The following is a 275859-nucleotide window of genomic DNA, read 5'->3' on the forward strand; positions in this document are numbered from 1 at the left end:
CCACTTTCGGAGAATCTTTAGGGAAAAAAAAAAGGTGATTTGCAGACAGACTTGTCTCTTCAGGAAATGACCCGAAGTATCTCCTTGGAGCCAAAAGAAGCCCCTCAAACTAAATGGAAGCCTTTCCCTAGTTCTCTCCCCTGATCACCCCAGGATCAGGCAGGCACCCAAGGACTGAAAGGGGGCCTGGCCGGGGGCTCCAGACATGCTTGCGCCCTGGTGAAGCAGCTGGCAGGCCTGCCCATCTTCTGCCCTCCTAGGTCCGCCAGCCTCTCCCTCACCCCGCAGGGGCCCCCAACCACCCGCCCGCTGAGGGGCTCAGGCCTCTTGCGGGGGAGCTGGCCTCCCCGCCCCCACGCCAGGGGCCGCCCTTTCCTGGCAGGACAGCGGGATCCTGCAGCTGTCAAGGGAGGGGCGGCGGGGGCTGATGTCAGGAGGGATACAAATAGTGCGGACGGCCGGGGGCCCTGTCTCCCCTCGCCACATCCACTCTCCGGCCGGCCGCCCGCCGCCTCCTTCTCCGCGCCGCCCAGCCTCGCCCGCGCCGCCACCATGAGCCAGGCCTACTCGTCCAGCCAGCGGGTGTCGTCCTACCGCCGCACTTTCGGCGGGGCCCCCAGCTTCCCGCTCGGCTCCCCGCTGAGCTCGCCGGTGTTCCCGCGCGCGGGCTTCGGCACCAAGGGCTCCTCGAGCTCGGTGACGTCCCGCGTGTACCAGGTGTCGCGCACGTCGGGCGGGGCCGGGGGCCTGGGGGCGCTGCGGGCCAGCCGGCTGGGCTCGACCCGCGTGCCCTCCTCCTACGGCGCGGGCGAGCTGCTGGACTTCTCGCTGGCCGATGCCGTGAACCAGGAGTTCCTGACCACGCGCACCAACGAGAAGGTGGAGCTGCAGGAGCTCAATGATCGCTTCGCCAACTACATCGAGAAGGTGCGCTTCCTGGAGCAGCAGAACGCGGCTCTTGCTGCGGAGGTGAACCGGCTCAAGGGCCGCGAGCCGACGCGCGTGGCCGAGATCTACGAGGAGGAGCTGCGAGAGCTGCGGCGCCAGGTGGAGGTGCTCACCAACCAGCGCGCCCGCGTCGACGTCGAGCGGGACAACCTGCTGGACGACCTGCAGCGGCTCAAGGCCAAGTGAGCACCCGCGAGCGCCCCCAGAACCCCCTCCCTCTCCAGGGGCCGGGCACGGGAGGCTAGGCCTGGGGCTGGGTCCAGTGGTCAGTACCCCATCGTACCCAGGGTGAGGGTGGTCTAGCTGTGTCTCCGGGGGAGGGGGAAGAGACGCCATGCCTTTCCCTGGGCTCTCAGGCTGCAGACGAGGCTACGGTCCCAATTTTCTTGGGGACATCATGGAGTGGAAATGGGCGACCTTGGGAGACCAGGTGCTTCTTACAAAGCATCTTAAGATGCTGGGGTGATGTTTCTAGGTTCAGGTGGGCACATGGAAGGAGAAAGGAGGCCCATAGGCAGTGGGAGGAAGAGGACAGGTTGGTAGGAGACAAGGAAATCTGGAGCCAGCAGTAGCTCTCAGTTCTTCTGTGATGAAGCCCTGTGGTTGGGGGTAGAGAGGGGATCTTGACCCCTGGGTCAGACTTAAGCTTTACAGGGAGGATGGATAAACTGGAGGAAAGGAGAGAGTGAGTTGGGGAGGAGGGGGGATGTGCAGCCCTCAGACAGATTGGAACACTGATTGTGGCTCCACCAGGCTCCCTGTGCTTCAGGCAGCAAGAATAGAGCAAATATTGGTGGGTCCTGCTTTTCTGCCCAAGTGATCACTGTCCTACCACCCAGGTCACAAACGTTAAATGAGCACCTACATGGGCCAGGCTGGGGCTGCGGCCTGGGAACCCAGAGGTGGATAAAATAAGAACCTGGAGGTGGACAAAATAAGACGCAGTTCTTAATCCCAGGGAGGTCACAAACTAGTGAGGACATGGACTTCCAGGGTGTGGTTCCAGGGCAGAGATTGGGCCACTTCCTGTCCCCTCCCTGTGTGGGCGGGCCCTGCTCACTCTATTCTGAGCCCACTCCCTGGGCAGCCCCCAGTCAGTCTTCTCCCCAGCCTGTTTCATCCTCACCATCTGTCTGTCCTTCTGCCTGTGTCTGCCAGGCTGCAAGAGGAAATTCAGCTGAAAGAAGAAGCGGAGAACAATTTGGCTGCCTTCCGAGCCGTGAGTCCTCTTGGGTCTCCCAGCTGCCTTACCCCTTCTGGCCCCTCTGTGTCACGCCTGGTCTCCCTCTGCCCTGCCCGGGTGATCAGTGTCCCTCTCCCTCTCACTTGATCTTTCCCAGGACGTGGATGCAGCTACTCTAGCTCGAATTGACCTGGAGCGCAGGATCGAATCTCTCAACGAGGAAATCGCGTTCCTTAAGAAAGTGCACGAAGAGGTACTACACCCTGGTGAAAGCGGCTGGAGGGGTGGCAGTGGTGCTGGACTCTGGGAGTGAGGGTGTGAGGGTACGTGTCGGGGTGGTTGGGGACTGAAGCCTAGCCATACCCTGCAGGAGATCCGCGAGCTACAGGCCCAGCTTCAGGAACAGCAGGTCCAGGTGGAGATGGACATGTCGAAACCAGACCTCACAGCTGCCCTCAGGGACATCCGTGCTCAGTATGAGACCATCGCAGCCAAGAATATCTCAGAAGCTGAAGAATGGTACAAGTCAAAGGTGAGACTCTGGTGGCCCCTCTGCCCCTTCAATCCCAGTCTGGAGGTATTTCCTATGGCTCCATCTCTGGGGAGGAGGGTGAGCCCGGGGTCTCCATGCTTCTTTGCCCACTCCTTCCTGCATCCTGCATCCTCCTGTCATCTCAGGGACCCCCTCTCTCTGCCCATAGGTGTCCGACCTGACCCAGGCAGCCAACAAGAACAATGACGCTCTGCGCCAGGCCAAGCAGGAGATGATGGAGTACCGCCACCAGATCCAGTCCTACACCTGCGAGATTGACGCCCTCAAGGGCACCGTGAGTCCCTGGCCACCTCACCTGGCCCAGCCCTTCCCATCTGCAGCTCACGCTCTGTGACCTCGGGTGCATCACACACCCTCTCTGGGCCTCTGTCTCCTCATATCTACCACAGGAGTAGAAACAGACAGGTGGACTCCCAGGGGGGCTCTCAGGAATCGTGGGACTCCTGCATGGAGGCAGGAAGGGTTCCCTTGTTTCAGCTGTATTCTCTGATATTCCACATAAGGCTTCATTTGAGTTCTGAGTTCCCTGGCTCAGAGGACTTTGACAAGTCCTAGGCTTGGCCATCTGGGGTGCCTCCCGGCCCAGAGACTGTGCCTCTCTCCGTCCTGGGCCCCGCATGTCCCCCTGACCACCAGCACAGCCCATCCTTGACCTGGGCACCCCCTCCTGCAGAACGACTCACTGATGAGGCAGATGAGGGAGCTGGAGGACCGCTTTGCTAGTGAGGCCAGTGGCTACCAGGACAACATTGCCCGCCTGGAGGAGGAGATACGACACCTCAAGGATGAAATGGCCCGCCACCTGCGCGAGTACCAGGACCTGCTCAATGTCAAGATGGCCTTGGACGTGGAGATTGCCACCTACCGGAAGCTGCTGGAGGGCGAGGAGAGCCGGTGAGGGGCGAGGCAGAGGCTGGCCATGGGCTCCTGGAGGGGGTTGCGCTGAGGGCCCCCTCCTGCCCTGAAGCGGGGCTCAGGATCACCATCACAAGATCTAGAAACAATATTATACAAGAGGCTACCACTCTGCTGATTACAGAGAATTAACCAAAGCCACCTGGGTAAAAAGTGATTTAATTAATAGCTTTTATAAAAAGAGAAATATAAGTATTCCCACATCCACCTTCAGAATTAAGAACCAGCAGCATAAAACCATATTCAGCAACTAGTAATAAAACATTACTGCCAGTCAAGGGAGAGATGGAAGCAGAGCCGGGAGTAATGAGGAAGGAAGGGGAGGGGGCAGATAGAGATGAATAGAGACAGATGGAGCTGGGACATGATAGGCTAAGAGAGAAGGTGCAGAGATTTATGCTCAGAGGGTGCACACACATGTGTGGGTGCACACACGTGTGTACACACACACACATGTGCTCACAGGAAAAGATGCAATGACACGCTCAGAACAAATCACCTTTAGACGCAAAAACACCATGCAACAAGAAAGGGACACAAGGGAACCTTCTTCATTGATGGAAATGTTCTATATCTTGATTTGGACTGGTGGTTACATGGATGTAGACACTGATCAAAACTCACTGGATTGCACTCTAAAGATCTGTGCATTTCACTATGTAAACTTAACATCAATTCAAAACAGGTCATTTACTCAACAAAATGATGCCCACTGATGCTCACAAAAATGATAAAATCTGAAGTTTAAAAAAATCAGCTGACATATTTAGATACAGATTTATAGAGAGGAAGATTTCAGATACTGTAGAATAATATCCTCATATAATGACCCCTTAAGGTAGCTAAGGTCACACTGCATTTTCCCAGCTCTAGGCATAAAGGGGTGGGGGGTGGCAGTTCCTGGAATTTGCCTTCCTGTGAGTGGGCCAGAGATTCCCAGACTGACTGGAGGGTGGGCACACGCAGTGGATGTCATCCACAGCTCCTGTTGATACACCCTGCAATGCCAAGGGCAAGAAAGAAATCTGGGTATAGTGGAGGGTGCAGTGGGGGTCCTGGTGTCACACCAGCAGGTCAGAGATGGACTGGGGTGATCCTTCCAGAAGGGACAGTTCCTGGGACAGCTCGAGTTGGCCTTTGGCCCCATGCCCCAAGCAGTGTTGAAGTCAGTGGGACTGGGACAGCTGAGGATGGTGTTTACAGAGGATCAGGGCAAGATTTGAGGGGTGGTGACGAGAGAGATGGAGGGTCCTAACCCTTTGGGGGCCTGGTCTCTCTCCTTTTAGGATCAACCTCCCTATCCAGACCTTCTCTGCCCTCAACTTCCGAGGTGAGTGCGTGTTGGCAAGTAGAGGCTGGAGTGGCAGAGGGTAGGAGGCCAGCGGGCACTGCCCGAGGCCAGCCAGGAGGGGAGGATACACCATAGGGACTGGGTTGGGGTCTGGGGAACAGAAAGGGGGCTGCTGCGGGAGAATGGGGACGTTTAGGTAGAGACATCTTCTGACAAAGGGAGCTTTTTATCGTTTTTTTTTTTAATTTCATGGTGTTGTATGATATGACCATGTCCCCTGCATCTTCTGGGAATATTAAGTGGCCAACAGTTTCTTTTTTCTAATATACCCAAACTCTGAGGAAGTACCAGGGTATCCTTGGGGACCTGGCCGCAGAAGCATCTAGAACCCTATGCCTGAGCTACAAGGCACCCACCACTTATTGTCTGTTTGACAAGTTGCCAAGCACCCTCCACTGGCCTCCAGCTGCTTGCTGAACATTTCCAGCTTTCTGGAGCAAGATGTTGGGTGCTTGCTTTAAAAAAAGGAGCCAAACCTTAGCAAAGCCAAACAATTAAAAGAACGAACTCCTAGGGCATTCTGCCATTCTGACATTAGTAATATGCAGATCGAGTGGCTTTCCAACCCCGGAGAGCAGAAAAACACGCTCTAATGATACATTAGGAAAGCAAGTTGGAGTCCTTGGCAGCTTCGCCTTTCCTAGATCAAATCTTTTATATATTCGATGTTCATTTCCATCAGAAAAAAATACATGCTGTGCTCCACCGAGTTGCAATGTTCATCACAGGCTGGCTGACTGCTAAGGAGATTTATGAACACCAAACTCATAACACCAAGGACCTAAATTTGACCCTTCCAATAAAACTCAGAATGGCTCTCTTCGGTTAGCAGTTTATGCAGATACCAAGTGTGAGCCTTGCATTTAAAATCACTTAATGGTTTTTCAAGTCAGTAGTTCTGGGCCATGACAGGGCAAGTACTGCTGTTACCGTTCATTTCACAGTGGGGAAACTGAGGCATGGAGGGACAAGTGACTGGCCATCTGCACAATAAATCAGTGACTGATTCCTGTCCATCTCTCTTTCATTAAGACATCAAGTTGTTCATCCGGAGTCAAAAGGGGCTGGGTACCATGAGATCCTTCAAAAGAGTGCCTTGGTTCTGGGCTCTAGGGTCCTCACTGTCAGGGTTCAAATTCCTGCAGGGATCTTCTGGGGACCAGGGGTGGAGGGGGAGTGAGGAGGGGTGTCGGTGAGGGGGCGGGAATGCTGGGTGGCCTGGGGCCTAGGTGATCCCTCACCCTCTTGAACCTGCCAACACCTGGAGCACACCTGTTGGCTCGTCTTAGCTCAGCCCTGGGCAGCCCCTTGGGTCTGCAGAGCCACCTACTGGGTGCTGGGCACAAGGAAGATGTTTTGCTGAAAAAGTAACAGGCCCATATTGAGGGGGTGGGTGTCTTCTGGGCTTTGCCCAGTGAGACCAGGGAAGGACTCCCAGCCACAGGAACAGCCAGGCCTGGCCTTGGTCAGGCTGAGCGTGTGGATGAATCTGTTACAGAAACAAGCCCTGAGCAGAGGGGTTCTGAGGTCCATACCAAGAAGACGGTGATGATCAAGACCATCGAGACTCGGGACGGGGAGGTGAGTGGTCTGCCTGGAACCCTTACCCCTGAGGTTGGGGGGGGCTGTCAGCCAGGTGTCTTCTACCAGCCGTGCTGGTTCTGCCTGGGGGCAGAAGGGTCTGCCATGCTGGGGAGGAGGTGTCCCGGGGTCATGACTCCATTCTCCGGCCAGCCCTGGGTTAGACTGGGTTTCTCTTCCTCTCTAGGTCGTCAGTGAGGCCACACAGCAGCAGCATGAGGTGCTCTAAAGCCAGAGACCTCTCTGCCGCCAGAGACCGTGCTCACCTCTGTCCTCACTGCCTCCTAAAGCCAGCCTCCCTCCATCCCAGGGCACCACCCCCAGCCACAGTGCTCCGCTCACAGCCTCTGACCCCTGCTCACTGCGACCACCTGTCCTGGTCCCCACAGGGGACCTGGCCCAACCCTCCCGGGCACAGGGAGCCCCTGTCGTGTGAGGTCTGGATGTTGAAGTGAGGGGGCCTGGCCCTGGGCCGCCCTTGGAATGTGCTGGGCAGGGCCAGGCTGGAGCCAAGACATGGCAGTGACCTTACCCTTCCCACCTCCGTGACTTCAGGCTCTAGCATATGGCTTTGGAGGGGACTCCAGAGCAGGACGTAGGAACCCCTCAGGGTCAGGTCAAGCCCTGTGGACCTCCCCATTACCCCCTCCCCGGCCTGAGTCAGAAAGGCAGCATCCTCGGCAAGCCATGCAGATAACTGGGGACATAGCCCCCACCCCCGTGGAGACTGGGGGGCTCGAGACTGACCCCATGGTCCCTTACTTTCCCGAGGTGGGCTTACAAGGCAGGGGCTGCAAGAGAGAACCCCCGAAGGTGCCAGATGTGGGAGCAGGAGATGCAGAAAGAGAGAGGGTGGGCGAGATGCTGGAGAGAAGAGGAGAGAGGAGAGAGCGGTCTCAGGCAGGTGGCAGGGGGGCTCACCTCCCCGTGCCTGCCCCTTCCCCGCTGCAGGGGCTCTGAACAGAAAGAAACAATAAAAAAGATAAGCACAAGCCTAGCACGGCCCCTGCTGTTTTGACTGCCAGGTCTTCTCTGAGAGAGCCCTGTCACACTACCTCTTTTTTTTTTTTTTTTCTTTTTTTAATATTTTTGGGCCACATAACACAACATGCGAGATCTTAGTTACCTGACCAGGGATTGAACCTGTGCCCTTGCAAGGGAAGCATGGAGTCCTAACCACTAGACCACCAGGAAATTCCTTGTATCGCTTCTTGAGGTGAACTGTGTGCTGCCTTCCTACCCAGCCAGACTGTCCCCCAGGGCCTGCCACCCCTTCTGTTCCCAGAGCCTCGCAGCCTGGCTGTATGTGTGTAGCATATGGGGGAGGGGGCTTTTGCTGGGGACTCACACATACCTCTTGTTATGCCCCATTACCAGGACTGCCCCCACGCACTGCTCTGAAGTAGGGCTCCTGTGGTCCTTGCCTAAGGTAGCTTACACCCTCTTTGCACTAAACCTGGATCTTCGAAGCTCCAAGGCCAATTCAGGAAAAATGACCTTGTTAAGAAAAACAGAAAGCTCTATCTCATCCTTGGAAAAGAAGACTCACTGCTCTAAAAAAGATGTCAAGTCATCCTATGTTAGCTTATAATTTCAGTGTAATACAATCTTAAAATACCAAAGGGAAATTTCGGGAGAATTTGGGAAGATAGGGAATGTAGGACATATGGAAAAAAAAATCATAAAACACTAACACAGATATCTTAAAGGTTTTTGTGGGGAAACCTTAATTATTCAGTTCTGGGCATGGTAGACATGGACAGGGGCAGCAGTGAAATCTGTCTTTTCACTCCTTCCAAAAAATAAATTCCAGGTGGATTAGAGATTTAGGAAGCTTGATGGATCCATGTAGGTCTCTGTCTTCCAACCACTCCTCAGATTTAAGAGGTTACTCTTTAGAAGCAGGAAGAGGGTAGAGATCACAGACATGATAAATTTGGACAGTTTGTAAGGGAAATAAATCCAATAGAGCTTTAGTCCTAAAGTCCTTAATATGTTGTTCCTAACTGGCTTTTTCCAGAAGCTTCCAAAAACCTTTCTGGTGTCTCTTTCTCCCCCTTCTTGGATGCAGCCCTGGCTCATGAGTTGCCAGGCCCTCCCCCCAAACCTGTAACTTGTGTGGTCCCTCCCTCCAGGGCTCCAGGAAGGATCCCCTTCTTCAAGGTATGCTATCCTTCATCTTGCCCTGGGAGCATCTGGGGCTAAAACCCCACGTCTCCCCCCTCCCTTCCTTTCCCCACAATCCTCCAACAGAGTGAACCCTGCAGGCCCCAGAACACCCCCCCAATCAACCCGTGGTGGACCCCCAACAGAAATGAGCAGGGGCATTTCCTGTGCACACTGCGATAGAGGCGGGCAGCGCCTTCTTATCCTGGGCCAATGAGGGGCTCTGGAATCTGAGCTCCTCTGTGTGAGAGAGACTCCTGGGTGAGGTGGGCCCATGTGGGCGTGGTGGTGTTTGTGTATCTGTGAGTAACCTCCGGAGTCTCTCAGCTTGCTCTTCCCTCTGAATGAGTTCCGAGCATTCATCTACCGCACAAAGGATAAAGGGACATGAGGTCAGAGAAAGGCTTAGGGGCTTCCCTACCTTCCCAAAAAAGGTTTAGGTGTAGACTGGTCACTAGAAGGAGGAAGTGGAGGACTCTTTAAGACTGGCAGACCCGGATCTCAAAGGCCCCCAGGCCATGACTTGACCCCCAGGAAGTCCCACATCTTGACTAGCTGTCCTAAGGCTACGCTTGAATGCCTCTTGGGTCTAAGAACACACTGCCTCTTCGGGGGCCACTTCTTGCTGGGACAGCTCTGAAGGTCAGAAAGCCCTTCCTTCTCACACACATTTGTCTCTGTGATGGCTACCCACCTGTCTTCAGAGAAGGGAGGAGGCCCAGGGGAAAGCATGGTCTGAGTCAAGCCTTCCTGGACTGGAGCTTCTGGTTCTAAGCCCTCTGGTTTGTCTGTCTCCCTGGGGGTTGGACCGTGACCTAGGAATCTGGGGCAGAGGAGATGCATGTGGCCTGATCCCAGAGAATGGACAAAAATAAACTGAAAAAGATCTGGGTCTCTGGGTGGTCCATACACCCAGATCTTCAGTGTGCACCCACGCACACGTACACCCCGTCCCCTCCATGGCTAAACCTCTCCTACTCCTTGGGAACTGGCATCTGAACACTGAGAAATAAGAGGGTTCAGAGGGCTGACCAGCTTCCCACCATGGGAGCAGTTCCAGACCAACTCAGACCCCACCTGAGCAGGTGGAGTGGGAAGGATTGTGGAAGCAAATATGTCCATAAGCCAAGAACTGACGTCTCAGCAGGCCCTTTCCTATCCTGTCTGTCTCTGGCTATCCCGCCACCCCTGCGCCTGGAGACAAAGCATTCCACTCACTCACCACTTCTCGAACTCCTCCTCTGACCACCAGCCTGCCCAGGACTCATATGCAAATCACTGGCCTTTGCTTCAATACCTTAAATGTCAGCTAACCAAGGGCAAGGTTTTCATTCATTTTATTCACTACTCTTGGTGCCTGGAAGAGGGCTTTGTCCATAGAAGGTGCCCATCAAATATTTAAATGCTTGTTGAATGAATACCCACTGGGCACTTTTATTTACTTTTCTCTAAATTAAATATTTACCAGAAAGGTTGACGGTCCCCACTTCATTCACTGATTCATCAAACAGTGAGCTTTTGCCATGTGCCAGGCACATGGTGCCTCATTATGACTTGGAGGAATCTCCCGCGGCCCAGAAAGACAGGTGAACTGCCAAGGTCACACAGCGTATCATTGGCAGAGGAGGACAGGGGCCCCTGCTCCTTGGCCTCCAGAGAGCAGATTTCTTTCCATGACACCACAGGCTTGTGATTGCAAAGCAGGGCAGACTGGCAGCACACACCAGCTGGGCGCCAGGCCACAGGGCACTGTGGGGCCGTTCTGAGGGACAGATGAGCGCCTTGCAGCCAGCTGCTCTAGGTGAGGGCCCTGGTGAGGGCTGGAGGGCTTCCGGCGTCACAGCCAGTGCGGGCTCCGCCAGGAGAGGGCGCCCGCGACTTGCCAGGGCCTGTGCCCTCCCGACCCAGGCCCGCACACTCCTCCCCACACCTCAGCGAAAGCCCCCATTACGGTCATTCAACCAGGAGAGAACAAGCCACGTTCCAGGCTCTGTGCCAGGCCCTTTTAAATAGTTAATATTTGTTTTAATATTTAATATAATAATTTAAAGCCATCACAACAACCTAAGTCAGATCATGTAATTCCTCGGCTCAGAATCCTCTGAGATGGCTTCTCATTTCACTAGGAATTAAAGGGTCATGGCCTACAAGATGCTAGGCCATCTGGCCCCCGCTGCCTATCTGACCTCATGTCCCTCTAGCTCCCCCACACTCTCCCAGCCCTGCTCTTCTGGAGCCTACAGGGCATATGCTTCCTGGAGCAGTCCTGCCCAGACTTCTGCTCCGTTTGCCTCCTCACCCCTTCAAGATTGGCTCAACAATTCCTGGTGAGGCCAATTCCTACCACTTTGTTCCAAAGTGCAAGCCCCCATCACACTCCCATCTCCCATGTGTGTGTGAAGTCACTTCAGTTGTGTCCAACCCTTTGTGATGCTGTGGACTCTAGCCCACCAGGTTCCTCTGTCCATAGGATTCTCCAGGCAACAATACTGGAATAGGTTGCCATTTCCTCCTCCAGGGGATCTTTCTGACCCAGGGATCGAACCCGAGTTTCCTGCGCCTCCTGCATTGGCAGGTGGATCCTTTACCAGTAGTGCCACCTGGGAAGTACCCCCTCCCATCTCCCTTACCCTGCTTCATTGCCCCAGAACACTTATCTTCTACTGATCTTTATAATTTGTTTCTCTATAGTTGTCTCCTTCCTTGAGTATAAGCAACACGGGGGTAGGAACCCTCTGTTTCTTTTTTAAAATTTGTTTATTTATTTTTGGCTGCGCTGGGTCTTTGTTGCTGTGTGCAGGCAGTCTTTCTCTGATTGAGGCCAGTAGGGGCTACTCTCTTGTTGTGGTGCCTGGGCTTTTCCTTGTGGCGGCTTCCCTTGTTGAGGAACTCGGGCTCGAGAGCACAGGCTCTGGAAGTTGTGGCATGGGATTCGCTGCCCTTCGGCAAATGGAAATCTTCCTGGACTAGGGATCAAACCCATGTCCCCTGCGTTGGCAGGCGGATTCCCAATGACTGGATCACCAGGGAGGTCTCCTTTGTCTGTTTTGTTCGCTGTTATTTCTCTAGAGGCCAGCACAGTGCTGGGCACACAGGAGGAACTAAAAAAATATTTGTTGAATGAATGAATAAACCCTGAGTTGGGCTACTCCAATTTATAGTTGAGGAAACTGAGGCTGAGAGATGTTAAATAACTTGATCAAGATCACAGAGTTAATTTATTCAACCAACCAGCCGATGTTTATTTGCAGACCACCTACTACATTCCATGCAAATTGTTGAGGCATAGTGCTAGAAAGTTTTGGGTTATTGGTTTTCAAAAAATAGTCTCAAATCTTTCTTTTAGTCTTGGTGTTCCATGTGCTTACAATGTCTTCCCCACCTCCCCATTTTTACTTTATAGAATTCAATTTACGTTTGAGAATTCAACATCTGTGGGTGCCTGAGTTGGTGGAGGGGGCATGGTTGACTATGAAGGAGACGCTCAGGCCCATCTTTAGGGTGATGAGACTGTTCTGTACGGTCCTGGGGAACCAGGTGCACAGTCGTCCACATTTGTCAAAACCAGCAGAACTGCACATCAAGAAAAGTAAGCGTTAATGTACGTAAACTAAAGCCAGAGATTTCATTCCTCAAGGCTCTCATCCCTGTAGACATAATCCAGTGTTTACATGGTTTCTTCTCTGCCCTCTCCGTGTACACATAGACACAAGCACACTTTCTTGAGACTCCCAGAATGACAGTGGGGGTGGGGAGGGTTGGCAGGGAGGGAAAAGGGTAACTTTCTCCATCTAATGACTCCCAGCTCCTCCCTGCTTTTCCCAGGCTTCATCCCTCAGGGCTCAAGGTCAGATCTGGTTCTCTCACCTAAACTTTTTTAAAGCTTTTTATTTTGAGATCATTGTAGATTCACATGCAGTTATAAGAAACAGTACAGAGAGACCCTGTGTATCATTTACCTGGTTTCCTAGAATGGTAACATCTTAGATAACTCTAGTACAGTATCACAGCCAGGAAACTGCCATTGATGCAGTCCACCATCTTCTTCAGATTTTATCAGTTTGTGCACTCATGTGTGTGTGTGTGTGTGTGTGTGCGCGCGCGTGCAGGTATTTGGTTTTATGAAATTTTATTACATGTGTAGACTCACACGACTACCACCAGAGTTAAGACACAGATCGTCTCATTATATAAGTCTCACTTAGACTTTTAAAAGCAATAATGTCTTCGCTTGACGTTTCTCAAAGTACAGCTCTCAGGTGCATCAGAGTCACTGGGCCAATTCCGGGGCCCTCCCAGGAATGGAGCCCTCTGGGAGTGGAGCTCAGAAAGCTGTGCTTTTAACAGAGGCCCATGGACAGGGGAGCCTGGCAGGCCATGGGGTCACAAAGAGTCAGACACGATGGAAGCGACCCAGCACAGTACACAATACTTTAAGAACTACAGGTTCTAATGGGCTCCCAAGTCTTCCATCTCAAATCCACCCTCCCCACTGTGGCTGCCAGAGGGATCCTTCTAAAAAACAGTTCTGACCATATTATCCTACTGCTTAATGCCCTGCAGTGCCCTACTCGCGTCCCCCCACCCCCCACCCCAGGGCCATCAGGATAGAGACCTTAGGAAGCAAAGGTCCTCCTGTCAGGACTCACCCACTGTGGTTCAATCCTTGCAGACTCCTCTGATTCTCCTTTTGGCTTCGCTGTGTGGCCTGTGAGATCTTCCTTCCCCTACCATAGCTCAAACCCTGTGCACTTGGCAATCAAAGTGCGAGTTCTAACCACTGGACCGCCAAAGAATTCCCCAGACTCCTCTCATTCTTAGCACACATCATCTACTTTCATCATGCTCTGATTTTGATCATGCTGTTCCCTCTGCCTGGAACGACCTTCCCACTCTTGTCTGCCTGTTGCAACTCTGTACAACGACTCAGTTCTTACAAATGAAGATATGGAGGTTGAGAGGGGTTTGATGTCACCCAGCAAGTAAGGGCAGGGACTAGCTGGGGGCTGGTCCACCTGACTCCCTGCTCCAGGTCTTACTGTTCACCAGGGCCGTCAAGGAGGCTGGGGGAAGCCACTGGTCCCTCTTCCCCAGCCTCTGCTCACCTCCACTTGGGCCTGCTTGCCCATCTGCCTCTCAGAGGTCTCACCCGGGACCTTCTCTCTCTCTCTCTCCCCCAGCCGCGTGGGGCTGGGAATCAGAGACCAAGGAGGAGGGAGGAAGGGAAATGGGATTTAGCCCAAGGGTAACCCGACTCCATGAGTGGGTGGCTAGGGGGCGGGGCACACCACAGGGTAGGGGGCTTGGAAAAGCCCTCAGGGACCCGTATAAGCCAAGGGGGTGGGGGCGACGGGGACTCCTAAAGGAGGGAGAAGAAGCAGAGCAGAGTCCAAGTCCCCTCCTCTGCTGCCCCCTCCCTCCACTGCTCCCTCGCAACCCGAGCCGGGGGGCCTAAAAATAGCCCCCGAGGCGCAACCGCGGCCGCCCCGGTGACCTTCTGGGTAGCACAGGCCGAAGGCGGGCGGGCGGCAGGAAGGCAGGGCGCCGGCCCCCCAGGACTCATCTCCCAGGGCAACATCCCCCGGGTGCCCCCGTGGCCGTCCAGTTCCGGCGTCTCCCCAGCTCAACTCGCAGAGGCCATGCAGAAAGCCCGGGGCACGCGAGGCGAGGACGCGGGCACGAGGGCACCCCCCAGCCCCGGGGTGCCCCCGAAGAGGGCCAAAGTGGGGGCCGGCGGAGGGGCGGCGGCCGCGGTGGCCGGGGCGCCGGTCTTCCTGCGGCCCCTGAAGGACGCGGCGGTGTCTGCGGGCAGCGACGTGCGGCTGCGGGTGGTAGTGAGCGGGACGCCTCAGCCCAGCCTCAGCTGGTTCCGGGATGGGCAGCGCTTGCCCCCGCCGGCCCCCGAGCCCAGCTGCCTGTGGCTGCGGAGCTGCGGGCCGCGGGATGCCGGCGTGTACAGCTGCAGGGCCCAGAACGAGCGGGGCCAGGCCTCCTGCGAGGCGGTTCTCACCGTGCTGGAGGTCGGAGGTAATGCGGAGGTGGGGGCCAAGCCGGGGGGGGGAGGGGGTGCTCATAGGTAGAGAAGGTTACCCTGGCCGCCGCTCGGTGGAGGCATCTGCTCATCCAGCCTTTTCCTGGGTGCTCTGGCTTCTCAGACGTGCTGACCCAGGAGTGCCCGTCAAGAGGAAAGTGCAGGGAAAGCGGGTGTCAAGGTAGAGAGGCTCCCCACAGGAAGCTCAGAGGTTAAGGGTCAGCGTTTGGTAAGCCAAGCCTGAGCCCCATTCAGGCCTCTCTGAGCACTGCATAGTGGGAACCCTCCTAATTTCCCTGTAGAGAGGGGCCTCCTGGGGAAACTGTTCTCACCAGCTCTGATAATTTAGACTTGGAATCTGCCTCTTCAGACATGCCTGCATGTCTGAAGGAGGAGGTGGGCTCCCCTGGTCTGGCTGTGGTGTTGAGGGGATGGGTCAGAACTCCTCATAGTCCATTGCCAGGGCAGGTTGGTGTGGTCAGCACTAGGCTGGAAGGGGCCAGTGGGTGGACATGTACGGATAGGGTGCAGAGCAGCAGGATAGAGTGCAGAGCAGCAGGAGGTAGAGCCTGGGTTGGGGGTTCCCAGCACATATGGAGGGGAGTGCCTGAGAATCCACACGCAAGCCCGCCGAGTGCATGTGCACGGGCGGGCAGTGCAGGGGTCTGGTGGTGCCAGCAGATGAGGGGCTTGTGGAATTGGTATGGGAAGTGCATGGGCCATGTCTTCCCCAGGTTCAGAGGGCATGGAAGGGGGCATGGCCCTGCCTGTATCTGTGAAGGAGCTGGTGATGGTCCTAGGTGGAAGGGAAGGGGCATAAGACTGGGCCCTGTGCTCAGGGTCCTGCTGGGGCTGGTGTGGGTGCAGGCCAGGGCCAAATCTCCTTGGGTCAGTGTTTTAGGCTTCCTTTTTGACTTCCTCAGCCCCTAAACCAGTTCTTCTCTAGGCTGAAGACAGAATCTCAGCAGACTGAGTCTTACGAAATAGAATTCTGAGGAAGAAAGCTGCAACTGGGGGAGATGGCAAAGAGCTTGGAGATCAAGAGTTTGTCCTGGACATTTTCAAGAGGGAATTCTCACTCTGGCTGGGTAGTGTCATGTAGGGGGACTGCTGAGGGGCTGAGGAGGAGGCATACCATGCTCCCCGGGTATAGCAAGCTGCACAGCTCCAGCATCCTGAAGGAACTCAGCAGCTGGAGGGTAAAGAAGGCTGCAGGGTGCAGCTGCGGGAGCTGGAGAGGAGGCTCAGCCTCCCTCTGCCAGCATCTCCACTCTCTCCCTAGCTCTGCCCTGCCCACCTTCCTCTTCAATGATTGAGAGGGCCGAGGCTGGCTTGTCTTGGTTGGCTTCACACCTGGCCAGGTACAGGCTTTCCTCGCACTCACTCTGGGGTTGGGGCTGGGGCTCGTCCTGGCAGAACTCTGAGCTGGGGGAAGATGGGACTCCTTGAGGGCCTTTGTTCAGGGGCAAAGGGGGCTGAAAACAGAACATAAATAAAGGCACAATCGATAAGTTGATGTGAACACAACTTGGAGGAGAGAGATACGGGACAGAGAGAAGTGCTGAGAAGGATCCTAGTATCATTATGTTTGTTTAGAGTCAGAAAGGACCACAGAGAACTGCAGGTCCACAGGCTGCAGCTTTAAGGGTGAGGATGCTGTGGTCCAGAGCAGAGGGGGAGGTCACGACTAGCTGTCTGCTTAAAGACAAACAGCTAGTTATGCCCATCCCAGATCTCAGAACCCAGTCCTCTGAGTTTGGGTTCTGGGGGCTTTTTTTTACCTCTTAAGTTCTGGAGGGAGGAGAAAGAAAAGGGAGAAGGAGCTGTCTGTCGTATGGAGAGCCTTTCTGAAGATGAGAACCTCCTTGCCTGCCCTGGTCCCCCAGAGTGGGAAGAGTGACAGGATGCTAGAGCCCCCACCCCAGCCCCTCTGGAATCCAGGTGGCAGGGTCAGCAGATCTGAGCCCTGGCTGGACATACCTAGCCAGAGGCCAGGAGGCTGGTCTGCAGGCTGCTCTAATGGAACAGCATGTTTGAAAGGCTGGGGTAAGGAAAGGATCCTGGGTGCTGGGGGACTGGATTGGAGACCTTTTGTCACTCATGTCAAAACAGGAAGAGGGTTGGGCTGCAGCAAGTCACATCTGAGAACTTTTCATACTGGTAGGAGCTTTGCCCCAATAGCAGCTTTGCAATTATGATTCATTGGTAATAATTCTTAGTAGCAATTTTTAATAGTATGAATAGCCACTATGCTGCTGTGTGGCAGGCAATATGCTATCGTACCCTTTGATATATCATTTAAGTCCCACAGCAACCCTAGGGAACCCGAGGCCCAGAGGGATTAAATGAAGCATCTTGGTTGTATTGATAGGCGATGGCAAGGCAAGGATGGAAGCCTGGGTCTGTCCCACTGCCAAGAACCCCATGCTTGACTACTATGCCCCTCCCGCCTGATTGGCAAGGGAGGGGCTTTGCTTTGGTAATGTTGGCTGAGTCTGGCTTCCTTCTCTTCCTACTGCCCACCCTCCACCAGTCCCTGCCCAGCGAGAGGTCTCTATCAAGATCAGTTGGGCAAGCAGCTCAGCATCGCTCAGACTTCCTCATGGAAAACTTTCTTGGTTGGTATCAATGCAGGAGGACTTCAGGGTTCTCGAGGAAGTCCAGCCAGGACCTGGCTGCAGAGGGAAGCAGGCAGTTTCCTGGCTGGGATTGCCATCTGGCTCGGCAAGACGGGGTGATGCTAAGGTTCCTGGCACTTCTGAAGCCCAAGATGTTAGCTCAGGGATAGAGGGATATTGGCATGGTTGGGGAAGCTGGGGCCTTGAGAAGACAAGAGGGCTGCAGGCTGGAGAATTTGGAGGATGTAAAATAGGAGGGTGGGATTTGGGGGTATAGAAATGAGGAAAGACTAGGAATAGTGAAGATGGCAGAGATGCAGGATACTTGTATTTAACATGTGTAAAGCACCCTATCTCATTTCAGTATTTAGTTTTCTAAGTTCCAGATTACTGTTATGACCATTATACATAAAAGAAAACTGGTGTTCAAAGAGGGAATTTACCCAACGTCACCTGGTGAGTGAGGTGGCAGACCCAGATCTGAGTCTAGGTCCGCAGTGCCTGTCCTCAGAAAGAGAAGAGTGGGAAGACTGAGGCCAGGATCTAGCATCGTGACTATCCCTCTCTCGGTATCCCCAAGTATCCCCCTGCCAGCATCTCCACTCTCTCCCTAGCCTCTGCTGTCTCCAAAATAGGCAGGCATTCTTCTCTGTCAAAACATCAGGCTCCCATTTGGATGGGCTGAGAAGCTATGTGCCAGTCAAGTAATCAGGGCAAGCACCACCCTCAAAGCTTGGGGCATGTGTGACTGGAGAGGGAGGCCTAAACTGAAGGGTGGGGGTTAAGGAGGAGAGAGCACAGCCAAGGGAAGGTGCAAGCTAACAATGCTCACCGTGTTTGGCAGTCAGAAGTCGCATAGCCAGGGCCTGGGGGACCCTGGTGCGAATCAGAACAGCCAGAGGTCAACAGATGGTAGTAAAACATGCAGGGGACTTGAAGGCATGGAGAGGAGAGATTAGAGAGAAGTAAGGAAGGCCAATTTAGCAAGAGAAAGGTTGGGGACTCCAGCAGGAGCTGCCTGGAGCTAGATGGTGCAGTATCATCTTTTTACACCTAGAATGTGGACAGTGTGGAAGAAAAGCCGGGAGGAAACCAGCATGGAGTTGGGAATGGGTATGGAGAGTGGCCCCCTCCATTCATGCCAAGTCCTAATTAGGGAGAGGAGGGGGGGGCCAGATCAGGAGCAGTGAGGAGCCATGGAAGGGAAGAAAGAGACTAGAGAGGCTGTTAAGTCAGCCAAAGCCCACACAAGACAACTTTCCTAAAGCGAGGGTAGCCCTCCCAGGAAGATCCTGGGTGGAAACAAGATGGTCACGTCTCCAGTTTCTAGAAAAGAGTCTGGGTCAGAACAGAGATGGGAGGAAGGCTGGAGAATGACCTGCTCTAGCAAGATTCTTAGTCCCCATCCCCCCACCCCCATCCTCACTACCAACAGCTGTGCCCCCGCCCCTGTGCCACATGTATGGAGTGCCCACCGAGTGCCCATCACTATGTTAGGTGCTTGAGATTTATAAGTCAGGGGAGGGGGGGAAGACCAAAATCCCTGTCCTCTTAGAGATGACATTCCAGGGAGGGAACACATTATGCATGCAATAATCATAACTATATGAAAATTATATAGTATGTCAGAAAATCAGAGCAGGGTGAACAGGAGGAAGGAAGGGAGAAGATGAGAACAAGGCAGCAAAGAGTAGGGTGTGGGTGTCTGGCTCAATGGAGGCTCTTTGTGAGATGAGGCATGGCTTTTCTCTGGTTAAGGGGACACGCTTGCGGGGCAGAAGTTGGAAGTCTGGTTTGGAGAAATGGCAGGGCGGCCCAGCTGCCCAACCTTGGAAGAAAATGGGTGTTCAGGGGCCAGCTTGGGGAGGCCCACCCTGAGAGTATGCTCCAGGCTGGCCTGTGTGGGTGAGCAGCGTGAGCCCAGAGCAGGAACCGAGTCTCATGGGCCCCTCTTCGGCCCAGCTGTCCCGTCACTCACGCCTGCTGCCCATTGGTTATTTTTGCTACGGAATGTGCCAGCCCCTCGGATTCTCCTGGGGAACAGGGGCTCAAGTTACCCCCTCTCCTCACTCAGCTCCCCCATCTGTGAGTGGGTGTGTTTGGGGGTGGGCAGGGAAATCGCCTATGTGTGTCCAGAATCCTCCGACTAGAATTGATAAAGACATACACGTGCCCCCTTCTCATTGCATGTCCTGTGTGTGTGTCTGTAGGTGCAACAAACAGGGGGTCTGGGTAACAGGACCACCTGCAGGCACTCAGAACGTACAAGACATGACCTAAAACTTTAAAGAGCCACAAAACTCAAACAACTTCAGGAGCCAAGTAGAAACTGAAAAGGAGAGAGGTGGTCTTGTCAGCAGTTGAATTTGAGCAGGCTTGCCCAACTTAAAATATTGTACAGGCTGAACAAAACTCATCAGTTGGCTCAGTATTTATTTTGAACCCATGCTTTAAAGAAAAAAAGTTAGGGGTCCTCCTAACCAATCAGTATATGAGGTTTTATGGCATGGTGGTCAGTAACTCAGTCATGGTGCCTGGGTGAGAATCCCTGGCTGCCAACTACAGGCTCTGTGGCCTTGGGCAAGTAACCTCTCTGTGCCTGTGTACATATTGAGTTTATTCATATAAAGTGCCTAGGCCATTGCTCGGTACATACTAAGCATGCTGTCAGTATTAATGATAATGACTTTGTAGTCACATCTCAGCAACCAGGATTGGCACTACTTGTGTGTATTGGGGTGGGAATTCGGATCTGGGCAATCGTGGAGGCACAGAACCTGTGTGGCTTTGGCTAAATGATAGGACTTGTCTGAGCCTTAGTCACTTGTTGATTAAATGGAGTCAGTTACATGTTCTTCAGAGTTTAAACTCACAGAGTTGTTGTCAGTGAGGTAACCTTTATAAAGTGCCTGAAGTTGCTCAGTCTGTCTGACTCTTTGCAACCCCATGGACTGTAGCCCTCCAGTCTCCTCTGTCCACCGGGTTTCCCAGGCAAGAATACTGAAGTGGGTTGCTATTCCCTTCTCCAGGGGATCTTCTGACCCAGGGATGGAACTCAGTTCTCCTGCATTGCAGGCAGATTCTTTACCATCTGAGCAACCAGGGAAGCCCTGATAAAGTGCCTGACACTTAAATGTTTAGGAAACTTAGGTATAATGATTGTGTGTCGGGGGGGAGGGGTAGTGTTTTGTGCAAGCAAAGTATGCATGATGCCAAATGCCAGGAGGAAAAAGAAAATTTGATGTGTGCTCACCCATGAATGAGAGTTGGGTTATATTTGTGAATAACAGGAAATTTTCTGGGCACCTTAGCTCGTGTGTGTGTGTGTGTGTGTGTGTGTGTGTGTGTGTGCGCGCGTGTGTGTGTGTGTGTGTGTGTGTGTGTGTGTATGCCAGGGTGCAAGGACAGAGGACCTACAATCAGGGAACTTGAGGGCCTTCTTTGACCTTCCTGAGCAGCCTGAGGGGGTTCGCGTTCTGGGTCCAGGTCTCTAGGAGGACCCGTGGCCTGTGTATGATCCGGGCGCCCCCGCCCGGCGCCGCGGCCCTGCGATGTGTCGGGTACTGCCTGGCAAGGCGGACGCGCGCGCATGTTTGTGGAGTGAGCCAGTGGAGATGCGTCTGACCTTCTGGAGCGGCCCAGCGGGAGGCGGGCGAAGGTGGTGTGGACGCCGCGCTGGGCGGCCAATGAGCGAGTGGCCCGAACTCTCCTAGGGGCCAGTGCACCCTTTTCTGTGCCTCAGTTTCCCCATGTGCCCAGGACCCAGGAGGCCGATGCGGGGTGGGGGAGCCGCAAGGCAGGTGATCGCCGCCCCCGGGGACGCAGGGCAGCCGGCGAGGGAAGGGGCTCCTGGGGGGTTGCGGGCTGGCGGGGGAAGAGCGGGCTCCGGCCGCCGCCGCCGCCGCCGCCGCCGCCTTCCCCCCGCCCGGGCTCCGGCGGCCCCGAGGCTCCTTCCGCCACCGGCGCCGTCCCCCGCCCGCTCCCCGCCTCGCCCCCGGCCCCGCCTCCGACTCCGCCCCGCCCCCGCCCGTCCCCTCCTCGCCCGGCCGCCGGCCCGGCCCCCTCCCCCGCCATGAAGAAGCTGTGGGTGAAGAAGCGTTTCCAGGTGAGGGCTCCGGGGGCGGGCGGCGCCGGGAGGGGGCAGGAAGGGCTGGGCGCCCCGGAGGGAGGGCGGGTCGCCGCGGCAGGGCCCGGGGGAGGGGGCGCCGGAGCCGAGCCTGCCCCACCCCGGCGGACAAGGCGGCGAGCAGGGCGCGCTCCAGGGGGCTCCCCGGCCTACGTCAGGCCCCTCCCCGCGCCCAAGGGCAGAGCCCCCGCCCCCCCAACCTCCAGCACCCGCGATCGCCGCGACCCCCGGGGAGGCCCCCGCAGCCGCCCTGGCGTGGAGCGCCCACGGGTTTCTGTACCACCTCTCGCCTCTGTCCAACCCCTCCGTGTCCCTGGCTGGCTCTCCCCAGCCCCCCACTCGGGAGCCTTCCATCTTCCGGGGCTCCTGGAAGCCACGGCGCAGGGATCCGCGCTGAGCTCAGTGCATTCCACTAGCCTTGCCCTGTCCTCCGTGGACCCGGGCCTCCTTCTTGCTTTCCTGAGGCTCCCGTCCTTTGGGGGACCTTGCCCTCTGCCCCCGCAACACCCTCCTGCCCTCTTGACACCTATCTGAGGCGTCTGTTCCCCCCAACCCTGCCCCCAGCAGGAATCTGTGTCCTTGTCCTTCCATCTCCCAGTCATCCAAGCATGCCCCCCCCAATTTCTTCCTTCACATCAGTCAGCCTCTCTATCTCTGGGAGTGTCGCTCAGGTCCCCAGTCCTCTGACCAGCGTTTGACCCTTAGTCCACCCTTCTTCCTCCCCAGCTCCTCCCCAGAGCCTCGCGGGAGCTCCAGGGGGAGGGCTGACAAGCAAGGAAAACTGGAGATATTTATTCCCTTTAGAGGAAGCTAGCTGCCGGGGTCTCTTCCACTTCCCCTGCCCCCAGTGGCCCCTTGGCCAAGTTTCTGATTGATACAGAGGTTTGGACGAGAGGTATAGGGAGGTCGGAGCATCAGGAGCGAGCCTTCCCCTCAACTCCTCATTCTGGCTTTTCTCTTTCAGAAAACCGGCCACTCCCGCCGGGCCTTTGGCCGACTCACCCATGGTGCGTGGACCGTGAGCTGCCTGCTCTAGCCCATGCACGCTCCTCCTCTTGGTCCATGTCCCTTCATGAGGCACCCAGGCCTGAAGACGGCCCATGAGATACAGGACCCCCACATTCCCCCACCCACCTACCTACCCACCCACCCACCCACCCAAGAAAGCCCCTTACAGCTGAGAAAGGACCTAGCAATAGGGGTGGGGGTTAGCTGGCACACCCCTCATGGGTCCCAGACTTATTATTCTTCATCTGTGGGCCTGGTAGGGATGAGTTGAGTGCCATGCTTCTACAACCAGCACGTGGCTCCTGCTTGTCATGGCACTCAGGGAGAAACTGAGGCACAGAACCTGATAGAATCTGGGAAAGTTAAAAGAAACATGCCCAAGAAACTTTGCTCCTAGCCTGACCACATTTTTGAGGACCATTCAGCAGTAGCAGAGAGGGTTTGGGAAGAAGGTGCAGGTCACGTCATGATGCCAAACAGATGGAGAGGTTCTTTTGAGAGGTCAAAGCACAATGCAGATACTGTACCAGAAGATGGGCCTGACTCCTAATGGGGGGCCTGGGTCTGTGGCTGGGCTGAGTACAAGTGTGTGTGGGTGTGTGTGTGTACGTGTGTGTGTGTGTGTGTGTGTGTGTGTGTGTGGCCAGTGGGAGCACCAGTGAAAATGCGAAGGGTGCAGAATCACTGGAGTCATTGGAAGAATCCCCCAAAGCACACTGGCTCCCCAGTACTGGGCCCACTGGGGCCGGCAGGCAGTTAGCAAATAAGAGAGGCTTTGCTCATGCTAGGTGTCTCCCTCCCCCGACTCCCATCCCTATAGGGCATCTTTGGGCACCGGGTACCCTGATGGCCCCTCTGTCCTGCCTGCCCACCATGCCCTACCCCACAAACGCTCTGATAACAGTCTGTCCATGTCTCTCTCCTGCTGCTCCTATGGAAGCGAAGTTTTCCGCTCCTGCAGAAAGCAAAGTTACGGTAGGAAACTGGCTCCTGCCCTTGCCCTCCACTCCCCTGCTTCCCTGCCCAAACCCGGCCTCTCCTCACCCTGCCTCAGCTGCACCCTGATGTGTTCCGGCTGGTTTGGGGTGGAGGACAGGCTGGCCCTGCGGTTGGTCGAGTGCCCTGACAGTACGACTCTGAGGTGACTCCCCTTTGTTCCTGGGTACCAGAACCCAGACTTTAGAACCTTGAAACCTAGGATCTTGTTATTTGGGGGGCTGTGCGGGAACTTATCACTGACAGAGAGGAGGGGGAGGGGCTACAGCCCTGCAGTCCATCAAGTGGCCGGGTGGGGGGACTGCAGGTAGCTTTGAGGGCACTACCACGGAGGCAGGGGTGAGGAGCCAGAGGACCGGCATGAGAGGGGTGACCCCGAGGCTCCCAGGATGGGCAGCGGGATGTGGGGAGCTAAAAGGGAGAAAAGATAGATGATGGAAGTCCTTCTGATGGCGATGTGGAGCCTGCTGTGGGGGAGGCAGGAGGGAAGAGTTGGAGTCAGGGGGTGGAGAGCCCTGCCCACACAGACCCCTTCTCCTCCAGACTCCGAGACGGGCGAGGATGACATCAGCGACGGGCAGGGGACCCAGCGCCTGGAGCTTCGGGATGATGGGGCCTTCAGCACCCCCACGGGTGAGCTCTCTGGGGTGCACACAGAGCCAGCAGGTGGCCTTCCCTCCAAAGATGCCTGGCTTCACTGTGTTCCTCTCTCTAGGGGGCTCTGATACCCTGGTGGGCACCTCCCTGGACACACCCCCGACCTCCGTGACAGGCACCTCAGAGGAGCAAGTGAGCTGGTGGGGCAGCGGGCAGACGGTCCTGGAGCAGGAAGCGGGCAGCAGGGCTGGCACCCGCTGCCTCCCGGGCAGCCCAAGGCAAGCACAGGCAACCGGGGCCGGGCCACGGCACCTGGGGGTGGAGCCGCTGGTACGGGCGTCTCGAGCTAATCTGGTGGGCGCAAGCTGGGGGTCAGAGGATAGCCTTTCGGTGGCCAGTGACCTGTACGGCAGCGCATTCAGCCTGTACAGAGGACGGGCGCTCTCGATCCACGTGTAAGTAACGGCCTTACCTGGGCCCTTCACTGTCCCACCTCACCATGCCGTCCTGCACTGCCCCTCACCGTCCATTAGCCTCCACACCCCACGTCCCCTGCACCATCCATCCCTCTGTGCACTTCTCCAACCCCCCATTGCTTCCTCTCCTGGCCCCAGCTGCCCACTCTGTCTTCCCACACGGCTCCGTCCTCCTCCTATTCCATCACCACCCACATGCTCCCGCTCCCACCTGTCCTGGCTCACTGTGCCATCTCCATGGTCTCGTGGACCCCTCTCTCCCTTCCTTGTCTCCTGCAAGATCTCCACTCTCCCGGGGGCCCTCTCCCGCCTCACCCATTCAGGCTCCAGTTGTCCCCAGGATCCCCACTCCCCCCCCCTCAGGGGCCCCCTCCGTGCCTGCTGTCTCAGCAGCTGCTGCCTTTTCATCTCTGCACATTCCTGTTCCCATGTGGGCCTTTTTCTGGGAGGAACGGAACCTTTCTGCACGGCAGCTCCCGGGAGAGCAGGAGGGAGCGAGCGAGAGCACAGCCAGGAGACAGAAGAGAGCGAGGTGGTCAGGGGGTTGTTGGGGCCAGGGGCCTGGGAGAGCAGGGGGCTGTGAAGTGTGTGGGCGGCAGGGGGCTGGGGCAGGGTGGGATGGAGATTGGGGGTTGGGGGGGCTAGGCTGGAGGCAGAGGGCTCGGAGTGATGGAGGTGGGGGCATGTGAGGACCCCACGTGGGAGACACCTCAGGGTGGGGTTGAAGGTGGTCCTGGGAGGCTCTGGTGAGGAGCGGAGGTGTTGGAGTGAGGCGTTGGAGCTGGTTTTGGGTTTTGGACATGTGGGACTGGCAGATGCACAAGGGAGTGCTATGGTAGAAGAGGGGAGTGGCTGATGAGAGAGGTTATCAGGGGGCATTTGGGGAGCTGAGGGGGACCTGATTTGTGATGGGTATGGTGTGTGTCAGGGAGGTACCACCCTGGAAGAGAAAGAAAGGGCCTGATGGGGGGAGGCCTTTATGCAGGTGGCTGAGGTGGCTGGTGGTACACAGGGAAGAGGTCTGGGGGCAGGTGCAGAGGAGGCGCCCTTGCTTTATCTGACTGGCATTAACCAGGCGCTCCCTTGCCCTGGACTTGCCTTTTCCTTCCCTGCCTTTCTTTGCCAGGCCCCAGCCGGAGCCTGGAGTTGCTATGGCAACTTCCGAGGAACCCATTTCCTTAGTGATGTCTGTGGTACACAAGCTGGCCTGGAGCTTGAAACTGCCAGCAAGAGATCTCCTCTGCTGTCCCCAATTTCTCTCCCTGCCTCACCCAGTTCCCACAGGCCATTCCTCAGGGACTCTGCTGTCCCTCCCCGAGAGTAGACTCTGCCTCCCTGCAGGTGGCTGGTTGAGGTTTTTCTCCCTAGGGCACTCTAGATTGCATGCCCCCCACCCCCACCCCACACCCTGTTGGAGGTGAGGTTTGCTGTGTAGGCAGCTGACCCAGGTAGTCTGACACTCAGGCACTGGAGAATTTATGCTCATGGCCAATACCATACTATTTCTCCCCTCTCTGTGCCCCCAGAATCCCAGACATTTTGGAGGGAACAAGGGCTTAGAAGCCAGACTACTGGGGTTTCAATCTAGCACCTAGCTGTGTTACCTTGGTAAGGCACCTCACCTCTCTAAACCTCAGTTTCTCCATCTGTAAACGGAGATAATAACAGTCCTTGTCGAAAAGGATTGTTGTGAGGATTAAATGACTCAATGCATTTTAAGCATTCAGTACATGCCTGATACACAATAAGTACTCAACGAGCCATTTCATAAGTTTTTATTAAGCTCTCTCTAATGTGTTAGGTAGGATGTTAATATCTCCGATTCCTTTTCTTGCTAATCTCTTATGTTTGGTGTGCCCCCAAGAGTCCAGATGGGGGAAACTGAGGCCCAGCTCTTGGGCATCAAAGCTCTAGAGGTGAGAGGGGCAGTCTGGGGCTGCCCAGCTCCTTCCTTCCTCCTCTTCTCGCACACCCACTGTTCAGGCCCACGCAGTAGTTATTTTGGAGCTGAGTTATTCCTGAGCATACCCCTTTGGGGAGCTTCTGTGTTTCTCAGGGGGTGGTTTCCAAGGACTCAAGGTAACTTTCCCAGGGGCAGGACAAAGTCAAAGGCCTTGTACCGGGGGCAGATTAATCAAAGGCACGGGAACCTGGGTACCCTTGTCTCCTGCTCCAGGGACCTCAGCTGTCACCTGCTGTCAGCACTGGTGGGGGCTCAGGTCTGAGGAGGTGCTAGGCAATCCCGGGGATGCTGGCATTGCTCCTGGAAGGCGTGTGCCTGTTCTTCCCGGGGCACAGTGAAGGGGTATGCCCTGCTGAGGAAGGGCAGGGCTGTGGGGGCCAGCTGGGGGCAGGAATGAGTGGGAGGCTGAATTCCTGAGAGGGCCCCGCCCCATCCCGCCCTCCTGCCTTCCCTGCCCACTTCATCTTTTGGGTCTTCAGCCTCATCCTTTTTTTTTCCCCCACCACTTAGTTTCTGTTTCTGCTGTTCCCCAGCTTCTGGGGCTGGGGAGAGGGGGCTGGCCAGAGCCCCTGGGACTGAGTCTGTTCCTGGACCCAGCCACCAGCCCAATCTTCCGGGGCCAGAGCCGCCAGCCTCTCCCCAGCACCTGCTCTGGCTGTGCGTTCCTCTTGGGGGGTGGGGGGGCGGAGGAGGGGCTGGCCGATGTCACCCCCAAGCCTTCCCAGCATGCCCACCGCCCGATTCCTGCCTGTCACGACCCGAAGGCCTGGAAGGGGAGGCCCCCTGAATCTCCTGCCCCTCTTCGTCTTGGTCCCGCAGCAGTGTCCCTCAGAGCGGACTGCACAAGGAGGAGCCTGACCTTCAGCCTCAGCCCGCCAGCGAAGCCCCTCGTCGCCCAGCCCTGCCGCCCCCCTCCAAATCCGCGCTGCTGCCCCCACCGTCCCCTCGGGTGGGTAAGCGGCCCCCCCCGGGAACCGGCGGCCAGCCCCTGGCCACCCCTACGCCGCCCCACCGGCGCTCTCGGGAGCCGGTGCTGCCCGAGGACGCCACCGCCGAAGAGAAGCGAGGGAAAAAGTCCAAGTCGTCCGGGCCCTCGCTAGCGGGCACGGCGGAGTCCCGGCCTCAGACGCCCCTGAGCGAGGCCTCGGGCCGCCAGTCGGCGCTGGGCCGCTCCCCGAGGCTGGTGCGCGCTGGCTCCCGCATCCTGGACAAGCTGCAGTTCTTCGAGGAGCGCCGGCGCAGCCTGGAGCGCAGCGACTCGCCGCCGGCGCCCCTGCGGCCCTGGGTTCCCCTGCGCAAGGCCCGTTCACTGGAGCAGCCCAAGTCCGAGGGCGGCGGGCCGTGGGGCACGCCCAGGGCCTCGCAGGAGGAGCTGCGGGCGCCGGCGGGCAGCGTGGCCGAGCGGCGCCGCCTATTCCAGCAGAAGGCGGCCTCGCTGGACGAGCGCACGCGTCAGCGCAGCCCGGCGTCCGACCTCGAGCTGCGCTTCGCCCAGGAGCTGGGCCGCATCCGCCGCTCCACGTCGCGGGAGGAGCTGGTGCGCTCTCACGAGTCCCTGCGCGCCACGCTGCAGCGCGCCCCGTCCCCCCGAGAGCCCGGCGAGCCGCCCCTCTTCTCCCAGCCCTCCACCCCCAAGACCCCGCGGGCCTTGAGCCCCGCCGCCGCCCAGCCGCCCCCTGCGAGCGTCGCGGAAAAGCCCGGGGATGAGCCAGGGAGGCCCCGGGGCCGTGGGCCAGCGGGCAGGACGGAGCCGGGGGAAGGCCCGCAGCAGGAGGTTAGGCGCCGGGACCAGTTCCCGCTGACCCGGAGCAGAGCCATCCAGGAGTGCCGGAGCCCGGTGCCGCCCCCCACCTCCGAGCCCCCCGAGACCAGGACGAAAGCTCCCCCGGGTCGGAAGCGGGAGCCCCCGCCGCAGGCCGTGCGCTTCCTGCCCTGGGCCACGCCAGGCCAGGAGGGCGCTGCTGTGCCCCAGACCTTGGAGAAGAACAGGGCGGGGCCCGAGGCCGAGAAGAGGCTGCGCAGAGGGCCGGAGGAGGACGGTCCTTGGGGGGCCTGGGACCGCCGAGGGGCCCGCAGCCAGGGCAGAGGTCGCCGGGCGCGGCCCACCTCGCCTGAGCTCGGTAAGAACTCGGGGAGGGTAGATGGTGCTGAGTGAGACCTGGGCGGGAGCATGTCTGGAAAGAGGGAGACTGCTAAGCAGTTGCGAGGGTGCGGTTTCAGAAGAAATGCATGGTCCCAGGTTCCAGTTTGAGTGAAGGATTGTTGAAAGCCCCTTGTATATGACCTGTCCGATGGTGAGAGTGTGAGAATGTTTTGATGGAGGCTGGGTGGAGCGGAGCTGTGAGCAGAGATCCCATGCCCAATGCCTTCTATAACGTCCCTTGGATTTAGTGGCCTGCTGGGCTGTTGGGTCAAGGATTTAATGGTGGGGGGAAACCCTCCACACCCCTACTAGTCTGTGGGGGAAGAGACCAAATTCCATCTCAATAAATAATTGGTCATGTCCCTCTTACTGTTGAGCTTATGGCCAGCCAGTTCTCAGCATTGATCTTCTCATCCCCATACATCACCTGACCAATCACGGCTACTAAGATCTCACCCAGACTCTCTTCTAGCCTCATCTCTCCTATCTTTTGGGTCCCTGCGTGGCTGAGCTGACTGTGATCACATGCCAACCAGTGTGTTGTCTCACACTCCTGTGGATGGTGGCCAGTACCCCAAATGCCTCTACCCCTAACTCTGCTCAACTAAACATCAACTTCGGGCCACTTCTGGTGCGAGACTGAGGAAGCCATCCTCAACTCTCTCCTGCCTCTGCTGTTTTTCCAGGCCAGATATGTCAACCCCCTGCTCTTAGGACACATTGTTGGTGTCTCTTGCAGTGCACTTACCATTCCTCCCCCTTTTTTGCATCACATTATTCTTCATTTTAGTATTATTGTCTCAAGATCTTTAGAGATGATTAGGCACCTGTTCATCGTCCTACTAGCCACATTATCGAGCATCCACAGCCATGTTCCAGGCGTTGTGTTAACTGGGTGTATTACTGTATTTTAATCTATATGCCAGTTCTATAGGATGTTGGGTGCTATTTATCAGCTCCATTTAACAGATAAAACTGAGGCACAGAGATTATCTAATTTGTCCAAGGTTTTGTAGCTAGAAAACAGCATAACTGAGATCTCCATGGCTCTTTTGGCTACAGACACTGCGTTATCTGGCTCATGTGCTGTGTTCAGTCACTTTAGTCGTGTCCAACTCTTTGCAATCCCATGGATTGTAGCCTGCCCAGGCTTCTCTGTCCATGGAATTTTACAGGCAAGAATACTGAAGTGGTTGCCGTGTTCTTCTCCAGGAAATCTTCCCAACCCAGGGACTGAGCCGACATCTTTTAGTTCTCCTGCCAATGCGGGTTCTTTACCACCATCGCCACCTGGGAAGCCCGTTATCTAGCTTATAGAATGTCAGAATTAGAAAACACCCAGAGAGAGTCACGGCCATGGGGTTTTATGGTCTCTTCATGTGTACGAGCTCTCTTCCTGTGTGTGTATGGTGTCTTCCTGTAAGCAGGGACTGCCTCTTGTTTCCTATTGTGTCGCTGGTACCCATACAGAGTAACTAAGTACAGTGCTACTGTTTGGTGAATGGACACAAAGCTGATCTTCATGAGGTCTCTCATGGGTACCAGAAGCCCCTGCTGCTCCCTTTTTTTAATCCAGTGGCATCACTAGTTTGACAGTTTACCACATATTGCCCTGTCACACTAGCATTGCTTAGGTCTTGGGTTGCTATTGGCTTATTCTCTGGAAGCTTTTGAAGTCGTGTCCTCCTCAGAGCGCCTTGCACAGGGCCTGATCTATGATCGCTGATGACTGATTTGTGTAAAGACACACACAGCACAGGCCCTGTCTTCCTCCAGAAGCCAGCCTCCTAACTGTGGCTAAAATTAAGCAGCCAAACCACCTTAGAGTCCCGCCACCCTGTTCTGTTTGAGAACTCCCTTCTGTTTTCCTTTCTTCCCTGTCTCAGGAGGTTCAGGAGAGAGACCCTTTGCTCTCCAACCCTTGCCTTCCAGAAGGCCCGCTCCCTGGGTTTGCCCCCTCTCCCCCCGCGTCATTCCCACAGGGACATGTCCCCTTGCCCTCTCGCCCATGTGTCCTGCAGAGTCTTCGGATGACTCCTACGTGTCTGCTGGAGAAGAGCCCCTGGAGGCCCCTGTGTTTGAGATCCCCCTGCAAAATGCAGTGGTGGCCCCAGGGGTGGACGTGCTGCTCAAGTGTATTGTCACCGCCAACCCCCCGCCCCAAGGTGAGCTCTAGGCCTGGGGTCAGGCTAAGATTGAGAGAAGGAGGGGAGATTCTCCCTTCCCTGCCTCCCACCCCAGTCCTTGGGGGGAAGGGGAGGGAGGGGGTATGGGGAGCGGGCGGGGAGATCATCCATTCCCTGGGGCTGGCCGGACTGCTGTGTCGTGTATGTGTGTGTCTGTGTGTGCTAGGGGGTCACAGTCCCTTGAGAGAGGGGAAGGTGGGCCTGGACTTTTGTGACTGAGGGGCCAGTCCTCGGGATTCCCTGGGGTAGGGAGAGGAGTGCTGTGGGCCCTGTATGGGGTGGGGTGGGGGGAAATTGGCCCCAGTGGGTCCCTGTGGGCAAGGACAACCTGGTCACCCCGCTGCTTCCCCACAGTGTCCTGGCAGAAGGATGGGTCCCCGCTGCGCAGTGATGGCCGCCTTCTCATCCGGGCAGAAGGCGAGCGGCACACCCTGCTGCTCCGGGAGGCCCGGGCTGCTGATGCCGGGAGCTATGCAGCCACTGCCACCAACGAGCTGGGCCAGGCCCGCTGCGCTGCCACGCTGGCCGTGAGACCTGGTAGGGAGCCCGCGGGCCCCGGGGCTGGGCGGGGTGAGCAGTGACCCTTCCCACTCCTAGCCTGGTGCTTGGGCTCTCAAGCAGTGTGCATTCTAGTCCATTCTCCTGTGTTGGCTGCTCTAGTGCAAGCATTTTAAATGGCTCTGGCCCCAAGGCAGTGGCCAAATTCCCAAGGCACATGCCAGAGAGGCCAATTCATGAAGTCATTGAAGTGTGTCTTTCGACATCCTCTAAATGCCCTCCTCCCATGGCATTTCCCTGAACCAGGTTGTGTGGGGAAAGCAAATTATCCTTGAGTCTCAGAGATAAAGAATCTCCCACCTTAAAGGGTTTAAAAGCCATCAGGAGTCTTCTGAGGTCATTTCCTCTCTAGAATGGTCACTCCTATTCCCACCTCCTATAAAAACAGATGCTTTTAAGTGGCACAACATTCCCCTGCTCCCTTGCTCCTTCAGTTGAACCCAGAGCCCGAAAGAAGATGCATCTGAGAGTACCTCCTGGGACGTAGCTGAGGCTGCCTCGTTTTCTATTTTTATGAAAGTCCTTTCTTGGTGTCAGACTACTTCCTTTGGATTTGAGCCCGGTTTCTTTCAGGTTGAGGACTGGTGTTGGTGTGCATGGCTGGTTCAAGTCATTCAGGTTGCTGGGCTGACAAAGTGCTGGCCCTGGGCAGTGGTGGGGTGGGGAGGTGAGAGAGGGTAGGGGGTGTTTCAAAAGGAAAAGTCGCACGTGGGCTGTAGCCTACCAGGCTCCTCCGTCCGTGGGATTTTCCAGGCAAGGATACTGGAGTGGGTTGCCATTTCCTTCTCCAGGAGATCTTCCTGACCCAGGGATTGAACCTGGGTCTCCTGCATTGTAGGCAGACGCTTTACCATCTGAGCCACCAGGGAAGTTCATTAAGGAAATTACCACTGGGTAATCAACCTAGGTCAGCAGACCTGGGATAGAGGACAGTGCAGGGTAGATGAACCTGGTCCCGAGACTGGCAAAGCGGACTGTGGTGTTGCGAGATCCTGGACTGAGAGACATCAGAGCCCTGAAGGAGCTTGGGAATTAGGCGGGCAGGGGGAGGGGCTAGGCGTGCCTGGACAGGGAATAGTACGCCTTGTTCTGTCCTTTACTTTCACTCAGTGCTGCCGGAGACATGATTACAGAGCCCGCTGTGCTGTGGTCCTGGGTCCTCAGCACCTTCACGATCAAAGAGATTAGGGAGTTCTTGGCAGTGTCTGACCTGAGTCCCAGTCCTGCATTAGGTCCTTTGGTCCTTTGCACCTGTCTGGCTTTGCAGGCCTGCAGGTCTGCCTGTTCCTTAGCCTACATCCCCCTCCCAGGAGCCCACGTGTTAGGTATTCTTCTGCTCGCCCCTCCCACCACGCTGAATCATACCCATCCCTCCACTGCATGCTTCCGTCCTTCCATCACCTCCGGGATCTGGCTTCTGACTCAGCTCCCCGCTCCTCTTCGGGGGCCCAGGCCTGGCTCCAGGATTCCGGTCAATACCTGGCTTGGGCTGAGATTTGGCCGAGGGTTGTATGTGTGTGGTGGTGGTTGGGGGGGGTGCAGGTTTACCCCAGTACTGGCTCAGGGCCATTTGAAAGCCTTTTAAGGTTGGGAAGGAGGCTTGGGGCAAGGCAACTGTCAGCACTTGACTGGGAGTTCTATGTTCGCCACACGGAACCTCCCTGCACTTTAGTTTCCTCATTTGTAAGCCAGAGATAATTATACCATCCTCACGAATGAAAGCAAATGTGTGAACAAGCTTTATGAACTGTAAAGCTGTAGACAAATGTTAGTTGTTAGCATTATTAAGGGGTGATGTTGAGCACAGGAGCATGGGTTGCCAGGAGGCTCCCAGAAAACTGCCTCTTCCTTTTCTGCCCTTCCTTCAGCCTGTCTGGGCCTTGGGGTCTCCTTCCCTGCCCTCCCAGGCCTGCGACCCACAGCCCCTCTGTATTTCCCAGTCCCTGGGTCTTCAGCCCGCCACAGCGTCTCTGTGCCTCCTCCAGCCTGGGGAGCCAGAAAGCTTCATCACATTAGTCAGCCGCACCAGGCACTGTGGCCACAGAGCAGTTCCCATAAGCCAGGCTGGCTGGAGGGCCCCAGGGCTTGAGGGATAAGCATGTGAGTCTAGACGCGGCTGTCGTGGAGAAAGCAGATTTTCTTACCCTACAAGGCGCTGTTTGGTCCAGAGCAGCTGGACAGGGGCCAGTGGACCTAGAGAGCAGCAGGAATGGGCGGAACCTGTGGGTGGCACAGACGTTTGGCAAGGGAGGGGGTCCCAGGCCTGGAGTCTGTGGGGATTGAGGGGGTGGGGCAAGGGAAGGGTGTCAGGCAGTGTGGCTGTGGGTGGGGTGGGAGTGGGGTTGAGGGAGGGAGGGTATGGTGTCTTCTAGGAAGAGGCCTCTTGGAACCATCTTCCTTTCTTGCTCCTTCTGGCCCCCCTTGGTAACCAGGGGTGGCTGCCCAGTGCCCTCTTGGGGTTCCTCCCCCCAACAGGACAAACTTTTGAGATCCAACAGATCTCAGTTCCTGGCTGGGAACTTCGGGAACAGGGGTAACTGAAGAATAGAGTTCCATGGGTGCTGGATTTGTAGGGCTGCCTTTGCAACCCCACCCCAACCCTGGTTCCCTCCCCACCCGCCCCACCCTGCTGGATAACTCTGTAGAGACCCAGTCATGCTCCCAAGGGGTGTGTGTGTGTGTTGGGGTGAGCAGTGGGCGTGTGTGGGAGGTGTGCCTAACCGAAGCTAAGCATTCTCAGTGCTGCCCGCATCCATTGCACACACATTTACTGAGCACCAACTGGGTGCCAAGTGCTTCATGTCTCTGAGCAGCTTCTTGTGTTTGGAGAGTGTCAGATACTTTTTTCCAAACCCTTTCACATTTCTCCCTTCACTTGAGCTGCATCCCACCACATGCACCCCTTGGAGAGGAACATTTCAGGGAGTAACATTGCCGCTTTAGACTGGATGATGGAAGGGTAAAGTGACAGAGTTAGCACAAGGGCAGCAGCCTTTATTGAGCATCTGTAATCTGCTTCAGAATGCTAGAAGCAACAGGTGATTTAAAGCGATGGAAATACTCACCCATGAAACAAAAAAACTTAGCATGGATGGCAGAATACGGTAACATGTTATTGTTGTTCAGTCAGTGAGCTGTAGCCGACTGTTTGCAACCCCATAGACTGCAGCATGCCAGGCTTCCCTGTCCTTCAGTGTCTCCCGGAGTTTGCTGAAACTCATGTCCATTGAGTTGGTGATGCCATGCAACCATCTCATTCTCTGTCACCCTCTTCTCCTCCTGCCCTCAATCTTTCCCAGCATCAGAGTCTTTTTCCAGTGAGTTGGCTCTTTGAATCAGGTGGCCAAAGGATTGGAGCTTCAGCTTCAGTCCTTCCAATGAATATTCAGGGTTGATTTCCTTTAGGATTGACTGGTTGAATCTCCTTGCTGTGCAAGGGACTCTTCAGGAGTCTTTTCCAGCACCACAGTTTGAAAGCATCAATTCTTCGGTGCTCAGCCTTGTTTATGGTCCAGCTCTCACATCCACACATGACTACTGGAAAAACCATAGCTTTGACTATACAGACCTTTGTCGGCAAAGTGATGTCTCTGCTTTTTATGTGATCAGGTCTTGTGTTGATTGGGTTCTCATATGAAATCCCACCCTGGGAGGTAGGCTTTATTATTATGCTCCTGCTGTTGTTGTTGTTCAGTCGCCCAATCATGTCCCACTCTTTGCAACCCCATGGACTGCAGCACGCCAAGCCTCTCTGTCTTTCACCATCTCCCAAAGTTTGCCCAAGTTCATGTCCATTGCATCAGTGATACCATCCAGCCATCTCATCCTCTGATGCCCTCTTCTCCTTCTGCATGCAATCTTTCCCAGCATCAGGGACTTTTCCAGTGAGTTAGCTGTTCACATTAAATGACCAAAATACTGGAGTTTCAACTTCAGCATCAATCCTTTCAATGAGTGCAGGCTTGATTACCCTTAAGATTGACTGGTTAGATCTCCTTGCTGTCCAAGGGACTCTCAGGAGTCTTCTCCAGGACCATAGTTTGAAGGTATCTGTTCTTCAGCTCTCTGCCTTCTCTACAGTCCAACTCTTAATGTGAGTTAGGAAGACCATAGTCTTGACTATATATGGACCTTTGTCAGCAGAGTAATGTCTCTGCTTTTCAGCACACTGTCTAAGTTTGTCATGACCATGTTACAGATAAGGAAGTGGAGACTTGGGAAGCTTTAGCAAATTGCTCCAGAGCATCACTTATCATAGAACTTCCTGTGATGATAGAAACGTTCTTACTTGCCCTAATAGGGTAGCCACTAACTATAGGTGGCTGCTGAGGACATGAAAGGTGGCCAGTGTGACCGAAGAGCTGACTCTTTTGTTGTATTTCATTTTAGTTAAAGTGCACTGAAATTGTCTCAAGCAGCTGGTGGCTACCCTGTTGGGTGCTCAGCTCTAGGAGCAGAGGCCGCTGGAGGCCAGATCATGGTTTGAAGCCCTGTTCCTGGGTCTCCCAAGCTTGTCCTCCTAATCGCTGCACTGTACCATCCCCTCTTCCACTACCCGAAAGGGGTCAGGGTTCGAGGCACAAGGGTAAAGTTGTGCCCCGGAGCTCCTAGGGCGGGGGCAGAGACCGTCCCTGCCCGCTGTGGGTGGGTCAGCCTAGGGGCACGTTTCTGTGCTTCCTCTCTGGCCCCCACCTTCCCCGCGGCTGTAATGCTGCTTTGCATGCCTGGTGGCTGCGGTCAGCTCACCTCCGCTGTAGGCTCTGGTCAGGAGGAGGGCAGACATAGGGGACTCACGCACCCAAGCTTCCATCCAGCTGCCTTCAGCCCTCCCCTCACACGCAGGTCTTCTGTATTTGAGTCTACGGTTCTAGCATTTTCCAGCTGAGACCTTGGCCCCAGCTGGTGGCGTGTTCTCGTCTACAAAGCAAGGGTCACTTTGTAACTCCTGGGCTACTTTCCTTGGTAAGATTTGTGAGGCTCTGTGGGGCTAATGATTAGGCTAAGGACATTTGGGCCAGAAGATAAGGCTTAACAAAGCTCATTCTGGTCCCACCAATAGGACCAACACTATCATAATAGGGACGAAGTGGTTTATTGGAGGTCATCAGTGTAAAAAGAGAGGAAGAAGAAATCATGGTGCCAACATCCACCCCCCCAACCCCCTGCTTCTTCTGGCCCCTGGTCTTGGCCTGTTGCTGCAGAATCACAGGTTTTTCTTTGGGAAGGCAGCAGCTGCCCATGGAGGGGACCTTGAAATGTCACATGGCCCTTTTGTCCATCTTTGCTGGCAGTTTGGACAGCATCTAAGAAAGCAATGTGGTCCCTTGACCTGACTCAGCTCACCCCCACCCTGCTCTCTACTGGAAGCAAGTTGGCCTACAAAAGCTGCTGTCCCAGAGTGGGAGTCATCACGCACAGCTGGCAGAAGAATGAGGGGGTGTCCAGTGGTTAGGACTTCATGCTTTCACCACTGAAGGCCCTGGGTTCAATCCCTGGTCGGAGGACTGAGGTCCCACAAGCCATGTGGTATGGCCAAAAAAGAAATAAAAAAAAAAGAATGGGGGCTTCATCCACCATTAGTGGCAATTTATCTAAATGTGTGGCAGCCCCAAGTAGGGAATTAACCGCTTCCATGGCTAGGTCAGGCCCACCACGTGAAATTCTCTCCACTTCCAGGTCCATTTTAAGCCAAAACAGAAACACTCTCAGCACAGCCCTTCTCCTTCTCCAAGTGGGGACACTTCCTGGCAGCGCCTGTGGATGCTCGCAGCTGCAGGCCAGCCTGTGCCCTCCCTTCCCTCACTTCCCCGGCGGGGTTACCCAGCAGACATTTAGAGGAATTGCCTCTAGAGGACCTCCCGAGACAGTGCGTGTGAAGAGCGGGCTGTGAACAACCCAACCACATATGTCAGTGCTGTGAGCCTCCAGCACGTTACCCCTTCCTCAGGTACCTCCCAGAGCTCCCCTTTGCCCTCAGAGTGAAGGCTGCACCCCTGAAGCAGACCTTGACTGCCTGGGCCTGAGCATGACCCTGCAATGGCCAGAGACACTGACGCTCATGTCCCACTTCTTTCTTCTTTACCTAGTTTTGAGCCAGAAGGATGAGCTACAGTTCACTGCACACGCTTTCTGCCTTTGAGCATTTGCTCAGCTGGTTTCCTCTGCCAGGAATGCTTTTTCCTACTTAAACCAAACTCTGAATTCTAATACCACCCTTCCATCAGTTCTCCCTTCTTCCCTGAGCCGAAAGTAACATCCTGTTCTCTGTATTCATCTGGCCCTTATCAGTAAGCCCCAGTCTTGCCACCTTATTCATGCTGGATATTATAGTCGTGTGAGTATCTGGTTTGTCATCTCAACCAGCTGGAAGTTTCCTGAGGACACTGCTCTTCTCTTCACCCCTGCCAGCTCTCCCAGTCATACCTGGAGGCCCTCCTGGACAGCCAGGGCTGGAGTGGACCACAGAAATGGCAGTGAGGGTAGAAGCTTTCACAAAACCTCTGGGAAAGCCTAGGTCACATGCAGAGGCTGAGCGGGATGCGAATCTGCCAAGGGAGGTGAGGATCTGCCTGAGAGTGGAGGTTGGGATGGCAGCAGAGACCACAGAGTAGAGGTCCCCCAGGTGTGGACCCCAGACCAGGAGCATCAGCATCGCCTTGGGGACGTGTTAGAGATGGAGGGTAAGAGCCCCGGCCAGACATACAGCATTAGAAACTCTGGGGCTGGGGCCCAGTGAGCTTGGATTTAAGAAGCTCTCCACATGATTCTGGTGCCAGGTGAACTCTGAGAAGCACCACTGTGAGTCAGGGGCCTTGTGCCAGGTGAGAGGCCAGTGAAGCCAGTCCTCCAAGGTTTGGAGCTTGACCTTGAAGTTTGTTGGCCGGCTGAGGTGGGACTTAGTGATACCACTTCTTTGGGTTGTCCTCATCCACTGAGGGTCCTGGGGTCCCTAAATGTTTCTATGCATAAGAATCTCCCTGGGGACATGCCATTAAAAAAATTCTTTTGTTTCAGGAAATATAATTCTTCAGGTCAGAAATCTATAGTTTAATAGGCTGCCAGGTGGTCCTGATATGGGTGGTTCAGGACCACTTTGAGAAGCCCTGATGTAGAGGCTTTTCATGTAGGTGGTTGTGACTGTATCTATACCAGCGACACCTCTGGGATGTTGAGATGCACTGGTCTTAAGAGGGAGGGCTCCCCGACTTGTGGGCTTCCTAATTCCCAACCCAGGAATCGAACTGGGGTCTCCCGAATTGCTGGCAAATTCTTTACTAGCTAAGCTACCCAGGAAGCCACTAAGGGACTTGAAAGTGAAAGTGAAAGTTGCTCAGTCATGTCCTACTCTTTGCGACCCCTTGGACTATAGAGTTCATGGAATTCTCCAGGCCAGAATACTAGAGTGGGTAGCCTTTCCCTTCTCCAGGGGATCTTCCCAACCCAGGGATCGAACCCAGGTCTCCTGCATTGCAGGCAGATTCTTTACCAGCTGAGCCACAAGGGAAGCCCAAGAATAATGGAGTGGGTAGCCTACCCCTTCTCCAGCGGATCTTCCCGACCTAGGAATCGAACTGGGGTCTCCTGCTTTGCAGGTGGATTCCTGAATCACTTGATCGCCCCATGCCCCAGGTGCTATTCCCACAGGCACCACCAGGGGTCTCAGGCTCCCTGCAAACCCTGCCAGTCAAGCTCTAATCTCTGCAGTCTCTCTTTGGGCACTTGAGCTGCCTCAGTGCTGTTCAACCTGCAGGTGACCCCAGGGGTCACTAGACTCCACAGAGAGGAGGGGGATGCCTGCCTCCAGGGGCTATGCCTGTGATCTCAGCATCAACTAGTGCTCAAACCCTGAGCAGATGCTCATCAAGTGCCATCCTGACTTCCCTCTCCATCTCCATGTCAGGACAGCCAACCTGAATGGTGGGCCCTCCCCCCTTCTTCACTGGCAGTGCTGGGAAACACAGGTCATAGCTTGGGAATGTGGCCGCGGGGAGGGGGTGATTGCAGGCGGGAGAAGGCCATGTGACCTCTCCTCAACAGCCTCCCTGCTCTGCTGCTCTGTCTCCGAGCCCCATGCCCATCCAAGTGCAGATGGGTGCTAGAGGTGAGGGGCCACCGTGGGCAGCGGCCTCTGTCCTCCTGACCTGTCAGCTCTGGTGGGCAGAGAGGGTGAGGGATGTCACCAGCTGGTCCCCCCGGTAGAGGAGGCGGCTGGGTGCAAGGCTCAGGAACCCACGGTCACTGCGGGGCCATACCTGCCGTGGCAGGACTGGGGAGGCAGAGGGGGGACTCCAGGCCCCTCGAGTAGAAGTCAAAGGTTTTGAGAGCTCTCTGATCCTCAGCACTAGGGAGGACTGGGTATGGCCCAGCTCTAGCAGTTGAGGTTTGGTGGTGTGGATTCCAGCATCAGGGAGCTTGGCCATTTGGCCAGGGAACAGGGCATCATAGGGGCCATTTGCCGTCAGTACCTCCTGTGGTGGACACTGCAAGACAAATGGGTCAGTGCGGGCATCTTGACTGCTGCAGCCAAGTGTCACTCTCGTCTTCCCCTGGGATTGAGCGCGCCCCACCCCCTCCTTTGAGCCAAGGCACCATTAAGGGGGTTTCTCATTTGTCAGGGTCCAGAAGCCGTAAGGAGAGAAAAGGCAGATCCCGCTGCTTGGGAATGAGCAGGGTGGCTAAATAGGGAGGCCTCTCTGTCCCTCCCCTCTCCTCCCCCTCTGCTCCAGGGCCCAGGCACCACCTCCTCCTGCCAGCTGCCTGCCTGCCACCCAGCCTGTCCCGGCCAGGCTAGCCCCTACTCCTCCTTCCCCCTCCCCAAGCTCCTTCCCCTCCCCCCAGACCTCGTGCAGAGCCTCAGCAGAGTGAGTGGGGCTGGGCAGGCTGGGCTCTGGCTCCCTGGGGAGCCGGAGGGGTGGGCAGTGGGCAGGCCACAGGAGGCCTGGTGCCAGGACAGAGCCTTCAGGACAAGCGCCGGCTGGGGTCCGTGTGCAGAGTCTTGCGGGGTAAGTTGGGGTGCAAGCCCTGCCCCTGGGCGAAGCCAAAGGGGCTTGGGGTGGGGGACCAGGAGGAGGGGCCAGGGGGCTGTGGCAGATTCATGTCTGTATTTGGCAGTCGGATTGGAGCCAGCTCAGTGAGGCTGGGCCCTTGGCCAGTTGCAGGGGAGGGCGTCAGGGCCCTGGGGACACCCCTCTCCCAAAGCAGTGTTGGTGCCCCCTCCTTTTCCCCTGAGCCGCCCTTCTCTGTGGATGACTCAAAACTCTACCTTCCTGGCCCCTGAGAGTTTGGGGGTTTGTGCTCAAGGGCTGGGGCCAACAGGTGCCCCTGGGGTATCTGGGGCAGGAAGCTGAGAAGGGAGTGGGGGAAGGGCTGGCTGGACAGTGCCGCCTCATGGGCCCTGGCACTGAGGTCAGGATGGGGCTTGTCCGAGGCGTGTGTTCCTCTGCACCAGGCCCAGCTCACTGGAGAAACGGGTGTCCTGGTTGTGCCACTCTGGGGCCCAGAGCCATGACCCACCTGCACTGGGGGCCTGCAGTTCAATGGGAATGTGGGTTCCCGGCTCCAGTGGAATCCCAAATCTCTCACAAGGTCCAGGAATGGCCCCTTTGGGCCTGAATTCTTTGCCCCAGGCCATTCTCTATGGTTGCCCCACTCAAGAGGATCAGCAGGGTCAGGATTGGGAGCGTCTGGCAGATCACGAGTCCAGGGCTCTGGGACAGGAAACACCTGGGCAAGGTCACGCAGCGAGTGAGTAGGAGCCCCAGGATATGAAGTCAGGGCAGAGCTGGCCTACGGAGCTTCCTTGGCTCCTGGGCCTTTACAGAGCTACATCAACTCCTGGGCTCTGCAACTTTGCAGACCTTATCAGGTCCTTGACCCCAGACTATTCCACCAGCTGTCTCAGTCTCCCTGCCCACCCCCCCTTTCTTCCAGACATCTCTATGTCACTGTTTCTCCTCTGTCTCTTCTCCAGGTGGGTCAACATCTCCTTTCAGCAGTCCTATCACCTCTGACGAGGAGTATCTGAGCCCCCCAGAGGAGTTCCCAGAACCAGGGGAGACCTGGCCCCGAGCCCCCACCATGAAGCTCAGTCCTGGCCAGAATCGCCGTTCCTCAGACACTGGCTCCAAGGCGCCCCCTACTTTCAAGGTCAGACCCCCTAAGGCCAGCCCCCAGCTTCCTATTCCATTGCGTGGCCCTTTGTTCTTGGGACCACACCAGGCTCCAGCAAGGCCTGGGGCTTTGTCCCATCAACCCTTCTTACCCAGAGTCGGCCTCCGTCAGACTGGTGTGGAAGAGACCTCTGACCCAGTGTCCCCCTGATCCTAAGAGTCAAAGCTGGGCCCTGTCTCACCTGTCACCTCGGGGTCCCCTGCAGGTCTCACTTATGGACCAGTCAGTAAGGGAAGGCCAAGATGTCACCATGAGCATCCGTGTGCAGGGCGAGCCCAAGCCGGTTGTCTCCTGGTGAGTAGCAGCCCCTGACTACCATCTTCTAGCTTTGCCGGTTCCAGGCTAGGCCCTGTGAAGCCTGGCTTTGGGTGGGGTGTCAGTGAACACTTTGTGGACTTCAGTCTGTCCGAAGGGGCATCATCCCAGGCACAGTGGGATCCCAGGCTACCTGCACTGTGGCCCCACCCCTGCCCTGGTGTTCACACTCATTCAGGGCTTCCCCTCTGCGAGGGGTTTGGGTAACAGATGGTCTCCTGTCTGTCCGCTTGGTGTGAATGACCAGGTGTCCTCTCGCTCCTGAAGAAGCCTCCCAACCCCTATCCCAACCTCAGCCCTGTCGTTTGACAATAGGGTGATTTTTTGAGGCCTGTGCTGTGCCCAGCCCTGCACTGGGCCCATACTTAATAATTTGTTACTGAGTTGCCAGTGTCCAGAGTTAAACTTGGGCCTTAGCTTCCTGGCTTCATCTCAGGTACCATTTGATGACTCATTTGGCTTAGCTTTCTATTGGTTTGGGTTCTCTTTTTCACTTTTAAATGATTATCTAGTCCCTAGTGTAGTTTTTTTAACACTAAGTTATTTCCTATTCCTTTTGGGAAGCGAGAAAGCTATCTGTCCATTAACATAAGTAAAAACAAGACAAAAATCTAAGAATTATCAAGAGCTGAATAGCTTGGTGTTACTCTTAACGGCAATTACCAGGAGCCTGGCGGGCTACAGTCCATAAGGCCACAAAGAGTTGGATGCCACTAAGCGCACGCACACAAAAGTGCAGTTAGGTTCCAAGAAGGGAGTGACCCAGGTGGGCAGAGGGTGTCTGGAAGTTCCTGGGGGGCGGGGAGCAGTGGTGGGATTGCGAGTCAGGGTGAAAAGCAAGCCTTGTAACCCAGGGGTGCTCATGCCCAGTGAGACATATCTGGGGAGCGGACAAACGATGTTGGGGTGGGAGGCCTGCTTGGCTTTGTAGCCCCGTGCTCGCAGGGCCTGGGGACTGAGTTCTCACCCTTCCCACAGGCTGAGAAACCGTCAGCCTGTGCGCCCAGACCAGCGGCGCTTTGCCGAGGAGGCAGAGGATGGGCTATGCCGGCTTCGGATCCTGGCTGCTGAGCGGGGCGACGCTGGCTTCTACACCTGCAAGGCGGTTAACGAGTATGGCGCTCGACAGTGCGAGGCGCGCCTGGAGGTCAGAGGTGAGTACCTCAAGCTCTCTATGAACCCCTCACCCTGGCCCCGGCCTCATCCCTGCCCGGTTGCCAATTTTCACACAAGCTTAGTTAATGGCGTGCCACAACTGAAAGGGCCTTTGAGGTCCCTAGGTTCAGCTGCTTATGCTGTAGTGAGTAAAATGAGACCCAGAGAGGGGAGGCGATTTGCCCTAGGTCACACAGCAAATTGTTGAGCGCTCAGCTTACTACACAGTACTGCCTTCCCTACCCTCCATCACGCCTGCTCCGGTGCCAGCTCGAGAGACCCTGCTTCCTGTCGCCGGCGGTCCTCATCTCACACTCTTCTAAGCCTTGGTCACCTCGCCAGGCCCCTTCCTCACACCCACTCCCCGCTCCTCTCTTGCCTCTTCCACCCATCCCATCGCTGTGTGGACGATACCGTGGTTGGGCGTGGCAGTGGGGAGTGTTTGATAGTTGGACCCGTCCGGAGGGGCCCTTGGAGTGATTTGGGCATGAAGCTTTGCAGGGACCCCAGGGTTGCCAGGGTGAGCAGAGCTGGGAAGAGATGAAGAGGACTGGGCCCCCAGAGTCGGGGCGTAGGGGCAGGTGGCCTCTAGGCCTCAGGGACAGCAGGCAGCTCCTTGGGGCTGGTGCTTGTCCTCCCCAGGGCAGGCTGTCTGCCTCACCTTCTACTCCCTCTCTTCCCTGTGGGCAGTTCAGGGTCAGGAACCCCCTCCTCAGCTCCACACTCAGCCACCTCCCCCTCTTCCTGGCAGAGGCCAGCTCTGAGGAGCCCCCCAGCCCCCTACTGGAGCCTGGACCCAGAGAGTCATGGTCCCTGCCCCCTGCCCCGCCCCCAGTCCCCATGCTTAGTGACCAGGCCCGTGCCTCCAGAGCCTGAGGCTGCCACCTCTTCCATCTCTGAATTCTTCAGCTCTCCTCCTGCCCACCCCCCAGCCCAGCCCCCTTCCTTGTCCTGCTCCTTCCCCCACCGCCCCCCTGCACCCCCACATCAGGGCCTGGCTCTGCCTTGCTTCTCTGTGTTAACCCACGTCTTGGTGCTCCTCTCTTTGGGATTCCCCCCAGTGTCCCCCAGGCGGTGGGGGTGCTCCTGACTCCTAGGAATGCCTTTTTCTTGATTGCCCAGGGCCTCTGCCTGCCCAGGAACCCTGGAGACCTGGCCTCTGGCTGACTGCTGCCCCCTCCCCCCAGGGCCGACCTGGGGGGTAGCTGAAAGTAGCAGTGCCGCCCTGGAAGTCTTAAGAGGGGCCCTAGCCAGGTCTGCGTGTGTGTGCGTGCCTGTGCGTGCGTGTGCGTGTGCTGCACTAACCTGCCGCTTGCTGACTGAGGTTTTTGTCTGTACACAGGCGAGTGAGCTCAGGGGGCCGCCTGCGCTCCCCCCCGCTACCCTCCGAGCCGCGCCCCTGTCTCAGGCACCTCTCGGACCTCGCTGTGTTTCACTGCCTCCTGCCCACAGACCCTGCCGGCCCGGACCCTGTCCCAGCCTCCCCTCCCCTCCCCACCCACGCAGCGTCCTGGGACAGCCCATGAGCCCTTATGGACCCCCCTCCCCAAGCGGACACATGGTCGGGCAGGCTGGGAGCTCCCCCACGGACTGGGTGCCAGGAGGGGAGGGCAGCTGTGAGGAGTATCAAGACCACCCCCCAGTCTCTCCCTGAAGGGGAGCACCCAGCGAGTGCATGTGCTGCCTCTGCTATAGGCCCTGTCTGTCTTTCTGTTTGTCTGTCTGTGTGTCTGTGACAGTCAGGGAAGGATGCCCTCCAGCTGGCATGGGGTCAGGCAAAGGGGGAGAGGACATGGCCTGGCATCCGTAGGATAGAGGGAACCAGAGGGGCAGGGGGCTGTGGGCAAGGGGCTCAGGGGGCACTGACCATTCCAGAAATGGGTTTCAAATGGCACAATCCTTTCTATTTCACAAGAGACCAAAAGCCAGAGGCCCTTGGGCCCTGTGCTGATGAGGAGGCCTGGCTGAGGCCCGGCCCTGGGCGGCAGGCTTAGGGCCCTTAGGGGCTCCCTTGTTCACCATCAGGGCCAGGGATGCTCTATCTGAGAATGAGAGTTAGCCAGGCTTGGCGCAGGAGTAGGGGCCTGCTGTAGTTGGTGTGGGCATATTCAGAAATACCTGTTTCTTAGTTCAAATAAAGTCCAGTTTGTACCCAGCTGGTGTGCTGTGTCTTCTTTTTCCGCCGCCGTCTCTGTCCCCATGTGGCCCTCTCAGTTTTCATGCCCTTGATCCCCTCCCACTTCCCCCGAGTTCCCCCTCTCTGGCCCAGGTGGGATGGCCATGCGGAAGCCAGGCCTGGGAGCTCCTTGCTGTCTTGGCCTGCTGGGCGGGCGGGCTTTCCCTGTCTCCAAAGGAACCAAATGCATCTCTCTCTCTGTGTCTGTCTGTCTCTCTGTGTGTGTGCGTGTGTGTCTCCCTCTCCCCATGTTTCTCTGCTCCGTGTGTGCCCCCTGTGGCTGCTTCCCCCACCCAGCACACCCTGAAAGCCGGTCCCTGGCCGTGCTGGCCCCTCTGCAGGACGTGGACGTGGGGGCCGGGGAGATGGCGCTGTTTGAGTGCCTGGTGGCGGGTCCCACCGACGTGGAGGTAGACTGGCTGTGCCGAGGCCGCCTGCTGCAGCCCGCACTACTCAAATGCAAGATGCATTTCGATGGCCGCAAATGCAAGCTGCTGCTCACCTCTGTGCATGAGGACGACAGTGGCGTCTACACCTGCAAGCTCAGCACGGCCAAAGGTAACTGCCCACTTGGGACCGAGGGCTGCTGCCTGCTCCCCAGAGCTGGAGGGAGGGGAGTGGACGTGTAGGAGCCCCGATGGAGCTGGTGTGCAATAAGATGGCCAGAAAACGGGCCTCCATCTCTGGGGAGAAGAGCAGTGGGGTGAGAGAGTGCAGTGCACCTGCCTCCATCAAGTCGGCACCGGCAGTCACAGCTGGCACAAAGCAGGTGTTTGACACGGTGTCGCTGTTCACTGTCGTTCCTGTTGGGGAGTCCAGTGCCAACCGTAGCAACCACACCTGGACTGGGGTTCCAGTTCTTGCCCTGCCATACAGCAGCCACGTAACTGGACAAGACATTTCATTTCTCGGAGCTTTAGGCTGTTCGCCTGTAAACAGGGATCGTAGCGGGAGCGATAGGGCTAATGAGATAATGTATGGATGGACAAAGCTAAGCACCTGGTGAAGGATGGTGCCTAATGAATGTCTGCTGTTATTAATGACACCTCTGGCCTGGTCCCTGTCCTCGTTTGAGGAGCTGAGATAATGCCTCATCTGGTTGTGGTGACGTGCACCTAAAGAGAAGGCCTTTGTAAGCAGGAAGAGATCAGGTCAGCATCAGGGGCTGCTGTTTCCCCAGAAGATTCTGCGTGCAGTGGTAGTGTGGGGCACAGGGGCATGTGCTCTGGGTCTGGGATGGGGGCGAGGGAGTGTGGGCACGACCTGGCCATAGAAGAGAGTTCCAAGGGTAGGGGGAAGGGGTGTGGAGGATGGAATGGGCTTGGCTTTAGCCCCTTCTCTTAGAGCTGTGCTGAGGTTCACCCTGGGTAGGCAGGACGAGGTGAGGAGGGGAGAGCCAGGCCATGCCCTGGTCTCCCACATATCCCCACTGCCCCAGCAGCCTGCTGCCTGCTCTCACTGCCCACCAGCCTCTGGAGATGGTCCGGCCTCTCGATCTTGCCTGTGGCCTCAGTCTGGTGCGCCGGGACCTAGCTGGGCTCTTCGCAGGCTCTAGTTTTTGCCCGAGCTCCTTTTACCTGCCCAGCACGAGGGCAGGACTGGTGGGTTGGGGGGCCCAGGGTTCCACAGCCTTCCCTGCCCCAATGCTGACCCCTCCCTGCCAGATGAACTGACCTGCAGTGCCCGACTGACCGTGCGTCCCTCGCTGGCGCCCCTGTTCACGCGGCTGCTGGAAGATGTGGAAGTGCTGGAGGGCCGCGCTGCCCGCTTCGACTGCAAGATCAGCGGGAGCCCGCCCCCCTCTGTTACCTGGACTCACTTTGGTATGGCCCTCCACCCCGCAGATGTTGGGAGGGGGACCCCCCAGGGGTCAGAGGACAGGGCCCATGTCTGAGGCTGCCGCCTGACTCCTGTCCCTCGCAGGCCGCCCCGTGGAGGAGAGTGAGAACGTGCGGCTGCGGCAGGACGGGGGCCTGCACTCGCTGCACATCGTGCACGTGAGCAGTGAGGATGAGGGGCTCTACGCGGTCAGTGCCGCCAACACCCACGGCCAGGCCCACTGCTCAGCCCAGCTCTACGTGGAGGAGCCTCGGACGGCCGCCACTGGCCCTAGGTACCGCCCTGAGCCCCCCACCCACCCCGCGCAGCCAGGGCTGCCTCCGGGGGCCCCAGCCCTGTGGTAGGAGGTGTGACTCCGAGCCGCTGGGCTGCTGTGTGGTTCTTACAGCTCCAAGCTGGAGAAGATGCCCTCCATCCCCGAGGAGCCTGAGCAGGGTGAGCTGGAGCGGCTGTCCATGCCCGACTTCCTGCGGCCGCTGCAGGATCTGGACGTGGGACTGGCCAAGGAGGCCATGCTGGAGTGCCAGGTGACTGGCCTGCCCTACCCCACCATCAGCTGGTTCCACAACGGCCACCGCATCCAGAGCAGTGACGACCGGCGCATGACACAGTGTACGTGTCCGGGAAGGGACTCTGGGGCTGTCCCCTCCAGCACCCTCTTTGCTTGCAAGAGCCCATCCCCTCTCCCCACCCTTGGGCCTTCCTTCTCTCACCTGGTCAAGGATGAGGTGCCTGGGAGCCCAGAGAGGCTATGGGGTCGCAGCCTCCTGCCTTGAGCCCACCCGGCCCCCATCAGCTGGGTCACCACTCTCGGCCTCAGAGGCCTGTTAGCACTTACTGGCCCAGCAGTCCAGCCTGCTACTGACTGTGGGCAAGTTACAGAACTCTCCAAGCCTCAGTTTCCTCATTTGTGGTAGGCTTGCTGTGGGAATTGAATCAGTTAATACACAGAGAGCATATAGGGCAAATAGCAAGGCGCCAGTGAGTGTTAAATGTCACTGTTAGGCTGCTGTTGTTACCATTACCATCATCCTAGTTTATAAAGTGGTGCTTCTCACACCCTCCTGGAGAAATTCCAGTGAAAATCCCGATGTGGGTAGTGTCTGCATCAAAAGGATGCTTGGTTCAGGGTTGTTCAATAACAGATAAAGAAGAAAGAGCAGCAGGAAAATTACAGAGGAACGTATTTGGGATGATGTCCTCCTCCTCCTCCTACTACTAAGTCACATCAGTTGTGTCTGATTCTGTGCAACCACACAGACGGCAGCCCACCAGGCTCCCCCCATCCCTGGGGTTCTCCAGGCAAGAACACTGGAGTGGGTTGCCATTTCCTTCTCCAATGCATGAAAGTGAAAAGTGAAAGTGAAGTCGCTCAGTCGTGTCTGACTCCTAGTGACCCCATGGGCTGCACCCCACCAGGCTCCTCCGTCCATGGATTTTCCAGGCGAGGATACTGGAGCAGGGTGCCATCGGCTTCTCTGGGTATCCTCCTAGCCTTGGGTATTTTCTCAAGGGGTATCTCAGTTCCATCCTTGAAGGAATCTGAGCCTTGTGTGAGAAGGTCTAGCTACGCCCTCTCAGACAGTACCACATGCAGCCCGTGATGGGTTCCTCTAACTGCTGCTGCAGTGTGACAAAACTCGCCTTTGGTAAACACTTCTTGAGTGGCAGGCCCTGATGCTAAAGGCCTGACATGAGAATCCCGCCTTCCTCACCATAGGACTGTAAGGCAAGTATTATGGTCCCTGTTTACAGATGGGAAAACTGAGGCTTGCAGAGGGACAGAGATTTGCCTAAAGGCAGACAAATACCATCCGACTGCCTAACCAGGACATCTCCTGTCACCCATGCTCCACGCACCCCTCCCATCCCCAGTGTCACCGCCTTGGCTCTGACTCTCCCCTCGATCCCCATCCACCACTGTCTTTGCTCAGCCCACAGGCTTCCCATCTCCCAATCTGCTCTCAGGCCCAGGCTGAGCGTCTGTCTCAGGATCTGAGCCGGCGCCTCTGTTTCTGTCTGTATCTGGGGTCAGCAGTGGCCTTGGGCTTCTCTTCCTTTATAAATAGTGTCAGCAGAGATAAATGAATGGGTGGCTGTTCCGGGCAGAGATAACCTCTAAGAGCGGGGAGGGGTGTTTGGGGACGGCCCTGACGTCGAGGAGGAAGGACAGTGCACATCTCTTCCACTTCATGTCCCTCCGGTGAATGGCCTCCTCACCGTCATTCAGGAAGCACAGTGTAGGGAGAGAGCTTGGGAATCAAAGGTAACCAAGTTCGAGCCTTGGCTTCATTGTCTATTAGTGGTGTGACCTTGGGACAAGTCTGTTAATGTCTCTGACCTCATTGGTAACATGAGGACACTCTTGCAGGGTTGTTGAAAGGATATGGAGAAAGAAATGCACGTCAAATATCTGGCATGGACTGGGCACAGCGCAAACAAATTTTATTATAATTTATAATCTAATGTATTTGGCACTTAGTGCATGCAAGGCATCCAGTTCTGAGCCTGGTAGGACAAATCAGCTCTGTCTTCAAGGAGCTTACAGGAGGCAGGACGCATGCAAGAAAAGAGGAAGGACCACCTGAAGCAGTGTGGGCCGGGTGCTGGGCATCCTGGGGAGGGATTCAGAGGTGGAGGGGCAGAGGGGACCAGGGGCATTGAGAGGAGTGCCCAGGGCTGGCACTCACTAAACTGTATCTCGAAGGAGAAGGAGGCCTCAGGTAAGAGAACAGTCCAGAAGAGAGGAATTTTGTGAGCAGAGACCTGGAGATGGGACTCGTGGCTTGTTCAGGGACCTGATGGTGGGTCAGGGTCAGGACATGGAAGAATAGCAGGAGACGGAGTGGATGAGAGTTTGGACTGAGGGCTTTGGAGGCCACCTGTTTGGCAGTAGGTGCCGTGAAGGTCCTCAGATGGAGCGATCGCATGTGATGAGGCTGGTGGGTGTGGACCACGCCAGTGGAGGCTTTCATGGGCTCTGAGCTGGAGATGGGTTGGGCAGTGGCTCTGAGGATGGAAAAGAGGGAACTGTCCGGGGTAGGAACCTGCAGAGGGTGAAGTGCCGTGGAGGACAATGAGAAGGTGTGGGCCTGGGGCCGCAGGTGTGGATGGGCAGCCTGGACCTAGAATGTAGCTCCCTTCTTGTGTCTGCCCTGCCCTGCCCTCCCGCCTATAGTGGATAGTGGGGGGGTGGCGGGGGGTGAAGGGCCAGGCCTGGATGGCGTGGGCCCATCCTCCGGAGTATCCTCCCAGCTCAGGCCCAGTGTCATGTGCCTCCCCAACCCCAGACAGGGATGTCCATCGCTTGGTGTTCCCCGCCGTGGGACCTCAGCATGCTGGCGTCTACAAGAGCGTCATTGCTAACAAGCTGGGCAAAGCCGCCTGCTATGCTCATCTCTACGTCACAGGTGAGGCAGGTACCCTCCAGTCAGCTGGGTACATAGCCTAGCCTCTGGCCCGCCTGGGGACCTGGGTGAGGGCAGGGCCTCTTCACCAGCTCTCTTTCCCCTCCGTTCTCTGGGGAGCCACCTGGCCTTGCCTGTGCCCCTGGGGCTTTACCTCCAGCCCATGCCCCAAGGCTTGGTGATCCCGTGGGGTGGTTGGGCCCTAAAGGACCCCCATGGACGGTGGACCTGTGGCTTTCAGATGTGGTTCCAGGCCCCCCAGATGGTGCCCCTCAGGTAGTGGCTGTGACCGGGAGGATGATCACGCTTGCATGGAACCCCCCCAGGAGTCTGGACATGGCTATCGGTGGGTTCCGGCCACATGGGGCCATGGGTGGGGGGCGGGGCATGGACAAGACAGGCTCAGGCAGGGTACCAGGGGGGGCAGGAGAGGAAGGCAAGGCCCAGGGGGACATAGAGGTCAGAGTTGGAGTGGATGGAGCATTGAAAATAGGACAGAAGTGGCTTTACGGGCCCCCTCCCCGTGGTCGACGGAGCCCTGGCTCTGGGTCGGGGAGGTGGCAAAGCAGGGGCTGCCATGTTGCCTTCTCTTCTCAGAGGGACTGGGTGCCTGGGTGGTGGTTCTTCCCCATGCACAGCATCCTCCTGCTCTGTGCCTCAGTCTGTCTACCTCGGGTGGCAGCAAGGAATTAGAACTAAGTTAAGCTCCCTGCCCGCCTGTAACTGGACTGCATGCTCTGAGCTTTCCCCCGCCTGTGGCTGGGCAGGAGCAGGTGGGGGCACGGGCAGAAGCGACAGGAGAAACTGAGGCAGGTCCTCAGACCAGACTGATGATGAGTCCCTGGGTCCTGAGCCAGCAGAACGGGGGCAGGGGGCACCCCAACCAGGCCCGCCTCTAGCAGCTGCCTCCCCATCAGACCCAGACGCCCTGACCTACACCGTGCAGCACCAGGTGCTGGGCTCAGACCAGTGGACGGCGCTGGTCACGGGCCTGCGGCAGCCCGGGTGGGCAGCCACTGGATTGCGAAAGGGGGTCCAGCACGTCTTCCGGGTTCTCAGCACCACCATCAAGAGCAGCAGCAAGCCCTCGCCCCCGTCCGAGCCTGCGCAGCTGCTGGAGCGTGGTGAGCCTGGTGTTCCTGGAGGGGGGTGGGCGAGAGCCATCGGGCCAGGGGACTGGGTGTCCATGGAGGAGGCTCCAGGGCTGGTGTGGATGCAATAACTGGCAGGATTGGCATGGCTGCGCACAACTCCTACCTGTCAAGAGTGCTTCCTTCTCACTCCTGAAAGCTGCATGCACCAAAGTTGAGGCTGAGGCTCTGGGTCAGAGGAGCTGAGGGTCCAATCCCAGATCTGCCGCTCCTGGCTGAGTTTCCTAGATGAGTTGCTAAACCTCTCTAAACCTCAGCTTCCTCGTCTATAAAAAAATGGAGCTCACGGGGTGATGGGGAGGGTTCCGAGAGCAGTGGGTGCTGAGGGTCTGATGTCAGGCCCAGCACTGAGCCAGCCCTCCTGTCTACAGGCCCGCCCCTGGAGGAGGCGCCCGCCGTGCTGGACAAGCCAGACGTCGTGTATGTGGTGGAGGGCCAGCCCGCCAGTGTCACCGTTACCTTCAACCATGTGGAGGCCCAGGTCGTCTGGAGGAGGTGAGCCCGCCTTGCCTGCCCTGCTGCTCATGTGAGGTGCCCGCTCCAGCTGGCCAGGCTGACCTCCCTGGGTCTGGATCCTGGGTGACCGCCCCGTCCTGTGTCCCTCAGCTGCCGAGGAGCCCTCCTAGAGGCCCGGCCGGGTGTGTACGAGCTGAGCCAGCCGGATGACGACCAGTACTCTCTTCGGATCTGCCGGGTGAGCCGCCGGGACCTGGGAGCCCTCACTTGCACTGCCCGTAACCGCCACGGCACACAGGCCTGCTCAGTCACCCTGGAGCTGGCAGGTGGGTGACCGCGGCCTCTTTAGCTCTCCCTGCTCTGAGGCCCTGCTCTGAGCCCTCTCCTCACCCCCCAGGTGTACACACCCACCTGACAATCCTAAGTGCCTCTGCTCAGGCTTGTCCATCTAATGGCTATAATAACTGCAGCAGTAGTAACAATAACGATACTAGTACTAATAAGATATTTATTGAGAAACTATATGTGCTGGGCTCGGTGCTGAGTACCTTACATTTATTACTTGTTTAATATTTAGATCAACCCTGTGAGATGGAATCAGCTATTTTCTGCATGTTACAGATGGGGAAACTGAGGCCTAGAGAATGTGCTAAGTAACAGGCCCGGAGTCACACAATGTAATAAGTCAGGAGCTGAGATTCAAGCCTGGATGCCCTACTCCAAAGCCAGACAGTGTTCCTAGCTCCTGTGTTAAACATAGCAGGAAATAGTACTTCCAGAATAACAAACTGGGGTGGGGCTGGGGGCAGGGGTGGAGCAGTGCAGGGGGATGAAGGTAGAGAAAAAGGCCCAAGCGAAAGCATCTTATCACCAGACTCCCAGCTCTGGGATCCTGGCTGCTGCTCTTTTGCACAAGCCTGTGTGACAGAGCCTCCCAACCTTTGCAGTGAGGTTTCTCCTTTCAAGATGTAGTCTCTCAGACCGTAGCCTGCATTAAGTAGTAATTGTCTTGTTTTCCGGTTTGTTAATTAACTCGAGACATATGTAACTGCCACTCAGAACTTCGGATCTACGTGAGCTAAACAGTTACCTGCTGAGTAGATAAGATTCCAAGCAAATGCAAAGAAAGTGACATTTTAGTTAGCACAGGCCATCTTATCACGGGGTAAATGTACATCTTCTGGTGCTTTAAAAAAATTGTTGAAGTCCACTTGAAACTTTCTGATTCTTTTGACCTTCGTAGATTGACCCCTGCCACCACCTCCACCCCATACCCAGCAGACTAGGGACCAGCTTCTTAGAGGGCAGGACGGGCAGCTTTAAAGTGGGAGAGAGGTGGCCGTAGGGTGTGTGAGGAGGAGATATGGGGGCCCTGCTGGCCCTGCTGTGGATGGTGGATGGGGTGGAGCCACTGATGGTCTGGGTCTCTGGTTTCCCTTTTCTGTGTCTTCCCCTCTGCCTCGCATCCTCCCACGTACCCCACCCCTGCACTTCCCACTCAGCCACCCCTTTGCTTCTTGGTTGTGATTTTTTCGTGGTTTTTTTTTTGTTTTTTTTTGTCATATGACATGGCTTGTGGGATCTCAGTTCCCCAACGAGGGATCAAGCCTGGGCCCCTGGCAGTGGAAGCAGAGTCCTAACCCCTAGACCACCAGGGAAGTCCCAACCACTGGCTCCTTATTAGTAGCATCTGTAGGATTCATCTTTCTTCCCAGGTGTAGGAAGAGCCCTGGGGTTTGGGGAGGCCCTGGATACTGAGAGAGCAGCAGCTAGCCTGGACAAGACAGTGACTGAGGGAGACTGAGTCCCATCTGGCCAGAGCTAGAGCAGGCCTGGGCTTGCCTCCACACCCCTTCCTGTTGTGCCCACCCCCACCCCCCAGGCAGGTGGAATGGTCCCTTCCCTCCATACCAGGGCCATGGATGCATTTTCCCCAGGATGCCGTCCCTTTTGTTCTGTGCCTGAGGCTGGGTGGTGCTCCCTGCCCAGTACTCCTGCTTTCCCCCCTACTCCCCTTAAAGCCCAGATCCTCAAACACTCAGAAAGGAGGGGGAGGGCACCAGAAGTTTCTCCAAAAACCACAAGCACATTGGAATATGTATTAAATTCCATCATGAGAATTAGGAGCTGCTTTACCAGGAAATAACATGATATGTGTGGAGAATAAAATCAGTCACATGGGGGAGAACTAAACTGAGAATTGTTGACTATTCATCTTGCCATCTTCCAGATGGTAAAAGGCCCCTTAAATATTTAAATAAGATTCAGAGAGAAAACCTCAAGATGGAGGCAGTGCCATCCGTGAACTCCACGCGGGGTCACAAACTGAGCCGCCCACTGGGCCCTGGATGGGTACAGTCAGAGAAGCCCGCAGTAGGACTGTGCTGAGGGCCACCACCCACAGGGGGCAGTGTCGGGCCACTCCAGGACAGCCCATTAATGCAGTGAGGGAAGCAGCTCAGGACAGTAGAGGCAGGAAATCCAGATTTCTTTTGTGTGTGAAAATCTCCTAATTTCAAAGCTGGCCAATGAATCCTGAGAGCCCAACAAAGCAAGCCTGCACCCCCTGGCTGAGGTTTTCCGAGATTGCAGAACATCGCGTTTAGATTTACAGGGAGAGTGCTTGGTTCAGGCCAGGAATTCATGTTCTTCGGCCAAGTTTGAGAGCCCCAGGGTGGGGTGTCGGGACTCTGAGGGGTGCGGGAGGGGGGCGGGGTCTGATGTTCTGCCTGAGCTGGTTGCTGAGGGAGGGCTCAGAGAGGGGCTGAGGAGGGAGGCCCTTGTGACCTCAACATTCTGTTTCCCCACCACCACCCGTGTTTCAGAGGCCCCTCGGTTTGAGTCCATCATGGAGGATGTGGAGGTGGGGGCTGGAGAGACCGCTCGCTTTGCCGTGGTGGTGGACGGGAAGCCCCTGCCGGATATCATGTGGTACAAGGTCAGAGGCTGGCTGCAGCCTCCTCCTGAGCATGGGTGGAGGGGGTCGAATGGAGGGGTGACTTCCTGGGGGCTTGGAAGGGGTCAGGGAAGCCTGGACAGAGAGGAGGAGGAAGTGGGACCCAGAGGTGTTGGTGACACTGGGAAACAAGGGTGGCGCCAGGCCCCTAGGGGAGCTAGCGCTAGACCCTGAGGGCAGGGTGAGACTGGGTCTCTGGTGTGGAGGTAGAACTGGGTCCCAGGCAGACAGGAAGCTGGGCCTGGGCTGGGGTGACGGCCATCTCTGCAGGATGAGGCGCTGCTGACCGAGAGCAACCATGTGAGCTTTGTGTATGAAGAGAACGAGTGCTCCCTGGTGGTGCTCAGCGCCGGGGCCCAGGATGGAGGGGTCTACACCTGCACGGCCCGTAACCTGGCTGGCGAAGTCTCCTGCAAAGCAGAGCTGGCTGTGCACTCAGGTGGGTTGGAACTCAAGGGGAGCAAGGCAGAGAGCTCACCCAAGGATCCAATGATATGGGCCCAGCCCTTCACTGCAGACCATGCCCCCCTCCAGCCCCAGCTCCAACATTCATGCTTCTCTTCTGTGTCTTCCGGCTGCCCCGCCTGGCTGAGTCTCTGCCCCATCCCTCGTCTTGTCCTCCCCACCTAACACCAGGCATCTCTTCCTCAGCTCAGACAGCTATGGAGGTGGAAGGGATCGGGGAAGACGAGGAGCAGCGAGGAAGGAGGCTCAGCGACTTCTATGACATCCACCAGGAGATTGGCAGGTGTGGGGCTCAGAGTGGGTGCGGTGTCTGGGGGCCGATAGAGGCTGGGCCTGAGGCTCAGCAACAGCTGAGCCCTGTCCTCTCCTCGCATCCTCACCCAGGGGTGCCTTCTCCTACCTGCGCCGTGTAGTGGAGCGAAGCTCCGGACTGGAGTTTGCAGCCAAGTTCATCCCCAGCCAGGCCAAGCCAAAGGCATCAGCATGGCGGGAGGCACGGCTGCTGGCCCGGCTCCAGCATGACTGCATCCTCTACTTCCACGAGGCCTTCGAGAGGCGCCGGGGACTGGTCATCGTCACCGAGCTGTATCCTGGGACAGGCTGGGCGGGTGGGGGATACGTGGCCTGAACGACTGGTCCTTGGAACAGCCAATTAGCAACATGTTTTACATTTTATGAAGTGGTCCCATTGACAACTGGGATTTCTCGAGGCATCTTTTTTTTTTTTTTTTTAATTTTTTTTTATTTTTGGCTGCACTAGGTTATTTTGTTGCTGCGTGCAGGCTTTCTCTAGTTGCAGCGAGCAGGGGCTACTCTTCCATACAGCGCACAGCCTTCTCATTGCAGTGGCTTCTCCGGTTGCGGAGCACAGGCTCTAGAGAGCATGGGCTCCAGGAGCTGTGGCACACAGACTTAGTTGCTCTGAGGCATGTGAGATCTTCTTGGACTAGGGATCAAACCCGTGTCCCCTGCACTGGCAGGTGGATTCTTAACCACTGGACCACCAGGGAAGTCCAAGACATCTTATAAACACTTACAGAATGGAGTCTGGAGACGTGTGTGAAGACCAGCATTTTTTAGCTTAAATTTACAAAGTACTTGATGTGTGCCTGGCAGTGTTCTAGGAGCTTTACCAATATCTGTTTCGTTATCATGTATACTTATCTCTCGGAATTTTATTATCCCCATTTTATAGATGATGAAACTAAGGTGTAATGAGATAAAGTAACTCACCCAAGATCACACAGTCGGCGAGAGGCACATGATTTTTATCATGGAATGCAGTACAGTATATCCAAACATTTGCAGCGACCCGCATTTCAGATGCACGTTAATACTTGGCTTTATTTGAGAGGCTCTCCTCATACAGAAATGATTTTATTCTTTCATAAGAGCAGTAGTTAAACAAAGTCACACTGAGGTAAGGATGCTGGGCAGCTGGCTTGTCACTGCCACTAGCAGGGTGACCGTGTCTTACACGCTAGCCTCCCAGTCTGCACTGTTAGAACCCTGACCTGAGCAAAATGACAAATTACTATGTGTCATGGGCCTTCTGGGTCATTCTCAAATAGAGTCAAGAGGTTCCATCCACAGTCAACAAAACGCTGCTCTAACTTGAGCCTTACAGACACTTCACAGGGTAGGTGAGAAGAACATTATCCCTATTTGACACCAGCAGGAACCTAGGCTCAGAGAGGTTAGGTGACTTGCCTGAGATCCCACAGCGAGAGTTCAAGCAGGGTTGTCCCATCTACGCACCCAGATGACAGGGGGAGGGGAAGATGCAGTTGATAACTGGTAGCAGGTGTGCTTTTTGGGGAAAGAGAACCCTGTGCTGAGCTAGGGCCCAACCAGAGCTCTGGAAGTGGAGGGCACCGCCTAAGGTGGGCCCAGCTGTTGGCACTGGTCACTGTTTCCTTGATCCAGGACATAGCTGCACAGAGGAGCTTCTGGAGCGAATGGCCAGGAAACCCACCGTGTGTGAGTCTGAGGTGAGGGCAGTGGGTGGGAGGGGCCAGGCTGGGCACCAGCGTTCACCGACCTGAGCTCTGAGACCTGAGGGGTACATCCCGGGCGTGCCATCTGTGCCCACAAACAGGGCAAGGTGGTGTGGATGGCACTGTCAGGCAGGCAGCAGACCCCCACACTGGGACGTGCACTGTCTTCTGTAAATCTCAGCGCCCACCCTGGCCCCCAGCTCTGCTCTTTCTCAGTCTTCCTCCCATAAAGATCACTCAGACGTTACCCCAGAAGGAGCCCCATCCAGACTCTGTTCAGCCTCAGTGCTATCCTGCCGTGTAGGGCTGTACAAATTGTGCACTGCACAATTCTATTTATTATCATATAAATGGTGTCCTCCTCTAATTGTGCTGTGCTGAGCCTGTGCAGCTGCACATGGAAACCGTGAACCTTAGTAACCCCAAACCTACGTTTTGGCCCCCTCCTGAAGGCCACTTCCCAGGCATAGCCTGGCTTCTTGCCACAACCCTGGTGGTGATCAAACATAATATTCCCCGGACTCTGGGCCTCCTGTCTCCACAGATCCGGGCCTACATGCGGCAGGTGCTAGAAGGAATATGCTACTTGCACGAGAACCACGTGCTGCACCTGGATGTCAAGGTGCGATGCAGGTGGGGGGGGGGAGCAGGCAGCACCTGTGGGAGCCAGGCCCTGGGGTGTCCTCCCCTTGGCCCTCAGCTCTCACGTCTTGCCTTGTGTCCCACAGCCCGAGAACCTGCTGGTGTGGGATGGTGTTGAGGGCGAGGAGCAGGTGAGGATCTGTGACTTTGGGAATGCTCAGGAGCTGACACCAGGAGAGCCCCAGTATTGCCAGTACGGCACACCGGAGTTCGTAGCACCCGAGATTGTCAACCAGACCCCTGTGTCTGGAGTCACTGACATCTGGTAATGTTGGCATGCTGAGCTGCTGGGGTGGGCCGGGGCAGCTTCCCCCCATGCCATGCTGAGGACTCACTCAGGGGCAGAGAGGAGCTTTACTAAGCCCGAATGCCTGCCTTCTCTGATAGTCAGCTGCTGACCTTGCTCACGGATCTCCTGCCCTTGTTACTACCTCCCTCTCCTCCCTCAGGGCCAACCCAGCCACTCAAGGCCTCAGCCCTAGTCCTGGGTGCCACACCTCCCCGCCTACAGCCACCTTGCCTCCCCCCGCCAAGTGAAGCAGGCACAGTCTCTTGGTCCCCAGATTCCTCCAGACTTCCTAGGCCAGCCTTGCCATGATCCTTGAGTCCTCCAGGCACATCATGACCTCTGGATTCAGGGTCTTCCCCAAAGGAGGCGACCCTGTGCCTGTTTGTCCATGGCAGTGTTCATAGGGAGGACCCTGCCTCAGTAGATCAGCAGTAGCGAGAGGATTGCTCACTTCTGGTGGAGTAGGGCTGCCCTCTTACCTGCTCACTCTCCTTTCCCCACAGGCCTGTGGGTGTCGTCGCCTTCCTCTGGTAAGAACCCCTTTGCTCTCAGGAACCCCGTCTCCTAACGGTTTCTCATAGCAGGCCCAACCGTTGGCAGAGCCTGGGGCAACAGAACATTTGAGGGCTGCAGCCTGCCCCTTCTCTACCATGCCCTGGCTGCTTCCTACACTAGAAGGGGCCTCACGAGCATAAACGTGGACACCCTGCCTGCGTGTCCAAGCTTTGTCCACCGCCATGTGCCTCCACAGCGGTCGGACACACTGGCAGTATGCTTGGGAAGGCCAGTGCTGACTCAGTGCCATTTAGACAGGGGACTAGTCCAGAAGATGGGCTAGAAAGGGAAGGGCTGGACTGCGGGGACATATCCCATGAGCACAGACACCTCACTGCAGGGACAGGCCGCAGCTGGGGGAGGGCTGGCACAGGTCTGCTAGAGCACAGGCCGAGGGCAGGGGTCTGGCTGCCCAGGGCTCAAGGCAGTGCTGCCATCAGGGGCCCGAGTAGGGGCAGGATGGGCAAGAATCTGCAAGGTTCTGCCCAGATTCACCCAGCGCCCACTCACATCCCCAGCCCTGTGCTCTTGCTGGCTTCCTACTCTCTCCTCTCAGCCCCTAGTGCCCCACCCTCACTGCGGCCCTCTCCACCCATGCAGCCTGACCGGAATCTCCCCGTTCGTTGGGGAAAACGATCGGACGACATTGATGAACATCCGAAACTACAACGTGGCCTTTGAGGAGACCACGTTCCTGAGCCTGAGCAGGGAGGCCCGGGGCTTCCTCATCAAAGTGCTGGTGCGGGACCGGCTGTGAGTATGAGGCCCAAGGTGCCTCCCCGCTGCAGAGTTCCCCCACGCCACCCCTATTCCAGCCCAAACCTTTGCCTGCAGTCAGTCAGTCCCCCAACTCCTTAGTGGCCCCATTTTCCCAAACATTTAATGAATGAATGCCAAATACCTTTTTAATACTCCTTCCTTTACAGGAGGCCTACTGCAGAGGAGACCCTCGAACATCCTTGGTTTAAAGTGAGTCTTGTCTTCCAAAACGGTGGTAGAAGAGGTTGAAGGAGAGAGAACATTAGCAGCTCCATTTATTGAGTCCCTCCTGTGTGCAGTAACCATGATGTGCATTTTATTTACGTATAATCTGTTAGCCTCACAATAGCTCTACAAAGGAAGGTATTATCACTCCCCTTTGGCTGATAAGGAAACAGGCTCAAATTGGAGTATCACAGACTGCAAGGCACAGGTCTGACCTGCCCCCTCCCCTGACATCCTAGGGATACTCATGAGAGTTCTCCTTGGCTCTTGAGATCAGCCCTGGGCCTCCTCACTCCTGGGGCTCACCTCTCTCCTGCCCTAGTCCTGCATACTGTGGTTGGGGGGTGGCCTGTCTGGTTTGTCCTCTTGGTTTTGAGCTCCCTGTGGGCAGAGTTCTCACTCACCATCAAACCCCAGCACCGCAGGGCGTAGCACCAGGCAGAGGGAGGGCTTCAGCAAATGACCCAGTACAAGCAGACTGTTCATGGAGAACTGTGCTGGGTCCACAGAAGGCTGAGGTCATTCTGGTGTGTGTGCTTGGAATACAAGCCTGGTCTCTCAGATTAGAAATGAGCTCTCAAAAGGACAGCCTGAGTGGGTGGCTGAGGAGGGCATCTGAGGTCTGGCCCACCAAGGCTGCAGATGTCTGGGGCTCTGGCTCTTTAGGAAGGCAGCTGGTAAACTGGGGAGCAGGTTTCAAGTGAGAGGCCTGAGCACAGGCCTCCCAGGGCAGCCAGTGTGCCGTGGTAGGGCCTCGAGCCCTGGTGTAAGGTCTGGAGTCTGGGAGCCACTGATGTCCTCTCTCTGTACTTGGACGTGTGCTCAGTCGCTTCAGTCGTGCCCGCCTCTCTGCAATGCTATGGCCTGTAGCCCACCAGGCTCCTCTGTCCATGGGGTTCTCCAAACAAGAATACTGGAGTGGGTTGCTGTGTCTTCCTCCAGGGGATCTTCCTGAGCCAGGGATCGAACCCACATCTCTAATGTCTTCTGCGTTGGCAGGCGTGTTCTTTACCACTAGCACCATGTGGGAAACCTCTCCATTTAGCTTCAGGGAATTTGTCCACACGTGGGCACCTTGACGGTGGGAGTTCTTGTGACAGACCCCCCTGGGAAGGGAGCCTGAGGAGCCCAGACTCAATGCTGCTGTATCTGCTGTCCCCTCCTCTGGACATTATCTCTGCACTGCTGAAGCCGGAGCGTTAGGGTTGACGGAGGACTTTGCCTCAGGCCCTCTTTCTTGGTTTACAGGCACAGGCAAAGGGTGCAGAGGTGAGCACGGATCACCTAAAGCTATTCCTCTCCCGGAGGAGGTGGCAGGTAAACTTGTCTGGGCCCCACCTCTCTGCCTTCATCTTCAACATTCTACAGCTTGCTCTCTCTAACACTGCCTTTTCTGTCAGATGCTCTCACTTCTGCACATCTATCTTCATACACTTTTTAATTCTCTCGGCTGCCACGTCTGCCTGCGTTAGGCCTTCTCCCCTGAGGATAAGGTGGGCCTGAGTGGGTCAGTTTGGCCCTGAAGGGCCCTCAGGTCTGACTCTGGTACCCTGTCTCCAGCGCTCCCAGATCAGCTACAAGTGCCACCTGGTGCTGCGCCCTATCCCGGAGCTGCTGCGGGCACCCCCGGAGCGGGTGTGGGTGGCTGTGCCCCGAAGACCACCCCCCAGTGGAGGGCTGTCATCATCGTCCGACTCTGAAGAGGAAGAGCTGGAGGAGCTGCCTTCTGTGCCCCGACCTCTGCAGCCTGAGTTTTCGGGCTCCCGGGTGTCCCTCACCGACATTCCCACCGAGGATGAGGCCCTCGGGGCCCCGGAGGCTGGGGCGCCCACCCCCATGGACTGGCAGGAACAAGGAAAGGCCCCCTCTCAGGACCAGGAGGCCCCCAGCCCTCAGGAACTCCCCTCCCCAGGCCAGGAGTCCCCGTCCGGGCCCAGCCCCCGGCGGGGAGAGCTCCGCAGGGGCAGCTCGGCTGAGAGCGCCCTGCCCCGGGCCGGGCCGAGGGAACCGGGCCGGGGCCTGCACAAGGCAGCGTCCGTTGAGCTGCCGCAGCGCCGAAGCCCCAGCCCGGGGGCCACCCGCCTGACCCGAGGAGGCCTGGGCGAGGGCGAGTATGCCCAGAGGTTGCAGGCCCTGCGCCAGCGGCTGCTGAGGGGTGGCCCCGATGATGGCAAGGTCAGCGGCCTCAGGGGCCCCCTGCTGGAGAGCCTGGGGGGCCGGGCTCGGGACCCCCGGCTTGCGCGGGCGGCCTCCAGCGAGGCAGCACCCCACTACCAGCACCCACCTGAGGCTCGGGGCCTGCAGAAGAGCAGCAGCTTCTCGCAGGGTGAGGCAGAGCCCCGTGGCCGGCACCGCCGAGCTGGGGCACCCCTCGAGATCCCTGTGGCCCGGCTGGGGGCCCGCAAGCTGCAGGAGTCTCCCTCCTTGTCCGCCCTCAGCGAGGCCCAACCACCTAGCCCCGTGCGGCCCAGTGCAGCCAAGCCCAGCGCCCCTAAGGCGTCAGAACCTCCTGTGGGCGCCCCCAGTGAGGCTGCACAGCCTCCAGCACCACAACCTGCCCGAGAGAAGGCCCCAGAATCCACGCCAGAACCAGCCCGGGCCCCCAAGCCCACACAGCCCCCGACAGCTCTGCAAACCCTAGCGGCTCCGCTCACTCCGTACGCGCAGATCATGCAGTCGCTCCAGCTGCCAGGCCAGGCGCAAGGCCCCCCGCAGGGCGCAGTCGTATCTCCTGCATCTCGGTCTCCAGCATCTCGGTTGGAGCCCAAGGCCCACCCGGCTGTGTTCTCTAGGGTGGCCTCCCCACCTCCGGGAGCCTCCGAGAAGCGCCTGCTCCCGGGAGCTGGAGCAACCCCAGGGCCAGCCGAAAAAGCCCGGGTCCCCGCGGTGCCCCGCAGGCCAGGGAGCAGTCTCAGCAGCAGCATCGAGAACCTGGAGTCGGAGGCGGTGTTCGAGGCCAAGTTCAAGCGCAGCCGGGAGTCGCCCCTGTCGCGGGGGCTGCGGCTGCTGAGCCGCTCGCGGTCGGAGGAGCGCGGCCCCTTCCGGGGGGCTGAGGAGGAGGACGGCATCTACAGGCCCAGCCCGGCGGGCACGCCGCTGGAGCTGGTGCGACGGTCCGAGCGCTCGCGCTCCGTGCAGGACCTCAGGGCGGTCGGGGAGCCGGGCCTCGTGCGCCGCCTCTCGCTGTCGCTGTCCCAGCGTCTGCGGCGGACCCCGCCCGCGCAGCGCCACCCCGCCTGGGAGCCCCGCGGAGGGGACGGCGAGAGCTCGGAGGGCGGCAGCTCGGCTCGGGGCTCCCCGGTGCTGACGGTGCGCCGGAGGCTCAGCTCTACGCTGGAGCGGTTGTCGAGCCGGTTGCAGCGCAGCGGCAGCAGCGAGGACTCGGGGGGCGCGTCGGGCCGCAGCACGCCGCTGTTCGGCCGGCTGCGCAGGGCCACATCCGAGGGCGAGAGTCTGCGGCGCCTGGGTCTCGCGCAAAACCAGCTAGCGGCCCAAGCCGGCGCCGCCACGCCTTCCGCAGAGTCCCTGGGCTCCGAGGCCAGCGCTACGTCGGGCTCCTCGGGTGAGAAGGGGCCCCAGGGGGCGAGTGGAGGGTGAAAGTGTAAACAGGTGTGGTGGGATCTCGCGGGGGCGGGGCTGATATGTCAGGTGCGGGGAGAATGAGAGGGTCATGGACTCCCAGCGCAAAGAAGCGGAGACATTTCTGGAGGCTCCCAGGACAGAACTGGCAGGACTAGGGCAGCGGAAGGCTGAAGGATAGACTGTTGCAGGAGCCGGCCAGTGTCAAGGATGTGTGTTAGTCGCTTCGAGTCTTTGTGACTCTTTGTGGCCCTATGGACTGTGGCCTGCCAGGCTCATTTGTTCATGGAATTCTCCAAGCAAGAATACTGGAGTGGGTTGCCATGCCCTTCTCCAGAGGCTCTTTCCAACACCCAGGGATTGAACCCTGGGTTTCCTGCATTTCAGGCAGATTCTTTACCGACTGAACCACCAGTGAAGGGTCGGGGCTAGAAGTCTCTCTTCCCTGGTAGTGGCCAGGCAAGTGCTCACAGGCTTGATTCTTCACAGCTCCTGCAGAAAGTCGAAGCCGCCTGCGCTGGGGCCTCTCTCGGCTGCGGAAGGACAAGGGGCTGTCACAGCCAAACCTCTCTGGTAGTGTCCAGGAGGATTTGGGTCACCAGTATGTGCGCAGTGAGTCAGGTAATCCAGGCCTGCTGGGTGAGTAGCCTGCTGCAAGCCCCAGAGAAGTTATAGCTGGGTACAACTTGGCTACAAGTTGTAGCGTGGAGCAGCCCTGGCAGTGGTGGAGAGGGCCTGGAGTCAGGAAAGAACAACAATCATCATAATTGCTTCAGCTGCCGTTAATTAGCAACACCAAGTGTGCTTTAGCACTTGACAAGCATTGCCTCACTCACCCCTCACATGTTGCTTTGGAGCTAGGCTTGTCATCTGCCCATTTTACAGGTGAGGGAACAGAGGCTTAGCTATGCTAATAGCTTGTCCAAGTCACAGAGCTGGTAGTAAGTTGGACTGTATGACCCTCTGCACCCAGAGTCCCCCCTCTCCCCGCCCCCCAGAAGGTCTCTGTCCCTGGCTCTGGTTCTGATGGAGCTCAGGATCAGACTCCCTGCCCTTCAACGCCCCCTGGTGCTGTGTGTATACAGGATTGTTGTGTGAGTTCTCATTAGCATGCGACTCTGCAACCCCATGGTTATAGCCCGCCAGGTTCCTCTGTCCACGGAATTTTCCAGGCATGAATACTGGGGTGGGTTGCCATTTCCCGCTCCAGGGGATCTTCCTGACCCAGGGATCAAACCCTCGTCTCTTGAGTCTCCTGCATTAGCAGGCAGATTCTTTACCCCATGAGCCATCTGGGAAGCCTGTGAACGTGCTCCCAAAGACTCTCTTTCTCTCCCAGCCTAGAGGCCCACAGTCTGGATTGTGCCTTCAACCTTCCATTTCTCTATAGCCCCAAACACCCGATCACCCCTCCCTATCCACTCTGCCCCCACCAAAAGCTCTGCACACAGACAAGCCACCTCCGAGGCTCTTTGCTGGGAGGAGCAACACCTGGGATATGCCCTGGTCTATCTCTCTGACCACGTGTCCTGGGGCTACAGAGGGGGAGGTATTTCCCCCCCTGGGTTACCTCAGTCCTCCCCTTGAAAGTGGGGAGCATTACCCATGGATGGCAGAAGTTCAGGAGGCCAGGGTTTCCAGACCAACCTGCAGAGAGGAGCAGGCCCACCACACCAGGCTACATGCAGGGCCTTTATCAGTCACAGATCTCTTCTCAAGTTTCCGATAAAACTACTCAGAACTGTTCCAGATGCACCTCAGCAGGTCTCGTGACTGAACATGTGACCTCGTCCGTCCTTGGCTGGGGCGGGGAGGGGGGGTCTGGGCATCTCACCCTAGGCAGTGGGTGAAGGGGGCTGTAGTGAGGGAAGAGGGAGGGAGGGAGGCCAGCCAGTGGGGGCAGGGGCAGTGAAGGAGGGGTAGGGGGTTGCATAGAGAGAGAAGCCAGCCTGAGGCCTGGGGACAGTTGATCCTTTCCCACCTGGGCCCCCCCTCCCGATTCCATGTTGCTTGTGCAGCTGGTTTCTTGCCGAGGCCATGTCTCCTTACTTCATCCTCTGCCCCCTCCCCTCGGGAAGAAGGCTGCCCCACACCCACCTTCCCAAGTCGGGCTGGCCCCTGGGAGGATCGGGAGTGGGACTGGCAGAGCTGGACCAGGGTCACCTTTCATCTCTCCTTCTCCTTGGCTCCCTCTCTCCCTGCTACCCAGTATCCTCCCTTGATCTGAAGGTGGTCATTGACAAAACCATATTCCCTTCATCTTGATGGCACCTGGGTGTGGGAGCCCTCCTAGGGGAATGCTGGGGTACAGTGGGAAAAGGGGCAGGCTGACGTCCTGTCAGCCTCTTCTGCAGATCCTCTTCTCACAGCTCATCCACACCCAGCCCCCTGCTGGTTCTGCAGACAGACAGGAGCCAGGGCTCCCAGGTGTATCTCCCTCTCAGTCCACATGAAAGAAATCCACCCCCCTCCCCCCCACCACACACACCACTACCATCACCAGACCAGGATGGGACTTTTCTAAAAAGACATTCCCAGGAAGCAGAAGTGCAAATCCTCAGGGAACTAATGAGCCACAGGCTAGCAAAGACCTGGAGCAAAGACAGTGGCCATCTGCAGCTCTGCCGTGGGCCCATTCACCAGCCTGCTGGAAGCCAGCTTTGCTGAAACAGCCTCTTTGGGGGTCTGTGCCTGGCTTCTCCACTGGGCATGTTAACGAGATAATAATCACAACAATAGAAGCTAGCATCTATGAACGTTTATTATATGTTAGACATCTGCTAAGCGCTTTACTTGCCTCTTTGAATGCTCATGACAACTCTGTGAGCTTGGTGTTATTATTTTCCTCAATTTACAGATATGGTCCAAGGTCATGCAGATATTGTCTTTCCATTTCAAAAGCTCTCACTTAGCTAATATGCGCGAGGGTGTAGAAGGTCTGGGACAGGTGCCCCAGACCCTAGGGGGGACAAGGGATGGGGGAGACTGACACACTTGCAGGGTCTACCCCAGGTTTGCCTTGACTTTCGGTCTTTTGAAATTGCACATTGTGACTGAACACATGTTTGGTCTTGGGAGTCTCAGGCCAGGTCACCAGCTCCTGTCGCTTGCCCTGTGGTACCCCAGAATGAATGGGTATTGCAGGAGCTTAACCATTGTCGCTTTTCAATATTTGTTTTCATCTTACTTAGCAAGTGCTTATAGGGATTTCTCTGGTGTTCCAGTGGTTAAGACTCTGTGCTACCACTGCAAGGGGGCGCAAGTTCAATCCCTGGTCAGGGAACTAAGATCTTGCATGCTGTGCAGCATAGCCAAATAAACAAAAATAGAACAAAACCAGGTGTTTGTAGAGCACTTATTTAGTGCCAGGCTGTGCTTAAAGTGACTTACAAACATACGAGGTAGCAACTACAACATGTCTTCAATAATCAGTGAAAGGAAAAATAGTTCTACACACAGCAAGTGCCTGGGAAAGTGATGCTCACCCCAAAGGAAATTCTCAAAGGCAAGACCTTCTCCTTCCCCCATCTGCCTGGGAAGAAATGGCCTTTCACTCTGCCCTCTGCAGGCAGTGCTAGCTCTCACATGCCACCTCCCCTCCATCAGCGGTGAGGGAGCCGGAGTCCCTGCAGACCCATGACCATCTTTGCTCTCGCTTCAGACTTTCCCCCAGTCTTCCACATCAAACTCAAGGACCAGGTGCTGCTGGAGGGAGAGGCAGCCACCCTGCTCTGCCTACCGGCAGCCTGCCCTGCACCTCACATCTCCTGGATGAAAGGTGAGGCGATCATATCTCCCCCAGAGAGAGAGGGGTAGGCAAGTGGCCCCACGGCCAGGGGATGTTCAGTGGGAAGTGGCAGCTGAGGGGCCCAGAGGACATGTGTGCTGCTTCACTCTGCAGCCCCTCCTTCTCCTCTTTTGCCCGCAGACAAGCAGTCCCTGCGGTCAGAGCCCTCGGTGATCATCGTGTCCTGCAAAGATGGTCGTCAGCTACTGAGCATCCCCCGGGTGGGCAAGCGGCATGCGGGGCTCTACGAGTGCTCTGCCACCAATGTCCTGGGCAGCATCACCAGCTCCTGTACCGTGGCTGTGGCTCGTGAGTCCAGGGCAGGGACCCAGGAGGTAGTGATGCAGGTGGTGGGACAGGGCTCGATGGGGTGCAGGGGCTCACTGGGGCTCCACTTCTCTTCCCAGGTACCCCAGGAAAGCTAGCTCCTCCCGAGGTGCCCCAGACCTACCAGGACACAGCACTGGTGCTCTGGAAGCCGGGAGACAGCAAGGCACCTTGCACATACACGCTGGAGCGGCGGGTGGATGGTGAGGGACTGGCAGGCTGGTCAGGGGTGGGGGGCAGGTGGAGGATGGAGAAGCTGGGGAGACAAGTACCTTCCCTGAGCTCCTCACAGATGGCACTGGGAGCTTGGGCCACCTTTTTTGTGGCCTCAGCCCCTGCCCCATGCTGCCTGTAGGGGAGTCTTCCTGGCACCTCGTGAGCTCGGGCATCCCCGACTGCTACTACAACGTGACCCACCTACCAGTCGGCATGACTGTGAGGTTCCGTGTGGCCTGTGCCAACCGTGCTGGGCAAGGGCCTTTCAGCAACCCTTCTGAGAAAGTCCTCGTCAGGGGCGTGCAAGGTCAGTGGGACAGGGCGGGGGTGGCCAGGGAGGGCAGGGTCACTGAGCCCTGGGTCCAGCCCCTCCTTGGAGCACCTGGTTTTGCCCCCGAGACACCATGGTGATGGTTTTCTCTGTCTCTACTTAGATTCCTCAGCTCTGCCATCTGCTGCTCACAGAGATGCCCCTGTTACCTCAGGGCCAGCCAGGGCCCCGCCTCCTGACGCTCCTACCTCACTGGCCCCTCCACTGAGCCCCTCCCCAGCTCCTGCTCCCCCAGGCTCCCAGGCAGCCCCTCTTGGCCCCTCATCTTCCCAAGCACCCCCGAGCCAGGCCTTGTCCTCCCTCAAGGCTGTGGGTCCACCACCCCAAACCCCCCCACGAAAGCACCGGGGCCTGCAGGCTGTCCAGCAAGTAGAACCTACCCCACCCAGTGCCCAGGACTCCCCAAGTGAGCCCACGTCTTCTGTCTCTGACACTGGGACCCCCACCCCAGCCTCTGCCCCTCAAGCAGTAAAAACAGCCTCTTCCTCAATGCCCCTGTATATGGTGACCTCCTTTGTGTCTGCACCACCAGCCCCTGAGCCCCCAGCCCCCGAGCCCCCTCCTGAGCCCACCAAAGTGACTGTGCGGAGCCTCAGCCCAGCCAAGGAGGTGGTAGGCTCCCCTGGGGGTGGTCCCCCCAGGGCTCCTGGGCCAGAGGGCACCACTCTTCGAAAGGGCCCCCCTCAGAAACCCTACACCTTCCTGGAGGAGAAGGCCAGGCAAGTGGGACCAGGGCTGGGGGAGGGAAGGAAGACAGAGGTGGGAGTGTATGGAGCTTCGGCAACAATGGGGATTCAGAGAGAAGACCAGCCTGCCTGGGGAGTTGGGGGTGCCTGGGAAGATGAGATCTGGGTCCTTAGCATGAGTCAGTTCAGATTTTCTCTGTGCCAGGCGTCATGCCCAGCACTTTGGCCTCGTGATCTTAATTTTCACAGCTGAGAGGGACACTGCATTATTCCATTCCATGGATGGGTTGGGGAGGTTACAGGATATGCCTGAAGTGCCGAGTCAATGAAGAGCAGAGCTGGGACTCAAACCCAGGATCTCAGGAGTGAACTCCAGGGCCCACCCTGGGAACCACAGCATCCTTGCTCCCAGGGGTCCCTGCTTACCCTCCACTTAGCCGGCACAGTACAAGTGCCCCTTCGCTCCTTTGAGCCTATGATATGCCCCCCAATGCGTAGGGGTCGCTTTGGTGTGGTGCGTGCCTGCCGGGAGAATGCCACCGGGCGAACATTCGTGGCCAAGATTGTGCCATACGCGGCCGAGGGCAAGCGGCAGGTCCTGCAGGAGTACGAGGTGCTGAGGACTCTGCACCACGAGCGGCTCATGGCCCTGCACGAGGCCTACATCACCCCGCGTTACCTCGTGCTCATCGCCGAGAGCTGCGGCAACCGGGAACTCCTCTGTGGGCTCAGCGACCGGTAGCTGGGCATCTGGGGGGCAAGGAGCTGGGGTGGGGGGAGCTGGGCTCGGCTATCCTCTGACACCCCCATCCCTCCAGATTCCGGTATTCAGAGGACGACGTGGCCACCTATGTGGTGCAGCTGCTGCAAGGCCTGGACTACCTCCATGGCCGCCACGTGCTGCACCTGGACATCAAGCCAGACAACCTGCTGCTGGCCCCTGACAACGCCCTCAAGATCGTGGACTTTGGCAGTGCCCAGCCCTACAACCCCCAGGCTCTGCGGCCCCTGGGTCACCGCACAGGCACACTGGAGTTCATGGGTGAGGGCACCATGCCATCCAAGGGGGAATGTGGTACTGGCAAAGGGGCGGCAGCCAGGGCTCACCCCACTTCACCCACATACGTGGCATATATTGAGTACTTACTATATGTGAGCCGCGAATTAAGTCCTTTCCATGGATTTTTTTCAATTTTTCTTTACAGTAGCCCTGGAGATTGGCATAGTAGTACCCCTATTTTACAGAAGAAGAAACAGAGGTGTAGGGAGGTGTTTTTCAGTATCAGTGTACATGGTAGACCCAGGATGTGATAAAGACAGGAGAATTGATTATTAATTTATATAAATAAGGGAAACTAGCTACCATTTAGCTACCTGCCAAATACTCTGTTCATCATCTCCATTCCCTAGAATAACTGTGCAAGCCACGCTCACAGAGGAGATGGAAAGCCAGATGGGTTTAGTACATTGCTCAGGGTCCTGTCACTAGAAGGGGCAGGCTGGGATTAGAGCCAGCCCGGCTGACTTCAGAGGCTCTTAATCTTAGTGTTGGCCACACTCTTTGTGAATGGGCGCCCACCTTTGGAGCTGATCTGAGAGAGCTTGTGATCATCTGCTTCTTAGCTCCTCTGTAGTTCTGGGGACCCCCCCCCACACACACATTCAGTGCCTGGGATGATTCCTCAGGTGCCCCAAGTCTCCCCCAGGGGCCACGCAGCCCACCAGTATCCGGGGCCTGCTGCTGTGTTTGTACCCGTGGTCTGGTGACCTGGGCACCGTCCTGCTTCCCAAGCCCCCAGTGGCACACGCTGCCTCTCTCTGCTCCCTTGCCACCCGGAAGCTGGCTCACCAAGGCCTCTTGTCTCCTGTCAGCTCCTGAGATGGTGAAGGGAGACCCCATCGGCTCTGCCACGGACATCTGGGGAGCGGGTGTGCTCACTTACATCATGTGAGTGCCCCCGGGCCCCGCCCTCTGCCTGCACCCCCACCTCCCCAGCCACACATGCATGTACACACACAAGTACCCAGGTATCCTTGTCCCCGAGTGCTGTGACCCTAGAAACCCCCACACTGCTGTCCCCCTGGACCTGTGAGTTGACGCTCAGTCTGCATCTGTTAACTGAACTGTCCCCTCTGCAGGCTCAGTGGACGCTCCCCATTCTATGAGCCAGACCCCCAGGAAACAGAAGCTCGCATTGTGGGGGGCCGCTTTGATGCCTTCCAGCTGTACCCCAACACATCCCAGAGTGCCACCCTCTTCTTGCGAAAGGTCCTCTCAGTACATCCCTGGTGAGTGGGTCTCACACCTGCCAGCCTCCCAGCATGACCTTTTCCCTGGCCCAGCCCACACCTAAGCCCCCCAACTCCTACCCCACACCAATAATACGCTGCTGCTGCTATTATTACAGTTACTACTCCTACTTTTCCTAAGTGGCTGTTCTGCCACCTTTTAAAGCCCATAACAGCCCTATGACACAGGCAGAATCATTGTCCCCATTTCAGAGACTGGGAAACTGAGTCCCAGAGTTGTCCAAACTCACTCCCTAGGGATGAATCCGGGATTGGGAGTCCTGTCTCTGGGAGGGTGGAGTCTGTCCTGCTCTGGGAGCCATGCCTCCAGCCTCACTGTCCCTGGCTTGGCCTGGCAGGAGCCGGCCCTCCGTGCAGGACTGCCTGGCCCACCCGTGGCTGCAGGATGCCTACCTGATGAAACTGCGCCGCCAGACGCTCACCTTCACCACCAACCGGCTCAAAGAGTTCCTGGGCGAGCAGCGGCGCCGCAGGGCCGAGGCCGCCACCCGCCACAAGGTGCTGCTCCGCTCTTACCCAGGCAGCCCCTAGCGCCTCGGACCACAGCCCGGCCTCGGGCTTCGACTCGGGGTTCCCGCTGACGCCCCGGGACATTCCAGGGCCCCCGCGGAGCCGGGTGGGCCGGGGGGGCTTCGGACACCACCAGCAGCAACATCCGGCCGGGCTATTACCTCATGGACCTGTGGGGACAGAGACCCTGGGCTTCGGCCAATGCCACCCAGCTGGAGCCAAAGCGGGAGACCCATGGGCCAGGCTGGGTGGGGTCAGGATCAGGTCAAGAGGGACAAGGAGGGAATGGGCAAGTGAGGAAAAGAAGCCGAGGCATAGGGAGGGGGAGACTCTACGGAGGTTCTGGGGGAGGGAGACAGAGCATCTGGGGGAGAGCCAACCCAGGAGAGTGTGAATGAATGGAGAGGAGGAAAGTGGGGGGAAGCCCAGGGTGTCTACAGGCCAGGGGCTGGGAGTGTCACTGAAGCAGGAACAGGACGTGGAGACAGTGTATGGGAGCCAGAGGCAGTAGGTGAGAGAGGGCAGCGATGGGGGAGAGGGAGAGGAGAGAGGACTCAGGTTGGGGCGTGTGGCCAGCAGCCAGCCTCCCCAGAAAGAGAAGTGCGGAGGGCTGAAGGCTGGAGGCGGGGTCTCAAGCCAGCAGCGCTTTCCTCCTATCCTGGTGAACGCAGCGCTGGGCCCTCTGCGCTGGCCCAAGGATGTCCCCACCGCCTCTCTGTGGCCTTCACCCTCCTTCTCATTCATATTTATTTATTTATTGACTTTTATGAAGTCTCCCTGCCATCCAATCCCTCTTGCCTATGTTGTCCTGACCATCCCCACCCCACCCTTCCAGCCATCCAGCTGTCTGTGCAGCTGTCTGTCTGTCTGTCACAAGGAAAATAAAAACAACAAGCAGCAGGACCTATGTGTGTGGTCTATGGGGAGGGATGGCTGGGGGTACAGCGCATACATGATGCTAGGGTACTGGGACGGGGCATTCCAGCCTTTTCTGGGCCAGTGAGAACCAAGGTATACCACCTAGCACCTTAGGACCTTCCTCCCCTGCACCTGACCCTCCTGGCCCCTCACCTGTCCCTTATTCCTTGAGAGAGGAAAGATGTGGGTGTGTTTCTCCCTCTAAAGTTTCTGAAATCCTGGCAGGACCACTGAATCCCCACCCTCAGCCTCTAACCATATGGGTGGCCCCCACCTCTTCTCACATGTTCCACCATCACAATGGGAGCCCTTCCTGGGCTCTGGAAGGGACCAGCCCACACCCCCATCCTGGCTCAGCCTTCTTCACTCTGTTCAGGGGACAGGGCAGCTTTGTCCTGACCCCTGGAGCAGAGAGGGTTTCATCATGATGATTGGTGAGAGGAGATGGTGAAAAGAGCTGTAGAGGAAAGCAGGACAGGCTCATGAGCCCACGCTCTGTGTCAGAGCACCAATCAGCACACACGGGGCAGCTGTGAGTGCTGTCACTACGCCTGCTGCGATGCGGCCATTGAGGATTTCCCTGGGGTCCAGGGACACTCAGTCTGGCCCTTATTCCCACGGCAAGCCAGGGATCCACTGGGTGCTAAGGTGCCTTGACTCTAGCTGCCCTCCTGAAGTGCCACAGAAGGGTCACTGGGTACTGTAACTGGGCTGCCCTGCCCTGAAGTGGATGGAGGGGGAGCCAGGTCCTGTGTCCAGAGGGACTGTGCCCCCCTGTCCCTCCCCAGACTGAAAACTCTGTTCTTGGCCATGTAAAATGAATAAAGCCTTTCACCATGAGCACATTGAGCCGGTGCTGGTGTGTTGCTGATCAAGTTTGAGGCTCCCGTGGCTGTAGTCCAAACCACCTTTTGCCCAGCCCAGCCTCTCTGACTTCTCAGGACACAAGGGAAGAGCCAAACCCCATCATCATAAAATAACAGGATATTAGGGCCAGCTGGAAGGGGCCAGAGAGCCACCTTTCCCACCTGCCATTTTAGCGATGAAGATATACAGTTTGTCTGTGAGAGTCTCTAATCCCCTACACACTGCAAGTGTTTTCATATAAAAATGAGGTGCCTGAACTCATATCTTGATAAATGGTAAAATTCTTCTCCCGTCCCCCCTCTGATCTTGAGCTTCCCTCTCATCTCCATTGGAAATGGCATGTGAACTGCTTGTTCCAAACCCGGAGGAGCAAAGGTAATTTATGTCAGCAGAGCCTTGTCAAAACTGCTCTGATCAAAAGCTGACAGCGCTCCACACCTGGGCAGGCAGTTACAGTGAAGGGAAGCAAGGTTTATCTAGTGCTCTGGCCTGGGTGGGCTGGACTCCAGGCAAATCTCAGAGGAGTTAGCCCCCTCATCCCTGGTGGTCTGATGCCCCTATACACCAGCTTATGCCCAGGAAGGGAGCTTGGGCAGACCTAGAGTGTCAGAGTCAGTGCCAATCTCCAGGGACAGTGTAGCCCAGCCAGACCCTACGATGTCACATGGAGGGGAGTGTGGGAATGGGGCGGCAGGAGGGGCTGCTGTTCTCAAAAATCCTTAAGGTCCCTTCTAGGTTTATCTGTTTACCACCAGGAGGCACAGCGTAGAAATGACAACCCTAGACTCCTGGGGTTGGGGGGAGTATGGTGTTTCCAGATTGGTCCTGACTGCCACGTGGGCCTCTCATAATTGGCTAGCTGGACAGTGAAGTCCATCACCACTCTGGCTTTATTCAAGGGCACCTCCACAAACACTCACACCCCTTAACTGACTGTGTCCAGGAAGATGTGTTGTCTCTCTCTCCAGGGACTGACCTGAGTGTAAACTGCCCCAGCAGGGAGCTGAGTCTCCTGTCGACCTGAAGCGTGCCTAGTTCTCCTGGGAGTGAGATTGATGGCGCCTGCTCTGGGAAGGGGATGGGGCCATGCCCAGCTGCCCAGCTCTCCAGGTGCTGACGTGTGGTGCATCCCAGAGCTGCTCAGGTTTCCCCTGGGGGCTGCCCCAGTGGCTGAGCTAGCATCCCAGGCATCCTCAGGCTAAATAAGGAGACTGTGTGGGTCAGGGAATGGGGGCTGGGGTCCCCGGGGGCTTGGGTCAACCACACCAAAGAAGGCAAGGAGGGGAGCCATGTATAAAACCTGGGCCTGGGGCTGAACACCTACCGGCACCCTGGCCCTGCCGTTTGGAAGGGCATGCCGCCTGTCACCCAGCAGGGTGAAGTTGAGCCCTCACAGCGAGTCTAGATCTTCAGGTCAGCCTAGACACTCTCACACAGGGAAAAGGCTGAAGTTCAGAATATCTGTGTCAGCCTAGAACTCTTTGTTTGTTTCCTGCTCCCCAGATGTCCAAAGCGGCTCCTGCCAGAAAACCAGCAGCTGTGTTCTGCTCCGCTGCAGCCCCTCCCTATGGACGTTCGCAGGATATCAACGACCTCCAGGTTCAGAAAGCAGCCATTCGCATCCAGGCCTCTTACCAGGCCCACAGGTAAGGGGGAGCTCTGGCGAACCACTGGAGGAAGGGAGCTGGAGCTGCAGAACACTCACAACTGCATTTGGGGGATGGCGTAGACTGAATACTGTATTTGGGGGGTGAGGGGAAACTGATGCTGAAGCTGAAACTCCAATACTTTGGCCACCTGATGCGAAGACCTGATTCATTGGAAAAGACCCTGATCCTGGGAAACATTGAAGGTGGGAGGAGAATGGAAGGGTGGTTGGATGGTATCACCAACTAGATGGACACGAGTTTGAGTAAGCTCCAGGAGTTGGTGATGGACAGGGAAGTCTGGCGCTGCTGCAGTCCATGGGGCTGCAAAGAGTCGGACACGTCTGAGTGACTGAACTGATACTGAGAACACTGTCATGTACCTGTATGGTCACTGGACTTAGAGTAGAGCGGTTTCTGAGGGGTGGAGGGGTGGCTGCCAGAATAGACAATTTTACTAACAATTTAGGAGCAGCTGCCTTCCCTACCCACCCCCACACGTTTAAGGGTCTAGTGGGCTGGGTGGTGGTGGGGAGAAAGGGATGCTGTACGGATGGACAGGGCTGCAGGTGGGCCCGGGCAGTGTCATGAGAGCTTGGGGCCCTGACCTGGACGGTGTGGGTAGGTCCTGGAAGGAGCTGCGCGAGAAGGGGCCACCGAGAGTGTTGGAGCCGCTGAAGGACCTGGTGCTGCTGATGGAGGGCAGCGCGGCAAAGCTGATTTGCTGCGTTTCGGCTTTCTCGGACCTATTCACCCACTGGGGCAAGGACCGCAAGGAGCTGCGCGACGGGCCCAAGTGTCGTTATGTCTTCAAGGACCCTGACATAGTGGCACTGGTGGTGCACGATGGCGAGCTGGCAGATCTGAACCAGTACAGCATCAACGTAACCAACCCCTTCGGCCAGTGCTCCGGCTCGGCGCGCATCCTTGTGGAAGGTACTACGCGCCCTTGGGGGCAGTGTCACCGCACGGAGTACCAGCTGGCGGGCGCCCACAGCCTGGTCTTGCTGCGCTTACCGCTGGGCCTCCCCGAGTCCGCCTGGGGATGTGGCCCAGCCCCCGCACAGCCTGAGCCGCAGACCAGGGCGCAGCGCCGGCCGTGCGCGTACTCCTTTCCTACCCTCAGAATTCCATCCCATCCGGCCTAAGAAGTCCGCTAAGGGCTTCAGTCACGCTATTCCAGGGCCCCAAGGTCACTGAGAGCCAGAAGCAGAGGCAGGGTTAGAGCCCTAGTCTTCTGGCTCTGAGCCCAAGGCAATTTCTGAGGCACCGCTAGATGTGCGAACATTTCCAGATTTTCAGCCCTAGAATCTTTATTGATCCTTCTTCATTAACCTCTGCGAAGGGCGGGATTAGTCCCGCTTGACAGTTGAGGAGATGATGCCCCAGCGAGGTTAAAGACCTGACCAACATCACACAGCGAGCTTAAAACCATCTAGTATTTAGAGACGGGTATTAGCTGGGGAGGTGATGACCTGCCTGCCACATCTCTAGGTCCTTTACTGAGTGGCAGTCCCTCTCCCTTCCTCTAGTTCCAGCGAAGATTCAGAAGGGACCGGATAACACTAAGGCGCGCAAAGGCGCCAAGGTAACACTGATTGCCGAGATCCTGGGTGAGCCTGCGCCCAACGTGGGCTGGGCCAAGAACGGGGAAGACAAGAAGACGACAGGTGAGGGCGGGGACGTGCACAAGGACAGCACTTGGGGCGGGAGCTTGGGCGGGGCGGGGGTCCAGAAACCGGCGGGAGTGGGAAGGGGGCGGGGACCTGGGCGGCGAAGAACGGAGTTCTGTACCCCGGGCGGAACCCGCGTAAACTGACCCCAGGCCCTGCCCTCCCCTTCTTCCCACCTAGAGTGTTCTTTGAGATCGGCAGTACCACCACGACGCTGACTATCCGCCAGGCCACGCCAGAGTACAGCGGCAAGTACGAGGTGTAAGTAGAGAACAGCCTGGGCACGGACCATCCATCGCTCGAGTGGATGCGACCTGAAAGGAATCCTCAGACCCGTCGCCCTGGCCGGAGCCCCGGGTGGGTGGGTCAGACAACCCTCCTTCATCTTGCTTAATAAAGCTGCTCTCTGACCCGCGGCGTCTATTCTGTTCTTTTGAGACGCCATTTCCCCTGCACTTGCACCCACACTTATTCCAGATCAACACACCAAGGTCACAGAAAGTTGGGATCAGAATGTTTGGAGGGTGCCTAGTCCAGTGGTTCATTTTGCAGACAGTGACTCTGAGATATGACTTCTTCTCACTGTCAAAAAGTTCCTGCACTACGAAATCTATCACTCGTCTTGTGTTCTTTTGCATAGCTCAAGCCCCACCTTCTCCTGGGGGATTTGCACTCTGGCCCCGTCCATCTCAAGGCTGGCCGCACTCCCTCAGGTCTCTAGCCTCGCTCTTCCCTGGGACCTGGCTCTCTGCTGTGGCTGATACCCCTGGGCCTTTTCCCAGACAGCTCAGGTCCTAATCTTAAATTCCAATCTCAGTTTCTCAGGCTCCATTCTTCTAATTTGGATCCGGCCCACTCGATTCCTTGGCCCCGTCCCCGTGCTCTCCCATAAATCTCACCTCCTCGCTCTTGGTTAGAAAGCAAGAGGCTAGTTGAGAACTACAATTCCCGGCAGACTCTGCGAAGGAGTTATCGCGAGTTGCGAGAAGACACGTGCGCGGAAGGAGCAAGCAGTAGCGGGCGACAGATCTGGCGAAAGGGGACTAGTGGTAAAGGGAGCTGATGGAGGGGTGGCGAAAGGGTTAGAGGGCAGAGGACGGTAGACCGAGAGCGGCTCGGAGCTCTTGACTGGCTCTCCGCCCTAACGCTCTTGTGTTGGTCCCAAAATCTCTGGCTGCGTGAGGCTAGGATTTATTAGTCAGGTGTGGGGTTCAGAGGGTCAACAATCAGTTCTGCGAATCCAGAGATTCAGTACTTGTCTTCGGTATCCGTGCTCAGGGCTTGGTAGGTTCGGTGTTTGGGACGCTAAGGAAATCTGTCTTTTGATTCAGGGTTCATCACCTAGAGGTTAGTTTTAGGATTCAGTTTCAGCCTGTATATCAGTTCAGTTCAGTCGCTCAGGTTTATTTTAAATTGAATTTGGGATACATTATATACGCATCAGTGTTAGTTCAGTACTTGGGAGCCATTCTTAGGATTGTAGTTAGATATTTGGGACTCAGGGTCTGAGGTTCAATATTCAGGGTTCACTGTTGGGGTACAGGACTTAAGATCTAGAGACAGGATGCAACAATTGGGAATTGATGGGTTTGGAGTTTAGGTTTCTTGAGGTTTGAGATCTGAGAAGGGTGTCTCTTGCTGAGTTTCTGAGTTTGCTGAATCTGTGGCCAGAGGGAAGACTGTTAGGGGTCAAATTGTGGGGTGTGAATTCCAGAATTTGGGTGGATTCATTGTGGGGTTTGAAGGCCAGCTGGAGTCTGGGCTGGGATTTGAGTTGTGTGAAATATATGAGGTGTTGTGTCCTGGGCAGATGCATATTGAACTTTGGATTTACATCCTTAGAGAGGGCTAAGTGTTACTATTTGGGGTTTGGGGCCTAATTAGGGTATGAATCAGGTTCCTGGGTTGAGTTGTGAGATCTGAGCCTGACTTCTCTGTTGGGATTTGAGGTTTAGGTAGCAATCGCCATCATGCTCAAAGCTGTGATCCTGATTGGAGGCCCTCAAAAGGGTGAGGAGCCAGGGGAATGAGGGGAGGAGGTTGGGCTGAAGTGGTTGACTGGGTGGGTGCAGAGGAAAGCAGGAAGCTGAAATGTGCTTCTTTCTCTTCTCCCAGGGACTCGCTTCAGGCCTTTGTCATTTGAGGTGCCCAAACCCCTGTTTCCTGTGGCGGGGGTGCCTATGATCCAGCACCATATTGAGGCTTGTGCCCAGGTAACCCCATAGGCTCCCCTCTCCCACTTCACTTCCTGCTCATCTCCTTCATGCCATATTTCCCCCTTTTCCAACCATGACTTTCCCACAAGGCATAACTTCAGGGACCACCATTTACAAATGAAAACGTGGATGTTGCCCCCTGGAGTTGTTCTGTACAGCTGCCCTCCTGCCCTAACCTAGTCTCTCATCTGGCCTCGTGCTCAGATTCCACTCCTATTTTTAAAGCATGGAATGTGAGATCAGGCAAAAATCTTAGAGACAATTTAACGCTGTAGCTGGGGGAACCTTAATGATAGCAAAGCACAGAACTCATACCTTTGCTCACTGAGGAGCTAATTTCTTTATTGCTTTTGGTATTGAAGCAGGCAGGGTTTTATTTGAATCTAGTTTCTACCTGCTATAAGGACATGAGCAAATTTCCCAGTCTTTCTGAGCCTTAGTTTCCTTATTTGTAAAAACAGAGATGATTAAACCTGCATTGTGAGGTGGCAAAGCTTGCAGTTGTGTTTGTAAAGTGCCTAGTATGCTGCTGCTGCTGCTGCTAAGTTGCTTCAGTTGCGTCCGAGTCCGACTCTGTGTGACCCCATAGACTGCAGCCCACCAGGCTTCGCCATCCCTGGGATTCTCCAGGCAAGAACACTGGAGTGGGTTGCCATTTCCTTCTCCAACGCATGAAAGTGAAAAGTGAAAATGAAGTTGCTTAGTTGTGTCAACTCCTAGCGACCCCATAGACTGCAGCCTACCAGGCTCCTCTGTCCATGGGATTTGCCAGGCAAGAGTACTGGAGTGGGGTGCCATCGCCTTCTCTGCTAGTATAGTATAGGCGCTTGATAAATTATATCCTCATCTCAGGCTCAGATTGACAGATGATAAATATTGGGGTGGGGGAATGAATGGGTTATTTAATACAGCTTGGTAGGCAAAATCTTCCCTAGGGTGAGCCCCAATTCAGATGTGAGAGGGCAGGAGATAATAGAATAATAAAAGATTAAAACATCAGGGACTGAGAGTTTCTCCAAACTTCCTCATCGTCCAGAGGAGGAAACAGGCCAGAGTGGTAAAGTGAGTGCCCAGGGGCCTCACAGCTGAGAAGGAAACTGTGGTCTCCAGACTTCGTGGCCAGCACCAGGGATTACTCCCCGTTTTAATTCTTTCCTATCAGATATTTTTTTCTTCCAACCTCTTCCTTTGTGCCCAGGTCCCTGGGATGCAGGAGATTCTGCTCATTGGCTTCTACCAGCCTGATGAGCCCCTTACCCGGTTCCTGGAAGCTGCCCAGCAGGAGTTTAACCTTCCCATCAGGTGTTTGTGCCCATGGGTGGTGTGGGGGTTGGGGGGCAGTGCCCTAAACTTCTGGTTCTCGGGAGTGGGGTCCATCCACTGGACTTCACCCTCGCACACTAGGAGGATTCTTACTGGGGCATCTGTGAATCCCTGAGTTTATTTTCTCTGTGAACCGCGGAAAGGTGTACCTCAGAGCAGGAGGAGTCAGGTACCCAGGCTCCTCATATCTGTCTCTTCTGATCTCACTGAGTTGGCCCTGGGGTCCTTGGGGACAGGTACCTGCAGGAATTTGCCCCCCTGGGTACAGGGGGTGGTCTCTACCATTTCCGGGACCAGATCCTGGCTGGAGGCCCTGAAGCCTTCTTCGTGCTCAACGCTGACGTCTGCTCCGACTTCCCCTTGAGCGCTATGTTGGATGTCCACAGACACCAGCCACACCCTTTCTTGCTCCTTGGCACCACGGTGAGGGGACCCCAGGGGGTGCTGGAAGGTGCCAAGGGGGTGTGATCCAGAAATGTTTCTGGAATGCAGGGTGTCGGGGAGGCAGCCCAGGGGCTTGGACTGGGAACGGGCATCAGGAGGGAGTTGTGCCAGAAACCCCAGGAGCAGTGGAGGTGGCGGTGGAGATCCCAAGCCCTTTGGCTGCTCAGCCGCAGGGAGCGGGTGAGGGGGTGGCAGCAGCTGTCAGTTCTCACTGTTGCTGAAGCCCTGTCTGCCGTGGAGGTGTGTGCCAGGTGCTATAGGAGAGGGAAGGAAAGACAGAGGAAAGAGACCCTGCTGCTCTGGAGCTAGCAGGTCACTGTCTCGGTGTGTCTGTCTTTCAGGCTAACAGGACACAGTCCCTCAACTATGGCTGCATTGTGGAGAATCCACAGACGCATGAGGTGAGAGCAGAGAGGGGGCTGGCCGGTGCTTGCTCTGGGAATGAGAACATGGTGATGAGTGAATGAGGCATGAGATAGGAGATGGGCGTGGGAGGAGGGAGTGAAGGGCCTGTGTGTGTCATCATTCTCCAACCACTCCACCTCTGGAAATGCTGCACCACTTTGGGGTGGCCCCACTCTTGTCAAACAAGTAGGGCATGTCCTCGGTCGTTCATCTTGTACCCCTTCTAGAGGGATTGCGAGAGTGAAGGCGTCACAGTAGATAAATGATTGGGGTGTTGTGAGAGCACAAAAAGAGGCCCAACCCAGCCTTGCCTGGCTGGGAGAGGGGAGGGCTACCTGGAGAAGATCTGTTTAGATGAAGGAGACGGGAAGGCATTGCATATGGAGGGACCGGCATGTGCAAAGGCCCGGAGGCAGGAAGCCACATAGCGTCTCCAGAATTACGGAAGTCAGAGCACAATCAGCAAGGCAGAGAGTCTCTGTCCTTGTTTGTGAAGCTCCCTGAGCCTTTCACATACCCCTTTTATTTGTTCCAGCTTTAGTATTAAAAATACATGTACACACACACACGCGCATGCATAAATTTTATTTTGAAGTTTTGAGCTAGGCACCAGCTAGGTGTAAGAGAAGTAGAGCTGAAGGACAGTTCCTGTTTCTAAGGATCTCAGACTAGTGGGAAATCCAGCCATCACAAATGATACAAATGCTATGTGAGGTGTGGCCAGAGGTCAGGGGTGCCCGGATCTGAGAAGCCAGCTCTGGGGCAGAGTGGACTCACACTAGGTTTTGAAGGCCTAGTTTTTCAGATAAAGAGATGGGAAGGGGGATTCCCGGAGGAGGTATGCGATAGCATGGAGTTGTATTCCGGAAACACTGGGAAGTGGAGAGGAGAAAGGCATGTAGTTCAGACTTACCTTGAAGGTGAAGGCCAGCAGCCAGGGGCAGTCTGCGTTGCAGGAAGACCACTCTGGCAGCAGGGAGGACCTGGAGCTAAGGGGGTCTTAGAGGTGGTGACAGTGGCCTCTCCTCCCCTAACCCCAGCCTACTCTGTCCTCAGGTCCTGCACTATGTGGAGAAGCCCAGCACGTTTGTCAGTGACATCATCAACTGCGGCATCTACCTCTTTTCCCCGGAAGCCCTGAAACCTCTCCGGGATGTCTTCCAGCGAAATCAGCAGGATGGGCAACTGTGAGGCAGGCCCCATGACCCTGTGACCCCAAGTGCCCCTGGTCACTGACCCCCTGCGCCACCTCCCCCCCAGTCTCTGCAGGCTCCACATCCACCTGCTCACCTTCCTTGTCCTTTTTGTCTCCATTTGTCATCTCCAGCCGAACCTCCCCATCCCTCCCTTCCTAACCTCATTCTGTCCCTCTTCCTTATCCATCTCAGTTCCTCTTCTGTCACTGCCTGCCCACTCCCCTTCTGGTCCATTTCTCTCAAGCCCTGAGTGTCCCAGAGATGCCTTTCTGAACAGACGGCAACACACACACACGGGTGCACACAGGCTTGTGTGTGCGCGCGCACATGTGCACGTGTGTACACCCGTACTCGCAGGCCCAGGCTCCCCCTGGAGCACAGTGCCCTAGAGCCCTGCTCACCATCAACCACAGCCTAGGGTCGTCATCCTAGGCTGGGACCTGCTCCTTCTGTGGATCCCCGTCTTCACTCCCTCCTCCCCTGCCCATCTCCCATCTCATGCCTCATTCACGCATCACCATCTTCTCACTCCCACCCATCTCTCTGCTTTTCTTTCCATCTCTCCTGGCCTCTCTGTTTCTGCTGAGCTGGCATCTCCACCATCTCTCTCTCTCCCTCTCTTTCTGTGACTGTCTCTGCCCTCACCAGCTGCCTTCCTCTGGGGTGAGTCTGTCTGTGTTTCATTCCATCCAGTTGAGAGGGAGGGCGGATGGCGGGGAGAATGGGAAAAGGGGGGAGAACCTAGGTCTGGTCGAACTCCCTCTGGATGTAGGGCAGGATGGGCAGCAGGTCTGTGCCTGGGGACGCAGCAACTCGGGGGGTGGCAGTGGGGAGAGGCCAGTGATGTGTGCAAGGGTGATGGAGAGCTTCCTGAGATGTGAGCATCCCTCTGGAGCAGATCTGACCAGACCTGGAGAGGTGGTGGGATTCACTCTGATTCCTGTCCCCAGGAGATTGTGTTGGCCCCCAGTCGGGCTCAGCTGGGGAACAGATGTCAGCATCTCTCCCTCTGTGCCAGGGAGGACTCTTCAGGCCTATGGCCCGGGGCAGGTACCATCCGCCTGGAGCAGGACGTGTTCTCTGCCCTGGCCGGGCAGGGCCAGATCTACGTGCACCTCACTGATGGGATCTGGAGCCAGATCAAGTCTGCAGGGTATGGGAGCAGCCTCTGATGGAGTGGTTGGGTCATCTGAGACTTTGGAGCAATGGGCGCAGGCCCCGCTGGCCCCTGAGCCCCTGTTCCACTTTCTGGCCCCCAGCTCAGCCCTCTATGCCTCCCGCCTCTATCTGAGCCAGTACCAGCTCACTCACCCAGAACGCCTGGCCAAGCACACGCCAGGGGGTCCACGGATTCGAGGTACCCATCCTGCCCCAATCCCTAACCTTTGCCCCTCAGCCCAGCCCCCCTCCCCTCTGAGCTGTGACTCCCGGTCACTGATCCAGAGGTGAAGTCTTAGCCCCACACTCCCTGAACCAGGTGTGGTTTAGGGGCAGGTGCCCCCAGTCCTTTCTTCTGCTTCTAGGAAATGTTTACATCCACCCAACGGCTAAGGTGGCCCCGTCGGCGGTGGTAAGCAGTGGCCCAACCCAGAGGAAGGGAGGGAGGGAGGTGGCCATCAGGATGGGTGGGGCGGTACAGATTCTCCCGAGCTCAGGGTGGGGTGTCTCCTTCGTGCACGGCTTGTAGGGTGGCCTCAAGCAGGTCCCTTCCCCTTTATCTGTTCTGTGAGGGGACTGGATTTGGGGCCCTCCAAGGCCTATGGTTGTGCTATTCTCCACAGCTGGGCCCCAACGTCTCCATTGGGGAGGGCGTGACCATAGGCGAGGGCGTGCGGCTCCGAGAGAGCATCATCCTCCACGGAGCCACACTGCAGGTAGGCACCCAGGCCCATGCCACCCACGTGGCGCCCCCAGAGGCCAAGCGGAGGGGTGCGCCCCATGGGCTCTGCATCTGGCCCCTCACTCCCTGCTTGCTGTTTGTCAGGAGCACACGTGTGTTCTGCACAGCATCGTGGGCTGGGGGAGCACCGTGGGGCGCTGGGCCCGCGTGGAGGGTACCCCCAATGACCCCAATCCCAACGATCCCCGAGCCCACATGGACAGTGAGAGCCTGTTCAAGGACGGGAAGCTGCTGCCTGCCATCACTATCCTAGGTATGCTTTCCGGGGTGCTTGGCTTCGAGAAACTTCTGCAGGTGATGGCCGTGCCCTGTGGGAGCATTTGTGTGCCTGTGTGTATGTGTGCCTGTGTGTGTATTCCTTGAGCAAACATTTACCCAGTGTCTGCTGTGTGTCAGGTCCTGTGTGAGTCACAGGGGGCACAGATGGGCAGGGAGGGGTCCCCCCCACCCCCAGAGGGTGGTGGCCCCCAGCTCATTGCCCCTCACCTCCCCTCCCCACGGCTTCCCCCTGGTGCCCTGGTCCACACTGCAGGCTGCCGCGTCCGGATCCCTGCCGAGGTGCTCATCCTGAACTCGATTGTTCTGCCACACAAGGAGCTGAGCCGCAGCTTCACCAACCAGATCATCCTCTGAGGGGGCCTGCCAGAAGGCCCCCCTGAACTCCCATCTGCTCCCGTGAGGCTCCTGCCTGCCTGCATGGCCAGCCTCTGTCCAGGCAGGCTCTCCACAGATGCACTTACGGGGAGCAACGTGGGTGGTCGGAGGACTCCCGGCCTCCCTCTCCACTCCCTAATAAACCCGGGTGAACCCTGGAGCCAGCACTGACTCCGCTTGTGCCTGGGCTGGGGGTGATGGTGGAAGGGGGGCAGCTGAGTCAGGCCCCCCCACATTAGCATTTAAATTGGAGTCGTTGCTGCGGGCTCATGAATAATGAATCTGGAGCCCTGGTAAATTTCCCCCTCCTACAGCCTCAGCCTCTCTGCCGCTCTGGAGGAAGGCCCTCCAGGCTCCTAGCCCACAGAACCTGCCTTCACCCCGATGCTGCCTCCCTGTTCCCCTTCACTGGGCCTGGCTCAAGCTCTGGAGTGTAAGAGTTCCAGGGGAAAGGGGGAGGGATTTCGTTTGGCCAGTAGGGTGCAGGCGGCAGGCATGGGAATTGGGCCTGGGAACCCAGGGCCCAAGGTTGGATCACCTGGTGTCCGGTCTCTTTGGTTCCTGCCCAGTCCCGGCCCGCTTTCCACTTTGCCAGCTCCATCTGCTCCCAGCTTGGCTTTTGGCGGGATGGGGGGATTCTCCCCCGCCCGAGGTCGGATCTCTTGTCTTCTAGTCCCTGGCAGGCAGGATGGGCCTGAGCTGCTGCCTTTCTCTCCAGAAGCACAGTGGGAGCTACTCCATTCTGGGAGGGGAGGAGCCCTGGCCACCTCCCACACCCTGGCTCTGCCCTCTTCAGGCCGGTGGATGGGTAGGTGGAGGGTCCTCAGTCTTCCTTCCACATTCCTGAAGCCCCAGAGAAACCCAGCTCTCTCTGGTGTTCACCCGTGACCCCCGTGTGCCCCTCCTGGTGCCCCCCCTTCCCCAGCTGTGGGTGCAGAGCTTAGTTGCCAGATGAGCTGGTAATGATCGTAATCTGCTAATTGAGAGGAATCTAATTACCCGAAGAGACTTGGGTGGGGGGCAGGGCGTGGGTGGGAGGGAGGAGGGGGTCCTGGCAGCCGGCAGGGGTGACAGACAGCAGGGTGCCAGGGCCTTTATCAAAGCCCAGGGTTTCAGAGCTTCGGAGCTGGGCACTTAGAAAGATGTGCTTTCTCAGGGGCTGGGCTGAGGCTGACCTGGGGATTAGGCTAGGTGTGACCTCCCAGCCCCTGGAGGCCCCTGCAGGCTGAGTCAGAGCACCTGTGAAACAACCTGGGGGTTTCAGCACTCCTGATCTACAATACAGTCTGCCTTGACTCAGCCTCTTGCCTCGTTCCCACTCCTGGTCCTTCCAGTCCCTTGCCTCCAGCCCGGACCTTCTGTCGCCTCTGCGTGGGGTCCGCAGGGGGCTGCAGATGGCTCCTCTAGGCTGGGGTCAGCCCCTGAGGGAAGGCCTGGGGGCGGGGGGCCATGGGGCCAGGGGCCCGGTCCCTTCCTCTCCTCCCCCCAGTCCTGACCCTTCTGTTCCGAGTGGTTGGCGGAGGCCATGGCAGCTTCATCATAAATATGATAATTTAATTATTTTCTCAGCAAAACACCGTGAAATCCAATAAGTCTGTGTCAGGCCCTGGCCCCCAGGAACCCCCTCCTGGGCCCAGTGAGGGTGGGGGCAGGGGCAGGGTCAGTGTTAAAAGTGGAGGGGGCTAGTGAAGCTGAGGTCTCTGTGGTGTGCCCCCCACCCCAGGCAGAGCAGGTCACTGTTGTCTGTGTGCTTAGGTGGAGAGGGGGCTTCTAAGGAGAGAAGTTCCATTGCTCTTCACTCTTCAAGCCTAGTCTGTCTGGCAGGGGCCTAGTCCCCCTCCACCCCAAAAAGAACATCCCATGACCCAGAACGTGGGAGTGTCCGGCCTCCTGAGGGGAGAGCGCTGGGTCCCCCTTCACTACCTCCTGGACCTCATTGGCCCTGTAGGGGTAGGAGGGTGCTGGCCCGTGGGGAGAACGGAGGGAACTGGGGTGGGAAGTATGGGATGGGGGGAGAGGGATGCGGGGGAGGGGTGCGCTCCTGCCATTAGCGCTTTTTAAAAAAAAAAAATTCAGTTTCCATAAAAAGATTATTCTGTAAAATCAGCGAGGGGGAGCTAGCTGGGGGCCGAGGGGGGGGGGGGGCGGGGAGGCGGGTCCCTGGCACCAAGCTGGATGGGGTGACAGAGGAGAGCTGGGGACGGGGACTGAGGGGACTGAGCGTGGAGAGAAATTTGGACGGGCTTCAGGAGCCAGCCAGGGGGAGGAGGCCGAGCCAAGAACACAGATTTGGGGGAGGCCGGCCAGGGTGGGGTGCGGCGGGGACCGGGCCTCCTTCCCACCCCCGTCTCCATCCCCTCCCCCTGGCACTTAGCAGCCATTATCGGGGGAGCAGATTGCAGCCCCTCCCCCTCTCCGGGAAGCCAGCACAGCTGGGGCCCCGCCACATCTGCCGCTTCAGCACGGAGCACAGCTGGGTGTGCCCAGAGCCGCGCTCCCCAAAGCACGACGTGGGGGCGGGGGGGGCGGGGGGCCAGGGAGAGCCCAGACCCCCTGAGACAGACACACTGACACCTCTGCCAACAGACACAGACTCCTGGAGGCGAAGCTACACCCACCGCCACACAGGCTCCATCGTGCGCGGAGACGGGAGAACTGACAAACACGCAATTACTCTGCCCCGCCCGCCGCCCTCGCCCCTTCCGCCGCCTCCTCCCCTTCCTTCCCTCCAGGCTCCCCTCCGCCGCCCGGGCCACCTCTGAACCAGCCTCGGCCCTCGTCCGTAGGGATGAGGGATTTCTCCCTCCCCAGACACCCTTCAGGAAGGTTTGCAGAACAGGTGGGTGGCGGGTAGTAAGGGGCGTCGGGTCTGAGGCTTGAGCTGGGGGAAGCCACTGCCCCTCTCCGTGCCCACGCCCTTACCCACAGAGGAATCCCCCCTCCGAAACACTGGTCCTTGCCACCCTGGACGTAAGTGGGGGTCTCCATCCCCCAGTGGGCCGGCGGGGCACCCTTGATTGTGGTCAAGGTCCCTGTGACACGGTTTCCACTGGCCGCCTCAAGGAGGCGCTGCCTGTCCTGTCCAAGTTCTAATCAGAGCTCGGAGGCTCCCAGGGCCGGCCCCTGCCACCCGCCTCCCCAGCAGTCTCCAGTAGCCTCCCACTCCCAAGGAATGCCCCTCTCCGCTCAGCTCTGCTACCCCGAGAGCAGCTTATGGGGGCTCCATCAGTGGCGGAAAAGTCCCCCACTTCAGCACAGATGAGCAGGAAGACTCCGTCCTCTCCCCACTCCTCAACCAGGCGACGACCACGTCTGGTCTCTGGTTAAATCCTGCCCCCTCGCAGCCCTCGTTTCCCGCACTCATATTCTGGGCCCCGGGATCTGGCCCTCAGCCCTCTCCTCCTCGCCTGCCCCCCCCCCCCCCCCCCCCCCGCCCCGGCCCCTCGGAGCTTTAATCCCTCCCGCTGCCGTACCGCCTTATCTGCTCCCAGCAGCTTTCACTGCTGCAAAGCCCTCTCCCCCCTCCTTCCCTGGATCTTCTTCCTCCTTTTTCCGCGTCCTCTCTTCTCTCTGACCACCACCACCATCCCCCCCACCCCCGGCCTGCCTCTGCTTCTCAGGCCCCTACGATGACTCCTGGCTGCCACCAGACAGAACGCCAGTGCCCTTGGCCCTCTCTCCAGCCTCAGCTCCGAGGCCGCCAGCTGCCTACCCGGGCCCACACTGGCCTCTCCCCACCCCAGCCCTCCCCCGACAGACTCCGCAGACTTGGTCAGCTTCTGACCAGCCGAGATTTTGCATCTTTCTTCCCTCCCTTCTCTGTCCCCCACCCCTTGTTCCTCCAGCCGCCCCCTCGATCTCAGACGTGGTCCCCTTCAACCTCCCGTCACCCACTGCCTCTGCCTGGGCTGGCCCCCAAACCGGATGCGGGGCTGTCGGTGCCAGCCACAGGAGAGGGGTCAAGGCCGGGCTGACCCGGCCCTCGGACAGAGGAGGGGATGCCTAGTGCGGTGGCCAGTGGGGGCAGGGCCCAGTGGCGGGACGCTAACCCTCTTCAGTTGCCTCAGATCACGTCCGGGCCTCCCCACCCCCTTCGCTGGGACTCTCATTAACCGCTTCTCCTGCCTCGTCCACGGCATAAATAACCCAGATAAATCAGCCGCCGTCCGTCCCCCGCCCCTCGGCCCCCGCACAGCCCGTTTGTCACCGCTGCTCGCTCACCAGCCAGGACTGGCCCAGTCCTGGCCTCCGCCCCCTGATCCGTGTCCCTCTCCCACCCACGTCTGTCCCACACTGGCTGGTGCCCTGGGTCCCCAGCAGAGCCAGGCCTGGGACAGGCATCAGCTAGGGGGGCAGGGGGGTGTACTCTGGGAGCTGAGGGTAGCTGGGGCCTTGCTCTAGGACCATTCTGTGGAGTTTGGGGGTCATGTCACCCAGGCTGGGAGCGTGAGACCCACGAAGAGGGGGGTAAGGAGCAAGTGCAGCTTAGCCTGGGGGTCCCGGCTGGGAGAAGAGGCAACCCAAGGCCTGGGGGCAGGGGGCAAGATAGCTAGATCCCCAAGCTGGATCCTGAGAGGCCTCCAGGTCTACCTTCTGGAGCACTTTGCCCAAATAAAACCTCCATGCCCCCTACCAGGGGCTCTGAGTCAGAACCCTCTGGCCCTCCCTCACCTATCAGCCCCCCATTCCCACGCCCTGCCTGGTCATGCCGAACAGATGCCAATCTAATAATCACTGCCTCAGTCCATCCACTGAGCTCTCTCTGTCCGGAAGCCTGCTTCAGCTGGGTGGGGGTGGGTGGAGAACTGGACTGGGGAACAAGTGTGGGCAGTGGGGCCAACGGGAGGGCGGAGGACAACTGGCTAAGGCTTCACATCCTGACCCTGCCCTCCCCCATCCCCCCAACTCCTCCCCCCCAAACCTGCACCCACATTCCCACCCCCAGAGTCCTGGGCAGCCCCTCCCCCCTTGCTCACACCCGGCCGAATCCCAGCTAGCCACACTTGGCCCTGATGCTCACTGCAGGGGGCAGCTGGTCCCCTGGGAGTGGATGGGAGAAGCAGAGGGGAAAGGGAAGGGGGAGCTTGGGCGCAGGGCTGGGGGTGGGGGTGGGGAAGAAGCTGGGCCGGGCCCCAGGGACCAGCTGGGCAATGAGCCGGGGAAGCAGCCGGGAGGCTAAATGAGGGAGATTATCACCCAACTGCAGCCGGGCAGAGAGGGAGGCAAGCAGGGAAGCGGGGAGAGGGAGGGGAGAAGGGACGGGGGCCAGAGGGGAAGCGGGTGTACAGGGGATGGGGGTGGGGGTGACGGGAGGCTAGAGGGATGGGGGGTAAGGCCAAGGGATGGGCTGGAAGGACATGGAGGGGCTCCCACTGAGCACAGCCATATTCCCAGGATCTGGGAGACTGGATGGTGGGGACTTGGGAACAATTGGAGACAGCTGGCTGTGGGGCAGTGGGGGGGCGGTGCGCTTGTGGCTCACTGCTGCTCCACTTCGCAGTGGCCTGGAGCTCCCCTCACCACCCTCCGCCCCTGCCCCCCTTATCCCCACACCAAGTTACCACCCGACTTCACTCCTGCTAGAGGCTGAAGGCTTCCTGCCGCACCCTCAGGAGGAAAAGGGTGTGCTTTGGGCTCACGATGGAAGCCAGTTATGTTGGGGAACACAACCTGTGTTCACAGGATGATTTAGTAACACGCACGGAGTCTTGGGCAGCAACCAGTGCTGGGGGAGAGCTTGGGGGTAGCTCCCCGTTTCTTGGCAGAGCCCCAGACTGAAGTAACCTTAAAAAAGCAATTAAATCACCTTTTTAAAAAGAAAAAAAAAAAAACAGTAAAGAAAAATCAATACCAGGAGAAAGGGGGAAGAGAGGCTGGGGAGGACAAGGAGGTGGGGGAGGAAGCCTGGAAGGGTCTGGCGGTCTACAGGGAGGGGTGAGCATGGCAGAGGCAGCGCCGATGGGGCTGTCGGTGGTCACTTGGCGACTCTGAGTGCTAACTCAGCAGCTGCTTTCAGTACCAATCCCTGTCCCCTCTGGGACTTGGCCAGACAAAGCCCCTGGCCCCAGGAGTCTGGGCTCCTCAGAGTAAAGGAGCTGGCCCAGCCAAGGGGTCCCTGAGGAAGCTACTTTGATGAGAGGCTGGGGCCAACCCCTGCAGGGTGCCACAGAGGGCTGGGGTCGGGTTGGGGGGGAGGGCTCCACGCTTGGGTGACCTGCAATGGACACGGCCTGACCTGGGCTTGCAGCCAAGGGTGTGCAGAGCCGTCCCCTGCCCCACCCCCGGGGAGCCACCCCGGGCCCCTTTCCAGGGCAGGGCAGGCCTGCCGCAGGGGAGGGGTGGCCGCTGGGCAGCGGGTGGACCTCAGGCTCTAATCCCCGGCAGCAGCCGTTTCCCTCAGATCGATTCCCTTCTCACTTTTTTTTTTCAGCTGCTGGTTCCACGGCTCGGATCGATGGAGCCGCCTTCCCCGCCCCTCTGTGCTTCCTCTCCCTGCTGCTCATTAGCGCCCCGATTAATCAGCCCCCCTTTTCCTCTAGGGGACAAGTGCTTCTTCTCCCATGAGGGCTCTTACTTTCACGCAAGCCTCCCCACCAGGGCACAGGCAGCTCACTGTGACCACCCCACCCTGGGGGTACCCTGGCATCATCCCTTCTGGGCCAGCCACCATGGGCCCCATCCTGACTCTCCTCAGCAAGGCACGGCCACCCCAGTGCTCCCCTGCCCTTCTGCCTGGCACCCCCTGTGCTTGCTTCTTTAGGATTGCATTCCCTCCTATTCAAACCGAGTACATCTGGGCTCCCTCCAAACCCCTTATTTGGGCTCTTCCTGACCTCCATGCCATACCCTCTCCCCCACATCATAGTTCTCTGCTCCCTGGCCTGGCCACCCAACACGTTCCCTGCCCCCACCACAGGCCTGGCTGTGGCAAGGGATTTGGGAAATATTTGGGGAGGCAAAGTGGCCACAGATGCTTATGCCAGCCAGGGTGCCCTCTATCCCAGACACAGGAGAGACTGAGTTTGGGGATGGAGATGAAGTAGGGGAGAGGGCGGCCAGAATCAGAGAGCGGGCAGGGGCATGGTGGATGTTAAGTCCAGAGCAAAGCTCTAGGGAAGTCAAGTATCTTGATGGAGCCATCACTGACCCCTTGTCTGTCTTGCCTGACATTCTCTGCCCTCCCCTCCCCTCCCTCATTCAAACAAGTGGCTTTCCCAAGGAGTTCTCTGGAAGGTGCTGTGAGTGGGGTAGCGAGGTCAGGTGGTGGTTGGGTGCTGGTGTTAGGAGTCAGGGAGGCCAGGAGGTGGGGGATGGAGTTGGCTGACCCTTCTCGGGGTGTGGTCCAGAAAAGTGGCAGAATAAGCTAAGGACTCTGAGTGCAAGCCTCTTCCCCGGTGGCCTGGGAATGGGGCCAGGTGGGGACCCCACGCGTGACGAGGGTGTAGCAAGAGTTTGGGGGCCTCCCGATGAGGTTCCAGGCAGGGGCCGGAGATCCCTGTCCTGGGCTGGGGGCTGCCCCCCTCCCCTGGCCTGGCTCCTGCTGCCCGTGCCGCCGGTGAAACGCTGTTGACATGTCCTGAATTATTAAGCATGGGGTGGGCTCCGGAGCACATGCTGAGCGGAGCGGCTGGGGCTGCACGGGCGGCGTGGCGGAGCAGCGCTCGCTCCCTCGCTCACTCGCTCGCTCGCAGGGACACACGCAGGGGCTGACAGCTGTGCTGGTGCTGATAAGGGAAGCCACAAGGAGACGATCGAGGAGAGAGACAAGCGGCAGCAGAGGCAGCAGAGGCAGAGGCATCATCAGGGCTGCGGAGCTGCTGGGAGTGGGAGTGACTCCCCCACCTCGGGCCCCCACCCTGTCCCCATCCTCTTCCCCGTTTGCCCTGAGTTTAGAAGAGCCGCTGCTGCCACCGCCGCCACTCCGGAGGGCACCAGGGGCTGCTGGCCAGGGAGGGACAGGGGCAGGAAGGCTCCGGCTGGTCCCAGCAGCTGGGGACAGATGCCGATCGAGATTGTGTGCAAAATCAAATTTGCAGAGGAGGATGCGAAACCCAAGGAGAAGGAGGCAGGGGATGAGCAGAGCCTCCTGGGGGCTGCTCAGGGGGCAGCAGCCCCCCGGGACCTGGCCACCTTCGCCAGCACCAGCACTCTGCATGGGCTGGGCCGGGCCTGTGGCCCAGGCCCCCATGGACTGCGGAGAACCCTCTGGGCACTGGCCCTCCTCACCTCTCTGGCTGCCTTCCTGTACCAGGCAGCCGGCCTGGCCCGGGGCTACCTGACCCGGCCTCACCTGGTGGTGATGGACCCCGCAGCCCCAGCCCCGGTGGCCGGCTTCCCCGCCGTCACCCTCTGCAACATCAACCGCTTCCGGCATTCGGCCCTCAGCGACGCCGACATCTTCCACCTGGCCAACCTGACCGGGCTGCCCCCCAAAGACCGGGATGGGCACCGTGCCGCCGGCCTGCGCTACCCGGAGCCCGACATGGTAGACATCCTCAACCGCACTGGCCACCAGCTCGCCGACATGCTCAAGAGCTGCAACTTCAGCGGGCACCACTGCTCTGCCAGCAACTTCTCCGTGGTGAGTCCTCCCAGGCGGCCCAGCCAGCCTGGGGTGGCCAGAGGCTGGCAGTGGGGATGGGGGTGGCGCTCAGGGCATCCTCCTCGACAGGGCTTCCCCTCCTTCCACCGCCAGAGGCTGGCCTCATGTCACCCCCCAGCCTGGTGTTTCCCTCGGGGCTCCCCGGCGGGGAGCGGTGGACACTCCTGGTGGCTTACCCAGTGGCTGCTGCTGCTCCTCCACGGGCTCTCCTGCTGCCGCAGCGCCTGGATCTGGGGGGCCGGGGTTCCTGGGATGGGCCCGGGGGTCCGGGAAGCCAGTCAGCTTGCTGGGAAGGGATGCACCAGGCCATAGACAGACCAGCTGACCCCTGCTTTTCTCTTACTCCCCTTTTCTTCTGTGGCCGCTGGATTTTTCTACTCCCCCCACCCCGCCACCAAACAAGGGCGATGGGGAGAGCATGTCTGGGGGCTCCAGCAAGGGAGGGACTCGGGGCTGCGTCTGGGGGAGCCGATCTTTGCGGACACTGGGTGCCAGTGTCTCCCGCTGTCTCTGTGTCTCACACACACCCCCTTTCACGAACTCCCTCACACATCCCTCTTTCATGCTCCCCTCCAGCGTCTCCCTCGGCCCAGGCCCTCCCTCCTTTTCCTGGTTCTTGCTGCTCCCTTGCCTGGCTCTAGCTCTTACACTGAGAATCACTCATTCACTCTCATGAGCGTGGCTCACCCTCACTGCTGCCCCCGGCACACACGTGCGTGCAACACACACACACACACACCTACTGCATGGGGACATAGTTCCTGCACACTCACACACACTCAGCGTCCCTGTCGCTATGCTCCCGTGCACACCTGCACACCCATGCACGCATCCAGAGAGCTACTCATCCACGTGCCCACAGCTCAGCCCTTACCCAGCTTCTCAGGACAGGGTCACCCCCTGGATGCCGACCCCTTTCATGACCCCAGCTACCTCAGCCCCTGCTTCCTGTCTCACATATGTGTGAATGCACGCAGACACACACACACTCTCACGTGGAGGCGTGGAACTGCCCTCCCATGCACATCTCCCATAATCCAGGTGTGTGAGGTATGTGTGTGGGGTGGGGGTGTGTGTCTTGTACGCTGACTGTCTGTTGGTGCTCCATTCACCCATAGTCACAGGCTGTCTGGTATTCCCGGGGCTTGAGATGCTGTCCCTGGTCCAGTTTACTCCCGGCATTATGTGTGTGTGGAGTGCGGGGTGTGTGTTTTCATTCTTGTGACCGTGCCCAGCACATATGCAAATACATGGCATCAACATGGTGCCCATCCAGCCCAGGCTTTAAACCCAGCCCCAAATGGGGGACTCTTCCTTGTCATGACTCGGGGCCCCCCACCCAGGGTCTCCTTCACTCACTGCCTCAGTAGCAACAGGAAATATGCTCCAGCCATGTTCCTGCCCCCACCAAGCCTGCAGCCTGGGGGTCCTCCTGCTGTGGGGTGGGGGCAGTTGAGTAGAAATGGAGGAAGGGACGAGAAGGAGGATTGTGCTGAGAGAGGAATGGGGGGGTGGGTGCTAGCCCTGTGGTCCAACCACACACCCCTTCTTCCAGGAAAAATCACTGCTCTCAAAGCAATTGTCCCTAAGGAGTGTGTGAATGTGGCCTCTTGGGTCCGAGGGGCTCCTCCTGTGACATCCCCACCCCTCCGGGTTGGTGGGGGGACAGAGCCCAGTGTCAGCAGGTGTTGTTGGGGCAGAAATCAATGGGGGCTTTGTGTCCCTAAGTGGGAGTTTGTGTCCCAGGCCCCAGTGCGGGGGTGGAAGGAAAAGGGGAAGAGTGATGAAACCTCAGTGGGGAGGGAGAGATAGGGGTTGAGGGAGCAAGGTGAGGGAGGCCAGAGATTCCTCCCTGGCCTCCAGGGAAGGAGGGCATGCCTGGAGGATATGGGAGCAGGGAGTCCCGGGATCAAAGCTGGTGAGTCCCTTTGAATGTGGGGATGGCCAGGCACGGGTGAGCGTGGATCTCCCACAGGCCCTTTGTGATGGAGAGAAAAGGACAGAAGATTGTGGTTCTCTGCTCTGGATGCAGCAGGACAGTGAGGGGCAGAGGAGCAGAGCCAGCATTGGGGGAGAGGAATGTCCCTTGGACCCACCTGTCCCCTCATCCAGCCTAGGTCCCGTACCCTTCTCCCAAACCCCAACCCCCGTGTGCCAGGTGGAACTCTTCCCTGGACCTGGCATTCTAGGCTGAGTCCTTATTGCCAGTTAACCATGGTCTGGCATTATGGTTGGGACAGGAGGATCCATGGCAATGGGGAAACTGGGGGTGTGCTGTGTGGGCAAGACTGGAGAAGGGGTATGGAAAGACAAAGACATCAGGCTCTCTGATGGGGACGTGAGGTCACAGTAGACTCTATGGTGAGAATATGGAGCCCACGATGGGGATTTGGGACCCATGGAGGGGAGATGGGTACAGGGATCAGTGGTGGGAACCTCCAGCCCATGGGTGCTGAGACAGTCAGTGACAGCGATAGATGGGGTGTGGGTAAGGGGCTGCTGTGTGTTTTCTGCTGCTTTCCCCGTTTTCTCCTTCCCACTCCCCACTCCGCTGTGACCTTTCCTCCGAATCCAAGTTAATAAATGTCACATTTTCCAGCCTATTTTTACTCTGGGTAATGCGCCCTCCCCCAGCCCCCTCAGCCGCAGCTCTTGCTTCTGTTACCACTGCCGTCGCTCTCACCCCCTGCTCCCTAATGTCCCCTCACCGACTCCCAATCAGTCACTCAATCAACACGGAGTTCTGAGCGCCTACTATGTGCCAGGCTCCCTGCCAGGTGCTATGGAGGCAAAGAAGAAATAACGGGGGAGCACTGGTCCCCAGTTCCTGTCCTCAGGCAGCCTCCAGTCTCGTGGTGGGGCGGGGACAGGGAGACTTCAGAGCTTAACCAACCGTGCAAGAGTTAACCAGCCATGCAAGCAGTGTCAGGAGGCGCCAGGATTAATTGCCAAACGAGGTACATGGATAGTGAGAGCCAAGGTTCGGAGAGCCACTCTGCTGAAGAGGGCTTGGAAGGCTTAAAAGGGATGAGGCAGGCTGGGCGAGGTCTGGGGAGGAGGGGAGAGGGGTGAGAGAGAGGAGAGGGCTCCTGGGTGATGGGGGATGCTCCCACCTCTCCACCCATATGCCCCTCCACCTAGCTCACCCCATCTCTTCTCTTTCCCACCCCCCGCCCCCCGCCTCACCCAGTCTCATACCAACCCACTCTCACCTCCACTTCTTCCTTCCATCACCACCTATATACTCTCTCTTCCTCCTCGATTCCTACCACCATCGGCTCCCCCACCCCAGTGTGCCAAGCCCCATCCATACTTTCCCTGGCTGTGGCTTGCTCTGAGCCTGCCCACTTACTAGAAGGCAGAAATCACTCTTTCTCCCTAGGCTTCGTTTCTTAAGCTGTAAAACGGAGCTCTAAAACTCAGCATCTCCTCTCATCTGGGGATTGTACAGTGAAGCAATCAAGTGTGTGGGTTCTGGAGCCAGACCACCTGGATTCGAACCTTGGCTGTGTGGCCTTGGAGAAGTCAGAAAGCTGCTGTGAGCATCCGCTTCTGTATTCGTTAAATACAATAGTAGAACCTAAAAAAAAATTGGGTGGTTGTGATAATCAAAAGAGCTGGCTGTAAAGGGCTTAGCCCACTGCCTGGCACACACACACACACGTAGTGTGCACTCAGAGTGTCAGCTGTTAGAAACGCCAGCTCCTGGCCCTCCTTAACATGACTGTTCCCAGCACCACTTTTCCAACTCGTGTGCTGGCATCTTTGCTGCTCTCCATCACCTAGCCTTGCTCCTCTCCTGACCCTCGAGCCCACACCCCCACTCTGTCAGAGCATCCTCATGCTCCCCACCCCTCCCCAAGATTCAGGCACATGTGTGCATGCAAAGGAGTGCACACACTCGCGATCCATGCTGACCCACAGAACACTCTGTGATGATGGAAACGTCCTGAATCTGTGCTGTCCACGATGGTCGTCACTAGCCACACTGGCCAGGGAGCATCTGTGGTGTGATTAGCATGACGGAGGACCAACATTCCATTCAAACAGCCGAGCGTGGCCAGTGACTGCGGTATCAGACCGTGGGACTCCAGGTGGTCGTGGGGATGGGGTTCAAGCTGCCAGGTTGGGGAGGATAGGCTTTCCAACTGGCATAAAAGGATATGAAGTGGTGGCGGTGGGCTGTGATCAGAAGTCTGGCCGTCTACTAAGGTCCCAGGTTGAGCCAAGGATGGGGCCTGTGCCTGGGGACATCGAGGTGTCTGCTCACCATGTGAGCAGGTACACCTTACTTCCCAGGTGTAGGATGTGACCCTGGTGTTTTCCATTCTGTTGTCTGGAAAACTGAGGCACGGGGAAGGTGGAGAATCCGTGAGGAGGTAGAGGGAGGCCAGCTCATCTCAGTTTGTCCTTTGGGGTCTGGGCAGCCCCCCGGCGGGGCAGGTGACCAGGGACCTGTGTGCGCTTCCCTGTCTCTATCCCCTCTCAGACTTCCCTCCCCCTCCCAACCCTCCTCCCCCTTGCGCCGGTGACTGCCGTGACTATTAATCACTCGCCCTGTTCTCTTCCTCTCTACTAATCAGGCACAATTAGACAAGGCCTCTTCCAGCTGGGCAGTCCCCCTCCCTGCCCTCTTCCCTCCTCTCCCAGCCCCGCCCCAGCTGCCATCAGGATGGCTCTGAGGCAGAGGGAGCAGCAAGTCGCCCTCATCACTCTTTGGCTGCCCCAGCCCCCAGTTGGAGGCTCCTCCGCCATCTCCTGCCTTCAATCCAAGCTTCCACCTGAACCCACCCCTTCCTCGGTAAGGTCTAGCCACTACCCCCTTCCCTGGTATGGTCAGGCCAGTGCTGACAGTCTCCGCACCCGCTCCTCAATTGTGGCAGGGGCTCCCCTGCAGACATCCCAGCTCCATGACTTCGCCTGAAGGCCGCCCCTCCTCGCCCCCTTGACTCAGGAGGGGAGAGGGTTCCAGCTGAGCTTGGTCCAGGCCACTCATCTTCATATGAGCTGCCTCTGACCCTCACTGCCAGTCCAGCCCTCTGTGCCCTCCAGCCCCACCTTCTCCTGAGGCAAGAACTGGGAGAACATTTAACTCAACATCTAGTTCAGGGTTGGTCCTACCTTTCACTCAGTAGGGAAGGGTGGGGGATGAGACAGGAAGGTCACTTACCCTTGAAGGGAGCAGCAGCTTCTCAGCCTCACCTGATTATTGCCCTCGGGCCAGGATGCCCAGTGTTGGGTGGCGTGGGGGGGGTGGTCTTCCAGTTTCTCCAGAGAAGCCGAGAGTCTTGATTACTTTAATTAAAAATTTCTTGATTAAAAAAATAATCCCAAGAGCTACCTACAACTTGGACTGCAGAACTCAGTGAGCCTGCCCTCCCCACGGCGGGCCCCATCACTGGCTGCTGCCCCTCTGGCCCACCTGAAGGGGGCGCTCTCAGCCTGGGTACCTCCCATTGGCTAGTAGCGTTGCTGGGGGGGATTTGAGTGGCGTGGCCCAGACACCGCGGGCAGGCACTGTTACTGTTACCCAGGGCTGGTTTGCAAGGGCAAAGGGGAGGGCCGTGCCCCACCCGGCCCCACTCAGCAGCCCGGTGGCCTCTTTATTAATCAGGAATCAGCCCCGAGCTGGGCTCATTATCAGCTCAGCTTCTTGTGGCACTGCCGGAAGATGCTGATTAGCATTTGAAGAAATGGCCCCCGCATTCTTGTCTTCCTTCTGTCTCCCCTACCTGTGTTCCTTCCGGAACCCCCACCCCTGCCCTTATGTTCCCTCTCCTGGCTGGTGGCAGGGCCCGCTCTGCCGCCAAGCCCAGGCTAGGGGCAGAAGAAATCAGGGATTTTGGGGGGTGGGACTGCAGGGAGGCAGGAAGACCACTCGGGATACTCAGTTTGGGGCCCCCGAGTTAGTGAGTCCCACGGGAGGAGGAGGGGGAGTGAAGACTCAGGGTGGTCTCAAGAGATGGATAGCTTCCCTGGAGGAGGGGGGTGAGAGGTCAGCTTCAAGCTGAGTTATCAGTGTTTCCCTGCCCTTCCAGGCTCTCCCAGTAATGCCACCTCCTTGGAGCAGTGGGCAGAGAGGGTGGGGACAGTCAGAACAGTGGACAGGAGGCATGAGGGTTTTTTTTTTTGGGGGGGGGGGGTAAATCCCGCCGGAAGCTTAGGGTCTTGGAGCCATCCCACATGAATGGGAGTGGGAGGACAGAGACCCCCCAGGGCAGGAGCTCAGAGGCTTCAGAGTGCAGTTTCCCAGAAAAGGGAGGGGTGCCTGCAGTTCTTCCCCGGCTCCCAGCCCCCAGGTCCCCAGCCCCCAGGCCGGGGCTGGCAGTACTGAAAATCCAACCCACCCCCCAAATGTTCACTATGCCCTTGGGACACCCATTTTGAGTCAGAGGGAGAACAGTTCCAGAAAGACAGGCAGAGGCTGCAGCCGCCGAGGCAGCAGTGAGAGAGTTCAGAGAGGAGCCACGGGATGATTAAGGGGAAATGGAGGATTGATTTAGGAGGAAAGATTAAAGGAGCTAAATCCGTGGCGCTTGGCTCAGCGGTGACTAAGCGTGGACAGGATAATAGCTTACAAATGTGTGAAAGGTGTAAATACCAAACGGGGGGAGGGGAGGCGGCTCGGCGGCCAGGGGAGCGGGGCTGGGGGGCTGGGGAGGCCCCCGGAAGGGCAGGGGACCCTCGGGCGATGGCCCCGTAGAGGGCTGGCTCCTCTCCAGTGGGGGTGCAGTGCGAACGGAGGTTCGGGGAGCCAGGGTTCCCAGCAGGGATTCCATTTCGGGGGCACGGCTTCGCCGGCCTGTGCTACCTCCACGTCCCACTGTCGCCCCGCTGAGGATCTGAGGCCGCGGGTTCAAATCCCTTCGGAGTCCCTCCGCGGCCCTGGGCACCCCGCCTTCCCCTCTGCAGCCCTCGGCTGGGGCCCCCGCCCGTCCCCGGCCGAGGAGGGCGGCGGGAGGCGGGGTCTCCCTCCGCGGTGGAAGCCTTTGGCGCGGCTGTGTGCGGAGGTCACTTTGCCGAGGAGCCGGGAGCCGGGGGAATGCAAATGAGGCAAACCCAGGGAGGAGAGCGGAGGAGACGGGAGGGAGGGAGCCCGGGCTCCGTGATGGATGCCTACCCCGCGGGAGGGACGAGGGAGGCGGCGAGGAGCGCCAGGCGGTGGGTGCGGCTCTCTGGGTGCGCGTGGGCCCGGCCTGGATGCTCCGGTGCACCTGCGGGATGGGAGCGATGGCACACCCACCGTCTCACCGCCGCTGCCACCTTCTCGTTCCCGGCTCCGGAACTCCCGCCGGGCTACGGGTGCGATTCACTGTGCAAGCAAACTCTTTTAACTACTAACTTTGCTGGAACATCAGGGAAGGACTTCGTTACAAATTAAAAATATTCCTGCCTGCAAGACTGGGGCTTCCCTGGTAGCTCAGACTCTGAAAAAAAAAAAAAAATCCTCCTGCAATGAGGGAGACGTGGGTTCGATCCCCTGGAGAAGCGAAAGGCTACCCACTCCAGTATTCTTGCCTGGAGAATTCCAGGGACAGAGGAGCCTGGCGGGCCACAGTTGATGGGACTGAGCGACTTTTACTTATGCAAGACTGACTTTCTAGGGTTTAAGACCTACGCGGTCGCTACTGGAAACAGGTCCGGCTGTTTACCTGGGTCCCGGGGGCTGCCCTCTCTCTTCCCTGAAATCGCCGTGTTCTCTCACAGCCTCACGTGCTTCTGCTACCGGCTGCAGCTCGGCCTCAGCCCGGAGTCGCAAGGCCTTGACTGTCTCTCGTACTTCTCCACCGCTGCTCATGCATTTACATTTGAACAAACATCGTGCCCATTTCCTACTAGACTCACAATCACCTCTACCTTGGAGAAGTAGCCTTGAAAAGTACCCGGGCGGCTGGGGGCTGGGGTGTGCAGCGTCATGGTCCCTGCGGTAGGGGACGGGGGGGGGGGGGGGGGGGCAGGTTTATGGGGTGGGGGTCATGCGTGCTAAGTCGCTTCAGTCGTGTCCCCTACACTTTGCGACGCTATGGACCGTAGCCTGACAGGCTCCTCTGTCCTTGGGATTCTTCAAGCAAGAATACTGGAGTGGGTTGCCATGTCCTCCTCCAGGGGACCTTCCCTACCCAGAGATCTCCATTGGCAGGTGGGTTCTTTACTACTAGTAGAGAACCTTAGGAATCCCTTTAGGGGGCGGGGGGGGGGGGGTATGTTCCCTGGGTCTGACTGTTCTGTGATCAGATGCCCTTCCTGGGTGGGTGAGTGCTCTTGCTCTGGGAAGGCTGACTCTCCAACCCAAGGTAAATTCCTGTTCCACAGTCATAGGGCTTGGATCCGTCCCCCATCACAGCCCACATCCCAGCTACTAACATTTGCTTGTCCCGGGGATTGTTGGTTTTGTGTGCTTTGTTCTCCGCTGTTGTACACCTGGCTCCCAGCACTGGTGCTCAGCAAACACTTTTGGAATGAATAAATGCCTCTGGGGCCAAACAGCCAACTCCTTCAGGGCAGAAGCCAGCGATTTTGTTCTCTGAATTATCCCCAACAGCAAGCACAGGGCCAGGCATACTGTACAGGCTCAAGGAACGGTGTAGGACAAGTAAGCCCGATGTGAATGCCCACCACTTCATGAGCTCCTCCTAGTCTTTGGGGCTGTGCCAGGTGTGTATCAGCACACAGTGGCCTTGAGCAGAGTCCCATGCCCCTGACCCAGTCCCCTCCTCTGCTACCTCACGTGACTCTGGCTTGCTCCTTACCCTGTCTGGTCTTCCATTGTCTTGTCTGTAAAATGGAGATGTTAAGACATCTCCAGTAGAGGGTTTTTGTGAGAATTAAGGTCCCTGGGTTGGAAAGATCCCCTGGAGGAGGGCATGGCAACCGACTCCAGTATTCTTGCCTGGAGAATCCCATGGATAGAGGAGCCCAGCAGTCCTATAGTCCATCAGTTCAGTCGTTCAGTTGTGTCTCACTCTGTGCCACCCCATGGACTGCTGCTATAGTCCATGGGGTCGCACAGAGTCAGACATGACTGAAATGCCTTAGCATGCATGCACACAAGGAGTTAATTTATATAAAAGGCTTAGGACTGTGCTTGCCACAGAGTAAGCACTGAATAAATGTTAACTGTCGCTATTATTTATGTATTCAATACATTTTCCCTTTTTCATTACTCCGACGATGCCTATTATCATTCCCATTTTACAGAAGAAAAATGGAGGGTCAGAGAGGTTAAATGACTGAACCCGAATCTCACAGACAGTTCAGGGCTGCTGGCCTGCACCCTCCTCTGGTAGGACAGCCAGATCTCAGAGCCTGGGGGTTTTGCTTTGACAGCATTTCATCCTCGCCCACAACTGCTGAGAGAGCCTTTACCAAGGGGCATTGTGCCCAGTGAGAATGGGCCCTGGAGGGATCCAAGGTCAAATGGCTGCCCCAGTTGGGCTCCCCCACTTTCTTGAGCACCTTGCATGCATCTCTCTGGACTTACCTCTGATCCTCACTGTGAACCTCAGGAGGAGGAATTACCATTGCCCCTTTTACAGAAGAGTAATCTGAAGCTCAGAGAGGTTAAATCACCACCCAAGGTTGTCCAAGGCTGGTGGCAGAGCCAGAATTTGAACCCTGTTCTGTTAGACTTCAAAATGTGCACCCATTTTTCCACCTTAAGAATCTTATGTGGATCCTTTCCCAGCACCACATCCACTGGCCGATCTCTGCCCCAGTTTGGATCTTATTGGTCTCCACAACACCCTTATAACTAATATTGAGGCCTCATGTATGTGATTTTACCTTGCAAATGCCTGTCACCTACTTCATCTCTTTTGAGACTTATAACCAACCTATGAGATAAGGCGAGCAGAAATTTCTGTCCCCACTCGACTGATGAGGAAATTGAGGACCAAAGAAGTCAGTAAATCACTTTACTAACCAAGTTACACAGCTGTCACTGGTGGAGCAAAGGCTGGGACCAGGATCTAGTGACCTCCAGGGTGCATAATGGAGGTTAGTGGACAATGCTGGGGCCCAGTGGGGGCTGGGGTCTGGGTACTAGTTCTGAATGTGCCTTCTTTTTTCTATATGCCCCTGGGTATGTCCCTTGCCATTTCTAGGCTTCAGATTTGGCATTTGTACAATGAGGCTTTGGACTGAGTGACCTCCCAGTTCTGACCAGTACAGACACCCCAGGCATTTTGAGTTGGCACTGTCTTCCCTGGTGAGGACAGAGAAGGAGGAGGCTTTGAACCTGGATGCTTGGGCTACCCCTGAGTGAAGCTGGGGCCGAAGAGCCATCTGACCTGGGATGCTAGTCACGATCCATGGCAGATGAAAACATAACCCCTTCCACTGGCTACCCTGGACCCCTGGGCACTGTAGGATTAAGGGGAGTTCGTTCCAGGGGCTGAAGTGAGAGGCATGGGGCTGGACCAGATCAGGGGAGGGCTGATGGAATTTGGAGGGATAAAGCTGCCGTGGAAAAGAGGGGTGGGGGGAGGTGCCAAGGCCTTGGCAGAGGCAGGGTGCCCAGAAGGCACTGGAGATAAAGCCCAGGCCGCAGATTAGTGCTGGGATTAGCCCAGCCTCAGCTGCTCCTGGCTGCTTCTTATCTCCTGGAGGCCCGGAGCCCTCTCCCCCACCACTCTGAGCCCTGGCCTTGCTAATTGCCTGTTAACCTGGTGGGCTCCATGACTGCAGGGAGGATGAGGGGGTGGGAAGGGGTGAGGGCGGATACCAGCCAGCCAGCCAGGGAGAGCTTTTCAAGGCAACCGGAGCTGTGGACAGATGGAACTCAAGGAGCTGAGAGAGAAGCCATTGCTCAGAGGAGCACACTCTGGACGGGTCTCTCCCAGTCTCTGGTTGTTGGTCGTCATCTGGGGCAGACCCGGAGAAGAAGGCAGGGAGAAGGATGGAGGTGTGCCTGGGCAGGGACTCTTGGTCAGGGAGGTGGTTTCAGGCCCAGGGAAAAATCAAGAGGAGGAAGACAAGAGTCAGACACTGGATACCTAGTCTAGGGGATAGACAGGGAGAAAAGCAAACAGGTAGAGATGCAGTGGGCAAAAGAACAGAGGCGGCGGGGGGATGGGGGGTGTAGCCAGGCCAATGGGAAAAAGGCCAGGCCAGGGGGATGGACAGGCGGGCAGAGTGCACAGAGCAGAGACACAGGCCAGATGAATAACTGATTAGGTGCTGAGGACAGAGAAAGACTCAAGAGGATGCAGAGAGGCTTGAGAGACAAACTGAGATCAGGGGACGGGGAGGCTGGAGAGGCAGACAGACCCAGGCCAACGCTGAAAGGGGGGTGGTCCGGGAGGGACAGGTAGAAGGCTGGCAGGAAGTAAGCTGGGGGAGGGGTCCCAGGGTCTGCCTGCAGTGCAGACGCAGTGCTGTTGAGAAGCTGTCAGAGCAAGGGAGGGCCGAGAAGAGGGAGAACCAGGCGGGAGATGGAGGTGTTGCTGGGATGGGAACAGGCTGAGAGGCTGAGGCCAGTGGTGGCAGATCTGGAAATAGCCCCTCAGTCCCTCAGGGCACCTCCTGGCCCAGGACATGCCTCTTTCCATGGCCGGACTCTGAAGCCTCAACTCCTGTGCACACACCCTCCTCTGGGGCCAGTCCTTGGGGAGAGTGCAGTGGACAGCCAGTGGGACCTTGTGGCTGAGCGGCCATGCCGTCTCCATGGAAGAGTCTGTGGACTGTGCTGCCACCAGAGTTCTGCCACTTAGGAGCCGGCAGCTCCACCCGCTGCTGCCTGCCTGGCCCAGGGACCGTCTCCAGGGCAACGCTCTGCTCTGCCCAGCAGTGGGGCCTGACCCAGGCGGTGCAGGTGGCCTGGCCCTGCCAGTCTGGCCTGTCCACTCCCTGCAGAGCATTGTCCATCAGACCCAGAGTCCTTCCACCCATCTTCCTTTGTCACCTTTTCTCTGCACAATCGCCTCGAGGGCAGAGGTACCAGGTAGCCACCCCCATCTGAAGCCATTGGAGCCAAAGCCTTCCCAGTTGGCTCTATTCTGCACAAGAGTAGTCTCAGTGTCATGCAGTCTGTGTCTGTGTGTGGGGGGTGGAAGGATCAGGCAGGGAGGCGGCCCTGGCCCCACCCAGGTTCAGACTCAAGAGACACAGGTTTGATCCCTGGGTCAGGAAGATCCCCTGGAGGAGGGCATGCCAACCCACTCCAGTGTTCTTGTCTGAACGGAGGAGGAGGCTGGCAGGCTACAATCCATGGGGTCACAAAGAGTCAGACACAACTGAAGCGACTTAGCAGGCACTGGGGATACCCAGACGGTGAAATGGGGGCTCCCAGCCTCAAGGAGTCCATGGTCCCAAGGGAGAGATCATGACAGTGCCCAGGGGTCAGGGTCAGTCTCTGCACGCTGGGGGGCACGTGCGAGCAGCTCCCTACCAGGGTCCCCCATGCAGCCCGGTACCTTGTTTCGCTGCCCCGCTGGAGCCCACACTGAAAAATGGCTGCAGCAGCAAAAGCTGATTCCAGCATCTGCTTGGCTCAGAATAGGAAGAGGGTGAGTGCTTTGAGAATTGGGGCAAATGCTTACATATTCTCCCCCCTCTCCCTTTCCCACACCACTGAGGATCCAGCAATCTTGCCCCTAGCCCTGTTCAAAGCTCTCTTCCCTCTGGGGACATGTTGTGAAAACACAGATCTAGAGTTGGGCTGTCTTGCTGGACTCTGGCCCTTTTGTCTAGGGACTTTTGACCCACAGTGTGGTCTGCAGACCAGCGGGTTGTTAGAAATGCAGAATCTCAGTCCTGCTCCCCAACGCACATTTGCTGACTCAGAACCTGCCTTTTAACAAGACCTTTAGGTGCTCAGTGTGCACATTAGAGTTTAAAAAGCACTGATCTTGGAGACCTTGGCAAATCAGCCAACCTTGGGACCTCAGTTTCCTCATCTGTAGGATGTCAGGTGGCTGTGAGATTCGATTGGAATTGGAGAGAGCGTGTGAAGCACTGAGCGCAGTGCCTGGGGCAGAGCAAATGCTCTGGGACTGTCAGCCATGCCCACTCCTGCCCCACTGATGGACACACAGCAGGGAGCTGGGGCAGGGGTGTGACAGAAAGGGTCAGTGACGACTGGAGACTGGAACCCAGCAGCTAGTGTGGGTGCAGAAGGCGGAGGGGAGGGACAGGTGAGGGACTGAAGGAGAGGCAGCAGATATGGAAAAGCGAGTAAGGAAGGTGTAGAGGAGTGGAGCGAATGGGGAGGTGGGATGGAAGAAAAGGGGTTGAGTGTTGAGACTCCAGTCTCATTTCGGCTGGATGGGGCCGGGGCAGGGGCTGGGACTTGGGGCAGGGTAGGTGGGGGAGTTGCCAGCACTGGATGGTGGGAACCCCTGAGTTCTGCATCTAGCTCAGCTCCACCTCTCCCACTGACTAGTTGTGTGACCTTGGGCAACTCACATCACCTCTCTGAGCTGCTGTAGTCATCAGGCTAATTAAACCTACCTGATACCAGGGTGGCCGAGGAGATGCAATGGGGCAGCAGTCCTTTTGTTTTGAGAATCTGAGGCAGGATGCTTGGGTGATAGAAGAACTGTCTGAGAGGGAAGAATTAGCAGGATCATTAACTTAGTAGAGATGGGAGGGTGAGACAGCCTTGCCCCACAGACAGGGGCACCCCAGTCCCCCGTTTCCTAGAACTCCTCATTCGCGCTGCCCTCAACCCAGCCTTCCCCTTTCCCTGGAGCAAGGCGTTTAGGAATCTTTTCCCTTACACGGCCTCTTCATGCCTCTCCTCCCAGCTTTCACCAGAGTGAAAATGTTCCCGTGGAGGGGGGGAAAGAGAGAGATTGAGTGCGCTGACCTCCTTACCCCCAGGGAAGGTGCTGCCTGTGATGGGTTTGACCCGGGGGCTGGTCTCTGTAGGGTGAGACCGGCAGGGGGTAACTTCCATCTGCCTCTCTCCCTCAACCTCCTCCTCACCCCCAGCCGCTTACAACTAACTGCCAACCGCAGCTCTGTCCCCGCCGGAGCCTCGGCTTCCATCTCCGGGGCGCCAGCGCCATCTGGTGTCCATATGGGAGAACTTTCCTCAGAGAAAACCAGGGATGGGCTTCGTTCAGCGCGGGTCGTCCTTTCTGAAAGCATCTCTTGTGTAGCATGAAGTTGAGTGAGGGATGATGACCGCTGCTCAGGGAGACAAACAGATAAGCAAGGTTATCTTAGGTCTTGATGAGTATTTTGAGCAAACCCACAAACACACTGATCAGGAAAGGGTGACATTGTGAACATGGGTGTGGCCTGTGAGTGTGCATCTGAAGAAGGGACAATTAAGCCTAGGTTTAAAAGATGAGCAGCTGGGCCATGCCAGCTGGGTGGAAGGGAGCATTCCAGGAGAGGGAACTGCATGAACAAAGGCCCTGGGAGAGATGTGGCTCCATAAGTTTGAATTTGTCGTGGAGATCTCTTTGCAGGAGAGAGGCAAATGTTACCTCTCATGGAGACTTTCAGGCAAGGAGGGAACTTGGCTTTATTCTCTGGGGAATGGGAAGCGGTTGTTGGGCTTTAAGATGGCAAGTGACTTGATTGGATCTCTGCAGTTTAGAATGAGCACTCTGGCTATCGTGTTGTGAATGGCTTGGCAAAAAAAACCTTAAACACGCCGACGCTCAATCATGTCTGACTTGGAAGGGAGAGGCAAAGGCAGATGCAGGGACACTAGTTAGGAGCCTGCCGCCATGGCAAGAGGCAGATGATAGTGAAAGTGGGAGATGAGATGGAAGGAAACTGGATGGATTCTAAACAGATTTCGGAAGTAGAATTGCCCAAGATGGCTGCTGGATTAGATGCCTGGTCACCCCTGTTCCGCATCTGAGCAACCAACTTATCGGAAGAGGGAGATTTCAGGGATTCTGACTCTAGAATTGAGAGCGGGGCCCTTTACTCAGAGGAGGAGAAGGAGTCAGGGACAGGATTTGGAAAACATCTAGAGTTCTGCTATTGATATGGGAAGCTGGAAAAGAAAAGTGAAAGTGTTGGTCACTCTGTCGTGCAACCCCATGGACTGTAGCCCACCAGGCTCCTATGTGCATAGAATTTACCAGACAAGTATACTGGAGTGGGTTGCAATTTCCTTCTCCAGAAGATCTTCCTGACCCAGGGTAGATTCTTTACTGGCTGAGCCACCAGGGAAGCTCCATTAAGCTGAAGGTGCCTTTTAATCATTGAAGAGAGGATGTCAGTAGAAAAGATGGAACTTGAGGGAGCAGCTGGGTCATAGGTTTGTTGCTGGGATATAGGACAGGGGTGACCAGGCAGGTCTGGTGGCCCTTATAGACTGCCAAAGCTTAAGGGATTGTCTTTCATCCTGCACCCTGCCCCTCCTCTCTCTCACCCCAGGTCTATACTCGCTACGGAAAGTGTTATACCTTCAACGCGGATCCGCAGAGCTCGCTGCCCAGCCGGGCGGGGGGCATGGGCAGCGGCCTGGAGATCATGTTGGACATTCAGCAGGAGGAGTACCTGCCCATCTGGAGAGAGACAAGTACGCGGGTGGGAAAGGGACAGGGGCTCCAGCCGGGGTCCTCTGCCTGCGATGAAGGTTTCCTAAGGACCCCATCTCCACTGTGCAGACGAGACATCGTTTGAAGCGGGCATCCGAGTACAGATCCACAGCCAGGAGGAGCCACCCTACATCCACCAGCTGGGTTTTGGCGTGTCCCCAGGCTTCCAGACCTTTGTGTCCTGCCAGGAACAGCGGGTGAGCATGCCGAACTGGGTCCTGGGTTGGCCATGGGTGGGGCCTTTGGGCCCAGAGTGGAGGCTGACTGGATCTGCCCTCCAGAAGCTCACATCCCACCAGCCCTTCCACAGCCTTTGCTGGGGCTGTGGATGCTGGGGGCCGGGTGAGACTTCTGTGTGTGACTCCATCGTGCCCTGCCTCTTCAGCTGACTTACCTGCCCCAGCCCTGGGGCAACTGCCGAGCAGAGAGTGGGCTCAGGGAGCCTGAGCTTCAGGGCTACTCAGCCTACAGCGTGTCTGCCTGCCGGCTGCGCTGTGAAAAGGAGGCCGTGCTTCAGCGCTGCCACTGCCGGATGGTGCACATGCCAGGTGGGCACCCCACCCCCACCAGCCCTCCATGCCACCCTGGCAGGCTCCAGAACCTCCGAGGGCAGAACACTGCTCATGTGCATGAGGGCAGGTACATGTGTATGACCACAGGTGTGCATGCGTCTACCCACGTGAGGGTACCTGGTATGTATTTGGGATTTTGTGCATGTTTTCGTATATGCACATGTATCTCTGCCTGATACTATGTATCTCTGCATACATGTACTTGTGTATGTGGGTTGTGTGCATGTGCTTCATCACATGCATGTAAATGCAGGTGCATAGTCGTGTCCATGCAAGCGAGCACAGCTTGGATGCATGTATACACGCATACATCTCCATGCTTCTACGCAAAACACGTACACATTCATGCATGCACATATATGTGCAAATACCCACATGTATGCACATGAACATGTGTGCCCATATTTGGGAATGTGCGCGGTGGAGAGTGGATGGAACCATAGACTCCAGGAATAATCTTCTCTCCTTTCAGGCAATGAGACCATCTGCCCGCCAAATATCTACATCGAGTGTGCCGACCACACACTGGGTCCGTGCTGCCTTCTCGCCCTGCCTCTCCGCCCCACTCCTCTTCATCTCTCTGTCCACCTTTCTCCTCACTGCCTTGGCTCCTCCCCTCCCAGTCTCTTCCTGGGGTTTTTCCCGGGGGCTGAGCCTTATCCCATACCTCCAGGGGTCTGAGGACCTTTGCAGGTGTGGTACTTGGGTAAGTGGAAGCAGCGGGGTGGGAGGTTGCCGAGAACCGGAACTGAGCGTGAGGGGCGGGGCTTCTCATCTTGGTCCAGCAAATGAACTTGCCTCTCTGGGAAGGGGAAATGACTTCTTCCTTGGTGTGAGGAAAGGTGCATTGCTGGCTATCAGTGTGGGTAAGGCAACCCCTTCTGTCCATAGATCTCGCCTGATCCACACTTCATTCATTCATTCATTTATTCATTCTACAGATGTTTACAGCCTGCGCTGGTGCCAGAGGTAAGAATGGGAATAAGAGCCCTGCTCTGTGGTGCTTACTACCCAGCAGGGGTGTGGACGGGCATCACAATGCAGCGTGTTAGTCCTTGGGTAGGGGAACCTCAGCGATGCTATGGGGCCCCAGCAAAGGCAGGCAGCCCCACCTGGGCAGGCAGGGAGGATTTCCAGAGGAAGTGACGTATATAGAGCTGAGGCTTGAAGGATGTGGAGGAATCAGGCTGGTGAAGAGGGGGACACTTCTAGGCAGTGGGAGCAGCTCTTGCTAAGACTTGCGGCCAGAGAGGGCACACATGAACCTGGGGCCGTGAAGGGTCAGTGTGCGCAGAGGAGGCTCTGGGAAGCCAACAATGGCTTAAGGCCAGGCAAGAATGCCTTCTGCTTTTACAAAGGGGACTCTGATGAGATGCAAGGATGGAAAGGTGAGGAGGAAGAGAGGAGGTAGACTAGACTCAGAATGACTGGTCAGGAGCGCACTGAGGAATCCAGATGCTGGCCACAGGGGCGGGCTTGAGATCTGGGGGCAGAGTCACACCTTCTCTGTCCTACAACTTCATCTGTCGAAGGGGTGACTGAAGAGTGTTTCAGGAAGAAACAGATGTGAATGGGGATAAGCGGATCACAGGAGGGGTGAGACTCCATGGAACCAGGGGCACCCAGAGAGGGACCTGTGGCTGTCCGAGATGGACAGGAGCTGGGAGCTGGGGCCACGAGAGGAGAGATGCAAACTGCCCCAAACCAGAGGGCAGGGAGTCCAAGTGATGCATTTGACAGAGATCAGCTTCCTGGGACAGAGCAAGGTGGGGAGAGTGGATCTGAAGGGGCGAACAGAGAAACCCCAGCACACTGAGCACAGGGATCTTGCCCACTGTTCTGTCCGTTCAGTCATCTACTCATCCATCCATCCACTCACCCGTAGGCATATGTAAAAACATATGGCATTAACTCCATTCATCCCAGCATCCTCTCCAAGCCCCTCATGTGTCTGTGGCCTCACATGATTGATTAGCTCTGGTTGGTGGGCTGAGCCCTGCCTCTAAGCCACAAGGACCTCTCCGCCCCAGGGGGCTGAGCAGCAGAGAGAGAAGAAATGTGCTGGGGGTTCTGCCTCTGTACACTTTCTTGGATGGTCTGAAACTGGACCAGGAAGCCGGTCTCCTCCAGGCAGTGCCAGAGCTGGTCAGAACCAGCCCTCAGTGTGGGCGTGCCTGCCTCAGGCTTCCTTCCAACAGCTGGTGGGCCTCTGGGGATCCTGCCCTCCCCCACTGCACTTGGTGCCTCTGTGTTGCAGACTCCCTGGGTGGGGGCTCCGGAGGCCCGTGTTTCTGTCCTACCCCCTGCAACCTGACCCGCTACGGGAAAGAGATCTCCATGGTTAGGATCCCCAACAGGGGCTCGGCCCGGTACCTGGCAAGAAAATACAATCGCAATGAGACCTACATACGGTATGTGTGTGTGTGTGTATGTGTGTGTGTGTATGTGTGTAATGGAGACCACCCTCAATAGGTCTAGTATATGATGGAGACTAGGAATGGATTGCAGCTTTGTTAATAATGAGTGTTCTGCCAGGAATACCTTTTAGGATCTTGATCTGTTTTTTTTCTAACTAACCCCTGCCCACCCCAAGTCACATCCATTGTCTCTGCCTCCAGGGAAGCCCTTCAGAGCCCAGATGCCTTTCATTTGAGCTCCCACAGCATGCTGTCTGTATCTCTATCGTTGCGTAAGCCTGCTGTTTTAGAACCCTCTGTTTGTGTGTCTTTCTGCCCCAGCAACCTGGGAACTGTTCAGTGCACGTCCAGTTCTGTGCAGAGCGAGAGGAGCTGGAAGGGATGGGGGAGGAGCCAGGTGGCCCACAGGTGGCCCCACTGAGCCCTGGATCTGGTTCCCTGCAGCCAATCTACAAATGCTGAGCATCCTCTGGGTGCCAGGCCCAGTGCTGGGCCCTGTGGGGACAGAGTTGTGCATAACTCCTGCCACAGTTTGTGGATGAGGCCTTGTTTGAGAGTGTTCTTAGGCCCCCAGGAGAGACGACTGCGGGTGGGGTAAAGGGAGCAGGGGAGGCATGAGCTGGGCCTCTGTGGACCCCGGGTTTGGGTCCATGAGAAGAGGAGGGAGGGGGGAATCCCAGTTAGAGATGTGTGGGATGCTGCAGAGACCAGCCTGAGCGTCAGGAAGGCTGTGTGGAGAGAAGCAGATAAGAGTGCAGTTTGGACAAGAACGTACAGTGCAGCGGATCATGGGCAGTCTTGAAAGTCTGGAAGAGGAATTATGGAGTGGACTGCAGGGTAATAGGGAGCCACTGAAGGTTCTATGGGGCTTCTCAGGTGGTGCTAGGGGTAAAGAACCTGCCTGCCAATGCAGGAGACACAAGAGACTCAGGTTTGATCCCTGGGTCAGGAAGATCCCCTGGAGGAGGCCACGGCAACCCATTCCAGTGTTCTTGCCTGGAGAATCCCTTGGACAGAGGAGCCTGGCAGGCTATAGTCCATAGGGTTGCAAAGAGTCAGACATAACTGAAGCAAATTAGCATGCACGCGCGCCCACACACACGAAGGTTCTACAGAGGTACGGGGATGAGGCAAAGTGAATGTTATTTGCTGCTTTAGAGAAGGCTGGAGGGAAGGCAGGCCTGAGAGTTTTGTTTTGTTCTCCCAGGCCTTTTGCTAGCCCTCAGAACACGAAGCTAACAGGAATCTGGGCCTGCTTCTCCTCACAGCCTTTGGGAGCCTGGGGGTGATCACCAGCTTCTCTGTGCAAGGGCCTCAGATCTGGGTCTGCTGGGTCTGGGATGTCCCGCCAGCTGTCTCCTTGAGACCATGGCCCCTCAGGAATACCCTGCTTCCTGTCTCTGCAGAGAGAACTTCCTGGTTCTCGATGTCTTTTTTGAAGCCCTGACCTCTGAGGCCATGGAGCAGCGAGCAGCCTACGGCCTGTCAGCCCTGCTGGGTGAGCCTGGGCCCCGACTGCATGGGGATGGAGCAGCCCAGCCTCCTCCCTCTGACCCTGTTCTCGTGCTCCCCAGGAGACCTCGGGGGACAGATGGGACTGTTCATCGGGGCCAGCATCCTCACGTTGCTGGAGATCCTCGACTACATCTATGAGGCAAGGGATAGGGAGGGGCCTGGTGGGTAGGAGGAGGGGCTGGGGGAAAGCAGAGAGGCCCAGCAGGCTTTCTGGTAGACTTGGACTGGCAGGAAGTCAAGCTCAGGGTTCTTTACTAGCCCTCCCTCCTCCCTTGACTGGCCAGAAGGTCTGAGGGCAAGGAGGGGCAAAGAGAAGGAGGATGGGGGAGGAGGGCTGGGGTGTCCCAGTGAGGCTTTGCTGGGGCAGCAAGTCCTATGTGGCACCCTGAACCCCAAGGTGTCCTGGGACCGACTGAAGCGGGCGTGGCGTCGCCCCAAGACCCCCCTCCGGACCTCTACTGGGGGCATCTCCACTTTGGGGCTTCAGGAGCTGAAGGAGCAGGTGAGGATGAGTATGTAGTCAGTGCTCTCTCCCAGGACTGAATCCCCCAATAACCTCTGAACTAGCCCTCCAAGGGTGGGGTTCCTGGAGCCTCTGCCCCCCACGGACAAGGGAAGGCTGGCTGTGAGAGGCCTGGGGGCTTCACTCGATCTCTCCCTGTCCCCCTCCCTCTTCACCTTGCAGAGTCCCTGCCCAAGCCGGGGCCGTGCTGAAGGCGGGGGTGCCAGCAGCCTGCTCCCCAACCACCACCACCCCCACGGACCCCCAGGAAGCCTCTTTGAAGACTTCGCTTGCTAGGATGGTGCTGTGTCCTAAAGGACCCAGAAGTCTGGGACTCCTTCCTGGATCCCCACTGTGGACTCCAGCTCCCGGGACAGGAGGCCGGGGGAGTGGGGGCCCGAGGCTTAGGGAGCGAGGGTGGTGCCCACTGGAAGAATGGGGCCTCTCACTCACCCTGGTGCCAGCTGCTTTGCACAAGGCTTCCTCTTGTGCACACCCTCCACCCCCAGGCTGGTGACCAGGGAGAACTGGAGACTAGGACGTGGGCCCCTGTGGAGGAGAGAAGGGGTAGGGAAAGAAGGAGGGAGGAGGAGGACGAGGCCCACCCTAGCAGGCGTGGAACCCTCTGTACATTTGTATATATTCAGGGAGGACAGGGTGGGGATAGGGTGCTGATGTAGAAGGTGGGTGGGGCGATGGTGATAGGGGTGGGTGGTTTAGGGACAGCCAGGGTCCCAGCCCTGCAGTGTCAGCAGGAGGCCAAGCCCCTCAGGACTCAGGACAGCTGGGCTGGTCCTGCTTCCTGCCCTGCTCCAGACCCGGCTCCCCTTTCGGCAGAAGAGTGGGTGATCCAGCCGGTCTGGCCCAGCTCCCAGTTTCCCCTGCCCCAACTGCACTCCCCGAAGCCTGCGCCACAGGGAGCAGTAGCTCTTGCAGACCTTGGCTGAGCTTGGGGGTGGGAAAGGGGGCTTCCTCAGGCCTCTCTGCTTCTGATCTGGTTTTATAAAGTGCTGACAAAATTGGGAATAAAGAGGTATTAAGAATTCTCTGTGTGTATATGTGACTAAGCTGGGAGCTGGGGCGTGGCAGGGCACACTCATGACTTGGTCCCTTGGAAGAGGAAATCCTGGCCCCAGCCAGCACCAGGGAGCCTCCATCCTCAGTCCTCCCTGCCCCCACGCCCACCTTTCAAAGACTCAAGCACCACTAGTCCACACTCAGCCAGTTTATTAAAGTCAGGGAGCTTCATCAGGAATGCAGAGGGGAGAAGATGGGAGATGCCCCACCCTCCTCTCTCAGCTATCCTTCTCCAACAACTCATCTGCAGCCCAGACCCCCTGGGCTGACCCTAGGAGGTGGGGCTGGCGTCAGGCAGACTGCACTGCATAAATACTCGGAGGCCACAGCCTGAATCAGCAGCGTCAAGGGGCCAGGGAGACGGAATTTGGGGCAGAAAGAGGTGGCTCCAAGGGTACCTCTTCCCAGGCTTGCTCTGAGCCCGAGGGCGACCCCAAGCCAGAGAGAGGGGGGCCCCTGGGGTCCGGGGCTGCGGCCAGCCCTATCCTGCGAGTCTGGCAGGTGGCTCCGGGTGGCTGAGGGAGGAGCGGGGAGGGGCGCCGCCTTGCCGGGTTCCGGGGGGGCGCAGGGCGGCGTCAGGTGCTGTTGCCCTGCTCCTGCTCGAAGAGCAGCATGGCCAGCTGCGTGCGGGAGCCGAGGCTCTCGAGCGCACTCTGGCGGCAGCGGTGGTATAGGTCCTCGCTGAGCCGCGCGCTGCACGTCTGCGCCCGATAGCGCTGCAGCAACGCTGGCTCCACCGCCCGCAGCACGTGCAGGCTGGAGAAACGCAGGAACAGCTCGTACACATCCAGGCTCTCCATCAGCTCCTCCTCCTGGTCTGAGGACGCTGCCAGCCGTGCTCGGGCCGCCACGTAGTCGGAGTTGTAGAAGCAGGCCTCGGTGGCCGCCTGGCGATCGAAACGGCCTGTGTCGCGGCCCAGTTCGGGGGGTCCTGGGCCTTGGGGTGGGGCCACGGCCGGGTGGAAGGCCTGGAAGTGCATGGGAAAGAAGGCCTGCCAGCCAGAGATGGCATGCATGCGGCAGCGGTTCAGGAAGTCAGGCGTGAGCACCGTGTCTGGCCCGGCCAGCAGGAACAGCGTGTCCAGCGGGTGCTTCTTGGAGAGGAGATCCATGAGGCGCAGTGGTGAGGGTGCAGCTGTCTGCACGCTGAGCCAGGGCACCCGGGCACCGGGGAAACGCCGCTCCAGCTCTGCCACATGGGCCTTGACGGGGGCAAATACATCAGCATGGGCCGCCCGCTGGGCTTGTCGGGGCTCATACAGCAGCAGTAGGGTCAGGGCTGCGGCAGCATCGCCAGGCTCCAGCGCCGCCGTGGCGAAGGCCTCCAGGAAGGCAGGGGCCAGGTCACGCTCGGCTGCGGCCAGTGGGAGTAACACAGTGAGACGTGAGGCCTCGGTGACGTAGGGCACGGGCAAGATCTCCACGCGACTCAGTGGCCGTAGCAGCTGCACCCGGCGGGTGAGGGGCCGGCGGCCCCCCTGGGGGGTCAGTGCCTCCAGCTGCAAGTCCAGTGTGTACTCCATCCCCCGGGCAGGATCGAAGCGTCGGTAGCCATTAACCAGCTGCTGTTTCTGGAGCCGCAGGGCCGGGTGGTATCGGCGGTTGAGCTCCTCCAGAGCTGCCCCCAGAACGTCCGCCACATCAGCCCGGTCAGCCCCACGCAGCGGGCAGCGCGGGGAGCCATCAGCGCAGGAGAAAGCATGTTGCTCTGTGAAATAGTCCCAGCGCAGTACCTCAAAGCGGGAGGCGGGGCGAGACGGTGCTGGAATGCCCACTGGCCAGGCGGCCGCCCGCTCCCCATCCGCTGCCAGGCGGCTGGTGTTCTGGATCTCCCACTGGGTTGGAGAAAGAGGCCGTGAGCCAGGTGCGGACCACGCGAGCCAGCACGCAGCCGGGAGGCTGGGCAGGCAGCATGTGGCACTCAGCACAGGTCCCCAGTCCCTTGCCAACCTCGGCCCACTCAGTGCTCCCACCTGTCCTTTCCCCAGATGGGAGGCAGCCTAAGAATTAAATTGGAGAGGCTCCTGAGAAAAGGTAGAAGCAGACAGGCACCAGAAAGCAGGGATGCTCTGATTCCTGTGCTAATTTTTTTTATTTTCCTGGATCTCTGAGACCTCTTAGGAAACCCCACTCTCCACTCCTCACCCCCTATCCCCTATCCTCCACCTCCTACCCTCCCCACCCCCCAGACTCCCTACCCCTCACCCCCAGCCCAGACCATACCTGTAACTCCTGGATCTCCTGGTATGTGCGTTCCAGTTCAGCTCGAGCAAAAGCCTTGTGCAGCTGGTACATGTGCACAGGGTCATGGACAGGGTGAGCAGTCAGGGCACTACGGAAACGAGGGTCCCCCTCCTGCACGGGCTCCCCAGGGCTCAGCTCCAGATAGCTATAGTTGACCCCCTGGGGAGAGGAAGGGAATTGGGAAATATGAAAGGATAGTGCCTCCCCCGCAATAGTGTGTGTCTCATCTCTCCATCCTATGACCTGTTGTGGACTTGGGGGTCAGAATTCTGTGGGTGTCTGCCTACTTTGACCAGTTGTGAGCTTGTGTGACCTTGGGTAAGCCTCTGCCAGCTCATCTGTGAAATAGGCATGTGTCCTATCTCAGAGCTGTCCAGGGGCTCAAGTAAAATAATCATGGCCAATACCAAACACCTACTATGTGCAAGCCTCCCTTATTTTTTCTAATCCTTATAACAAGCCTGAGAAATAATTATTTCCATTGGTATGGATGAGGACGCTCAGGACATTCAGTACTTACCCAAGGTCACAGGGATAGAAAGTGACAGAACTGCATAGAAACCCAGGCCTATATCTCCAACCACCCCCTCTGCCTCTCAGGGGGAAGTGCCCACGCTCAGATGGGAGGCACCAGGGTGGTGGCTTCTCTTCCTACCTCGTGGTCGCCAGTGCAGCCCACCCCGGTAGCATCAAGGATGCAGCGGCCCAGCCACTCATCCGGGCGCGCACTGACAATGTCATTGCGGCAGGCTTCCAGGTGGGGGCGCAGCTGCTGCAGCAGTGTGCGCGACAGCAGCACCCCAAAACCCCCGTGGCAGTAGCGGCCTGGGGCAGGCTCTCCACCGATGAAGTCCTGGGGCCGGCCCAGATAGAGGTGGGCAGCGGCTGCCAGGCTGAGGCGCCCGACTAGGCGCGCCACTCCGTGCGCCTCGGTGTAGGTGGCATCGGGTACGAGGAAGAACCAGTCGAAGTCGTCGCCGTGCTGCTCCAGCAGGTGGCGCAGTGCCAGGTGCAGGTGCCCAATGGGCCGCTCCTCGCCTAGTGTCACCACGGACATACCTGGTGGTGCCCGGCGGCCCCTCGAGCCTGTCAGGAACACCACACGCTCTAGCCTGTGCCCCAGCGTGCGGTTCACGGCCACACCCAGCGTAGGCAACGTGGCCTGTGAGGTCAGCACCGCCACGAGCAACTTCTGCCTGATGCCCAGCTCCGTGCTGATGTAGCGGGTCCTGGGGGTGGGGGAAAGATGGCACAAGGTTATCAAAAAGACAAGTAGGGCAGGCAGAGGGTAGCATACATAGGCTTCAGCAGGTCATGTCCTCGTTGGGTCTGTTTCCTCGTTTATGATAGAATAACTGTTCTAGGGGTCGTGAGGATTTAAGGGAATTGTTGTCCTTACCTACCCAAGTGCTTTTAAAACGGAGATAGTATTATCCATGCAGATATGAGAGATATATTATGGGTCTGATTCTGTTTTGTTATTTAGTAGTTGAGTCTTTGAGTGAGTTATTTAACCCACCTAAACCTCGATTTCCCTGGTGGCTCAGATGGTAAAGCGTCTGCCCACAATGCGGGAGACCCAGGTTCAATCCCTGGGTTGGGAAGATCCTCTGGGGAAGGAAATGGCAACCCACTGCTGTACTCTTGCCTGGAAAATCCCATGGACAGAGAAGTGTGGTAGGCTATAGTCCGTGGGGTCCCAAAGAGTTGGACACAACTGAGTGACTTCACTTTCACTTTTAAACCCTGGGTAGCCTCATCTGTAAAATGGGATGATTGTATCTCTTTAAAGTACTTAGCCAAATTCTTGGCACACAGATACTACACACATCATGAACATACTTATTTCTAAAGAATATGCCATTATGCCACAAATACATCACAGAAATAATGTAAAGGGACAGATGACATTGACATTCACCATAGTGAATGTGTTTGGGGGGGGGGGGTCGGCTCAGAGGTTCCAGAAACTTATCTTCCATAATATGGAAGGTAAGTTGAAGAATTGAAATTTGAACTCAGTGTTACTTAGGAGAAATTATTTCAACTCATAGGCAGAGGCATTAATGGGATGGGTACATCATCTTTTCCCCACAAACCGCCCTCTTTCCCAGGTGCCCACCCAGGAACAGGAGACAGAGGTAAATCCTTGTTGTTGTTTAGTCAGTAAGTCATATCTGACTCTTTATGACCCCATGGACTGTAGCCCACCAGGCTCTTCTGTCCATGGGATTTCCCAGGCAACAATACTGGAGTGGGTTGCCAGTGCCTTCTTTAGGGGATCTTCCTGATCCAGGGATCAAATCCAGGTCTCCTGCATTGGCACGCGAATTCTCTTACTGCTGAGCCACCAGGGAAGCCCCCACAGGTAAATCCTAGTTCTCTCTTTTCTCTTTCCCTCTCTCAATGCACCCACTCTATATACTAGTCATTTCTCTAAACCTAACACCCAGTCAGTGAGCTCTGAAGACCTTTGAGGGTCCAGGGGGTCAAGCAGATTTAGGTCAGAGGCGAGTGAGTTCTGCCCAGGTCTGGATGGGGCCTCCAAACCTTCCCAGGGAGCAGGGCCATCGGAAACGATCGGGGCCCAAAGACTTCCTGGCTTGTCAGACCCTTCCTTCCGGGGCCTGACCCAGCCCCAGGCGGCCTCCGCTGCGCACACATCCCAGCCGGTTCCCAGGGGGTGGGGCTGGCGGGTCCAATCCCTACCTGACGGCCTTTTTGGCGACCTGGCCAGGCTGTGCAGGGTGGTAGGGCAAGACACGCGGCTCCCAGTTCTCCCCGGCGCCTGCACCGGCCCCGGGCCTCTCGCGCTCCGCTCCGGGCTGCACCGAGTTGGGCCGGCGCGCCGCATTGGTGTTGCCGCGCGGAGGCAGCTCAGAATCTCCGGGCTGGGGCGGCCCTGGGCCGCAAGGCTCCTCCACCCAGGTGACGCTGAGCAGGCTCAGAGTGAAGCCCAGAGAGATACCCACGGCCACGGGCCCCGCGGGCCTCAGTACCGACAACAGCAGCGATGCCCGCATGGCGCCCGGACCGCGGGCCCCCGGCCCTGGAGCAGCCCCAGAGCAGCAAGAGGAGGCTTCGAGGGGGCGGGACCGGGGAGGGGGCGGATCCGGAGGTCCCGGGCCAAGCGGGCGGGCCTCCTCCCTCCCCGCCGAGCAGGGCCAGCCGCCGGAGCGGAATCCCCTGCGCCGCGTTCCTGTGCCCCTTCAGCTGCCGCTCCGTACCGCGCAGGGTCCCGGCGCTGAGCGCCGGAGCCTCCGCCGAGGCCGCCGCTGTCCGACGTGTCACTGGAAGGGCCCCGCCCCCGGGGTGGGGTCTCGGGCTCCAGCTACCGGAGAGGGAGGAGAAGGGGGAGGTTAAAGGGGAAGGACCCCCGGAAGTGCCCCCTCCTCAGTGCGGGAGAGGCAGACGTCGGGGGCGGAGTCCCCTACCTCCCCCCCGGCGTGGTTGGTGCATCCCGTGTGACGTCAGAAGCAGCCCGCCCCTGCCTGGATGGTGCGCCCTGAGTGACGTAAGGAGCAGAGGCCGGAGCTGTCCATCAGCACCAAAGGCCGCGGGCGGGCTCAGGGCATGGGGCCGCGGCTCTGGGGCAGCCCGAGCCCCTGCTCCTGCTTCTTTCCCTTCCCCAGGCCCAGCTTAAGTCCCCGGACGTCGCGGGACTGGAGTGCCAGCCGGTGTTGGAGGCGGAGCGGCGTCGCCGCCGCGCAGGGACCGGTCCCTCCGGCCCAGCAGCCCCCTTCCCCTCACCGCGGACTTTTACCGGACCCCTGTCAGCTGGAGGCTCTGGCACCCGGCGACCGCGGCCCCTCCGGCCCCTGCACAGCCTCTTTCGCTCAGAAGCTCAGGTCGCCTCCAGCCCAGGTAGATCTTGGATAATCCCAGATTTAGCCGCCCACAGACCAGTCTCCTGGCTGTCTTCTCTCCGGCAGCACGCTGCCCTCATCTCCCCCCAACTCAATCCACATTTTAACTTCTTCATCCCAGCTCCCTCTAGCCAGACACTTTCCCCCTCTTTTGTCTTTTGTCCCTTACTTCAGGGATGCTTCCAGAGCTGTATAATGTAGGCACCACTCCTTTGTCCACTGTATCTTTGCCTAGTTCTCCACTCCCATCCCACCCTCATCCTGGTGGAGACCCAGGACTCCTCCTTGACCCCCAACTTCCTCTCTGTCAGGCTGACGTGGGAGGGTGACTCCCTTCTGTTCCCAGCACTATGCCGGGCACTGTGGCAACACTTCGGTTCCAGCTGCTGCCCCCGGAGCCAGATGATGCCTTCTGGGGAGCGCCCTGTGAACAGCCCCTGGAGCGCAGGTACGAGGCACTGCCGGCGCTCGTCTGCGTCATGTGCTGTCTGTTTGGAGTCGTCTACTGCTTCTTCGGTAAGACCCCATCATTCCTTACTTGGGCCCCCCGCTGTTTCCCCAAGTTATTTTTCTGAGGCACCCCAAACCTTCTTTGGAACCTTACCATGAACCATCTGTCTTTTCTCTTTTTTCATCCCGTACATGTTTGTAGATAATTTAGACTCGAGATCCTAGAGAACACAGGTTTTGAATTAGGCATGCTTGGATTTGAACGTGGTTCTGCACTTTACTAATTACAATGTCTTGGGCACATTAACTGTTCTAAGTCTCAGTTTTCTCATAGGAACAGTGGAAACAATGATATTTGTCTCACACGAGGTTGTTGTGAAAATAATAAGCACTCAATAAATAATAGTTATTGTGGTGAAGATGTGTTTGGGTCACTATGCTAGGTAGGCACCAAAAACATTTAGAAGGGTGAGTTAACATGGTCCCTTACCACAGGGCATAATGTCTAATGAGGGAGAGACTTCTGGCACATTCATACCTGCGATACATATTAGAGGGAGCTAAATGGTGATCACATACATGGAGATATATATACAAGGCAGGCTCCAGTAATCAGTGCTGCTGCAGATGGTTGTCCAGGACACAAGGGAGTTGGTTGGATAGGCAAGTGGGGGCTGAAATCCAGTCCATGCTCCACTTGCCAAACTCTAGAGCTTGGTGCAAGGCTGCTTTGCCTAGAGGAAGGCACAACTTTTTCTAATTTGCACCAAAGTGCCAGATGGTCTAGTGGAGTAGGTGCCCGGTGACTCTACTGAAAGAAGTACAGAACTTCAGATAGGGAAGTGAGGTTTATTGGCTGAGCATCCAGGGAAAGCCTCCAGGCAGAGCATTACAGGTGGCTGGATGAAGTGCAAAGGAAGCTTGGAAATCTGAGTTCCAGGTTGGGCAGAAATAGGGCAGGACTTATGCTCTGCAGACTTTACACCTCCCCCTAGAATGGCTGGGTAGTAGGCAGGCATGGAAGCCAGATGGTCCCTCTCCTTCCACCTCCAAACTCTGGGCTGAACAATTGAAGAGTGGGCAGGAGGAAGAGCCCTTCTATAGGTTCAGGACATTCTGGGTCTCCAAGGAGTCTGTGTCACCTCACCCCCTCCACTATTTATACCCAATCCCTCTACAGTTGCTCAGTGCAGCCTGCCAATCCTCCTGGGCTTCCCTGCCCTGTGGCTCTTGGAGGCTCCCACTCTCAGGCTCTTGGACCCTTTGAGACATTGTGCATGCCCTACTCCTTTTCCTGATCCTAGAACCTCCTAGACTCCAGTGCTTCCTCTCATTCCTAGCACTGATTCTCCTTTTTATAACCTTTCTCTTTGGCTCTCCCTGATCATTTGACCCCCATCTCTGACTTCCATCTTCTCCACTTTTCAGGGTCCCTCACACTTCCAGGTACCCTTACTGGGCCTAATGGCCCTATAACCTCCATTTTTCTGAAACTCCACACCACTATTTGCCCTATAATCCTCTTTGACTCCCTATGGCTCCTTGTGAACCCTATTGACACCCCCCACCAAGCTATCTCATTACTTTCCATCCCTCTGACTCTCTATTACTCCTAACACAGGGGAATCCCTATGACCCCGTTGTCTGTTTGCCCCCACCGTGATCTCAATGATTCCATTTTTTTGGCTTCAATATTATTACCCTCTCTCAAAAACCCTTTAATACGCTCAATGATCCCACATCTGTCAATTCCCCTGACCTGAAAAGACTTCATCTTTCTGAACCTGTGTGACCTCATCTCTCAAGTTCTTTCTGACTTCCAAATACCTCATCCCTCTGAACAGTCCCACCCTAAGGACTCCAGGGATTTTATTGGTCATCTATCTGTGACCCCAGTGACCTCTCTCTCTGACCTCTATGATCCCAAAGACCCCAGTGACCCTGTAACTGATACAATGAACTATCTCTATTTCAAAAACCCAACATTCCTTTCAATGATTGTTTCCCAGAGACTCCCAATGACCTCTCTCTCTGACATTCCTTGACCCCAGTGGTCCCTTCACTGCTGCCCTCAGGACCCCAGGGACCCCCAATTCTCTGAGCTTAGTGTCCTGCTTCTGGTTCCCCTGTGATTCCTTGTTCCTGACCCCTCTGACCTCCTACCTCCAGCCCTGTGACCTTGTTTCGGCCTCTCACTAGCCCCTGTTTCCCTCCAGGTTACCGTTGCTTCAAGGCAGTACTCTTTCTCACCGGGTTGCTGTTTGGCTCAGTGGTCATCTTCCTGCTGTGCTACCGAGAGCGGGTGCTGGAGACACAGCTGAGTGCTGGGGCAAGCGCAGGCATCGCACTGGGCATCGGGCTGCTCTGCGGGCTGGTGGCCATGCTGGTGCGCAGTGTGGGCCTCTTCCTGGTGGGCCTGCTGCTTGGGCTTCTGCTCGCCGCTGCCACCCTGCTGGGCTCCGCACCCTACTACCAGCCGGGCTCTGTCTGGGGCCCCCTGGGGCTGCTGCTGGGGGGCGGCCTGCTCTGCGCCCTGCTCACTCTGCGCTGGCCCCGCCCGCTCACCACCCTGGCCACCGCAGTGACTGGTGCCGCGCTCATCGCCACGGCTGCTGACTACTTTGCTGAGCTGCTGCTGCTGGCACGCTATGCGGTGGAGCGTCTGCGGGCTGCCCCTGTACCCCCCCTCTGCTGGCGGAGCTGGGCCCTGCTGGCACTGTGGCCCCTGCTTAGCCTCATGGGCGTTCTGGTGCAGTGGCGGGTGACGGCCGAGCGGGATTCCCACACTGAAGGTGAGAGGGTACATGCCAGGGTGGGCATGACAGAGATGGGTGGTTGGGTGGGGGGATCTGAGCTGTTGTGGATGGGGACGGAGCTGTAGGTACCAGCAGCAGAAGGCCTCAGTTGAGTTACAGAGAGCTGACTAGCTCAGAGTCTGGGAAAGCAGGACCTCGGTGCCACCGTCCATGCCACAACAACAGATGGAACAGCGGCTCTGTGCCAAGCCCCTTCCAGGCATCTGGGGATGCAACAGAGACAAAAACGGAAAAGGCCCCCATCCTTCCAGGGTTACATTCAGGGTGAGGGAGACAGACAATAGGCAGACTAACAAGATAATTCCCATTGTGTGGACTGATACGAAAGAGGTGTGCAGGATAATGTGACATATGGACAGGGTGGCCAAGGAGGGGTGTCACATGGAAGAGCTGACATTTAAGCAGAGACCTGAAGGACAAGCGACCAGCCATGCAAAGAGCTAGAGAAGAGGGAAGAGCAAGGGCGAGAGCCTGAGAGGGAATGAGCTTGGCCTGGTGAGGAGGTGGGGCGGGAGTCGGGGGTGAGGGGGGCGACTATGTGGCCACAGTGGGCCATAATGAGGACTCCAGGTTTTATTAGAAGGCTGGTGAGATGCTACTGGAAGTTTAGCAGGAAGTATATAAACTAATTAAGTATCTTCTGGCTGCTGAGTGTAGAAAGCATCAGGGAAGGCAGGTGTAGAAGGGGAGCCAGTGGGGAGGCTTAGTTGTCCAGTTTCGAGATGATATTGGCCAATCTAGGTGAGTCACCTATGGCTCCAGACTGGGAGAGGGGTAGGGTAGCAGCCTGGAAGAGGTACCTAGAGCCTAGGAATCTTCCCTAAAGAGCTTTGGAAGAAAAGACCTGTGGGAAGCCCTACCTGGCAAGTGGGAGACCAGGAAAGTAAAGGAGGAGAGGTTTCAGACCAGGGGAATCTAGGAGCCCGGAGTCCCCAGGTAGGAAGGGGCGGGGATACTTGGGCAAGATGGGATACGTGGGCCTCTGAGAGCCTGCTCTTCCCCACCCTTTGCAGTGGTCATCAGCCGGCAGCGCCGACGTGTGCAGCTGATGCGGATTCGACAGCAAGAAGAACGCAAGGAGAAGCGGCGCAAAAAGAGACCCCCAAGGGCTCTCCCCAGAGGCTCTCGGGCTCCTCCAAGGCCTGGGCCCCCTGACCCTGCCTATCGGCGTAGGCCAGTGCCCATCAAGCGCTTCAATGGAGACATCCTCTCCCCGGTGAGCACCCCGAGCCCTTCCCTCCAGCCCAAGTGGGGAGAAGGGGGTGTTGAACTCTCTGTCCAAGCAGGACTGGGCCTTCCCCAGGGCTGGTCACTGTCTAGAAGGCCTAGGGCTTGTCCACCACCATAACCCCCATAGTTAGGGGCCTGATGGGTGGGGGAGAGGTGTCCTGGGTGTGGGTTTTAATGAGGCATGGTACAGGGAAGAGTCTCAGGGCGGTGGACTCTGGGGGTGGTGAGGTCCCAGGCTGGCAGCAGACCGGGATGGATCTCAGGCTTGTGATGGTGCAGGCTGAGGCCATCTGCCTGGGTGGCTTTCAGGGCAGGGCTCCGCAGTGGCACTCTCACACCTGTGTTTCCTCTCCCACAGAGTTACATCCAGAGTTTCCGGGATCGGCAGACCGGGAGCTCTCTGAGCTCCTTCATGGCCTCGCCCACAGATGCGGACTATGAGTACGGGTCCCGGGGCCCACTGACGGCCTGCTCTGGGCCTCCAGTGCGGGTATAGCAGTCCAGCTGCTCCTGCCCGCCTACACTTATTGGTCACCAGCTCTGCCAGTTTGGGGAGGCCTGCTGGGCCGAGGCTCAGCCCACCTGGCCTTGTGCCCTTTGGCTGTTCCTTTCCCCACCCTGGAGAGGGATGGCTTGGCCACCAGATGGAACGACCTGGCTCAGGCTTGGCCTGGCCTGAGGGGAGAGCCCCCTCCCAAGCTCCCCAGGAGTTCCTGAGGGACGCGAGTGTGAGCCCCACTGGGCTGTGCTCAGGGTTGTGAGTGTGTTGCCTGTGTGTGTGTGCGTGTGGAGGGGTGGGCTTGGAGGGGACCTTGGGACCCTTGCCTTAGATTTCTGATTGGTAGGGCTTCTCCAAGGGTGGCCCCACCTCCTCGCCCACTGCTGGGGGTCCCATGGGCCACTCTCCTGCATGTCTAAGTGGAGGAGGTCTGCCTTCCTCCCCCATCGCCTCCACCTCTCAGCCAGACTCATCTAAGGCTTCTTGTCCTTGTCCATGGGGCAGACTGCAGTGGTCTTCTCTCTGGTCCCCTGTCCTCTGCAAGTCACCAGCCCAAGGGTAGTGGCAGGGGATGGGGTGGAGGGTGCTGCTCTGGGCTGGGTCTGGCAAGGGGGATGGGAGGAGGGGGCTTAAGTGCACGGTGCGTGTTTGGTGTCTGTCATGCCACTCTGGACACCTCATGCTTCTGTCTCCTCCCACCCCTCCCTGTTTTACATCTTTTATAAATGTGCCAAACTGTGAGGCTTCTGCCAGTAGTGGTGGTCTTTGGTGGCTGGCGCTTCCAGGGGCCAAGATGGAAGCACTGCAGGCTTTGGTTCCCTGCGTCACTCACTCTGTGGGAGCTCCAGACGAGTTCTGCCCTCCCATGTCACACAGAGAGCCAGGAAAGGAGCTGTACCTTTTTTATTGTCTCCCAACACCTCGGGTCCCCTCCCTCCCTACCCCCTCCCAGGGTAAGGGCATGTGCCCTCCAGGCTATCTGAGGGCACCTGCCTGGCCTGGTTCTGGCCTCCTAGCTACCTGCAGAGGAATGACTATGAGTGGGGCTGGGGAGACAGTGGGTACCACATTCCTCTCCCCTGGCAGAGCCTTGGTGCCCACACAGGAAGAACTGAGCCCTCACCCTCTGACCCACCCCTTCTAGGCCTGTCAGGGCTGGAGCAGGAGAGTAGGGGTGGTCAGTCAGAGGTGGGGCAAGGCAGGCATCTGAAGGGAACGCAGGAATTCAGGTGGAGAGTGGGGCATCTCCTATGTGGAAGAGGAAAGAGATGGGACTAGCTCAGAAGCCCGCTGCACAGGCCAAGGTGGAGCTTGCTGACATGGGCAAGAGCAGGAGAGGATGAGGGACAGGTGGGGGCACAGACCCAGGGCCAGCAGGTTGGAGGGAGAGGAACTTGGGTACAAATGGGGGTGTTCAGGAGAGATGAATGTGGTCCAGAGGCGGGAGGGAGGGAGGGAGAAGCTCAGACAGGCAGGGATGTAGCAAGGGAGGAACAGCTGCCCTGAACCAAGTGGTTCCTGTTGACACCACAGGGCTCCTTCCTCTTCTCAGCCCTGGCTGTGTGATCTCCTGCCTCCCCACTGCCCACCTCCAACACATCTCAGAACCAGCTTGCCATCCCAAGTCCTGGAAAACCTGCAGGAGGTGTGTCTCAGCCCACCAGCTCCTAGGAGACCCCTGGCCAGCCGGCTCGCCTCATTGACCTGTGCCCAGTCAGCTTTACTCACCCTCTACCAGCAGCCGTGTGTAGGCGCTGTCTTGGCCGGCCCGGCAGCAGTAGGTGCCCTGATCCTCAGGTCGAACGTCATGGATGACCAGGCTGTGGGTGGGGCCGTGGCTGCGCAGCTGATACTTGTCTCCCGGGCACAGCTCGGCCCCTTCCCGCAACCAGCACACTTGACCCCCCGGCCGGGACACTGTCACCTCCAGCACCGCCCGGCGACCGACCAGAACCGTCTTCTCGCGAGGGGGCCGGCGGCGCATCTGCAGAGGCAGTGCTGAGGGTGGAGAACGAGGGCTTATTAAGTTAATAGGGACACGCAGGACCCCAGGAGAGACGCATCTTCCTTCCCGCTCTAGCCTCCATTCCTGATCTTAGATCTCTATGCTACCAGCCCATTTCTCTCTATCTTCAACCCAAAGTCTCCTCTTCCCCAGGAAACGCACTGCCCTCTGTGACCCGCCCCCAGAGAGTCTCTCGAGGAAGTGCTGGGGAGGCAGGTTTCGTCGGACCGATCGCCAGCCTGGCAGTTCCGGGGGAAACCGTGTTCACTCCTGGTCTTCCCTGCCCCAGGTCTTACCCTCCACCTCCAGTTGAGCCACGGACTGGGCGGGTCCCGCCTGGAAGCGGACCTCACCAGCGTCCTCGGCGCGCAGTTCGCTCAGCACCAAAATGTGTTTCTTCCCTGGGGGTATAGGAGGCGCTAGCGAGGCCAGAGCCGCCTCTGGAGAGGGTGGGGGGATGAGGGTGGGGCCAGAGTAGGTCCCGGGGAAGAAGGGGGATGCCGAGGGGGAAGAGGGGCGGCCCAGGACCCAGGACTCAAGAGCTGGAGGTCAGGGAGAGGCGGAGAGACAGCTCCTGGGGCCGCGGGGCGGGATTCGTCGGAGCTGGAGGTGGGCCTTAGGGCGGGGTCTGTCTGAGTCGGAGGGATGGGGCAGCGAGGGGGCCAGAGTCGGCAGACCTTCCTGTCGGATGCGGACGCGGCCTCCGGGTCTCAGCGGGCGGCCTCCGAGCTCCCAGCTCCCAGCTGTCTCGACCTCCGACACGGTGCACTCGAACGTGGCTCCGTCGCCTTCCCGGGCGCTCACGGACCGCAACTCAGAGAGGACAGACACCTTGCGCTCTGGGGCGGAGCCAGGGGGCGTGAGGAGGGCGGGGCGGAGGGGGGCGGTACCAGGTCCCGCCCACGCCACGCCCCCTCCTTAGAGGCAGCGTAGCGAGTTCCCCGGGCAGGTCCGGTCCCCAGCACCCACAGGAGCGCCCGGCCCGGGCAGCACCTGGTACCCACCGCGCACCACCAGGTGAACGGGCCCAGTTCGGGCCATCCCCACCACGCAGCTGTAGGTCCCTGCGTCCAAGGGGCTGCAGCGCCGCAGCTGGAGAAGGCGGCGCGTGCCGAGGGCCTGGAGCCTGAGCCGAGCGCTGGGGGTGAGCGGCTGCCCGTCCTAGGGGCGGGGGTTGCAAAGGGTCGGGGTGAAAACTCTGCCAGGCACAAGCGGCCCCGGCCCTGGTAGGCGGCGGGGCCCTCTGTTGATACCAAACACTTTCGAGGCACGCTTATGCTGCGGGGTAGGGCCCTCCCGCGCCTTCCGGGCCGCGCCAGGAGTCTCATTGTGACGGTGTCACCCTTTGGGGACATTTGGTCTGAGAACGGGCGCCACGGTCGCGGGAAGCCGAGAGTCGTGTACCAATCATGTCAGCCATGTGTGTGGATTCTGGAATCAGGAAACCTGGATTCAAATATGAACTCTATGTCTGCCCTGGGGCAATACTTCACCCCACTGAACATCAGTCTCCTTAGCGATAACAAGGAGATCAGAAGACCTGCCTCATCCGGCTGCTGTAAGGTTAGAGGCTTAAATGTAAAGTAAACCTTAGCACATGCCAGGCACATGGCTTACTGAGTAGCAGTTCTTTCTGTTGGGGCATTGTTAACTGTTCTCATGATGCTGAGGTGGGCTGGGCTGGGACTGGGCTCTGACCTTCTCCCAGGTGACATCAGCCAGGGCCTGCGAAAGTGCGCACTCAAATGTAGCTGTGTCGCCCTCGGTCACTTCAAGGTCCTGGAGCCCCCGCACAATGGTTACTGGGGCCTCTGGGAGTGGGAGAAGGAGGGCACACTTGGACACAGGGGTCACTGATGGGCACATTGAGACAAGGTGATCAACAGAGGCCACCGGTGAGTGGGGGGCATGCTGGAACAAGGGGTCCAAAGGGGATGCTGATCAGTGGGGGACACAGTGAAATCAGAGGGGTCAACAGGGCAGGAATGGCCAGCTGGGAATGGGTCACATTTAAGGTGGTCAGTGGGGGACATGGTGGGGCCAGAGGGGCATGGGAGAAGCTGGAGCCAGAGATGCCACTAGAGTCACCCATAGGCAGGCATGGTCACAATGGCTGGAATGGACAGGAGACACTGGCCAGTGAGGGACACCACGGGTTCAGAGGAGCAATGGGGGGACCCCAGAGTAGATCTCTGGGGAACATACCAGGGCTGCAAGCAAGAGAAGGGGTCACTGAAGCGGAGTTGCCCATGGAATCACTCTTTGGCACTGTTGGGGGTTAGTGGTTAGAGGACCACACTCAGGCAGGCAGAGAGAGCTGTAGCAGCCAGTGGTGGCCAGTGGGCTCACACAGGCAGGGCAGTCACCAGGGCCACATGTGGCAAGTCAGGGCGTCACACTCTGTAGGGAGGTCAGTGGGGGCCACACGGGTAGTGGGGTCAGTGGAATCACATCGGAGCAGTCAGCAAGCAGGCAGCAGTCCTGGAAGCCACACCTCTCACGGTGAGTCTGGCTGCACAGCGCAGTGTATCCGCAGTGAAGGAGATGCAGCCCGAGTCGGCCAGGCCCAGGCCACTGAGGACCAGGTGGTGAGTGGGGCCCTCGGCCTGAATTTGGCACTTGGGCCCCGGCTGCAGCCGGACTCCACCCCGGGCCCATTCCCCAGTCACCCCCTCCTGGGACAGCTCCAGCTGGAAGGTGGCATTGCCCCCCTCGATGATGGTCACATCCTCCAGAGGTCGAAGCACCCTTAGCTGCTTTGCTAGTCGGGGGAGATGGGGAAAGAGGGGGAAATGAGGCCCTCCACATCTGGGCAGGGCTTTTGGGAGCCCCACACACCCCTTGGCTCTGTCTGCCTCTAACCCCTAATCTAGTAAGGCCCTATGAACAAAGTTCAGAACCAGGGAGCAGGAAGAAGGGAGTGAAACCAGCCAGATGTGGGTGGAGAGAGGGGCTTACTGGGGTTAGGAGAAGGGGACACATGAAGGGGATGATGTGTGGTTGGAGGGGTGAGGAGTTGGGGTGAGGGGTGCTGTGACACTGGAAGGAGCCCAGAATTTAAAGTCAGACACATCAGGACTAGACTCCAACTCTGCCACATAGTTTGCTATGGAACCTTTGGCAAACTGCTTTAACTCCCTGGGCCTCAGTTTCCCCAACTGTATGAGGTTAATAGCCTTGAGGCATGGGTTTATTGTGATCGAATGAATGAAATAAATCAGAAGAGAATACACATCCCCACCAACAACCATTTACCAAGTTCTGTGTGGGTATTTCTCATATTATCCTGATTAAGGTTCTTAAAGACCCTTTTTAAAAGAAAACTTGGCTCAGAGAGGTTAAGTAATTTGCCTGAGGTCATACAGTTGATAGAGGGCTCCATCTTGGGGGTAAGGGTGCTATTGCCAACCATCCCTGCTTCTCAGATGGGCTTGTATATCCTGGGGCAGGTAACTGAAGGATGAATATGGCAAGTCTTTCTGGAGTATAATATTTATGTTTATAGCAAAGCCAACTTGGACATATGAAATGGAAACCAAAATCCACAGGTACTTCTACGGTAAATAGAAAACAGTAGAGAAAGAAAAGTATTGTTTTGGGCAGGCTGCTTCGGGTCACGCTCCTGGGGGTCAGCCAGGGCTGACCTTGCCTTTTTGGCAAGGGGCACTTTGGTGTGTGTGTGGGAGGTCTGAGGGGCCCTGGGCCAGCCAGGAGAGGCTGCACTGTGGGGAAAGGGAGGCGTTAGGAGAGGATGGGGCACTCACGCCTCACGCTGAGCCGGGCCAGGGTGCGGTCGTGGTGGCTCTCGCAGCCGTAGGTGCCCTGGTCGGCCAGCACGACGCTGTGGATGAAGAGGCGGAAGACGTGGCCATCCTGGGCTGTGGACAGGCGGGAGTCAGGGGGCAGGGGCGCCCCACCTCGCACCCAGCGCACAGCCCCTGCTGCCCCCACGCGGCCGGTCTCCACTTCGAGGCACACGTCCTGGCCTTCCTCCGCTCGCACATCCTGCAGCCGCCGCAAGAACAGCAGCTCCGTTTCTGGGCAGGAAGAGAGAGCGGACCATGGAGCCTGGTGGGCCGAACCCCAGCTCCCTCTTCTCAGGGACTGGTCTCCTGCCAGGGCCAGGGCTGGGAGAACAGGTTCAGGAACAGGACTTGTTTCGTCTCCATCAGGACCGAACCTCGAACGTGCAGCCGGGCACTCGTGGACGTGCCCCCGGCTCGGGCAGTCACGGTCCCTGCATCCTCAAGCCGGCAGCTTCGCACGGTCAACGTGCGGCTTGACCCATTCTGGGTCGTCTCTAGCTGGGGCCCTGGAGTGATAACGACCCCATTGCGCAGCCAAGTGATGTCGGCGTCTGGTGGGGAAACTTCACATCGGAACGTGGCATCATCCCCCTCGTGGACAGTGAGAGGCGTCAGCTCCGAGACCAGCTTCACCAGTGGGGGTTCTGGGGGCGGAGGGCAGGATCAGACAGTGAGGGGGGCTGGGTCTTTCCACCGTTGCCCTCCTCAGCCCCTCCTCATCCCCAGAAACAGGCCTTCATCCCCCAGTTATTAAACAGAATCTTCCCGAGGACCAGCTGTGTGTCAGTCATGAGCTGTTTTGAAGGACAAGATGTCAACTCCCTGCCTGTCACTCCTCACCACCTCATCTCCATGCTGGCTGGGCACCCACCTCTCTGACTCCCTAATAAAGATAGATCATTTAGGACAGACCCTGTCAATCTCATTTAACTGTCACAACAGCCCTATAGGACAAACGCTATCCTCCTCCTTGGGACCCGGGGCTCAGACAGTTTAAGCAACTTGCCAGTGTGTCACACAACTACTGGGAAGGAGATTCGAGACTGGAACCTGGAGGGTAGACTCCAGAGCCCTCTGCCCCTCCTTTTTGAGGATTCCTGGAAAGGGGAGCCCTGAGCCCTCATCCATGTGATAGCTGTGCATGCATTGGTGGGCAGAGAGGTGGGTGGGGGTGAATGGTGGGGGGGGGCATGAGGCCCTTGGTGGGGGGGGGCCGGGGCCCCAGGGGAGTGAGGACGACACTGTTACCTTCCACGCTGACGAGGAAGATGCGGCTGTCCTGGGGCGTGTCGCACAGGTACTCCCCAGCGTCCCTGCTCCGTGCCCCCCGCACCCGCAGCACCTGCCTTGCCCCGTCCTGTTCCAGCTGCACCCGCCCCTGGCTGGCCAGGCGCTCCCCGTCTTTGTACCAGCGCACAGGGCCCCCTGGCCCGGAGAGGCGCACCGCCAGCTCTAGGTCCCCGCCTGGGGTGCTGCGAACCCTCGTCTGGGCTGCCTCGGGGGCCACCACCCGCACGGGGGGCTCTGTGGGGTCAGGGCTGGGGGTCATTGGGAGGGAATGGGTCAAGGGCTGGGGAGGAGGGTGGTGGGAGGCCAGATGGGGAGAGGGACTGAGAGCCGTGGGGCAGGGGCTGGGGGCTGGGTGCACTAGAGAGGGGGAAGACTCAAGGGTTTAGGGGCGAGACTCTCAGGTTTCCTGCCCGGGGCTATACTCACCAGCCACTTGGACGGTGAAGCTGAGGCTGGGGGCCCCCGGTGCTGCCCCACACTGGCAGGTGTAGAGGCCCGCGTGAGCCAGGTCTGCAGCCCGGATGCAGAGGACGCGGCGGGGTCCTTCGGCTCGGAGCTCCAGGCCCTCGCCTGTCTGCACCGGCTTCCCATTATGGCTCCAGAAGACCAGGGCACCAGCCCTGGACAGTTCACAGCTCAGCACCACCGGCTCCCCGGGAGCCACGCAGAGCGGGCCAGGGGCTGCCTCTGGGGCAAGGAACTGGACAGGGGGCTCTGGACAGAGAGTGGGTGTGTCAGCTCAGTGATGCCCCCTGCTCCCGCCTCCCAGACCCGGGCTGGCCAGGATCACCCACCAGCCAGGCTGACGTTGAAGGTGACGGCTTCATCGCGAGTCTCACACACATACTCCCCGGCATCCTCGGGCTGGGCATGGGGCAGGGTCAGGGTGCGGGTGGGCCCCTCAGCACCCAGCTGCAGGGCTTCTGATGCTTCCACCTCCAGCCCATCCTTGTACCAGCGCACCTGGGACCCAGCCGGGGCCACCTCGCAACGCAGCTCCACGCGCCCCGGAGCCCTGAACTGCAGGTCCAGGGAGCGGGCTGCTGGGTGCACAATCCTCTCTGGAGGAGCTGGTGGGCGAACAGAGAGAGAAGTGGGTGGGCTCGGCTTCTACCTGACTGACCACTGGCTTCTCAGTCCTCTCCCTTTGCAGAGCAGCTCTTGGGAAATGGTACCACCTACAATCGTGGGCACTTACTGTGTGCCAGGTGTCATGCTGAGGACACTACAGTTCTTTTCTCAGCTACTCCTGACACTCCCTATTGCTGCCTTCACTTTATAGATGAGGACCTGAAGCCTCTTTATAGGGAACTGACTTGCCCAGGGTTGCACAGACGGAAAGAGCTAGACCCACACTCACAGATCTATCTAACCCCAATGCACAGCCCTCCCTACCCCTCCATTTCCTGTCCCTTTTCCCTGCTTTGCCTCTGAAGAACCGATCACCACCTGAAAAACCACCTGTTTCCCTTATTTGCTGTCTGTCTGCTCTCACAAGAAGGTAAAGACAGGTTTTCTCTCCTTCATTCATTACCGAATCCCTCAGCATCAGAACATGCTGAGCAGATCAGTGTTTGTTGAATACACAAATGAATGAGCACTCCCGATTGCTGGGCTCTCTTCACCAGGCCTCTGGCCACTGTCCCAACCTGGTTTGGGCAACCCAGGGCTCTCTCTGATGGCTGAGAATGAGGAGGCTGGGAGAGGAGGGAAGGCTGGACAGGGGGAAAGTTGTGTGTGGCACGTGGGGGCCCTGACGGTGCAGGAAGTGGGAGGGGTGGGTGTCTGTCCCTCAGCCTCCTGCCTCTCTTCCTCCCTGGGGGGGTCTCGGAGACTGCCCACCTGTGACGGTGACAGTGAAGAAGGCTGAGTCGTCTCCAGCGTCGCATACGAACTCGCCCCCGTCCTGGGGCTGGGCGGCGGGCAGCACCAGGCGACGGCGGGGCCCGTCGCTCTCCAGCACCAGGGCCTCGCTTTCCTCCACCTCCAGCCCATCCTTGTACCAGCGCACCGGGGCATCCTCCCGAGACAGCTCGCACATCAGCACCACACACTCCAAGCTCACGGCCACCAAGGTCACCTCGTCCCGGGGGTATAGGATGCGCACTGGGGGTTCTGCAGAGTAGGGACAACCACAGGCTGTCAGACTCACTGTCAGCCTCTCTGGAGCTGTCCGGCAGCATGAAATCCTGGTTCCCCAAATTGTTAAGAGTGATAAGGATAGTAATAGGTCCAAAATCTGTTCTCTGAAATCCCTGGGGCCACAGGTGTTACAGAATCCAGAAATGCTTCCAATTCTAGAAATGGTACATTTATCATATAGCATATACTCCTCCTCAGCCCCTACTGTGGAACCCCCCATAATCAATCACATTAACGTCTCTGCAGTGTAACATATAGAGATACACCCTAAGCAGGGTAATTTAAAAGTGCAAATAGCTTCCCAGAGTTAAGCTCAGGTTTTACAGAAGTAACTTTTAATACCAAACATACAAAGAGCCTTTGGATTTTAAGTGTTTTCTTTCTTTTTTTTTGGTTTTAGGATTGTGGATAAGGATGGCAGATCTGTAACAGTATTGGTAAGTACTTATATATTGCTTGCTAAAGTTCCAGGACAGCTGTAAGCACCTTACCCCCTGATAGCAACCCTAGGGTGTAGGTACTGTTTTAAACTCATTTCCCAGATGAAGAAACTGAGGCACAGAGTGGTTAAGCAACTTCCTTACGGTCACAGCTGGCTACACCTACCTAGAGCAGGAGGAAAACCCACCATTTGATAAAGGGAAGCTCCTTATTGCAAAATTCAGACTTAAATTGAAGAAAGTTGGGAAAACCACTAGACCATTCAGATATGACCTAAACCAAATCCCTTATGACTATACAGTGGTAGTGAGAAATAGATTCAAGGGATGGGATCTGATAGACAGAGTGCCTGAAGAACTATGGATGGAGGTTTGCAACACTGAACAGAAGGCAGTGATCAAGACCATCCCCAAGAAAAAGAAAATGCAAAAAGGCAAAATGGTTGTCTAAGGAGGCCTTACAAATAGCTGAGAAAAGAATAAGGGCAAAGGAAAAAGGAAAGATATACCCATTTGAATACAGAGTTCCAAAGAATAGCAAGGAGAGATAAGAAAACCTTCCTCAGTGATCAGTGCAAACAAATAGAGGAAAACAATAGAATGGGAAAGACTAGAAATCTCTTCAAGAAAATTAAAGATACCAAGGGAACTTTTCATGCAAAGATGGGCTCGATAAAGGACAGAAATTGTATGGACCTAACAGCAGCAGCAGATAATAAGAAGAGGTGGCAAGAATACACAGAAGAAAACTATTCATGACTCAGATAACCATGATGGTGTGATCACTTACCTAGAGCTAGACATTCTGGAATGCGAAGTCAAGTGGGCCTTAGGAAGCACCACTATGAACAAAGCTAGCGAAGGTGATGGAATTCCAGTTGAGCTATTTCAAATTCTAAAAGATGATGCTATGAAAGTGCTGCACTCCATATGCCAGTAAATTTGGAAAACTCAGCAGTGGCCACAGGACTGGAAAAGGTCAGTTTTCATTCCAATCCCAAAGAAAGGCAATGCCAAAGAATGCTCAAACTACTGCACAATTGCACTCATCTCACATGCCAGTAAAGTAATGCTCAAAATTCTCTAAGCCAGGCTTCAACAGTACATGAAATATGAACTTCCAGATGTTCAATCTGGATTTTGCAAAGACAGAGGAACTAGAGATCAAATTGCCAAAATCTGTTGGATCATGGAAAAAGCAAGAGAGTTCCAGAAAACATATACTTCTGCTTTATTGACTACACCAAAGCCTTTGACTGTGTGGATCACAACAAACTGTGGAAAATTCTTAAAGAGATGGGAATACCAGACCACCTTACCTGCTTCCTGAGAAATCTGTATGCAGGTCAAGAAGCAATAGTTAAAAATGGACATGAAACAATAGACTGGTTCCATATTGGGAAAGGAGTACGTCAAGGCTGTATATTGTCACCCTGCTTATTTAACTTATATGCAGAATACATTATGCGAAATTCCAGGCTGGATAAAGCACAAGCTGGAATCAAGATTGCTGGGAGAAATATTAATAACCTTATATATGCAGATGACACCACCCTTATGGCAGGAACCGAAGAACTAAAGAGCCTCTTGATGAAAGTGAAAGTGGAGAGTGAAACAGTTGGCTTAAAGCTCAACATTCAGAAAAGAAAGGTAATGGCATCCAGTTCCGTCACTTCATGGGAAATAGATGGGGAAACAGGGGAAACAGTGAGAGATTTTATTTTCTTGGGCTCCAAAATCACTGCAGATGGTGACTGCAGCCATGAAATTAAAAGACGTTGCTCCTTGGAAGAAAAGTTATGACCAACCTAGACAGCATATTAAGGCAGAGACATTACTTTGTCAACAAAGGTCCGTCTAGTCAAGGCTATGGTTTTCCAGTAGTCATGTATGGATGTGAGAGTTGGTCTATAAAGAAAGCTGAGCGCCAAAGAATCGATGCTTTTGAATTGTGTTGTTGGAGAAGACTTTTGAGAATCCCTTGGACAGCAAGGAGACCCAACCAGTCAGTCCTAAAGGAAATCAGTCCTGAATATTCATTGGAAGGACTGATGTTGAAGCTGAAACTCTAATACTTTGGCCACCTGATAAGAAGAACGGACTCATTTGAAAAGACCCTGATGCTGGGCAAGATTGAAGGCAGGAGGAGAAGGGGATGACAGACGATGAGATGGTTGGATGGCATCACCGACTGGATGGACATGAGTTTGAGCAAGCTCCGGCAGTTGGTGATGGACCAGGAAGCCTGGCGTGCTGCAGTCCATGGGGTCACAAAGAGTCGGACACAACTGACCTACTGAACTGAACTGACAGACTCTGCCAGCAGTGGTAGGGATTCCAAGCTAAGGCTTGTAGGAAACTCAGTAATGAATTTGCATCTGAGCCTGAGTTCCCTGGGGATGTTAAATGCCGATTCAAGTTCATCTCTAACTGCTCTGGAGTGGTCAGCCTTTCACAGAAAGGAGCGATGTCAATGTGGGAGGTGACCAGGGCTCTGAGCGCTGGCCTGCCCAGGCATCTACGCACCTTGGAGGTCTCCCGTAATCGTCTCCCAGACGCGGAAGTGCTCCTTCAGCATTCGGCCCCCTTGTGGCTGGCTGGGGAACTGCTAGCTTCCCAGTCTAGGTCTTTGCACTGGGGAGTATGGGCAGACATGCCCACCAGTGCACATCCAGCTCTTGCCTCTGCCTCCCTAACCGGGCTTGTTCTAACAGTCTATGGGATGCAGGTTGGTTCTCTGGGCCTAGCAGCGCCACGAGATGTTGGAGTGTGGCTCCCTGAGTGGTGGGGGAGGTGATGGAGGCAGTGGAGTGTAGATGGCGTGCAGCCATGAGACTGGGGAGCCTGCAAGGCTATGGGACCTCAGCTTGGCATCGGACCTGATTCTCCTGGTCCACAGCCAAGGTGGTGTGTTGTGCGAACTTCCTAGGAAGAATCTGGTGTTTTGTGGGGAGGCCAATTATGGGCTGGAATGTGTGTGTCTGCAGCCATGATGTCTGGCCAGGGCTTGAGGCAGGAGAGGTTGAAGGGAGCCACTACAGGACAGAATATGTAGTGGCTTGTGTGTTTCAAGCTGTCCTATCTGGGGTGCAGGGAGTTGGGGGGCCCTAAGTAGCTCAAATCTAGGCTGAAGCCTTGTTTCTGGAGCAGGTCAGTGGGGAGGGCAACCAGAAGGTGCTGGCATCGGGATGGTCGCTCCAGTGCAGCCAGTGGGTTCTTCAGTGCCACCCAGAGCCACCTGGGTTTTACACTCCCCGCCCTGCTCAGGTACACACTGAGATTGGCGCTATGAGCTGCAGCCCCAAAGTTTCCAGCAATGAACCATCACTTCCGTAATCATCCTGTGCCTTCCCGCTTTTAACCTTCAACTCTGACCTTCAGTCCAAACCCAGACCCCCACTCAGCTAACTCAGCCCTTGCTCCAAATATCCGTTCTGAAGCCACTTCCTGCCTGCTAGCCAACCAGGTCAGCAGCCCCAGCCCTGAGCTCTCACTGCGCCTTACTGCAACACTCCCTCTAAGACTTCAGGTGTCTGGCTTTCCTGCCAGGCCATCCACTCCTGCAGGGACGCACATGTGTCTGTGAACTGCTGAGTGTCCAGAGCCTGGACCAGGACTGGCTTGGCATGGTGACTCTCCCCAAGGCCCTCCCTGACCTCCTGTCCGGCTCTCTTGAGCCCTCTTTCCTTCACAGCACTTGTCACGAAGTGTCACCGTACATTTATTTGCGTGTTTATTGGTTAAACACAGGGGTCGCAAACTCAAGTGCCCGTGGGGGCCAGGCTGAAGCAGTTTAGGAAGGGGAGCAAAAAAGAACAGTGGGGGATGGGGTGGGTGTGAGACAGAGGAATGTGGGCCCCAAATTATGGGGGCAGCTGCTACTCAGCGCCAGCTGTTCGTCGCCAAGGGGGGAAGCGGGACCAGAGGCGCCGGGTCTTCGGCTTTTTCAAGAGGATGCATAACTCCGGGTTGTTATTGGAACTGTCCTGACTTTGGTATGACTCTGCAGGCCAAACACAACACACCTGTGGGCTGTATGGGGCCTGAGGGACTGCCGGTTTGCGACCCCTGGTTAACGGCTGCACCCACCTCGCCCCCAGCTAGACCGGCAGCTGTCTGAGAGCAGGGACCTTATATGCAATAAGCATCAGTGACCCACAGCACCTGGCCCAGCGCCTGACACATATAAACTGCTCAGTAAGTGAGCTGGTGGAGCACAGCTATTCCTGGCTTGGGTGCTGGGGAGGAGCCTGCTTCCTCCAACAGTGACCCCGGGGTCTTCTGGGCAGGGACCACCCCCCTCACCACCAGTTCATGCACCTACAGCCTCCCTCCCCCATGTGCTAGCTAGGGGCTATGTGGCCAGCTCCCCAAGGGCTCAGGGCAGTCCTCTGGTGACCCCGGGGACGGGGGATGGGCCCACACCTGTGACGGTGACTGTGAATGAGGCGGATTCGTCATCGATCTCACACAAGTACTCGCCCGAGTCCTCCAGCTGAACAGCGGGCAGCACCAGGCGGCGCACCGTGTCCTCCTTCTGTAGGAGCAGCGTGGGACTCTCCACCACCTCCTCACCGTCCTTGGTCCAGCGTACCTCGGCCCAGGGCCGGCACAGCTCGCAGGTCAGCACCACGCGCTCCAGGCGCACGGCCGCCACGTACACCTTGCCACTGGGGTACACGATCCACGAGGAGACGTCTGCAGGACACGACAGCCATGGCTGGGCATCTGGGGCTGGGGCTGAGGTGCCCAGCCACCTTGCCCGGTTCACGCCTGTTCCCTACTCCCAGAAAGTGGGCTGCATGTTGAAGAAGAGGGTCTTCCCTTGGACCAGGGCTCACAGCGGCTCAGAGGGTCACTCACAGCTAACTTGTGACATGACCACAAAGCACAGCAGGGGTGGGACCATGGTGTCAGCCTCGCCTGCGGAGACTCTCCCTATTCTCCGGATGGCGGCAGGGCTATACAAAGGGTGAGGTTGGGGAGAGGAGGGTTTGGTGCCCAGATGGAGCTGAGGTCTCCCACAGGACACCTTTAACCCCTCTAGTGCTTGGGTCTCCTCACCCCACACTACCATCCCTAAGGCTCCTCTCGGAGGGCCTTCAGGAGAACAGAGAAGGTGGGCTTCCCTCTGCCATGTAGCTGTGACTAGTGCACTAAGGACAATGCATGTTCTGCAGTGGCTGAACCTCAGTGTGCAGACCATGGGTTGGGGGGAAGGGGTGGGGTGTGATCGGCTGAGGGGGCTGGGAATGGCGGCCCAGGAGTGTGCCGGCTGTCCAAGCAAGGCACAGCTGCCCCATCCCATGGCCTGCCTGGAGCCCCACCTGTGATGGTCACAGTGAAGTAGGCGCGCTCATCGCCAGCGACGCACTGGAACTCGCCCCCGATGGAAGGTTGGGCGGAAGGCAGCACGAGGCGGTGGTGGGGCCCTTCACTCTCCAGCAGCACAAAGTCGCTCTCCTCCACCTCCTGCCCGTCCTTGAACCAGTGCACGGGGGCGTCCTCCCGGTCCACCTCACAGGTCAGCATGACACACTCAGAGGTTATGGCGTGCACAAACACATGCTCCCGGGGGGCCACGATGTGCACTGGGGGGTCTGGAGGAGCAGAGATGGGGTCACACCGACACTCACACAGAACACCCGAGTCCATGGTGGCTGGGAGGAGGGTGCGTTCTGGGGCAATGACCCAGAACTAAGTACTAAGGGCGTGGTGGGTGAGGTGTCACAGATCAGTATCGCCGATCCTGTGCACAGGCCTGTTAGTCCCCAGAGGATCCGAGGGTGCTGGGTGGGGACACAGAGGGCCTTTGTCTAAGCTGAGAGGAGGTCATTGCTTGCTGCTGCTTTTACCAGGAAGCCCCCAGTGGGTTGGCCCCAGGACAGGGAGGAGGTGGGAGGTGGGAACTACTCAGTGCTGTCACCCTGGGGAAACACCCCCTATAGATAGTGAGTTCCCTATCACAGGGCACATTCATGCAGGGGCAGAGGACCTTTTGGCAATGGGGCCGTAACAGGATTTCCACTCAAAGTGAGAAAACTGAGCTGGTTCAATGGTTCCAGAGTTGTCCTCCTAGAGTGGATCTCAAAGCTCTGTCCTGGGTATTCGGGCTCTGGAGGCCTGGGGCGGGGGTGGGGGGTGAGGAGGGGCTATGCACTAATAACAGGTTTCCTGTTATTAGTCTCTGAAGCAGCCAGAACATGGACTGGCTTCCAAGAACCTCTGTACCACTGCACCTCAAGATTTCCTTTGACTCTGACCTCCTGCGGCATGGGATAAACAGTCCTGGGTGTGAACCCAGCTAGCGTAGTTGCTGGCTGTGTGATTATGAGGAACTTGCATAACCTCTCTGAGTCTCTGCTACTTCATCCATGAGTGGAGATATACTGGCTCTCGTGTAGCCTTGAATGTTGAATGAAAGGGTACATTTCAAGTATCCAGCACAGGCCTTGGCTAGCAGGTGCCTAACAAATGTTAGCTCCCACCTCTCCTGCCCTTCACTGATTTGATCACCCCCCCTCAGAGGGTACATGAGGGCCAATGTGCTGGAGGGTGGTGTGGGGGCAGCGTGATCCGCAACATGTCCCCTGGCCCCTGAGGCCCTCCCTGGAAGGGCTCGTCAAAGCGGGCAGAGCAGGGGGTGGGGTAGGATGGGTACAGCTCCCTGGGTCAGCCGCGGCTGGGGGAGCCTAGGCTGCCTCGTTCCCTGACCTTGGACGGTGACGCTGAAGAAGGCTGAGACGCCTTCTGTCCTGCACTCGAACTCGCCACTGTCCTGGACCTGGGCCTCGGGCAGGATCAGGCGGTGTTTGCGCCCGTCCATCTTCACCACCAGTGACTCGCTCTCCTCCACCTGCTGCCCATCCTTGTACCAGCTCGCTGGGAAGTCCACCCGGGAGAGCTCACAGGTCAGTACCACCCGATCGGAGGTCGTGAAGGTCAGTGACACCTTGTCCTGGGGGCTCAGGATGTGCACAGGACTCTCTGTGTGGGGAGAGGTGTGGTCATGGGTAGCGCCCTGGTTGTGCTCTACTTACCCAGTGAGCACCCCACTGCAGGGCATGTGCTGGGGGAGGGGGCTGGGCACATCAGGCCAGACGACTGTCGTGATGCATTTGTTGGTTTTAAAAATTCGTTTTGCGCTTACACACCAATTCTCAAGACCAGTGGTTTTAGTGTGCATAAGAATTCCCAGAGAGCCTACCGAAAATGCAGATTCCTAGGCTTTACCCCTCCCCCCGCCCCAGCATGCAAGGGTCAAAGAATCTGCATTATAAACTAGCCCTCAGCATGACTCTGACGTTGGTGAAAGTGTTAGTCACTCAGCTTTGTCTGATTCTTTGCAACCCCATGGACTTCTCCAGGAAAGAATGCTGGAGTGGGTTGCCATCCCCTTCTCCAAGGGAGCTTCCTGACTCTTCCTGACCTGATGGAATCCAGGTCTCCAGCATTGGGGGCAGATTCTTTACAGCCTAAATCACCAGGGAAGCCCAATGTTAGTGAAAGAAAGTGAAAGTATTAGTTGCTCAGTTGTGTGTCTGACTCTTTGAGACCCCCATGGACTGTAGCTTGCCAGGCTAATCTGTCCATGGAATTCTCCAGGCAAGAAGGAGTGGGTTGCCATTTCTTTCTCCAGGGGTTCTTCCCAACCTAGGGATTGAACCCAGGTCTCCTGCATTGCAGATAGATTCTTTACCGTCTGAACCTGGGTTGTATTTTAGAAATGCTGCTCTCTTTGTGGTTATTTCTTACTTTGTCCTCCTCCTGGGCTGCCGCTGGCTAACTGCCTCCAGGCCCTGTGCGTGGACACTGAGGAATTCTGTGACTGGCCTTACAAATTCCAGCAATGGTGCAATAGCAAATGCCAGTGCGTTCCCTGAACTTTCAGACTCCTGCCAACAACTGTCATCCTCAGGGAGGCCTCATTCCCTCTCCTCTCCTCTTTCCTCAGAGCGGCAGAGTGCGATACTGCAGCCAGACCACCTGCATTCATAATCCAGCACTAGCACTTATCAGTTTTGTGACTTCGGGCAAGTCACTGAACCTGTATCTGTTTCCCCATCTGTAAAATGGGATGACAAAAGAACACATCCTGTAGAGCTGTTGAGAAAGTGAAAGAAGTGAAAGTGAAGTCGCTCAGTCATGTCCAACTCTTTGCGACCCCATGGGCTGTAGTCCACCAGGCTCCTTTGTCCATGGGATTTTCCAGGCAAGAATACTGGAGTGGGTTGCCATTTCCTTCTCCAGGAGATCTTCCCGACCCAGGGATTGAACCCGGGTCTCCCTCATTGCAGGCAGACGCTTTACCATCTGAGCCACTAGGGAAGATTTAGGGCTGTTGAGAGGTCTGTGCTAATTAATATATGTAAAGCAATTAGGATTGTGCCTGGCACACAGGAAGTGACTCAGATAGTGTTAGCCATCACACAGTAGGGCAGGAAGTGGTCAGGGACTAGGGGCCACGGTCTGTGTCTTTAAGATGACAAACATGACAGAATTCTGCAAACCACAAAGTACCCCTAGAGAATTTGGATATGATGCTGGTGAAAATAACAAGGAGTCCCCTATATGGGCTTCTCTGGTGGCTCAGACGGTAAAGAAGCCGCCTGCAATGCAGGAGACCTGGGTTTGATCCCTGGGTTGGGAAGATCTCCTGGAGGAAAGCATGGCAGCCCACTCCAGTATTCTTGCCTGGAGAATCCCATGGACAGAGAAGCCTGGCAGGGTTGCAGAGTCGGACATGACTGAGCGACTAAGCACGGGTTGAAATTGGACTTCTGGATCCCTGAGTGCTCTATCTGAGCTCACCTAGGATGCTCCTGACTCCTGGCTCAGATGTGAGAAGCATGAACAGCGTGTGCCTCATTTTGCTAATGGGATTTCTACGTCTTGACCCTATCTGCCCACCGTGGTCCCCACCAGTACTAACCTTGGATGGTGAGCGCGGCTGAGTCCTGCACACCTGGGCAGCTGAAGCCGATCAGGGCCCCGCTGTCCTGATGCCGGACGGCCTGCAGGATGAGCCTGTGCTGCAGGCCACGCTGTTCCACCCGGTACCGCAGGGGCCCGGGCCCCACCTGGCCCTCTGGCTCGTTACTCTTGAGCTCCTCCCCGTTAAGGAACCAGGTGCCCTGGATGACGGTGGAGAGATCCAGGGAGAAGACGGCGTCTTCCCCATCATACACCTGTACCTCCTCCAGACCAGCCACCAGGCGAGCTGTGGGCACTGAGAGGGGGACAGAGCATGGCCATCAGAACCAGGCGGCTGGCAGAGGGCAGAGACTGGCAGCTAGATGGCATATAGCAAGAGAGAGCGGGGAGCCCAGGGGAAGGGAGGAAGGGTGATGGGGAGGGCACGACTTCAGGTATAGCCACTGATAGCCTGGGCTGACAGGACTGACTCACCGAGGTGAGCAGACCCGTGGAACACCACGTGGGGGCTGCGGCCGTGTTCGCTGACAGTGCAGACTCGGAAGCGGTAGTCGCCTTCGGTAGGCACGCAGTCCCCGGGCACCTCCACGGCCCCGGCTTTCTCAATGCTGAAGCACTGTACCCAGTCTTCCGAGCCCACCTCCTGCCGCTCCAGCCGGTAGATGAAGGCGGTCTCGGGGGTGGGGTCCGGAGGCTTCCAGGTGAGCAGGACCGTGTTCCTGTGGCCCTTGAACATTTCGGCCAACACTGGGGGTCCCGGGGGACTGTGCTTGATGCCTGAGACAGAGGCAGGGTTTGCATCTGAGCCCTGTTCCAGCCTCCCACAGCCCTGCAACCTAAAGTCAACTTTGCCAACCCAGACTCTGTCATCTGGTCACCCTTCTGTCCTGACCGTCCTGTCCAGCCCTTGAGGAGGCTGCCTAGAGGCTTTGGGGCCCTCACATTTGACTCTAAGCAGAGTGGTGGTCCGGGAGTTGCCCAGACTGAAGGTGACCTCCCCGGCATCTTCTCGGGTGACCCCTGGAAGGACCAGGGCGTGCATGTGGCCCGAGCTGCTCTGGCAGGTGGCCGGCAGGTCCTCTCCGTCGCGACTCCAGCGTCCCTCCACCCCAGCCTCGCGAGTCTCCACCAGCAGCACCGCGTTTTCGCCCTCAAAAACGTCGAGCTTCCGAGGCAGCCGCTTCAGGATGGGCCCTGAGACACGGGTGGGAGATTATGAGCCCGTGGACTGGGCACCGGCGGGCCTCTGTCTCGGTCTCCCCCAGCCCCCGCCACTGGCCAGCCGACCTTTGACCGTCACGTTGGCCACGGTGCGCACACGGCCGCGCATCTCGCACAGGTAGACGCCGTCGTCGTCCGCCTTCAGCCTGTGGATGATGAGGCGGCGGACCGTGCCCTCCTCGATCTGCTCGTACTTGCGGCAGGGCAGCAGCCGCTGGTCCTCGCGGAACCAGGCGGTGGGAATGCGCGAGTTGGGCACTTTACACTCCAGCACCGCAATTCCATGCTCCCGGCCCTCCACGTCCTGCAGCGGCCTGGAGAAGCGGAGGCGGGGCTCTGTGGAGAAGGGCGAGACCAGAGAAGGCTCTGGAGAGGGCCCCGACCGGGAGAAAGACCCTCCTCTGTCACCCACTGCCTAAACCCAGGGTAGCTCGGGCCATTTGCTCTTCTCCCAGAGCTAGTGTCGTTGTATACTCAGAGAAACCCTCAGAAGGGAGGTCAGATGACCCGAATTCTCGTTGAGCCTAACACATCACCTTGACCGAGGCCATTTTCATGATGCTGGGCCGCAGTTTATTTGTAAAGCAGAGAAAGAGATGGAGGGGCTTGGGCCATTATCAGGGATTTTCAAAATGTTTGGCGGGGACCCTCATGGGCACCACACACAATTCTGCAAGGGTTTGAGTTGAACTTCATTTTGAAAGTACTTCAACCACTTTTAAAACTGCATTTTACAAAAAGAAAGCATGATAACAGAAACGGCCAGTGGGGTCACTTGGACTGCTAGGGGAACATGTCTGTCTTATCACTTGGCTCTGGGAATCTTGGCCTTCATCCTGGGCTTTTCTGTCCTCAGGGGGTGAGAGTTCAGCTCTGCCTGGCCGGTTTGTGCACATCAAACTGTACCCAAGAGGCCACCACCCGTGGTACAGGTGCCACATGCTTGACTGCGTGCCAGGATGGACTCGGGAGATTTGCCAACTATTTTTCTCTGAGGGAAAGAGTTGGGTAATAACTAGTGAAGGTATGCCGTGAGTTGCAATGAACTCCTATTATGGGAAGCTTTAACTTCCAATGTGAATTTGGCCTGTTTTTCACCCCTGACTTTTCTAGTTATGAGCAATGTAAGCATTTATTAAACACCGCTGGGGGCTCAACTTTGAAATATAAATTTCCTCTCCTTCACCTTCTTCTTCTTGCAAACCTGGAAAGCAGTCTAATGACAGAATAGTCAAAAATTGGGGGGCATTTTTTTGCCCTCAAGTTTTCTCTCTTTGGTGTGAATCGGGAGTTTGTCAGGGTGACACCTGAAGCTACGATTTCCCCATGGGGGGCTCAAAAGCTAGACCCAGTTATGAATGGTTAAAATGTGTGTGCTTAATAAGACAGCTCCCTTGTTCTCATTGACTGACTTTATAAATATATGTTACAAATTTGGATTTAGAAATTTACACCCATAAAATGATCCTTTTATATAATACACTGGGGCCCCGATGGGGTTTCCATTGGGGAATGGGTGGTGAAATAACAAAGAGGCTGAGAAACATTGAACTACAAGAGTTGTAGGTCCCTCTGGGTCAATCATTCAATCCTTCCCTAAAGCCCTTTATGGAAGAGTGGTTTTCTGCCATCTGCCTCAGAATCATTTGGAGAGCTTGCTAAGAAGTTCCTGGAGCAGGTACCTTGGAGACGTACTAAACCCGAATCCCTGGGGGATGGGAGGGAGGGAGGTGGGAAATGGCATTTTAATATTCAGCCTCCCTTACTCCTCGCTGTCTTCTAGGCACTGAGTGGGGCTGGAGTAAGGCGGGTCAGGGAGGGCGCTGGAGGCCCCTCCCCAGGCCCTGGCCGCCCGGGGGCGCCGTGGTACCTTTCACGTGCAACTGCACGGCACTGAGCGTCTGGCCCGCCGAGTTGCGCGCGGCGCACACGTAGAGCCCGCGGTCCTTGGCCTGGCAGTACAGCACCTTGAGCACAAAGCCGCCGTCTCGGTCGCGGTACATGAGGCGGCGGCGATCGGGGAGCAGCGGGCGGCCCTCCCAGTGCCATTCGATCTCAGGCTCCGGCTTGCCCATCACGTAGCAGCGGAACTTTGCGTGCTTGCCCTCGTTCACCCAGAAGGTCTTGGGCGCGCACTTGAGCGGCTCCACCACGGGCGTGGGGGCCTCGTCGGGGTCCTCGGGCGGGCTCTCGGGGGGCTGCTGCACTTGCAGCAGCGCCCCGGCCCGCGCGTGGCCGTGCGCGTTGCGGGCGTGGCACACGTAGACGCCCGAGTCGGGCAGCCGAGCCGCCAGGATGCGAAGCGCCAGGCTCGCGCCCGCGCCCGCGCGGCCCGGCTCGAGGGAGAAGTGGCTGCTGTCCCACACTTCGTCCAGCGCCATCCCATCCTTCTCCCAGTAGAGCGTGGGCGCGGGGAGGCCCCCCACCTGGCACTCCAGCACCACCTCCGCCCCCCGCAGCACCCACTGGGACCGGGGCCCCGTCAGGAACACCGGGGCGCCCTCCCCGGCTCCGGGCGGCGGCAGCGGGCGCTCGGCGAGCTGGGGCTCAGGCTCGGGGGCCGGCGGCTCCAGCACGGTGACGGCGGCCGCCGCGTAGGCCTCTCCGGCCGAGTTGCGGGCGCGGCACACGTAGACCCCAGCGTCGGTGGGCAGCGCGCCGCTCAGCAGCAGGCAGTGCTCGGCGCCGTCCACCGGGAAGCTCAGGCGATCGGAGGCCGCCAGCTGCTGCCCGCCCTTCTCCCACACGACAATGGGCGGCGGCTCGCCCAGCACCACGCACTTGAGCTCGGCCTCCGCGCCACTTACCACCCGCACGGGCCGCGGGAAGCGCAGGAAGCACGGGGGGCTCCCCTGATCCCCCGAGCCCGCCTTCATCGCGGCGGCGCAAGGGCAGGTCGGGAGCGGCGGCGGGAGCCCGGGAGGCGGGGCGCGGCCGGGGACTAGGCGCCGGGACCCGCGGGGCTCTCTGCTGGCCGCCCGCTCCCGGCTCGCCTCCTTACCCTCCGCCGGGAGCTGCGGCTCTGAGGCGGCGGCAGCGGCGGCGATTCCCGGGGCTCAGGGGGGGAGTCCTTCCTGTTTGCCTCTCCAGCGAGGGGCCCCGCAGCCTCCCCTGCCTGCGGCCTGGCTTCCTGCTCCCGAGAGCCGGCCTTCCCAGCCCCCTCCCACAGCCAGGGCCTCTTTCCCCTCCTCCCTCCCACCTCCAGCCGCCAGGTCCCCAGCAGTCCGCCAAAATCGGGCCTGAGTGACAGAGAAGCCTGCAGCTGCCAATCCCAAAAATATTCTCTGATGACACAGCTGGAGGACAAGAGCCCAGACCGGCTCCTCCAGTCTAAGTTTAGAGCAGGCGGGACCCCTGCCCCCCGCCTTAACCCCAGTTCTAGCCCCCGCCCCGGCGCTTCCCCCGAGAGGACTGGCCCAGCAGCTGCTGGGTTGAAAAGGGCCCCAGAAGCTGCGAGGGGCTGGCTTGCTCTGTCTCCCTGACAAATAACGCTTTTTAGACCTGGCAGACCCCCAGTTAACAGGCTCCTGTCCCATCTGGTGTCACCTCTGTGCTGGGTGCTGGGTTGTGACTCTCTGATTCTGTGTGTGTGGAGGGCGAGGGGTTGTATGTGTGGTTTAGGTCACTTGGGGTGAAAGCCCTCTCCAGCCCCTCCCCCACATTCCTGGCGGGAGTGGGAGATAAGGCTCAGGGCCACAGACATCTGCGTCAGAGATAGGAGGTCTCAATGCCATGGGCAGGGGCAACTCGACTGCGGGGCGTGGGAAGGGCTGGGGAAGACTGGGGTGAGAAGGGTAGAAGAGGGCGGTGGTAGGATGGGGAGGGTGGAGTGGGGAGGCCCTGGGCAGACCCTGGCAGAAGGGGCACAGGGCAGGGTGTGGGTTCCCGGTGGGCAGGGCCAGGTGAGCTATGTGGCTTCAGCTGCTCCTCTTCCTGCTGGCCCCTCAGGGCGGGCGTGGCTGTCATGGGCCGGAGCTGGACCGGGAACTTGTCCTGGCCAAGGTGAGGGCCCTGTTCCTGGATGCCTTGGGGCCCCCGCCGGTGACTGGGGAAGGTGGAGATCCTGGAGTCAGGCGTCTGCCTCGAAGGCATGCCGTGGGGGGCTTCATGCGCAAGGGCTCTGAGCCCGAGGACCAAGATGTCTCCCAGGCCATCCTTTTTCCAGCTGCAGGTAATGAGGGTGGGGTATTGGCGCCTTGACTCTGACAAAGAGTGTGGTGTAGCCTGGATTCGGGAGCTAGGCAGGTCTGGGGTTGAATCCCAGACCTGACACTCAACTGACTTTGCAACAGTGGACCAGTTACTAAACCTTCCTGAGCCTCTTGTCTCCTCATCTGTGAAAAGCGCCATAATGCCTACCTTTCAGGATTGAGTGAGATGGTGTATCCCAGAGTGCCCGGTTCATAGGAGCCATTTGTGAGATAGTCATCTGGGAGGCCAGCGGTGTTTAGGGACAGAGATATCTGGGGTACCCCTTCCTGCCATCTTTCCTCCTCCCTTTGCTTTTTTGCTCCCTGCTCCAAACATTGTTTCTTTAGCCTCAGAAAGCTGAGACTTGAGAAGATATCAGGGATGCGGGAGAACAGTTAGTTGGGAAACTAACCTACCTTCTCTTGAATTCTCATCTCCCCAGTCAGTTGCACTCACTCAGTGAGTAAAGCCCTCCTCTGGCTGGACCTTTTTGTAACCTGGCTTACTTTTCTCTCAGAGAGGATGCTCTGGCTCCCTGTGCTTCAGGCCCCAGGCAGCACAGTGAGTGTGGCTTTAGGATCAGGCAGAATCCCAGCCTGGACACTTAGTTTAATGTCTTTTCATCTTTCTAACGTTCAGTTTGCCCTGGTGGCTCAGATGGTTAAACATTTGTCTGCAGTGTGGGAGACCCAGGTTTGATCCTTGGGTTGGGAAGATTCCCTGCAGAAGGGAATAGCAATCCACTCCAGTATTCTTGCCTGGAGAATCCCATGGACAGAAGAGCCTGGTAGATGGGGTCACAAAGAGTCAGACATGACTGAGCGACTAACACTTCTCATCTGCCAAATGGATCAGTTGTTGTGAGGTTTATAATGAGATGTTCCACATAACAGTACAGCCCCAATTGCTAGTTCTTTAATTTGTGCTGTTCGTGACTGTTTGATGCAGTTTATATACTTGTCAGGGTAAGGATGCCAACTGCATTTTCTTCGAAAGCACTGTCCTTGATTCTGAGCTGAATCCTTTCTCCTCCTCCCCACCCCCTTCCTCTTCCTTCTTGGTGTTAACCTTTTTAAAGTGAATTAAAGAATTTCTCATGCAGTATTTCTGACATGAGTAATATAACAAATGCCTGTGTACACAGTGTTCAAGGTACCATTTCATAGTATCAGATAAAAATTTAAATAGAAACAAACAATTCTAAGCAATGGTGAAGGGAGAGAGTGCACGGCATCTTACACATCACTGATGGGAATATTAATTGGTAAAACCACTTCAGAGAGAAGTTGGCAGTGGCTGGCATTTTTGAAGTCTTTTAATACTGAAGTAACACATGGGGATTTTCCTAAAGGAAATCAGTCCTGAATATTCATTGGAAGGACTGATGCTGAAGCTGAAACTCCAATACTTTGGCTACCTGATGTGAAGAGCTGACTCATTTGAAAAGACCCTGATGCTGGGAAAGACTGAAGGCGGGAGGAGAAGGGGATGACAGAGAATGAGATGGTTGGATGGCATCACTGATCCAATGGACATGAGTTTGAGTAAACTCCAGAAGTTGGTGATGGACAGGGAGGCCTGGTGTGCTGCAGTCCATGGGGTCGTAAACAGTCGGACACAAATGAGCGACTGAATGACTGAACTGAATGGAACTGAACACATGGGGGGCCTCTGTCAGTTCCCTGAAGATTGGGGAGGGTCCTGGCCTCTGGCAGAGAATTTCGTGTGGCACCTAGCAGGCTCATGAGTGGCAGCCAGATCCCTCCTGCTGAGGGAGAGGGGTTCCAGGTTTTGCCGGTGGGGGCTGCCCTTTCCCTTCCCTCTGCCCTCTGCAGGTGCCAGCTGTGGGGATGAGCCAGATGCTGGAGAGGCTGAGGAGGGCCTCTTCACGTATGTGTTCCGGCCATCCCAGCACACACGCAGCCGCCAGGTGACTTCGGCCCAGCTGTGGTTCCATACTGGACTGGACAGACAGGAGACCACTGCCACCAATAGCTCTGAGCCCCTGCTCGGCCTGCTGGTACTGACATCCAGGGGTCCCACGCCTGTGCCCATGTCGCTGGGCCAGGCACCCCCTCGCTGGGCTGTCCTGCACCTGGCCACCTCCGCCTTCCCTCTGCTGACCCATCCTGTCCTGGCGCTCCTGCTGCGTTGTCCTCTCTGTTCCTGCTCCGCCCGGCCCGAAGCCACCCCCTTCCTGGTGGCCCACACACGGGCCAAGCCGCCCAGTGGAGGGGAGAGGGCCCGGCGCTCCACGCCCCCGCTGCCCTGGCCTTGGTCTCCTGCTGCGCTGCGCCTGCTGCAGAGGCCTCCAGAGGAGCCCGCCGCCCATGCCGACTGCCACAGAGCCGCCCTCAATATCTCTTTCCAGGAGCTGGGCTGGGACCGGTGGATCGTGCACCCTCCTAGTTTCATCTTCTACTACTGTCACGGGGGGTGTGGGCTGCCCACCCTACAGGACCTGCCCCTGCCGGTCCCCGGGGTGCCCCCTACCCCTTTCCAGCCCCTCTCTCTGGTGCCAGGGGCCCAGGCCTGTTGCGCTGCCCTCCCGGGGACCATGAGGCCCCTACGTGTCCGCACCACCTCGGATGGAGGTTACTCTTTTAAGTATGAGATGGTGCCCAACCTTCTCACCCAGCACTGTGCTTGCATCTAAGGGAATCCCACTGATGCCCGAGCCCCCATGGTCACCAGCCTGGAGGAAGGGCAGGCTGCCCGCTCCCTTCCTCCTCTCTGCCCAGAGGCTCCCCTCTCCCCATTCCTGCCCCTGTTTCATGAGGAACGTGACAATAAATGACATAGTGCATATGACTTGGCGTGTCTTCTCAAGCTTCTCTGATAAGTGTTTTTGTCAGGGTGAGGTCTAGGCCCTGGGAGCATGGGATTGTGGGGTCTCACGTCACTTAGCCTCACTTGATATAGGAGATGGGGATTTGCCAGTGGTAATTGGATGTGTATCTGGTGGGAAGTTACCATGCTTGGGGAGGACAAATAGGTGCTGTCAGCTCAGGAGCCAGAACTGGCCCTTGTACAAGTTGGCCCTGATGTGTCGACTGGGTGGTCTGCCATGCACACATCATAGTGCCTACGCCCAAGTGTCATAACCACCCCTACTCTGCCCTAGCTGATGGACACCTAGCTCAAGGTCAGGTGATTTACAGAATGGCCAGAGATCACGGCTTTGGGGGCCCCACTGAGACATGTTCAGAGCTGTCCAGGTGTTTCCTGTGCCAGGGATGTGGGTGACATCCCCCAGGGATGCTGGGGACACTTTACTGAGGGGTACAGGGTTCTCTTCTAGGCCAGTTAGCAGATCGGTGTTGCTAGGGAAGTGTCACATATCTGAGACAGAGAAAAGTGAGTGGCACAGAGTAACTTTCACAAAGCTAAGGGTATTCTTTTTAAATGACTGCCCTGTATTCTATGTTATCCTTCAGGTGTGTGTGTCAAAGTGTCATATCTTTTATGATATTATGGTGACGATAGATAGCAGTGTTTTTTTTTTAATGTGTTTGTTTTCAGATTTTTACTTAACAAAATTAAAACTTTGCAATTTGAATTTGTATCCTAAGATTTTTCTTTGTAGTTTTACTGCTGAAATCTGTGAAATCCTAAAGTTTGGGAGTCACTGATCTAGGCCTCCCCTTCCAGAGTCTCCAAGGCCTTTGATTCCACTAGCTTAGCAAGTGAGGAAGAAATGTCCACCCCTACCTAAGAGGGGCCAACAGTGACTAAGAAAATCTGTATCCACTTCTGGCCATGAGACCAAGAGCAGGACACTTCAGAGATTTTCCCTGTTCCCAGTGGTAATCATTAGAGACACTGAATAATCTTCATTCAGAGTCCATTTGAACAGAAAATTCAACTCAAACTGGCTTAGACCAAAGAAATAAAATTTTAAAAACCTAGCAGCCTATGACAAGTCCACAAGCACAGTTGACTAAATTATAGCTCGATTTGGGGCTCAAAGATGCTCCCAGGATTCAGCTATAGGCTCCAAATACCCTGGGTGGGCTCCATCTCAGGTCCATGGCAGTCTGGGGCAGACCCAGATGTGCAAGTGACACCACTTGGTCTTGCAGGAGCGAGTCTGCTTACCGAAGTCCCGGGTTGGGTCTTGGTGGCCTGACTGTCTTGATTAGGGTCATGTGCTCCTCCAAGAAAAGCAGGAACAGAACAAGTTATAGATTCAGAGCATGAGGCCCACCCCTGGAGTCCAGAGCCTGAAGCATGAGGTGAAGCTATTCCCTGCTTCCCCTCAGCAGGGTGCAGTTACCACACAAGGCGGAGGGGGCAGATGCTGAGAGAAAGCACTGTTGGTTTTCCTTTCCAATTCTCAAATCTAGCCCTTTTCCTCTCTCTACATGAACACCATTTTGCCATTTAAGGGGCAGTTCTTTTTTTTTAATTGAAGTATAAGTGATTTACAGTATTGTGTTAGTTTCAGGCGTATAGCAAAGTGATTCAGTTATGTATGTATTATATTTTTTTCAGATAATTTTTCATTATATGTTATTTCAAGGTATCAAATATAGCTCCCTGTGTTATGTAGTAAATCCTTATTGCTTATCTAATTTATGTATATAGTAGTTTATATCTGTTAATCCCATACTCCTAATTTATCTCCTACTTTTCCCTCTGGTAACCATAAGTTTGTTTTCTGTGTCTATGAGTCTGTGTCTGCTTTGTATGTAGATTAATTTGCACTGTTTTTTTTTTTTAGATTTCACATATAAGTGATATAATATTCATTTTTCTCAGACTTACTTTATTTAGTATGATATTCTCTAAGTCCAACCATGCTGCAGCAAATGGCATATTTCATTCTTTTTTATCACTAATATTCCATTTTATATATTTATATATACACACTACATCTTAAGGGCTTCCCAGGTGGTTCAGTGGTAGAAGAACCTGCCAGCTAATGCAGGAGACGAAAGAGACTTGGGTTCAATCCTTATTTTCTGGAGGAGGGCATGGCAACCTGCTCCAGTATTCTTGTTGGAAAATCCCATGGACAGAGGAGCCTGGCAGGCTACAGTCCATGTGATCACAAAGAGTCTGACATGAATGAAGCAACTTAGCACACAATACATCTTAAACCAATCACCTGTTGATGGGCACTTGGGTTGTTTCCATGTCTTGGCTATTGTAAATAGTGCTGCTATGAACATTGGGTAGATGTATCTTTTAGAATAGGGGCTTCCCTGGTGGCTCAGATGGTAAAGCATCTGCCTGCAATCTTTTAGAATTAGAGTTTTTGTCTTTTCTGGACATATGCACAGGAGTGAGATTGCTGGACCATATGATAACTCTATTTTTAGTTTTAAAAGGACCGCCCATAGCGTTTTCCACAGTGGCTGCACCAGTTTACATTCTAAAGGGCCATCTTGATTGGGCAGCTCAGCAGCCTCCTTACTCTAAGCAGTCACTCTCTACCTTTCCAGTCCATGTCCCACCTGGTGCCCAGGGGTAACTTCTTTGATGATTTTATCCCTTAGGTGACTTAAAAACTTGTCTATACAAAGTTCAACCTGCTTCGTGTGGTGTAATAGCCCTTTCCAATAGATCTTATACCTGTCACTGCAGCCTTGGAGTGACACAGCCATGAGCTAAGGGATGCCAGCAGGTGCCACAGGTTGGGAGAAGCTGAGAATAGATTCTCTTCCGAAGCCTCCGAGAGAGCCTGTGATGTGTTACTTTACCTAGCAAAGTGGCCTTTGCAGATGTGATTAAGGCTACTACAGACCCTAAGATGGGGAAGATAACTGTGGATTATCCTGTGAGCCCAATCTAATCACATGAGTCCTTAAAAACAGAGACTCTTTTCTGGCTGTTGTCAGAGAGATGTGATGACAGGATAGAGTCAGAGATATGCAACGTTGCTAGCTTTTAAGGTAGAAGAAGGGGGCCAAACGTCAAGGAGCAGAGATAGCTTCTAAGAAGCTGGAAAGGCCAGGAACTGATTTTTTCCTTCAAGCCTCCTGAAAGGAAAGCAGCACTGCTGTCACCTTGATTTTAGCTCAGGGAGACCCATATCAGACTTCTAACCTAAGGAATTGTAGGGTGATTAATCTGTGTTCTTTTAAGGCACCAAACTTGTGATGCTCTGTTATGGCAGCTAACAGAAGACTAACCAGAAATAGTGACCAAAGATGAAGTGGCGTCTGGGAAGAAGAAAAAGCTTTTCTCTGCTTCCTGATGTAGTCTGTCTCATCCAGGAAATACTTGGCTCCAGCAGAATTTTGAATATTTATGTGGATCATTCTTTAGATTCAGTATGTTTGATGAATAATACATTCCTGAATTTCTACACTAGTTTTGTCTTGGAGTAGAATATATTCTGGGTTGAAAAGTTAGAATGAAAGTAAAGAAGTTAAAGTTGCTCAGTCATGTCCGACTCTTTGCAACCCCATGGACTATACAGTCCGTGGAGTTCTCCAGGTCAGAATACTGGAGTGGGTAGCCTTTCCCTTCTTCAGGGATCTTCCCAACCCAGGGATCGAACCCAGGTCTCTTACATTGCAAGTGGATTCTTTACCTGCTGAGCCACCAGGGAAGCCCAATATATATGTGTGTCCCCTAGAAAAATGTGTTCAATGAATAAATGAGTGTGATCAAGACAGGCTCTGAAAGGGACTGTAATTACTCATTTTTCAAGGGCTGTTTAGGGACTTTCTTGGTGGTCCAGTGGTAAAGAATTGCCTTCTAATGCAGGGGATGTGGGTTCGATCCTTAGTTGGGGAACTAAGATCCCACATTGTGCGGGGCAACAAAGCCTGTGTGCTGTAACTAGAGAGCCCGCACACCACGAAGAGCCCATGAGCCACAACAAAACCCTGCACAGCCATAAATAACTAAATAGAATGTTGCTTAACACATCTTTCCAAGGATTACTGACCTTAATATCTTTGTGTTTCTAGTTTATGATGGTCGTGGCTTTACACGTAACAATGCCAAGCTGTATTTTTTTGATCTTGGTAATATATAGTTAAATCAATAAGTTAAAGGATGCATAATATCTTAATAGGAGAAATACTTATTGAATGATCAAACTAGTTCAAATCAGAATATAAATACTTTTTAGTATATAACACAAAAAACTTGTTTTGACAAAAAGATTTCTTAATGGCTATTGGTCAAAACATTATAGAGAGACTTCAATGCAAATTCTACCAAATGATTTATCAAAAGGGGTTTTGTTCAGTTTTTGCCCCTGCAAACAAATATTGTTACATTAACACTGAGCTTGTAACAAACTGGTTTGCCTGGATGTTTAAAAGTTTCAACATAAACCAGCCCTGCAAACTGGAACATATTTATCTCAAGACCTCTTCCTGGTCCAAATGTATCTATACTAAGGCTGGAAGATAGAATAACAATAAAACCAGAATGCATCTGGAAAGTAATAAAAATAATTTGATTGCTTTTATGCTGGAAGTATTTTTCTTATTAATACAGCACACCATCGTTCTGATCTGCTACTACTTGGATACGAATAATATTATTTTAGTTGCTGGAGTACAAAGGCATGAAGAATTATCTGTTTCTTGTTGACTCTCTGGAAATGAAGGCCAAGAATAAGTAAAAAGTTGCAAATTCAGGACAGAGTGTACAATAAAGTCTGGAACATCCGGTGTAATGTTGAATCTTTGTATCAAATGACTCTCATTGGCTAACTTGATTGGAATTTTTGTCATTGGCACTGAATTTTTAAGAGGAACAACTGCATTAAGTATTGACTTCTTTTCTGGGGGGAAGGGGTATTAATGATTTCAGGAGTAAGGCTTCCAAGTTTTTGCTTTATCTCCTAAAAGCCTTGAATCTTATTCTAGATTATATGTATTACTGATCTTGATACTCCTCTATACCCAAGTTCACCGGGCCACTCTGAACCAGGTGCAGAAGTTCCAGAGGAATTTCTTTTGAAATCTTCTGGCAGCAATGCCAGTTTTTACAGATGGCTAATAAACACACAAAAAGATGTTAAACATCACTCATTATTAGAGAAATGCAAATCAAAACCACAATGAGGTATCACCCTCCCTTACACGGGTCAGAATGCCATCATCAAAAAATCTACAAACAATAAACGCTGGAGAGGGTATGGAGAAAAGGGAATCCTCCTGTACTGTTGGTGGGAATGTAAATTGATACAGCCCTTTGGAGTATAATATGGAGATTTCTAAAAAAAAACTAGGAATAAAACTACCAGATGACCCTGCAATCCCATTATTTGGCATATACAATGAGAAAACCATAATCGAAAAAGACACAGGTATCCCAATGTTCATCGCAGCACTATTTACAACATCTAGGACAGGTACCACACAATTGCACTCATCTCACACGCTAGTAAAATAATGCTCACAATTCTCCAAGCCAAGCTCTAGCAATATGTGAACCGTGAACTTCCAGATGTTCAAGCTGGTTTTAGAAAAGGCAAAGGAACCAGAGATCAAATTGCCAACATCCGCTGGATCATGGAAAAGCAAGAGAGTTCTAGAAAAACATCTATTTCGGCTTTATTGACTATGCCAAAGCCTTTGACTGTGTGGATCACAATACACTGTGGAAAATTCTGAAAGAGATGGGAATACCAGACCACCTGACCTGCCTCTTGAGAAATCTGTATGCAAGTCAGGAAGCAACAGTTAGAACTGGACATGGAACAACAGACTGGTTCCAAATAGGAAAAGGAGAACATCAAGGCTGTATATTGTCACCCTGCTTATTTAACTTATATGCAGAGTACATCATGAGAAACGCTGGGCTGGAAGAAGCACAAGCTGGAATCAAGATTGCCGGGAGAAATATCAATCACCTCAGATATGCAGATGACACCGCCCTTATGGCAGAAACTGAAGAGGAGCTAAAGAGCCTCTTGATGAAAGTGAAAGAGGAGAGTGAAAAAGTTGGCTTAAAGCTCAACATTCAGAAAATGAAGATCATGGCATCTGGTCCCATCACTTCATGGGAAATAGATGGAGAAACAGTGGAAACAGTGTCAGACTTAATTTTTTTGGGCTCCAAAATCACTGCAGATGGTGATTGCAGCCATGAAATTAAAAGACACTTACTCCTTGGAAGAAAAGTTATGACCAACCTAGATAGCATATTCAAAAGCAAAGACATTACTTTGTAGTCAAGGCTATGGTTTTTCCAGTATTCATGTATGGATGTGAGAGTTGGACTGTGAAGAAAGCTGACCGCTGAAGAACTGATGTTTTGAACTGTGGTGTTAGAGAAGACTCTTGAGAGTCCCTTGGACTGCAAGGACATCCAACCAGTCCATTCTAAAGGAGATCAGTCCTGGGTGTTCATTGGAAGGAATGATGCTAAAGCTGAAACTCCAGTAGCTTGGCCACCTCATGCGAAGAGTTGACTCATTGGAAAACACTCTGATGCTGGGAGGGATTGGGGGCAGGAGGAAAAGGGAATGATAGAGGATGAGATGGCTGGAATCACTGACTCGATGGAGATGGGTCTGAGTGAACTCCGGGAGTTGGTGATGGACAGGGAGGCCTGGCGTGCTGCGATTCATGGGGTTGCAAAGAGTCAGACACGACTGAGTGACTGAACTGAACTGAGGACGGGTAAGCTGCCTAGATGCCCATCAACAGATGAAGGGATAAGAAGTTGTGGTACATATATACAATGGAATATTACTCAGTCATAAAAAGGAACACAGTTGAGTCAGTTCTAATGAGGTGGATGAACATAGAGCCCATTATTCAGAGTGAAGCAAGTCAGAAAGAAAAATACAAATATCATATATTAAAGCATATACACGGAATCTAGAAAGATGGTAATGATTAACCTATTTGCAGGGCAGCAATGGAGATGCAGACATAGAGAACAGGCTTGAGGGCACAGTGTGGGAAGGAGAGGGTGGGACGAACAGAGAGAGTAGCATCGAAACATGTACATTACCATATGAAAAATTATTATATACCCAGTGGAAATTTGCTGTATGACACAAGGAGCTCAAATCTGGTGCTCTGAGACAATCTAGAGGGGTGGGATGGGGTTGGAGGCGGGAAGGAGGTTCAAGAGGGAGGGGATATATGCTGATGTACGACAGAAACCAACACAATATTGTAAAGCAATTATCAGTCAATTAAAAATAAATGAATAAAATAATGCCAGTTTAAAGGATTTATAATATTAGTTGCTGAATTTCAGGCATACATGCAAAGACAGTTACCTTCTCATAACTGACTTCAGAAATCGAACATTTGTTGGGTCATTGTAAGGACTCAATTCTCCATCAAATAAACTGAAGCTGCTGCTTCACAGTTTAAGCAGAATCTAACATCTGGCTGCTGATTTTCTCCATTGATGTATTCAGATCACTTACAAAAGAATGACCCAATCTCTATCCTCCACCTATAGATGACTTAGATTTCTCATGACCCAAAGCTCCTGAGGCTTCACTCAGCGGGGCAGTCCCATGTTCCCTTGCCTCTTTAGCTTATTCACAATTTTCGCAGTAGGAAGTTGAATTATATGTAACCCCCTGTATCCATGTTCACTTGAATAGAACCTTAATGATGAAATGATGTGGTGACGGAATGACGTGGTCGTCAGCTCCTTAAGTGAATGTTTTCCCCAGTAGCGGGGAAAAGTCTGTGGGCTCTTAAAGACTAACTTTAGGTCTATCAGGTTTGGAAGATTTGCATTTCCCTTTGTCTTTATACTGTTCTGCTAATTTATTTCTTGATAAATCATCGCTTTGGTTGTTTTCAGGTTTCCTGGCAAGATCTTCATACTTTTATTAAATTCTGCAAATCCTGTGCTTGTGCGGGCCACAGCTCTGAAGACTTCCTTTCCTACTCTTTGGCAAGGTGCTGCCTTCACCATCTGCCACCAGCTCCTGGCTTCTTATCCTTTTAATGTTTCTCCCCACACCCTTCCCCCCACCCCCATTTTGTCCTACTCTTTAGTTTGAGAGGGCTTCCCTGACAGCTCAGTTGGTACAGAATCCACCTGGAATGCAGGAGACCCTGGTTTGATTCCTGGGTTGGGAAGTTCTTTAGTTTGAATAAATTTACTGAAGTCTTTGCTGACCATTGCTTTTTGCCTTTTCTTGGGCTCATTTTTCTTAGTATTGACCTACCTTCTTTTATTATTTATTTCAGAGTAAGTCTGTAGGTGATAAACCTTCTGAGTCCTTTGCAACAGAAAAATTCTTTTTATTTTTGCACTTGAATGGTGACGGTTGGGCTGTGGGTATAACTCTAGACTCAAAGATTTTTTCCTCTGAATTTTGAAAAATTCTCTCCGCTTCTTGTATCCTGGTTTTCAATGAGACTTAATGCTCATATGATTCTCATACTTTTGTACTTCATTTATTTTCCTCCCCCCATCGGAAATTTTCAAGATTTCCTCCTTACCACGCATCTGAAATTGTGTCACACTAAATCTCATGTGAATTTGTAAAAGGGATCCTAACTGGCATTTGATGGGACCTTTCAAACTGAAGATTCATGTTTTTTTTTTTTTTTCTTCATTTCTAGGATATTTTGTTCCTCTGTGTATAATTTGTTTTCATATTCTATTTTCTCCTTCAGAGCCTTATTATTAGCTGATGTTGAAAGTGTTAGATCAATCCTCTGGGTATCTTACTTAAAAAAAAAATAAAATACTTTGTATATTTGGTTTGAGCTATGTGCTGAAAAAACACATATTTGCTCAATTCTGGTCACACATGTATCCTTTACCTGGGCTTACTCTGATCACTCTTTTGAGGATTTTTGTTGCTTCATAATCATGTTCAATTTTTCAGTTGATAAGAAAAAGTCAGTGTGATATCTTTTTCCACCCAAGAATGTTATAATTCTTCTAAAACTCTTGTTTTTGCTCTATGATTTATTTCACTGCATGAACGTTCCTCTATGCACTGCTGTCTCTTTTAAGATGCTTTCTCCCAATGTTTGGTAATTATTAGTTGGAGGCTCCTCCTTTACCTCAGATTCCTGTATGACTGTACACTCTTTAGCAAAAGGGGTATGAGATAATGTCATGGTATACATCATCATCTTGTCAGTTACTGTCGGCAGGGGGATATACTCAGAGGTAGGATTGTTTGGGGAGAAGGCAATGGCACCCCACTCCAGTACTCTTGCCTGGAGAATCCCATGGATGGAGGAGCCTGGTAGGCTGCAGTCCATGGGGTCGCTAAGAGTCGGACACGACTGAGTGACTTCACTTTGACTTTTCACTTTCATGCATTGGAGAAGGAAATGGTAACCCACTCCAGTGTTCTTGCCTGGAGAATCCCAGGGATGGGGGAGCCTAGTGGGCTGCCGTCTCTGGGGTCGCACAGAGTCGGACACGACCGAAGCGACTTAGCAGCAGCAACAGCAGGAGGATGTTTTGGCAGCTCATCTTCCACAATCAGGTGCTCCCTTTTCCTCCTTTATGTCAGCAGCCACCAAGAACATTGTCCTTTTTCTCCATCTGATGATCTTATATCCATCCACTGCTCCCGCCTGAAGGCATATACTCCTGCTGGAACTTCATGGCTCCAGGAGACAAGAAGGGAGAGCATGTGTGGAGTGGCTGACAGGCTGCAGCATGCTGAATAATCAGTGCTCTGTTGATGACTCCTGAGGCCGGGAGCTCCCAGGATCTGCCCTCTCTGGGCATGGCATGCTCTTGCCGCTGTTTTCAGCTCCTGCGGCAGTCAACTGTTACGCACATTTCGGACTGTGATCTTCTTGTCTGTCCAGTTTCCATTTGCCATCCTTCTTTCAGGGACTCCTCATGGTTTCTGGCCCACTAAGGGCTCTCCTTGTTATCCAGGGTGATTATGAATTTATTTACCTATTTGTATATGTTTTCTGTTATTTCTAACTATCTGGGATGAGAGGGAGAGACTGCAGCAGGAATTCAGTTTCCCATATCACTATTTCCCATATCATTATCTCTACTATAACATGCATCACGCCTGTGATAGGCAACACAATGCGCCCCCCCCCCAAAGAAGTCTATGTCTTAATTCCCAGAATCTGGGCAAATGTTACATGTACACACTAATAAATTTACACAATGTTATATGTCAAATTTATTAAATTAAAAATGTTACATTATATGGCAAGGGAGAATTAAAAGATTGTAGATGGCACTGAAGTTGTAAATCAACTGACCACAGAATAAGATTATTTTGGAGCACCCATGTGAGTCCAGTGCAATCACAATGATCCTTTTTAAATGGAGAAGAGGGAATCAGAAGGGTCAGTGTCAAGAGTGATGTGATGTGAAAAAGACTCAGTCATTGCTGGCTGCGAAGATGGAAGGGGGCTGCCTGCCAGGGATGCAGGCAACTGGAAAAGATGAGAAAACAGATTTTCCCCTGGAACCTCCAGAAAGTAACAAAGCCCCGAGGACACTTTAATTTTTAGCCCAGTGAGATCCATTTTGGACTCCTGATCTTCACAGTTATAAGCTAATAAACATGTGTTGCTTCAAGCAACTGTTTGGTGTCATTTATTACAGAAATGATAGGAAGCACATACAATGTTGAGATGTGATTGCTGGATTCTGTCTTCCAAGACACTGCTGGCTCTTGAGAACAAGAGCCGCACTGTTGTCATCTATATCTACCCGCAATGCAGCACAAAATCTGGCACATAGTCAGGGCTCAGTAAATACTGATCGAACGAATGAAAGAGTGCTCTAAGCTTGAGGTTCTACAAAAGCTCTGAGATTCCAAAGCAGGCTCTGCCTTTCCCTTTCCCTCGGTCCTGGAGACCCTAAGCTCTCTGATCTCACTTGTCTTTGTTTCACTTTGCAGGTTTTTATTGCTATTCTATTTGCAGCTTCTTTCCTTGCTGTGTACCATTTCTTTCCTCTCTCCAGCCTTGCATGTAGGCAGAACTGAGATGGCAGACACTTGTCACATATGTACCTGTCTTTGTCAACAGGTCTTGTATGGGTTATGCCTGAAACAGTGACTTTTTGTCTGCTTTCTTCTCTTCTCCATAGCTGCCACTACTCTCATCTCCTATCAGGCTTTTGCTGTTTCCCCATGAGCTTGAACAGTGAATGTAGTTCTCATACCATCTTTTCCTTTTTGTGTTCTGAATAAAATCCAAGGTCAATCTTTTTATAGTCCTTCTTAGCCCTCTTTTCAGATGATTCCATGGGCTGCTGTATAGATAATGAAAATAATTAAAGGCACTATCAGGTGACCTCAGGTTTACTATAAAGCCACTCAGGGAATCCCTCAGTGTACTTTGTGCAGAACTGCAATTCCTCCTGGGCTGGGTGAGCATGGCTGCTGCTGGGTCACTGAAACATTATTTTGCAGCTTCTCAGCCAGCTGTTCGTTCTCAGGCTTTTGCTGATTTTGCATTGAACTTGGCTTCTGCCTTTCCAGCTTTCCCTCTGTGCACCTAACATTCAGTCTCTCCTGTAACCAGGCAGGATGGGCTTGCTTAGTTGCGGTCCAACACAGAGTTCTCAAGCCAGATCTCCTCCAATACTGCTGATTTGTCCCATATGTTTGACTGTGGTGACTTGGTCAGTTTCTGGACCAATCTTTTGTGGCTCAGTCTGGGAGCAGAGCCAAGAGACATGATATGTGGTTCTAACATAGACTGCCTCTGACCACTGAATTCTGGGGCTGTGGGTGCCAGGCACACAGACTAACTAGTACAAACTCTTTTACCAAAATCTACTTTTGGAGATTAATATTTGCACCTCTTCATTCCCTTCCATATTCCCCCAACCCTCGCCTTTCCACTCCACAAAGATACCTAGTTGACAAAAGAAAGCATCCAATTTCACCCTTTCTACCCACAATGCAATTTCAAGTGTGAAATTTTCATTACGAAGGAATCCTTAGGTTTCGGTCATCTGATCTGCTGCAGGAGGCTGTTGCACCAGAGTGGTGAGGTCCAGGTCAGAGACGACGAGGCTCACGTCCTAAAGATGAACTATTACTTCTGTTCCCCCATGGGCAACAGTCCAGGGGATTGCATGCTCCAAGGCTGCAGAAACAAACAAGCACTGGACCAGGATGCTGAGGTTTACATTCTCTGGTGGCTGATTTTGTCATTCTTGTATGAAGATACCTTTCCTTCCTTCTCTCCTTCCTTGCTGCCTAAGCTAGTCACCAGCACAACTTCCTTTACCCCTTTAGTAACAAGCATTTTGCGGATGCTACCCCAGGGAACTTGAGGTATCAGGGAGGCTAGCAGTGAAAGCTGCTTATAGCTCACTTTCCTCCTCACACAATAATATGGAGATGAAACCTGATGCACATTTCTGATTTTAGGTGGAGTGTGATTCCTGTGGCATAAAACTCAGAAGGGTGTTTGTAAATTAAGAGCATGTCATAGCATTTCTTTGAGAAACATAATTTCATTCATGATAATATGGAAAAGTCCCTGATGCTGGGAAAGATTGAGAGCAAAGAATGGGGCCACAGAAGATGAGATGGTTAGAAGGCATCACTGACTCAACGGAAACTCAGGAAGGTAATGAAGTACAGGGAAGCCTGGTATGCTGCAGCTTTTGGGGGTGCAAAGAGTCAGACATGACTTATCAACTGAACAATATGCAATTATGCAGTAGCAAGGCCTGTATATTATTTTCTAAGGATAATTTTTTTGAAATGACATTGCATGTTTTTAAAATTAAGATAATAATTCTTTAAGAGGTGAATTTGAACTTCAAACTTTAGAGTCCTTAGAGTTAACTTTTAAAACAATGTTTAGCTTTTTGATCCTCCTGGAATTTAATTTGTGTGATATAAGGTTAGGAACTTAAGTTTTTTTCAGATGGAAAGCTAGTTGTTCCAAAACTATGGAACAATTCACTTTTTTATACCGTTAAAGTCAACTGGAGAGGAAATGGCAACCCACTCCAGGATTCATGCCTGGAGAATCCCATGGACAGAGGAGCCTGTCAGGCTACAGTCCATGGGGTGGCAAGTTGGTAATGACTTAGTGACTAAAAAGGGAGTAAAAAAAAAAAAATTGCCATGTAATCTTAGTTGTTTCTGTTGATATTTGTCTATCTCTTTGTCAGTATCATGCTGCTTTGGTTACTGTGGCTTCATAGGTCACTCTGCTATCTGGTAGGGCATGGCCCCTCTAAGTGCCTCTTGTTCTATTTTCTCCTCAGAGTTTCTTGGCAGTGCTCATTTGTTTAGTCTTCCAGAGGAATTTTAGAATCAACTTGTCGAGTTCCAATTAAATTGACATCAGTATAATATTGAATCTTTTCATTAGAACATGTTATCTTTTCAATTACTTAGGTCATTTCTAATGTCCTTAAAATTCTTTGGTTTTCTTCATATAGATATTGCATATTTCTCAAAATATAGGTGTATGCTGTCTTTTTTTTTCTGTTATGGTAAAAGGGTAGTTTTTTTCCCTTTAAGACTTTTAAGTTTTGCAAAGGTTTTGTCTTAGTCCAGGTCCTTATGGCAGCACTTTACACTCTAACTTAGAGGGAAAAAAGGGAGTCGGGTGGGGTGGGGAGAATTCACTGGAAGGTGGCCAAGGCCTCCCCTCCAGGCAAGGGCAGAAAGGGGAATGGGCCTCACAGAGGGCTGGGAAAAAAAAAAAAGCTGCATAGTCTCTTGTTGCTGCTTCTCTCAGGAGCTATTTTCTTCTTCCAGTTAAGCTTTCTTTGCTGCTCTTTGCTCCCACTTTTACATTCAAAAGGAGGGAAAACAAATCCGGTGGGGGGTGGGGTGGGGGGCTAGGGAACTTGGGGGCAGGGTGGTGGCTACCCACATGAATGGTGAAAAACTCTGTGGGCTGGAGAGGCACCCCTGAAAATGATTTCAAAGCACTGCAATGTCAGAAACATCAAAACAATCTGTCTCTCCTTGTCTGAAAAGGTTAAAATTAGCAGTAGCCCTATGGGAGAACCCACTCCCTAGTTCCAGCCACTCCCTAGTTCCAGGCCCTTGATAAACGGGGACTGACAATCATCACCTTTATGGGATTAATAATCAACAAAAATATACTAAGGTCCCACTGTTACTTTATATTTGTATACTGCTTTGCTGTTCATGATGTGCTTCCTGTTAGTCTGTTTCACTTCTTTTAGGCTCTGGGTTCAAGTCACATATAGTATGCCATAGTCGCAAAGTTGTGTGCTTTAGAGGCATAAGTTGCCATTTCAAATATTTTGTCTTCATAAAAGATCTTTCAAATTTTGTAACTCGGAATAAAAATGACTATGACCTTATTCCTACTCTCAACTGGCCTACCACTAATTTTAAAACTAAATCAGAAGATTGGGCATTACATCAAAAAAAAAAAAAAAACAAAGCCCTCCCTAAAAACAAGAAATTCTGTTAAGAGGCATTACTCGTTAATTCTGTAGTCGACGTCTGTATTTGACCAGGACCAGGTGAAAGCAGCAGTGGGAACTCGGCAGTCTCGGAGCTATCGGTTACTAATTGAATGACCTTCCCAAGTAACATAGGCTTTTGTGAATCTACTTTCACATTTTCAAACTCGAAACAATAACTTTTAAATTCAAGTGTTAGGAGTCGAAAACAAAGGAAAAATAAAGGACGTGGTGCACGCGGAGCGTTACGAAGCTAATATGAGAGGATGATATTCACGAAGGAAAAAGAAAAGCGAGTCTGGGTGAAGATGAAGGAAAAACGGTCGAAGGGACCCCAGAAATGGCGCCTCCGCCAGCCCCAGCTCTTTCATACAGATGTGAAAAAACTGCCTCCCATGGCGGACACGCTCTCCTTTAACTGAAAAAGGAATGTTCGGATGAGTGTTTGAGTAAGTCTTTTCCTCAGTAACAGAAAACTCCTTTTCTCTCAACTTTGCTTCCCCGCCCAGTCTGCAAACAAGGAGTCAGATTTTCCTCACTGACCCAGAGCGGCCCCAGCCGAGCTCAGTGGCTGTCTCAGGCCTTGCGGGGCCCACAGAGGGGCAGGGACGGCAGAGGCCCAGCTTGGGATTGGAGTCTGGGCTCAGGCAGCTGAGACGCGGAACGGAGCGCCTTCACCCGAACCAGCGGGCACCGCCCCCATTCGACACGTTCGCACGACTTACGACATGGTTTCCGGCAGCGCAAGGCTTACTTTTCGGCCGTCCCTTCCGAGCGCCTCTCTTCCGGGGCGGGACTTCCTGTCTATTATTGATAGGCGCCCGGCGGTAGAGCTGGTGGGAGGATCACACAGGAAGGTCAGCCTGGCTGGTCAGGCCTTATGCTCTTTGAAAGGGAACCAAAGAGGAGCTCTTTCTCGCCCTCTGGTTTGCTTTTTTTTTGTTCTCCGCGAGGCTTCGGTTTGCGCGGACGTCCTGGCGTTTTGGCACTGCTACCACCTGAAGCTCTTCCGCTTCCTCTTTTCTCTGGCTCCGCCCCCAGCGTCCTGTGGCCATGACGACCGCCCCGCGGGACTCTCTGGTGTGGAGGCTCGCGGGGCTTCTGCGCGAGTCCGGTGAGTGAACTTCCGGTTGGGCTGAGGCTGGGCGAGAGGGGCAACTTCCTACGTTCTACAGACGTGGCTCGTTAGGAGTCATGAGGTTACAGCTGTTTAGGGTCACGAGGGTTTAGGTGTCAAAGAATTAAATTCTCTACTCCTCCCAGAGTTTGTTAGCTCTGTCGCTCTTTGTCTTTGACTGTCTAAATCTTAGCCATCCTTCTAGGCCAAACTTTGGGTGCTACTTGTCTTCTCTGATACTCATAGAGGGGAGTGCTCGTTACTTGGCCGTAAGTCCTTCTAGACCAAGGACTAGTCATAATCGTTGATCTGTGGTGCTAACTTAAAAAAAGTGTTATTTGGGCAAAATGAGGACTATAGCCCATGAACTAGCATCTCAGGTGGCTCTGAGAAGCTGCTCCAAAGAGGTAGGGAGTAAGGTCAGTATATATGTGATTTTGGTGGAGGGAGAGTAAATGCTATCAAGCACATATTTTTTTGCAGACCGTTTCTGCTAGTGTTGAGGAGCAGTTGTCACCTCGAAGGATTTTACTGTTTTTATGAGGAGTGCTAGATGTGAAGAGATACAAGAATTGGGTTCATAATAAAATTGGCTCCTGAAAATATCTAACTATCTGAAGACCTGTGATGCTAGGTTTTTTTTTTGTTGTTGTTCCAGAGCACTGAGCTCCTCATTTCTGCTCTCCACCATAAACTCTTTTCAGGGGATGTTGAGAATCAGCAGCTGCAGTAGCACATGATTTAATCCTTGTAGAGGTGGATGACAAGTGCCAATGGCAAATGCCAATTTGTAGTTGACAGTGGCAAAGCATGACGTATAGGATAATTAAAAGCCCCTGGGTTGGAATCCCAGCTCTTTCAAACATGACCAAATTGTTCAAGTTTTCTGAGCCTTAGTTCTTCCTCATCAGCAAAATGGGATACTGATTGTGCTTAACTGAAAGATTGCTGTGGGGATTCATTTCAATTCATATAAAGCATTTAGAACAGTGATTGCGTATATAGTAAGCACTCAAAATTGGTAGTAATTATTATAGTTTCTTTCTTCCAAGCCTAGGCACAGTGGAGCCATTGGAGTTGTTCAGTAATGGTTGGCCTTAGTTGTAGAAATTCTGGTTGGCTTTGAGAACAGATGGAAATAACAACTTCCTATCAGATTTATGATCTCAATTGAGATTCTTAACTTTTCTGTGCTCCAGTTTCCATATTTGTAAGAAGGTATTAACAGTGCTTTTTAGGAGATTTTGGTGAAGTTTAAATGGAATAACGTATGTCTGGCACATAGTATTCAATGTTAGCTCCCTTTCCATCTCTCTGCACTCCTGTTGATGGTATCCATATAGCATTTTTACTTTCTGGCTTGTAGTATTAACTGTGCACATGTCTTATCTCCTCTTCTAGACTGGGAGGCTCTTTCAGGGTAGGGAGAGTCCTTGAACCTTGTCTGTATCTATCCTTACTGTCTAGTACATAGAAAATCCTTCATACAAGGTTGTAGGATTTGATAACTTATTTAGCAAGAATCTGACTTCGTTCCAGAGGTTAGGGCTGATGGGGTGTGTGTGTGTGAGTCCATGTGCACAGGCACACAAGTGACTAGAGGTGTAGCAGGAGGGAGAGTGTTGCAGTGATGGAATAGTTTTATATCTTGATTGTGGTAGTAGTTACAGGAACCTATATGTAACAAAATGGCATAGAACTATATGTACACCTTGTCCACAATGCTAATTTCCTGATTTTGTTATTGTACTCCATATAAAATAAAACCATTGGTGGTTACATATAAGGGTATGGGGATCTCTCTGTATTATTTCTGCAAAATCGTTCTAGTCAATCCTTATTTTTTTCCAAGAAACTTAAAAATCTCAATACCTACCTTGTAGTTTATTTATTTTTATTGAAGTATAATTTATTTACAATGTTATGCCAAGCTCTGCTGTATAGCAAAGTGACTCAGTTATACACACATATACGTTCTATTCTTTTCCACTGTGGTTTATCACAAGGTATTGAATATAGCTCCCTGCTCTGTACAGTAGGGCCTTGCAGCTGTATTTTTTTAGATGCAGTAATGAATACCAGAAGATGCCCTCAAGGACGAGAGAAGGCAGTTTTAACGTGGAGAGCAGTAGCAATACCTTAGTGCTTAAATGAGTGGTTACTTTTTTGGCATGCATTTTAGTGTTGTTTGGAAGTTTCTGGAAGTGCACATGTTCCTTGTACAATGAGACAAAGAAATACAGATAAAACTTCTTGTTGGCTCTCACATAAAGCTAGTAATTATGGTGAAAAGTTCTGCAGCGGTGCTTGCTGAGAAAGCTTCCTGGAGAAGGTGGGTCTTGAGCTGGGCAGAGTGGAAGGGGGTGTGTCAGAAAATGAGGAAGCTAGGAACCAGCGCTGTTGCCAGCACTGTGAGTATGCCAGGGTCTTTGAGCAGAAGGCGTAAGGGAAATTCAGAAAAGCTGGAGTCTTGTAGTGAAGCAATCTATCAGGCGGAAAACTTAGGACGTTTTGAAAGATAGCGGAGAGCCACTGAATTCTTGAGCGAGGAAGAGTGGTGAAGTTTGATCCTGTTGTGGAGAATTCGATCGGGTCTATGGATGGGAGTGGTTGTTTCCTGGGGTCGTAAGTCTTAGAATAAATGGAAAGAGCCTTTTCTTATGTCCTCCTCTTGTCTGCCCCTTTCCCTGTAGGGGATGTGGTGCTGTCTGGCCATAGCACCCTGACCCTGCTGACTGCCACATTGCAGCACCTGAACCATGTATTTGAGCTGCATCTGGGGCCATGGGGCCCTGGCCAGACAGGCTTTGTGGCTCTGCCCTCCCACCCTGCTGACTCGCCCATCATCCTCCAGCTTCAGTTCCTCTTTGACGTGCTGCAGAAAACGCTTTCACTCAAGGTTCTGGGATGGGGATGGGGTTGGGGGTACTGAGAGCACAAGAGAAGAGTGGAGGTGGGGCTGAGGGTGTGGCATGCGTGCACAAGACCTGTAGGGCCCAGACCCAGGCGAGGAGAGGGCTGTGCTTGGCAGTGCTAGGGAAGGGAGGCCAAGGAAAGGGACGTGTGGTGGGCCTCAGTGACCTGAGTAGTTTTTTTTTTTTTTTTTAGCTGGTCCATGTCCCAGGTCTTGGCCTCTCAGGGCCCATCAAAATTTTTCCCTTCAAGTCCCTTCGGCAGCTGGAGGTATGGGGCACTGGGGGATGTTGGTGCACAAAACCTGGCTTGAGCAGACATTTGGGGCAGGGACAGGGAGGTGGCCTCTTGGTGGGGTGTCGGGGGCAGACCGAGGTGGGCTTGTTGCTCTGCAGTGATGCACCACCTACTCTTCCATTTAAGGCTGCCCTGAACCATAGGTGGCTTTGTCATCATTCCCCTCCTCCCCATTGGGAGGTGGGGATGAGACATCTGTCCTCTGTGAAGCTCAGTCTTCTTCCCTCCCTCCCTCCTTCCCTTCGCTTGTTCCAGCTCCGAGGTGTCCCCCTCCACTGCCTCTGTGGCCTCCGTGGCATCTATTCCCAGCTGGAGACCCTGATCTGCAGCAGGAGCCTCCAGGCATTAGAGGTAAGGAAGGTCAGGGGCAAGCCCGGCAGCCTTGTCCTGAGGGACATGGAGGACCAAGCTCTGATGTTCCCGCTTCTCTGCAGCCTGCCCTGCCTCCTGCCTCCTGCTGTACAGTGTCTTCACTCCCTCTGCTGTGTTCCCACAGCACTCTGTGCCCGTCTAGTTTACAGTCACACTGAGCATATTGTGTTTGACATTCTCACGTCTGCCTCCCCCACTGCTCTGTCTGCTCACATTCCTTAGGAAGGGGGTCTTGGGCTTTCTTTAAGTCTGCATCTCCAGACAGAGCCTGGTATATAGCGTGAATGCATGGCCAGGTAACAGAGCGTGGCCTTGGCGTGGTAAGGGGCAGAGAGTGGAGGTAATAGCACCCACCTGTCTGTGCAGGAGCTGCTGTCAGCCTGCGGCGGTGACTTCTGCTCTGCCCTGCCCTGGCTGGCTCTGCTGTCTGCTGACTTCAGCTACAATTCCCTGACTGCCTTAGACAGCTCCCTGGTGAGCGAGCCTCAGGAGGGGCTTTGGGAAACTGGGGAATGACAGGGATGGGCCCTTAGGGTGGAGAGCCAGTTGGCTGCCTGGGGACGTCTGATTTTCTGCTTCCTGTCCCTATCTCCCCTAAGCGTCTCTTGTCAGCTCTTCGCTTCTTGAACCTGAGCCACAATCAAGTCCAAGACTGCAAGGGCTTCCTGATGGTGAGTATGAACAGCCTGGCGGGGTGGGTGCCACCTGGGCCTCCACTTGTTCTGCTGAGACCTTCCCTTCCAGACTCCTTTTGCTCCCACCTTGCTCTTACCTCCCACCTGCCACCCCCCTGCTTCCCCACCCCTACTCCCCATGGAGTCGCATCCTGGGAGGCAGTACTCTTTGGAGGCACAGACTCTGGCATAAGACAAACCAGTGTTCAAACCTCAACTCCTAATCTCTGTGGGACAAATTAGTTAATCTCTCAATTTTTTTATCTGTAAAGTACATATCATAGGAGTACTTTTATAGTATGAAAATGATTGTGAAGAGTATCTGATGTTACTTAGCTCAGGGTCTAGCTCAGTAAAGGCTTTCATGGTGAACTTGAAGAACCTTTTTCCCATGTCTCCCTGTCAGAGATAAAGCTGGATTCTGGTTAAAATGGCAAAAAACTATTGGTGATATTTAATTAGTAGTAAAACTATTTTAATCCGTCATAAGCTTTTCAGTGTGAACTAAACTCCAGTTTGATTTGTGCAGAGGTGAGCATTTTCAAGGGAGTATGAGGCAGTGGGAAGTGGGACAGTGGGGGCTTGGGCAGATTCTCTCTTCGACCAAACCCTAGTTGGGTTCCTCTGAAGTTGGGAAAGTGGATGTGTACGAAAAACAGGAAAGGGTGTTCGTCCATGTGGACCTGTCTGGTTTGCTAATTGGCTCTTGTCAAAGCCCCACGGAGGCAGAGAGCCGGGCCCGATGTTTCTGCTGTTGTCTGAAGCAAACTAAATCCTTCTGCCACCTTGAGTTTTCCTGGGCAGTGATGTCAGGGGGCTGGGTGATCATTCTGGAGCTGTGAGAAACTGGTAGATTTATTCGCCTTAATGTGGGGGTTGATAGAGGGACAGGTGAAATCATTTGTGTTGAGAATCTGTAGTCTTTGTAGGCCAAGTTTGAGGCTTAGTCAGGAAGAGGATTCAGAGAAGCCTGGCTAGAGAGTGGTCAAGGAGAGACTCTTCGTTACTGCCCCTCCATCCCCTCCCAGGATTTGTCTGAGCTCTGTCACCTGGACATCTCTTATAACCACCTGCGTTTGGTGCCGAAAATGGGACCCTCAGGGGCTGCTCTGGGAACCCTGATTCTGCGGGGCAATGAGCTCCAGAGCCTGCATGGTGAGTGGGGGACTGTGCTAGGGTGGGGGAGCAGTCCAGCATGGAAGGGAATGGGGGCAGTATGAGACTCAGGGTGGCCTGGGATGCGTGTGCCTACCAGAGCCTCCTGCGGCCCTCAGACAGGTGTGGGGTGCCCAGGCTGGCCTTTCTGCCATGCCTTCCCCCAGCACGCCCCCTCCACTCCACTCCACTCCACCCCTCCCCACGCCCCTCCACCCTTGCTCACCCACAGCCTTGCTCACACCTCCCCTCTCATCTCTGCCCCAGGCCTGGAACAGCTGCGGAACCTGCGGCACCTGGATGTGGCCTACAACCTGCTGGAGAGACACAGGGAGCTGGCGCCACTGTGGCTGCTGACGGAGCTGCGCAAGGTGAGGACCGGGAAGCCGGCTTCGTGCCCCCCCTCCCCGCATGCTGAGTGGGTCAGCCCTCTTCCTCATATAAGGAGGCCCCAGGCCCACCTCAGTCTCCTCTTCCTGTGCCCAGCTCTACCTGGAGGGGAACCCTTTGTGGTTCCACCCTGAGCACCGAGTGGCCACCGCCCGGTACTTGTCGCCCCGTGCCAGGGATACTGCTGCTGGGGTGAGTGGTCTGCCCACGTCCGCTCTGCGTTCCCTTTCTTGCCTAGGCCTCCCTCACCCCTGCGTGCTCTTGCCTTTCCCCACATCCCTTGGTGAGGGACCGAGGCCTCACACTACTGCCTTGCTATGCCTTTTCCCCTCACTGAAGCTGCTGGTCCTTACAGGACAAGGAGGGCTCCCAACCCTGGCTAGGGGCTCCCCAGAGTGTGTGCTCCCACCGACTCCGCCCTCCCCTTTTATCTCTGCTCAGTTCCTTCTCGATGGAAAGGCCTTGTCACTGACTGATTTACAGGTTCGTGTGGCGGGAGTGACGGGGTGGAGGTGAAGGGAGGGTGCTAGCCGAGGGAAACAGAGGGGTGTCCAGGAAGGGTCTGTCCGATCAGCTGGAAGGTAAGCCCCCGTTGGTGAGCGTGGGCGGAAGAGGGGTGCGCCCTGGCTCCAACCTCTGTCTCCTTCCTGTTCTCCCATACCAGACCTCCACGTCCTCTGGGCTCAGCACCTTGGTACCACCTCCGCCTTGGCCAGTGGGGAGTACAATCGAAACTTCTGGTGGCCCTGACTTGAGTGACAGCCCCTCGTCGGGGGGTGTTGTGGCCCAGCCCCGGCTCCGCAAGGTGAAGGTAAATGGGGTCCTAGGCTGCCTCATGCCTGAGCCGGGGTGTGTTTATGGGGGCTTTGGGCTACAGAGGTCCTGGGAGTGGTCAGGGCATGTCTTTGCCTGCAGGTGGGTGTTCCGGGTGGGTTGGGTGGGAGGCCACTGGCTTTCATAGAACCTGGGATCCCTCTCCCAACCTCAGAGCCGAGTCCGCGTGAGGCGGGCGAGTATCTCGGAACCCAGTGACACCGACCCAGAGCCCCGGACGCTGGACCCCTCCCCGGCTGGTGAGTCAGCCCACCCCCAGCACCCAGGCCTCAGTCCCACGCACTCCTCTCCTAGTCGAGAGGACTTCTCTTTTTGGTGGAGTGGAGCATTGCGGGGACCTCGTTGTCCTTCCTGTTTCAGTCTAGGGAAAGGAGAAGAGACTGCTCCTGGGCAGCACTTTCCAAAGGGTTTTTCAGGGAACGTTATCTTTGTTGGATGTCAGCGGGTCAGATAATGAGAGGATCCTGTGGCCCCATCAATTTGGGAAAAGCTGGGTTAAACTAGAGGACGTTTCCGGACCTTAAATGCGCTGCCCTGTCTCTTGAGTCTCTCTAAGCGGCAGGCATGTTGTGCTTCTGAGTTGCATGTGACCTCAGTGTCACACAGAACTCGCTTCGGCACCTGCTGCTGAAAGGGCAGACTTCGGCTTCCCTCTGAACTGGCCGTCCCCTGCCACCATACCCTCTTTTTTACCTCACCCTGAGGAGCACGCCCAGAAGATGGGGTGGCTGGGGGTTGTGGTGGGGCCGGGCTTGCTAAGCCATGTGCTCCCGCACCTGCCCAGGGTGGTTTGTGCAGCAGCATCGGGAGCTGGAACTCATGAGCAGCTTTCGGGAGCGCTTTGGCTGCGACTGGCTGCAGTATCGGAATCACCTGGAGGCCTCTGCCCTCAACACGCTGTCCCCGGACACCCTGAGCCCAGGGCCTGTGCCCAGCCCTCCACCCCCTGAGGAGGAGTCTCCACAGGAAGTGGCAGAGGAGGTCTGGCCAGAGCCAGAGCCTCAGGAGGAAGAGGAGCTGGAGAAGCAGGGAGAAGAGGAGCTGGAGAAGCAGGGAGAAGAGGAGGGAGGAGAGGAGCAAAGTGAAGTGGAGGGTGAGCACTCGTTGGCTGCGAGGGAGCCCGGAGCCAGGTGGTGGTCGTGTGTCCAGTAGTCAGGAAGGCCCAAGTGTGGGGATGGACGGCCACCCCATAGCGGGGGCCAAGTCTTGGCTGCCTCTCCCTCCTCACGGTGTCCCACTCTCTGTCTCTCCTCAGTGGAGCTCTGCCGGCCCATGTTGGTGTGTCCCCTGGAGGGGCCTGAGGGCGTGCGGGGCAGGGAGTGCTTTCTCTGGGTCACTACAGGCCACCTGTTTGAGGTGGAACTACAAGCAGCTCGAACCCTGCAACGGCTTGAGCTCCGGAGTCTGGAGGCAGCTGAGATAGAGGCAGAGACCCAGACCCAGAGCGAGCAGGTGCCTGAGGTGAGTGGTAAGGAGCAGGGCTTCTAGAGGGGGTGCTAGGCTTTTTTTTCTGGAACTGACTCTTGACAACCTGGTCAGGCAATGGGCTGGGTGTTTCCCATGCTCTGTCACTGCGCTTGGAGCCAGGGAGGGGCACTAAGTGGGCAGAGGCAGGCCCCAGGCGGATTGGAGGCTTGGCTGAGGGGCAGAGCTCCTGGGCTGCAGCGTGGCTGTCAGCAAAAGCATTTTTGCGGAGTCCAGAGCTATCGTTTCCATCATGCTCTCAGCATAACCCTAATCTTGCTGACCGCCTCTTCCTGTGCAGGGCTCAGATCCACGACCCCAGGGCCCCATCCTTGTTCTCCGCTTCTCCTACATTTGCCCCGACCGGCAGCTGCGTCGCTACGTGGTGCTGGAGCCGGATGCCCAGGCAGCTGTCCAGGTGACGGAACCTAGCACAGGGCCCAGGCAGCTGGGGGAGGCTGGAAACCTGAGGACTCGGGTCCTGCTCACGGCTGTGTCCGGTCACCGTGTTTCAGGAGCTGCTAGCTGTGCTGACCCCAGCAGCCACCTCTCAGCATCAGCTTGAGGAAGTGGGGGCCCTGCCAGGGGACAGACTCCAGTGTCTGCGCTGTGGCCGTGAGTTCAAGCCAGAGGAGCCCAGGTTGGGGCTGGACAGTGAGGAAGGCTGGAGGCCGCTGTTCCGAAAGACAGGTACCATCCCTGCCCTTGACCTCAGTGTCCATGCGCCTCCTGCTGCTTCAGGGAAAATGTCTTTGAGCTGAGAGTGTGGAGGGGGAGCCCTAGGGAAGAAAGGAGCGGGGCGGCGGGGGGGGGGGGGGTGGTGGAGGGGCAACTTTTCAGCCTGGAGGAAAAATTAAAATTGTCTGCCTGCAAAAAACAAACAAAAACTACATCCTCTTTTTCTCTTAAGTCAGGAAGTACAGTCTCTAACTGCTTAAACGTACCCATTATTTTTCCATAACTTGGAGCATTTCCCTCCTTTTTTTGGGCTACTATTTCAGAAGCCACGTAAAACATACGAGCACTCCCTGCAGCGCTGGGCTGTCTGGCAGCTGTAGTGGGATGCTGTGTGAGGGGGCTTAGGTTGTCCTTCCCTGACCGACCCTGTGAGTCACTTGAGTAACACTTCATGGCATTTCTTCACATCCTGTTTGTTAAGATGACAGATTTTTCCATTGCAGACCAGTCAAAAAGCCGTGTCTTTGAAGACATTGAAGAGGAAAAAAGTATTTTTGGTAACACCTGCACTGAAATGTTTGATTTTTATTAATCACGTTGTTTTTTTTCCCCTGGCAGTAGTGGAACTGGGGTTTAAATTTTATTCAGAAATTGAGCCCTCTTCATTCATTCTCCAACCTGAACTTGCCTGGGCAGCTGCAAGCCCAGCAGTACAGTGTGTATAACAGAAACAGCCCTGCCCTGTCCCAGACCCTGTCTGTACTCTAAGGGTCATGTGGTCCTGGCGTCCCTTCGGTGGTGGTGTTAGTCTTGTACATTCCTATGTGCTCCGGTCTCTTTTGATCTGAGCCTCAGTCACCTCGTCTGAGCAAAGAAGAGGATGGACTTGCCCCGTGACATGAGGAGATTTCAGTGTGACAGAACAGCACCAGGAACCATGCCTGGCTAGAACCGAGGTCTTCCACACACAGTAGCTGCTGCCTTGACCCCAGCTACGTGGCCTTGGCAGGGCGCATCAGTGACTCCATCTTTGCTTTCCTCACTTGCTTTCCTCACTCCAGTGTCTGCGGAGAGTTTGGATATAGCTGTCAAAGGGTCTAGCATGTTCCAGCACGTCATAGCTGCTCAAAGAGTGTTTCTTGTCTCACCGCTGATCTGTGTCCTGGTTTCTTTACCCAATTCCATTCAGTTGTCCTGACAACCCTCTAGGATTGTCATCATCCCCGTCTCACAGATGGGGAACCAAGCACAGAGAACCTGGAATTGGACCCTTATCTGTTGTTTCTGGGCTCTTAGACTTCAAGTACATGCGCAGCCCAGGGCTGTGGAAGGGGCCCCCAGCAGGGCCTGGGTGGGTGTGGTCCTCTCTGAAAGGGCCTCCTAAAATGAGAAGGCAGCTATATTGAGGAGCTTGGGGGCCTGCTCATCTGTCACTAGGATGGGGGGTGATTGGTCAGCAGTTTGGCCTGCTGAGGGCATCAGGTTAGGTGGGAGCATGGGGAGCGTGTGAAGCTGGAGATGGGGCCCAGGCGAGTCCCAGAGTGGGGAGGGAGTATTGTGAGCACAGGGGGGTGGGGTCGGGGGGAGGGATGTTATGAGTGTGTATATCTGTGTGTGTGTGTGTGTGTGTGTGTGTGTGGTTGATGAGCTGTGTACATCTGCCCTTCAGAATCATCTGCTGTGTGTCCGTACTGTGGTAGTGATCACGTGGTTCTTCTGGCTGTGTCCCCGGGAACCCCCAGTGGGGAGCGGAGACAAGAAGAGCAATCCCCGGCCCTCTCGCAGTCCCTGGGTGCTGTCCACGACCCTCGTGGCCACAGTGACCCCAGCAATGGGGCTGGCAGTGCCCCATCCCAGGCCCTGGCCTCCCATGACCACCACAGTTGGAGCCTCAGCCCACGTGAGTCTAGGCAAACAGAGACAGGTGGTGTTGGGGGAGGGGTGCTGGGGTGGCCCGGGCGGGCTGACGGCCCACCACTCACCCCCAGCCCCTGAGCGCTGCGGCCTCCGCTCCGTGGACCACCGACTCCGGCTCTTCCTGGACGTCGAGGTATTCACTGATGCCCAGGAGGAGTTCCAGTGTTGCCTCAAGGTCTGTGCCAGCCCGGCCCTGCCCTGTGCCCCCCTGCCTGTTTGCAGCACAGCAAACTGGTCAGTCACTCTGGAGCCACCAGGCCCGGCTTCCAGTTTGAATGCCGGCAGTGACTCTCAGTGTGGCTCTGGACCTGCTCCTTGGTATTTGAGCCTTCGAAGTCTCCCCTGTCCCACGGGGAGGATGCTGCTCACCCTGTAGCTGGTGTCTGCGGGCTGTCGGGCGCAGCCTCTGGCCATTGTTGCCACAGATCCCTCTCTGGATCTGTGAGCACTTGCGGGACACCGAGGGCCTAGAGTCCGCAGTCTTGCTCTCCATCGTCCATCCTGGGATGAGGAACAGGCAGCCACGATGAGGTGTGCCTGTGCCAGAATCAGGCTCAGGTCCTTGACAGGCATCTGATCCAGCCTGTGTGGGCCTGGGAAGCCTCTCCTTCCTGCAGGATGAGTGACGGGAGGGAGAAAAAGAGTGTTTTAGGGAAAGGAGGCAGCAACTGCTCTGAGGCCTGAGAGGAGCTGGTGGGGAGAAGTGACTGAGCGGCGCAGCCAGGGTGTGGGCAAGGCAGGTGTCCTGAGAGGAGCCTGGAAGCATCATCTGGTGTCTGCTGCCGTAGCTCGGACTTGATCCCAAGGCCTGTGGAGCCTCTGAAGTCTGGGGAGCTGGGGAGTGGCGGTGGGTTTTGTATTTGGGGGCGGCAGTCCTCTCAGAGGGTGGGCTGGAGGGGGCGAGATGGTGGTCAGGGAGACCTGCTCAGAGCCTGATGTGGGTCCGAGTGCAGGCGGGGCTGTGGGCTAGAGAGCGAGGCCGATGGAGAGGCCGGATGGGTGAGCAGTGTCACCAGGAGCTCGGCCCTCAGTCTGCCGGCCGCCTCCCTAGCCCTCTCTGTTTCTTGCCAACCTCCTCTTCCCCTTAGGTGCCGCTGGCGTTGGCAGGCCACCCCGGGGAATTTCTGTGTCTCGTGGTTGTATCTGACCAAAGGTTCTACGTGTTGAAGGTGACAGGGGAGATCTGGTGAGTGGGTGGGGCCGCTGCCAGGGAAGGGCCCGGGCCCCCACGCTCTGACCCTGCTCTCACTCTTTCTTGCTACTCTGCCCTCTCCGTCTCCACAGCGGGCCCCCAGCTAGCTGGCTGCAGCTGGCCCTGGCCGTTCCCCTGCAGGACCTGCGGCACATAGAGCTGGGCCTGGCGGGACAGAGCCTGCGGCTGGAGTGGGCAGCTGGGGCGGGGCCCTGTGTCCTGCTGCCCCGAGAAGCCAAGTGCTGCCAGGCCTTCCTGGAGGAGCTCACCGGTGAGCAGGGGCAGGGGGAGGAGGGAGGCCGGGTGGGGCGGGGGGGGGGGCTGTGGACTGCAGCTCTGGGTGTGGCGCCCGCAGTGAAGACAGGCGGTAACAGGACCCATCCCTCTTGGAGGTTCCGCAGCGCGGAGGATGGGAAGGTGTGGAGAGGTTGGGATGGAAGAGCCGGAGTCGTTGAGGGCTCCCTGTCCCCGGCTGGCTCTGTCCAGATGTCTTACAGTCCCTGCCCCCCACGCGGAGGAGCAATTTCAGCGCCACGGAGGAGGAGGTGACCCCGAAGCACAGGCTCTGGTGAGTTGAGGGGGCTGAGGCCAGGCTAGGCCCAGATGGCTGCTCGTGGAGCGCAGCCCCTCCCCTCACAAGCCCCGGGTGGAGTCCTGAGCGCCCGAGCCTCCTGACCTGGGCCTGCCGCCTTCTCCTCACTCCACCCCCACTGTGGCTCTTCCTATCCCGTGGCTGACTGCTCCTTCCTGGGCCTGCTGCCTTCTCCCTAGGCCACTACTGAAGACAGACTCTTCCTCAGAGCCTCCCGGGTTCTTCTACCTTCGAGCGTTCCTGGTTGAAGGTAAGATTTGGCCCCGGCCTTCCAGCCCTCCAGCCCCCTGGCACCTCTTCGTGCCTTTGTAGTAATTCACAGTGCCGGGATGTGGACTTCCACCCAGTAACAGTCTCAGTGTCCCGGCCTCTCTGGAGGGTCCAGGGTGTGACATGGGGTGTCTTATTGCTCAGGGACCTTTGCTTCGGGGCCCAGGCTTTGTGGGAAGTGGAGCAGATCATCTCAGTCTGCCCCGTCCTACGCTTTTGGTGAAGGGGAGAGCGGGTGCATCTTTCTGATGTAGGGGTGGGAGTGGGTCAAGTTCCCTCTGACTTGGCTTCAGAGGTTTTGGAGGCTAGAGATCCTTGGAGTTTGGGGAAGGGAGGACTGTGGCCCCAGAGGCACAGGCCGTGCTGTGGCCGCCTCAGTGTGGTCACTCCTCCTCTCCGAAGCAGCACTGGGACACCAGCCTGGGGATCTGGGCTGTTCCACGGCTTTCTTCTCTGGGCCTCACTCTGTCTCTTATACCCTAGGACCCGTTGCCTGCCCTGTGTCCCTGTTGCTGACTCTGTCCACCCTGTACCTGTTAGATGAGGACCCTGCAGGGTCCCAGGCAGAGCCCCCTTCTCCAGCAGCATCTGGCGAAGCATCTGAGAAGGCCCCACCCCCTGGGCCAGGCCCCTCAGTGAGCGTCAGGGAGCAGCAGCCCCTCAGCAGCCTGAGCTCTGTGCTGCTGTATCGAGTGGCCCCGGAGGCCCTGCGGCTGGTCTTCTATGACGAGGTGTGGAGCCAACGAGAGAGGGGTGGGGTGGGGAGGCGGCGGTGGGGGGCAGTGCGGCAAGTGGGTCTAGGAAGACTAGGATCTGGGCTCTAGGGAACCTAACCACAGGCAGTCATGATGAGGGGACGCAGAGAACAGGGTGCTGGGACCTGGGAGGCTGTCGCGGGGTGTGAACAGTAGCGAGGAGGCAGTTACGGGCAGTGGGGACACTGTGGACTTGAAGCCCAGCCTTGTGTGAGCTCGGAGGCCCTGATGAAGCAGGCGCCACTTGGAGTTCGTGTCTCTTTGGGCCTGTGTGCCAGCCTCTATGTGAGGAGGCAGTATGGTTTTTAGCTCACTTACAGTTGAGGACTCTGAGGCTGGTGGGGGGTGTTAACCAGTGGGCCCAGGTCATAAATGACAGAGCCAGGGACTAAGTCCCAGCGACTCCTTGGAGTGGACCCCAGAACTGACAGTCTGAAAGCAGGGAGGATTAAAGACACAAAGTGGTAAATGAGAAAGCCCTTTTGGTGGGTCATCCATCGGTGCCAATTGGGTTCTGTTTTAAAAGCTCAGAGTCAGGATCTTTTCTGGAGAGAGACAGGCCTAGGGGCGAGAAGAGGCCTTGAACCGGGAGGGGCAGTGGGTCCTCCTGAGACCCGCTCCGCTGCCCCCATGCTTGGGCACGGCCCTCGTGTGTCTCACCTCACTGCTGCTTGTATGCCAGGTGTCCCGGCTGGAGAGCTTCTGGGCACTCCGAGTTGTGTGTCCAGAGCAGCTGACGGCCCTGCTGGCCTGGATCCGGAAGCCCTGGGAGGAACTGTTTTCCATTGGACTCCGAACTGTGACCCAGGAGGCTCTGGACCTTGACCAGTGAGGCTGCCGGGCTGGCCCCGCCCCTGCCATGGAAACCACGGCTACAGATGTCCTCTCTCCATACTCTGGCTGCTGACTTGTCTGGCCTCTGGGCACTGGCCAACAAGGCCCTGGATGACCCCCGGCGCGCGGGCAGGGTGAGAGGACTAGTCTGGCTTCTCGTTGACCTGGCCCCAGGGAATGGGCCGAGTGGTCAGAAGGAGTGTTTCTCCTGCGCTTTCCTCAGGTATCAATAAAGCTGTTTGCATTTCAGATGCCATAGGGGCATCTGGCTGTGTCACTCGTGAGGCCTGCTGCCCCTCTCCCCCCTCCACTTCTTATAGAAACTGCTCTGCCTGTGGCTTTCCCATAATGGACCAGCCAGGCAACCTCATTTGAACTGCGATACCAACCATCTTCCAACCCTGCTTTGGCGCCACTGATGGGATCAAGTTGGACTCCTACCCACGGGCACTTGTCCTCAGCCAGCAGCTCCTGTCATGTGACCTGGCGAGGAAATCCCTGCCCAACCAACAGCTGGGCCAGTTAGGTTCCCACTCTCTCGAGTTTCAGCTGGGGACTAATGAGCATCTCAGGCCACTGGTGGTGCGAGCTAGAAAGGAGTGTGACTGGGGAGCGAGTGTGTAGAGCTGGGCTGTGGAGGGAGGGCAGGCGGGCAGGCATCTGGGGGTTTTCGTCCCTGCCTTCTTCTTTCCCACACTGCTTCGTTCAGCTCAGGGTCTGGGTGGGTTGACCCCACTGCTTTATCTGTGTCTCCACAGCCATGGTGAGTGGTTCAGGAATGCCCATGGTTTGGCCTACCAAGCCTCAGGCCTGGCTTTTTGCCAGACCAACCAAGAAAGAGGCAGGTTTTCCCAGGAGGGCTGCTGAGAGAATAAACCCGCAGCTGCGGATTGGGAAAGGCGGGTAACCCAGCCGAGAGGGAGTCAGAGCCGAGAGGTAGGTGGGGCGAATGAGGCCAAGTATGGGTGGTGTCCATGGAGTCCTGGGCTCCAGTTGTGCCCCGAAGCAGATACCCCTGGAATTTTAGGTTATGTGAGCCAAAGGAGACCTGTTCGTTTCTTTTTGGCTTTAGCTAATTTGAGCCAGATATGAGGCACTGAAAGGGTCTTCACTGCATACACCCCTACTGTGACTTGAGGCAGCCTGAGTAGGGATCTGTTTCCTGCATGCAAGAATAACCCAAGGGGAGTAGTGGTGCCCATATATTTGTGTACATGAGTCCTGTGAGAGAACTTGAGAAGGGAGTGTTGGGGACTCCCTTTGAACTCCTGAGCCCGGCTCGGGCTGAGTGCGTATGTGGTTTTGAGAACTAACAGATGGGTTTCATTTCGGGAGCATGTACATGCCAGGCACTGAGTTCCGTGCTGATAGTCTGCTCCATGCAGAGGTCCTGGGAGACAGTGGCATCTTGTTACAGGTGAGGAAACTGAGGCTGAGAGGAGGTGAATGACTGGCCATGATCCCGTCAGTAAGTAGAGGACACCTGATCAGGTCCAGGCTCATATGACTTCAAACCTGGGCTTTCAGCAAAGCAGCGTGAATGTCCTTTCACAGAGGAATGGGTAAAGAAGATATGGTACATATATCCAATGGGATATTACTCAGCCATATAAAGGATGAAATAACAATACTTGCAACAACATGGATGGACCTAGAGATTGTCATCGTGAAGAGATAAATACTGTATAATATTTTATGTGGAATCTAAAAAAAGGGACAAATGAGCTTACTTCCAAAACAGAAATAGAGTCACAGATGTAGAAAACAAATGTTCAGTGACTGGGGGAAAGCAGTGGGAGGGATAAATTGGAAGATTGAGATGGATACACACACTCCTATATACAAAATAGATAATAAGGATCTACTGTATAGCAGAGGGAACTCAAACTGTAATGGCCTATATGGGAAAAGAATCTGAAAAATAATGGAGATGTATATGTATGTAACTGATGCACTTTACACCTGGAGCTAATGCAATACTGTAAATCAACTAAACAATAAAAATGAAAAGAGAATAGGGCTGATGACACTTGCTCAGATATTCCTCGACTGGAGAAGGAAGCTGGCCCAGAAGATCCTGTGGGCCCGTAGTGGGGCCCAGAGGCCAGCTGAGAGGGTGCTGGAGAGTGTGCAGGGGCCACTGCAGGAGAACGGGATAGGCCTGGCCCCCATGGGGGGAAGCGACCAAGTTTAAGTCGAACCGATTGTGTTTAAATCACTGGACTGAGTTCACTGGAATGTTAGGCTAACTTTTCTGTTGGTTAGAAGTGGGGACTCATTACCCAGATAAGTTGAGTTATGGAGGAAAAAGCACCCCCGGGTGCTCCTAGGGCTTGGGGAAGGGAGCAGACAAATTCTTCTACGATCTGGACCCATCCTTGCCCCAGCCAGCCCTCTGCAAATTCTGGGTCCTGGGAGAATGGAACTGTGTGAGAAAGAATCAGTACTGCCAGGGACGGTCACTCAGCCTCAGGCCCTCATGAATGGCTGAAGGTCCTGTCTCCAGATCCTTGGATTTTGAGGAGGGAGAAGAACTGCTGGGCCCCAGTGGGGAGAAGGCATTTAGGGTAGTTAGGGTCACTCTTGGCAGCTCTGCCTTTCCTGACCTCTGTGTGGGTCAGCATTGTCTGTCTCCTGAAGCAAGTGCATTACATACTCATTCATAAATCCACTGATGGGATGCGTTTATTCATCCCTTCGCTCAGCAGGGGTTAAAAGGACACAGGTTCTACCGCAGAGCCCATTAGAGCATACCTCAGGGCAAGAGAGGTTCTCCAGTACTCGTAAATGACTCCCATGAAACAACTGCTCTCTGGGCCAGGACGGCAGAGTGGGCGTGGTGGGGCCAGGACTTAAGGTTCGGAGATTTACAGAGGAACACCCCTAAACAATCCTCACCTGTAACAAGATGCCATGGCTTAGTGAGCCCTTACTGTGTTCCATGCATTACTTAAAGCATCTAATCTTCCCAAGCGTTTCTCATATTCCTTGGTCAAAAGATACAAAGCTGATAAGCTCAAGAAAAGAGCCTTCAGTGTATAGACATTACCCAGACCTGAAGGCTGGTGCTGAGGCTCCAGAGACGGGTTTTTCCTGTTTCTTGGAGCCAGATGGTTTCTCTCCCCTTCCCTGCAGGGCCCTAGTGTGGTCTGGCAGGAGAGTGGGGGTAAAACTGTATGAATCTGAGAACTGGCCGGTTGGGAAATGCTGGCCAGTGGAGGATCCCTCACTGATAGGCCTGCAGAGGCTGGAGGGGCCCAGGGAAGACAGTGCAGAGGTTCAGGAAATAAGTTCACCTACTTCTGTTTTGCTCAGAGCTGGCCTGAATTTTTAATTGATGCAAATTAAAACTTCCCAAAAATATTAGTCCACTTTCTTGGCAGTGAGCACACCCCTTTCCCCATTAGTGATTTGGCACCATCTGCAAACAAGAGTCCGTGCTGGTCCTGCCGAAGGCCTTCCCCAGCTGCTGGCCCAGAGCCGCCTGTCAGGGAGGCCGGGTCCGTGGACAAGCACATTCCCAGAAGCCCCACTGGGTCATGGTCCAGATGGGGTAGAATAATCTCCAGTCATCTCAGGGTGACCTGGAAAGCGGTGTGAGGCTGGGGGACCTGAAAGAAAAGCTTCATCCATTTCCTCCTGCTTAAAATCTCTGGGCTTGTCTTTGTTTTCTGTAACAATTTAACAAGTCCTCTGCACTCTTTGTCCTGTGGATGCTGTTTGGTGAGCTAGAGGACAGAGGTGCTGGTGTTATCCCCCGAGGCCATCACATTCCTGGGAGTGTCTGACCTTTAGCCCTGCACTTCACCTGGAGGAGGCGCCGGGACATTACTCCTCTGATGGACCACAGCTTTGCCACCTGTCACGCATGCATAGATGTTAGTCATCAGGACTTAACTTCTACACCCTGAACTGACCCCAGAGATCGATTTGGCCACTCAGCCTGGCCTTTCCCTTTCAACGAGTGCTTGTCGATTGCCTGTTTGGCCTTGGGCTTGCCGGCAGAGGAGGCCTGAGGTGGTGGAGAGAAAGGATTCAGTCCCTGAAACTGTACATAATGACACTATGTCACATTTTCTGTAGAAACAAGGTGAGAGAGGGTGGAACAGACATTCATGTTTGCTTCTATTTGTATTAAATAGATTATGGAGGGAATAAAAGGATTTGGGGGCTTCCCAGGTGGCGCTAATGGTAAAGAACCCACCTGCCAAGGCAGGTTAGATGTAAGAGACACAGGTTCGATCCCTGGGTCCAGAAGATCCCCTGGAGGAGGGCACAGTAGCTCACTCCAGCATTCTTGCCTGGAGAATCCCGTGGACAGAGGAGCCTGGCAGGCTGCAGTCCATGGGGTCACACAGAGTTGGACACAACTGAAGCGACTTAGCACACACACACACATGAAATATTTTATTAAGTAAAAGGTGGGTGAAGATGGGACAAGGTAGATGGAGGAGAGGAGTGGTATTGAGGTTTTTTCTTTAACTTTTTTATTGAAAAATATTTTAGAACTCTCTTATGATTCAAAAATTATATTAAACATTTTTATGAGGCTCTGGGATGGGGATCAATGGCCAGACTGAGTGATGTAAACTTCGATTGTGAAGACTTTGGAAGAAGAGGAGCAGGTCAACTTGAAAACCTCTCCCTCTTAATGGGAGAGGTATTGTCTTTGCTGACGGGTCACATCATGTGGAGTGAAGGGTGGTGTCCTCCTTTGCCAAGACGCTGCAGTGGCTTCTAAGACGACCCTGTCCAGATTGGTTAGCCGTGGCTGGAACCTTAACTGCTGTTCTGTGTGGTTACTTTGCCCATCTCTGGGTGTGTGCAGTACTTTGCACCCACCTACTCAAGAGTCAGCGTGTATGATGGTCATGTATGAAAAGGCACAGGGGATTTAGATCCGAAAGATCCAGGGTTATGTCTTAGTCTTGCATCTCACTATTTAACCATAGTAAGGCAACTTGCTCTTACTGCTCTGTGGCTCCTTCATCTACAGTGAGGGGATGAGACTAATCAATAACTTACCCAGGTCACAACACTGTCGAGTGTGGGATACACTTGGAAGCACTAGGTGAACCATGAGGCAGTAAATAGTGCTGGTTTTAAAAAACCCTGCCTGTTAGTTAATACACGTGCTTTGTTGCCTTGAAAAGCCCTTCGTAAGCAGAGAGGAAAGACTGCATCTTCTGCCTGGGTGTTTATGAGTGGCTGTTTCTCCAGGGTGCTTCAAAGGGAACCTCAGACACAGCCCGAGACATGAGTAGGCCATGACATATTTCTCTTGGCCCATAGTTGGTCACTTGATCATCTTGAAACTAGTGACTTCTATGCCCTCCACAGAAACATTCTTCAGTTTATTAGTTACTATAAATTACTTGTGCACTGGCCTTCAATGCCATGACATCATTGAACTCTTAGAATTGTGCTAGGTTCTCTGAGAAGAGGGTGGGATATGAGGCTCTGGCTCTCAAGGGGTTTACCTCCCAGGAAGGGACTGGGGAAGGGCACCTTGCAGCTGGGTCATGAGGATGGGAAAGATTATAGGAGAATGTCATCGTAATGGCCATCTACTTTGTTCTACTTGGAGAAGGAAATGGCAACCTACTCCAGTATTCTTGCCTGGGAAGTCAAATGGACAGAGGAGTCCATGGGGTCATAGAGTTGGGCAAGACTGAAGTGACTAAGCTCTAGACCAGCACTTTGTTCAAATAATTTCATTGACATTGTTGCATTCGGTACAATTCCTGAAGGAAACGTATGATCTCTAGTTTCCAGGGGAGAAAGCTGAGACTCAGGTTAAGAAAGGTGATTCTCACCAAGGGGATGCTGGATCCCAAACCCATGCTCTTTCTCTTTCCATGAAACCGTATATGCTTATAGCCCTTCCAGGATACCCCACCCTCTAGTCCTTTTAAATCTGTCTCCTTGTGGCACCAGGTTCCCGGGCTGCCACAGCCCACCACCAGACAGATCCTCAGCACCCAAAGCCCCACAGCGATGCTGTTCTTTCCCACCACAGGGCTTTTCCAGAGCTCTTCCTTCTGCTGTGAGTGCTTCTCCTGCTTCCCCACCCCACCCCTCATTGCATGACTGATTCTCACCATTCAGGTCTTTGCATAACTGTCTCCTCCTCACAGAGCACGTTTGTAACTATGTTCCCTGTAAATATGCTTTTCCCCCCATGGCGCTTGTCCCATTTGATAATTATAAATTTATGCATTTGCTTGCTTATTGTCTGTAAGGTGCCTAAGGGCAGCGGCCACGTCAGGTTTTCTTCACTGATGTGTACCCAGCACCTGGTGTAGAGCGTAGAGTGAGTGTGGGGGTCTCAGTTTACACACTTGGGGTGCAGGAAACATTACATTTTCAACACAAGCTTTTATTTCAAGTCCTCATCCCGTGGGGTTGGCAGGACTCACTGACCGCCTCCTCCTGGCCCCCACCTTGGGGTGTGGGGGAACCTCCTTCTTTGCTGATGGGGGAAGGCAAAGAGTAGCTCCTCTGCCTCCCTCCTCGCCCCCAGCTCCTGGCCTAGACACTTCAGGTCTTGCCAACCTTTTCTTTTTCTTCCTCTTCAAACTTTCCTAGGTTTCCCAAGACTTTGGCTCTGAATGAACAAAAGGCAGAAAGGCTCGCTGGCTTTCTGTGTCACCCATTTCCCCCAAATAATGAAATCTAAAGCAGGCTGGTTGTCTGGGAAAGGAGAACGAAAGGACCTAGACTCATGTCAAAACAGCACCCCAGCGCAAATGCCTCCGCACCTCTGGAGCTGAAAGGTGGACTCCGTAGGGTGAGAGCCCTGGGAGGGGTTTGTTTCAAAGCTGGGTCAGGTTTACTGAGGGGCACATGGACTACTACAGGATAAACCCCTGCAGAGTAACAATCAGTTCAATTCAGTTCAGTCGCTCAGTTGTGTCCAACTCTTTGCAACCCCACGAATCGCAGCACGCCAGGCCTCTTATAGTATAAAATGTCTGATCTTTGTCAACATGGGCCAGTACTAAAAATTTTATTTACAAATGAATTTTAAATGTGAGATATCACAAAGGTGCCACCTTTGGTAGAATAATATATATATCCTTTGAAGAATAAAAAGCAACATAATTTTTATCTTGGTTTTTCTCAAATGGTCAAGAGACTACTTTTACATTACAGCATTTCTGTGCAATGACTAGGGCTTCTCTCTCTCTGTCTCTCTGTCTCTGTCTCATAATTGATCTGATTGGGACTTCCCTGGTGATCCAGGAGTTAAGAACTCACCTGCCGAACACATTTATCATGCACCCATTCTGTGCCAAGCATTGAACTGGCATATATAGCATCTCTTAACTCCAGAGTCTGGTCTTTTTATCAAAGCCATGTTGCTTCTCTAGTAAAAAAAAGGTCTTGTTCACCATGAGGCTGGGGTTTCCCTGGTGGCTGAGGCGGTAAAGAATCTGCCTGCAATGCAGGAGAGCTGGTTTCGATCCCTGGGTTGGGAAGATCCCCTGAAAGGAATGGTTACCCACTTCAATATTCTTGCCTGGAGAATTCCATGGACAGAGGAGCCTGGCACACACACACACACACAACACACACACACACACACACACACACACACCGAGGCCAGTCAACAGCGTTCAGCACACACACACACAGAGGCCAGTCAACAGCGTTCAGCACACACACACACACACACACACACACACACACTAGGAGGCCAGTCAACAGCGTTCAGCACACACACACACACACACACACACACACACTCTGAGGCCAGTCAACAGCGTTCAACACACACACACACACACACACACACACACACACACTCTGAGGCCAGTCAACAGCATTCAGCACTGGGTGGTCTGTTCTGGGGAGCAAGGAGGAGATGCTATTGGCAAGAGGGAATTCCAGGCCAGTCTCAGTGACAGCGTGGAGCAACCTGAACCTACACTTCACTGTCTTCCAGAAACTTCATCCTGCCAAGTTAGGGTTATAAATGCAAAGATTGGTCCACTGGCCAAGGAGTGTCAGAACCTGCCTGGTGGAGGTGGATTTTGCGTCACATCTTTGTCTTCTCTGAGCTGGTGTGGTTGGTAGCTTCAGTTTGGCTGCAAGACACATTGCCCTTTGAGATGTCAGCCAGTTTTCACTCATTCCATGTGTGTACATTTCATCATCTTTCAAACTGCAAGTTCCCTGAGGGCTTTTGTGTCTCTGGTTTGTAGTAGTGTTGAGGCTAGTTTAATGTTTATCGAACCCTATGTGTCAGGTACTGGTCTAAGAGCTTCACACAGAGGAGTTCATGTCATCCTCTTAACAACCCTGTTCTTTTTCTTTTTAACTTAAAAAAAAAATGTTTTCGGCTGTGCTGAGTCTTCGTTGGTGCACAGGCTTTTCTCTAGTTTGCAGTGCGTGGGGGCCATTCTCTAGCTGCCGCGTGCAGGCTTCTCTTGTTGCAGAGCACGGGCTCTACGGTGCTCAGGCTTCACTAGCTGCAGCATGTGGGCTCAGGAGTTGTGGCTCTTGGGCTCCAGAGCACAGGCTCAGGAGTTGTGGCGCACGGGCTTTGTTGCTCCATGGCCTGTGGGATCTTCCTGTGCCAGGGATCAAACCTGTCTCTCCTGCACTGGCAGGCAGATTCTTTACCACTGAGCCACCAGGGAAGCCCATCAATCCTGTTCTAATTGCCGTTTTGCAGATGAGAAATCAGGCCCATAGAGGGTAAATAACTTGCTCCAGGTCATGCAATTACCAGTGACTGGTCTCCGAACTGGCACTGCTTGATCCTTCCCCTGTATGGCTTCTGGTAGCAAAGATGCGGTCTCCTTAAAAAACTCGTCTCAGAAGTGAGTGGTATATTTCAGTCTGTTCTCCGGGCATGGAAGGTTTATTTATTTATTTGTGTATTTTTGCTATATAAACTTGTATATTTTTACAAAATATGTTTTATATACAAAATTATTGTATACAAATTTGTTTTGTATGCAAAATAAATCTGTATATTTGTATATAAATTTATGTATATATTTATTTATAAATATAAAAAATGTATTTGTTTGTCTCCACTGGGTCTTTAACAGCTATGGAAAAGCACCAAGGTGTGGTGGTGAGGGCAGGGGGCACTGTAGTGCATGGGGATAAACATTAAACATGGAGCCACAGGCCCTTGGGTTCAATTCCTGGCCATGCTGGTTAGGAGCCTTTGACCTTAGGCAAGTCAGTCACATTTCATGAGCCTCACTTTTCTCAACTGTCAAATGGATTAAGATGCTCTACCTTAGAGGGCTGTTGTGAGCGCATGAGAATATGAATATTAAAGTGGTTTGTACCTAAATTTAGGGTGATGAAATGATCATGGTTGCTACCTTTACCTTTTTTTTGGGTGGTTGTTGTTGGCTGCGCTGTGGGGGCCCGCAGGGTCTCATTTCCCTGACTAGGGACTGAACCTGGGCCACAGCAATGAAAGCCCAGAATCTTAACCACTGTGCCAACCAGGAATGCCCACTATCTTAAAAAAATTTTTTTTATTAAAAAAAAGTTGGTCTGAAACAGCTGGGGCCATCGGCATTTCTCTCTCCACCCCAGAAGGAGCGATGAGCATAGGTGTCCAAAGACCCTCTAAGGAGAGATTTCACTCCATCTCACTCCCCAGGGGATAGAAGAAAGGGCTTGCAAGAGACCAAAGCTTCTGACTGGGGGCAGAGTGGGGAACTCCCCAACTGGGAAGAGGATGGGAGTCTGAGGGCCCTAGGAAGACGAGACCTGTGCTCAGTGCTAATCCCTTGGGAGGGTGGAGCCTCAGAGGGACGAGTTGTGCAGTGCCCTTAAGGCATCAATATCCAGGGACCAGGTTGGCAAGACCCTCCCCAAGCTGTCTCAGTATTAAAGTACTGCCATCTGACTTTACAGGCTAGAAAATGGAGCCTGAGGCCCCAGACAGAACCAGGTGTCAGAGGGTCCTGGGAAATGTTCCCAAGGTGGGGGACTCCCAGGTTCCTTTGTACCTCTGAGCAAGGGTAGGCTCCACCAAAGCACACAAGGTAGAGACTTGGAACCGAGTTACCTGACTCAGAGCGATAAGGGACTGGGTCATGTATTAGCATGCTGGGGCTGCCCCAACAGTTTCATGAACAAAATGGCTTAAACAACAGAAGTCTGTTGTCTCACAGCTCTGGAGGCTGAAAGTCTGAGATCAAGACACCAGCAGGGCTGTGTTCCCTCTGAAGGCCCAAGGGAAGGATCTGTTCCCAGCTTCTGGTCATTCCTGGGCTGGTGGCAGCTCAGCTCCAAACTTCACACGGCATTCTCCCGAGTGTGTGTGTGTCCACATTTCACCTTTTTATAAGGACACCATTCAATACTCTGGTCACCTGATCCCCAGAGCTGACGCATTGGAAAAAAACCTGGTGCTGGGAAAGATTGAAGGCAGGAGAAGGGTGTGGTATAGGATGAGATGGTTGAATAGCATCACTGACTCGATGGACATGAGTTTGAGCAGGCTCCGGGAGACAGTGAAGTACAGGGAAGCCTGACGTGCTGCAGTCCACATGGTCACAGAGTCAGACACGACTCAGCAACGGAACAACAACTTTCGTATTAGAAAAGGAGCCCACCCTCTCCCAGTATAACTTCATTTCCAAATAAGGTCATCTTTTACTCCTTGGAAGGAAAGTTATGACCAACCTAGATAGCATATTCAAAAGCAGAGACATTACTTTGCCAACAAAGGTCTGTCTAGTCAAGGCTATGGTTTTCCAGTAGTCATGTATGGATGTGAGGGTTGGACTGTGAAGAAAGCTGAGCACCGAAGAATTGATGCTTTTGAACTGTGGTGTTGGAGAAGACTCTTGAGAATCCCTTGGACTGCAAGGAGATCCAACCAGTCCATTCTAAAGGAGATCAGTCTTAGGTGTTCATTGGAAGGACTGATGCTGAGGCTGAAACTCCAATACTTTGGCCACCTCATGCGAAGAGTTGACTCATTGGAAAAGACTCTGATGCTGGGAGGGATTGGGGGCAAGAGGAGAAGGGGATGACAGAGGATGAGATGGTTGAATGCCATCACCAACTCGATGGACATGAGTTTGAGTAAACTCTGGGAGTTGGTGATGGACAGGGAAGCCTGGTGTGCTGCGATTCATGGGGTCACAAAGAGTTGGACACAACTGAGCTACTGAACTGAACTGAACTGGAGGTACTGGGGATTAAGATTTCAACCTATGAATTGGTGGCGCGCGCGCGCGCGTGTGTGTGTGTGTGTGTGTGTGTGTGAGATGGGTGGGGGAGGGTGCACAATTCAACCTGTAACAGATGGGTCTCACACCCTGAGTTTCGGGGCACAGTTCACACACTCTACTTAAACCCAGCTGCCTCTAATATGGGCGTCTTGGTTCGCTCTCTCCACACCCTATGAGCCTGGAAGGTTGACCACCTCTCCTTTGCTGAAAGAGGTTGGGAGCAGTAACAGGCGGTGGCCGGGACATACACTGAAGATGCTCTGTCAGCAGCCTACTTCCCAGCTGCGACCATGGCAGGGTCACAGCCTCCCTGACTCTCAGCTGTGATGAGGCCAAGAGGAGGATGGAGAGGGCCCAGACTGGACAAAGTGCTCAGCTGATTCTAGCTGCCTTCCCCTCTCCTTGCTGTCGCCTCTGAATGTAGAAAATCTTCCTTCAGGTTGAGTGAGACCCAGCTGAGGGCAGGGCTGTGTGGGTGTGTCAGTCGCTCAGTTGTGTCCCACTCTTTTGCGACCCCATGGACTGTAGCCCACCAGGTTCCTCTGTCCATGGGATTCTCCAGGCAAGAATACTGGAGTGGATAGTCATTCCCTTCTCCAGGGGATCTTCCCCACCAGGGATTGAACCCGGGTCACCTGCATTGCAGGTAGATTCTTTACCATCTGAGTCAGAGGGCAGGGCTGGGAGAGGGTAAATTACGAATCCAAGGTCACAGGGTTAAACCTCTTCTCCCACCCTGAGCCCATCATGCCCAGTACCCTGTACCCCACCTGTGATGTTGGTTTCCCTCTCCTGGGTCTGGCCAGTGCCACTCTCCCCTGCCCATCAGCTCCATCCTGGGTTCTCTTTGCCACATCCTCCTAAGTTCTCCTAAGGATTCAGGGATGTGTCTTCATCAGCTGTAAAGTGAGGGGCAGTTAGGGACTTGGCAATGTGCTAAGTGCCATTTCATCCAGACCCCAGAGGGTCAAATTGGGATCCAGTGTCGCCTTCCAGAGACTTTGCCCTTGGGAAAGGAGAAGTGACTACTTCAGGGAGTGGTAGAGGGGGAGGTTGAGGAAACTGAGCCAGAGAATCTTAGAGCTGGAGGGAACTTTGGAACACCCTGATTCCAGGCCCCTCTGGCTACGATGGAGAAACCAAGGCCCAGGGAGGGGAGGTAATTGCCAAGGTCAAATGTTGGGCGGTGCCCGGCAGGCATCTGGGGCCATGTCGGACCGAAGGGACAGGTGGTGGGAGCTCCCCCAGGTCTGGGAGCCCAGTTCTGACGGTCGGAGGGGCTGGCGTCTGAGGAGGGGTCGCCTCCAGAACTCTTGCGGGGAGGGGAGGCTAAAAGCAAGGTTGAGGCGTGAATCTGGGGATTGTGGGAGTGGAGGGCGGCGCACCCGCCCGGGGCAACGCGTGGGGCACGGGAGAAGGGGCTGGTGGAAAGGTGGGGTCCTGCGGGGGCCGGCGCGTGGGAGCCGGGCTGGCCGGGGCGGGGTGAGTCACCGCCCGCCCGCTCCCATTGTGCGGCCCAGCGGCGGCGGCGGAGCTGCGGAGCCAAGCGGGAGGAGGTGGAGCCGCGGGCTGCGGGCTCCGGCGCCTGCGTCCGCCCGACTCCCCGCGGCCGCGGGCGCCCCCCGGCCGTCCAACCCTGCGTGGCGACAGGCCCCGAAGCCCGCGCCAGAGGGAGATGGGGCGCGGCGGCCGGCCCAGGCCTCGCACTCTCCGGAGCCCCGAGGTACCGCAGGGCGGGGCGGGGCGCGGCGCGCCCGGCCCGGGGGCGTCCCGGGTGCGGCGGGGCCTGGATGGGCGCTGGGGAGGCCGGGGGGATCCGGCTCCGGAGAGAGGGAGGGGGCGGCGGCGTGAGACTCCTGACCCCGCCCTCCTTCCCCAGGGCTCCCCATTAGGTTCGCGCAGCGCCCCCTTCTTCTCACCTGGGTCACGGGTCCCTCAGTGAGTCCGAGCCTCCCAAGCTGCTTCTCCGGACATGGCCAACGGAGTGATCCCGCCACCCGGGGGCGCCTCCCCCCTACCCCAGGTGACTGACGCTTGCGGGGGTGGGAGAAGAGGAGAGGAGGGGGAGGGACCGCAGGAGGAGGTGGGGGTGTCCTCTGGTCGATTCTGGGACCACCCCACTCCGGATCCAGGGATGGAGCTGGGCAGGGATATGGAGAAGGAGGGAGGGTCTTTTGGTATTTTTCTGATCTGTTGACCCCTCTGGTCCCAAGCCCTGAGAGCCTGGGAGGTTGACCCCAGTCTGGGCCTCAGGGAGTAGAAGATGGGGTCTACTGGTCTCCCCCACCTCCTCCTGGGGCTTGGAGTTGGGGTAGATGTGTCAAGTTCATGGGTCGAGGGTCCTTAGGAGAGGCTGCTGGGTCTGCAGGTCCGGGTGCCCTTGGAGGAGCCACCTCTGAGTCCAGACATGGAGGAGGACGATGACTTGGGCAAGACCTTGGCTGTGAGCAGGTTTGGGGACCTCATCAGCAAGCCCCCGGCCTGGGACCCTGAGAAGCCCAGCCGCAGCTACAGCGAGCGGGACTTTGAGTGTGGGTAGCCCGGGGACCCCTAGTGTGGCCGCCTTCACCGCCATCACCTTCATTTGCCACCATCACCGTGCTCACCACTGGCTGGGTCACCCAGGGCCATCTTATGCTGGACGCTGTGCTGGGCCACCACGCCGTGTTAAGTCATCCTGCCTCACTCACCCATCACCTGTCTGCCTGCCAGGGGAGCTGGGCCCCAGACCGAGGGGAGATGTAGGGAGATGGGCCCGAGGCCGCTCTTGGTGACCTTCATCTTCCTCAAGGCTCTGTCCTTTCTCTGGCCCTGCCCTTTCCTCTAGGCCACCTCTCCTCCCCTCCTTGTCTCAGCTGACTCCACCTTTACTTTCTTTGCTGTATCCTGGCCTCTCATACCCCCATCTTCCCCTCTCCATCACTCCATCCCCCACTCTACCAGGCCTTACCCATGATAGGCTGTGGATACAGGTGTTGGGGGGAGCCTGACTCTGGAGAAAGGACCAGGGTGCCCTTCTTTGCGGCCTTGAGCTAGAATAATAAGGTGTGTGCCCCTAGGGTGGTGAGGGGCCCTCTTCTGTTGTGGGGGCCCCAACCGGCTCTCCTGCACCCCCAGTTCACCGACACACATCCCACCACACCCACCACCCGCTCTCGGCGCGCCTGCCTCCACCCCACAAGCTGCGGCGACTGCCCCCCACCTCTGCTCGGCAGACCAGGAGGAAGAGGAAGAAAGAGAAAACCTCTGCTCCCCCCTCTGAGGGGACCCCTCCCATCCAGGAGGAGGGGGGAGCCGGAGTGGATGAGGAGGAGGAGGAAGAGGAAGAAGAGGGGGAATCTGAGGCTGAACCTGCGGAGCCCCCACCCCCAGGGTCCCCACCGAAAGCAAAGGTAGGGACCCCCGAAATGGGGCTGGCTGCTCAGGGAGGGGCGCAGAGAGGAGGGGAGGCTTGGCAGTGGGGGGTTGGGGCTGAGTTGGGGCACGGACCCAGGGCACACGCGGTTTATCCACAGTTCTCCATTGGAAGTGACGAGGATGACAGTCCTGGCCTCTCCGGGAGGGCTGCCTTCACCAAGCCCCTGCCCTTGGTGGGCCCAAGCTCGGACAAGAGCCCCCAGCACTCCGTCAGGTACTGGCCTCTGGCCCAGTCCAGCGCAGGTCCCAGGCTCCTTCCTGAACCCCCGAGAAGAAGCTGGGAGGAGACGAGAGAAGAGGGCAGAGGAAGCAGGCAGGGCGTGCCCCTTCTCTGCACGAAGGACCAGTAGGAGAGGACGAGAGGGTTGACAGGGACAGTCTTCCAGGAGAGAGAGGGTGTCTAGGTGGAGAGGAGAATGGGACAAAGAGGACCTGGGGACCGGCATGATGGACTCAGGAAGGTGGAGATAAGCTTTTTCTCTGCCCAAGAGAAGCCTGTGTTTAGTCCCCGGGGGGGAAATCCAGCCCAGTCCCAAGCTGGGGGAGGGCAGGGGAACCCCCTCACCTGGCCCATCACTGTCGAGCTTCCCTGACAAGTTCAAGGCTGCCGTGTTGCCTCCTCAGCTCTCCTAGTCCCCGGGCCCGCATCTCCCGAGTCACCGGAGAGAAGGGCCGACCGTGGAGCCCGTCGGCCAGCTATGACCTGAGGGAGCGGCTGTGCCCAGGCAGTGCCCTGGGCGGCCCAGGCGGCCCGGAGCAGCAGGTGCCCACTGACGAGGCGGAGGCCCAGATGCTGGGCTCTGCAGACCTGGATGATATGAAGAGTGAGTGACACCCACTCCCAGGGGTGCCCAGCCTGTGAGAGACCTTGGAGAAGCTCAGTGCACTCCCCTACCCAGGGCTGAGCCCCCTCTGCGGTATCCCTGCCTGCTGGAATGTGGCCAGTGACAGGGAGCTCACTACCTCACCAGACTATGCCTCGGGTGCCAGAGCTGAGATTTCCCCTGGCGACACCTCTACCCTTCCGTCCTGGTTGTGTCCTCTGAGTCACCCCTGGAATGAGGCAGCCCCCACATGACATTTAGAGACATCCTTTTACCCCCTCTCCCGAGGCTCCTCTCCTTGGGGAAAACTCTTGTTAACCCCCCCACCCCGAACCAGACCCCTGAGGCTGGGCCACTCATCTTGGCCCTCCCACTCCCTGTGTCGGGCCCCCTTGCTCCCACCATACCACCCTCGACTGGGCCTGGCTGTGATCTCGGCACATTCCTTCCATCTTATCAGTGCCCTGGTTTCTGTGCCACCTGTCATCACCCATGGGGCGCTGTGCCCAGGCCAGGGGCATCACCGACCCCTCCCTCCTCCCCCTTGGAACCACAGTGTGTTGGGGTGGGGGGAGGAGTTGGAGGGAGGGCTTTGAGCTCAATACGTCATGGAAAGTTGCCAGGGCCTGAGGACAGGGACGGGAACAATCCGATGGCAGCGCAGGAGCAGCGCGGCAGCGGGATGGGGGGGCCAGGGGAGCGCGTGTTTACACACCCAGCGTGGGGGCTGGAAGCAGCAGGAAGCAGGCTTGGGGACCTGGGGAGTCGGGGTCGGGAGGCCGGCCACTTGCAGCTCTGGTTGGACCAAGACCACCGCTGTCCAAGCTCCTATCTCTCTGGAGAGCCAGGGCTCTGGGAAGGAGCAGGGGCTGCAGTCTCGGCCATCTAGGGGATGACGAGCCCACTGGAGGAGATCACAGAGCCCAAGGGGGCATCGAGCCCTGGGCCCGGGGGCGCTGAGGGCCAGGTCCCTGGGAGGGCTCCAGCCCCCAGCCCTCGAGACTCGCTGACCTCAGAGGACTTAGAGATGTTTGTGCTGGACTTTGAGGACTATGACCTGTGGGAATCCATCAGGGGCCAGCTGAGCCCGATGGCGGGGGGACTAGCTTGTGAGTAACTGGGCTGCTGGCCTTGTCCCAGCTCTGGGCCTGGAAGGGGTGCGTGGGGAGAGAGGGATGGAAGCTCTGCTTGCGTGTACGCACGTGGGGGACATGGGTGCCAGGGGGCACAGGCAAAGGCTGAGAGTGCAGAGCCTGGGGACGTACTGTGGGTCCTGGTTCTACAGATTGAGAGGCAGTGGCCATGGCCTGGGTTGGGTGGGGGTCCGCCTTTTCCCTGTGGCTTAGGCAGCATCCCCTGTGTGACTTTGGACTAGTCCTGTCCCCTTTCTGGGCCTCAGTCTCCTCATGTATGAAATGTGGCCCCCCACCCTGGAAAATGTGGTTTTGTTGGCGTAGCCCCTGGGTGACTGTGGTGCTCCCCCCCAAAGTAGACTGGCCATGACCCCGGGGGGCCCTGAGCTGGTGCCCTGGGACGGCTGAGCCCACCTTCTCCGCAGGTCACCGGCTGGAGGACAACCCTGGCGTGCGGCGGCACCTGGTCAAGAAGCCATCTCGGACACAGAGTGGGAGGGGCAGCGCCAGTGGCCTGGCCCCCGTCCTGCGCAGGAAGAAGAAGCAGCAGCAGCTGGACCGGCGGCCCCATGAGGTACCAGACCCTGCAGGGATGGGCCTTTCGGTTCCTCTCGCCTCTCTTCCCACCTTCTCCCTCCCTCCCTGCCTGCCTGGCCCATCACCCACATCCCCAGGACAGCCGGGCCCACTTGCGGCCCCCCAGGCCCTCACCCTGGGCACCTCACCCTGGACACCTCACCCCAGGTGTTTGTGGAGCTGAACGAGCTGATGCTGGATCGCAGCCAGGAGCCCCACTGGCGGGAGACGGCCCGCTGGATCAAGTTTGAGGAGGATGTGGAGGAAGAGACGGAGCGCTGGGGGAAGCCCCACGTGGCCTCGCTCTCCTTCCGAAGCCTGCTGGAACTCAGGAGGACCATAGCCCACGGTAGGAGCGCTGCAGAGCTCGTCCGGTGCCAGGCTGCCCAGCTCCTGGGATGATGCCCTGGGGCCAGGCAAGGCCTGGCTGCCCCTCGGGAATGTGGGGTCTGCACAGCCGTACTCTGAGGGGCGGGGCTGTGCCTGGGGACCTGGCTCTATACCTGCGGCACGGTAGGTATCTGTCCAGGCAGTAAGCCGACAGATGACCTCTCTCTGGGCAAGGAGGGGCCGTGCCCTCACCCCGTGCTCTCTTTTTCCATCCCTTTCGGGCTGGGCTGTGGCCATGTGGAACTGTGTATCTGCCTGGGCATATGGGATGCTATGCTCACCCAGCATACTTGCCTGCCCCTGGGGGAGCAAGGCCACTGTTGGGGGGTGGTGTTTCTATGTCTAATGGGAATGAGATCCCTTCCCCGTCTGTTCCCCCAGGGGCTGCCCTTCTTGACCTGGAGCAGACCACTCTGCCAGGCATCGCGCACCTCGTGGTGGAGACTATGATTGTGTCTGACCAGATCCGGCCGGAGGACAGGGCCAGTGTCCTTCGCACTCTGCTGCTGAAACACAGGTGCCAGGCTGGAGCGCCAGGGAGGGGGGATGGCCTTCAGGTTCAGCTGCCTTCCAGGAACACAGACTCTCTCGAGTGGCTGTTTCCAGTCTGCTTGAATACCTTAAGCGACGGAGAGCTCATTCCTTCACCCATTAGAAAGTATCAACTATTAGAAAGTTCCTTCTTACACTGAGGTAGAGGGAATGGAAGCCCCGACCCTCCATATGTCATTTTCCCATGACCTCAGGCCACCAAGGACCTCTCCTGCTCACCTGCCTGCCCCCTCTGTTCTCTCTCCAGCCATCCCAATGATGACAAGGACAGTGGCTTCTTTCCCCGAAATGCGTCCAGCTCCAGTGTGAACTCGGTCCTAGGGAATCACCACCCAACCCCCAGCCACGGCCCTGACGGTGCAGTGCCCACCATGGCTGATGACCTGGGGGAGCCAGCCCCACTCTGGCCTCACGACCCTGAGGCCAAGGAGGTCAGTTGCTTTGCTCTGACCTGGGCTGGGGGACAGCAAGGCTTTCATTGAGTGGATCAGGAAGGTTGGATGCTTGGTGCCAAGCTAGGCATGGAGAAACAGGAGGTTTAAGTGGGATCATGGGGCAGGGCCAGGGGAGCCAGTTAAATAAGATAAAGCTGCGGTGGTGGTGGGGCTTGGAGGAGGGGTCCAGATCCTGGGCTGGTCCCCTCCTGCTGTGGGGCACATCACCAGGAGCCCCCACCTTGGCTGGGTTGGGGGCAGTGAGGGGAGAAAGCAAGGCCCAGATCCAGGGGTTGGAGGCAGAGTCCAGGCCTGGAGCAAGGGATGGGAGGGCCTGCCACGGCCTCCGGTCTGGGTCCCAGCCCTATTCCAGTTCTGCGTCCTCAGAAGCCCCTGCACATGCCTGGGGGAGATGGTCACCGGGGGAAAAGCCTGAAGCTGCTGGAGAAGATCCCTGAAGATGCTGAGGCTACTGTTGTGCTCGTGGGTAAGGAGGGCTGGGCACTGGGGATAGGGGTTACGGGGCGTGGATGCCTCCACTGCAGTCTGCTTGTCTTGACTTTGGCCAGACCCTCAATCTGCCCCTTCTCTTCCTCTCAGCCCATCTTGCCCCAGCCTTTTCTTCCCTAATCCTCTGTCTGCTTCCTGTTCAGTTTTCTGCTATCTTGGCCTGCTGCTAGTCCATCTAGCACCTTTGTGAGAATCAGACAAAGGCACCTCTTCCTTAATACCCTTGATTTCCACCTGTTGGTAAATTATAATAAATATACAAACATAGGGCTTCTTTAGATTGGGGTTCCTTTATGCAGTATGCAACCTGCTCAACTGGTACATGATGGCCCCAAATATCCCCCGCAGGGCCTGCCTTGACTGTTCCCCTTTGCCCAGCACCCTGCGCCTTGCTCTCCCTCCAGGCTGTGTGCCTTTCTTGGAGCAGCCAGCGGCCGCCTTTGTGCGCCTGAACGAGGCCGTACTCTTGGAGTCTGTGCTTGAGGTCCCCGTGCCAGTTCGCTTCCTCTTCGTGATGCTGGGGCCAAGCCACACCAGCACCGACTATCATGAGCTTGGGCGCTCCATTGCCACCCTCATGTCTGACAAGGTGGGTCTTGTTCCCCGGAGCCCTGTTTGTTCCCCATCCCTTTCACTGCCCCCCAGTGGTACCCACGGATGCAGGGGTGCTATGCGTCCCCTGGATGGAGGCAGTACTCTGGAGTGGTGGTGGCAGCTGTGAGGTAAGACAGAAAAGGGAGCCTTGGGCCGGGGGACAGGGAGGTGGATGCAGGAGAGAAGCCCAGACTCCGAAGCTTTGGATGTGATAGGAGGCTTGAAAGGGAGGCAGGATTCTCCAGGGCTTGGACAGGAGGGCCCTCTAGCCAGGGATGGTGTTCAAAATACTTACTGACCAGCAGGCTGTGGGCACTCTCCAATCAAAATGGAGGTTGGATTGTTAAGGCCATGCTGGGCATCACTGTTGAATTGTGGAAAAGTCTGGAGACTCTCCCAGGAGGATAGAGAACGCTCCCCAGGGTGAGGGGTGGTGTTCAGGGCCGTGGCTCCCTGCCAGAAGGGACCTGGGTCAGAGCTCTGACCAGCATCCTGGACCTGTGTGTGTGGCTGAACATCCCCTTTGCCTCTGGCTCTGTGATGGCCCAACACCTCCTCCCTGAAGGCCCCCCTCCCTGGGCCGTGGGCTCAGCCCCTGCCTCTCCTGCCTCCAGCTATTCCACGAGGCTGCCTACCAGGCGGACGACCGGCAGGACCTCCTGAGCGCCATCAGCGAGTTCCTGGATGGCAGCATCGTGATTCCCCCGTCCGAGGTGGAAGGCCGAGACCTGCTGCGCTCCGTGGCTGCCTTCCAGCGCGAGCTGCTCAGAAAGCGCCGGGAGCGTGAGCAGACCAAAGCCGAGCTGACCACCCAGGGTGGCTACGTGGCCCCCGGGAAAGGTCTGACCCTATGGGGCCCGGGGCCCCCTGCACGCATGTCTCCCTGGCCCCGTCTAACTCCTGAGTCCTGCACTCCGGCTTCCAATCCCTGACCCACGTCTCTGCCCTGGGACCTGGGCTGGGAAGGATGCAGCCCAGGGCCTGCTCCCAGCACGAGGTTCCAGCAGCCCCTGTGTTCCCCCAGAACTGTCGATGGAACTGGGGAGCTCTGAGGCCGCCCCTGATGATGACCCCCTGCTACGGACTGGCTCGGTGTTTGGGGGGCTTGTCCGGGACGTGAAGCGCCGGTACCCGCACTACCCCAGTGACCTGCGGGACGCCCTGCACTCCCAGTGTGTGGCCGCCGTGCTCTTCATCTACTTCGCTGCCCTCAGCCCCGCCATCACCTTCGGGGGGCTGCTAGGTGAGGGGCAGGAGGAGAGGTGAGGGGACTCAGTGTCACCTGCAGCGTTCCTGGGCCAGGGGTTCCCGTGGTCACTTCCGGGATGCCTGTAATGTGAGAGGGAGTGGGGCATCTGGTGACCACCTGGGGGGCTGGTGCTGATGGTGGTGAGGGGGCACTGCTCTGTATTTCCTGGGTCCTCAGGTTAGGGGCGGGCTTCCCTGGTGGCTCAGATGGTAAAGAATCCGCCTGCAGTGGGGGAGACCTGGGTTCGATCCCTGGGTTAGGAAGATTCCCCTGGAGGAGAGCATGGCAGCCCACTTTAGTATTCTTGCCTGGAAAAATCCCCATGGACAGAGGAGGCTGGCGGGCTACAGTTCATGCGGTTGCAAAGAGTCAGGCATGACTGAGCGACTCAGCATAACACAGGACAGGTTAGGGGAAACTAGATGAGAAAGGGGGGCCAGGTGGAAGGAGCCGGGCAACAGCTATCCCACTGACCCTCGCTCTCTCCAGGGGAGAAGACAGAGGGGCTGATGGGTGTGTCTGAGCTGATCGTGTCCACGGCTGTGCTTGGCGTCCTCTTTTCTCTGCTGGGGGCCCAGCCGCTGCTCGTGGTCGGCTTCTCGGGGCCACTGCTCGTCTTTGAAGAAGCCTTCTTCAAGGTGACTGCCACCCAGTCCCTCCCCAGGGGTCACCCGCTCTGCCTTGTCCCCCTGGCCCAGGTGATGGGCCTCGGGGGTGGCCCCCTCCACTCCCTCGGGGCTCACCTGTCCCCCCTGTCCCGTGGGGCCCTGATGGTCAGGGCAGATGGCTGTGGGTAAGTGCCTCTCTCTGCTGATCTCTAGTTCTGCCGGGCCCAGGACTTGGAGTATCTCACGGGCCGTGTGTGGGTTGGCCTCTGGCTGGTGGTCTTTGTCCTCGCCCTAGTGGCCGCGGAAGGCAGCTTCCTGGTCCGCTACATCTCACCTTTCACCCAGGAGATCTTCGCCTTCCTCATCTCGCTCATTTTCATCTATGAGACCTTCCACAAGCTCTACAAGGTGGCAGCCCCCAGAGGTCTTGGGGGTGGGTTTATGTGGGGGCTGGGCAGCGCCCTGGATGGGGTGTGGAGTACCAGAGGGGGAGGGGACAAGGAGGAAGGCTGTGGGCGTTGGCAGGGTGAGGATGCTCTCAGCCAGATTTGAGCTGAAGCGCGGGAGTCAAAGCCAGAGGTTTAAAGTCTGGGATTTGCCTGCACCGGTATGGGAAGAAAGGGGGGCCCTGTAGTGCTTCTGGGCTGGGGGTCCTTGGGTCACTGTGTGTAGAGGAGTGGCTTGGGTGTGTGTGTGAGATGGAGCTGGATGTCCTGTGTTATGTTGCCTGGTCAGGTGTGGGAGGGGAGGGGCCCGCCCTCTCTCTCACAGGTGTGTACTGATGCTGTGAAGTCAGGCTCACCTACCCAGGTGAGCACTGGGGCAACCTTGTAACCCACCCAGGTGTTCACGGAGCACCCACTGCTGCCATTCTACCCCCCTGAGGGAGCCCTGGAGGCGGAGCTGGACCTGAATGCGAGTGCCCTGCCCCCCACCGAGGGGCCGCCAGGCCCCAGGAACCAGCCCAACACGGCTCTGCTGTCCCTCATCCTCATGCTGGGGACCTTCCTCATCGCCTTCTTCCTGCGCAAGTTCAGAAACAGCCGCTTCCTGGGTGGCAAGGTGTGTGGTTGGCAGGAGTAGGGCCTGTAGGGTCCCTGTGGGCGTCCCTCCATTCCTGCTGGCATCATCGGGCTCTGCTCTGGAGAGGAGGGGCTCCTCCCTTCTCCTGGTCATGGGAGAACCCAGCCAAGTCCATGCAGCCCTCCGCCCCTGTCTGAAGCCCTCAAAGTGTGACCAGGAGAGGAATGCCCTCCTGGGCTGGCTGGGCACCTGTGGGGTTTAAAGGGACAGGTCAGTGGACTTCTGGCTCCTGCTCAGGCTTCCCTGATAGCTCAGCTGGTAAAAAATCCGCCTCCAGTGCAGGAGACCTGAGTTTGATCCCTGGGTTGGGAGGATCCTCTGGAGAAGGGAATGGCAACCCACTCCAGTATTCTTACCTGGAGAATCCCATGGACAGAGGAGCCTGCTGGGCTACAGTCCATGGGGTCTCAAAGAGTCAGACATGACAGAGTGAATAATGCTGCTACTACTGCAGGCTCAAGAAGGGTCTGGGCAATAAGCCCCCATGTCAGTCTCCTGACCCTCCTCTTATCCCCCTCTGGCTCCCTTCCCCTGACTGGTCCTTCTCAAGGCTCGCCGCATCATCGGGGACTTTGGCATCCCCATTTCCATTCTGGTGATGGTCCTGGTGGATTACTCCATCACAGACACCTACACACAGGTGAGTGAGCCCCGATGCCGTCTGGCAAGACCCCAAGGCCTTGAGAGGCTGGCCATAACAGGTCCCCACTGTCCCAGCAGCCAGTCAGGGCTGGAACCCAGCTTTCCTAGTGGAGTGGCTACATGCTGGTGCCACACAGGGGTGGGCGGGTGCGCGGTTTCAGAAGCAGCCATGTGGACCAGCTGTGGAGGCCAGCAGGGGGTCTGGGGCTGTCTGCGGACCCCTAGTCAAGACTCTTGGAGGAACTGGTGTGGGATTAGGGGCAGAAAGACAGGTGCCCCCAGAGCAGGTCTACTGACAGCTCCTCTGTGGCTCACGGAGAAGGTGGATCATTTCCTCATTCACTGCCAGACCCTTGGAGGGACAATGACTTTGGAGGGTTACAGAACTAATTTTCCCCAAAGCTGTTCACACCCCAATTCCCTGGAGCCCTGGTGCTGGGGACACAGAGCCGGGCGGGAACAGCTGCCCCGTGGAGTCGCTGGCATCCCCGAACCCGGTCTTCCTTCTGGCCGTGCAGAAGCTGACGGTGCCCACGGGGCTCTCAGTGACCTCCCCCAGCAAGCGCACGTGGTTCATCCCGCCTCTGGGCAGTGCGCGTCCTTTCCCGCCCTGGATGATGGTGGCAGCCGCTGTGCCTGCACTCCTGGTCCTCATCCTGATCTTCATGGAGACACAGATCACTGCGTGAGGGGACGGGGTGGGCCCCAGGTGGAGGAGGTTGGGGAGGAGTGGGGTTGGGGGACTGGCAGCCCCCGGGGGGTCCCTGGACCCAGGCACGGTGTCCCCGAGGTGCTCTGAGAGGATATCTGTCTGTCACCACCACCGCTTGCAGGGTGGCACTTGACAGTCCTCAGAACACCCTGGCAGCAGCATGCTCTCTCAGTTTGCGATCCTCACACGTGTCTCATTTTGGTTAAACCACAATGACGTGGTGAGAGCTGGCATCTGGCTTTTGTGGTATTTGAATATCCACAGTATTGGGAATTTGCCTCAAACTTGCTTAAATGTGAGAACTTCAGTTTGAGAGCTTGGGAGAGAAAGCTGGCAGGTCCTGGCGGACAGCCTCTGCTCTGCATGTCCTCCGTCCACTTCTGGTCCCCGCTGGGTGTGCCCACCTGCCCCTCACTCCTGCTCTCCCCCAGGCTCATCGTTAGCCAGAAGGCGCGGAGGCTGCTCAAAGGCTCTGGCTTCCACCTGGACCTGCTTCTGATCGGCTCCCTGGGTGGGCTCTGTGGCTTGTTTGGGTTGCCCTGGCTCACGGCTGCCACTGTCCGCTCGGTGACCCACGTGAATGCGCTGACCGTTATGCGCACTGCCATTGCGCCCGGTGACAAGCCCCAGATCCAGGAAGTTCGGGAGCAGCGGGTCACTGGAGTGCTCATCGCCAGCCTTGTAGGTGAGAGCGCCCACCTTGTAAAGCTCCGGCCCCCACCCCACAGACTTGTCGTCTGGAACCTAAAATCCTTTCTCCAGCCCTGACTTGACCCAGATCTCTTCTGAGTTTCCAAACACATCATGAATAGCCCCAGCTCTGACCACAGACCTGTTCCTTGACTCCACGTGCCTTTTTCCTTGGTTCTCTGTCCTTGGTTCTCTGTCCGGCTCCATCTTCTCTTGATCACAGTGACTGCACAGGCTCATCTGTCCCCACAGGGGCTGTTGGAGGGGTCCTGTGGGTGTCTGTCTCCTCCTCCAGGCTTGTCCATCATCATGGGGGTGTTTATCTCCTTCTCCAGGTCTGTCCATTGTCATGGGGGCTGTGCTACGTCGGATCCCACTGGCCGTGCTCTTTGGGATTTTCCTGTACATGGGGGTCACATCGCTGTCTGGTATCCAGCTGTCCCAGCGTCTATTGCTCATCCTCATGCCGGCAAAACACCATCCCGAACAGCCCTACGTGACCAAGGTAGGGCTGGGAAGCATGGAGATGGGGAGACGGGGTGATGGGGGGACTCCGAGGGACCCAGTGCTGGAGATGGACTTGATGACTCTGGAGGATAAGTTGGGACCTGCGGAGCTGAGTCCCTGAGGATGTGGTGAGACCCGACACCTGTTCCCCAGGTGAAGACCTGGCGGATGCACCTCTTTACGTGCATTCAGCTGGGCTGCATCGCACTGCTCTGGGTGGTCAAGTCCACGGCGGCCTCACTCGCCTTTCCCTTCGTGCTGCTGCTCACAGTGCCTCTGAGGCGTTGCCTTCTGCCCCGGCTCTTCCAGGACAGGGAGCTGCAGGCGGTAAGGGATGGTGCTTGGGTTGGTCTTAGGGGGCCTGGGCCCTGGATTCACGGAGGCCTGGCTCCCAGTCTCTTCTGTTGTGTGACTGATCTTCTGAAATCTCAACGGGGCTCCTGGGTTTCTGGTAGCTCAGCTGGTAAAGAATCTGCCTGCAATGCAGGAGACCCCAGTTGGATTCCTGGGTTGGGAAGGTCCCCTGGAGAAGGGATAGGCTACTCACTCCAGTATTCTTGGGCTTCCCTGGTGGCTCAGTTTGTTAAAAATCCACCTGCAATGCGGGAGACCTGGGTTCAATCCTTGGGCTGGGAAGATCCCCTGGAGGAGGGCATGGCAACCCATTGCCGTATTCTTGCCTGATAATCCCCATGGACAGAGGAGCCTGGCAGGCTATAGTCCATGGGGTTGGAAAAAGTCGGACACAACTGAGCGACTAAGCACAGCACAATGGGGCTATTAACAGAGTCTCCCTTATGAAATTGTGGTGATGATTAAACACAAGTTCAGGTAAAGCAACGAGAAGGGTGTGGTTTGGTGTGAAGGAAGCAGAGGCTGTTGGAGACAATTGTGCAGGTTGTGTCCTGAACAAAAGCACACAGCTGAGGGACGGATGGGGTGGGTGGCATTGAAATCCATCCTGAGCCCTGCTTCGGTCGGCTGGAGCAGGAGTCCTCACTCCCCAGGATCTAATGCCTGATGATCTGATGTGGAACTGATGTAATAATAATAATAGAAATACTGTGCACAATAAACGCAATGTGCTTGAGTCACCCCGAAACCATCTCTACCCACCACCGCCATCCTTTCCACGGAAAACCTGTCTTCCGTGAAACTGGTCCAGGCTGGGATCCTCTGAGCTAGAGGAAGGGACATCTTTTTGAAAACTGTCCATTCATACATGGTGTACAAAGGCACCCCAGGAGCTCGGAGTACCAGGAAGTTTTTCTGCGTGGTAGCTGCTATTGTCATCATTATTATTAGAAGGTGTCACTAGAGGGTGACCTGAAGCTTTTGGCCAGAGGGAGGTGCTTCAACCTTGGGCCATGGTCCCTGTAGACAGTGAGGGTGGAAAGGTCTGGGGGCAGTGAGGGCTGCCAGCCAGAGGAGGAACTGATGAATAGGAGGCGGCAAGCCCACTTCCCCTGCCTTTCCCAACTCTTCACTACCTTCTACAGCTGGACTCTGAAGATGCTGAACCAAACTTTGATGAAGATGGCCAGGACGAGTACAACGAACTTCATATGCCCGTGTGATCCTCCACCATGGCGCTGCTGGGAGACCCTGACACTTTAGTGATCAACACCTGGGCCCCAGTCAGAGCCCAACCCCAGGGCCAGCTGGCTCCTCATGACCCAGAGACGTGCCTGGAACCACTACTGTTGCCTCGGCCAGAAGGACCCCCCTGACTCTACCCCAGGCGCTGACCTCGTCTCACCCAGGTCCTTTCACAGACCAGACCGGCACAGGCTTTGAGCTCATTATAACCACACTCCTTGTCTTGTGTCTGCTTCACTTTCTTGGTTCCCTCTCTGGTTTCTCGGGTCATACTTACCATCTGGAAATTGGAAGAATTCTGTTTTCAGGGTCATCAAAATCAGACAGTTTTGAGGCAAGGACAGAATTCTTGGGGGAAAGGGAGAGAATGGAGACCACAGAAGGTCAGAGATGGGCCTTATCACCCACCCCCAACCTCACCCCCCCACTCCTCTGAAGTACAGTTCAGCTGCTGGAGGCTCAAGGTCTGGCTTAAGGTCATTTGCCATTAATGCAGCCCCAGTTTAGAAGGGGAGGGAGAGAGAGGGGAGAGAGAGCAGGTTGCTCTGCTTTAGCCACAAGGGAAACCAGAGCGTCTCAATGACTGTGGAGCTACTGAGGGGAATGGAAAATGTTTATTTTCTTTTCGTCATCCTTGACATTCCGAAGAGCAGGGACAGTAGCTGCCCAGTCCCCTAGACGCCAGGGTGGAGCTGGATTTGGGGTCCCTGGACCATTTTAGATTCTCCAGGCTTAAAGGAGAGGCAGTTCTGGGACTCCTGAGGCCACTCCTTGTGCAACAGTCTTTGTTAGGCCAGAAATAACCTGGGAGGCCTTGAGGAGGGTGCAAACTGGGAGCCCGTTGCGTCACAGTTACTAGGCAACCAGCAGCGTGGTTCAGCCGCTAGTCCCTGTGTTGCCCTCTGGTGGCCGCTCTCTTGCACTGCAGGCCCTGTCCGGTCTGCGCCCGGGAAGCACTGCCACCTGGTGGACCCGCTGTGGTCAAAGATCCCATTCAAGTACATTTAGTTCCTCCTAGGGAAACAACTCCTAGGGCTTCCCTGGTGGCTCAGTGGTAAAGAACCCACCTGCAATGCAGGAGACCTGGCTTTGATTCCTGGGTTGGGAAGATCCCCTGGAGGAGGGCAGAGCAACCCTCTCCAGTATTTTTGCTTGGAGAATCCCCATGGACAGAGGAGCCTGGCGAGCTGTAGTCCATGGGGTCGCAAAGAGTCGGACACGACTTAGCAACTAAGCCTAGCATAGGGAGGCAAGAGGGTGGGGCAAAGAGGTGTCATGGACTCCCGTGAGCACCCGAGCTGGAGTGCCTCGACCCTACCTTCACCACTTCCTCAGGGGCTGGCCCAACTTCTTCCTTGTTCTTTCCCCATTTTCCTCCCAGATGTTCAGGCCAACAGCTAGAGCCCTGAAGTTTGGAGAGGGCATGGAGAGCTGTGAGACTGTGCTGTTCATAAGGAAGAGAGACGCCAGGTGCCCCTCCAGCTGTCCTCGGTTGTCATTCAGACTTAAGTATTAATGTTTCCGTCCAGTCGGCTGCTTGAGTCTCTGGCGCCATGAAGGCCTCCAATTGCATCTGCCCTCTGTGACGACAAGATTCCTTTTCCCTTAGATGGGCCAAGGCCAGGTGGAATTGCTGAGGAACTTCGCCAAGGAGAAAAGTGAAGGTCAAACATAAACATAGGACAGTGACAGGCAAAGCCGGTACAAAATGCAGAGATGGCAGAGGCCGCACATAGAGATAGGCTTGGCAGAGAAGCTTTGCACGCAGGCCTCTGTTCCTTTCCTGAGGTCTAAATCAGGTTGCCCGGTCCCATCTTCTGGGCCTTGGGGCAGCTTCCCTGTTGGGTCTGAGGGATGCTGAGACGCCCACGGGAAGGAACCTACTTCTGTCAGAACACCTGAGAGGAAGTAGTGACCTGGGCCCTGAAATCTCGGCTCTTCATTGGACAGAGTTTGTGTCAGTCATCTCTGCCTGGCGAGTAACTGAGAACTGTGGGCGTTGCTCAACTGGAAAAATAAGAAACAAGAGGGCGGGGCCTTTTGAAATGAATGAGTCCTGGTGCTGGCTAATGAGTCAAGTGGCCTCCAGTATAACTAGGCCCTTGAGGCCTCAGTCAGAACAATGTGGATGATGATTTAGCTGCTAATTTGTGTCCGCCTCTTGCAACTCCACAGTGTGTAGCCCGCCAGGGTCCTCTGTCCATGAGATTTCCCTGGCAAGAATGCGGGCATGGGTTACCATTTCCTTTTCCAAGGGATCTTCCCAACCCAGGGATCAAACCCAGCGTCTCCTGCATCCTAGGCGGAATCTTTACAAACTGAGCCACCAAGGAAATTAGAACAATAGGGGAACAAATTTCAGTGAAAGACTGAGCGAGTTATAATCTCTGGCTATGGACATCCCTTCCCAACACCCTCCACGGGAGAGGACACGAATAAGGCCTAAGAGCTTGGAGCCTTAGAGGTCATCACCTTTGCCCTCCCCTTCCCCCACCCCTACCCCCGAGGGAAGGCAACTGTAGGGAAGTACAAGGCCAGAGTTGGCCAGCATAAGCGCTGAACTGGGCCTGCGTTGGGGGGAATTCTTTCTCACCCAGGATGGGGGTCTGTGGAGGTGCTGAGACCACTTAGGGGGCTGAGCAGCTCACAGGTTTGCCAGGGATGGGTCCCTTGAGGGATGGCTGAGGACAGAGGGAGAGTGGGGGCCAGAATAAGACAAGGGGGATGGGACAGTGACGAACGCACAGAGACTCGTGGCCTGGCCTTTCAGAGATCATTCAGAGATCTTTACGTTTGGAGACATTCAGAGTGTGTCCTGAGGCCCTCGCGGCATCTGTGTTTTCTCTGACTTTCCCTTCACTGACCCTTCAACTTTATCCCCCTGGGGTCTGCAGCTTGACTTAGGCTGCCTTCTTCTAAGGGTGGAGGGGAGCCAAGGGAGAGGCGCCCATGAGGCCCTGGTAGTGCAGCTCTGGAGGATACGGGCAGGTAGAGGCCATACTTCTGGGTGACGGGCCCCGCCACCTCCTGCTTTACAATGGAAACAGCTTGGCAAGTGGGCACATCCGGGATGGCCCAGGACCCTTCCAATAAGGAGGAGAGTGGGCTCATTGCCATCTTAGCCCTCCCCCTTGCGGCTCTCCGAGTAGGGATATGGCTGCATCCTGGGCAGCTGCCCCAAGCTTTTATTATCCTTGGACAAGTTCAAGTCCACTTCAGGCCCAGAGAAGGGCTAATTCATTCTACTCCTCTGAGAAAAGAGGGCGGCTGGTGTTTCCTTGATCAGTGCTGAAGATTCAGCTCACTTGTGACTCTGATGCCCCCGTGAAAGCTTTTGGCTGTCAGAGCTCATAGACCATCTGCTTGGATTGCCCTGGTCCCCTCCCTTGGGGCACACAGCCTGGCAATAATGTGTCCTGTTTGGCAGCTCGTGTGACATCTCTTCTTGTATCGTATCAGGTGACTCAGATAATGATCGTGCCTGTTGACACTTGGAGTTCTCAAAGAGAATTCTGAGCAGCAGTGGAAAGATGAAACGAACCCAAGGGCGCTAGCACCAAATACTGCCTGAACAGCTGGCGCTTAAGCCCGTTGCTGAAAATAACAATCAGACAGCTTCTGGGCAAGCATCGAGCGGGGGACTGAATCCTATCTGGCAAATAGGAAACTCAGAGTGAGGAGTCTGGGTTCTAGATAAATAAATGTTATAATTACCCGAGAGAGAACTTGATCAGTTGTGTGACTCATCACTTGTGTCAAGAACAAACTTCAATATTTGTAGGGCTTATGTTTTAGAAGGGAGATTTAATATTCAAAACCTCTGCTGGGATTATTTTTAATTTGGTTGAAAATGTTTCTTTTTATTGAACAAATTTTATCAGGTGCTGACTAAGCAGACAGCCGTCGGGATGTTCGGTGGGTGGTGGGTGAATACCACTTGGATCTGAGGGGCTGGGAGGAGGAGCAGGGAGCTCCAGGGAGGAGGTTGCCTGGATCGTGTAAGGGGAGGGACAGAGAGGAGGTGGGACACAGCTGGAGATGGAGCGGGTGTGCTGGATGCTTCTGGAATGACAGAGGGAGGGGAGCATTGAGGAGCATTCGAAATGACTTTTTTTTTTAAACTTTTAATTTTGTATTGGGGTATAGCTGATAACAAACAATGTTGTGCGAGTTTCAGGTGAACAGCTAAGGGCCTGAGCCATACATATACATGTATCCTTGCTCCCCTAAACTCCCCTCCCATCCAGCTGCCACGTAACCCTGAGCAGAGTTCTATGTGCCGCACAGGAGGACCTTGTTGGTTATCCATTTAAAATATAACAGTGTGTACATGGCCTTCCCAAAGTCCCTAACTATCTCTTCCCCGCCCTTGCATTGGGCAACCATAAGTTGGTGAAATGACTTTTTAAGAAAAATTGATTGGAGTGTAGTCTTTTCCCATGTAAGTCATTGCACAGTATTAAGTAAAGTCCCCTGTGCCATATACTAGGTCCTTATTAGTTACCTATTTCATATGCAGTAGTGTGTATGTGTCAGTCTCAATCTTTCTATTCACCCCTCCTCTCCCCCTACCCCCCAGGAACAAGTTTGTTTTCTGTCAATACATCTATAACTCTATTTCTGTTTTGTAAATAAGTTCATGTGTAGCCTTTTCTTAGATTCCACATATAAGCGGTATCATATGATATTTGACAAGACTTTCTTTAGGGACTCCCTTGACGTGCCAGTGGAGGTGATGGATTCCAGTTGAGCTATTTCAAATCCTGAGAGATGATGCTGTGAAAGTGCTGCACTCAATATGCCAGCAAATTTGGAAAAAGTGGCCACAGGACTGGAAAAAGGCAGTTTTCATTCCAATCCCAAAGAAAGACAATGCCAAAGAATGCTCAAACTACCGCACAATTGCACTCATCTCACACGCTAGTAAAATAATGCTCAAAATTCTCCAAGACAGGCTTCAGCAATACGTGAATCGTGAACTTCCAGATGTTCAAGCTGGTTTTAGAAAAGGCAGAGGAACCAGAGATCAAATTGCCAACATCCACTGGATCATGGAAAAAGCAAGAGAGTTCCAGAAAAACATCCATTTTTGCTTTATTGACTATGCCAAAGCCTTTGACTGTGTGGATCACAATAAACTGTGGAAAATTCTGAAAGAGATGGGAATACCAGACCATCTGACTTGCCTCTTGAGAAACCTATATGCAGGTCAGGAAGCAACAGTTAGAACTGGACATGGAACAACAGACTGGTTCCAAATAGGAAAAGGAGTATGTCAAGGCTGTATATTGTCACCCTGCTTATTTAGCTTATATGCAGAGTACATCATGAGAAATGCCGGGCTGGAAGAAGCACAAGCTGGAATCAAGATTCCTGGGAGAAATATCAATAACCTCAGATATGCAGATGACACCACCCTTATGGCAGAAAGTGAAGAGGAACTAAAAGCCTCTTGTTGAAAGTGAAAGAGGAGAGTGAAAAAGTTGGCTTAAAGCTCAACATTCAGAAAATGAAGATCATGGCATCTGGTCCCATCACTTCATGGCAAATAGATGGGGAAACAGTGGAAACAGTGTCAGACTTTATTTTTTTGGGCTCCAAAATCACTGCAGATGGTGATTGCAGCCATGAAATTAAAAGACGCTTACTCCTTGGAAGAAGGTTATGACCAACCTAGTTAGCATATTCAAAAGCAGAGACATTACTTTGCCGACTAAGGTCTATCTATCTAGTCAAGGCTATGGTTTTCCAGTATTCATGTATGGATGTGAGAGTTGGACTGTGAAGAAAGCTGAACGCCAAATAATTGATGCTTTTGAACTGTGGTATTGGAGAAGACTCTTGAGAGTCCCTTGGACTGCAAGGAGATCCAGCCAGTCCATTCTAAAGGAGATCAGTCCTGGGTGTTCTTTGGAAGGAATGATGCTAAAGCTGAAACTCCAGTACTTTGGCCACCTCATGAGAAGAGTTGACTCATTGGAAAAGACTCTGATGCTGGGAGGGATTGGGGGCAGGAGGAAAAGTGGACAACCGAGGATGAGATGGCTGGATGGCATCACCGACTTGATGGATGTGAGTTTGAGTGAACTCCGGGAGTTCGTGATGGACAGGGAGGCCTGGCGTGCTGTGATTCATGGGGTCACAAAGAGTCGGATATGACTGAGCGCCTGAACTGAACTGAACTGACATGCCTTGGTCTTCTCTGGTGGTTCAGTCAGTAAAGAGTCTCCCTGCAATGTGGGAGACCTGAATTCAATCCCTGGGTTGGGAAGAGCCCCTGGAGAAGAAAATGGCAACCCACTCCAGTATTCTTGCCTGCAGAATTACATGGACAGAGGAACCTGGTGGGCTACAGTCCATGGAGTCACAAAGAGTCAGACACAAAGAGTCACACTTTACTTTCTTTCTCTGACATGCCTACTGTGGCACCTCTCCCACCCTAGTCCCATGACTTGTACTTGTCTGTCTCCCTTCTCTGCCATAAGATGGGCAGAGACCCATCCGTAGCTTTTTTTGTACCCTTAACAACAAAACAATGCCTGGCCGCAGCGTGCTCAGGGCATATGACTGAGCAGGTGGCCGAGAAGGAAGGGCCAAGAGGTCAAGGACACTGCCCCACTGAGGATCCAGTGATAGCCAAGGGTGGCAGCAGAAGAACTTTTAAAGAATTCTGAGAATTTTTTTTTTTTATGTTTGTTAGTTTCAATTACAGCATCACTTTCTCTGTGTCTGTTGGTAATAATACCCTCCAAACCCAAAGAGGCATTGTGGTTTTCTTTCCCAGCCAGCTGGTGGGGGAGATGTTGGCGAGTCTGCAGACCAGGCTGATGGGAAAGAGAAAGTGCTACCAGAAGCCCCAGAAGTAAGGAGACAAGCTGGGGTTTGAACTAGCAGGAAGGTTCAAGTTCCATCTGAGCTGTCCTGTTCCTGCTCCACCAGTGGTTCTTCAAAATGCTAATAATGGAGGGACCAGAGCATCTTCACTCTGGCTTTTGGAGGGGATGTTGCTGGTGGTCCAGTGGTAAAGAATCCACCTTCCAGTGTGGGGATGTGGGTTCAGTCTCTGATTTGGGAACTAAGACCCCACATGCTACAGCTAAGCCCTCATGCCACTACTAGAGAAGTGCAAGAAGCCCACACTTGTCACAACTAGAGAAAGCCCGTGTACCACAATGAAGACCCAGTGCAGCCAAGAAAGAAAATCTGGCTTTTGTACAAGGCTCTTTTCTAAGGGCTTTCCCAAGGCTGGGACTCCTGGAGGCCACCCTCATGCCCTGTTTTCTTTCCTTCAGCCCCTGCTCCTTGGGGCCCCAGCCCTGCCCCCATATTCTCACCATAGCTGACAATCATTTCTTATCATTGCTTTTCCCTAGTATGAAAATGCAAATACCTGGTATGTACATTTATTTTCAGTCACCAAGTGACTTTTTTAATTTTAGAAATGGCAGGAACCATGCCTATTTTGATGCTGTTTATCAAGTAACTGAAAGGGCTGTACCCAGCATGCTCTAATGTTTGGGCTGGTTGGGGCTCTGATCTCTGAGCTCCTTCCTGTCTTGGCTGCCTTTGCTTTTGGTGAGGGCGTTGTGGTTGAGTGGTCAGAGCACAGAGCTGGGAGTTGGGGGTCCTGGGTTGTAGCCTTAGTTCAGGCACTGGTTGGTGACTTGGTAATGTTCCCTCACCTTTCTGGGAGGTTAGGGGTTTGCTCCAGTGTCTCTGGATGTGGACCTTGTTCTTCCAGGAGATCTTGGCTACTGCAGTGCCTGCTCCAAGAAGGCGGGAAGCAGGAGGCTGTAGTGCCATTGTAACTCCAGGCAATCTTCGAGAGAAGGTACTAGGCTTAAGAATGTTTTCCTTTGCCTTGCCAGGTAGAAAGGAGCATAGATCTTGAGAGGGGCCTACTTTTCCACCCCCTGGAGAATTAAGAACTCAGGGACTGAAGTGGGTAAGGTAGGGTGAGAGGATGGGGCTGAGCAATGACCTTGGAGAATGACCTTGAGAGTTATAACAATAATCAGACAAAGCTCTGAAAGATAACCAGAATTAAATTACATAAAAGTTTAATATCCATAAGAATTATGCAGTCCCAGAGGATAAGAAGCATATGGAAAGAATGTAGGGTTCTTTAGAGTTATATGAAAAAATACATAGTTACACATAATGAAAGTGAAAGTGAAAGTAGCTCAGTCCTGTCTGACTCTTTGTGACCCCATGGACTATACAGTCCCTGGAATTCTCTGGCCAGAATACTGGAGTGGGTACCCATTCCCTTCTCCAGGGGATCTTCTCAACCCAGGTCTCTTGCATTGCAGGTGGATGCTTTACCAGCCGAGCCACCAGGGAAGCCCCTTGAGTTAAGCAAATCAAAAATCAGGGGACTTCCCTAGTAGTCCAGTGCTAAGACTTCACCTTCCAATGCAGGGTATACAGGGTGGATCCCTCGTTGGGGAGCTAAGATCCCACATGCCTGGCCACCAGAAAACCAAAACCATATTGTAACAAGTTCAATAGAGACTTTAAAATCTAACAAAAAAACAAACAAACAAATATAAAATCAGATGTGGGTCTTGGATGGGGGTTATGTACTGGACTCTGGTTTGAAAACCAGTGATCAATCACTTGTATCTAATGGGGTGATCTCTTTGGCTACCTCTATCTTTTAAAAAAAAGGCTTCCCTGGTGGCTCAGATGGTATAGGGTGGGCCTGCAATGCGGGAGACCTGGATTCAATCCCTGGGCTGGGAAGATGCCCTGGAGAAGGAAATGGCAACCCACTCCAGTACCCTTGCCTGGAAAATCCCATGGACAGAGGAGCCTGATAGACTACAGTCCACGAGGTTGCAAAAAAATGTTTTATTAAAAAAAAAATGTTTCTTTATTCAGTCATTTTCGCTGCACTGGGTCTTTGTTGCTCTGCGCTGGTTTCCCCTAGCCATGATGAGCGGGGCGACTCCTTAGCTGTGGTGTGCAGGCATCTCACTGTGGCGGTTTCTATTTTGCAGGGCGCAGGCTCTAGGGCACACAGGCTTCAGTAGTTATGGTGCACAGGCTTTAGTTGTCCCTGGGCACGTGGAATCTTCCTGGCCCCGGGATGGAACTTGTGTCCCCTGCACTGGCAGGCGAATTCTTAACCACTGGACCACCAGGGAAGCCCTGGCTACCTCCATCTTTAAATCAGAAAATTAGAGACTACATATAGGGCTTGACCAGTCCGTAGAGTTACCTGTCTAGTGAAGATGCGGTCTCATTAATTAATAACCTGAGAAGAAAGGAAATTACCTCTCTTATGTATAGACATTTTAGTAACCCAGGGAAAATTAAAAATTCAGCATACAATTGTTTAAGGGAATCAAAACTAGTAGTGTTAATATTTTCAAGTTCAAAGAATTTGTTCATATATTATTATCTTGGCCCTTTCAGGGTGCTATAATAAAATATCACAGACTGCATAGCTCATAAACAACAGAAAGTTACTTTTCACCCTTCTGGAGTCTGGGAAGTCCCTGATCAATGCGCTACAGATTTGGTGTCTGGTGAGGGCCCACTTCCTGGTTCATAGATAGTAGTTTTCATTAAAAAAAAAAATTGATTTGTAGTTGATTTACAATATTATATTAGTTTCAGCTGTTCAACATAATGAGTCAATATTTTTGTAGATTATACCCCATTTAAAATTATTATAAACTTGGTTGTATTCCTTGTGCTGTGTGTTATATACTCGTATCATATTTATTTTATATCTATAGTTTGTACCTCTTAATCTCCTTCCCACATCTTGTCTCTCCCCTACCCATCTCCCCTTGGTAGTTAACTAGTTTGTCCTCTGTATCCATTTGTCTGTTTCTGTTTTGTTACAAGCATTCATTTGTTTTATTTTTAAGATTCCACTTGCAAGTGAGAGCATACCATACTTGTCTTTCTCTGTCTGATCTGTTTCACTAAGCTTAATACCCTCCAGGTCCATCCATATTGTTGCAAATTGGTCATCTGTTTTCTTGTTGTGTTCCCATATGGCAGGAGGGACAAGGAAGATCTTTGAGGTCTCTTTCATAAGGGAACTAACTTCATTCATGGGGGCTCCACCCTCATGACCTAATCATCTCCCAAAGGCCCCTATTAATATCATCACTTTGGGCACTAGAGCTTCAACCTGTGAATTTGAGGTAGGGCACAGACATTGAGTCTATAGCAATGATACTTAATGATACTTTATATTCATGCAGTTTTAAAGAGATTTTGGTTCTTCTTTTGTATTTCACTGAGACGATTGATTGAGATTTGTGATATTCAGATGAAATCTTTCCAAGTTTACACATAGATTGGAAATTTAAGAGAATTTAAACCTGAGCATTTTTTGTATGCTTAATTTATTAAATCTGTAAGAGTCACTTTACTACTCAGGAAGATTTGTCAGATGAAGTACTTACAAAGGAATTGAATATACTAAATTTATAAATGCTGCTTAAAATGTTAAAGAGGTTTAATTAACTAAGTGTATAAATGGGACTAAACATTAATCAAAAGCCCTCTCAAAGTAATTGTTAATATTTGCTAGACTTATAAATAGGATAATAAGATTCCTAAGCTGATTCTTTTTTTAAAGCTGATTAAGAAAGAACCATTTATTTCTGAATCTACACATTTAGTAAATCAAATTCTAATTTTCAGGACCCAAGTAAAACTATGAGTGATCTTTTTCATGCACAAAAGCCATCTTCAAGAATGTAAAAAGTCTTCCCTCTAACCAGTGAATGAGTCTTCAATGGTGTGGGGGGGAGGAGTGAAGAGAGCATACTATTTTAACGTTACTGGGATTGTCTTACTCACGAGGTCAGGCTAGTTAGTGTATTCTGCCCAATGCCCACTTGCTCCTCTCAAAGGGAAAGACTGTAATTAAGTCCGTGCTCACTGTGTGGGGTATCAGAATAACCCATGGGAACATTTGACAGCTAAGACAATGGTTTTCATCCTTGTATCTTTGAGCTCCTAGCTGCCCCTCTCAGCAGCCCCTTCTAGGTTAAGTTCCACTGCTCTGTTAGCTATAAGTTACTCTCCAAATTATTTCCCCTAAGCAAGATTCATGGGGTTGCAAAGAGTCGGACATGACCAAGCGACTGAACTGAACTGAACTGAAGCAAGAATAAGGATGTTTGTGGTAGAGGCTGAGGTTTTTGTTTCCTAGAGGGGTTTGCAGCTGAGAGCCCGTGGAATGTGCAATCAGTCAGAATGCTTATTTGCATCCGATGGAAGCTAGGTTTAGCCAATTTAAGCAGAAACAGAGCTGTGGAAAGCCACCCACAGAATCACCAGGGAAGTAGGAGAATGCAGCTCAGAACAATATTGACCAGAACCACAAAGACATGTCACAGCAAAGGTTTGGTGAGTACGCTGCTGTCCCCACTGGGCATGCCCTGGTCTGAGCCCTGGTGGTGGATGCCCTCCCTGGTATTGTTGCCATGGTTGCCCCTGAAATGGCCACCAGAAGGAGCCAACAAGTCACTTCAACACCCCTGCTGGGGTGGTGTCATAGAGGCCAAGTTGGGGGCCTGGATTTCCTCCCCACGTAGCAGTAATGAAACCCTTTTTTCCTCCCATCAGGGTGATTTCAGAGGGGTCCTAGTGAAGAGTTGGAAGTTTTCTAGTTGCCCATCAGTAGGAGACAGAGAGGAAGATGATAGAATGATGAAAGAGTCAATCTACCAGGAATATTAACAACTCCAAATGTGTATTCATCAAACAACAGAGCAATGGAATATTTGAGTCAAAAACTGAACTGAAAGGAGAAACAAACAAACCATAATTCTGGTTGGAGACTTCAACACTTTTCTGTCAGCAACTGATAGAGCTAGGGATAGAAAATCAGCAAGGATGTAGAAGAACTCAGCAACGCCATGAACCAGTAGGATCAAGTGAACGTTACAGGACAATAACCCAACAACATCAGAAGACACACTCTTTTCCAGTGATCATGGAGACTATGCCGAGACAGGCCATAAGTAAGCAAAGTAAGTAAAGTCACTCAGTCGTGTCCGACTCTTTGTGACCCCGTGGACTGCAGCCCACCAGGCTTCTCAGTCCATGGGATTCTCCAGGCAAGAATACTGGAGTGGGTTGCTATTTCCTTCTCCAGGGGATCTTCCCGACCCAGGGATCGAACCCGGGTCTCCCGCATTGGAGGCAGATGCTTTAACCTCTGAGCCACCAGGGAAGCCCAGATAGACCATATCCTGGGCCATAAAGCAAATTGCAACACACTTAATAGAATCAAAATTACACAATTTATTTTCTGACCACAGTGGAATTAAACTAGAACATGAACAACATGCTGTTCAGGAAAATAACAGGAAAAGTTAAAACTTAAAAAATAGAGTAACACTCTTTAAAATAATCCATGAACCAAAAAATTCTCAGTGAAGTGAAAAAAAAAGCCAAATTGAATGAAATGAAAATATAACATATCAAAATTCATGGGACATAGCTAAAGCAGTGCTCAGAGAGAAATTTATAACACTAAATGTATACATTAGAAAAGAGGGAAAGCCTCAAATAAATAACCTAAATTCCCACTTCAAGAATCTAGAATTAAGATGGACAAACTAAACCCAAAGGAAATAGAAGGAAGGAAATAATGAAGAGCAGAAATCAATAGAAATGAAAACAAACAAACAAAAAACCAATAGAGAAAACCAATAACTTGTTCTTTGAAAAAAACCAAGAAAATTGATGAATCGCTAGCAAGACTGATTAAAAAAAAGAGAGAAGGCACAAATTACAGCTATACGGATTGACAGGTGATATCACTACTGACACTCTAGACTTTAGAAGACTAACAAGAGAACATTATGAAGAAATTTGTATATACCACATTCCAGGTAGATTCTTTACCATTTGAGCTACAAGGGAAGCCCAGGAATACTGGAGTGGGTAGCCTATTCCTTCTCCAGTGGATTTTCCGGACCCAGGAATTGAACCAGGGTCTCCTGGATTGCAGATAGATTCCTTACCAACTGAGCTATCAGGGAAGCCCCAAAGTGAAAGTTGCTCAGTTGTGTCCAACTCTTTGTGACCCCAAAGACTATACAGTCAATAGAATTCTTCAGGCCAGAATCCAGGAGTGGGTAGCCTTTTCCTTCTCCAGGGGATCTTCCCAACCCAGGGATCGACCCCAGGTCTCCTGCATCACAGGTGGATTCTTTACCAGCTGAGCCACAAGGGAAGCCCAATAAACTTGACATCTATGTGTATTCTGATGTTAGGTGTCAACTTATGTTAGGTGAAATGTACCATTTCTCAAAAAACATGAACTATCATAACTCAGGATAAAAGAGATAATTTGAATTGTCCTATAATAGTGAAGGAAGCTGGATTCTTACCTTAACAACTCCAGAATAAAAAATCTCCAGGCCCAGATCATTTCACTGGAGAATTCTCCTAAGTAGTCAAAGAAAAATTAACATCAATTTGACATAATCTTTTCCAGAAAGTAGAAGAGGAAGGAACACTCCTAATTCATTTTATGAATTACTACCTTGATACTAAGACCAAAAATAAAATAAAATGAAACTGAAGACCAGTATCCTTTATGAATATGATGCAAGAAAAATTCTTTAGAATTTGCAAATATAAATCAGAATTAAAAAAGAATTAAAGGATTTCTCTGGTGGTTCAGTAGCAAAGAATTTGCTTGCCAATGCAGGCGACATGGGTTTAATCCTTGGTCTGGGAGGATCCCACATGCCAAGGAGCGACTATGCCCGTGCGCCACAACAATTGCGCCTGTGCTCTGGAGTCTGTGCGCTGCAGCAAGAGAAGCCGCCCCAATTAGAAGCCTGTGCACTGCACCTAGAGAGCAGCCCTCACTTACCTCAACTAGAGAAAAGTCCAGCAGCAACAAAGGCCCAGTACAGTCAGAAAAACAAAAACAAAAACAGGAATTATACATTATGAGCACCTGAAGTTTATTCCAGGGATGCAAAGCTGGTTCAATATTCAGAAATTAACCTACATAACCTCCTGTGTTAACACATGATTGTATCAGTTGATACAGAAAAAAGCATTTGGCAAGATTCAATATCTGTTCATGATCAAAACTCTTAGAAATAGAGGGGAATTTCCTCAATGGAATAAAGGAAAAAAATTGATAAATTGGACTTCATCAAAATTTTAAAATTATTCTCTGCAATAGACCTCAAAAAGATGAAAAGATAAGTTACAGATTAGGAGAAAATATTTATAAACTACGTATCTGACCAAGGAGTAGTATCTAAAATATATAAAGAATTCTCAAAACTCAACAGCAAACCCCAAACAATCCAATTTGAAAAAATAGGCAAAACACACAAAGAAACATTTCACTGAGTTAAATATACAGATGACAAATAAGCACATGAGAAGGTGTTCAGTGTTACTGACTTTTAAGGAAATGCAAATTAAAATTGCAAGATACCACGGCACACCTATTAGAATGACTAAAATAAAAAAATAATGACAACACAAAAAGCTGATGAAGACACGAAGAAACTGGGTCAGTCATACATTACTGGTGGAAAGGTAAAATGGAGCAGCCACTCTGAAAAACAGTTTGGCAGTTTCTTAAAAACTTAGACATCCAAGTATCATATGACTTAGAAATTGCCCTTTGGGCATTTATCCCAGAGAAATGAGGACATATGTTCATATAAAACTTGTACACAAATGTTTATGGCAGTTTTACTCATAGTAACCCCAAAGTGGGAACAACCCATACATCCTTTAATGGCCAAATGATTTAACAAATTGGACTAATAGTCAACAATGAAAAGGAATGAAATTTGGATACACATACAGCCTGTGTGTATCTCCAGGGCATAATGTTGAGTGAAAACAGCCAGTCCCCAAGGGTTACATGCTGTATGATGACATTTATATAATAGTCTTGAGCAAATTGCAGAAATAAGGAACAATTAGTGACTTGCAAGGGTGAAAGAAAGGATGTGGATAGGAAGGAAGTGGGCGGCTATTCAAGGACAGCATGAAGGGCCATCCTGGTCTGTATCTTGGCTGTGTCAAGGTCAATATCCTAGTTGTGATATTGATCTCAGCATAAAAAACAGCTAAAAAGTAAATTATATAAACTCAATGGAATACATTATATTAGAAACAAAGGTATTAAATACTCAAAATTTGTCACTTCCTAATTATTTTATTACTTTTATTATTTTCAATGCTTCTGAAGTTATTGATGCCTTTTGTATCTGGATGGTGGAAATACTCTATAACTGTGTGCCATAGTTTGCTTTGGAAGAGCAAAACAAATAACTCTCTTCCCAGTTCTGTGCCTCTCTTCCCAATTCTGCATTCGGTGACATCAATTTGCTCCCCTGAAATCAGCCATAGTAGGAGGATCAACCCCACAGAAATGGGCAAACACTGCAAATTAGGTCTCCCCCCGTTTCCAGCAGGTTGTTAAACTTTCACCAGGACACCACTGCTTATAAGGTAAGAAATTTCCCAAATATCAAAGTGGATTTAGATATTGGGTGACCACTTCATCCTCCCCAATAACAAACGTCTATCAGAAAAATGAATAATGATTCAGGTCAGTTATGAGGGGGAGAAGAACTGGGCTTCTTAAGTCTATTTTCTCATAAGTTCATTGCTACCCTCATTTTATACAAGGCAATTGTGGATTGCAGGTGAGGTGGGCTCTGGGGGAATGAAACTGTTACTGTTGATGATCTTGTTCTTTGAATGGTCAACAAAGAAATGGTGAGATGGTAGAACTACAAAAAACTGGAACCTTATGAAGGCTCAGATATCTTTGTCTGTTTCCCTAGGTGATACCCTCTCTAGTCTCTCTCCATCAAATTCTGATTCTTTAGCACCCTAGCCTAGGGCCCATGTAGTTATTTGTTTTGCTCTTCCAGCAAACTTTTTCTTCCTATGCTTCTCCGTTTGGCTGGGGGTGGAATGGAAGCGGGAGGGAGTAGGCCTGTGGGTAGGGATCTGATCAACCATTCTATCCCTTATTTGGCCATTTGGACTGGTCCAAAGGGTGGGCATGCACAGACAAGGGATACATAGACATGTGTTATGAGTTCTCTGTATTCACTGGGATTGCTATATTGGCACCAGCAGCCTCCATGTTTCCTGCCACACAGAGAGGGCCTCTCTGCAGCCAGGGTATGGCTAGCACAGAGGTAGTACCAGATGAGAAATGGACAGACAGACAGATGGAGTACTATTTGGGCTTAGTCTTTGGGAACCCTGAGGTTCTGTTCCCTGCGGCTCATCCTTCCCAGGTAATTTCACTTTTTGCTGAAGCAAATTCTAGTTGAGATTGTTTGGCATGTGCACCCACCAAATTCCAGCATTCCTTGTAGACTCTCTGCTGGTCTCCATGGCTTGTCTTCCCCTTTCCTTCCCCTGATTCTTCTCCCCTCTATTTGCAATTTATCTATGTGGTCTAAAATTGCCAGCCACAACCCCAAACCCCCTTTCTACCTAGAGATCTGGTGAATTTACAGAGATCTTCAGAGGGCCCTGTGGAGGCTGCTCCCTCCTCTGAGTGTCTTTGGATGCTGCAGACAGAGAGTTGAGTCAGAGGCAGGGGGAACAGCACGTTTATAGCCTGCTGGTTTATAGCCTGAAAGAAACATTTGGGCAGAAATACACTTTTTTTTTTCCAATATAGAAGAAATCTCCCAGAAGCCAGCCAAATAGTTCTGAGAAACACTTTGCTGCAGTAAACTGATTGGGTGCTAATACACCTCCGTCTTTGGCTCCCACATTCCCTGATCTATTTTGGCACCAGAATGTCAGCAGTGCCAACATTTAGCCACATGTTATTATTATTATTTTTTCGTCTATGCAAGGGGGTAAACTGCATACGCTTTATTTCAATTAGCTTAATTGTTTTCCGTATTTAATACTAATTGTTTTAATTAGTTTCCAAAGCACAACAATGCTGACAATAGGAACGACTACATCTTATCCGTATGGTTACAGAAGATGGATGACTCAATTTCCCATCCCCAGTCTGTGCGAGTCGCGGGAGAAGGACCGGGCAGATGTGAGAGGAGGAAGATGTAAGTCCTTCAGAGAGCTGACCTAGCCTTGAATGCAAAACCTGAATCTCAAGAATGAATGAGGAGGTGATGGACAGGAGAATAAAACAGGAGAATGAAGGATTTATGCAGGATTTGGGTCATCTATTTTCTTAATGTGCATACCATGGAGTGAAGCTGGCTGAGGAAGAATAACAACAAATTTCCCTGTGCCAACAGCGTATATTGGCTCTGAGCTGAAGATGCAATGTTTGGAGACCAAATTGTAGGAGACTGCAAGTGAGAAATGTCCTGTAGTACAATCTATCTTGGGAAAAGCTCATACCAGTCAAAAGCTAGGTGACATTTCTTGGGCAAATCTGGCTTAGAAAAAGTTCATAGCTAGCATCTGGCATATATTGGGAGCTTAATAGATGCTTTAATCAGCATCTGTCAGACAGTCCTTTGGGCTTAGTCTTCAAACTATATTTAGAACCTGACACTTAGCACCTCCTAAAACTGCCACTATCCTGCTCTGATCTACTATACTGTTTGACCTGCCTGCCCCCAGCAGCCTCTCACCTTGTCTGCCTGTGTCTACCTACCCTCAGTCCCTACCGTGTATCCTTAACACAGCAACCAGAGGAATCTTTTAAAACATAAATCATATCACCGTCCTTCTCAGAACCCTCCCTTCTCACTCAGAATAAGAGCAGAGTCTTTGTGATGACTGGTAGGGTCCTTCTCCATGACTTGCCTTACCTTTCTGAACTCTTCTAGTCTGACTTTCCCCCACTGCCTCCTTCACTGTGCCTGCCCTCAGCATCCCTGGCATGACTGCACTGAAGGACCGAATCGCCCAGTTCCACACCCAGCAGCCCCAGGTGGCTAGTGACTAGTAACTGGACAGTGCACAGATGGGGTGTTCCCACCATCACAGACAGTCCTACTGGACGGGGCTGTCCTGGGACTTCACCCTGGCTGGAAAGCTCTTTCCAAAAGCATCCACATGGCAGACTCACTGAAATGCTGACTCTTTGCTCGAATGTCACCTTTCCTAAACGCACCTCTGAAACCATCCAATTAAAAATCTCACACCACAACCTAGCTCCTTATCACTCATTCCTGCTCCTCTCACTCTGCTCTTTTTTTTCTATTAACACCTGATAGCACACTGTGTGTGTGCTAAGTCGCTTCGGTTATGTTTGACTCTTGGTGGCCCCATGGACTGCAGCCCTCCAAGCTTTTCTGTCCATAAGAGTCTCCAGGCAAGAATATTGGAGTGGGTTGCCATGCCTTCCTCTAGGGCCTCTTTCTGACTCAGGGATTGAACCTGCATCTCTTACGTCTCCTGACATTGGCAGGCAGGTTCTTTACCACTAGCTCCACTTGGGAAGCCCCAATAGCACATTATACAATTTAGTTATTTATTATTGTCATGGATTATTGTTAGTCCCCCCATGAAAATGTATGGCCCAAGAATAGAGGGTTTTTCATTTTTGACCCCTGCTATATCCCCGGCATCGAGAACAGTGCCAGCGCAGAGTAAACATTCATGAAGTATTTGTTGAAGAAACTAGTCAATAGGTCAACATATTCTTGTGTCATCTACTGTATCCCAGGCTTTGTGCTGGGCACTGGGGATACACAGAACAGTGAAATAGACATTGTTCCTACTGTCATGAAGCTTCTAGTCTAGTGGGAGAGATATTCTGGGAAGTTTTATAGAAGAGACAAATAGAGAGCAGAATCAGTGAATATCGTGTGTGTGTGTGTGTGTGTCTGGGTGTGTGCATTGGGGTGAGAAAGACTTTTTGATGAGGACAGGCCAGCTAAGTAATGAAGGGTGAAGGGGGAGCATTGCAGGGAAGGATTAAAGGATATTATAGAGGAAAGAGCGTATGCGGAGGCCTTGATACAGGCAGATGGGCATGCAGAGGTAAGTGAAAGGTGTGTGTGAGATGGCCATGGATTAGGAATCATCGTCGATCGGGCACTGGGGGGAGGGCTGTCTTCTTTGACAACGCTGCTCAGAGCGTGATCTCAAACGAGCATTGTTCAAATCACCTGGGATCTTGTTAGAAATGCAGATTCACAAGGCCAACCCCGCACTTGGGAATCCATATTTTAACAGGCCCCTCAGGTGGTGCTGATGTTCAGTGTTCTTTAGCACCGTGCCCCTTTATCGAATGTAAACACATGGCGGGTGCCTACAACCATCATGGGGCTAGATGGATGGATGAATGAGTCAGTGATGAGGGGATATGTGTGACTATCACCACAGTGCTGTTCCTTTGTATGTTCTCTTTCTTTGGCTGAGATTCAGATGATAATTAACATGAAATACAAAGAGATTCTCTGTTTATTGAGCCAGAGGTCCATCATTACTGCAAGAATGAAAAAGCAGGAAATACCTGAGTATCCGAGTAATTCAGAGATTTGGATTTAGTGTTCTTGAAGGGGTCAAGCAGAGGTTTGAGACTGAGAGGACCGTGACTTTATCATGGCAGAAAGGAGGCCACCACCAGGAAGGGCAGTTTGTGTGAGAGGAAGTGGGGAGGACCCTGGAAGATGGACAGGTCTTTGCTGCTTGTGTAGCGAGTACACAGGAGGTGAGGGGAGTTGGCCTGTGGATGTTTTAGGCAGGTGGTGTCGCTATTTGTGAGATGACTGGAGTGCCAAAACATACAGTGGTTTTGGCATTGCTTACAGAATACCTTGGGTGTGAATTTAGCATTTAGAAGAGTAGGAAGGTACTGTCGCCATCTAGCATTTTTTATATACCACACACTGTTTTAAGCATTTACAGGCATATGCACATTCAATCCTCGTAGTCCAGTGAGGTAGCTACTCTTTTATTTGACCAATAAGGGGATTGTGGCACAGAAGGGTCAAGGTCACCCTTGACAAGGGTATATAACTTCCCCAAGGTCACCCAGCCCGTAAGTGGCCAACTGGTACCGAATCCAGGTGACCTGGTTTCACTGCAGGTTGCTGCCTGCTTGACTATGCTCCGAGTCCAAAAGAACTTGGGAAGCAGCTCTGCTTTGCCACTCACCAGTCCCCTTGGAGGCCCTCTTGGGAGTGGGGAGCTTAAGAAAGCCCCTCTTTCCTGGCTCCTTCTTCCTCTAGTCTGTTTGTCCTCTCCGTGATCCCACTCCTCCCTCCACCACCCTCAGGTTCCTTTGGTCAGTGGAGGGGGGGTGGATGCTGCAAATAGGAGGAAGGGTGGTGGCCTAGTCCTAGGTCTGGGTAGGGGTGCAGTTGGATTTTATAGGGCCTGAAGTTTATGCTTTCTGAGGAGTCTTCTTTAAGAAAAAAATACAAAAATGTTGTGCTTTTGCAAACTTTATAAAATCATTAATCTTGTGAGTTCTCCAGAGCCCTCTCCCCCAACCCAGGGCCTCAGAAGGTGGCCTCATTAGCTTCTCAGAAAAGCTGCCTCTGGGTCTGTGCCTGGTTTTTCCTAGTCATCCAAGGCTGGAAAGATGAGCATTTTTTTCTTTCTCATATCCATCTCCTTTTAGAGCATAAGTCAAGTGCATGAATACACTCTTGGAATCTCTTTTTCCTGCCTTGCCAAAGCCTTGGGGTTGGTTTCCATCATCTTAGGTGGGGAGAGAGCAAGAAAACCCTGTTCTGCTTCCTTTAGAAGAACAGGGGTTTATTGGAGGACAAGGCAGGAAGGTGCTGGAGAAGACTTTTCAGAATTCCTTGGAAAGCAAGGAGATAAAACCAGTCAGTTCTAAAGGAAATCAACCCTGAATATTCATTGGAAGTTCTGATGCTGAAGCCGAAGCTCCAGTATTTTGACCACCTGATGGGAAGAACTGACTCATTGGAAAAGACCCTGATGCTGGGAAAGATAGACGGCAGGAGGAGAAGGGGATGACAGAGGAGGAGATGGTTGGATGGAATCATTGAACCAATGGACATGAGTGTGAGCAAGCTCTGGGAGATGGTGAAGGACAGGGAAAACTAGCCTGCTGCAGTCCATGGAGTTGCAAGGAGTCAGACACGATTTAGTGACTAAACAATAACAAGGGCAGTCGTGGAGGGTCCTGCAGTGTTTGAGTCCGCAGTTCAGACCCCATGCTATGAACTGGGACACGTGGACTGCTTGCCAAAAAAGGAACTGGCATTCTTCTGGCTGGGCTCCAATGTACAGGCTGCCATCCACTGTAGCAAATGATCCCGATTCCTTCCCTTTTTCTGGGTTCATACTTATTTTAGCCTGTGTTTGCACATGTTATGTAAATGCGGTCCAGTCCGGGAGTGGCCTGGCTGTAGCCTCCGAAAAGACTTGGCTTTTTGTGTAAGTAATCTAGCAGATGGCAAAGCTAGATATATAGCTTCTAGATACAAGCCTTTCCCTGGGCCCCTTCTGGGCCATCAGGGCTATGCCAGAAACTGATTCTGGCCTGTGCTTAACACAGGGACCAGCATACTATGGTTTTAGGAGTGGGGCTTCCCTGGTGGCTCAGTGGATAAGAACCCACCTGCCAATGCAGGGAACATGGGTTCGACACCTGGTCTGGGAAGATTCCACATGCTACGGAGCAACTAAGCCCGTGCGCCACAACTACTGAGCCTGTGCTTTAGAGCCTGGGAGCCGCATCGACTGAGTCTCACTTACAGTCCGTGCTCTGCAACAAGAGAATGGGAAACCCACATACCACAACTAGAGAAGCTTGCTCACAGCAAAGAAGACCCAGTGCAGCAAAAAAATAAAAAATGAAAATAAAAGACACGGTCTTAGGGGTGTTAATCGAGGGGTTTGGACAGGATTCAAGCCAGGAGAGGCAGAGACAAGCTAGGGCGTAGGGACCTGAGGTGAGGGATGAGGGGTGATGCTTGGAGGTGGGGGATGAGGCTCGAACACTTTCCACCGTCAGTACCCACCACGGGGGATTCTCATCAAAGAGGGCTCCACTTCAACGGGGTGACGTGTGGTCTCAGCTTGTGGGCTGCCAGCTTCACTGTGCTTCTCCTGGGACTCCATTGAAAGGGCTCACTTGATATTTAAATATTCTCCCGTTTCATTTTCTTCTCTCTCTCTGAGGAAATTGACTATCAATAGCAACTTCATAGACAGTCCTGAGCTGCAAATTAAGCTAAGCCAGCAGTCCTGGGATTTACAATCATAACCTCGTGGAATTGAACCATTAACTAATCCAAACACAAGTATATTAAGTGGCCAGCCCTGGCTTCAGCAATTTTCAGCAGCACCTCGTCCATCAATAACTCTAAAATGGCTGGAACTGCTGCCGCCTCTTTAATCAGCTCTCAAGCCTCAGGAGGCTGACAGGTTTCTGTTTTCCGCCTCCTTCATGTTTTCTCTGAAAGAATTTCAAGGACCCAGATGGGACGTCTTTTTTATTTTTCCATCCCTCGGGGGATCATGTGATCTAACTTGAAGGCTGAAGATCGTCACACAGAAAATTAAGTGCTAAATGTTCAAGTGTCTTAAAATGTATCTGTTCTTTTTAAGAAGGACCACTTTATTTGAACAAGAAGAACAATCGGCAGAGCTCACTAGCTATAGAAATGACCAGTGAGTTGTAAAAGAAACACTTGTTCAAGGTAACGAGTCAATAAGGCAGATTGACCTTGAGCAGGAGTTGTTTTTTTTATCAAGGTCTCCACGTAGCGAATACTAGTCTTGACTGTAAATGTGTGGACCTGGGCTGGCGTGTCTCCCTCCTGATTCAGGCTGCTCTTGCTCAGCGGTTGCTGAGGGATGGGGATTTTAGATGATGGATGTACAGCATTAAGTAACATCACGAGAAAGGGATTCTGATTAGAGTCACACTGGCTTGAATCCTGACTTCACCATGGACTTAATCTCCCTGTGTTTCAGTTTCCACGTTTCTCAGGGAGCTGAGATTGATTTCTGCCTTTTGGGGTTGTTATGAGAGCTGTGCCTGGCAACAGTTATCTAAGTATTTATTATTATGATGATGAATTTGTTTTCAATGATTCTGGTTAGTTAAAGAAAAAGTCTCAGTGTGATGCTAACATGTCTTTAACACCCTCTCTAGGCATTTGCTAATTTCTCTTTAACAGAGAGCAGGGCTTAGTTTCAGAGTTAGCTCGAATGTAACAATACTGTTTTTCATTATATTTATTTTTTATGATTGTTTCCTATTTGTATAGCAAGTGAAACTGGTTTTCTCTTTATAACAGTGACAAAATTTTTAAAAAATTTAAATTGAAGTACAGTTGATTTACAATAATGCATTAATTTCAGTTGTACAGCAAAGTGATTCAGTGATTTCAGATTATTTTCCATGAGAAGAAGTTATTGTAAGACACTGAATGTAGTTCTCTGTTCAGTTCAGTTCAGTTCACTTCAGTCGCTCAGTCGTGTCTGACTCTTTGCGACCCCATGAATCTCAGCACGCCAGGCCTCCCTGTCCATCACCAACTCCTGGAGTTCACTCAGACTCATGTCCATTGAGTCACTGATGTCATCCAGCCATCTCATCCTCTGTCGCCCCTTTCTCCTCCTGCCCCCAATCCCTCCCAGGATCAGAGTCTTTTCCAATGAGTCAACTCTTCTCATGAGGTGGCCAAAGTACTGGAATTTCAGCTTTAGCATCATTCCTTCCAAAGAAATCCCAGAGCTGATCTTCTTCAGAATGGACTGGTTGGATTTCCTTGCAGTGCTATATAGTAAATTCTTGTTTATCTATTTTATGTATAGTAGTATATATGTATTAATCCCATACTCCTAAATTTATCCTTCCCACCTTACAAATAGCTGTGAAAAGAAGAGAGGCAAAAGCAAAGGAGAAAAGGAAAGATATAAGCATCTGAATGCTGAGCTCCAAAGAATAGCAAGAAGAGATAAGAAAGCCTTCTTCAGCGATCAATGCAAAGAAATAGAGGAAAACAACAGAATGGGAAGGACTAGAGATCTCTTTAAGAAAATTAGAGATACCAAGGGAACATTTCATGCAAAGATGGGCTTGATAAAGGACAGAAATGGTATGGACCTAAGAGAAGCAGAAGATATTAAGAAGAGGTGGCAAGAATAAATGGAAGAACTGTACAAAAAAGATCTTCACAACCCAGATAATCATGATGATGTGATCACTAATCTAGAGCCAGACATCTTGGAATGTGAAGTCAAGTGGGCCTTAGAAAGCATCACTATGAACAAAGCTAGTGGAGGTGATGGAATTCCAGTTGAGCTGTTTCAAATCCTGAAAGATGATGCTGTGAAAGTGCTGCACTCAATATGCCAGCACATTTGGAAAACTCAGCAGTGGCCACAGGACTGGAAAAGGTCAGTATTCATTCCAATCCCAAAGAAAGGCAATGCCAAAGAATGCTCAAACTACCGCACAATTGCACTCATCTCACATGTTAGTAAAGTAATGCTCAAAATTCTCCAAGCCAGGCTTCAGCAATATGTGAACCATGAACTCCCTGATGTTCAAGCTGGTTTTAGAAAAGGCAGAGGAACCAGAGATCAAATTGCCAACATCCGCTGGATCATGGAAAAAGCAAGAGAGTTCCAGAAAAACATCTATTTCTGCTTTATTGACTATGCCAAAGCCTTTGACTGTGTGGATCACAGTAAAGTGTGGAAAATTCTGAAAGAGATGGGAATACCAGACCACCTAACCTGCCTCTTGAGAAACCTGTATGCAGGTCAGGAAGCAACAGTTAGAACTGGACATGGAACAACAGACTGGTTCCAAATAGGAAAAGGAGTATGTCAAGGCTGTATATTGTCACCCTGCTTATTTAACTTATATGCAGAGTACATCATGAGAAACGCTGGGCTGGAAGAAGCACAAGCTGGAATCAAGATTGCCGGGAGAAATATCAATCACCTCAGATATGCAGATGACACCACCCTTATGGCAGAAAGTGAAGAGGAGCTAAAAGCCTCTTGATGAAAGTGAAAGAGGAGAGTGAAAAAGTTGGCTTAAAGCTCAACATTCAGAAAACGAAGATCATGGCATCTGGTCCCATCAGTTCATGGGAAATAGATGGGGAAACAGTGTCAGACTTAATTTTTTGGGCTCCAAAATCACTGCAGATGATGACTGCAGCCATGAAGTTAAAAGACGCGTACTCCTTGGAAGAAAAGTTATGATTAACCTAGATAGTATATTCAAAAGCAGAGACATTACTTTGCCAACTAAGGTCTCTCTAGCCAAGGCTATGGTTTTTCCTGTGGTCACGTATGGATGTGAGAGTTGGACTGTGAAGAAGGCTGAGCGCCGAAGAATTGATGCTTTTGAACTGTGGTATTGGAGAAGACTCTTGAGAGTCCCTTGGACTGCAAGGAGATCCAACCAGTCCATTCTGAAGAAGATCAGCCCTGGGATTTCTTTGGAAGGAATGATGCTAAAGCTGAAACTCCAGTACTTTGGCCACCTCATGCGAAGAGTTGACTCATTAGAAAAGACTCTGATGCTGGGAGGGACTGGGGGCAGGAGGAGAAAGGGGCGACTGAGATGGCTGGATGGCATCACGGACTCAATGGACATGAATCTGAGTGAACTCTGGGAGTTGGTGATGAACAGGGAGGCCTGGCGTGCTGTAATTCATGGGGTCGCAAAGAGTCAGACACGACTGAGCAACTGAACTGAAATGAACTGAACCCTCTCTTTCCTCTTCAGTAACCATAAGTTTGTTTTCTAGTGACATAACTTCTTTATGAAAATAACTTTACTTAAATAAATTGTGAGCTGATATAATTAAAAAGATACATGTACCCCTATGTTCATAGCTCTATTCATCATAGCCAAGACATGGAAACAATCTAAATGTCCTTTCACAGATAAGTAGATAAAGAAGATGAGGCATCTATAGACAGTGAAATATATTAGCCATAAAAAAGAATGAAACGATGTCATTTGCAGCAACATGGACGAAACTAGAGATTAGCATACTAAGTGAAAGAAGCCAGAAAAAGACAAACGCCATATGATATCACTTACATGTAGAATCTAGACCATGACACAGATGAACCCATCTATGAGATGGAAACAGAATCACGGACTTAGAGAACAGGCTGGTGGTTGCCAAGGGAGAGGGGGCTGGGAGAGGGATGGAGGGGGTGGTTGGGGCTAGCAGATGTAATCTTCGGTATTAGACAGAATGGATAAACAACCAGATCCTACTACGCAGCAAAGAGAATGATGGTCAGTATCTTACGATGAACCATAATGGAAAAGAATACAAAAACAGAATGCATGCATGAGTATAACTGAATCAATTTGTTATACGGCAGAAATCAGCACAACACTGGAAATCACCTGTGTGTGTGTGTGTGTGTGTGTGTGTGTGTGTGTGTGTGTGTGTGTGTCGCTTCGTCGTGTCCGACTCTTTGCGACCCCATAGGTCACAGCCCACCAGGCCCCTCTGTCCATGGGATTCTCCAGGCAAGAACACTGGAGTGGGTTGCCAGTTCCTTCTCCAAAACTAATTATAGAAAAAAAGAAAGTGAAGTCGCTCAGTCGTGTCTGACTCTTTGCGACCCCATGGACTGTAGCCTACCAGGCTTCTCCATCCATGGCATTTTCCAGGCAAGAGTACTAGAGGGAAATCACCTATACTTTGATTTTTTTTAAAAAATTTATTGCCAACATTTAAAAATGGAAAGATTTCAAAGAAAAAAAAAGTGAGTTGATTTAAACAAAAATATTAAGAAAATGCTATGTGTAAGTGGAAAATGAAGAAGACAGAATAACAGCGGGTCATGAGTAACAGAAGCAGTGGCCTAGGTCACCTTGTGTAAAAGAATTTCTAGCTCAAAAATGTTGAGGTTGGTGACACCTTTGGCATTTTTATATTCAGGTGAGGGTGCTGAGCAGGAAGTTTTCTCTGGTTTCCTCCTGTCTTTTAGTCTCTCACGTGTGAATGGCCACAGGAATGAGTCAGTGGGTCTGCAGAGGGACCCTCATCTTAGTCTGATGCCCTCCCCATGACCCCGCCTCCTCTGACCGCTGGGAGTCAGGCTTCCAGAGGAAACAGATCGACTTGGATCCTCAGCACAGGGCACCAGGGCGGGGCTGTCCCAGGACATGCTCCTGCTGCTGTGTAGCTTCAGTCGTGTCCGACTCTGTGCGACCCCATAGACGGCAGCCCACCAGGCTCCCCCATCCCTGGGATTCTCCAGGCAAGAACACTGGAGTGGGTTGCCATTTCCTTCTCCAATGCATGAAAGTGAAAAGTGAAAGTGAGGTTGCTTAGCTGTGTCCGACTCTTCGCGACCCCATGGACTGCAGCCTACCAGGCTCTTTCGTCCATGGGATTTTCCGGGCAAGAGTACTGGAGTGGGGTGCCATTGCCTTCTCCGTTCCACGGCATGGGCAAGTGGAATTTTGAAAAACTGATAATTTCGATCAATCATGAACAACTAACATGGCTTGGGTAAGCCTGAACCCATGGCTTCTTTTTCCTGACAAGGGTCCTCACTCCTCCTAAATGAGGCAGAGCAGGTCTGCCAAGTCTCAGGAAAGCAAAGGAATTAAGCACCAGCTATTTCCACCGTAGGGGGTGTGGGGGTGGTGGTGGAGTGGTGGGGGGCGGTAGGGGGGAAGGCTGGGCAGAATAAGATGGAGGTGGAAAGACACAAAGAACATTTTTAGATACCACAGATTAACTGATTTAAAAAGATGGAAATGAAAAATTCTGGAAATGACGCAATGTAAGTGAGTTATTATAGAAAGATTTGGGGCTCATCTGAGGAAAATCTGAGTAACATAAGCCATACATTAATGGATCACATGGTTGGTTAAATATAGGCTTTTAATGAAACCCCCAACTGTGAGAATTTCTGTTTCTTTAACTATCCCTTGGACCTCCAGAGTCCTCGTCTTGGGTCTTCATCCTAGGGAAGTTTGTGCCAGCTCTCAACTGGTTCTATGTGAGGGGAGGTAGGCTACATAACTCCACCAGAATGTCCCACGGTTACTGTCAACAAAAGTATCGTTGACTTTTTCTCTTCAAATCCCATATTTGCATCCATAATATTCCTGGTATATAGGCCCCAAGGTTCAAAACCTTTGGGGCCAGAGTTCAATTTTCCTTCCTCTTTATGTCTGCATCCAATGACTCATTAATTTCTCAAAAAAATTTTTTTCGTGTGTGATTATTACATGATTATTGTGAGCGCAGTGTCTTTATGTTTATTCTTCTGATTTCCACTGCCATCTTCCTCAGCTGATTCTTCATTCAATAAACTGGAACAAGACCTGTGTCATCTTATGTCTGACTCCTTTTAAAAAAAATATTATTTATTTTTAGCATTGATTTACAATGTTTCAGGTGTACGGCAAAGTGACTCAGTTACACATTCGCACACATATATTCTATAAATATGTATTCCACATCTTCTTTGTCCATTCTCCTGTTGATGGACATGCAGGTTGCTTCTGTGGCTTGTTTGGCGATTGCAAACAGTGCTGCTATAAACATTGGGCTGCATGCACCTTTTCAAATTAGAGTTTTTGTCTTCTCCAGATACATGCCCAGAAGTGAGATGGCAGGATCACAAGATAACCCTATTTTTAGTTCTTATGAGAAACCTCCACATTTGTTCTCTAGAGTGGCTGCACTGATTTACATTCCCACCAACAGTGTAGGAGGGTTTCCTTTTCTCCACACACTCTAGAGCATTTATTTTTGTAGAGGTTTAATGATGGCCATTCTTACTGGTGTGAGGCGATCCTTCATTGTATTAATAGTTTCGATTCGCATTTCTCTAGTATTTAGTGATGTTGAGCATCTTTTCATGTGCCTGTTGGCCATTGATTATGTCTTCTTTGAAGACATGTCTGTTTACGTCTTCTGCCCATTTTTTAAAAATTGTTTTTTTTTTTAATGTTGAGCTGTATGAGGTATTTGCATATTTTGGAAATTAATCCCTGTTGGCTGCATTGTTTGCAAATATTTTCTCCCATTCCATAGGTTGTCTCTGAATCCTTGATTACAGTTTCAGGCACATAATACCTTAAGAGGTATTTACTGAATTAATATAAAGGTGTCTCGGTCTTTTTTTTTATTTTGTTGGGGATGTTTTTGTTGCCTTGGTGGGGAGAGAAATGCTCTCATGATACTTTGGTCCAGCTTGAATCTCTAGGCCTTCCCTGAAACTAAAGTCTTCATGGGGACCAGTTCTAGGGATCTACTCTTACTTGTCCTCCTAAAAAGTCCTATCCTGGGAGTATGAGAGGGTAGGTGGACATCCATGGAGCTTCATTCACTGGGTGCCCAGAAGGTCAAACATATCAAGGTATGAATCTGCAGGCAGCTGGGGGCTGAAGCTGCAGGTAAACATCACCAGAGATGCTCCACCTTGGGTCCTTGAACCTGAAGTTAACCACCCTCTGCTTTCACTTCTAGTTAGTTTTCAGAGAATCTTTTTTCACTGGGGGAACCTAAGTTAGCATTTTTCACTACTAAAGGTAACTGACAAACCATAGGAAGTATTTATATACCTAAACTCAGTCCCTGTGTGGAGAAACACTTTGTTGATGTAAGCAGGGTGCTTTATTATAGATAGATTTGTCCTGTGCTCATTGAATAAATTTGGCTTCCCTGATGGTTTAGATGATAAAGAATCCACCTGCAATGCAGGACACTGAGTTCGATCCCTGCGTTGGGAAGATCCCCTGGAGAAAGTAGCAGCTACCCACTCCAGTATTCTTGCCTGAAGAATTCCATGGACAGAGGAGCCTGGCGGGCTCTCGTTCATGGGGTCGAAAACAGGCATGACTGAATGACTAACACTATCACTACTACATTGAATAAATAATCAGACTTTAATGCTGGGAGTGCATGTTGGAGTTGAGAGGAAGATGGCTCGTCACATTTCATTACACATTTTTCAATAGAATCCCCTTGGGGTAAATATTTCTTATTCTGAAATGATTTGCCATAGTGTCTCCAGGAAGAATTCTTATTCAACAGTAAACTGGTTGTGTTTTTTTGATTACTTTCTTGCTCCTTGGTAATTGTCTCATTTTCCTTCTGTAAAAGGAATTCAGACACCTAACACAATTGTACGATGACACCAGTTCAGATCATCATGAAGAATTTTGTGGATAGGATTCAGTGTGTTGTGAATACCTCCTTTCTCCACGTTTGGTTTCCTCCAATCATCCGTGATTCAGAGGTAGCACAGATGTTCCCAGCTGCTGGAAAATGAAGCTTGAAGTTCATGCTGATAAGGAGAAAAATACCTAATTCAAATTCCAAGGATTATTTGACCTAAATCAATTTCAACTTGAGAAAATGGGGTCAACTCTCTTTACCCCAGAAGAACCACCCTGGTGATTAAAAAGTAAATCTTGGAGAATTAAATTATGTTGCTGTTCAGCTTTCATATGCATACTTAGGAAAAAAAAACCCAGAGCATCAAAGACTGTCGGAATAACTCAATTTAGTGATGGTGGCAAAGCACTACTGAAAAAAAGGCTTTTCTAAGGCAGCGAGCTTTGCTCCAGGGAACTGCCATACACTTCAACTGGTATCCAAGAGAAAAAGAGAAGTCTTTCAAATGAATAATTTTATGACTTTCAACCGCACACATACTGCTTGAATATCAAATTATTTTAAATGAGAACTTCAAAAAGATCTACCTGTTAAATGAGTAAAAAGCCCTAAACCGCTGCCTAACAGAGCAAAGAGATTTGGATTAAAATGCCTAGTGGAAAGGGATCTGGGGCAGGACACTGTTAGATCAGGAGTCCCAAGATGTATCCAAAGAAGAGTATACCCCCTGAGGGAAGGAGGGCATTGACCCCAGGATTTTAGAGATAAACGTGCAGTTCTGTTAGGTGTCTGATTTCCTTTTACAAAAGGAACATGAGACAATGACCAAGGAGTGAGAATGTAATCAAAATAACACAACCAGTTTACTGCTGAATAAGATAATCCAGCCCTCCTTGTTTTACAGGTGAAAACACTGAGGCTGGAACACAGGTGTCTTGTCAGACCCCGCCCCCAGCCTATGTAGTGTCTAGTCTAGACACATCCCAGGTTTGTTTTTCTGAGCAACACGGGGAACAGCCAGTGGTTAACTGGTCTGAGTTGTGGGATTAACAAAGGATAGTGGTTTATATACGTCTACCATCCTGGATGTTGTTGTTCAGTCACCAAGTCATGTCCGACTCTTTTCGACCCCGTGGACTGCAGCACACCAGGCTTCTGCGCCCTCCACTATCTTCCGGAGTTTCCACAAGTTCATGTCCATAGAGTCAGTGCTACTATCTAACCATCTCATCCTAGATGTTATTTGCTTTGCCCAATACTGCTGCTCACTGCTAAGGTAGGGATTTTCAGGCATCCCTCTCTCATCCTTTATATCAACAAGAACATATATAAACATGAAGTTGTCTACTGGGTATTGTAGAGGAAAAGTGAAGTTCTTTCTGGTGGTTGGAAGATGTGAATTCTTGTCTTGAATCTGCCAACAAAGAGCCACATGTGACCCTGGGTAGCTGGTTTATCCAAGATGAGCTTCAGAAAAGTGGGCTCGTGGATTGTGGTCCCAGGTTTCTTCTTTCTCAGGAAAGCTGTAAAGAAAATACATGCTCCTGAAAGACAAAATGCTCTGTGAGCTGAGATTTAACAGGAGGGTGTATTCCTCGTGTCTTTTCATTTTGCGTTCTTGATGCTTTGACATCTTGGGGCTTTGCTGACTCTGGAGAGATCTCCTCTCCCAGGGAGAGCTAATTCCTAGAGATAGCCAATGACTCACCTGCAAGCCCACCGAGCCAGAGCCAGTGTCCCCAGTCACCTCCCACATCACATTCATACCCTCTGGGTGGCTATTCTCCTGCCCTAATCACGTGAGGGCAGGTACCAGCCACCTAGACACAGCCCCTCTGCCCCAGTGCCCAGTGAATCATTCAAACTAGCCAGTGCTAAGCCTGCTTACCCTGCCTCACCCCTGCCTCACCTCTGTTTCTTCACGTGGAAACCACAATAAAGGCTCTGGTTTTTTTTTAATGTTTATTTAAAAATTTTATTTATTTGGCATGGAGATCTACTGGGAATTGAGCCTGGGACCCCTGCATTGGGAACGCAGAGCCTTAGCACTGGACCACGAGGGAAGTCCCACACAGTAAAGCCTCTTGACCCCGTTTTCCCTCTGCTTCTTCTGCCTCTTAACTGGCCCTGGTGCTTCCCTGTGTGTCCTGTGGTATCTTGGCATGGCCCCTTTTGGGGGGCCTATGAGTATAACAATCTTTTAAAAAATAATCAACTAATTATTATTTTAAAATTGAGACTTTATTTTATAGGAGTAGTTCAAAGTCCACAGCAAAAGTGAGGGGAAGGTACATAGATTTCCCATGTGCCCTCTGCCCTCACACATTTATAGCCTCCCTTAACTGTTAACATTTCCCAGCCCCCGAGAGGTACATTGGTTACAAATGATGACCTTACACTGACCCAGAGTCCATGGTTTATATTACTGTTCCCTCCAGGTGTTGGGTGTTCTATGGGTTTGGACAAATGTATAATGACATGTACCCACTACTGTGTTATCACACAGGGTAATTTCACTGCCCTAAAATTTCCTCATTGCTCGATCTATTCATCCACCACCGACCCTTTGTAACCGCTGATGTTTTTATTGTCTCTGTAGTTCTGCTTTTTCCTGAATGTCACATAGTTGGAATCTCACAATATGGATGTTCTTCAGATTGGCCTCTCTCACTTTGTAATGTTCAGGTAAGTTTCCTCCATGTCTTTTCATGGCTTGATTCCTCATTTCCTTTTAGTACTGAGTGACATGTACCACAGTTTATTTATCCACTTACCCACTGAAAGACATGTTGGTTGCGTCTAAGTTTTGGTAACCATGAGTAAAGCAGCTATAAAAATCCATATGCAGGTTTTTGTGTGGATATAAGTTTTCAGCTCCTTTGAGTCAGTACCAAGGATTGCAATTGCTGGATCAAACGGTAAGTGTATTTTAGCTTTGTGAGAAACCACTGAAGTGTCTTCCACAGTGGCTGTACCGTTTTGCATTCTCAATGAGAGTTCCAGTTGCTCCACATCCTCTCCAGCATTTGGTGTTGTCAGTGGTCTGGATTTTGGCCATTCTAAAGTAGATAGTAGTAGCTCATTGTTTTTATTTATATTTTCCTGATAACAATGATGTGGAGTATCTTTTCACATGCTTATTTTTTCACATGCCATCTATATATCTTCTTTGGTGAGGTGTCTTTTGAGATCATTGGTCCATTTTTAAATTGTTTTTTTTTTTTAATTGTTGAGTTTTGAGTTCTTTGTATATTTTGGATAATGGTTCTTTATTGGATGTGTCCTTTGCAAATAATTTCTCCCAGCCTGTGGCTTGTCCTCTCATTTTCTTCACATCGTCTTTCACAGAGCAGGTGTTTTAAATTCTTTTGAAGTCTAGCTTATCAATGATTACTTTTATGGATCATTGAAAACACCAAACATGCCTTTGGTATTTTATCTAAAAAGTTATCACATACCCAAGGTCATCTAAGTTTTTTCCTATGTTATCTTCTAGGAATTTTATAGTTTTGTGCTTTACATTTGGATCTGTGATCCATTTTGACTTAATTTTTTTAAACAGGTATAAGGTCTGTGTCTAGATTTTTTTTTAACATGTGGTTGTCTAGTTATTCCAGCAACATTTGTTGTAAAGACACAAACTATCACTTTCAGTGGCAGACATTGCCTGATTTACTGACTGTTCCATACCTAAATAAGGCACAAATCTATATTTAAAAACAGAAGGTCTAGGTACTTCCCTGATATCTAGGGGTTAAGACTCCACACTTCCACTCTAGAGGGTACAGGTTTGATCCCTGGTCAGGGAACTGAGGCCCAACAGTGTGACCAAACACCAAAATCAAAACAGAGGGTCTAATTTTTTATTTATCTGGGATGGGTTGCTGCTTGGGTTAGCAGCCATGCCTCTGCTGACCAGTGTCCACCTTGGCTGACTTGTTCAGTCCCAGGTCTTCCTCTAAATCTTGGGGGCCTAGAGTTCAACCCATTTCCAGTGCGGAGTGGTGACTCAGAGCTGGATGATGGAAATAAAGAGCAGTTCCTCCCCAGCCTTGCCCAGAGCTGTGGGCAACCACACTCTCATGGGCTCAAAAGGAATTCCAGAGTCTCTTTTCCCATCTCTGCTTCTGTTTTCTACTTTAGCTGGTGTTTCTGATCCCCATTCTCTGGTGCCATATGTGTATTCTCCCATTCTACCTAATCATCTGCCTAGCTTTTAAAAATTTATGGAATTTAAAAAAATTATAGCATTTAAAAATTTTTCTTCATATAGGTTCTGCACATTCCTTATGGGGTTTTTCCTTAGTTTTGTTTGTCTTGGCTTTTTGGCTTTTTTTTGAGTGCTCCCTTTTAAATGGATTTTTTCTTTCATTATATTTCCAAATTAGTTATATGTTTGTAGCATGCTATTGATTGTCATATATAAATTTGTACAGCTAGCCACCTTATTGAATTTTTCTATTGATTTCAGCAGTTTTTTTTAAACTTGATTCCCTTTGGTTTTCCAGGTGTCGAGTCAAAACTAGCTGCAAATAAGGATAATTTTTCTTCTTTATGTTTATTACAGTCTCTCAAGAGCAATGCTAAATTATAGTGGTGAGAGTGGGCATTCTTTTCTTGCTTGCTTGGCTTTTCAATTTGGTTTCATGAGGATTCTGCCTCTGGTCTGGGATACTGAACCTGAGTTCTGACATAGCACTCTGGTCTCTCATTGGTTGAGAGTCAAAGGTATTAGTAGGTCCAGAGGTTCTCCTGGCTTGGAATCCACTTAAGAGGTTAATGGACCACTTAATCTTTTCCATATCTCCAACAGGTATCCTTGTCCCCCTCCCAACTTCTTTTTTGGAAATTCCTTCAGCTTGACCTGTATTTTTCAAGAGTTTAGCAAGTAATCTTAGGGGAAAGGAACCATAGAAAAAAGAAATAGTCACAAAACTAGCATTATTTCAATGAATTGTGTAATTAGGGAGACACATGAAATTAAAAGACACTTACTCCTTGGAAGGAAATTTATGACCAACCTAGATAATATCTTCAAGAGCAGAGACATTACTTTGCCAACTAAGGTCCGTCTAGTCAAGGCTATGGTTTTTCCTGTGGTCGTGTATGGATGTGAGGGTTGGACTGTGAAGAAGGCTGAGCGTGGAAGAATTGATGCTTTTGAACTGCGGTGTTGGAGAAGACTCTTGAGACTGCAAGGAGATCCAACCAGTCCATTCTGAAGGAGATCAGCCCTGGGATTTCTTTGGAGGGAATGATGCTAAAGCTGAAACTCCAGTACTTTGGCCACCTCATGAGAAGAGTTGACTCATTGGAAAAGACTCTGATGCTGGGAGGGATTGGGGGCAGGAGGAGAAGGGGATGACCGAGGATGAGATGGCTGGATGGCATCACTGACTCGATGGACTTGAGTTTGAGTGAACTCCGGGAGTTGGTGATGGACAGGGAGGCCTGGTGTGCTGCGATTCATGGGGTCGCAAAGAGTCGGACACGCCTGAGCAACTGAACTGAACTGAACTGAACTGAATGAATGTATTTCTAAGTATTTTTGCCCTTGAAAGTTTTAAAATTACTCAGCCAATGACAGAAATCCAAATCAACTTAAATTAAAAAAAGAATTTTTTGATACCTATAGGCAAGCTGTGGGGAGACTGGATTGCTCATTCCTGCTTCCTTTGAAGACTGATTTACCCCTAAAGCTGGTGCCATGGCATAGGCAGCTCTGGAGATGTTGTCTCTAACATCATAACAACCATCTATAGAACTGGTTAGTAAATCAGGCTCTGTTCTAGGCACATGATATACATTCTCACTTAACCCTCAGCACAACCCTGTGTGTGTGTGGTTATCCCATTTTACAAATGAGGAGCCTTGGTGAAGAACCTCCACAAGCTCACACAGACAGGGAAGCGATGGGCCTGGGATTTGGGGTCATTTTGACTGAAGAGCTTGGGTTCTTCTCTTCTATACACTCTACTATCCAGATTAAGGTGACCTCTTCCTACAAACTCCAGTTGGAAACATTCCTGAGTGTGGCCTCTGATTGGCCTGGTTGGGTCATTTGCATATCCCCGAGCCAATCATTGATGTCAAAAAGACCAGTTACTAGGATTAGTCCAGACTGAGTCATATGCTGATCTTAGGGCAAACTAGAACCAAATATGATAGAAAAAATAATACATGTCCTCTCCAGCTCCTAGATCCAAACCTTCCACTCCACATAGGCCAGCCATCTTTATGCTCTGGGAAGAAACCTGGCATTCCTGGCTTCCCCACATCTTTGTGCATGCCATTCTTTCTCTTGGAAATGCCTTTTTCACCTAAGTTTTGGGTACCATGTCCTTTCTTTCTATGTGCAGTACCTTTCTTTCTATGTGCAGTACCTTTCTTTAGGTAGCATCAAGCTTCCATCCTTCCAGCTGATTTTGGGGAGTAGATCTGTAGATTTCTCCAGTCGTTTGACTGATGAGAAGATGATTTTGTTTTCTTGGGGAAAAAGAAAAGCTTCCTCCTCTCACTTTTCTAAGATCATGCTCACCCTTTCGAATTTTCCAGCTGATGGAACTTAGTTGGGAAGTCAGTGGCTCAAGGTGCCTGTGCCAAGATATTAGCATATACCGCCTGAAGCAAAGACACGACTGGAGCGCTCCATCTGTTTTGCCACGTTCTGTTATGTATGTGACAGCTGAGGGTATCTTTTAAGAAACGCAGTGTTTGTGAGTGATGTGTCTTAATAGAAGAACGATGAGACACACCAGCATGCAGAACTCACCTTGTGGGAGCAGGTTTTCCACTGAAGCGTAGTTTGGAGTTTCAAGGATGTGTAGGAGGAATGGCAATCAGGGTTGGGTGGTGGGTTAGTGTGATGGCAGGAGGAATCTTTTCATTTCAGAAGCATTGTTGGCAGCTGAGACTCCTCCAGAGTCCATGCCTTACAACAGGGTGGACTCGATTTTGGAAAGACAAGCCCTGAGGAGTTGGCTGGGGCCACTCCCTCCTCGTCTTCCACCAGGTGAGAGACCACCTCATGTGTGACAAGTCACATCTGACTTGTGATCCTGGATCTTATCTCTAAACTTGGGAGCGGTTTTGTTCACTTGGTCAGTGTGGTGGTTATAAAACATGGCTCCAGACTTCTGTGGTGCTCTTCCTGTCAAGGGGTGGGATCGGTGTCTCTTCCTGTTGATTCTGGGTAGATTGTGATCACCCTGGCCGATAGAGTGTGATGGAAAGTCTAGAAAGGACTACGAGGCTTCCTTCTTGTCCTCTCACCATGCTTGTTCTTCAGAGACACCATCTTGGGAAGCCGTCTGCCACTGTGTTGTGAGAATCCTAACCCACATGGAGAGGCCACGTGTAGGCAGGTGTGCTGGCCAGTCCTTTAGCCATCCCAGCCCTAGTGCCAGGCGTGTGCCTGCAGAAGCCAACTTGGAAACCCCAAATAATCAGGAAGCAGAAAAGAGCCATTCCTACTGTGCTTGAATTCCTGACCCCTGGAATCTGCGAGGGCTTCCCTGGAGGCTCAGACTGTAAAGAAACCGCCTGCAATGAGGGAGACCTGGGTTCGATCCCTGGGTTGGGAAGATCCCCTCGCTGTGAGCAAAAGATGATGGTGGTTGTTTTATACCATGCAGTCCAAAATGTTTGTTATAACAGTGATACCAGAGTCTCTTGGCATCAACTACAACTGAGGGCCCCAGAACCCCCTTTGGCTCTGTGTGCTCTGTGCAGAGCAGGGTTCTTTAAAATACTAGGATCCCAGGCTGTCTGGTGGTATTTTATAAGCCTTCTAGTAAGTAAAAAAATGATGCCCTTTCCCAGGATTATTTTCCCAGCTTGAGTCTGTTTTGACATCTGGGCCCTCTGCCCTACTCTGTCAACCTTGATGGAAAATTCCAATGGACCCTTTCCTTCTTTAGCTATAGTTAGTTTATAAGAAGCAAGATCTGACACCCTATCCCCAGGGTTTGCCAGTTTATATGGAAGATTTGTTCTCAATACCTTTCCTTCTCTTGTCATATTATTCATCTCACTGAAAATGAAACTGGGTTTTTAGATTGTGGAAACTTCCAGGAGTTCTACTAGTCAATCAACAATCAGTAGTAGAGTGACTAATGTCTTTTAAGGGTCTGTGGAAGCAATGAACTATGTGACTTAATCCACACTCTCATCTGTGTGTGCATGCTCAGTTGTGTCTGACTCTTTGTGACCCCATGGACTGTAGCCCACCAAGCTCCTCTGTCCAAGGGATTTTTCAGGCAAGAATACTGGAGTGGGTTGCCATTTCCTCCTCCAGGGGATCTTCCCAACCAGGGATTGAACTCAAGTCTGCTGTGTCTCCTGTACTAGAGGCAGCAGAGTCTTTATCCGTTGAGCCATGGGGAAGACCCATAATCCACGCTCTCGAGAGCTGGCAATTTATTTGGGGAAATAAGACATGTACATGAAAAGTAAAATAGCCCAAAGGTTATGATATTTCTAGTATTTAAATAGTGCATTTACCTATGAGAATGGGTAGCAAGTACTTCTCATCTTTTTTGAGTCTGACAGAACTCAGGAAACCCTTTTATAATACATAAAATTACAAAACAAACCAATCACTAGAAAACAAAAACAAATCTGTGAATGTAGTAACAGCTATAATCTTCTGTATTGCTCACTAAATAAGATCTAGTAGTAGTCTTTTTTTTTAAGCAGGTAAAAAATTATAATTTTCACAAAGGCAAGTCTAGCAGCAGTCTTTTAAAAAATATTTATTTATTTATGTATTTGACTCCCTCGGATCTTAGTCGCAGCATGCAAAATCTTTGTTGCATTGTGTGTGACCTTTCGTTGGGGTGCACAGACTTTATAGTTGTGGTGTGAAGGCCCAGCTGCCCTGTGGCATGTGGGATATTGGCGGTGTCGTGTAGTTGCTAAGTTGTGTTTGTGACCCCATGGACTGTAGCCCACCAAGATCTTCTGTCCATGGGATTTCCCAGGCAGGAATACTGGAGCAGGTTGCCATGCCCTCCTCCAGGGGATCTTCCCGACCCAGGGATTGAATCTGGGTTTCCTGCCTTGCAGGCAGATTCTTTACCATTGAGCCATCAGGGAAGACCATTATTTCCCAGACCAGGAAGCAAATCTGTGTCCTCCAGACTGCCCGCTAGATTCCTAACCACTGGACCACCAGGGAAGTCCCTAGCAGCAGTCTTATAATCACCATACTTTCGAGGTAACAATGGGTGTAAACGACATCCTGGGACCTGGGAGATGCCTGCATCAACTGTAATATGGTACAAAATACCTGCAGTTTCTATTGGTGACAGAAATCACAGGTACTGTTAATAAGGTAACCCCAGGGGGAGCCTGGTGGGCTGCCGTCTCTGGGCTTGCACAGAGTCGGACACGACTGAAGCAACTTAGCAGCAGCAGCAGCAGCAGCAGCAGCAGGTGACTCAGTGGTAAAGAATCCACCTGCCAGTGTAGGAGATATGCAGGAAATGTGAGCTTGATCCCTGGGTTGGGAAGATCCTTGGAGTAGGAAATGGAAATCTGCTCCAGTATTCTTGCCTGGAAAATCCCGTGAACAGAGGAACCTGGTGGGCTATAGCCCATGGGGTTGCAAAGAGTCAAACATGACTGAATGACTGAGCATGCACTCTATTAATATATAAATACAGTGGATGGGGGTGTGCGTACATTTATAACTTAGATGCTAAATTTTAATTAGTGCAGATATAAAGGGTACATGGTCTTTAGAAAATCAATAACAAAATTGAAGTCAGTCTAGCTTCTATTATCATATGCACCATCAATTTAAAATAATATCAGTGACAGAAGCATTCCTGCAGGGGCCAATGATTACCATTGTCCACCTGTATCGCCAACACCAGGATGCCACTGAGTAAGCATATAGTTTTCCCCATCCAAGCTCACAGACCCCTAAATTCTACCCACAGACCCCCATGCCAGTCTCAGACTCCAGGTTACAAACACTTGTTGTGTGTTGTGTCCTGGTTTAGAGGAGGATCTTTGGAATCAGACAGGACTGGGCTTGAGTCTGTTGTCCTAGTTAATACATGACTTTGAGAAAACCATTTAACCTCTTAGAGGATCAGTTTTTCTTCTCTGGAAAATGGAGTACAATAATGGCCCCTTTCCCATCATTGTTGGGTGGTTTCATGGAGATCAAAAAGTAGGTGAAGTGGTTTGTCCACTTTTGGTGGGAATGTAAATTGATGCAGCCACTGTGGAAAACAATATGGAGATATCTCAAAACACTAAAAACAGAACTACCATATGACCCAGCAATGCCACTTCTGGGTATGTATCTGAAAAAACAAAAGCACTAATTTGAAAAGATACAGGCACCCCAATGTTCAGAGCCACATTGTTCACAATAGCTAAGATACGAAAGCAACCTAAGTGTCCATCAACAGATGAACGGATAAAGAAGCTGTGACATATATGTCTATATGTGTGTGTAGAGCAGAATGCTACTCAGAGTTAAAAAGAATGGAAATTTGCCGTTTTCCATACCTTGGGTGGACTTAGAGGGTCTTATGCTAAGTGAAATAAATCAGACAGAGAAAAGCAAATCTACATTTACATGTAAAATCTACAACAAACTACTGAATATAAAAGAAAAAATACATAGACAGAGAAAAAACTACTGGTTATTAGTGGGGAGAAGGAAGGGGGAGGGGTAAGATAAGGGGATTAGGGTGTATCAACTATTAGGTATAAAATAACATACAAGGATACATTATACAACATAGAGAATATAGCCAATATTTTACAATAACTATAAATGGAGTATAACTTTTAAAAATTGTGAGTCACTACATTATATTTCTGTAAATTATATAATTTTGAACATCAACTATATTTTTTATCTTTCAATAAAAAAACAGAAGTGAGTGAAGTGGGGAACACTGCCCCATCAATGATGGTGGCGCTGGTGGTCATAGTAACGGTTCATCTTCCCACTGGCTCTGGGAGGAAGGGACTGATGTCTTTGTTTTACCAGGTGAGAAAACCAGGTCTTTATGCCTGCCGAGGGGGTCTGATGGGGCAGGAGATGCCTGCTGCTCTGCTGTCACCTACCTGCCAAGGATGGCTGGCCTTTCTGAATTGGTTTCCTTCTCTTCCATCAGTGTCCTCCTGTCCATAGTGGGAGCTGGGTCACAGGCTTGAGCTGCTAGCCCTGCTCAGGCTTCAACTGACCTGGGATGAGGTGGGTTCTCCTGGACCTGCTGATATATGTTAGGTTTCCAGCCCCTTGGGAAGGCTGCACTGACATTGCAAAGCCAAAGTCCTTCCTTACGTGAAGCCTCTTGACCTTGAGGGTCACTCCCCTGTTAGAACATTTGAAATCCTCCTGGTCTGGGCCACTCATCTGACACTTGATGTACACGGGGCTGCGATTGTTTTTCTTATTCCAGCTGCTATCCTCGGTTAGATCATAAATGAATGGAGGGCAGAGAGTGGCAAGATAATTCCTCTGGACGGAAGGAACATTTTTTCTTTCTTCCTCCCTCTCCAGCTGACAGCCTGATACTTCATAGGTGCTTGATGAACACTTATGGGATGAATAGACAGACCAGTGGGGGAAGGGTCTAGCCACAGGATATCGGGGCACTTCTCAGAGCAGCCAGCTCTGGGCCCTGTGCCACCAGCCCAGGTCTGTCCGTGCTGTGGTCTAGCACAGAGTTCATGCCACGTGTTTGCATCACTGGTTCCTCTGCTGGAGAGGTTGTCAGGACAGATTGATCATGTCAGAAAGTCAAACAGCTGGTCAGGTGTGGTGGCTTTTTAACTTCATTTGGAGTGCAGCTGGGAGCCAAAAACCCTGATGCACTGGCCTCATACTCAGGGGTTCAGATCTAAGTGGTCTGGGATGGGGTCCCCAAAGTTCCAGCCAACTCTGGCTGAGAACCACTGCCCAACACTAACATGGAGGGGGTCTAGGCAGTGGGGGGCTTTCTCTGGTCTGAGGTGGGATCTCCCACCCAGTAGAATGTATGATACTAGATAAGTGGCATAACCTCTTTTTAAAAACAATAATTTTATTTTATTATTTTTTTTGACCACCTTATGCGGCATGCGGGATCCTAGTTCCCTGAAAAGGGATCAAACCCGTGGCTCTGGCATTGGGAGCTCAGAGTCTTAACCACTGGACCACCAGGGAAGTTCTGTGACATTACTTCTTTGAGCCTCAATTCCCTCACCTGTAAAATGGGAGTCGTGATAGTACCTAGCCTTTAGGGAGGTCAAGAGGATTGAACGAGACTGAGCATGCAAGGCTCTTAGCATGTCTTAAGTGCTCAATAGATAGTCACTGCCATTATTATTGTTAATTTTTATTTTACTGACAAGTATGAGTGAAGGTGGAGAAGAATGTTTGGTCATAAATATGGTCCTACCTTGACTTCCTGCCGTATTGTGTATTTGCGTAAATCTGTATCCACCAGCCCAGCACACACGTACACCCTTGTGCTGTGTTGTCCTTGGGGGCAGGTGGTGCACCTGTCCTAGCTGCTCTATCACAGCAGGCCACATGTCATCTATTTTCCAGGCAGGAGGAATGTAAAGGAAGAGACTTCTGCACTTAAAGCACTTTTACTTTATTAAGAGCCTTTCTAATGTAAAAAACGCTCACACAGTCACTTTCCGTGGCAGCCACATTACCATTATTTTCAATGCTCTGAGGACAAAATGAGATTAGGTGTGAGGAAGAGGCGAGGTAGGGCGAGAATTCAAGGGCTGGATTTAAATCCAATTCTGCAGGTTGAGCCCGTGTTAATGCAATAACATAGGATTTGAAGGCAAGGGCCTCTGGGGCTTAGTCCAGGGTTTCTCCAACATCTGGGTCATTGGCAATGTCACCACTGCTTTTATTCTAACTATATCAAGGGGATACTCAGAGAGAGAGAGAGAACTGATTCTTAATTTCCACAATTGCTTGTCTTTAAGGCACCAAATAGACACTCCTGCCAGGCAACCTTTTTTGATCACAGAGACCTGAAATAGAAATGTGTTAACCCTTTCTGATGCTTAGACAAGGCACAGAAACACACGTCCCTGAAATCTTTCCACTCCAACCAGAGCTCTCCTCTTCAAACAGGAGAGCTCAGAGATCAAAGAAGAAGTACGTTTAATTACCCCACTGCAGCCACACATCTGCTCAGCCTGCTGGGAGGCCCCAAGAGCCAGCACACACACTCACCGGGCACAGATGCACCAAAGTGCTACGTACTGGGCCCTGGGTGTGGTTCAGTGATTGAGAACTCAGTCCCTTCCAGAGAGAGTTCAGGATTGAGCATGTGAAAGAGAATAATAAAAGAGATGAATATGACCAGGGCCTTAAGAATACAGGGCAGATCCTCTTCCAAGGCTGGCCTAAGAGCCATTATTAACTTCTTTCTCCTCTTCCTCATCTACTTTATAGTCTGAGGAATTATAGTGTCATTTCCTACCCTCCACTGCAACTAGAAGTGGTTGGTGATGCAGTTTGGGCGTATGAATTACTAAGTAGAAGCCTGTTGGTGGGTTTCAGGAAAACTTTTGCTTTCCTGGCAAAAAATGGGAAGAAGCTGGAAAGCAAAAACGATTTACCTGGAAAGCAAACATGATGCCTGGATGTGTGGCAGCCATCTTGCAACCATGAGGCAGTGAATCCAAGAGAAAGGCCTTTGTCGAGCTGTTGTCTGGATATTGTGAGACCTTTCAATCAACTGGAAGCTACCTTCCTTGAGACTTCTTGTTGTGTGAGAAAAATACATCCCTAAGCTGTGACTTTATTTTTTGGGGGCTTCAAAATCACTGCAGATGGTGACTGCAGCCATGAAATTAAAAGACGCTTACTCCTTGGAAGGAAAGTTATAACCAACCTAGACAGCATATTAAAAAGCAGGCAACAAAGGTCTGTCTAGTCAAGGCTATGGTTTTTCCTTTGCCAACAAAGGTTCATCCAGTCAAGGCTATGATTTTTCCAGTAGTCATGTATGGATGTGAGAGCTGGACTAGAAAACTGAGTGCCGAAGAATTGATGCTTTTGAACTGTGGTGTTGGAGAAGACTCTTGAGAGTCCCTTGGACTGCAAGAAGATCCAACCAGTCCATCTTAAAGGAGATCAGTCCTGAGTGTTCATTGGAAGGACTGATGTTGAAGCTGAAACTCCAATACTTTGGCCACCTGATGTGAAGAGCTGACTCATTTGAAAAGACCCTGATGCTGGGAAAGATTGAGGGTAGGAGGAGAAGGGGATGATGGAGGATGAGATGGGTGGATGGCATCACCGACTCAATAGACATGAATTTGGTTAAACTCCGAGAGTTGATGATGGACAGGGAGGCCTGGCGTGCTGTGGTCCATGGGTCGCAAAGAGTCCGACACAACTGAGCGACTGAACTGAAGCTGTTGTAAATCAGCTTTCTATTTCCTGCAGCTGAGTGTCGTTCTGATGGACACAGAAAAGTACAGATGAAGTGTCAGTGGCCTGTCAAGGTGGGAGAGGTGAGTTGATACAAGAGTAGGTCAAGAAAGGCTTCAAGGAGGAAGTGGTGGTGGCATTTGAGTTGGGACTTAAAAGCCTTTAGGGTTCAATGTGTAGAGATGAGGGAGAAAGACTATAACGTGAGCAGAGACAGAAGCTGGGTAAAGCGAATTAGTGCTTTGTCTGTAAGCTGCAGAAACCAAACCCAAACTAGACTGAATGACAAAAGATGATTGTTTACCCATCTGATTGGAAAGCCCAAGAGTTGACTTGCTGAAGACCCATTGGATCCAGGAACATAAATTACATGGGCAGGAGTTTACCTTGTTGCCTTTTGTGCTCTTTCCTCTCCCTGGTTTTGCTTTTAGAGAACTGTCTTTGAGTAACAAAAAGATGACTGGCAGCAGGTTAGACTCACATTCTCCCAGCTTAGAAACCTCTGGAGAAGGAGAAATTTGGAGTCTTACTGTTCATATATTTTATCATTCGTATGGGCAAGACCACTGTTGGCCTTGTTTGGGTCATTTCTGACAGATGTTGTGTAGAGAAGGAATCTGAAATGAGGGATCCCTCTGAAAGGACAGCCTGAGCCTGAGATGTCCCTCCAGATGTGACAGCCCCAAGACACCCCAGGGAGCGAGGGAGGGATGAGTCCCCCAAGGGACTAGAAGGTGGTGGAGAGGCAAACCCCACGGTGACTGTGGTCCTTGATGAGCCACTTGGTTGGCTGCCACTAGATTGGGGAGCTCTTGTCTCAGGGTCATCTGATCCTCCTTGATGGAAGTTGTGAAGAATATGAGCTCCAGAGGGCTTCCCTGATGGCTCAGATGGTAAAGAATCTGCCTGAAATGCAGGAGACCTGCGTTCGATCCCTGGGTTGGGAAGATCTCCTGGAGAAGGGAATGGCTACCCACTCCAGTATACCCACTCCAGTATTCTTGCCTGGAGAATCCCGTGGACAGAGGAGCCTGTCAGGGTACAGTCCATGGGGTTGCAAAGAGTTGGATGCAACTGAGGGACACACACGCAAGCTCAGAAAAGCAGGGCTTCCGTGCTTGTGCGGTCAGCAGTCCTCCAGAAGACACTATAAGGGTTCTTACGAGACCAGCCTCTCTGGACATCCCTCCCACATTTATCACTTTTCTTCCTCCTTCGCTTGGCCTCCAGTTGGATGCATGATTTTTTCTTACTGTTAAAGACACATCTCTCTCTCATTCTTCCTCACATTGAAGCGAGAAAGGTACAAGAGGGATGGGAGAAGCAGCAAATCCCAGGCTGCTTTCATCCATTTTGTCATCTCTGTAATGAAACAGAACCAAACGTGGCTCAGGAAGTGTGGCACCCAGTATCCCACATTGCTCTGCTCGCTTTTCAAGCCGGATGGAGGCCCCGGTCATGACTCATCCTCCAGGAACTTCGAGGAATACTGTGGCCCGGGGCCTGGCCTCTGAAATTGCCGGTAGCTCCTCCGTGGACAAAGGCATCAACAACAGAAAAAAACTCTACTGCTCCCTGACCAGCTGGAAACCTTTCAAGACAGAGACTCAGGCTTAGGTCATTAGTCTAAGAAGGGAGCTTTGTGCAGCACAGGAGAGAATCCTAATTAGGATGCTCTCAATTTCTTTGTTTCTGTTCAGCTCCCAGAAGCCCCCTACTCCTACTGCAGTCCTTTGCCATTAAAGTAATTGAGAAGCCAGTCTTGTTCCTGCATTCATTCCACAGCTGTTTATTGAGCTCTCATTATGCCCCAAACATTATTCTTGGTTCCCCTCCTTGGCTGAGCAACGACTCCCCCGCTACTTTTGGCCATCCTCAGCCTCTGCTGTAGAGTGACCATTTGGAATTTAGTGCCCATCTTCCCCCTTCCTCCTGCCTTAGAATCCAATCCTTCCTTCTCCCCTTGTTGTTGTTGAGACGCCAAGTCATATCTGACTCTTCATAGCCCCATGGACAGCAGCATGCCAAGCCTTCCTGTCCCCTACCATCTCCCAGAATTTGCCCAAGTTCATGTCCATTGCATCGGTGATGCCATCCAACCATCTCATCCTCTGTTGTCCCCTTCTCCTCCTGCCTTCAATCTTTCCCAGCACCAGGGTCTTTTCCAGTGAGTCAGCTGTTTGCATCAGGTGGCCAAAGTATTGGAACTTCAGCTTCAGCATCAGTCTTTCCAATATTCAGTGTTGATTTCCCTTAAAATTCACTGGTTTGATCTTCTTGCTGTCCAAGGGACTCTCAAGAGTTTTCTCCAACACCACAATTCCAAAGCTTAAATTCTCTGTCGTTCTGCCTTCTTATGGTCCTTCTCCCCTTGGTCCTGTTCTATGTCTCTCCATGACCTCTGGCTCCCACTCTCCTATGGCAAAATTTCATTGTTTGTGATTTTTTTCTTTTTAATATATATATGAATCTCTTACTCTTGTTGTTGTTTGCCTTCTTATATACCAACTGGCTCTTAGAGAAATATTTCTGCTTGGAGGCAGCAAGTGTGGTGGAAAGAACAGGCAATTCAGATGTGAGTGCTGGCACCTTCACTCACTGTGACCTTGGGCAAGTGGCTTAAGCTCTCTGAGTCCATTTCATCAACTGGCAGATGGATATGACGTTCACACCCACCCACAGGTCTGTGATGGGGATTAAATGAAATGATTCTTGGGAAAGCACGATGCAGGCATTGCATGTTTGTGGGCTGTGCAGAAGGTGACTTTAGTCCTGACTGTGGCAAATGCACTCACTGGGAACCATCCTTCACTATCCTTGAATCATCCAGCTTCAAGATTCAGGGAATCTTGAAATCTTTATTTACAGCACTTCCCATCCTGGCTCCAGAGGAGGATGCTGGAAGCTGACAGAGATGTTTTCCGGATGAATTGCCCCCAAACATTCAGGGTTTTATGTTTCAGAAAGTCTGAACAAGCTGGAATTTTTATCTCCCTTCTGCCACTCCTAGTCTCATTTTGGAAATGGACTTAAAGTCACATTTTTGAGATTCTGAATGCATGACCCTCTGAGTTCTTTGGAGTGTTGTTTGCTGCTGTTTATGACCTGGGCTCCTGACCTGGTTTCTCTCGAGGCTTGGGCTCAGCTGGAGACCCCAGGCTCACTTGTGCCATCTCCCCTGTCTGGCCTCTGGCTTTTGGTGTCGTGTCTCTCGTTTTCTGGTTTAGACTGGGCGTCTCGCAGGTGCCTTGGCTACTGACTGTATATCCTATGGCTCTCAGCCTGCCTTTCCTTCCACCAGCCTATCAGCTGCCACTTAGCCTTTTAGGTGGTCTAAACCTCTTCTGGAATTTTCTGGTGGGAAGGCTGTCATACACCCATTCCTTCCTTGACCGTAAGCAATACTGCTTTCTTTTTGCTTTGAAACTGTGAATTCCAACTGAATTCTTTATGCTCCAGTGAGAATTACTTTATTTACCTGTGCACAGGATACATTCTTTACTTTCTCCCCAAATATATACTTTGGCCACCCGATGTGAAGAACGGCAGGAGAGAAGGGGTTGACAGAGGATGAGATAGTTGGATGGCATCACTGACTCGATAGACATGAGTTTTAGCAAGCTCCGGGAGTTCGTGATGGACAGGGAAGCCTGGCGTGCTGTGGTCCATGGGGTGGCAAAGCGTCGGACACGACCGAATGACTGAACTGAACTGAAATATATACTGTATACACAATATATCACTTGATTATATTTATATCATGTATACTACTTTATACATTACATATAACATGTATATAATAAATTTTGTATTACATATAATACATACAGCATATAACAACATACAAGATTCCCTGTGAGTCTAAAACATTGGTTTTAGGGCTACATATTCAAAGTAGGAATAAAGATGTAAAATAATGGGCCATGCTTCCCTCTAGTGGCACAGAGTGGCAACACACATCTTAGCCAAGGGGAAAGCTTTGTATTTCTCTTAGCAAAAGTAAAAAGCCAGAGACCATCAGATGAACATAGAATTTAGATAATTCCCTTTCTGTTATAGATTTAGGTGTACTTCTGCTACAAACTGCATTCTCAGATATGAAGTTTTTTTTGGAATTCTGTGATATTAAGCCTTTTATTTAGGGATATCTGCTGGAGAAGGTTGCAAAGACTTCCAATAGACTATTAGCCAAAAGTGAAAGTGAAAGTCATTCAGTCGTTTCTGACTCTTTGTGACCCAGTTCATGGAATTCTCCAGGCCAGAATACTGGAGTGGGTAGCCTTTCCCTTCTCCAGGAGATCTTCCAAACCCAGAGATCGAACTCAGGTCTCCTGCATTGCAGGTGGATGCTTTACCAGTTGAGCCACGAGGGAAGCCCACAATAAATTTGCCTTGAAAGAGTTATTTGGAAAGTGAAAGTGAAAGTCTCTCAGTCGACCAAATAACCAAATAAACAAAAGGTATTATTTTCTTATGGATGCACAATACTGTATCCTGTATTTATATGAATAAAGTAATGTTTTCCTATATAACTGATATATTTAAAAACAACTCTGTAAAACTGAGGTGTGTCTTATACCTCTGGGTGTTTCCCATGCTGACAGATCGGGTCTTCTACTGGTTCTAGAGCACAGATAGCCTTTGCGTGCCCACAAAAGACTACTTGGGAGCCAAGGACCCTGAGCATCTGACCTCAGGATGTCTTCTACTGGAGTCCAGTAGGCAGCCAGGCACCCCGCATGGGGTTCTTAGCTGGTGCTCAAGCTTCCTTTGGCCCCTTTTTGTTGATCCTTTGAGCACCTCCACCTGCCACCTCCCTTCCTCCTCCCTCCCACCCTGAACCCAGGCCCAGGACTCCGGCAATAGATGTAAATGATCCTCCAGCTGCTGACCTGCTCCCGAGGCTGTCCAGGGCCTCAGCCACACTGAAAAAAAAATGTATATATATATTTTAGGGGGATCATTAAAAATTTTTTATTTTATGTTAGGCTATTTATATTATAAATATATATTATATAATATTATATATTATATAATTATTATATAATATAATAAAAATATTATATATGATAGCTTATATATATATAGGCTATCGTTATAAATAAAATTGTTTATTTTATAACCCATTAACAACGTTGTGATAGTCTCAGGTGAATGGCAAAGGGACTAAGCCATATATATGCATGTATCCATTCTCCCCTAAACTCCCCTCCCTGATGGGAGGCTGCCACATAACATTGAACAGAGTTCCCTATGCTATACAGTAGGTCCTTGTTGGTTAGCCACTTTAAAATATAGCAGTGTGTACATGTCCATCCCAAGCTCCCTAACTACCCATTTTTCCCCATCTCCCCACCTGGTAATGCATTGAAAATAGTTAACACTTACAACATACCAAAGCTAGAGTGGGCAGACTTCCTGCAAAGAGCCAGAAAGAAAATATTTGAGATGTGTGCCCCATACCGTCTCTGCCACAAGTCTTTTCAGTTCTGCTGTTATTGGGTCGAAGCGGCTGTAGGCAATATAGAGACGAATGGATGTGTCTGTGTCCCGTTAAAACTTCCTGAACACAGAAATTTGAATTATATCAAACTTTCATGTGTCAGGAAGTATAATCCCCCTTTTGATTTTTTTCCCAAACATTTTAACATGCAAAACTCACTTTTAGCTTGCCAATGTTATTAATATAAAAATGGGCCTCATGGGCCTTGGTTTGCTGACTGTGGAGTCAGAGTGAGTATTTCATCACACCTTTCTAGCAGATGGCAATTTTCCCGACAACCACCACCAGCTGAATTCCGGACTCTGCTCTATCCGGTTTTCAAGATAAAACACAGCACTGGGATGACCCAGAGAGATGATATGGGGAGGGAGGTGGGAGGGGGTTCAGGGTTGGGAACTCATGTACACCTGTGGTGGATTCATGTCAATGTATGGCAAAACCAGTACAGTATTGTAAAGTAAAAACAAAACAAACAAACAAAACACAGTTCATAAGGGGTTAAACTTTTTGTCAATTCCAAACAGACCTGTATTTATTTAGGTGTTTGAAACTGCTTGGCCGAGCAGGCCTTTTATTTCCTTAAAAGAATTTGTTGATTGGCTGTAGATTCTCTTTGAAAAGCAGCCTCGTGGATGCCTTATAGAAGTCAAATTGAGAACCTCTGGGGCCTCGCTCAGTCACCTCTGCCTCCTTTTCCTCTGTGTCTTTACCTCTGTCCTTTTTCTCCTTTCCTCTTCCTAACCAGCTGATTATATAATTAAACATTTCTTCATTTAGAGCCCTTTTATCATCCTGTGGCTCTCCTGTGGCCTCTTCAATTTCCTTCTGAGACAAGGTGCCCAGGACCAAATGGAAGTCAAAGTCAAGGCGCCCATAGTTGTACGACATACTAGCACCATTACCACGGTGATCGTGCCTCTTTAATATGGACTAATAGCTCATTCTCCTCGGTGACCTCCAGTGAGCATGGGGCAGTCACCTTCTGTGTTAATTTCAAGATCTCCTCCTTAGGAAGTGATCACTGATTCAGGGCCCATCAGCCATCATAAAGAGCTTAAATTGCTCTTCTGAGTGTGAACTGCCTCCCATGGGCCTTTTAATTGACCAGGTGTCCCCTGACTGTGCTTGTCCCAGACTAGCTGCTGTCCCTGCCCTTGTTAACTCTGTTTCCATGTCTTCTTTTGGTCCAGCCGGGAGAGGTGGAGCTTACATTTGGGAATAAACGGGTATCCTGCTGTTGACCCGACCCGCAAGGCATTCATGATGGATTTCAGCAGAATGAAAGTGTTTTAAACCCAAGGAGGCTGTCTCTGGATGATTTTCAGGAGGTCAAACTGATCCTGGATTGTGCTCAGAGTTGGTTTGCTTCTGTTCAGGGAAAACACAGCGATTTAACTTTACTTGAAACTTTCCCTGTTTGGGGGTTTTACTGGGTTTTTGTAATTCACCACTCTGGAGAACTTCGGAGACGGGCTTTGGCCCAGCTAAATTTTTAGGTGCCCCCAACTGGTAACTGTTACAGATGTTTAAATTCACTAATTATATTGGTAAATTTTGAATATGGATTGTGATTAGATAACAATATAGTATTAATGTAGTTCATGTTCCTGAATTGGAAAATTGCTGCTGTGATTAGAGGAGAGAATGTCCTGGAACTTGAGAGATGCATGCTCAGGGAATTAGGGGTGAGGGATCATGATGTTGACACTTTATTTCAAATGGTTCAAGACACATTTATATATACATATATAAGGTGCATATTAGTGCATGCATCAATACACATATATGGAGACAGATGAAGCAGATATGGCAAAGTGTTAGTGACGGGCAGTGAAGGCTGAGTCTAAATGAAGAGGATATGGGAGTTCGGTTGTGTTGTTTTTGCCACTTCTATGTTGGTCTGAAGTTCTTTGCAAATAAATAGTTTAATTAGGAAGGTTTAGTAATGATAATGGGGGCTTCCCTGGTGGCTCAGATGGTAAAGTGTCTGCCTGCAATGCAGGAGACCCAGGTTCGATTCCTGGGTCAGGAAGATCCCCTGGAGAAGGAAATGGCAATCCACTCCAGCACTCTCGCCTGGAAAATCCTATGGATGGAGGAGCCTGATAGGCTACAGTCCATGGGGTTGCAAAGAGTCGGACACGACTGAGCGACTTCTCTTTTACTTTCAGTAATGATAATGGCAGCACCTGAGACTTTCACAGCCGGCTGGCCTGGCCCTGCCTTCCCCCCAGTGCTCCTTGGTGTCTTCCTCCTCCTTCTCTTCCTTCTCACCCACTCTACCCAGTGCATGTTCTTACTCTTCCACTCCCTGTCCCCACTGGTCTGCCCCATCTCAGTCAAGAGTCATCAAACTTGGGTTGAACATCAGTAGGTGCCTGGTGCTGGCAGGGCCAGGGGGGGTGGAGATATTGTCCCCATCCTCGGGGAGCTACCATCCAGCAGGAAGGACAGAAACTAAACAGAGAATCACCAAGTGCTGTAAAGTGCTGAAAGCGTGTCATAGGATCTAATCCCTTTAGGGACTTGGGGGAGCCCTCCTGGGGAAGCGGTATTTGAGCCCACAGCTATTGGAGGGTGGGGATGAGAGGGTGGCAGGGGGACCAGTGTATGTATGTGGGGCTTGAGGGCCGTGTTGGAGGTGTGGCGAGAAGCCCAGCCCGGCTGGAGCAGAGTGGGGGCCATGGCAGAGGAGGTGGCAGAGGCAGGCAGACCACTTGGAGCATTTATTTTTTCTTCTTCTGAGAGCCGGGCACAGCAGTAGACAGTAACATCATGATTAGCTTTGCATTGTTAAAAAAAAAAAAAAAAATCCCTGTAGCTGCAGGGTAGAGAGTTGGGAAAAGCACATGTATGGTAGGGAGAGAGGCTGCAACAGTCCTGCGTGGAGCAGTTACGCTCTCCTGGACCTCACAGGGCTGTCAACAGAGAGAACTGGGTAGATATCAGAGATATAGAGGAGGGCTTGGCAGGACTTGGTGATTGATTGGACAATCTCATTCCGATGTCCCTTTATTGAAAAATTTCTCTGTTTTTCCTTTTGGTTTATAGATCTGGTTGGAAAATATTGTTTTTTTTTTTTTTTCAAAAAGCATTTGCAAAGTTACCCCTTTACATGACACTGACTAATTGTCTTACCACGTGTGCCTGAGATAAATAAATATTCCTTGCACAAAGACGATGGTTTATCTGGTTAAATAAAATCCTGATAATTAGGAAATGAGAGCTATGTATCTTATACATTCTAGAAACTAGAGAGGTGGGAGATAGAAATTAATGTAGTTTTAAAACAATCTATTGCACTTAAGGAATTGCACATTAGACTATAGGGTTTATATTGGAAGGTACAAATTTTGACAGGAAAGAGACCCCGTATGATGCAATCACCATTCTGACAAATAAATGCCGTGGTACTTTTCCATGGCAAGGATGATTTACAATTATAGTCATACGTGGTTTTCTTTGATTTACGGCATCCTGTTAGCCAGGGAATTACTTAGCTAAATCAGTTCCGCTTGATGTAAGATTTTTTTTTTCCTTGCCAAGAAAAAATTTTGGCCTGAAGAAAAGATGACATTAATTTAGGAATAGTGGAGTTATCATTGAGTTATCAAAATAAATCTGAGGACATAAATCAATTCTACTGCACGGAGAATGCTAAATCGATAAGTCCAGAAAGACTTATTGATTTCATGGTTATCACTCAACCTTCCTCAGTAGATTCCTCAGCCATATGTTTAATTGAAATGATAATGTAGATAACTTTGGGTGAATCCATGAATCCTGACTTTGATACAGGGTTGTTTGAGGTAATGGAAATGATTTAGCCAGACTGGCTTTCTCCTTCAGATTCAGGAGGTTCCAAGGACAACACATCTTCCTGTGTCCTGGAGCAGGTGATGTCTCAGCAGCGTGTTCGTTTGCTTTTTCTTTTTGCCTTGCCATGTGGCTTGTGGGATTTTAGTTCCCTGACCAGGGATTGAACCTAGTCACAGCAGTGAAAGCTCCGAATCCTAACCACTGGACTGCCAGGGAATTCCCAACTCAATAGTTTTAAATCACTGTTTTTAAATTTAATTTACAAATTTAATGCACAAATAAATTGATCACAGTGTTAGTTGCTCAGTTGTGTCTGACTGTTTGCGACCCCATGGACTGTAGCCTGCCAGGCTCTTCTGTCCATGGAATTTTCCAGGCAAGAATATTGGAGTGGGTAGCCATTCCCTTCTCCAGGGGATTTTCCTGATCCAGGGATCAAACCCAGGTTTCCTGCATTGCAGGCAGATTCTTTACCATCTGAGCTACCAGGGAAGCCCATATAACTGATCACAGTATTAAAGGGACATTAAAAAAACATTATTTATAGCTAACACCCTGACATATCAGCAACTATTATGCTCAATTGTAATATCTATGTCTGTGTCTTGTCTCTCTTATTTATAAGATTTGAGCCATTGAGGGCAAGAGTCTTTTATTTTAGTAACCCCTAGACTCATCGGAAAAGACTGATGCTGGGAGGGATTGAGGGCCGGAGGAAAAGGGGACGACAGAGGATGAGATGGCTAGATGGCATCACCGACTCGATGGACATGAGTTTGAGTGAACTCCGGGAGATGGTGATGGACAGGGAGGTCTGGCGTGCTGCGATTCATGGGGTCTCAAAGAGTCGGACACGACTGAGCGACTGAACTGAACTGAACTGAGATCTTATTTAAAGACATGAATATTGTTACATAGTTGTAATCAGAACAGTATCTGTTTGCTTTTGCTGCCTAATGAACAATCTCAACTTTAGTGGCTTAAAACAAAGATCCTTTTATATTTTGCTCATTATTCTGTGGGTCAGATAGGTGGTTCTGTTCTTAGCTGGGACTGGATAGTTTGGAATGACTTCACTCCTGTTTCTAGCCGTTGATGATGACCTTGCGATGGAGGCCGCCTGTCTTATTATCCAGTAGGCAGTTCACATGATGGCAGAAAAGTTCCCATCAGCAAGGAGGGGAGTAACTGTCATGCACGTGCAAGTACTATCAAGCTTTTTCTTGTGTCGCATGTGCCAATAGTCCCTTGACCAAAGCCAGTTACATGCCAAGCCTGTATTTGAGAGGTGGAGAAATAGATTCTACCTCTTGATGAAGGGACCTGCAAATATTGTGATCTTTTTTCAATATGCTGCAAAAAATAAAAGTAAAATTGTGTTTTATGCTCTTTCTCCTAACTATAGATGGCTTCCTTTTGTTATACTTATTTTTTAAAAGCTAATATATTGACTGCCATATGCTAATTGCTTTAGAAACATAAAACATTTAACTTTCAGATAGCCCCAAAAGATGGGCAAAACTATTATCCTCATGTTACTGATGAGGAAATGGAGGCTCAGAGACATCAAGCAACTCACTGAAGGGCACACAGCTAACAAACAGGAAAGGAGAGATTATAGCTCTGATTTCTTTGCCTTGAGAGCCTTACTTTTAGCAGGCTTTTCATGACGATTACCACTTCCTTCCTGATATTTAAACATTGATAATTTTGTGAAGTTGTAGAAAATATCACCAGGAGAATTTCCTAAATTGTGTACAAGCCTGGCCTTCCACTCTCATGCATTCCCCACCTAAGGGTGACTTGGGCTTTGTAGAAGAGCCATGCAGTCTCCCAAGTCCGCAAACAGGACTCCTTCTGAATTAGAGTAATTTTGATGTTTGTGTTTTCTTAGGCTTAGGCCATGGAGGTGAAGTGGTGGTAGATCTGTTCAGCTCGAAAATAAGGGTCTGGGCACCATCCTGAGTGACTGAATGGTGCCCAGGCAGGCAGAGTACTGCAGTGAGTCTCACCTAAGCGCTAAAACATGGTTCAGGCACTTTTATTTTCTTGCCTTCTCTCCCTGGATTAAGTGTCTCCCAAATGATGTCATGGAATCATTCAGGTATTCTCTGGCCTTTTCCTGCCTGCCATCTTCTTGGGGTTGATCAGCTGACCATTGCTTCTTGGTGGCCACAAGCTAATCAGACTGTGTGTTGAAGAATAAAAAGCCAGGCTCAAGAACCCCACCCCTTGAATGGGTGGGATTCAGGATAAAACAAAATAGTTGTTTAGGTACAAATGTTGGACTGGAAAGATCATACATGACGATTTACACAGACACTTAGGAGGAGCCTTCAGAGATGTCCAGAAGTTTGGTCAAGAGCTCAGAGGGGTTTCTCCACATCTTAACCACCATTTCAAGTGAGTGGGCTAAAAGTAGGCATAAAGAAAAAACCACCTTCTTCCTGTGTTTCTCCTTTACTCTTATAATACTACTGCACTCACAACACTTTTGACCCCAGATGTGTGGGCTTCCCACATTTCAAATATTTGTGTCGTACAAGTTAGGCATCTTACCATTCAATTCAGTCCTGACACCAACCAGAGTTATCGTGGACTCCACAAGTTAAGGTCTCAGTCCCACAAGAACCTTGCTTCAGATGCCAATTGCAAATAGCAGGTCCAGGTTACCCACAACTTCTGCCTCACTGGTTATAAGTTGGAGTTTCCTGTTATGCTCCTTCTTGGATTTAATCATTTGCTAGAGACGAGCTCTCAGAACTTAGGGAAACACACATTTATAAGTTTACTATTTAATAAAGGATACAGGTGAACAATCAGATGAAGAGGTTCATAGAGTGAGTTCTCGAAGGGTTCAGAGTGCAGGAGCTTCTGTCCTTGTGGAGCTGAGATGCACCATCCTCCTGACATGTGAATGTGTTCACCTACCTGGAAGCTCTCTACACCCAGTACTTTTGGGATTTTTATAGAGGCTTTATCACATAGGAATGACCAGTCACTAACTCAATTTTCAGTCTCTTTTCCCCTCCTGGAGAGTACGGGTAGGGTGGGGCTAAAAGTTCCAATCTTCTAATCATTTGGTCTTTCTGGTGACCAGAAAGATTTGGTCTTTCTGATGACCAATCCCCCCTGCAGAGTGGGGAGGGATTCAGGAGTTGCCTTATTAGAATAAAAGACATTGCTATCACCCAGGAAATTCCGAGGGTTTAGAAGCTCCATGCCAGACACTGGGGATAGATACCAATGCTTATATACATATTTTTCTATTATTTCACAGTAAGCAACTGCCCTATACACATAAAACCTATATGCATGAATGTCTCAAATGCTCAGCCTCTCAAAAAGTCCAGCCTCCATGGGTATATTTTGTGTATACTTCAGAGTTGTACTGGTTCATACCAGCTTGCTTGTCCTATAATTTATTATCAAATTGTCAGGAATTTCGTACCCATTATTAAAAATTAAATTATATATACTTACAATTAAATAAGTTATATCAGAGAAATAAATCAGACCTCATCACTTACTCTTTATTTTACATTTTACTGTTATCTATGCTGCTGAGGTTATTTATATCTATTTTATCAGTGTGGTGGAATTATATCATCATGTACTGCTTCTCATTTCTCCCCAGCAGCATTCATGACATCATATTGGTAGCTTGGAATCAGTCATGGTGGGCTTATTTACACCCTGGGAATCTGAAAATATGACAAATTAGGGCTTGATTTATTTTTGTTTTGTTGATTGCCTAGACTTAAGAAAATAATGGAGAAGAACAAATAATGCATATTAAACTTAAAAGTGGGTCGTATCTGTACCTGTGGCATTGAGAGTAGTCCAAAAAGTGGAGGAAATTCTCATAGTATTTGATACTAATATCTGATTCAGCAAGGAGGTCACTGTGTCGTTGACGAGCAAGTGAAGTTCTGACATCCATATGAATCATTTTACTTTCTTTTTTCTTGTTAATGGGAAGGAAGCTATCAACCAACATTCGTGTTATAACTATACTGGTTTGTCATTTGCAGCCATAGCTTGACTATGGATTCAGGGCTTTGACAAAAGTCAAGAAAACAGTGTGAGTCCATTGGCTACATGGGATTTACAACAAAGGATGTTGTGTGTGTATAATTTATTATTTATTAGTCAGTGTTATATATCCTTTATATCAGTGAAATTTACATTAAATCTGTAAACATAGTATAGCTATATATGCACACATTTTTTCCCCCTAGAGAGACGTTGTTAAACTTTTACCATCACTTCATCAGCAAGTTCCCACCATTCTCTTACTGGTTACTTATGAGAAATAGGGGGATTTTCCTCTTCAGTCTGTATGCTTGGAAACACCATCTTTCTTTTTATCCTTGGCTCACTCAGTCACAGCTGCTGCTGCTGCTGCTAAGTCGCTTCAGTCGTGTCCGACTCTGTGTGACCCCATAGACGGGGGCCCACTGTCTCCGGGATTCTCCAGGCAAGAATACTGGAGTGGGTTGCTATTTCCTTCTCCAGTGCATGAAAAGTGAAAAGCGAAAGTGAAGTCGCTCAGTCACAGGGAGCCCGGCAAATCATCAAATTCAGCCTGCAGAGGAAGTCTAAAGGACCAAAAATGACTTCCCTACCACCTGAATCCTTTTCTACAAAGAAAGTTCCAAAAAAGTTTCCTACCAAGAAAGAGTTGGCAGTTCTTGGGTCTTTTGTAAGCGAATGTCTTGTTCATCGCAAAGCAGCACTTTAGGGTTTTTGTGTGTGCATGAATTAAATAACAACAAAAACAAGTATTTGTATGTTTTAGCAGTTTATCAAATATATCTTTTCAAAAAAGCCTATCCACATTTATCAGCTCATTTCATACTACTCAAGTTTTCTCTGTTTCTTTTTAAAGAAATTCTAGTACTTAATGTATTTACTTACAATGCTTCCCATTACAGTATTACATGTAGTTTTGATGAAACAAATATTCAACATATCCATGAATTTCTCTGTTTCTAGCGATTCACATGCAGCTGGAGAAGGGGAATATTTATTACAGCTTTAGAGGCTAGCTAGCTCATTTCTCTCCACGATGTTATTGCCTCTCAGACATGGTATTAAAGGCGTTTACTTGCTATTTCCTACACTATTATACCAAATCTGCAGTGAATTCAGGGCAGGAAACAAAACCCCTTAAGCGGATATTAATAGTTCTAGTGGAAAGAGTAATCCCACTTGCCAAAAGTAAGTATGATGTAGTTGACTTTCAATCTATTTCTCTCTTGGGGTATTGGGTGGAGAAGCATATTGGGCATGCTAGGGGGAGGAGAGAGGAGCAAGGAGCTGCCTCAATGATTGTAGACAGAGTTCTTGACTAAATATGGTACCTGTTTTAGTTTTCATCGTGATGGAGGAAAACACAATTCAACTCATCTTCTTTGTTGTTGTCATCAACATCATAGCATATAAGGTTTGCTCTGGAAAATTCTGCATGGAATAAGTTCTGAATTTATTCAAAATTAGGTAGCGACTCATTTGTAATAGTTCATGCCTGTTAACAACAATTAGACGAGATCTCTGTAGCACCTAGGGTGCTGGAAGTTTGGCTAGTAGCCAGTTAACATGATTGATTTTCAGAGCTACTCAGGATCTCTCAGATCTGAATAATGGGCATTTGGGACTAATGGAACTGATTTGATACTGTCTGATGATCAAACTAAATCAGATTGCTATCAGATCTTAACTTTATGCTGCGTGAGCTTGGACTGTCTACAATAGCATCCTTGGCAAGCTTGGGAATGAAAAGATTCAATTTCAAAAGTAAACACAGAGAACAAGAATAGTTCAGAGGACAGCTTACACTGGAACAAAACCCAGCTAATTAGTGGTAACAAATACAGCTGAAGGTGGCAGAACTGAAGTAGTATTTTACACAGCAAAGAGCAACAAATATATTTTTTTCACCAAGATTTGTTTTTTTCTCTTAAGTTATTGATTACCTTTGTGAAGGGGAGAATATTGACATGTGCAGAAGACCGGAACAAGTTGAAATAGTTTTAGATAGAGTATCTTTGGCAGGTCTTCATGTTCTGATTTAAGTGGGAACCACTGTGGGTTCTGAAATAGCTTCTATAACCAGTTTCATCACAGACCTAATCATCCAAATCGTCATTCTCTGTAATTTGACTGAAAGGCAGTGGGACAGCAAAAGCTTCAATTCTTAAAAAGGATTTAGCAGCCAGCCAGCTTATGCTTATTAGAGACGCTTTTACACCATCTCCTCCCCTGTCTCTTTACTCCAACCACGACTAAATAAATCCAGAGGCTTGAATCAAAGTACAGAGTGGGGAGGGTCAGGAGAGAGGATCTGAACAGACTCCTGGAGAAAAATAGTTCAGCTAAAAAAAGCATTAAACAAGGCTTTACTATCCTACAAAATTGCCAGTCTCAAATACCGAGAACTTAAAGATAAGTCATTTTTTTTTTTTCAGAGAACGGGCAAGGACACACCCTCAGGCCAGATTAGAGTGGAAATAATCCAGTGCTTCACGTGACCTGGATCCTGGAAGCTCTTCTCCACTGTGTGACCTTTGACGAGACTTAACCTCGATGAGCATTAGTCCCTTGTTGGTGTCTGTGTTTACTTTCAACCCTTTACATTTTTTTCCCCATGGTAAACCTTTCCACCTTTAGGATTAAGATCCTTTCAAGACTTTGCTTTCACACTGGGTTGTCTTTTAATTTTTATGCTTTCGATTTTTAGCAAACATCATTTAGAAACTATATTGGGGATATCCAGGAAGGCCAGATGTTTTTGTAAGGAAATGTAAGAAAAGTACCATCCTTCAGTCAAACTTACTTTATCACAAACCAGTCCTCATTTTGATTATGTATGCCAAGGCACTGAATTAAAAAACAAACACATACAAACTAGTGTAAACATGTGACCCAAGTGTCTGCTTCTCCCCTTGCGTATTCTAGACATATATTACAGGTTGAGTTCCTCTAACATATTATTTTTGCTTATGACTATGTTAACTGTGGCCCTCCTTTTGTCTTCACCATTCTCCTCTCACCTTTGCACTATCTCCTGGGACTGCTCAGCTCAGTTCAGTTCAGTCGCTCTGTCGTGTCTGACTCTTTGTGACCCCGTGAACCACAGCATGCCAGGCCTCCCTGCCCATCAACAGCTCCTGGAGTTTACTCAAACTCATCTCCGTTGAGTCGGTGATGCCATCCAACCATCTCATCCTCTGTCATCCCCTTCTCCTCCTGCCTTCAATCTTTCCCAGCATCAGGGTCTTTTCAAATGAGTCAGCTCTTTGCATTAAGTGGACAAAGTATTGGAGTTTCACCTTCAGCGTCAGTCCTTCCAATGAATATTCAGGACTCATGTCCTTTAGGATGGACTGGTTGGATCTCCTTGCAATCCAAGGGACTCTCAAGAGTCTTCTCCAACATCGCAGTTCAAAAGCATCAATTCTGTGCTCAGCTTTCTTTATAGTCCAACTCTTACATCCATACATAACTACCGGAAAAACCATAGCCTTGACTAGATGGACCTTTGTTGGCAAAGTAATGTCTTTGCTTTTTAATATGCTGTCTAGGCTGGTCATAACTTTCCTTCCAAGGAGTAAGCATCTTTTAATTTCATGGCTGCAATCATCATCTTCAGTGGTGGCCGAGAGGAGCTACCCCACGTCCAAGGTAAGGAACAGCGGCTGCGCTTTGCTGGAGCAGCAGTGAAGAGATACCCCACATCCAAGGTAAGAGAAACCCAAGTAAGACAGTAGGCGCTGAGAGAGGACATCGGAAGGCAGACAGACTGAAACCACAACCACAGACAACTAGCCAATCTGATCACTGGGACTGCTACTGATGGCAAAAACTTGGATCCTATGCACTGGTGCCAAGTTAACTCTTGGAGACAGAGTTTTGGGTGGAGTACAAAAGAGTAGCTTTATTGCTTGGCCTTGCAAAGGGGGACACAGCAGGCTAATACCCTCAAAACTTTGTGTCCCAATCCTGGGGAGAATTTGGTAAGGAGCTTTACAGCAATGGTGCAGGTGTGGGGTTGCTGATAAGGATCAGGGTGTGTGTGCAGGGCCTATATTCCTTTAACCCGGCCTCAGATGGTCTCCTGATGTTCTTCAGCTTATCAAGCTGTGACCTTTTTTTCTGGAATGAAAACTGTTTCATCAAGTAGTTAGCATCTTCCATTTGTTGGGAGTTTTAGTTCTGCAGAAGAGTTCAAAGATATTGCTATCTTTGTGTATCCTTTGAGGTGGAACCTGGACCCTGCCCCAAAGCTGCACTATTGTTTTTTGACTGCTCCTTCCTTGTCCCTGCATCCCTTCCCTTCCTTGCTTAGCAACTGCTTGGAATGGTCATGGAGGCTGAAACCTATTCCTTACAAATAAGAAAAGGGGGACACAGAAAGATTCCTGCCCAAGAGCCCCACAGGGTCCTATTCTATTTCACTAGCGCTTCTTACCATCTTCACCCTGAGAAATGGACTATTTCCTGTCATATCAGTAAACAAGGATGTCATAGTCATCAGTAATTACCCCTAATCTGAGCTGGTGAGCCCTAAGGGCACTCAGGAAGAAGAATACCTGCCATCTGGCAGCCACCAGACTGCAGTCACTTCCTATGGTGAGCCCCAAGGGAGCTCAGGATGTGAAAAACATAGGATCCTGGCCCCATAGCTGAGATGTATGTGAAAGGAATGATTTCAGGGAGCCTAGACTCTTGCATCTTCCCACACATAGAAAAGTGCTAAATTCCTTAACTTGGGATGTCTGGTTTTCTTTAACTAATGATACTCTTGTGATGTTCAGATTACCTGTCCTTTGCTGCAAAACTTCTATTTTACCTGGCTCCTCCCTGGAGCAGTTCTGTCAGGGTTACTTGAGGTGCTGTCTTCCGGGCTTGAAGTTCTAAAAATTTCAACTAAATAAAGCATAACTCTCAACTTTTAGGTTGTGAATATTTTTTTAGTCAACAACCCTCCGCTGGAAAGAGGAAATTTATCAGTGAACCCCCACTGTGGTAGTTTTGTGGTAATAAGGGGAGAGAGAAGATGACTAAATGGAGCATTTAACAACTATCCTTTTTTCCACTCCCCTTAGGAGGTCCTGGAATTGGAACCTTAGAACAGAGATGGCAGAAGGCATTTCAGGACAGACAAGAGAAGGGAGGATGCTGCAGAGAGCAGGCTGCCTTATTCAGTTTGCCCGGACCTGGCTCAGTTAGCTATCATCCCATAACTAGAAGAAGACCTTTCGAAAAGACTTTGACTTCCAACATCTGGTTAAACCACATCATAATGAAAAGAGAGTCTGCTTGATGAGGTTGACCTAAGCCCCACATTTTTCTCTGTTAGTTCTCTTTCTGCTCTGTCTTTGTAAAATCTCTTTGAGGGTGTTGAAGCACCTAGTGACAGATGTGGAGATTTAACGAGTTTTAGGCCCCTTGATTTTCTTGGTGGGCTATAGCGACTCATCTGCTGTCACTCATCTAATCCAACCTGTCTTCAGATCATGTTGAAATTCCTTTTTGTCACATCCCACAGAACATGACAAACAGGCAGATTAGCCTGATTGTTGAGGCCCATCAGCTCTATGCTCTTAGTTAAATGATACCAAGCACGGATCATGAAGCAAAGCTTTGCAGGGTTAGCTGGGTGTGTAATTACAATGACATCATTTAATAAACTTGCCATCACTGTCTTAATCCTCAGTCAAGTAAAAGCATGAGAATCCTTGTTAGCCATGATTAGGTGACACTGATGGTTAACAACATTTTCTCATCTCACCAGATTCATTTTTATTAAAACTCTTAACTTGGTTAAAGTGTTTTTTTTTTTTTTTCCCAACAGGATCACCTGATTGATGGTGACTTTGTGGGTTTTCATGATGAAGGTGTGTTATAAGTAAGTTTAGCTTGGTTTTGCATTTGGGTTCTTGCTGGGATCTATTTCCTATATGGTTTCTAACCCTCTAGCCTCCCTTCCTGTCTTATCTGTACTTGGGTCCTGCCCATCAGACTGGCTAGGTATTCTTCAAGCACATGTTCATTCTACTAAAGGTGAAGAATATTGCTAAAAGGGGTTAGTATCAGGAATGGTTTTGTCTCCTCTCTCATCAGATCTGGAGTAGAACTGGGCTGAGTTCTTGGCAGTGCCCAGGGTTCTGGTTAGATGGGCAGATTCTGACCTGACTTACCTTCTTTCTCCCACCTGTTTCCTCCTGGGAGTGCTGCCCTGGTGCCCCCTGCCCCCATACCTAACAGCACCAGGTGTGCATGGATATTCGAGGGGTGAAAGAATAAGGGGCTGAGGCTTCCAGATTCCAAATAAACAACTGTTGTCTCTCTTTTCCTGAGAGCTATGTTCACCTGGGTCTTGGGGGAAGCAGACCTGGAGACAGCATTAAACCTGCAAGGATTTTATTAGGGACAAGGCCTACACAAGAGAAAATGGGGGAGAGCTGTCCAGCTGTGATGGTCTGAGCTGAGTAGAGGAGGAGGGAAGGTTGGTGGCAGCATCCTAGACTGCCACTAAGGAAGAGGAAGGTTTAGCCAGCTTCCTGGAGAAGCTTAGAGCCAAGACAGCCACCAGCCTGGTTATGGACCTGCTGTGCTCAGCCATGGGCCAGGAGCAGCTCGTGGGAACGGTGGCCTCAGCACGAAGGTGGCTGTAGCTTTCTGAGTGTGGACCATGGGGCCCTTGGTTCATCATGCCTCCTGGATGCGGAGGTCTGCGAGAGGCCCTCCCATGACTGCCACAGGGCTGATGGTCAGAGTTGAGCCTTCTGTGGAGTTGTGGAGGCATCCTGTCTTGGGGACACTCTCCCGTGTCCCCTGTGCTTCATTGCTAGGCCTAGTTGACCCTGAGGCCATCTGCTGCGCAGGGCTTAGTTTCCCCACACCTGCCTGCCATCTGAGGCGCCATTCTGACTCTGCCATTGAGAGACGGGGAGTGGAGAGAGGGCCGTGGTATCAGATTGAGACGGCAGAGGGCCTCAGCCTCAGATGCTGTACTGAGGAGCTCATAAGCCACCCTGAGGGCAGCGGGGAGCTGCTGGAGGGTTTCAGCATGATGAGCAGTATGGTCGGTTTTGTGAACATCGACCCTAGCAGGCAGAGGAATTGCTGGGGGAAGGAAGTGGCTGAGAGGTGAAGCAAGCAGAGAGACTAGCTAGGAAGATGCTGCAGCTACTTGGTGGGATGAACAAAACATGGACTGAAGCACCTTCTCCATCTGTAACTTCCAGCTACTTCATGAGGGCTGTGTCCTTCCTTGGCCCTTCCACCCTGGCTGCTATGCTAGGACATCTTTTCTGGAGAGCTCCACCTAGGACTGGTGTGTATGAGTGCTAAGTCTCTTCAGTCGTGTCTGACTCTTGGTGACCCTGTGGACCTGCCAGGAACATCTGTCCATGGGATTCTCCAGACAGGAATTCTAGAGTGGGTTGCCATGACTTCCTCCAGGGCATCTTCCCAACCCAGGGACTGAATCTGTGTTTCCTGCATCTCCTGTATTGGCAAGTGGGTTCTTTACCTCTAGCACCACCAGGGAAGCCCCAGGACAGGTCAGTACCCTAATATTAATAACTACTTTCTCCTGACCCTTTCCCTGGCACCAGCTGAACAATTTGGAATAAGAGTTTTCATTAAGATCAACTTTGTTTAGCTGTGGCTATTTAGACTCTTGGTGTCTGGGGAGGTAACTCGGCCTTCTGGCTTCTGCTGTGGAAGCAGTGATATTTGAGTGAAGCTCTTAGGCCTGATCCATGTCAAATTTCATGCGTGATTCCTTGCTGGCAGGAAGTCAGTGCTTCATGCGTTGCTTTGACCTTCATGTTCATTGTAGTCGCACGCCGGTTGTTCTGCTGTGGAACTTTTCCCCATTGTTTCTTCCTGCTTTCTTTCCAGGAGTTCTCTGTGGTCTCAGATGATCCCTTCTTGAGAATGGTGTGTTCACTTGACCACGCACATATCTTCTATTAATATTTCATGGTTCTACACCCTGCCTGTGTTTTTGTTTTCTAGGTCTTTCCCCTTTGTCTTAATACATTCACACCCCAGGTTTATCAGAAGAGGGCTCTCTCTACGGATGGTGGAACTCCTGGGGTTCCCACTTCTAACTCTTGTCTGGAAATTTGTGGCGCTCTTGGTGGGCTGTTTACTGCTGTCTAGAGCACTGGTTCCTGGGCTCTTTTCCCTAAATACCAGGAAAAGACACAGATTTCCCCCTAAAGCACAACTGAGACCAGACTGGTATGTGATTCAGACATAACTGCAGTTCACTGGGG

General features: G+C 53.1%; 11 protein-coding genes, 2 long non-coding RNA genes and 2 other non-coding genes across 41 annotated transcripts; 10 read left to right on the plus strand and 5 right to left on the minus strand.

Annotated features, from left to right (window-relative positions):
• The first annotated feature begins 471 nt into the window (after positions 1-471).
• Positions 472-7528, plus strand: DES (desmin). Its single transcript, XM_004004952.5, has 9 exons — positions 472-1130; positions 2107-2167; positions 2289-2384; positions 2502-2663; positions 2833-2958; positions 3358-3578; positions 4886-4929; positions 6449-6531; positions 6719-7528. The coding sequence occupies exons 1-9, from the start codon at positions 553-555 to the stop codon at positions 6758-6760; spliced, it is 1413 nt and encodes a 470-aa protein (XP_004005001.1). The 5' UTR covers positions 472-552; the 3' UTR covers positions 6761-7528.
• Positions 7529-11896: 4368 nt separating this feature from the next.
• LOC132659333 (uncharacterized) lies at positions 11897-14230 on the minus strand. The gene is made up of 2 exons (XR_009599648.1): positions 13347-14230; positions 11897-12270 (listed from the first exon to the last, which is right to left on the minus strand). It is a non-coding gene; the product is annotated as an uncharacterized LOC132659333 (long non-coding RNA).
• On the plus strand, positions 14201-72605 carry SPEG (striated muscle enriched protein kinase). 12 transcript variants are annotated; one of them, XM_042244285.1, is made up of 43 exons: positions 14201-14724; positions 22437-22479; positions 23421-23455; positions 24020-24109; positions 24192-24528; positions 27332-28632; positions 30677-30820; positions 31196-31378; positions 41370-41545; positions 41775-41863; positions 42863-43038; positions 45513-45773; positions 46880-47038; positions 47139-47328; positions 47443-47666; positions 50345-50464; positions 50703-50807; positions 51379-51585; positions 51984-52107; positions 52219-52394; positions 54894-55006; positions 55295-55463; positions 55676-55772; positions 55874-56074; positions 57423-57480; positions 58031-58108; positions 58215-58393; positions 58921-58947; positions 59573-59725; positions 59899-59941; positions 61205-61273; positions 61517-63518; positions 64025-64156; positions 67197-67313; positions 67464-67631; positions 67730-67852; positions 68005-68172; positions 68300-68915; positions 69381-69620; positions 69701-69924; positions 70755-70830; positions 71022-71171; positions 71531-72605. In XM_042244285.1, exons 1-43 carry the CDS (start codon positions 14337-14339, stop codon positions 71721-71723), a joined length of 9924 nt encoding a protein of 3307 aa, XP_042100219.1. In that variant the 5' UTR covers positions 14201-14336; the 3' UTR covers positions 71724-72605. The 12 variants fall into 12 exon arrangements, with proteins under 12 accessions (XP_042100219.1, XP_042100221.1, XP_027821020.1 ...); XM_042244287.1 differs by having other exon boundaries at positions 24192-24351; XM_042244289.1 differs by lacking the exon at positions 14201-14724 and adding an exon at positions 21411-21451.
• TRNAC-ACA (transfer RNA cysteine (anticodon ACA)) lies at positions 32196-32268 on the minus strand. Its single transcript has one exon. It is a non-coding gene; the product is annotated as a tRNA-Cys (tRNA).
• Positions 72606-74148: 1543 nt separating the features above from the next.
• Positions 74149-77213, plus strand: SPEGNB (SPEG neighbor). The gene is made up of 4 exons (XM_027964855.2): positions 74149-75133; positions 75759-76069; positions 76666-76803; positions 76987-77213. The coding sequence occupies exons 1-4, from the start codon at positions 74991-74993 to the stop codon at positions 77022-77024; spliced, it is 630 nt and encodes a 209-aa protein (XP_027820656.2). The 5' UTR covers positions 74149-74990; the 3' UTR covers positions 77025-77213.
• A 601-nt stretch (positions 77214-77814) lies between these two features.
• On the plus strand, positions 77815-85108 carry GMPPA (GDP-mannose pyrophosphorylase A). 4 transcript variants are annotated; one of them, XM_042244299.1, is made up of 13 exons: positions 77815-78090; positions 78756-78816; positions 78922-79019; positions 80221-80324; positions 80582-80768; positions 81131-81190; positions 82251-82381; positions 83409-83543; positions 83650-83747; positions 83914-83960; positions 84172-84264; positions 84375-84543; positions 84823-85108. In XM_042244299.1, the coding sequence occupies exons 2-13, from the start codon at positions 78777-78779 to the stop codon at positions 84921-84923; spliced, it is 1263 nt and encodes a 420-aa protein (XP_042100233.1). In that variant the 5' UTR covers positions 77815-78090; positions 78756-78776; the 3' UTR covers positions 84924-85108. The 4 variants fall into 4 exon arrangements, with proteins under 4 accessions (XP_042100233.1, XP_027821026.1, XP_060267323.1 ...); XM_027965225.2 differs by having other exon boundaries at positions 77815-77855; XM_060411340.1 differs by having other exon boundaries at positions 84375-85108.
• Positions 85109-87668: 2560 nt separating this feature from the next.
• On the plus strand, positions 87669-115101 carry ASIC4 (acid sensing ion channel subunit family member 4). The gene is made up of 11 exons (XM_027965232.2): positions 87669-87783; positions 91375-93525; positions 108889-109033; positions 109122-109249; positions 109438-109600; positions 110097-110153; positions 111882-112035; positions 113448-113539; positions 113616-113695; positions 113954-114058; positions 114242-115101. The coding sequence occupies exons 2-11, from the start codon at positions 92944-92946 to the stop codon at positions 114353-114355; spliced, it is 1620 nt and encodes a 539-aa protein (XP_027821033.2). The 5' UTR covers positions 87669-87783; positions 91375-92943; the 3' UTR covers positions 114356-115101.
• Positions 115102-115268: 167 nt separating this feature from the next.
• CHPF (chondroitin polymerizing factor) lies at positions 115269-120672 on the minus strand. Its single transcript, XM_027965230.3, has 4 exons — positions 120089-120672; positions 118035-118608; positions 117359-117538; positions 115269-116970 (listed from the first exon to the last, which is right to left on the minus strand). The coding sequence occupies exons 1-4, from the start codon at positions 120400-120402 to the stop codon at positions 115711-115713; spliced, it is 2328 nt and encodes a 775-aa protein (XP_027821031.1). The 5' UTR covers positions 120403-120672; the 3' UTR covers positions 115269-115710.
• A 179-nt stretch (positions 120673-120851) lies between these two features.
• On the plus strand, positions 120852-126981 carry TMEM198 (transmembrane protein 198). Its single transcript, XM_027965231.3, has 6 exons — positions 120852-120893; positions 121012-121243; positions 121557-121761; positions 123912-124487; positions 125525-125727; positions 126100-126981. The coding sequence occupies exons 3-6, from the start codon at positions 121596-121598 to the stop codon at positions 126235-126237; spliced, it is 1083 nt and encodes a 360-aa protein (XP_027821032.1). The 5' UTR covers positions 120852-120893; positions 121012-121243; positions 121557-121595; the 3' UTR covers positions 126238-126981.
• On the minus strand, positions 121948-149232 carry OBSL1 (obscurin like cytoskeletal adaptor 1). Of its 6 annotated transcripts, none has more exons than XM_042244293.1 (21): positions 147949-149232; positions 146145-146414; positions 145800-146051; positions 145332-145634; positions 144856-145152; positions 142638-142910; positions 141251-141523; positions 140349-140621; positions 135184-135456; positions 134136-134411; positions 133768-134055; positions 133300-133575; positions 132426-132695; positions 132010-132282; positions 130740-131006; positions 129944-130056; positions 129250-129406; positions 128923-129084; positions 128542-128646; positions 127969-128238; positions 121948-124714 (listed from the first exon to the last, which is right to left on the minus strand). In XM_042244293.1, the coding sequence occupies exons 1-21, from the start codon at positions 148952-148954 to the stop codon at positions 124605-124607; spliced, it is 5787 nt and encodes a 1928-aa protein (XP_042100227.1). In that variant the 5' UTR covers positions 148955-149232; the 3' UTR covers positions 121948-124604. The 6 variants fall into 6 exon arrangements, with proteins under 6 accessions (XP_042100227.1, XP_042100228.1, XP_027821027.1 ...); XM_027965226.3 differs by lacking the exon at positions 121948-124714 and adding an exon at positions 127126-127488; XM_042244294.1 differs by lacking the exon at positions 133300-133575.
• A 755-nt stretch (positions 149233-149987) lies between these two features.
• Positions 149988-152951, plus strand: INHA (inhibin subunit alpha). Its single transcript, NM_001308579.1, is given in 2 exon segments — positions 149988-150249; positions 152105-152951. Coding segments are annotated over 2 exon segments (1083 nt in total). The 3' UTR covers positions 152926-152951.
• Positions 152952-168391: 15440 nt separating this feature from the next.
• Positions 168392-183316, plus strand: STK11IP (serine/threonine kinase 11 interacting protein). 6 transcript variants are annotated; one of them, XM_027965234.2, is made up of 25 exons: positions 168392-168699; positions 171396-171601; positions 171811-171885; positions 172168-172263; positions 172651-172758; positions 172884-172955; positions 173987-174113; positions 174381-174484; positions 174600-174695; positions 174945-174986; positions 175168-175314; positions 175492-175576; positions 176122-176430; positions 176593-176798; positions 177103-177219; positions 177317-177491; positions 177983-178036; positions 179149-179379; positions 179468-179571; positions 180485-180582; positions 180681-180859; positions 181075-181156; positions 181360-181430; positions 181934-182181; positions 182888-183316. In XM_027965234.2, the coding sequence occupies exons 1-25, from the start codon at positions 168639-168641 to the stop codon at positions 183035-183037; spliced, it is 3243 nt and encodes a 1080-aa protein (XP_027821035.2). In that variant the 5' UTR covers positions 168392-168638; the 3' UTR covers positions 183038-183316. The 6 variants fall into 6 exon arrangements, 5 of the variants coding, with proteins under 5 accessions (XP_027821035.2, XP_027821036.2, XP_060267321.1 ...); XM_027965235.2 differs by lacking the exon at positions 177983-178036; XM_060411338.1 differs by lacking the exon at positions 172651-172758.
• Positions 183317-187425: 4109 nt separating this feature from the next.
• On the minus strand, positions 187426-196250 carry LOC132659334 (uncharacterized). Its single transcript, XR_009599649.1, has 2 exons — positions 196178-196250; positions 187426-195157 (listed from the first exon to the last, which is right to left on the minus strand). It is a non-coding gene; the product is annotated as an uncharacterized LOC132659334 (long non-coding RNA).
• SLC4A3 (solute carrier family 4 member 3) lies at positions 195795-210015 on the plus strand. Of its 3 annotated transcripts, XM_027965233.3 has the most exons (23): positions 195795-195981; positions 196138-196281; positions 196627-196789; positions 197376-197650; positions 197774-197889; positions 198300-198499; positions 200058-200206; positions 200377-200557; positions 200980-201115; positions 201398-201581; positions 201972-202071; positions 202499-202683; positions 203303-203528; positions 203713-203931; positions 204427-204575; positions 204759-204953; positions 205389-205607; positions 206179-206268; positions 206789-206955; positions 207414-207667; positions 208008-208177; positions 208333-208506; positions 209679-210015. In XM_027965233.3, exons 2-23 carry the CDS (start codon positions 196231-196233, stop codon positions 209754-209756), a joined length of 3681 nt encoding a protein of 1226 aa, XP_027821034.2. In that variant the 5' UTR covers positions 195795-195981; positions 196138-196230; the 3' UTR covers positions 209757-210015. The 3 variants fall into 3 exon arrangements, with proteins under 3 accessions (XP_027821034.2, XP_042100230.1, XP_042100231.1); XM_042244296.2 differs by lacking the exon at positions 208333-208506; XM_042244297.2 differs by lacking the exons at positions 195795-195981; positions 196138-196281; positions 196627-196789; ... (1 more) ...; positions 197774-197889; positions 198300-198499 and adding an exon at positions 199209-199608.
• A 51689-nt stretch (positions 210016-261704) lies between these two features.
• TRNAC-GCA (transfer RNA cysteine (anticodon GCA)) lies at positions 261705-261777 on the plus strand. Its single transcript has one exon. It is a non-coding gene; the product is annotated as a tRNA-Cys (tRNA).
• The last annotated feature ends 14082 nt before the right edge of the window (positions 261778-275859 follow it).

This window comes from Ovis aries, chromosome 2 (assembly GCF_016772045.2).
Source record: "Ovis aries strain OAR_USU_Benz2616 breed Rambouillet chromosome 2, ARS-UI_Ramb_v3.0, whole genome shotgun sequence".
Taxonomy (NCBI): Eukaryota; Metazoa; Chordata; class Mammalia; order Artiodactyla; family Bovidae; genus Ovis; species Ovis aries.

Excerpts from the sequence above, each read along its gene's own strand:
- GMPPA (XM_060411340.1), top strand. The coding sequence starts at position 78,777 with ATGCTCAAAGCTGTGATCCTGATTGGAGGCCCTCAAAAGG. Across the intron at positions 80,769-81,130 it reads TCTTGCTCCTTGGCACCACG|GCTAACAGGACACAGTCCCT; the intron begins GTGAGGGGACCC and ends TCTGTCTTTCAG. Across the intron at positions 83,748-83,913 it reads AGGGGGTCCACGGATTCGAG|GAAATGTTTACATCCACCCA; the intron begins GTACCCATCCTG and ends TTCTGCTTCTAG.
- ASIC4 (XM_027965232.2), top strand. The coding sequence starts at position 92,944 with ATGCCGATCGAGATTGTGTGCAAAATCAAATTTGCAGAGGAGGATGCG. Across the intron at positions 109,034-109,121 it reads GCCCATCTGGAGAGAGACAA|ACGAGACATCGTTTGAAGCG; the intron begins GTACGCGGGTGG and ends TCCACTGTGCAG. Across the intron at positions 113,540-113,615 it reads CGGCCTGTCAGCCCTGCTGG|GAGACCTCGGGGGACAGATG; the intron begins GTGAGCCTGGGC and ends CGTGCTCCCCAG.
- OBSL1 (XM_042244293.1), bottom strand. The coding sequence starts at position 148,954 with ATGAAGGCGGGCTCGGGGGATCAGGGGAGCCCCCCGTGCTTCCTGCGC. Across the intron at positions 141,524-142,637 it reads CTTCAGCGTCACCGTCCAAG|ACCCCCCAGTGCACATCGTG; the intron begins GTCAGGGAACGA and ends CTGCTCCTCCAG. Across the intron at positions 135,457-140,348 it reads ATTCACAGTCACCGTCACAG|AACCCCCAGTGCGCATCCTA; the intron begins GTGTGGGCCCAT and ends CCTACTCTGCAG.
- TMEM198 (XM_027965231.3), top strand. The coding sequence starts at position 121,596 with ATGCCGGGCACTGTGGCAACACTTCGGTTCCAGCTGCTGCCCCCGGAG. Across the intron at positions 121,762-123,911 it reads AGTCGTCTACTGCTTCTTCG|GTTACCGTTGCTTCAAGGCA; the intron begins GTAAGACCCCAT and ends GTTTCCCTCCAG. Across the intron at positions 124,488-125,524 it reads GCGGGATTCCCACACTGAAG|TGGTCATCAGCCGGCAGCGC; the intron begins GTGAGAGGGTAC and ends CACCCTTTGCAG.
- CHPF (XM_027965230.3), bottom strand. The coding sequence starts at position 120,402 with ATGCGGGCATCGCTGCTGTTGTCGGTACTGAGGCCCGCGGGGCCCGTG. Across the intron at positions 118,609-120,088 it reads GTCGCCAAAAAGGCCGTCAG|GACCCGCTACATCAGCACGG; the intron begins GTAGGGATTGGA and ends CCCCACCCCCAG. Across the intron at positions 117,539-118,034 it reads GCTGCACTGGCGACCACGAG|GGGGTCAACTATAGCTATCT; the intron begins GTAGGAAGAGAA and ends TCCTCTCCCCAG.
- SPEG (XM_042244285.1), top strand. The coding sequence starts at position 14,337 with ATGCAGAAAGCCCGGGGCACGCGAGGCGAGGACGCGGGCACGAGGGCA. Across the intron at positions 31,379-41,369 it reads CACGCTGGCCGTGAGACCTG|GTGGGTCAACATCTCCTTTC; the intron begins GTAGGGAGCCCG and ends TCTCTTCTCCAG. Across the intron at positions 56,075-57,422 it reads CTGGTCATCGTCACCGAGCT|CTGCACAGAGGAGCTTCTGG; the intron begins GTATCCTGGGAC and ends TCCAGGACATAG.
- SPEGNB (XM_027964855.2), top strand. The coding sequence starts at position 74,991 with ATGTCCAAAGCGGCTCCTGCCAGAAAACCAGCAGCTGTGTTCTGCTCC. Across the intron at positions 75,134-75,758 it reads GCCTCTTACCAGGCCCACAG|GTCCTGGAAGGAGCTGCGCG; the intron begins GTAAGGGGGAGC and ends CGGTGTGGGTAG. Across the intron at positions 76,070-76,665 it reads GGCGCGCATCCTTGTGGAAG|TTCCAGCGAAGATTCAGAAG; the intron begins GTACTACGCGCC and ends CCCTTCCTCTAG.
- DES (XM_004004952.5), top strand. The coding sequence starts at position 553 with ATGAGCCAGGCCTACTCGTCCAGCCAGCGGGTGTCGTCCTACCGCCGC. Across the intron at positions 2,664-2,832 it reads AAGAATGGTACAAGTCAAAG|GTGTCCGACCTGACCCAGGC; the intron begins GTGAGACTCTGG and ends CTCTGCCCATAG. Across the intron at positions 4,930-6,448 it reads CTCTGCCCTCAACTTCCGAG|AAACAAGCCCTGAGCAGAGG; the intron begins GTGAGTGCGTGT and ends AATCTGTTACAG.
- SLC4A3 (XM_027965233.3), top strand. The coding sequence starts at position 196,231 with ATGGCCAACGGAGTGATCCCGCCACCCGGGGGCGCCTCCCCCCTACCC. Across the intron at positions 202,684-203,302 it reads CCACCCTCATGTCTGACAAG|CTATTCCACGAGGCTGCCTA; the intron begins GTGGGTCTTGTT and ends TCCTGCCTCCAG. Across the intron at positions 204,954-205,388 it reads CCTTCCACAAGCTCTACAAG|GTGTTCACGGAGCACCCACT; the intron begins GTGGCAGCCCCC and ends TAACCCACCCAG.
- STK11IP (XM_027965234.2), top strand. The coding sequence starts at position 168,639 with ATGACGACCGCCCCGCGGGACTCTCTGGTGTGGAGGCTCGCGGGGCTT. Across the intron at positions 175,315-175,491 it reads CCCGGCTCCGCAAGGTGAAG|AGCCGAGTCCGCGTGAGGCG; the intron begins GTAAATGGGGTC and ends TCCCAACCTCAG. Across the intron at positions 178,037-179,148 it reads AGAGGAAAAAAGTATTTTTG|AATCATCTGCTGTGTGTCCG; the intron begins GTAACACCTGCA and ends TCTGCCCTTCAG.